The sequence below is a fragment of the Pelophylax lessonae genome (genome assembly GCF_965119305.1).
Source record: "Pelophylax lessonae genome assembly, chromosome: 3".
Taxonomy (NCBI): Eukaryota; Metazoa; Chordata; class Amphibia; order Anura; family Ranidae; genus Pelophylax; species Pelophylax lessonae.
In genome coordinates, this window is record NC_138770.1 from 595,497,094 (window position 1) to 595,785,451 (window position 288,358).

The 288,358-nt window shown below is 43.3% G+C and overlaps 1 protein-coding gene across 1 annotated transcript; it reads right to left on the minus strand.

Moving 5' to 3' along the window:
* Positions 1-48,914: 48,914 nt before the first annotated feature.
* LOC309549499 (serine palmitoyltransferase 3-like) lies at positions 48,915-153,371 on the minus strand. Its single transcript, XM_082249833.1, has 12 exons — positions 152,930-153,371; positions 116,817-117,005; positions 90,012-90,166; positions 84,822-84,970; positions 80,399-80,523; positions 78,273-78,366; positions 69,487-69,592; positions 66,807-67,026; positions 61,941-62,067; positions 58,295-58,430; positions 56,055-56,184; positions 48,915-49,447 (listed from the first exon to the last, which is right to left on the minus strand). Exons 1-12 carry the CDS (start codon positions 153,005-153,007, stop codon positions 49,334-49,336), a joined length of 1,623 nt encoding a protein of 540 aa, XP_082105959.1. The 5' UTR covers positions 153,008-153,371; the 3' UTR covers positions 48,915-49,333.
* Between the last annotated feature and the right edge of the window lie 134,987 nt (positions 153,372-288,358).

Below are 288,358 nucleotides of genomic sequence, written 5' to 3' on the forward strand. Positions count from 1 at the left end.
GCGAAAAGTTTTGCACAAACCAATCAAAATACGCTTATTGGTATTTATTTTACCAAAAATATGTAGCAAAATACAAATTGGCCTAAAAGGGTGAAAATTTTTGATTTTTAAATTTTTTTGGGAATGTTATATATCAGAATGTGAGAAACAATATTTTTTTTTCCAAATTGTTGCTCTTTTTTTGTTTATATGGTACAGGAGATGCAGTGCTGCGGGCATGGTACAGGAGATGCAGGTATGTGGGCAGCATGGTACAGGAGATGGAGGAATGTGGGCAGCATGGTACAGGAGATGCAGTGCTGTGGGCATGGTACAGGAGATGCAGTGCTGCGGGCATGGTACAGGAGATGCAGGTATGTGGGCAGCATGGTACAGGAGATGCAGGTATGTGGGCAGCATAGTACAGGAGATGCAGGAATGTGGTCAACATGGTACAGGAGATGCAGGTATGTGGGCAGCATGGTACAGGAGATGCAGGTATGTGGGCAGCATAGTACAGGAGATGCAGGAATGTGGTCAACATGGTACAGGAGATGCAGGTATGTGGGAAGCATGGTACAGGAGATGCAGGAATGTGGGCAGCATGGTACAGGAGATGCAGTGCTGCGGCCATGGTACAGGAGAATCTCCTGTACCATGCCCGCAACACCTGCATCTGCTGCTGAGGAGTCTCACTTACCTTGAGGCGCCTTACATTACATCACCGCGTATGCGCCTCCTGCCCGGAAATAACCAAACGTGCACGGGCTTTCATGAGCAGCGGCGCATGAAAGAATTCTTGGGAACCTCCACGAAGGGAGGGTGTTCCCTCTGCCTACTGGAGCCCTGTTTGTTTTCTGGGCTGCTTTAATACAGCCCTTTGGACTTTTTGCTGCAATTTTCTTTCTCCACTTTGACTGCACCATTACACCTTGGATATTTTTCCCAAAAGGAGGGATTTGATTATCGCCGTTCATCTTGGGATCTTATTTATTTGTATCCCGCGGCCCTATAGGAGAATATGGGACGAACCCGGTCCATGATGACTTGGAGTTTCCTCTTTGGGATATCTATTTCCAGATAAAATATTTATGTATGGTCTGTTTGGAGGAAGAACTCTGTGGATTCTCTCCCCTGTGAGTTGGGAATAATCCCTGACGAAGAATAGAACTACAAGTTCATATCATGTTTGAAACGCGTTGGATCTTCCCTCTACTAAGGGGCTTTGCACTTTGATGTGATTACTGTTGATGTCAGGAGCCTTGTTGCTCCATCATTTTTAATATATGTAGTGTTTGCTATGTAAATTATTAAATAAAATCTATGAATTTTATATACTTATATCATCTTCTTCCATTGCCTACAAAATCCCACCCAGAGGAGAATTTTTTTATTTCATGCTTATCAAGGGATGGTGGCAATACATACCAATTATGGTCTGAGATACTTTTTATTCTACTAATTTATCTACTTATTTGATTTTGTGATTGACATGAAAATTGTACACTTTGGAAAGATGTTTGTTGCAAAGGGGTCCAATAATAAAGCAGCAGTAGTGTCTAAATGCAGCCATGGTGCTGCTTTAAAAAAAAAAAAAAAACTCCGTAAAGTTATAAAGCCTGGTGCAATTAAAGCAAATACAGTAAAACCAAGGTGAGAGGAGAGCTTGTTTATGTGACCTGTCAAAGTCACATGATCTCGCGAGTACTACATGGGCTGTAAAATGCAGGCCATGGTGTGGAGCTCTACTGAGTAATATAACAGAGTTTAGATGACGGTATGCACTTTCTGCTATGAATTGACCCATAGGAGTTGATTTACTAAAACTGGAGAGTGCACAAATCTGGTGCAGCTCTGCATGGTAGTCAATGAGCCTCCAGTTTTTTTTTGTTGTCAAAGCTTAACTGACCAAGCTGAAGTTAGAACCTGATTGGCTACTATGCACAGCTGCACCAGATTTTGCACTCGCCAGTTTTAGTAAATCAACCTCCATAGTGTGTTTATTATTAGGAGGTTTGAGATGTGTGGATCATGCAAAGAACTCATTTGCTGGTAATAGTTTATACTTCTCTGTCTCTCTATTCCTCCTGTGTGATTCAGGTGTGAACCAGCCCTTAGACAATAGCCAATAACGTTAGCATCTTATATATTAGATGTATTAGCACTTTTTTTTTCTCTTTAAAAACTGTGCAAACCTCTGCTACTCCATTGAATATAATTTAAGTCCAGGACCGTAAGGAGACACCTGCTGGTAGTCCGTGGGAAATTCTGCTGATTAGGTTTTAGGCCACAGTGCCACCAGCTGGTGAATGGAGGCAAAGACAAGTTCTTTGAAAATTACATGAATTCAAAGGGAGAATTTACTAAAAGTGGAGCAGGCACAATTTGGAGCAGCTGTGTATAGTCAGGGCTGCTGTTAGAAATCGCGGGGCCCCGTACAGACTACCTGGCAGGGCCCCCCAAGAAAATATTAAAGATATATTTAGCTAAAATTACAACAAAATCACTAATAGCAGACACAAATATAACATAACTCGCATAATTCCTGCTAAATCTAAAAAAAAACTATGTTAAATAAAAAAGATGAGATGAGAAAAATATACAGGCTGGGCAGTTGGAGCTCAGTGATCAGAGAGACAGAGAGAGAGAAAAACAAAGTTACAATTTACAAATAAACTCCTGAGCAGAGATAAGTGCAGGGAGGGGGGCACACACAAGGGAGGTGGGGGATTAGTGAGGGACAACTGTCTATTTCTCAACAGATAAAAGCTGATAGCAGGGAGAGGGACAGATCCGATTCAGATGCTGGAGGAAGATTTCTGTATTTGTTGTACATCACTAATCCCCCTCTCTGTGTGGGCCCCCCTGTGTGCTTGGGCCCCCTACAAGAGGGCTGGTGGTCCCCCTCTATCAGCGGCCCTGTGTATAGTAACCAATTGGCTTCAGTCATTAGCTTGTTCATTTAATTTTTGAAAATTAAATATAGAATCTGGTTGCCATGCATAGTAATGGTAAGCAAGTAAGGGAAAAATAAAGAACACCGAAGAATCAATAAGCAATTGGTTTCTGATGTCATAATGATATCATCACAATAACAGAATACCATATGACCATGAGTAAAGTATTTAACAAGTATGTGTCATGAATATAATAAAGTGGGTGAGGCTTCACATGGTGTGGATGAGACATCACAGCACTCCACTGCAAACATATACACTCTTTTATTAGTGCAATATCACATCAGTCAAATAAACCAACGTTTTGGGGCCATGCAGGGTCCCTTCCTCAAGGCGACATAGTGACATAGATAACTGTCAATCACAGGATTTTCTCCCCCATTCACAGATCGTGTTAGGGCTCTTTCACACGGCCGTTCAGTTTTTTGGCTCCGCTCCGGTCCTTTTTTTTTTTTAATCACGGAGCGGATGACACTTGTGTCATCCGCTCCATATGTCCGCATATCATCCCATGACACCGCTGACATCCGATTTTGCTTCCTTTCCGTTTTTAACGGAGGAAAAATAGGGTTCTGTTCTGTTCCAAAAAATGGAACAGAACTGAAAGGAAGAAAATCGGATGACATCCGCAATGCCATAGACATTCATTATGTCCGTAAATCATCCGCAAAAAAAATAGGATGATTTGCTGACAAATACGGAACGCCCGTGTGAAAGGGCCCTTACAGGAAGTGTAATCAATGAAAGAACTTTTCTTTGTGGAGGAGAGGGCAGGAGGGAGTGTGTCTTTGTTGGATCATCTTTAGTGCAGCTGAGCCCGGAGAGCCAAAGCTGTTAACTCCCACAGTGCTAGATGTTCAGCAGCAGGAAGAGGACAGGGCAGCCCTGCAATGAGAAATGAATCCATTAGCCTGCCTATTGTACAATACTCTTCATTACAGGCTGGAATGTAACTAAAGCTGTAGAGAAAAAAATGTTTTTTAGCTAAACTTCAGCTAAACTTCAACTTCAGTTGATAAGACTACATGTCTTATCAACCTAGCGCATGTTAAACTTCAGCTTGGCTCGCCACCCACTCACCTGCCAATTAGGAGGAGATAGGAAAAAAGTGAAGAATAAGTTGTAGCACTTCCCCCATGGAGGCCACTAGATATTGCTTGTCCTCTTGTGCTGCCCTGACCCTGGGAACTTCCGAGCCCATCTGACACTCTATGTTCAGACATAATGTATACCCCTTGAAATGAATCACACTTCCGGTTCCGGCACCGTATGTGGTGGCTGCCTCCTCAGCAGCTCCCGCAGCGGGACACGGTACATCTGCCTATAAAAACTGCCCGACGGCATCCATCCATCCCCCCACCCTCTCGCACACCTCCCGCTGTCCCCAGGACCCAGATTGTCTGTCTCAGTGCTCCGCGTATGGAGCGGTTTTAGGAAAAGGTGGCCCCTCGCTCACAACCGGGCACCGCACATCAGGAACCGGCCACCACCATGCCCCCCTCTGGGGACCCCTCCACAGACCTCATTGCGCAGGCAGTGGTCGCCCTATAAACCCCTTCCATCACTGTGTCTGTGGAGAGAGTGGTAGCAGCAGGAATAGCAAGTATCAAGAAAGAGCTGGGAGAACATTCCCTTAGGCTCAATGACCTGGAAGGTCGCCTGTCCAGTGTTGAGGACGAATTGTATCAATCTCAGGCATTTGAACAAACTCAAAAGAAATTTAATCGCCTTATTATGCAGAAGTTGGAGGATCTGGAAAACAGGGCAAAGAGGAGCAACCTCCGTTTTATCGGCATTCCTGAGTCTGTCCCTCCTTCTGCAATTCCGGAACTGTGTGCTAGAAAAATTCCTGAAGCTTTGGGAATACAGGGGATCTGCATGGTAGAAAGAGCACATTGTATGGGCCTATACTCGGAGGAATGCAAAACCCCACGACCAATTATTGCCAAGTATTTAAACTACGCTGATAAATCGGCTATCCTACAAGAGTTCCGTCAAACGCATAATTTCCAGATCAACGGTGTAAAGATCCTAATTTTTGCTGACTACTCGGTGGAGGTCGCCAAGAAACGTAAAGCATTCCAGACTGTCTGTTCCAAACTGCATCAGGAATTCATCAAATTCACCCTGGCTTATCTGGCGACCCTGCGACTTTGTACACCTATTGGTAGCAAAATGTCATTCCAGGATCCGGCGGAGGCTGACGCCTTCCTTCGTACCCTGCAAGCTGGAGATCAAGGCCACCCGGTCTCTGAACAAACCTCTCGATCATTGGTTTAAAGAAGCTCTCGCAAGGATTCTCCCAAGCGTTTGAAGTACTCTGAGCTCTGGTCGCACGGACAACCCCCGCTGACCTATATAGTGAGTGAGATGTTTATGCATCTGTGGTTTACATATTTCTCTGGGTAATCTCTAATGCCTTCTTTTACTGAGTTTACCTGCTGTATCTTACGGTGACCATAGTTTTACCGTTGCCCATGCCCTGTTTATGACTGTATTTTATGCTGCTACCTCTTCTCCTTCTCTCTTCCTTTCTGTAAATGCTGTGGTTGGCCACCCGCCCATCTCGGTCCACAATCTATTTCTCCCCGTCCGCCTATCTTTCTAAAGGGCGACTTCAGTTCATTTTATTTCCTCCGAGACTGTGTCCCTGCTTGGGGAGCGGCGCATCACAGTGAACACATGCGGAAGAAAGAGAAGTACATGTGCTTGTTCTGTTGTTCTTTTTATGTTCCTTTTACCCTAGTTTTCCAGTTCTGTTGCACCTCCCATCTACAGAGCCTGCGGATGGCTCCTCTCCTCCTCCAATCTGAATCCGTTTTCTCCCCCTCCCCTTGCTGTAGGATGACACTCCAGTTTTCACCAGTCCTATGTTACCGTTATCCTGGTAAGCTCGTTGTATTTTTACACTATCTCTTGCTTTTACATCTACCTCCATAAATATTGTTACATGGAACGTTAAGGGTCTCCGCTCGCCTGCTAAAAGGTTGAAGGTTCTACGTCACCTTAAGCACCTCAAAAGTGAATTCGCTCTAATCCAAGAATTACACCTACCCTCCTCCGATTTCTACCGTATGCACAAACTATGGGTGGGTACGGTACTTGGATCAGCAGCACCGGGGCGTAAAGCAGAAGTGCTCATTTTTTTACATAAACACCTCTCCTTTGACATCATATCCATAGACACTGACACCGATGGAAGCTATGTCTCGGCACACCTCAAACTTAATGACAAGGAATTAATCCTTACTAGTGTCTATGCACCCAACACCCCTGACCAACAATTTTTCACAGATGTCACCACCCGCATCCTGTCTCATCCCAAGACACCCCACTTGATAGGTGGAGACTTTAATAACATCATCGACCCAATCTTGGACAAATCTATTTGGAATCACGGCCCTCGTCCTTCAGCTCCTCCCAGTAAATCCTCCCTTGCTTTGGTCATTGAATCGTTATCCCTCATGGACGTGTGGCACTATTCTCATCCGACTGATAGAGAATTTACATTTTATTATCACCCCAGAAAGTCTTTTCCAGAATTGACTATATATTCAGCTCTGACACCCTCCTCCCTCGGCTCATGGACGCTACTATCCACGAGATTGCCATCTCTGACCATGCCCCCGTTTTGGTTTCTCTAGCTTCTTCGGACTCCCACAGTCACTCCAATATTTGGCGGTTCCCTTCTTATTTGTGCAACTACTCGGACTTTATGTCGTACCTAGTTCAGGCTTGGGTGGAATATTCTTCTGCAAACTCGGTTCATGTTTCGTATCCTCACCTCCTTTGGGAAGCTGGGAAAGCCTTCCTTAGAGGGCGCATTATCTCTTATGCAGCAGCTTATAAAAAATCTCTTAATCGCGAATATAAACTAGCTAGTGAGCAGTTACGCTTAGCACAGTGTAATCTCCTGTAATCTCCAGTGTTAGGCCTGAATTCTGTCTCCTTACCAGCACATTTGAGCTTAAAGATGTAGAACAGGAAATCCTCATAGAACAATAAATAAATTCAATAATCAGCAGGGGAATGATAGGTATGACAAAGTGGCAGATCCCTTGGCAATCCAGGTTATGATGTCTTCATGCAGTGTCCCTGTGTTATCTGTTTCTGACAATCAGGAGAGGGTTAGGGCATGATCCTGCTCACCAGATCCTGAAGACAGCGGGCACTCACACAGGAAGCGATGCAGGGTCTGTACATCAATCAGCAGGGAGCTGGAAGTGGTGGATCGGTCAGATGTGGACTCAGCATTTTGGGCTGAGTCCACATCTGAACAGCGATGACTCCCTGATTTGTGGTAGGCGGCAATCCCAGCAGCTGGGCGGCGGGTCTGGTTCTTACTTGATCCCAGGAAGAAGAGACAGCGGGCCTGCTGGAAAACTTCTTTTATAGCCTCTCCCACAATTCCCCCTTTTTGGTAGGTGGCTTGTTGGGAGATGTAGTCTAAAAAGGGTTCAGCACTTCGGTAATGGCTGCTCAGGAAACTACAAATCCCACAATGCTTTTCTTTTTGGCTCAGAAGTGTGATGCAGATGATCTGAATGCAGCACTAGGGAGAAACAGGAGTAGCCTGCAGTAATGAAGGTAAAGCCCGCTATAGTCATATTACGCTCCTGGCTACAAAGACATCTTTTAAATAACTTAAAGCCTGGCATGCTACTTGTTCATATATAGACTTAAATTAAGTGCATTAATCAAGACAAAATGAAAGCATAGTAGTCTATCAGTCCCTTGTTTCTGATATCACATATCACCAGCAGGTGGGGCAGCGATAATGGTTAAACTACAATCAATAGTGTGGATAGAATTGAAGCTGTTTAGTCATTTTTTTAAATTTTGGGTGGGTGAGAAGTGTATCCTGTTTCCTTCAGGATGCAGGTTCATGTGAAAATCAACAGTTATCTATGTTTTGGGAGGCAGTACATGTTTTATTGAATGGCACCTTTTTCCCAGTGGTTGAATGTTGGGCCGCGGCATGATATTCTTTTCTTCCATTTGCTGAATAGACAAACTGCTTTATCCAAGGTACCATGGCTAGTTCAATGTTAGCGATGACTGAAGATTTGTATGCATTTGATTATTAAATCTCTGCACATCCTTCTCATGTTGCCTTTAAAATGCAACTTAAATCATTCCACTTCTGCTTTTCTTCAAAGCTTGCATTGATAGATTTATTTACCATGTAAACGGTTGCTTCCTGTATCTTTGTAAAAATTATTGGATATCTTTTTTATATTACCATGCTTTTGTCTTTTTTTTTTTTTTTTTTTTAATAAGACACAATTTATGTCGCCATATTCCTGTCTGTATTTTCTCAACAAAAAAACTCAAAAACTTTATAGGAAAAAAATCAACAGATGCCAGTGGCATAGGCAAGGTGATGGAGGATTAAAAGCATAATTTACCTTTTTGGCTCTATACACCACCACAATGGATTTGAAATTAAACAAACAAGATGTGCTTTAACTGCAGACTTTAAGCTTTAATTTGAGGGCATTTACATCCAAATCAGGTGAATGGTGTAGGAATTACAACAGTTTGTATATGTGCCTCCTACTTTTTAAGGGACCAAAAGTAATGGGACAGATTAACAATCATAAATCAAACTTTCACTTTTTAATACTTGGTTGCAAATCCTTTGCAGTCAATTACAGCCTGAAGTCTGGAACGCATAGACATCACCAGACGCTGGGTTTCATCCCTGGTGATGCTCTGCCAGGCCTCTACTGCAACTGTCTTCAGTTCCTGCTTGTTCTTGGGGCATTTTCCCTTCAGTTTTGTCTTCAGCAAGTGAAATGCATGCTCAATCGGATTCAGGTCAGGTGATTGACTTGGCCATTGCATAACATTCCACTTCTTTCCCTTAAAAATCTGTTTGGTTGCTTTCGCAGTATGCATCGGATCATTGTCCATCTCCACTGTGAAGCGCCCTCCAATGAGTTCTGAAGCATTTGGCTGAATATGAGCAGATAATATTGCCCGGAACACTTCAGAATTCATCCTGCTGCTTTTGTCAGCAGTCACATCATCAATAAATACAAGAGAACCAGTTCCATTGGCAGCCATACATGCCCACGCCATGACACTACCACCACCATGCTTCACTGATGAGGTGGTATGCTTTGGATCATGAGCAGTTCCTTTCCTTCTCCATACTCTTCTCTTCCCATCACTCTGGTACAAGTTGATCTTGGTCTCATCTGTCCATAGGATGTTGTTCCAGAACTGTGAAGGCTTTTTTAGATGTTGTTTGGCAAACTCTAATCTGGCCTTCCTGTTTTTGAGGCTCACCAATGGTTTACATCTTGTGGTGAACCCTCTGTATTCACTCTGGTGAAGTTTTCTCTTGATTGTTGACTTTGACACACATACACCTACCTCCTGGAGAGTGTTCTTGATCTGGCCAACTGTTGTGAAGGGTGTTTTCTTCACCAGGGAAAGAATTCTTTGGTCATCCACCACAGTTGTTTTCTTATGTTTCAATATCTCTTTTATTATAATTTTTCACATAACAAATTAACATACAAGCAAGAAAAAAAGAACAAAAACCAGTAGCAAAATCAAGGACAACATTATTACAGTAAATTTGTCAATTATAACATTATACTACCAATGGAAAAGGAAAAAAGAAAATAAAAAAGAGGGTAGAGACCTTCCTTCCAGTATAGTTTTGATCCCCGCTGAGGGGATTACCATATTTAGAATACCGTTTATATCAAATCTCTCTTCACTTAACATCGATTTTTATGGAGGCAAATGAAATAAGTCTGAAATTACTTAACAATATTTATGTTGTCCCAGCTACATTAACCCTACTCCAATGTTACTGTACCTCTTACATTATTTAGCCATGATTTCCACAGTTGTTTTCTGTTGTCTTCCGGGTCTTTTGGTGTTGCTGAGCTCACCGGTGCGTTCTTTCTTTTTAAGTATGTTCCAAACAGTTGATTTGGCCGCACCTAATGTTTTTGCCATCTCTCTGATGGGTTTGTTTTGTTTTTTCAGCCTAATAATGGCTTGCTTCACTGATAGTGACAGCTCTTTGGATCTCATATTGAGAGTTGACAGCAACAGATTCCAAATGCAAATAGCACACTTGAAATGAACTCTGGACCTTTTATCTGCTCCTTGTAAATGGGATAATGAGGGAATAACACACACCTGGCCATGGAACAGCTGAACAGCCAATTGTCCCATTACTTTTGGTCCCTTAAAAGGTGGGAGGCACATATACAAACTGTTGTAATTCCTACACCTTTCACCTGATTTGGATGTAAATACCCCCAAATTAAAGCTGCAAGTCTGTAGTTGAAGGGCATCTTGTTTGTTTCATTTCAAATCCATTGTGGGGGTGTATAGAGCCAAACAGATTAGAATTGTGTCGATGTCCCAATATTTATGGACCTGACTGTAAATACAAACTGTGCAGCTTTGACCGAAGTTGAATAATGCCCTTGCTATAGTTGTAGGCAGAGTAAAGAGAAGGCGCCACTCAGTGAAGCAGTAATAACAAATTTATTAAGCTCATATCAAGACTTACATAAAAGCAAAAATTGGAGCGTCATGACTTGGCATCCTTCCTAATTCACTGTATCCCTGTTGTGGAAGCTGCCAGCAGCCTAAACCAATCCGGGGGCTGAATCATAGTGTGGCTGCGGCGAACCGCATACCTCACAGAAGGACCGCGTGGCCGCAGACGAGGAATGGGCGGTTAAATGGGCGGTTACCGGTTTCGGAGCATGCTCACAACAGCTCCTTCTTCAGACCAATAGAATCTTTCCTCGTCTACAGCCGCATGGTCCTTCTGTGAGGTATGCGGTTTGCCGCAGCCACACTCTGATTCAGCCCCCGGATTGGTTTAGGTTGCTGGCAGCTTCCACAACGGGTACACGGTGAATTAGGAAGGACGCCGGGTCATGGCGCTTCACTTTTTGTTTTTATGTAAGTCTTGATATGAGCTTAATAAATTTGTTATTACAGCTTCACTGAGTGGCTCCTTCTCTTTACTCTGCTTACATGTGGGATCTCGCTTCGGCCCTGTAAGAGCTGCCCTCAATGATAGCACTAACACTGTGCTTTTGGAACATTCACCATCAGTCTGGTTAACATCTCACCTATCAAGACTGTCTGTAACAAAGGACCCATCCCCCAGCAAGAGCACCCATTCTTTTTCCTTTTGCACTTGCTATAGTTGTAGGCTATTTACATACCTCCTGAAGCCTCACTGAAAACCCCCCAGATGCTCTATTCCCCCATCCTGTCTTGTTGCTAGGACATTGCTAAGACATTGCTAAGCTGTTACTGTTCACCTCCACCATCACAGGATGAGCTCTTTCTCTAATTTAAACATCCTGAGCTTTCTCTTCCCTGACTCAGTAGCTCTGAGATGAGCGTTTGAGAGCTCACTCCTGTGCTGATGGAGCTGAAGGAGGTTAGCAATGTCCTAGCAACAAGGCAGGACAGAGGGATGCAATATTTGGGAGTTTTTCAGTCAGGCTTCATGAGTTACATAAATAGCCTTAAACACCTATAGCACGGGCATTATTCAACTTTGGTGAAAACTGCACCGTTTGTTTCTTATCTGCACAGGCAATTTTTTGGTAAAGATGAACTATGCCTTTAAGCTCCCTGGTGGTATGATTCTAGGTGCTGAATGCGGTACCATTATTTTGCATGTAATTCTTAAGGACGAGCAGCCCAAACCAACTATTTACATATTTTATTTTTTTTACTGTGCGTTCTTCTTTATAAAATCTCGGGTATGATAAAGTTTGAAACACAAATTCATAAATTATAATATAATAAAAAACTATAAATAAGTTAAAGTATGTATGTATGTATACATATATATACTGTATATATATATGTATATATATATGTATATGTCCAAAAAAAATGTATTCCACATCAGTGATCCCAGAATACACTGATGATAGGAAAAAAGGTAGGGACTATAGCGGACTATTGGTCAGAAGTATGTAGGTAAGCCAAGGAAAGAATAAAGAAAAAGGATAAAATTTAACAATATTTATTAGAAAATTGATAAAAGTCGACATAGAAAAAGTGAAAAAAATAATACAATACAATACAGCATGTTATGTCATGGTAGTAGTCGAACGGGTGAGTGCCTTTGTTCAATGCATTTCGCCTTTAGCTTCGTCAGGAACTCCGGCGTAATTGAATCACCCTTTTGTTGAATTAGGACTACATTAAGACCTTCAAAGTTTATACATAAAAAACAAAAAGAAAAGCATATATAAATACAGGTTCATATCTTGGAAATGAAAAACAATCTACAATATTCATTTTAACCCTAGTATGGAAAAATACAGGGTCATAAGGAGAGGAACATATAGCTTACCACACTTAAAAATATATTATGCCTAATACATGGAAAGGTTGGACCAAGGATTGCGCTTCCCAATGGCTTGTCTTGAGGCTCCGAACCACACAAACCCAGGTAGGGCCCAAAAAACCCAGGTAGGCAAGAAGGAAGCGGTCACTAGAATCGTGACAAAATTCAATACAGACCACCATTTGGTACGTAACCTCCTTGCAAAAAATTGGCACTTCCTCAGGGAAGACCACACCATCTCTAAATATGTATCCACATACCCTCAGTTAACCTTTCGTCGGTCTAGGTCAATCCGTGATTCCCTGGTTCACAGCCATTATACACTGAGCAACCTGCGGGAGAGTTATCCCCCGCAGGTACATTCAGATGCGGTACTTGTGACTTTTGTCCATGGGTCCTGGAGGGCCCTTCTTTTCCTCTCCCTAGGGGAGGCATTCACAAATGTCGAGCCTACGCAGGTTGCCAAACACAGGGGGTGGTTTACATCGCCCTCTGTATATGTGGGGCTTTCTACGTAGGCAAGACCAAACGTAAACTATCTAAACGCATACAGGATCACCTCTACTATCTTGAGGTTGGTCTTATCTACACACCTATTTGTAAACACATCGGTGTGCACCATGACTTTGATCCAGATTATGTCAGGTTCGCTGTTCTCGAAGTCACCCCCCCCAATCCACGGGGAGGTGACTTCGATAACAAAATCCTTCGCAAAGAGGCTATGTGGATTTTTAATCTACAGGCCACCCACTGGCCAGGACTTAATACTGCGGTCTCGTACAAGCCTTTTCTATAGATTTTTGAACTTCTCCACCCTCTCTTCCCCCTAGTTTGTCCCTTTAGCGACCCTTATTATTAAACAAAACAATTGTTAACATAAACCCATGTTGATACCTGTCTTATGATTCAATACACCACAATTTGTAACTTGCCAATAGTCTAATTCATCGTACTATTGTACCTTTTTGAAGCCTCCTTTTTAAAGGATTGTGTAGTGATCACTGTTCACTTTTTCTGTTTTCTTTTTTGTCTCATGCTTTCTATTACTTTATTTGACATACAGGTTATATTGAACCTCCAAATGGGGATTATTTTTCCCTACCAAATCTGTTTATATGTTGGAGGATGACAGGTATGGGGGATGCTATGTGTTTTGTTTTGTATATACCCTTTATTCAACTTCATTTTTCATATGGGTCTGTTCCTGAGAACTCTTATAATACGGGACGCTCCCACTGTCATAACTGGCTGTTAGCCTTGATCAAGTCCTTATGACAAGTGAACAAACTCATCAGTTTATCATATTGCTTTCTCTCCCCTTTCCTTACCCTTCCCCGCCCTTCCCACATCTTCTCCTGCTTCTTGTCTTTATCCAATTCCCTTGTATTTATATTTCGAGATGCCCCATTGATGTTTATATAGGAACTACCAGCAGGACTTTCCTGACCGTGCTAGGTTCCTAGTGCTGCATATTTACTACAATCCACTAAGGGTTGTATTTCGTTTGCTGTATTTATTTTTCATCTGTCTGTTTAACTTGTTTAATTAAATGTTGCAGTTTAAACCCTGTATCGATTCATATAATGGATCAGGATTCGCTCTCTGCTTGTCCATTGGCTCGCCTGTAGGTATGAATTCGGGCGCAAAGCAGGGGACAGCCCTATGCGTGTCCTTTCCGGCTAACTCAGCCGGCGCGGGTGTCCAGCCACGGAGACCATTTGACCTCTAGTGGCGGACATCCGATAGTATGGCGCCCGCGCCGGAAGTGACGATCGTGGACACATGTCACTTCCGGCGGGACCAGTCTTAAGCCACGGGCGCGGGAGGATGAGTCATGGCGGCTCTCCCGACCCGTGGCTTTACAGGTTGAAAGGTAAGACACTCAAGCCTATACTACACTAGGCTTCCCTCCGAATCACTCTGTCTATTTATCCCCCGGGGTTTTCTTTTTGGGGATAATCAATGTCTGGATATTGTTTCTTGATCTGACCTTCATCTTATTCCTATATATATACCCTTATTAGGCAATTCGCTAGAGCCACTGCTTCGCAGCTGCTGCTCTTATAGACTCATGGGCTTAGATATTTTTATGGATGGAACATTTGGTATAGTATTCTTACTTTTATGTTCCTTCCCAGAACTGACCCCAGCTTTGGTAGGTCTGTAGTATATCTACCATTTGTCACTATTTCTATTTCTATTTCCCCAGATAGCCATGACCATTCATTATAGTATATTCCATGTCCACCTATTCTAAGCAAATTTGTATGACATTAGACATGCTATACAATACATACTATGTTTGTCCACAGAACTCCGGACTCCACCCTTTGTCCGCTGTGGTGGTACCCATTCAAGACTGGTCCAATTCATACCTGAAAACCACCTCCATGGAGGACCCCTGTTGGGCCCTACCTGGGTTTGTGTGGTTCGGAGCCTCAAGACAAGCCATTGGGAAGCGCAATCCTTGGTCCAACCTTTCCATGTATTAGGCATAATATATTTTTAAGTGTGGTAAGCTATATGTTCCTCTCCTTATGACCCTGTATTTTTCCATACTAGGGTTAAAATGAATATTGTAGATTGTTTTTCATTTCCAAGATATGAACCTGTATTTATATATGCTTTTCTTTTTGTTTTTTATGTATAAACTTTGAAGGTCTTAATGTAGTCCTAATTCAACAAAAGGGTGATTCAATTACGCCGGAGTTCCTGACGAAGCTAAAGGCGAAATGCATTGAACAAAGGCACTCACCCGTTTGATCGACTACTACCATGACATAACATGCTGTATTGTATTGTATTATTTTTTTCACTTTTTCTATGTCGACTTTTATCAATTTTCTAATAAATATTGTTAAATTTTATCCTTTTTCTTTATTCTTTCCTTGGCTTACCTACATACTTCTGACCAATAGTCCGCTATAGTCCCTACCTTTTTTCCTATCATCAGTGTATTCTGGGATCACTGATGTGGAACACATATTTTTTTTGTAAAATTACTCAACCGGGATGAGGGCTATTTGTCTAGATATGGGTTGCTTCCTACCTCTCTTCATTATATATATATATAATATAAAAAGTACAGTAAAACTGCAGGAAAGGGCACTGGGGGGCAATGTAATGTGAATTTATTTTATTTTGAATGGTATCAGTGTGTTTGGTATGTTTAACATTTTAATTTGCCGCCGGTTCCACCCCCCTGCAAACGTCACGTCGCAGGAGACGGAAGCCGGGGCACGGAGAGGATCGGGAGGAAGATCCGCCGCCGCATACCGCTCGCATACATCGCTGGATCCCGGGGACAAGGTAAGTAACCTCTTTTACAGGATCCAGCGATGCTTCTGGCGGTACCCCGTGTGGCTCGGTGTTACCGCTTTTGGCTCTGAAATTTAACCCCGAGCCACGCTCGGGAATACCACTAAGAGGGTTAAGGAAGTTGGAGCAGGTACCTGCCAAAGAAAGGTACCCACTACCTGCCCCCCCCCCCCCAAGAAAAACACTATATTTTCAGGCTGGGGGGGCGGAGGGAAAACAATCAGGCTTCAGGCTGGGGGAGAGAAAACAATCAGAGGAATATTAATATTTGGCTGAAGGTGAACACACTTTAATCTTTCAGTAAATCATCTTTTTGATTTCAGACCTTGGAATGATAAAAATCAGTCATTACAGTATATGATGAATTTGTCACATTTAGTACTTGGTTATTGCACATACAGTACAGGATTTATTTACTGCATTTCACAAAGTGCAAAATCTGGTGCAGCTGTGCATGGTAGCCAGTCAGCTTCTACCTTCAGCTTGTTCTATTAAAGCGGTTGTATCCTCACAACATAAAAAAAAAAAAACAAAAAAAACAAACCTGCAAGACAAAGGCATAATGAGCTAGTATGCATTGCATGCTAGCTCATTATGAAATACTTACCTTAGAACGAAGCCCAACATGGTCGCCCGGACAACACTGAGGGAGCTGTCATGTTCCCTCAGTGTCTCTTCCGGGTTCGGCGGCTCCGGCGCTGTGAATGGCCGGAGCCGCAATGATGTCACTCCCGCGCATGCGCGCGGGAGTTTACTTTCCGGCAAGGAGCCGGCAAAGACCTCTGAAGGTCCGCCGGACCTTCAGAGCGCATGCGCTGCTGCTGTCAGCGGCTGCATGCAGGGCAAATATCTCCTAAACCGTGCAGGTTTAAGAGATATTAATTTTACCTGCAGGTAAGCCTATATTAAGTAAAAGTTTAATGGCGGAGTATACTTCCGCTTTAAGCTTTGACAAAAAAAAAAAAACTAGAAGCTGATTGGTTTCTATGCAGAGCTGCAGATTTTGCACTCTCCAGTTTTAGTAAATATCATTGTTGCTGTTTTCAGATGTTCCTATTTTGTGTAATGTGTTCTATGTGCTCTGTTATTTCACAATAATGTTGTTGTTGCTTCTACCTAAAATAAGATTGGTTGTTTAAAGATCAAATACAGAAAACCACAAGACCAAACAGTAAACTGGTATTGCTATCTAGAAAAACATTGCAGCAAGTCACAAAGATCATCTAACACACCTTATAACATTATTCACATACCATTTGGGTGACAGTAGCCATGCAAAGGGCCAAAACTTCAATGCAGCCTTTAATTTGAAATTTGAAAAACTTTACTGAATTCAAACTCTGGAAATTTGACCAAAATGTAAAGCTCATTACTCCCGTCTGGTGATGCATTTACATTTTGTTTCCCTGTGGGTTGCACTTTCTGCACACAGGTCACTTTTTCTATGTTTAGTAGGCTCCTTCACCTGTTCATGATGAGTAATAGGCTTTCTAATCCCATGCATACAATTTCAGATACTGCTCCTCGATTTTCCCATTGGGGTGCCATGTCTTTCCCAGCCACAACTCCCTAGCCGGACACATGGCTTCCAATTGGAGGTGTTATCTTAGATTTCTATATACCTGATTTGTAAGTAGAGTATTGTTCTTCTATTAATGGGCATCTATATTAGAGGTGCGCATCTTCAGTGGTCTCATGATTCGATTAGATTACGATTATCCTGTCAACGATTCGATGCGTTTCGATTCCGAGTTGCATCACGATGCATCACGATTACTGCCCATGGCTTTCATCAACAAATTCTAGCAGTTAGAAGAACTGAAGGCTGGAAGAGTCTAGGGATAGGGAAGGAGGAATCCATGAATAGGAAAGGAAGGATGGAAGAGTCTGGGGACAGGGAAGAAGGAATCCATGAATAGGAAAGGAATGATGGAAGAGTCTGGGGATAGGGAAGGAGGAATCCATGATTAGGAAAGGAAGGATGGAAGAGTCTGGGGATACGGAAGGAGGAATACATGAATAGGAAAGGAAGGATGGAAGAGTCTGGGGATAGGGAAGGAGGAATCCATTAATAGGAAAGGAAGGATGGAAGAGTCTGGGGATAGGAAAGGAGGAATCCATGAATAGGAAAGGAAGGATGGAAGAGCCTGGGGATAGGAAAGGAGGAATCCATAAATAGGAAAGGAAGGATGGAAGAGTCTGGGATAGGGAAGGAGGAATCCATGAATAGGAAATGAAGGATGGAAGAGTCTGGGGATAGGAAAGGAGGAATCCATGAATAGGAAAGGAAGGATGGAAGAGTCTGGGGATAGGGAAGGAGGAATCCATGAATAGGAAAGGAAGGATGGAAGAGTCTGGGGATAGGAAAGGAGGAATCCATGAATAGGAACGGAAGGATGGAGGAGTATCAGGATAGGAAAGGAGGAATCCATGAATATGAAAGGAAGGATAGAAGAGTCTGGGGATAGGGAAGGAGGAATCCATGAATAGGAAGGAAAGTATAGAAGAGTCTGGGGATAGGGAAAGAGGAATCCATGAATAGAAAAGGAAGGATGGAAGAGTCTGGGATAGGGAAGGAGGAATCCATGAATAGGAAAGGAAGGATGGAGGAGTATCAGGATAGGAAAGGAGGAATCCATGAATATGAAAGGAAGGGTGGAAGAGTCTGGTGATAGGGAAGGAGGAATCCATGAATAGGAAAGGGAGGATGGAGGAGTATCAGGATAGGAAAGGAGGAATCCATGAATATGAAAGGAAGGATAGAAGAGTCTGGGGATAGGGAAGGAGGAATCCATGAATATTAAAGGAAGTATAGAAGAGTCTGGGGATAGGAAAAGAGGAATCCATGAATAGAAAAGGAAGGATGGAAGATGGAACAGTCTGGGATAGGGAAGGAGGAATCCATGAATAGGAAAGGAAGCATAGAAGAGCCTGGGGATAGGAAAAGAGGAATCCATGAATAGAAAAGGAAGGATGGAAGATGGAACAGTCTGGGATAGGGAAGGAGGAATCCATGAATAGGAAAGGAAAGCATAGAAGAGCCTGGGGATAGGAAAAGAGGAATCCATGAATAGAAAAGGAAGGATGGAAGAGTCTGGGATAGGGAAAGAGGAATCCATGAATAGGAAAGGAAGGATGGAAGAGTCTGGGATAGGGAAGGAGGAATCCATGAATAGGAAAGGAAGGATAGAAGAGTGTGGGGATAAGGAAGGAGGAATCCATGAATAGGAAAGGAAGGATGGAGGAGTCTGGAGATAGGAATGGAAAGCTTGAGGAGTCCAGTATCATTATTTGATGGAGGAGTCTAGAGACCTCCGGGGGGGATGAACGGCCTGTGGAGAACATCAGGCAGTTTGACAGGCAGTTGGGGAACATACAGTACCTTCATATCTGCATTAAAAACAAAAAGTGAGCGCTGTATGATTAGTTAGTAGCTAGCACACAATGAATATACAACCCTGGGCAATGGGCCCTAATGGGAAATAAAACGAAAAATGGTGTGTAGTGCTTTGCGGTTATAAATGTACAAAAGTGTCTTAAGTAGTGAACAAATATAGTCCTGAAATATATATATAAATCCATGATATGATTAAAAGAAATCTTCTGTCTATTCAAAGTAATTCGAATGCTGAGTGTATTGTGTTCAAACCATTCACCGGAAAATGATTTCTGGTGAATAGTTTGAAGTTAAACACAGTACACTCAGCATTGGAATTACTTTGAATAGACAGAAGATTTATTTTAATCTATCATGGATTTATATATATATTTCAGGACTACTGTATATTTGTTCACTACTTAAGACACTTTTGCACATTTATCACCGCAAAGCACTACACACCATTTTTTGTTTTATTGTCATATCTGCATGCTCGGTATGTAGAGGTGCGGGGATGGGGGTGGGGATAGAGGACTGTGTGGATGCTGGTCAATTAAGGATGAGAATGATAATGGTGACACTGGGCAGGGGAGCCCTATGGTAATGATCAGGGGTGGCAGCAGGAACAGTATATTAGAGTAACAGGTTGTTGGTGAAGGAGGGTATTGGTCCACATGGACAGTACAGTCTGGCACCTCCCTCACTATGTTCAGTCCCTTCAGTGTCCCCCCCCCCCACGGCACCCTTTACCTGGCTCTGACGCTCTCTCGGCTCTCCTCTGGATTGGGCTCATCATCCTCCACCGTTACACCTCTGTCTGGGAATGCTGCTACCACCCCGAACCCTCCAGGGACCAAGATACTGATGGCTCTAGTCTCCTCCTCCGAGCTCCGTTCTCCACAAGCCTGGCTGCCACAACTCTCATCAGCAACAGCGCCAGCACTGACAGGCTGAGGCGCCCCCAGCCCTGGCCCTCCATGTCCCCTTAAATGTGTGCACCGCGTGGCTCCTAATGAACTCATTATACCCAGGGGTTACTTTCTATTGGCTGGTGACGGGGCGGGGCGATGAGGGGACAGAGACGGAGATTGGTGGGAGGTGGCAACACATAGGTGGCCATGCTTGAGTGTCTTTTAAGCCGCCATAAGATGAATGTGACAAGGGGGAGGAGCTGGGATGACGTCAGCGCAATCAGGATTTAGCTGATCTCTGCATCGATGTAGAATCGATCAAGACTGAATCGCGATGCATCGATGCACCAATTATTTTCAACACCACTAATATATATATATATATATATATATAAATATATATATATATATATATATATATATATATATATATATATATATATATATATATATATATATAATATTACATCATCTCCACCCTTCCCCCTGTTTTGAGGGAATTTTTTAACATATTCTATGAAGCTGTTCTTTGGTTTGCAGTTTTTACAGACATCTTCTCCTGAAGAAGTAAGATTAATTTACTGAAACGCGTTGAGCTAAGGGATGTATCCATCATTATGTTTTTTTTTTGACCGTATGGGGTAGTATTCACAAATCAGCTTGCTGTTTTGAAAATGTTCTTATGTAAAAGATTTTCCTCTACTGCTCAATAAATCTTTTATGCAAATGTTGTTCCTCATTCAAAGTCCCATGAAAAATGTTTTTATTTTTTTGTATTTGCAAAGAGGGAATGGAGGCATGCCATTATAAGGCACCAGCACAAATTATTATTTATATGAAGGTGAACATACTTTAACTTTTCAGTAAATCATTTTTTTGATTTCAGACCTTGGAATGATGAATATCAGTCAATACAGTAAATGATGAATTTGGTACATACTGTATAGTACTTGGTTATTACATATACAGTACTGGGTTGATATACTACAACTGAAGTATAAACTATCACCAGCAAATTATTAATTTGCATGATCCACACATCTCAAACCTCCTAATAATAAACACACTATGGAGGTTGATTTACTAAAACTGGAGAGTGCAAAATCTGGTGCAGCTGTGCATGGTAGCCAATAGCTTCTAAATTCAACTTGTTCAATTAAGCTTTGACAATAAAACCTGGAAGCTGATTTCTTTACAAAGCTGCACCAGATTTTGCACTTTCTGGTTTTAGTAAATCAACCCCAATGTGTTAGCAAATACCATTGTTGCTGTTTTCAGTTTTCTTTACTTTGCGTAGTGTGTCCTATGTGCTCTGATATTTTATAATAATGTTGTTGCTTCTACATATAATAAGATTGGTTGTTTAAAGAACAAACACACAAAACCACAAAACCAAACAGTAAACAGGGTATGCTATTTAAAAAAACATTTCAGCAAGTCAGAAAGAAAATCTAACAAACTTTATAACTTTATTCACATGCCATTTTGGTGACAGTAGCCCTGCAAAGTGCCAAAACTTCAAACAGCTTTTAATTTGAAGAATTTTACTGAATTCGAACTCTGGAAAATTGACCCATTTTTAACCGCTTCCATACAGAGCAGTTAGACCCCCTTCCTGCCCAGACCAATTTTCAGCTTTCAGCACTCTCACACTTTGAATGACAATTGCTCAGTCATGCTACACTGTAACCAAACAAAATTTTTATCATTGTTTTCACACAAATAGAGCTTTCTTTTGGTGGTATTTGATCACAACTGGGGTTTTTTTTTTCCGTGATATAAGCAAAAAAAGAGCAAAAATTTTGCAAAAAAAACACTTTTTTTTAGTTTCTATTATAAAATTTTGCAAAAAATTAATTTTTCTTCATACATTTGGGCCAAAATTTATACTGCTACATATCTCTGGTAAAATTAACCCAAATTAGTGTATATTATTTAGTCTGTGTGAAAGTTATTGAGTCTAGAAGCTATGGTACCAATTACTGAAAATTGATCACACCAGATGTACTGATGGCCTATCTCCTTTCTTGAGGCCCTGAAATGTCAGGACAGTACAAATACCCCCCAAATGACCCTTTTTTGTAAAGTAGACAGTCCAAGGTATTTAGTAAGAGGCATGGTGAGTTTTTTAAAGTTATAATTTTTTCCCACAATTCTTGGGAAAATGAAGAAAACATTTTTTTTTCTTTTTTTTTTTCCCAAAACGTTGTCAATTTATAAGCTATTTCTAACACATAGCATGTACACAGCAAAAATGACACCCCAAAATACATTCTGCTACTCCTTCCGAGTATGGCGATACCACATGTGTGAGACTTTTACACAGCCTGGCCACAAAAAGAGACTCCACGTCCAAGTAGCACCATAAGGCGTTTTAGGAGCATAAATACACATAAAACTTTCTTACTACCTATCAGACTTTTCAAGGCCCTAGAGGACCAATACAATGGAAAAGTCCACAAAATGACCCCATTTTGGAAAGCAAACACTCCAACGTATATTCTATGAGGCATTATGGGTCCTTTGAACATGTCATTTTTTTCCACAAGTTTTTGGAAAATGTGGGAAAAAAATAAAAACTTTTTTTTTTACACAAAGTTGTAAATTTATAGAATATTCCTAACACATAGCATGTACATAGCAAAAATGACACCCCAAAATACATTCTGCCACTCCTCCTGAGTATGGCAATACCACATGTGTGAGACTTTTTCACAGCCTAGCCATATAGAGGGGCCTAAACATCCAAGGAGCATCATCATGCATCCTAGCCACTTGCCTAGGCCTATTTTTGACATTTGGTGTTTACAAGCTAAAATCAGTTGTTTTTGCTAGAAAACTACTTAGAACCCCAAAACATTATATATTTTTTTTAGCAGAGACCCTAGAGAATAAAATGGAGATTATTGCAATATTTTTTATCACACCGTATTTGCGCAGCGGTCTTCCAAACGCAATTTTTTGGGAAAAAAATCACTTTTTTTAATTAAAAAATAAGAAAACAGTAAAGTTAGCCCAATTGTTTTCCATAATGTGAAAGATAATGTTACGCCGAGTAAATAGATACCCAACATGTCATGCTCAAAATTGCGCACGCTCACAGAATGGTGACAAACTTTGGTACTTAAAAATCCCCATAGGCGACATTTTAAAAATTTCTACAGGTTGCTATCTTAGAGTTACAGAGGAGGTCTAGGGCTCAAATTATTGCTCTTGCTCTAACGATCGCGACGATACCTCACATGTGTAGTTTGAACACTGTTTACATATGTGGGCGGGGTTTCCGTATGCGTTCGCTTCTGCGCGCGAGCTCGCGGGGACAGGGCGCTTTAATTTTTTTTTTTTTTTTTTTTTTACTATTTATTTTATTTATTATTTTTTATTTTTACACTGTTTTTTAAAAAAAAAAAAAATTGATCATTTTTATTTCTATTACAAGAAATGTAAACATTACTTGTAATAGAAAAAGGCACGACAGGACCTCTTTTTTGTGAGATCTGGGGTCAAAAAGTCCTCAGATCTCACAAGTACACTAAAAGATAGAAAAAATAAAAAAAAAAAAATTAAAAAAAAATTAAATAAAATGAAAAAAAAAAAGGGACCTTTAAACTGGTTGCTAGGCAATGACGTTTGCCGTAGCTCCGGTCCTCCAAGACCATAGAGTCAAGTGAGGGCAAGCTTGCCCTCACTCGACATCCTGTCTGTGAGGATCTGGGACTGGATCGTTTTCCCCGCTGCCGGCGGGTCCGGTAAACGGGGAAAAGGACCAGAATGCAGCGGGAGGGGGGGCACCTCTTCCGCCACCCCGGAAGGGTGATCCCGCGGCGAATCCGCCGCTGGGACCACCCTTATCGGAAAGCCAACCGTCCACCGTTTAAAAAAATACCAGGGTTATGGCAGCTATCTGCTGCCATAACACCGGTATTTAGGTTTAAACGGACGACGTATATAAACCTTTTTGGACTTGGACATGGTGGCTGTATGAAGGGTGACAGGTACTCGGGTACTTTGCTGGGCAGGTGACAGGTACCCTGGTACTGATGAGCAAGTGGCAGGTACTCGAGTACTCCGATAGGCAGGTGACAGGTACTCGGGTACTCTTATGGGCAGGTGACAGGCAGGTGATAGGTACTGATGAGTAGTACTGATACTGATAGGTGATACTGATACTGTACTGATGATGGGTACGGATGATCAGTACTGATACTAATAGGTGATAGGTACTGATGGGTACTGATGAGTACTGATGAGTAGTGATGGGTAATGATGAGCAGGTGGCAAGTACTCGGGTACTTCAGGTGTCAGGTACTCTGATGAGCAGGTGGAAGGTACTCGGGTACTCTGTTGGGTAGGTGACAGGTACTTGGGTACTCTGATGGGTAGGTGACAGGTACTCGGGTACTCCGATGACGGGTACTCAAAGTACCAGAGTACCTGTCGTCAGAGTACCTGTCATCAGAGTACCCGAGTACCCGTCATCAGAGTATCCGAGTACCCGTCATCAGAGTACCCGAGTACCTGTCATCAGAGTACCCGAGTACCCGTCATCAGAGTATCCGAGTACCCGTCATCAGAGTACCCGAGTACCTGTCATCAGAGTACCCGAGTACCCATCATCAGAGTACCCGAGTACCTGTCACCAGCCCATCAGAGTACCTGTCATCAGAGTACCCGAGTACCTGTCACCAGCCCATCAGAGTACCTGTCATCAGAGTACCCGAGTACCTGTCATCAGAGTACCCGAGTACCTGTCATCAGAGTACCCGAGTACCTGTCATCAGCCCATCAGAGTACCCGAGTACCTGTCATCAGAGTACCTGATGGGCTGGTGACAGGTACTCGGGTACTTTGATGGGCTAGTGACAGGTGCTCTTTATTGGGGGGGGGGCAATCAGTGTGTTTAGGGTGCACTATGATTGGTAACTAGCTGTTACCACAATCTCCTCCTCACACAGGATCAGTGTGTGAGGAGGAGAACACGGTGACAGCTAGTTACCGTGTTCTCTGATGACATTTGTGACCGGCTGTGATTGGACACAGCCGGTCACGTGGTAAAGAGCCAATTTCATTGGCTCTTTACCTAGATCGGGGATCGACTCTGTCCGAGGGACGAGCCTCGTCCCCGATCGCCGCGCTGCGTGCCCCCGGGGGCGCGCATTAAGGAAGGAAGGAGCGGCTCGCGCTGGAGCCGCTCATGTGATCGGCTGTGATTGACACAGCCGATCACGTGGTAAACAGCCAATTTCATTGGCTGTTTACCTTGATCGGGGTTGGGCTCAGTCCGAGGGACGAGCTTCACCCCCGATCGCCGCGCTGCGCGCCCCCGGGGGCGCGCAGTAGCGGGGAGATCCGGGCGCCGTCATATGACGTCCGCCCGGATCGAGAAAGGATTTGTGCCGACGTCATTTGACATGACGCGGTACGGAAGGGGTTAAAGCAAATCACTCCTGTCTGGTGCATTTACACCTGACAAATGATACACGTCTGGAACGTAGAGTATTCTGTTTTTAAAGAAAATCTATGATCACAGCATACACTTTCATTTTATAATAGCAGCATTTTATTTCTTATTCCTACTCTTATTTCCTATTCTTTATTCTTATTTTAGACAATCCAATATATGTGTATTTGAAAAATCTCCTTTCATGTTGTGAGTTCTGCGTGTCTGCTGGACATCCCTTTCCACAACTTCCTGGACTCCCTGCATGCTTTGCAGCTTCTCCTCTGCTGTTTACTTTCATTTTCTAAGGACTACATATCCCATGGTACCTTGCTGCCTGCAAACATTGATTCCTGTACTGACTCCACTTTCTGAAACTCCTCCTGTCAGCACCTCTGTAGTTCAGAAGGCAGGCTCTATGAAATGTGTGAAAGCTGCCCACAGGGCATAGGGACTACGTGTCACAGAACTCAAAGAAGTAGACGTGTGGGGATCTTCACCAAGTATGTTTACAAACTTCAAGATCATTCTGATTAATAAGAGTAGGCTAGAAATAATTTAAATACGATGTGGAAATAAATAAATTAATATATAATTTTACATTTTGACCATAGATATACTTTAAGCGGAGAATATGTGTCCCAGCTGTTTTTTTTATGCTGATCAGGGTATTTACTGGTATGTTACATGTGTACAATTGGGTGCAAGCTACAAGAATACAGTCTTATGGTAATTGTCAATTGTGGACAACTCAAAATACAAACAGAGGCTGATTTTTGCATCTGCTGTTCCTTATTGAACCAAGCACCTGTTAGATTGGTATACAGGTACATCTCATAAAATTAGAATACATCCATCGCGGTTCAGTTTTTGCGGTCCCGGTAATTCGCGGGTTTTTTTGTAATGTTATTTTACTATATAAATCATTAAAAATGAAATATTTTTGTGTTTTTCATAGCTCTTGCTCTGTCTCTTAGTATCTTTTATGTGTTTAAATAAGTTTCTATTGTTTTAAAAGTGTGTTTAAAGACCTTAAAATGCTTTTACACGTACAGTGACAGTAAAAAAATCATGCCTACAATGCATTTTAATAGGGTTTTTCTATTTTGCGGAATTTCACTTTTCGCGGCTGGGTCCGGAACGTAACCCCCGCAATGGAGGGGGGTTTACTGTATCATCAAAAAGTTAATTTATTTCAGTAATTCATTGCATTTCTTTCTTTTAATTTTGATGATTAAGGCTTACAGCTAGTAAAAACCCAAAATTCAGTATCTCAGAAAATTAGAATATCACATAAGACCAATAAAAAAAGGATTTTTCATGCAGAAATGTTGGCTTACTGAAAAGTATGTCCATGTACAGGAAAGTATGGACTCAATAGTTGGTTGGGGCTCCTTTTCCATGAATTACTGCATCAATGCCGCATGGCATGGAGGCGATCAACCTGTGGCACTGCTGAGGTCTTATGGAAGCCCAGGCTGCTTTGATAGCGGCCTTCAGCTCCCCTGCATTGTTACATAGTTACATAGTTAGTGAGGCTGAAAAAAGACACTAGTCCAACCTATGATGAGTGTGTGTTTATGTCAATAGTACATTGTACATCCGTGTATGTTGTGGTTATTAAGGTGCCCATCTAATAGTTTTTTGAAACTATCGATGCTCCTCGCTGATGCCACTGCTTGTGGAAGAGAGTTCCACGTCCTTACCGCTCTGACGGTATAGAACCCTTTACGCAGTTTAAGGTCAAACTGCTTCTCTTCTAATTTTAGTGAATGGCCGCAAGTCCTTTTGTATTCCCTTTCACTGAATAGTTTGTTCCTTATGTTAGGGTCACCAATATGGTATTTGTACATTGATATCATATCCCCTCTCAAGCATCTCTCCTCCAGAGAGAATAAGTTCAATGCTTGCAGTCTTTACTCATAGCTGAGATCCTCCAGTCCCTTTATTAGCTTTGTTGCCCTTCTATGGACTCTCTCCAGTTCCAGCACATCCTTCCTGAGGACCGGTGCCCAGAACTGGATGAAGCCCACAACACCTGGTATTCCCAGGCATTCTCCGTTCCAGGTACAAACCAGGCCCGACCCTGCTTAACCTCAGAGATCAGACGAGATTGGGCTCAGGGTGATGTGGCCATAGGCCACATTGTTGGTTCTGGTGTCTCTCATTTTCCGCTTGATAATACCCCACATGATCTCTATGGGGTTTAGGTCAGACGAGTTTGCTGGCCAATCAAGCACAATGGTACCATGATCATTAAACCAGGTATTGGTACTTTTGGCAGTGTGGGCAGGTGCCACGTCCTGCTGAAAAATTAAATCAATCATAAAGTGCTCCGGAATTTCCTGGTAGAGGGCTTCTCTGACTTTGAACTTGATAAAACACGGTGGACCAACATCAGCAGATAACATGGCTCCCCAAGTCATCACAGACTGTGAAAAATGTAGCTTTTCATTTGGAAATGAAGGTCCCAGAGTCTGGAGGAAGAGTGAAGAGGCACAGAATCCAAGTTGCATGAGGTCCAGTGTGACAATTCCACAGTCAGTAATGATTTTGGGAGCAGTGTCATCTGCTGGTGTTGGTCCTCTGTGTTTTATCAAGTCCAAAACCAGCGCAGCCCTCTACCAGGAAATTCTAGAGCATGCTTCCCTCTGCTGACCAGCTTTATGGAGATGCTGATTTTATTTTCCAACAAGACTTGGCACCTGCCCACACTGCTAAATGTACCAAAACCTGGTTACCTGATCATGGTATCACTGTGCTTGATTGGCTAGCAAACATGCCTGACCTAAACCCCATAGAGAATCTGTTGTGTATTATCAAGATAAATGAGAGACCCAACAATGCAGATGAGTTGAAGACCGCTATCAAAGCAACCTGGGCTTCCATAACACCTCAGCAGTGCCACAGGCTGATCACCTCCAGGCCACATCACATTGATGCAGTAATTCAGGCAAAAGGAGCCCCGACCAAGTATTGAGTGCATACTATGCTGTACATGGACATAATTTTAATTAAGCCAACATTTCTGTATTAAAAATAATTTTTTTTATTGTCTTATGTAATATTCTAATTTTCTGAGTTACTAATATTCTAATTACTGAATTTTGGGTTTTCACTAGCTGTAAGCCATAATAATCAAAATTAAAAGAAAGAAATGCTTGAAATATATGACTCTGTGTGTAACGCATCTTTAACCGCTTCCCGCCCGCCCCCAGTATATTTACTACGGCAGTCAGCCCCTCCTGGGCAAAGCGACATAGTACTACGTCGCTCGCCCAGGAGCCTGCAGGGGGCGGGCGCGCGCCGCAGGAGGCGCGCTCCCGCCCGCTCATTCACAGGCATCCCCGCGTGAGTGACCGGCGGCTCCGATGTCCGCCGGCCACTCGCAATCTCCCACTGGAGAGAGAGAAAGGCAGGCGGCTGATGTAAACAAAGCCGCCTGTCATTCTCCCTGGTGTAACTGCAGAGATCATACGATCCTGCTATGTAGGATTGTATGTCTCTGTGGTTACATCACAAGCCACGCCCCTTTACAGTTAGAATCATGCCCCTAGTCACACTTTACCCCTTGATCACTAATAAATTTAACCCCTTCCTTGCCAGTGTCATTTTTACAGTAACAGTGCATATGTATAGCACTGATTACTGTAGTAATGTCACTGGTACCCCCAAAAGTTTCAAAAATGTTAGTCAGGGGTCCGATCTGTCCGCCGCAATGTCGCAGTCCCGCAAAAAAAATCGCAGATCGCCGCCATTACTAGTTAAAAAAAAAAAACTATAAAAATGACATAAATCTTTCCCTTAAGCCTCGTACACACGCACCGATTGTTGGCCGACCGATCGGCCGTCTTTTGTCCAGTGTTGTTGTGTTGGTTGAAATGTGCTCTAGACTGCACATGAATTTTGTCGGCTAAGAACAACCAACTGCAGAAGTGATGTCATGTTCTGGTTTACTTTCCGTGTGTTTTTTCTTCTCTGAGCATGCCCAGTCTTGCTCATCTGACTTTTGTCTGCCGAAATCTGTACTGACTGACGAACAATCGGCCGTTCTGGTGACGGCCAACAAAAATTTTATAGCATGCACACCAGATTTTGTTCGGCCGAAAAGTCGCAGTCGGTTGTCAGAAGCATCATACTAACAAGCCGACAATCGGCCGATCGCACGTTGGCCGGAAATTTACGGCCAACAATTGGTGCGTGTGTACGAGGCTTTAGTTAGTAAACGCAATAACTTTTGCGCAAACCAATCAAAATACACTTATTGCAATTTTTTTTACCAAAAATATGTAGCGGAAAACAAATTGACCTAAAATGTTAAAAAATTTTGATTTTTACATTTTTTTGGGGGGAATTTCATATAATAAAATATGAAAAATATTGTTATTTTTTCAAAATTGACGCTCTTTTTTTGTTTATAGCGCAAAAAATAAAAATCGCTCAGGTGATCAAATACCTGGTCTTTGAGCAGGAAAATCCTCTGGGGCTTGAGTGGTTAAATAATATATGAGTTTCACTTTTTTTAATTGAATTACCAAAATAAAATAACTTTTTGATGATATTCTAATTTTATGAGATGCACATGTACTTGAATCCATGGACTATATACTACAAGGACACAAGGCTATGACCGTTGTCCAATGTGAAGAAAATTGTGCTATCTCTCCATTTTATTTTGTTTGCTTGAAAGCACCTGAGCTCACAGAATTCTGTGATAACCTATCTGCCTTTACATTTAACTTATAATACTGCTGTTGTAGTTTTGCTATGATTAGACTTTGATTTTATCTTATCTTGATGCCTGATCCCCCATTAAATAAGGACTATACAGGACTGGTGTAGATAAACAGCTAATCCTGGCTAAAACACCTGCTAACGAAATTTACACTTAGCCCCTATTTATACTTGAGCATTTTTCACATATGTCTGACTATGTTCAACGGGTGGTTGAATGGCTGCTGGAAGTTTCCAAAATCTGCTAAATGGAGAAAATCAGAACTGTAAAGCAACTCAGTTTTCAAATGTTTTTTGGCCACCTTCACACCTGTGAATAGGCCTGACTCAAATTCCATGCTAGAATCCCAGCAGGGGTTCCCGGCGATAAGCTGCAGAATTTGCAGCCGCTCACACAGGATTTCTCATGCAGTGATCACCTGTGAGAGATCGACCCTGGACACAGATATCCTGAGCCCATTGCCAATCGCTCACAAGTGATCACTGCATGAGCAATTACATGCAAGCAACCACAATTAGCTGTGGAAGCCGGTATGCGGTAGCCTCCCATAGCTTTCTTTGGGACAGCCTCCCACAGCTAATCACTGGGAACCCTCCGCGGGGGATCTCACACGTAAGTCGGGGTGCATTCAGGTTTGAATGTAGCCTTAACTCCTTTACGACCGCCCCCTGCAGATGTACTGCGGCAGGCAGCCGCTCCTGGGCGAATCGCTGTTCATGTACGGCACTCAATCTCGGGAGTCTCGGGGGCAAGCGTGCACCGCCGGTGGCGCCCCACTCCCCGCTCATCAGTGGGAAAGCCGATGCATATGTCAGGTGGCTCTGACACCGTGATCGTTCCCCGCCGAGAGAGAAGGACGGTGGGCTGTTGTAAACACAGCCAACCGTCCTTCTCCCTGAGATGATCACAGAGCCCATGTGATCCTGCTATATAGGATCACATGTCTCTATGGTCATCTCAGAAGCCACGTCCCCCACAGTTAGAATCACTCCCCTAGGGTCACTTTTAACCCCTTGATCACCCACAGGGTTAACCCCTTCCCTGTCAATGGCATTATTACAGTAACTGGTACCCCCAAAAGTGTCAAAAATGTCAGTTAGGGGTCCGATCTGTCCGCCGCAATGTCGCAACCCTGCAAAAAATTGCAGATCACCTCCATTACTAGTAAAAAAAAAAAAATGTTTGCCTTTTGCGATTTTTTTTTACCAAAAATTTGTAGCAGAAAACAAATTGACCTAAAATGTTAAGAAATTTGATTTTTAATTTTTTTTTGGGAATGTCATATAGCAGAATGTGAAAAATATTGTTTTTTTTTCAAAATTGACGCAAAAAATAAAAATCTCACAGGTGATCAAATACCGCCTAAAGAAAGCTCTATTTGTTGGGAAAAAAAGGACATAAGTTTTGTTTGGGTACAGCGTCGCACGACCGCGCAATTGTCCGTTAAAATGATGCAGTGCCGAATTGCAAAATAGGGCCTGGTCAGGAAGGGGGTAAAATCTTCCGGGGCTGAAGTGGTTAAAGTGGTTCTAAACCCAGGACCCTGCATTCACTATAGTACACAGAACATGGAAATGCAATAGTTTTAAGCCTAGTACACACAGTCTGAACGTTGGGCAGCATTGGCCGGTTCAATGAAAACCGGTCAACATTCGGCCCATGTGTATGGCAGCCAGTCCAATAGAAGCCGGCCATTTGGCTGGCTTCTGTCAGACATGCATGCTGGAAAACCAGCGGCCGACTGGCTCCCGATCAGCAATCTCAGTCGATGGCCCTGACCGGAATGTTCTGGTGAGGTGGGGGAAGGGTGGTGAAGCCCATCCCCCTGCGAGAACACAATAGTTTGGTGGGGGAGGTTGCTGCACTAACATCGGATTCACCTGCTGGGTAGAACAAGAAATAATGAATGGTGTTTAGTAAATATAAACTTCTAAATATCTTTTCTCATCAGAAGTATATAGCAGTCTTATGACTTCTTTCAGTGTCTGGCCAGATTCAGACCCTTCATAAAAAAAAAAAAAAAAAAAGGGTAAAAAATAGGTTTTAAAAAAATAAAATCTTCACTGTGATCATATTTATCTATTCTGTTACACAGCAAGGACATTCTAAACAGAAGCAGTGTCACAGAAATACTACCAGGTTCAGCTTGTTTTCCTTAACTATTCTAAGGTAGCCCTGCGAATGAATAAATCCTGATGTTGACCCCTTCTTAGTTACAGTTCTATTCAAAATTATTCAACCCCCACTGAAATTGATTGTTTTGGCCAGTTTGACATTGATTTTGATCATTCAGTCATCCTGCTTACAATTAAATCAAAGAGGCACGTGTAGGTCAGACAAATATAACATAACATTTATAATGAAATAATCACAAATGTCTTTTCTGTGCTCACATCATTATCAGTTTTATTCAACCCCCAAGTGACATTCAATCTTAGTACTTAGTACAACATCCTTTTACAGTTATAACAGCTTTTAAACGTGAAGCATAGCTTGACACAAGTGTCTTGCAGCGATCTACGAGTATCTCCACCCATTCGTCATGGGCAAAAGCCTCCAGTTCAGTCACATTCTTAGGCTTGTGCACTGCAACTGCTTTCTTTAAGTCCCACCAGAGGTACTCAATCGGATTTAAGTCTGGTGACTGTGATGGCCACTCCAAAATGTTCCAGCCTTTAATCTGCAACCATGCTCTAGTGGACTTGGAGGTATGCTTGGGATCATTGTCCTGTTGAAAGGTCCAACGTCTCCCAAGCCTCAGGTTTGTGACGGACTGCATCACATTGTCATCCAATATCTCCTGGTACTGAAGAGAATTCATGGTACCTTGCACACGCTGAAGCTTCCCTGTACCTGCAGAAGCAAAACAGCCCCAAAGCATGATTGACCCCCCCGCCATGCTTCACAGTAGGCAAGGTGTTCTTTTCTTCATAGGTCTTCCTCCTCCAAACATAGTGTTGATCCATGGGCCCAAACAGTTCTAATTTTGTTTCATCAGTCCACAGAACACTATCCCAAAACTTCTGTGGTTTGTCCACATGACTTTTGGCATACTGCAGTCGACTCTTCTTATTCTTTGGAGACAGCAAGGGGGTGCGCCTGGGAGTTCTGGCATGGAGGCCTTCATTACGCAGTGTGCGCCTTGTCTGAGCAGAAACTTCAGTATCCACATCTGACAAAATCTTTTGTCAGTTCCTCAGCAGTCACACGGGCACTTTTCTCCACTCTACGCTTCAGGTAGCGCACAGCAGTTGAAGTCAGCATCTTCTTTCTGCCACGACCAGGTAGCGTTTCAACAGTGCCCTTTGCCTTGAATTTGCGAATGATGCTTCCTATGGTGTCTCTTGGTATATTTAACATCTTTGCAATCTTCTTATAGCCATTGCCCTTCCTGTGAAGAGTAATCACCTCTTCTCTTGTCTTCCTGGACCATTCTCTTGACTTCACCATGTTTGTAACCACACCAGTAAATGTCTAGAAGGAGCTAAGTATCACAGTCATTTTAAAGCTGCCTAATTGGTGCTTATTAGGCTTTATTGCTGCTCCCTGACATCCACAGGTGTTTTCAATACCTGATTGAAAACACTTCAATGAACCTCTGTTCTTCAGAGTGGTAGTCTTTAAGGGGTTGAAAAATTGTGTCAATGAAGAATTCACAAAAGAAACATTTACTACTGTATTACAAAACCAATTGATGTCATTTTAGTTGCATATGGTTCTTTAAGAAGTCCTTGTAGGATTTCATTCTGAATACAATTACAAATGTACACTAAATTCCCTGAAACCCTTTTACAGCATTGGGGGGGGGGGGGGGGGGGGTTGGATAATTTTGAATACAACGGTATGTGCCAGTTTACATTGAGAATCTGTCTCATCTTCAGTGATAAATGTGCAAACTGTTGTATTCGGCTTTCCGAAAAATGCCCCTCACTGTAAACCTGCCACAGACACTTTAGTGAACAAGAGACAGTCTGAATTGGGGATATTTGTTGCTAATTTGCTTGAAAATGTCCTCCACCACAGTTCCCCTTTCAGAACAAACTCATTTTCTAGCTAGGCGTTTGAAGGCTTTGGGGTAGGTCTTTTAGCTACTTTGTTCAATTGGTTTGTTTTTACAGCTGAGCATTTAGTGACCTCTTGTGGTCATTTTCATTAACATAAAAGTTGTAAGTAAAGTGTATACAGTACACCCAAATATGTCAAAATATTATTATTATTATACAGGATTTATATAATGCCAACAGTTTACGCAGCACTTTACAACTTGAGGGTGGACAGTACAAATACAATACACTTTAATACCATAGGAATCAAAGGGCCCTGCTTGTTAGAGCTTACAGTCTTAGAGGGAGGGTCAAGAGATACAAGAGGTAATAACTGGGGGGGATGTGCTGATGGAGAAATAAAGTAACAGTTGTTAGTTGGTTGGCCAGATCGGCTTCTCTAAAGAGATGAGTTTTCAGGGATCTCCTGAAAGAAGACAAAGTAGGAGATAGTCGGACAGATTGGGGTAGAGCATTCCAGAGGATAGGAGAGGCTCGGAAGAAGTCCTGGAGGCGAGCATAGGATGAGGTGACAAGGGAGGTAGAGAGCAGGAGGACTTGGGAGGAGCGAAAATAACGATTTGGTTGGTATTTAGAGACCAGGTTAGTGATGTAGCTGGGGGCCAAGTTGTGGATGGCTTTGTAAGTTATTGTTAGTATCTAGAATTTAAATCGTTGGTTTAGTGGCAGCCAATTGAGGGATTGGCCGAGAGGGGTAGCAGACGCAGAGCGGTTTGTAAGGTGGATGAGCCTGGCAGCAGCATTCGTGATGGAATGAAGGGAGGAATAGCCTATTCAAAGGTAGGCCAATAAGGAGAGAGTTGCAGTAGTTGAGGCGAGAGATGACCAGGGAGTGGAAAATAGTTACATATTGCATTTTTCAGGTCTATAGATGTGGCGGTTTCTTTCGTTTTTTGGGTAAGAACATTTTCAGCAAGTATAGCACATACACAATGATTTTACCAGAAATGCCATATCCTTGTTACTTCCTGGGAACTCAAAAGACTCTATTTTATAAAGTACTAGTCCCATCAATCTACTATGTAATGGAGATAAACAAAAGCAGACATAATTAAAGTTTAGCCCTTAAGACAACCACAGATACCAGCACCAACAAAAATTCTGCTGTGGATGGACTACCACGGACATCATTCTCAGTATACGATGTAAAATAAAAAAGCATATATTTTATATAACGCCGCTATTACAAAAATATAGATAATGCACTATTAGCAGCCATATTTCAAAATTAACAGTACACTAGTATACTTATCTTCATTGAAAAGCCACCCATCAAAGACCCTCTTTGTACACGAAAGTAATCAGAAACAAACTATAACTTCTCCTATTTTCCCACAAGGTAACTATAAAATAAGTGCCTATACTGTATATAATCCAGTAATTCCCTATCTCACCCTGCTCTGCACGTGCTTAGTTGTGCTCTATTTCTTGGCACTGTGCTGAAAATGTAGAGGCTGATCTTCTGACAGCCTAAAGATTTACTACTGTTCGGGGTTTCTGGGCTTCAGCAAAATGGCAGCCTCTAGTAAGAAGAAACAGGAGCAATGCTGGAGGCAATTTACAGCACACACTCATTTTGGTAGCATAATTATTACTGTGAAATATATGTTCCTTGCAAATTATTTTTTATCACGTTGTTATGGGTAAAGTTTCTCTTTAAGTCTTTATATTGTGTGACAGTGTGAAGCGCTGTCACTGTGAAAATGGAAGCAGAAGTGACACAGGGTTCACATGTATGCAGAGTGCAGGGCTTTGGAATGTCTATTTATAACTGTGGAATTTAATCTTTTGGTTTTCCCTGGGTTTTCATATTCCTGGATTAGGATCTAGAGTCAAGGACTACAAAGAGTCCTCAGTGGATTGAAGTCTATAACCATGTGTCCAGATTTTGATGGAGACTAGCAAGGTGCGTATGTGGGTGTGCACAGCCCATTTAATCAAAGGCCGGACTGAAGGTCAGGTCTCCTATTAGGAGACATGTGTACTCTACACAAGAGAGAGTACCCCATGCTGGAGAGGAGAGATTTCTCAAATGTGTGAGAGAACCCAGCATGTCAGGAGATCCCCTATTGAGATGCCAAGAAGTGGACCTGTGCATTAGTGGGTTGCGACTGAAGGAGAACTGGGAGAGCTGAGAGTGCCAGGAGAGCTGGGGAATCTGAATGAACACTGACAGGGCCGGCCTTAGGTGTTCAGGCGCCCTGTGCGAGCTAATCCTGTGGGGCCCCCCCCCCCGCGCGCACCACCCCCCGCCCCGCACATTTTCTTGCACCTTTGTTGCACTTTATTTGACTTTTCTTTTTTATGATCACTAATAACTTAGGCCCCCTTACATTAGAGGCCCCCTTACATCAGAGAGCCCCCCTTACATCAGAGACCCCCCACACAGAGCCCCCCTTACATCAGAGACCCCCCCACACAGAGCCCCCCTTACATCAGAGCCCCCCTCACATCAGAGACCCCCACACAAAGCCCCCTCACATCAGAGATCCCCCACACAAAGCCCCCCTCACATCAGAGACCCCCACACAGAGCCCCCCTTACATCAGAGACCCCCCACACAAAGCCTCCCTCACATCAGAGAACCCTCACACAGAGCCCCCCTTACATCAGAGACCCCCATACAGAGCCCCTCTTACACCAGAGACCCCCCACACAGAGCCCCCTCACATCAGAGACCCCCACACAGAGTCCCCCTTACATCAGAGACCCCCCACACAAAGCCCCCCTCACATCAGAGACCCCCCCACACAGAGCCCCCCTTACATCAGAGACCCCCTTACATCAGAGACCCCCTTACATCAGAAACCCCCCACACAAAGCCCCCCTCACATCAGAGACTGCCCACACAGAGCCCCACCTTATATCAGAGACCCCCCAAACATCAGAGACCCCCCACACAGAGCCCCCCTTAAATCAGAGACCCCCCACACAAAGCCCCCCTCACATCAGAGACCCCCCCACACAGAGCCCCCCTTACATCAGAGACCCCCCACACAGAGCCCCCTCTTACATCAGAGACCACCCACACAGAGCCCCCCTCACATCAGAGATCCCTCACATCAGAGACCCCCCCACACAGAGCCCACTCACATCAGAGACTCCTCACATCAGAGACCCCCCACACAGAGCCTCCCTTACATCAGAGACCCCTACACAGAGCCCCCCACACAGAGCCCCCCTCACATCAGAGACCCCCCACACAGAGCCCCCTTACATTAGAGACCCCTACACAGAGCCCCCCACACAGAGCCCCCTCACATCAGAGACCCCCCACACAGAGCCCCCCTTACATTTGTTGCAGGATAGAGAGCTTACTTACCCAGTATGGAGGCTCACGCTGTCTGCAGCTTTTCTTTTTTTCTTTAAACTTCCCCGGGGAGTGTGGGCGGGGCAGACCGAGGAGGAGAAGGGGCAGGAGGAGGAGGATCTGATGATCTCTCTCCTCTGGCGTCCCTGCAGAGAGGAGGAGGGTTCAGTCAGCAGCGGCATCTCTGTGGCTGAGCTGTGTGTAATACACAGCTCAGACTGCAGCAGTAGGAGACCGAGGCACAGCCGCGCAGTGGGAGGTAAGCGGCGGCCGCGGCCTGTGTTGACCCTGTCCAGGCCGCGGTCCCCGCTTACCTCCCTCTGTGTGGCCTGATCATCTGCGAGCTGTGATGACCGCATGGTGCCTCTGTTGCCCATGGCGCCTGTGCAGCCGCACAGCTCGCACATGCCAAAGGCCAGCCCTGGGCCTGATCATCTGCAAACTGTGATGGCCGCGGCCTGTGTTAACCCTGTCCAGGCCGCGGTCGCCGCTTACCTCCCTCTGTGTGGCCTGATCATCTGCGAGCTGTGATGGCCGCATGGTGCCCCTGTTGCCCATGGCGCCCTGTGCAGCCGCACAGCTCGCACACCCCTGAACACTGAGATGTAAGAGAGCCAGGTGGCTCAGTATTATTTTTGTTACCTGTTTTTGATAGTGAGAGCACTAGCCAAACTCCACCAGAGCTCCTGATGGTGGAGATGGGTTTTGCGGTCCTCAGGTTCACCCCAGCAGAAGGTGAGCAAGCCAGGGGCCAGTAGCAGATGTAGCCGGTAGGGATCAAGCAGAACCGCAGTCAAGGTACAAGTCAATGGTCAGTAATGAGTGGTAATGAAGATACAGACAGCAGCAGAAGTGTTAGGACCAAGATATCGGCTGGAGAAGAGCCCAATATTCTGGCAAACATTAAGTGCAAAGGCATGGCTTAAATAGGAAGTTCATGTAAGGAGCAAGGACTTTAAGGCTCACCAGAAACAAGACAGAAAGTAGTCTTGGTTGTCCAAGGGATCGTGGAGGGAGCTGTCCAGAAGGTGGCACAGTGAAAGGAGCTACTGCCTAATGCAACAGAGGGCCTTGGTTTAGATCTGGGTCCTGACACTACTAGTAATGCATTGTTACAAGAATTGATACAGCATATAATGCCACATTATAAGGACTTAACTACATAGTTTTTTTTTTTCATAGTAGTGAACAATTTATTCATTTGCTGGCTTTTATCTTGCAACATATTGATTTTAATTGGTTGCAATTGAATTGACTGCTAGCATGATATTAAAGTGTATCTAAACCTAAGGACAAAAATGTAATATATTGCAGCTTACCAGTCCTTGTGGCTGGTGTGGTGGCTCTCTTCCCTTCATTACCTTGTTTCAGGCTTTATTCTTTGTGTAACCCTGTAGAGTTACACAGGCTGTATTATCTGAAATGCCCAGTAGATGGCAGATGGACTCAGTATGCTGTTAATAAAACATTGAGCATTGATCACAGGACTTGGCCTTTTCAGTCACATGATTGTGGCATCATCACAGTGTGACCAGGAAGTGGTGTGTGAGGAGATGAGAAGACTGAGGGAGATAGAGACCAGCTCTGTATGACTTCTTATCCTTCTGCTCAGGTTTTATCACCAATTAATGTCCTAGGAGGACTTCCTGCACAGCTCTGAGGAAGGAGGTCATGGAAGACTTCTAGAAGTTACCACATGCTCAGCCAGAGAAAGGACATGCGACTAGCTGTGAAAGACTGCAGCACAGAGATAGAATCCTGCTGAGAGAACTTGCTTCACCCAAGACCACACCAGCTGAGAGAGGGACCTGCTTTCAAAGACACGCACTGAGTCCAGACGTCTGGTGAATCCAGTGAGAGGAGACTGCAGCGGACTGACCTGGTTATTTGTGTTGTGAGGGTAAGCTAAGCCTCTCCCTGTATCACCCCAGGGCACCTGTCTCCTCACTCACAGTAAAGACTCTGAGGTCCAGAGTGGACATTGCACATCTCAGGCTGCTTCAGTGACCCTGCGGAGCAGGACTTATAAGGGCCCCAACTCTCCTATGTGCACCAACGGCCGCTAGGGCGAAGATAAGGGGGTGGGACGCAGGTGTGCTAGTGGGTGTGTGAGGAAAATCCACATTGCATTGTTATCTGTGTTACTCTATTGTATTTTCCTATGTATGTTGGTTTATTTGCTACTTACTATATAAAGTTAGTTTCAGTTAGACTGTGTCAGTCTCATTGCACCAAGTATGTTCCCAGTGGGACCCCACATCCCTACCCCGGATGCCCCGCTGGGTGGAGGCACGGCCGCAGACATGTACCCCAGCTCCTAGATAGCGGAGGCTCAGGATCCGCCTGTCAGGCATAGTGAGTTAACTAGGTTTAGGGACTCCAAAGACACTAGGGGGCCCCATCAAAACCCTGTTACATATGGAGGCACTGCTGAGATTTATTGGGGTACAACCAGTGAGAATAGGTTAAGTCCTCAGGCCACTCCCTCCTTTGCAAAAGAGTGGGCCCAGCAAAGAAATGTACCATTACAGCAAGCTGTGATGTTATGCAAAGTCCCCTCCTGCTGTGAGATGAATCACATCATCTTGTGTATAGAAGTTCGACTGGGAATAGAAATGGCGACCATCAGGGATATCCTGCAGGATTCTGAAGGCCAAACTTACATGTTAATATATTGTCATTCGGACTTGGGAGACCATGAGATGCCTACCAACGTTCATTTATATGGAGCCCCGGATGAAGGGTGCTCCTTAGTGTACGCTCTCCTTGATAAGAAAGAAAGGGTCTCACTGCAACCACCCTTTAAATTAGAACAGAAAGACTATGTCACAGAAAATGATTCTAAGCTCCTGACTCCCATCTCCGGAAAGGCCATCATGTCTGTGAGTGTATAACAGAAGGATCATGTGAAAGCACCTTTAGATTTTGATCTAGAAGATTCTCTTCTACCACAGCAGTGGAAAGACAGCCTTCGTTCAAAACTGGCCACCCGAGAGGGAGTGTTCTTCAGAGCAGAGATGGACGTGGGGTGTTCTAAGAGTGTCAACCATGCTATAAGACTTGCTGATTCTACTCCTTTCAGAGAAAGGTCAAGAAGAATACCCCCTCGAGATGTGGAAGATGTCCGGGACATACTCCAGCAGATGGAAGGAGCAGGCATCATCACAGAGTCCCGGAGCCCCTATGCCTCACCTATTGTGGTAGTGAGAAAAAAGAATGGTTCAGTTCGGCTATGTGTGGACTACCGTACTCTGAACAAGAGGACTGTGCCAGATCAGTACACTTTGCCCTGGATAGAGGATCTTCTGAACGCCCTATCTGGCAGCCAGTGGTTCAGTGTGCTTGACTTGAGGTCTGGATATTATCAGGTACCCATGAAGAAGGAGGATCAGGAAAAGACAGCTTTCATCTGCCCTTTGGGGTTCTTCCAGTTTACCAGAATGCCACAGGGAATCACAGGAGCTCCTGCTACTTTTCAGAGGCTGATGGAGAAAACTGTGGGGGATATGAATCCCAAAGAGTGTCTAGTGTAACTAGATGACCTAATTGTTTTCGGGAAGACGCCAGAGGAGCATGAACAAAGATTGCTAAAGGTGTTGGATCGACTTCAAGCTGAAGGCCTGAAGCTATCAGTGGACAAATGCCGATTTGCCCAAAACTCTGTCACTTATGTGGGCACATAGTCTCCACTGAAGGAGTAGCCACAGATCCTGCTAAAATTGAAGCAGTGTTGAATTGGCCAAGACCAAATAACATCAGTGAGTTGCGGTCCTTTCTCGGATTCTGTGGTTACTACCGAAGGTTCGTGAAAGACTACTCAAAGATTGCTCGAGAGTTACATGACCTGCTGAAGATTACCTCTGACGTAAGGGGTGCTAAGGCACCATATCCTAAAGACCCCTTTGGAGAGAAATGGACTTCAGGATGTGAAGATGCCTTTCTGACATTGAAGAAGAGACTTATAGAAGCTCCTGTCTTAGCCTATGCAGACCCTGAGAAGCCATATATCCTCCATGTGGATGCCAGTATGGAAGGCCTAGGGGGTGTACTGCACCAAAGTTATCCAGAAGGATTGAGGCCGGTGGCTTACATAAGTAGAAGTCTTACAGGTGCAGAGAAGAACTATCCAGTTCATAAATTGGAATTTCTGGCACTCAAGTGGGCCATGGTGGATAAGCTGCATGACTATTTGTATGGAGCAACATTCGAAGTAAGGACTGACAACAATCCACTTACCTACATACAGACTACAGCTAAGCTGGATGCCACAGGACATAGGTGGTTGGCTGCCTTGTCAAGCTACAGTTTCAGCCTGAAGTACAAGCCTGGGCCCAAGAATGTCAGCGCAGATGCCCTGTCCCGCAGACCTAGACTCCCTCCTCACCAAGAAGAAGAGGAGTGGGAAGAGATCCCTGGGCCGGGGGTAGGAGCCTTTTGTCAGTTGTATGTGGTGGCCGAGAGTCAAGAAGAATTTGCCGAGCTAAGAGGGATAGACTCCATTAGCCACTCTCCAGAAGCTGTGCCTGAGGTGTTCCATGCTCCAGTCATGCTTCAACAGTGGTCCAGTATAACCACAGAAGACAAGAGGAAGGCTCAAGCGCAGGACTGGTATATTGGGATAGTTATCAGAGCAATAAAGACAAAGAATCCTAAATTGCTGACTTCTCTACCTGTGAGTCAAAGAGAATTATACCGAAGAGAATGGAGCCAACTACATCTCGAAGATGGAGTACTCTATAGGGTCGTGAAGTATCATGATCACCCTGACAGAAAACAATTGGTACTACCGCACAGACACCGTGGCATGGTCCTGAGAGCTCTCCACGATCAACATGGGCATCTCGGGGTGGACAAGACCTATGGCCTAGTACAAGATCGGTTCTATTGGTCTCGCATGAGGGAACATGTCGAGCAACATGTACAGACATGCAGGAGGTGTATCCAGAGGAAGACCCTGCCTGTGAGAGCTGCCCCTATGGGTCATCTGAAAAGCACGGGACCCATGGATCTTGTGTGCATGGACTATCTCTGCATTGAGAACGACACAGCAGGAATTGGAAATGTGCTGGTGGTAACGGACCACTTCACCAGATATGCTCAAGCCTTCCCCACTAAAGATCAAAAGTCTGTGACTGTAGCCAAAGTCCTTTGGCAGAAGTATTTTATTCACTATGGACTACCCAATCGGATACACTCTGATCAAGGTAGAGACTTTGAGAGTAAGTTGATCAAGGAGCCTTTGGACATGTTGCAGGTGCAGAAGTCCAGAACCACACCTTATCATCAGGAGGGCGACCCACAGCCAGAACGGTTCAATAGGACCCTCCTAGATATGCTAGGGACTCTCAAGCAAGTCGAGAAGCGGTCTTGGAGTAAACATGTGGAAGCCATGGTCCACGCATACAACTGTACAAGGCATGAATCTACAGGGTTCTCACCCTATTTCCTAATGTTCGGAAGAGAAGCTTGATTGCCAATAGATGTCCGTTTGGGAGTGTCTCCTGATGGAACAGATTCAACTTCACACTTTCAATATGTGAGGAACCTCAAACAAAACCTTCATCGGGCCTATGAGTTGGCCACCCAAGCTGCAGCAAAAATGGAAGAACGGAACAAAAGAAGGTATGATGCTAAGGTGAGATATCGGGAGATTCAAGCAGGGGATAAAGTTCTTCTCCGAAATCTAGGTGTGCCTGGAAAACACAAACTGGCTGACAGATGGAAAGATACCCTGTTTGAGGTTGTGTCCAAACTGGAAGGACTGCCAGTGTACAACATTAGGGGCCCGGAGGGCCGAATAAAGGCTTGGCATAGAAACCATCTGCTTCCAGTTGTGTATGCTGAAGAAGAGGAGGAGAGTGGTGAAGAACTGAGGGAAAACCCAGCAGAGAGTCCTGGAAATGGGGCAGAGGAGACCCCGGGAACTCCCAGTGCAGAGGATCAGTGGTGGTCATCACCCGCTGAAGAAACACAGCAATTGCCTCCTTTAACTCCTGTTGGTTCACAAAGTTCTCCAAGGTTAAATCCAGAAAGTCCATGTTTTGTGCCTGGAACTTCCCTTAGAGACTCTAGTTCGAGGGCAGGAGTCGAAGTTCCACAGTTGATGTCCCAAGATCCTCTTCTACAGCGAGAACTGAGACATAGCACCAGAGTGCGGCAACCCCCTAGGGCCCTAGTTTATGATAATATAGGAGAGCCCAGTTATGCCCCGCTGACACAAGCGGCATCTAAAATGGCCACTTTCCTACATGCACTAGCTGAAGTGGTAAATGTTAGTGACTCTTTACCCTAGATAACTAGCTAGCTAGGATGTAACTGTACTGTATGTATGCTAAACCTTTTTCTGTTGAATTTTTGTTAAGCCCCCTGGCTAGGACTTGCCAGTGGAAGGCAAGTATTTTCAAGGGGGAGCATGTAACCCTGTAGAGTTACACAGGCTGTATTATCTGAAATGCCCAGTAGATGGCAGATGGACTCAGTATGCTGTTAATAAAACATTGAGCATTGATCACAGGACTTGGCCTTTTCAGTCACATGATTGTGGCATCATCACAGTGTGACCCGGAAGTGGTGTGTGAGGAGATGAGAAGACTGAGGGATATAGAGACCAGCTCTGTATGACTTCTTATCCTTCTGCTCAGGTTTTATCACCTATTAATGTCCTAGGAGGACTTCCTGCACAGCTCTGAGGAAGGAGGTCATGGAAGACTTCTAGAAGTTACCACATGCTCATCCAGAGAAAGGACGTGCGACTAGCTGTGAAAGACTGCAGCACAGAGATAGAACCCTGCTGAGAGAACTTGCTTCACCCAAGACCACACCAGCTGAGAGAGGGACCTGCTTTCAAAGACACGCACTGAGTCCAGACGTCTGGTGAATCCAGTGAGAGGAGACTGCAGCGGACTGACCTGGTTATTTGTGTTGTGAGGGTAAGCCAAGCCTCTCCCTGTATCACCCCAGGGCACCTGTCTCCTCACTCACAGTAAAGACTCTGAGGTCCAGAGTGGACATTGCACATCTCAGGCTGCTTCAGTGACCCTGCGGAGCAGGACTTATAAGGGCCCCAACTCTCCTATGTGCACCAACGGCCACTAGGGCGAAGATAAGGGGGTGGGACGCAGGTGTGCTAGTGGGTGTGTGAGGAAAATCCACATTGCATTGTTATCTGTGTTACTCTATTGTATTTTCCTATGTATGTTGGTTCATTTGCTACTTACTATATAAAGTTAGTTTCAGTTAGACTGTGTCAGTCTCATTGCACCAAGTATGTTCCCAGTGGGACCCCACATCCCTACCTACCCCGGATGCCCCGCTGGGTGGAGGCACTGCCGCAGACATGTACCCCAGCTCCCAGATAGCGGAGGCTCAGGATCTGCCTGTCAGGCATAGTGAGTTAACTAGGTTTAGGGACCCCAAAGACACTAGGGGGCCCCATCAAAACCCTGTTACATTTGTTTTTACCTGGTGACATACTTCCTGTTCTAGAGAAACCGTACCCACCAGCTATACTGCACATGTGGCGGAGAAGCATTGTTGCCCTAGGAAAGGATGACAGTTAGAACTATAGAACCTCCACACATCCCTGCTGCACAAGGGGGGGGGGGTTGTTTTGTAGTTCTAATATAACTCCTAATCACATGTTTTGTAGTTCTAATATAACTCCTAATCACATTCATTGAGAAACAATTGTAGAGTGTACAGGAGGAGAGCAATGCAGACCTGGCAGACTCAACAGATATTTTTTTCCACTTATTAAACAGGTATAACAAAATTCTTTCTGTGGTATATTTACCACTTGCAGACAGTGCTACAACCAAATAGCGGCTACAGTGCTGTCGGCTAGTTCTGAGAGGCCATCATATGATGTCCTCCCTTGCTCACGCTTTTCACGCGCCCCCTGGGGAGTGCACCTGGAAGTGTCCATGATCCCTGGGTCCGCGGGACTCAGCACATCACAGATCACGGTAAGGGGCCAATCACAGCAGCTCTTTACCAGGTGATTGCTCCATCCAATTATGGAGCGATTATTGTGTCAACAAACATCATGCCCGGTTCAGCTCACACTGCTGCAGGGTTTTTCTCTCCTCTCCTCACATGCTGTATCGATGTAAGGAGAGAACAGTGAAACACTGCAGTTGACTTGATCCTGAGTGCCCTACTGTGCCCCTACAGTGTTCATCAGTGACCTACAGTGCCATCAGTGCCACTACAGCACCCACAGTGCCATTAGTGCTACTATAGTGCCCATCAGTGCCACTACAGTACCATACCATCAGTGCCACTACAGTGCCCATTAGTGCCTTACAGTACCATCAGCGCCACTACAGTGACCATCAGTGCCCTACAGTGCCACTTCAGTGCTCATCAGTGCTATTCAGTGCCACTACAGTGCCCATCAGTGCTCTAAAGTGCCACTACAGTGCTCTAAAATGCCATTACAGTGCTTATCAGTACCCTACAGTGCCACTACAGTGCTCATCAGTGCCCTACAATGCCACTACAGTGCTCATCCATGCCACTACACTGCTCATCGGTGCCACTACAGTGCTCAGTGACCTATTTTGCCACTACAGTGATGATCAGTGCCATTGCAGGGCTCATCAGTGCCCTGCAGTGCACATCAGTGCCTCACAGTGGCATCAGTGCCCATCAGTGAGTGCTTATCAGTGCAATCATTGCACATCAGTGACCCACAGTGAACATCAGTGCCATCAGTGAGTGCTTATCAGTGACCTACAGTGCCGTTCGTGCTCTACAGTGTCATCAGTGTCCTACAGTGTCATCAGTGAGTGCTCATCAGTGCCACTAAAGTGCTCATGATTGCCATTACAGTGTTCATCAATGCCACTACAGTGCTCATCAGTGCCCTACAGTGCTCATCAGTGCCCTACAATGCCACTACAGTGCTCATCCATGCCACTACACTGCTCATCAGTGCCACTACAGTGCTCAGTGACCTATGGCCCCACTACAGTGCACATCAATGCCACCACAGTGCTCATAAGTGTCACTACAGTGCCCTATTAGTGTTCATCAGTGTTACTACAGTGCCCTATTAGTGCTCATCAGTGCTCAATAGTGCACATCAGTGCCCATCAGTGAGGTCACTTCTGTGCCACCCTATCAGTGCCCATCAGTGCCGTAAAAAAAAATGCGTTTTCATTTTCTTTACACAGTTTCCAAAAACTTGTGGAAAAAATGACATGTTCAAAAGTCTCATTATGCCTCATAGAATATATGTTGGGGTGTTTGCTTTCGAAAATGTGGTCATTTTTTTTCAAAAGTGTAATAGGTAGTCAAGGAATTAAATGTGTAATTTATGTCCCTAAAACACCTGATGGTGCCCCCCTGCATGTTGGGCCTCTCTATGTGGCTAGGCTGTGGAAAAATCTCACACATGTGGTAACCATAACCAGGAAGAGTAGCAGAATGTGTTTTGGGGTGTAGTTGCAAGTATGCATATGCCATGTGAGAGAAATAACCTGTTAATATGACAATTTTGTGAAAAAAAATCTTTATTTTGCAAAGAATTGTGGGAAAAGTTACAACTTCAAAAAACTCACCATACCTCTTACTAAATACCTTGGAATGTCTACTTTCCAAAAAGGGGTCATTTGTACTCTCCTATCTCAAGAAATGAGTACATCAGGTGTATTCAGGTGTGATCAATTTTCAATGTTTGGTTTCTATAACCTTCATAAAGACCAAATAATATACTTGGGGTATGATTGGGTTATTTTTTTTTTTTTTTACCAAAGATTGTTAGCAGTATACCTTTTGGCCAAAAAAGAAAAATTACTAATTTTTATAACAGAAATGAAGAAACATGCATTTTTTTTTACAACATTTTTGGCCTTTTTTTTTTTTTTTATTTATAGCGCAAAAAATAAAAAACCCATTTCTGACACATGTTGTTTACAAGATAAAATCTGTATTTTTAGCTAGAAAAATACTTAGAACCCCCAAACATTATATATATTTTTTTAGCAAAGACTCTGGAAAATAAAATGGCGGTTGTTGCAATATTTTTTGTCACTCGGTATTTGCGCAGCGGTCTTTCAAACGCCATTTTTTTTGGGGAAAAAATAAATTTCATTGCATTTAAAAAAAAACTAAACAGTAAAGTTAGCCCATTTTTTGTATATTGAGAAATATATACCTAACATGTTACGGTTTAAAATTGCGCACACTCGCCGAATGGCGACAAACTAGGGAACATAAATATCTCCATAGGCAACGCTTTACATTTTTTTAACGGTTACCAGTTTAGAGTTAGCTCTTTTTATAGAATTATTGCTCTCGCTCTGGCGATACCTCACATGTGTGATTTGAACAGTGCTAACATTTACAGGCGCGACTTATGAATGCGTTTTCTTTTGTGCGTGAGCTCACGGCGACGGGGGCGCTTAAAATTTTTTTTTCCTATTTATTTTATTTAATTTTTTCATTTTATCACAGTTTAAAAAAAAAAAAAATCTGATCACTTTTATTGCTGTCACAAGCAATGTAAACATCCCTTGTGACAGTAGTAGGCAGTGGCAGGTACTCTTTATGGAGGGATCAGGGGTCTAAAACCCCTCCACTGCACTTCAATGTATTTAAAATGCAGTGACATGACATCGTGAATGCTGCTTCCGGGTTACTACATGGGAGACCCGATCAAAGCTGAATTCGGCATTGGTGGGGACTCCAACCAGCCGGCGGAAGTGCCGGGTGGTTGCTCTGGTCTCCCGGTAGAACAGGAGACCAAGGCAGAGCCCCGGAAGGTGGCGGGAAGGGGAGAGGACGTCCCCTCCCACTTGCTGGGATAACGGCCGAGCGGCTCCTGAGCTGCAGCGGCTATTATCACCAGAAAGCCGACCGCCGGCTCTAAAAAAAATGGTACGGGGATGATGCCTCTAGCTGCAGACATCACCCTGGTACAACCACTTCTCTGAGCCAATGTAGGGCTACATCGATTCGAGGCAAGTTGTTAAATACCACCATAAGAAAGCTCTAGTTGTATGAAAAAAGGACAATTTCGTATGGGTACAATGTTGCACAACTGAGTAATTGTCATTCAAAGTGTGAGACCATTGAAAGCTGAAAATTGGCCTGGTTAGTGAGGGGGTATAATTGCTCAGTAGGCAAGTGGATAACAGACCAAAAGAAAGTAAATAGGAAAACCACATTGTTAATCTTACATATGCTTTAAGTTAGTTGCATAGAAATAAAATAACTAGGGATGAGCAAATCTGCCTGGGTTTGGTTCTCAAACTGTTTTGCAAATCTTGCTTGAGAACTTTCCAGTGAACCTCATCGAAGTCAAAGGGGATGGGTTAGTGAGGACGAAACTCGCTATTCAGCTTTAGCCATTTATAGGGCTAATTAGCAAGCTATTGTCAAATAAAGGTAAGCTGAGCACTGCCATGGGCAACATATATATCTTGCTCCCCTTTTTATAGAAAGAGGAATGACTTATCCACTCCTTCCAGCTATTGGCTCTTATGAGTCAGCTGACCAAGTACAGCAGCTATGTGCTGCATTATACTGTAGGCTGCTCCTTTTTGCTGGTGGCAAACCTTTAGAACTTCGTGAATGCTGAGGATTCAATGCAGACTCATGGTGAAACTAAACCTGAAAAAGACCCATGTAGTGATCTGAGGTCACACAACTGAAATCCAGCCATTTTCATCCTCAAGCAAAAGCATAAGTATGTGGCTAAAACCAATCATTCAGTGTGAAAATTCAGAAAATCTATGGGACAATGTTGTGGTTTTGCAGTTGTTTTCTCAACCTCTTCTAAAAAAGCAATAAATATTGACTTTATGTATGCCTGACAACTGTGACTGTATAAAATCTACAACACTACTGACTGTATCAAAATCCAAACAAATATATTTTCATGCATCAAGTTCAACATCAGATTCTTCATAAACCAATGCACGGTTTAATGTTGACTGCTTTGAATGTTTCACGTTTAGGTTGTCACCCATCTTGTCAAGCTCATCCAAGACCTGCAAAGCAGACAGGAAATTATTTAAAGTGGTTGTAGACCTCTGTAATGATAAATTAACAAAGTCTATCTTTCTTTTTTTTTTTCAAAACGTTTTATTGAATAATAAAGATACAATACAGCAAAAATGACAACCATATGCAAGTAAATATACATATACAGTATATATCAAAACAATTGAGTTCCCCACCCACATTTGCAGACATAGAAAGGCCAATAAGACCCAGGACCAACGTAAGGCGTCGCAAGCTCCAAGCTATGCGTATCGGTCCAGGAGCATCTGTCAAATCTTGCATAGAATGTGTAACCTGTAATGATATACCAAACCCTGAGAGGGGAAGGTTCAGATCCAAAATCCCTATACCCAAAAATGTGAGGGAGTACAGAAAAACAGTAACAAACCCGTACAGCTTAGGAACACAAAAGAAAAGGAGAACCACTGTGAGGCACTCTAAGCCAAAAGGGTCATGACCTTGCACATGAACGCGCTCCGGGCCCAACCAGCCCAGGCACAGCAACGGTAGGGAGGGGGGAAGCAAAAAGAGGGAGAAAATAAAAGAAAGAACAAAAAATGGTCGTCAGGAAGGGCTGTGGAAAGGTGCGAGCCGTGTGGACCAGCCAGACAGGTCAGAGCACCTAAATGAGGTCGGGGGCAGGGAGGGAGAAGGAGGGAGGCAGGGCAAGGAGGGGGAAGGGGAAGGCGGGGGAAGGAAGGGGGAGACAGGAGAAAGAGAGGAGAAAAAAAAAAAAAAGGGGGAGCTAATGCCAATTCGTATGTAATGATAGCCAACAATAATAGAAACATCGGGAATGAGGGTGTCGATTCGGAAAACCAATGTACCATCTAAGTAGCCCCAAAACATGATACCAAACCAAGGTGTATCACCAAAGAGACAAGCGTAGCTTAAGAGTTAAGTGTAACAAATTCCGGTGTGGTTGTAAAGTGAGCCCAGCATGCCCATTTCTTGTGATGTTTAGTGGGGGTGTCATTGGCAACATGGATGAGCTCCTCCATTTCCGCGATAACAGCAATTCTACGCAGCCACTGTTTAATCGTAGGTGCCTGCGTTGAATTCCACAGAACAGGAACGCATTGGCGCGCCGCATTGATCATCTGGACTGTAAGCGATTTTGTGTAGGAAGCATGTGAGGAGGGGGAGTGGTGCAGTAGGAATTGAGCCGGTGAGAGTCTATCTTTCTATAGTGTGTACTTACCTCAAACAAAAGCACCTAACGTGATTTCTAACTTTTATCTCCTCACTTTTCTATCTGCATGAGTCACTTCTGATTATTCATCCTGACACCAACAGTCCAGGAAACAGCACCCCCCCAGCACACAGTAGGTGATTGACAGCCTCAGCTTTGCATGTTTCCCTATGAGACTGTGTGTATGTGTGTCCATTTCTTCCGGCTCTACTCTCTATACTGTGCAGTGTGTGACGTCAGACCTCTATCCTCTGCCTCCTGAAGTTCAGAAATGCTGTGTAAACTGTGCACTTCAAAGGGCTGTAGAGGGGATAAGGCTGCAGACAACTTATGTGGAGTATTTGTTTCACCTCTGTGTATCACCTGAGGCTAGTCAATTCAGTTGGTATATGAGGCATTGGTAATATAACAAGAACGTTTTGTGCATTATCGATGTAACTTGGCAGCCAAGGACAGCTAACTGGTATGCGTGTGCGTGAACAATGACAACTTCACTGTACTAGCCAGTAGGGGCGTTAGATGCTGTTGAGTGAGCATGTGTACTAATTGAAAATGACTGAGCAAGTAGGGCAATGAATCTGCATCAAATTTTCTGTTAACCTTGAACATTCCTCCACTGAAACTATTCAGATAATTCAGAATTCTTTCAGGGATGATGCAATGAGTGCAGCACAAATTAAATTGTAGCCCAATCATTTCAAAGATGGTTAAGAATTTGTTGAAAGTGATCCATGTTCTGGAAGGCCTGCAACAAGCAGAACACCTGAAAATGTTTAACATGTACGGGCTGCAATCAACAAAGATCGCGACTGACCGCGTAAAATTATGCCAATGGCAACTCCCACAAAGGATTTTACAGAGTGTTTTAAACAGTAGAGGTGATGCTGGGAGAACAGCCTAAGGGGCCCAAGGTGCCTAATTTGGAGGGGATGGAGGCATCATTGTCCTATGTACAATGTTTCTTGTATCCTGATGACTGCCATTTCTTAATTACATTCCGAATAGAGGATATTGACATCTGTAAACGCTTTGCTATCTTCTTATAGCCTTCTCCAGCTTTGTGAGTGTCAACTATTTTCAGTTTCAGTTTTCTAGACAACTGCTTAGAAGATCCCATGGTGCTGATTGTTGGGGCAAGGTCAGATGAGTCTGGGCATTTAAAACCTTTGAGATTGACATCACTTGGTCTTCCCAGACAATGATTAAGAACAATCCATGTCACTGGTAGGTCTCAGCCTTGCAAAGTGGGCAGTGCATGCTATAAATTCTGCAGGGTGCCCAAACTTTTGCAGACGCCATTTATTTGTTTTCTGTAATTTTGAAAGTGTCAATGATGAAAATAAAATCTAACTTTTGTTGACATATTATAAGAATGTCTAATCTGTAATTTGATGCCTTTTGGAGATTTTTCCATCTTTCCTTGGCTTCTTTATGCACATTAATACACATTGTTACCTGGGGTTCCCAAACTTTCTATCACCACTGTAATTTAGGGGAAAATGGTGCAAGCTGACCACAGAGAAATCCCAATATCAACAGTACTGACCGCTGATTGAATTTCTCCATTGTAATGATGCCAATGCTGCCCACAGCGGGTATGCGCTGGCTCCCTGGGCAGGAGTGATCCAGGGACGCCAGGCCAGAAGAGAGCGGCAGCTTGGAACACAAATGCGCTCCAGGCACCATTGGCTGGAAGACACTAGAGCCAGGGAAAAAAAACAGACACTGTTGCCATGGAATTTGCAATATAAAAGCAAGGCCGGACTGGGAAAAAAATTCAGCCCTGGAAATAATTTCCAGCCCCATAGCATTATTATACCAGCCCAACAGCATAACGCCATTATTTTCTTGTTCATAAAAGGGAAAATCCTGCATTTTAAAGCACATTTGAAGAGTGTATTATAGATAAGTCAGATATGAAAGCATATATGGCTTTATATATATATATGTATATATATATACATATATATATATATATATATATATATATATATATATATATATATATATATATATATATATTTGAGCAAATTCATGTTAAAAGTGGTAAAAGTGCAGACGTGGTACAGAAGGTGGTCATAGGCTGTGTGGGTATGGTACAGGAGATGTCAGAGGCTGTGGGAATGGTACAGGAGGACATGTCAGAGGCTGCAGGCATGGTATAGGAGATGTAGGGGGCTGCGGGCATGGCACAGGAGATGCAGGGGCTCTGGACATATTACAGGAGATGCAGGGGCTGCACTCATGGTACAGAAGGACATGTCAGAGGCTGTGGACATAATACAGTAGATGCAGAAGCTGCTGACATGGTACAGGAGATTCAGAGGCTGCGGGCATGGTACAGGAGATGCAGAGACTGCAGACATGGTACAGGAGATGCAGGGGCTGCGGACATGGTACAGGAGATGAAGGGGCTGTGGACATGGTACAGAAGATGCAGGAGCTGCGGACATGATACAGAAGATGCAGAGGCTGCTGGCATGGTACCGGAGATGCAGAGGCTGCAGACATGGTACAGGTGGCAGCGGCGCATGCGCAGTGTACATTTCAGGCTGGCCACAGACATTTTTTACAGGTGCCGATGACGTTCAGGCAGCCCCAGGGCAGGGGGAAATTTCCCGGTATCGCGGTAGGCAAGTCCTGCCCTGTATAAAAGTATACATCACCGCACACGGCATCCCCCATGACCACGCCTGGATCCAGAAGATGCTGCTGCACAGGCCCAGGGCATTTATGGCCACCTTCTAATAGCTAGGCTCTTAGGCCATACTCCCGCTTTGCTTGTCAATGGCCAAGTTTAAGCTCTTCATGGCACTGCATTTATTGCCTCTCTCCACCCCGCTAATAGCTGGGGAATGCTGGAGACTCCACACGTCTTCCAGGCCACAGCTTGCCAAACAACCAGGCCTCCATCGTGGACACTTTATCCAAGGTAAGACTTCAACCACTCTGGTCCTTAGAAGGAGGACAAAAAAGGAACGCGGCCTCTGGCTCAGAGCGAAGATTTATGGGAATGGGGACCTATAGGGGAGGAGTAGAGGCAGGGTTAACCCATACGTGTGCTGCCATGGAGTCTGTCAGGAAATATTGGTTTGCAACCACTTTAATACAATAATAATAAAAATAATAAGTGAACAAAGGACATGGCTCATGTTCTAGATTTAATTTTTCCAGCCGGTGCAAAAAAGTGACAGCTGTGCCCTATTTATGTGGTTTAATTGAAGGTCAAACTGCAATATTTTGACATTTTCCTACCACCTCCATCAGGCTCTATACTGCTGGAGTTAGAGGATATACAGATTATTTGATCATTTTTTATTTACTATGTATTTGATATATTCATACATATTTGATTCCTTATCAACCTGGACTAGTGCAGGGATCCCTTATCAGCAAAATGTAGTTTTAAAAAGGCAGCAAATTATATTCAGTTAAATTCTACGGTATTATTTAGTATACAGCACTGTGTAATATGACTGTGCCCTATAAATTAGAATAATCACAGTAAAGCTCACATATGTTTTTGGGTGTACCATTTCCAAGGCCGCTGCAAGGATATTTGTCTACACAGGCGAAGATGCATTTTGTCCGCCCCCACCCATCCCCACCATCCTCTTTCTACTTCCTGTCTAAAACCCAGTTGGTACCTCCTTCACATTGTGCCCATAACGTGATGGGGTGCAGCGTGAAGGACGTCACACACCATTGAAAATGGAGTTGTGCTGAACTTCCACTAAACGGCAGTGTGTAATGAGGGTTACGCATTCCTCAATTCCCCTCACTGGCCACAGACAGCTGGCAGGTGAGGCCATCTACATCTTTCAATGGCTGGGATGCCTCCATAAGAAAACTCCAATGTCACACCCCCCAGATACTCCCACTTTGATCACACCTCCCCAGATCCCCCCACCCTCATTATACCCCCAGATACCCCCAATCTGTTCACACCCCTAGACAACAACCCCACTTTGATCAAACCTCCCCAGATATCACTACCGTGATTACACCCCAGATACCCCCACTCTAAACAAACCCCAGATAACCCCCCCACCCTGATCACACCTCCCCAGATATCCCTACCCTGAATACAACCCCAGATACCCCCCACTCTAATCACATCCCTAGAAAACCCCCCCACCCTGATCACACCTCCCCAGATACCCCTACCCTGATTACACCCCCAGATACCCCTCACTCTGATCACACCTCCAGAAAACCCCCCACCCTGATCGCACCTCCCCAGATACCCCCACCCCGATTACACCCCCCAGATACCCCCCACTCTGATCACACCCCCAGATAACCCCCCCCCACCCTTATCACACCTCTCCAGATACCCCTACCCTGAATACATCCCCAGATACCCCCCACTCTGATCACACCCCTAGATAACTATCCCACCCAAGTCACACCTCCCCAGATACCCCTACCCTGATAACACCCCCAGATACCACCCACTCTGATCACACTCCTAGATACCCTCCCACAGATCTCTTCACTTTGATTACCACCCATACACCTACCTCTCCCATAACACAACTCCCCATATTCCCAGTCTGATCACACCCCCAAGATCTCTTCATTCTGATCACAGCCCCCCTCCACACCTTTCCCCTACCACACACCCCAGATACCCCCTCCATCCACCATCACACACCTCGGGTTTACCAACCACTCAGATCTCACCAATCCCGCAGTTCCTCCCAGTCCTGTGGCTCCTCTTCCAGGTGATGTCAGTGGAGGAATCTGCAGCAACCATGGTAGGTTAGCTGTCACTGGGGTAGGCATGACAAGATCTCACCGAATTATTGCTAGCGGCGGCAGTAGCAGCTGCAAAGAGATGGAAGCCTCCTCCATCCTGATCTCTTCTTCCGTGGGATTTCAGTGTGCACAGCCAGTGCACAACTCCATGCTGCCTGCCAACGGGTCCCCCGCCTGCTCCCTGCACCCATGGGAATTTGCCCATTGCTCCGCCTTCCTCTGCCTCATTGGATCTGCTCTGACAGCAGTACACACTCATTGCCCCACCTGCCTTCTGCCCTCTGGCTCTTTCCTGCTCATAGCAGCCTGTTTACTAAACAGCAGGCAAACTAATACTTCCTTGCTTTGCCCTCCCTTCTATGGGGCGCAGGGTGGAAGTTTTAGTTTGCCTGCTGAAGGGACAGATATTAAAAAAATCTGAATCCCCTACCCTGGTGCCTAAGGCAGCTGCCTGACCTACCTATGGCTGGCACCGTCCCTTACTGTTTCTGAATTTCTACTGATCTAATTACATGCTTTTTTATTTTTCGAATGCTTTTTTTTTTTTTTTTTTTCCAACAAGAACTAAGTAAATTAATAAATCTGCTAGGAAATACATTTACTGTATAAATCTGGGTAGATTTTATGAGTGGAAATGATACCTTGTCTAACATTTCCTTTGTATGTGCTGCAGAAATGCAAAATCTGACTCTGGCTTCAGCTATGGGCGTTGCTGGGAAACCGACTATGACAACACCGATTTTCTTCTTCAGCATATGTCGTGCAAAGGCCCTGTGAATGAAACAAAGGAAAAAATAATGATCAACATCTCCAGAATCTTTTTATTTAATTCAGGCAAGCATTAACAAACAATGTGAAACAGGATGATGCCATTTAGTCTAATAAAAGAGTGTAAAAACATGTTGGTGCATGTCAGTGATCGGAGCTGTGCTGCAGCTTCTATAGCAGTTGGGAACATTTAAAGGGTAAGTTCACCTTTTCATAAAAAATGAAACCATGAATTAGCTTACAGCACCCTCCCCAATCCCTTGGCCCCTTGCTGCACTTACATGTAGCACCCTCCTAGGTAGGTGCTATAGAGAAAGAGTATAGTTTTGGATTGTTCGCTGGCTACCAGAGAGCAAGATCTGCTAGTGAGGTCTGCTCAATGTGCTCAGGTGAAACTCTTTTTTCTGAAGTGTTTCACACTGGTCCAATAGGAAAGCATATTGGACAGTGGGAGGAAACCTGACAAATGAGTGCACAGGCATTTAGTACAGCCCTGGTGATTGGCAGAGGAAAATGCCTCGGTGCATGCTGGGATACTGTATAAATGCTAAGAGCACATGTACTTGGGGTCTTTCAACTGATGAGCGGAGTCCGGGAGGGAGGGGCAGCTGCCTCCTCCTCTGTAGAAATTGCCAAGTGACCTCAGGTGGTCGACCTGAGGGCCTAAAGAGCTAGAGAGTAATTGAACCCGGAAGTCCAGGTGAGCTGACTGGAAGGGAGACACTGGAAGGATATGATTCTACATACAGTGAGTACAGATCTGTGTCAAGGGGCCTGACCTGAGGGGGGCCATCCCTGAAGCTAGAAGACTCAGTGGACGGGTGTCAGTAAAGGGGATGCTAGAGAGTATCCTGAAGAAAAGGTAGTTCACTGAGTTTATTACTGGAGAAAGAGCAAGAAGACTTAACCCTTTCCATACATGTGGCAGTATGGTCAAAGCAGTGTGGCTGCTTCCACAGTGAGGCCAACAGAGAGTTGTCCTTATCAGATGTAAATAGTTCCAGTTTGAGGATCCTACTATTCCCTTGTTCCATCCAATTTCCACAATAAAAATCAAAAACCAATACCCCTGGACTGTTTATTGAGTAATGAGCCATTGGGAGTAGGGATGATTGTGTGAACTGTACCCTAAAGGACTGTCTGCAGGTAATCAGAAGATGCCCAACAAGTCATCACACAGCAAGTCCTGTGGGGACAGTGCTACATACAGTATCTATCATGATCACCTTCTCCTGTACCCCATCCCAACCAAACTACCAGTCTGCACGCTTGAAAGTTTCACTATACAGCCCTGTAGGCTGTGTACCATCATAGTGTGAAATATGAGAGGTTATCATTGGTCAACAAGGTCACATGACTGCACTGAACAATGGGAAACACTTCTTTATTCTGCAACACTCAGAGAGATTTAGAAGAGATTTCCATTGGCTGCAGTCTCCACTCTGTCCAACACTGCCATCACCTCCATTACTTTTTTTAGCTGTTGTAGGATTCCTTCTTGCCCATTCAATGCCTACTGACTGTGTGCTTCCTGCGCACACACACAGGACAGAGGAGTTACACCCAGGTCTATTTTCGGAATGCTGAGAGTGAGTCAATATGTACTCTGCTTGGCACATGCACCACACAGTGTACATTGGAAGTAAACAATTTCTACCAGCGTGGAGGGGAAAGTCTTTTGGCCAAAGAATGTTTGCATGTCTCTTCTGCCAAAAAACCTCTGACTGGTAGCTATTTTCTACACTTTAACAAGCTTGGTAAGAAAACAATTCAGGAAGCGAAGCACTACTTGTCAAGTCTTGTAACCTAAAGCAACCAGTTTGAACCCACTTTTCTGAAGAACAGAAAGTACACAATGGATTCTGATTAATTGGTAATTGCACATTGCACTTATATCTTTGCTTTTTGCACTGTTAAATTAAATAACCCCATAACTGTAAAAAAATGGTGGTTGTATTTCAAAAATTGCATTTTCATTATGAATTTAGAATATTTTAAAGTATTGCTTACAAGAATTATCCTAGAACTAGGAGTTCTACAATGAATATTTTGAAAAGGAGTATAGTATATTGAGTGACACTAAAAAATGTGAAAACAGCATTATAGAGCTTACCCTACTTTGCTTGGCATGTACATGAGTACAGGGACAACAGGAGAATCTTCATTGCCGTAGGTAATTAGATTTAATTCACGCAGCCTCTGTCTGAAGTATGTGGTGTTGTGTGCCAACTGATTTACTCTCTTCTGTCCTACAATACATACATTTCCACTTGTCATGTAAGATTTACAGTCTGTTTATTATTACAATGAGAAAACTTCATTATTGTATGAGAGAATTAAGAAAATGTATCCCTCAACTTCTGGAAAGCAACAACTCAAACATTTGACATAAAGTATAACTAAAGGCAAACCTTTTTTTTTTTTTTTTTTTTTTGGATAGAGTGGTGATGGATTAGAACTCCAATCAGTCTTCATTGCTTTCTGTGCCCCCATTAAGGAGTTTCACCCTCTCTATTCATCCTGTTTACTATGATCATTGAAAGTGAAAGTAAAAGAAAATCCCAAATATTGGGTTGTCCCCAGAAAAGGGGGAAATCTTCCAAAGGGGATGCTAATTCTGGTTACCTGGAGGTGTCAAGGTGTTCCCTTAATTTGCAGGGATTTCCTCTTACTTACTGATTGTCTATGGGACAGGAAGTGAAGGTAGATCTCAGCAATAGGACACAGATGGTGAAGAAAAATCTGACAGGGGTTATAACCTTCCCTTACTCTATCCAAAATGAAAAAAAAGTTTTGCCTATAGTTCTACTTTAAGACACAATATAAAACCAAAATGGCATGGTTTTAAAATTCAATGCTGCCTGTACACATGGCCATTTGTACCACTTTAAGGTTGTTTAAAATAGCAGAAACAACCAAACTCATTCAGGTAACTTATCCTTAAAAGAGAAGTATGACCAAAGCTTTTTTGACCATACATCTCTTGTGGGTCACAAGAGTAAAAATTTACTTTTGTACTCCTGACCCTGAGTCATCTTATAATGGGCTATTGCCTTCTACTGGCTGAGGCTTGGGAAGGATCCCAACAATATTGTGGAGATCCACTACACTGCCTGATTTACAGCTGGCTTCGTCTTTCACCACATGCCTGAGCATCAGAGCCAGCAGTGCCCGCCCCTGGTGAGTGCTGGAGGAGCAGAGTGAAGAGCGGTGACTGACAGTCATAACTCTCTGCTTGGGTCAGACCAAGAACTGAGCAATCAGCAATAATGTGATCACTCAGTTCTCAGTATTAGGGTCAGCTGGGGACTGGTGCAGCATCCCACAGATGCTCCAGCATGGAGATGATAATGGATGTTTGGTTCATTCCAAAGTCCATACTTCTCCTTTAACAGTTTTGATTGTTTCAAGGTGTTGATAGAAATTGTTGTGACGTGTGTATGGATCTTAGTTGTTTTTGCTATGAAAAACTGGTTGAAAGTTTTAAATTGCTAGAATATTACAGTGCCTATTGCCAATAAAACTTCACTCTTTATGAATTTTATTTGAGGCAGGCTTTGATCCCCTGTCACTTCATTACAAGTGACTGACATTGCTGCAGGAAGCTCTCTGAACATGTGACAGCTAAAGCTTGACAATGAGCTAAACATCTTGTTCTTTCTTCTAAGGCTTCATGTACACTACAGCTCCTAAGATTGAGTTTAGGAGTTTTTGGCTTTTTTTGCCAAAGCTTCTAAACTCAACTCCAGAAAAGCCTATTTGTCCATGTACACTTGGGCTTTTAGCATCATTTAGGAGCTGCTGCAGTTAGGGGAGCTTCAACCTACCTCCACTGAACTCAGAAGAATCCCGTTCAGGATAGGAACGTTTTGACAGTGGGCTCGCCACAATTTTGCTGTGTTTTTCTGCTGCCGGTGGTCAAAGTAGGCTACGTGTACATGAAGCCTAAGAGTCAATTCTCCACAAATTGTTATCAAAGCCCAACTTCGGGAAAAAAATTACATTTAAATTGTGCATTCTGCATCAATTACTTTACTCCTCACTCTTGATTCCAAACACCTCTTCCTGAACCATCCTGCAGTGTAATGGATTAAAGTCACAGTTTACTCTCCGAGCCAAGCTAATAGCATTTTTACCTGCTTGTTATCTTCTTGGACATTGGTCCCCTCACTACCCCCCCGTGAGTTCTCCTGCCTCTGGAACTTATAAGACCCAGCGGCTGGAAACGTCACCTCCAGGGAACGTCCACATAATGCAGGTAGTGATGTGGACACCCAAAAAAGGACCCAAGGAAAAAGGGAGAACAGAGAGAAGGATTGTCATGTGACTGTGGATTCAGGTAATAAAAAGGGCATTTGGATAGTTTTTTGTTTCTTCTTGCAAATATCCTAAAGTTGGACTTTAAGAATCAACTGTGGAATTGGTGGTATGTAGGAGCATACAAGCCAAATTTGAAAGGGGACCAGGAAACTTGGCTTCCTGACAATCCCAATCTCTCAGGATTAAACTAAGTGTGGAAGGACACCTATCTCCTAGAATCACAAGCACACATAAAAGAGAGACCCTGCCTTACTTTTTTTAAAGTTACTCAGTTTTGCATGAAGTTTCACTTTAAATACTAAAGATGGCAGTGCATATAACCAATGAGATTATATAAAGCTGAACTGTTCTTTTAACTGAAATATTGTTTAGCTTTAATTAGAGCATGGTAGAATCAAAATGTCCAATAGGTTTCTATGACCCTCACCAAAGATATCCTCTCACCCCTTGTCCCTCTGACATCAGGAAAAGAATGGGGTAGTGGTTTTCACCAGGACACAGGCACAGACATTGATAAAATATTGTCAGACATTATTTCTACTCTAAAAAGAATGATGTTTTTCTTTGTGTCCTTGCTGGAAATATTTCCCATCATTTCCTGTTCTGAAAACAACCCTTCTTCATTGTATCCCTAATAAAAAATAGTTTTGGCTGGAGTTGGACTTTAAAGCATCTAATGTAACAACTGAATATTGTTCAATCCATAGTCCAACTGTTTCTGAAGATGTATTTCATAATTTTACAATTGGGAAGGAGCAACAAACAGTTAATTGAGTGCATAGTGAAAATAGGTTCACACCCCAATGTGTGCATCAGTGGATGTGCATTGATATGCCCTGATGATGTGTGTTGCTGTAATGAATTATGTGCATTGCTTTGCTCCTTTTACTTTTCTTTTTTTTAGAGACACCTTTGGGTTTATTTACTAAAGGCATTAAGACTGTGCACTTTGCAAGTGCAGTTTCACTCATTTTCCCCAGAGCTTAGTGAGTGGTGAAGCTCTGCTGATTTCCATCATCCAAACACGTGCAAGCAAAAATACTGCCACATTTACTTAGCTCTGGGGAAAATGCGTGCAACTGCACTTGCAAAGTGCACGATCCATTTACCTTTAGTAAATTAGCCCCCTTTGTTTTTACACAACGCACGATGCAGTGTATTGTAACATGCTACAGTGAAACAAATTGCTGCCTGCCTCATTTTTTTCAAGTACGAGTAGCGGCTGAGGAAATGGCTAGAATGCTGCTTAGTTTTATAGAACAACTTATAGCACTTTCAGAACAATTGCAATTTTGTTCTTTGTACGTAAATACAGCTACAAATATACAAATGGTACAAAAATTCAAGGACAAACCAATCAAATCAAATACAACTTTTCAGCCCAGTTTTTAATATGGTTTTCATATAAAAATATGGCAGAAGGCAATCTGTAATCTCACCAGTTAGAGTCCCATCACGTCCCATAATGCACTTCATTATCCTGAGGATTTGTTCTGCTACTGCAGGAGACATAGATGTTGCATACACTGCACTGTGAGAATGAATTCTTAGATATGTCACAAGTTCCTGGTAAAGAAAGCATGGGAATTTGTTTATTAATAGAGTTGTGCTTTATTTTTACTATTCAGAGAAGCCCTTTTTCATTATTTATCAGGCTTCGTCAATATTGTAGGTAAATACACCTCAAAGGAACCTGTGGCCTATAGATATGCAAACCTTTGCATATTATTAACAATAAATAAATTCGTTTTACAATAACCTCTCACTAATCTTTGTAGCTGCAGGCACTATGGAACATTCATTCTCAAAGTTTCCAGCACATGCACTGGGGTCATTTGAGTCATTCTCTCAGCAGCTCCTTTCTCCCCTTAGTAATGAGTCAGTAGCCTTCCAGCATACTAATCACTATTCTAAACACAGAGCAGGTGCTTGGTAGGGGGGAGCAGGGCGAGCTGCTAAATAAAGGAATTAAACAACTTCAGGTTCATCTACTGGATACTTTGAGGATAGATTGATCCACAATGCCTACAGCTATAGACGTCAGTGAGGGATTGTTTTAAAGCTTGTTTATTGGTTCTTAAGAATATGTGACTATCTGAAAATCAGTTTTTCTTTTACTCTCTGTAATTAGGCTCTATGTCCTAGTGTTCTCTTGCATGCAGCACAGAGTCTATGCGGGTATTTCAGAGCTCAGACTACCTTTTAGCATAGGATAACACCTTCTTGATTGGGATATTTAACTCAAATGTAGCTGTGCTAGGTGAAAAACCAAGCTTCTCTAATATTTTTACTGATAAAATAAAAAAAAAACAGGAACAGAATACGGTATATATAACTCAATATACACTTTTAATATGTTGTGCACTTGCTAATAATCATTAGGTGTCCATCAAGTGTCCATCAAAATATTTAGTGCTCTGTGCTTCTACTTATACTTCAATAAATCTCTTTTGTGAAGACAAATCATCTGTGTGCCACGACCTTTAACAAACCACTTACTGAATCACAATGACCCTACATCACAATGTGGGTCATATGGTGTCTTTCCCATTTAAGGAAGGGGGGCCTTGGACCAGTAGCTCACTCTCCTCCAAAAGACCTCCTCTCTCAGCCTCAGATATTCCCAAGAAAAATAAAATTTCACATGGTGTAAAAGCTCACTTTATTAAAACTTAAAAATACCTGAATCCTCACTCACATTAAAACGTACACAACCTTGCTATTTGCATTCAATAATTTGCATTCATTTATCTTTTATATATCCTATATATCCTTTCTTGGTGAACCTATCTGTCAGAACAAATATAGCTCAAATATAACAAATATAGTTCATTTAAGTCCTTTTCTAGATTGGAAATGCATCTCACTCAACAACCCATTTTGGGTGGTGTCAGCTGCTAGTGTTGGGCGAATGCCCCAGTCAAACAGTTGCAGGAAAATTTGGTCTTTGGGTGTTGATGGTACCTTCACACCCTAATCTTCTAGAGGTATTCTTGATGAAAGCAAGAACTGACCCTGCTGAAAAAAATTGAAATTTGACGCCCCTGTCACACAGTTGTGGAAAAATTGTTCTTTGGGTGTTGGTGTTGCTTTCACTCCATAACCTTCTAGAGGTACTCTTGATATAAAGCAAGAATTGGCCTTGCTGTAAAAAATTTAAATATGACGCCAAGGTCAAACAGTTGTGGAAAAATTGGTCTTTGGGTGTTGGTGGTGCCTTCACATCGTAACCTTCTAGAGGTACTCTTGAATGAAGGATGAGACTCATCCAATTTAAATGTCATTGTTTTTTTTTTTTTTATAAATGTACGTTTTGCTGCAGCAGGTTCTATACACAGTACAGATGCGCCACTTTACAGGTAAACTAAGGGGGCCCCTCAGGTACTATATTTAGGCTGTGGCTTTCTGGCCTACTGGGCAGGCTGTGGCACCCGCCATCTTGACTTCTGCCATTCATTTTTTCTTGCTGTCACTTCCACCTAGGAGCATAGTGTTGCTTCCTGCCGGGCTGGGTTAGAGGGGGGCAGATGCAAGGTGGGCCTGTGTCTTTCAGGGCTTCCCAGGATGCTTACACAGCACAGTTGAGCTAAAGCCATGGAGGTGGCTATCACTTCACTAGCCATCAAGTTCTGCTGGGGTTGTTCCCCTTGCTAGAGGTTCTCACTTCCTATCATAGATATTCCATCTCTAGGTTGGACATGGCATGCATCCTGGATTATGGGGTGCTTCCTCATCTTCATCGATCCTGTGGACAGGAAGGTGGTATCAGTCACCCACCCTATGTTTATGATCAATGTTTTAGGGTCCCTCATCTGATTTTGGCCATGGCTCTGGTGTCACAGGCACTCACGAAGTACGCTAAATGCTTATGCCTAGGTCTAGGTGCAGAACAAGTCCCCCTAGTTTCTGCAGCACTGACAGTCCGCCTGGTTGAGGGACTTGAGTATGTTTGTGATATGTACTTTAATGTGGCCCTCTATCTATCTATCTCTATCCTGCTCACCATCTCGGCTAAGGTGCTTTGGAGAGCTCTATGGCCTAAGCGTTGGTATGCAGACCAGTCTTCTGAGAATACCTTGGTTTAACTTTTCCCCCCTAGGGAAAGTGGCTCTTTGGTGTCATTGTGGGCGTCATCATCAAGATTCTTCCGGGAGAGAAGAGTACCTTCTTCGGAAGTGCAAGAAGGGATTGAACCACATTGCTGGCAAGGTTCCTAATTTAGTTTACCCAGGCAGTTGCTCGACCACCAGCTTCCTCGGACTGGCTTTCCAGGATCTTCATGGCTTTAGCAGTGGTATGGGGCATTGCTAGCCTCTTATGTCTGCTTAGCCCATGGACTGGCCCTCCTTGGCTGTAGGATAGCCCCCACTTGCCTAGAATAGGAGGTTGCCCTTGTTGGTTTTTGGATCTGTGAATCCTCTGCTCTCAGATCAAGGGGTCTATGAGCTGAATTCATGGGGCTATAAAATAGTATTTCTTCTCTATCCACCTGACAAGTGTATCCTTCCATTCTTTGTCTCTCCCATCTCATCTGCAGGCTCATTGTGAGTGGTGCTGGATCTGTTTCTCTAGGGCATTGTAGCCCTTGTTCCAGCCCCGGATGGGGCTTTTGTTGGGGGTTTTGCATCAACCTGTTTTTTGTTCCAATGAAGGAACTGCTTCTTTGTCTGCTTCTGGACCTCAACACCCTGAATTGCTTGTCACAGTACAGGAGGCACACGCTGGATTCTGCCCCTTTTGTGGTGGTGTTCCTTCCTTTGAGGGATTTCCTGATCTCCATTGACTTCAAGAACGTGTACTTAAGCGTTCCTTTCTGTGCTGAGCATTAGCCCTTTATGGTCAGGGTTGTGCATTCTCACTTCATGGGGCTCCCTTTTTTTGTCTAGCCTCCACTCCTTTGGTGTTTACAGCAGTGCTAGTTCCAGGCCTGGCTGACTAAGGCTATGTGAAATTGTCGCGTTAGATTATCTGGTCAACCTCCTTCTGCGATCAGAGTCTCATTCTGCGCTGATGGACTATGTGGCAATCACCAAGCGCATTCTGTAGGAGTTCAGCTGGGTGTTGAGCCGGATCAGTCTGCTCAGATCTTCAACCAGGCATCTGGAATGTCTGGGGCTTATTCTTGACTCGGTGCAAGCCAAGGTGTTCCTCCCACTGGAACACCTTGGCCCGCATCAAGGTTAAAAAGATTAACTTCCTCCTACAGGCTCCTGTTTTTTTTTCTTTCAGTAGAACAAGCATTACTGGACAAGGTGAGGTGCATTGTTATAATTTTAAAAGCAATTGTCAGCTAGTTCTTCCTAGTGAGGGAGATGTAGCCTCACACTGCCTCTAAATAACTTGGGCTCTCTTACAGCTTCCTTCCCACACTTTCCTGAGAGCTTTCCCTGGACCCAACGGAATCCTACGGCTGACATTTTAAAATAGACCCCTAGCTAAGAATAGCTGGGACCTCTGTGACTTCTGGCTGGCTTCCTTCCAGACTTCTGCCCAAGAAGGCAGAGCTCCTCAACAGGGGTCTCCCCCTGCAGCTCTGGACCCAGGAACACTGCCCCTGCTATTCAGGCCTCACACTATTTTTGGACTTTCCCCAACCTTCTGGACACACCTTCCCAGGGGTTGGCTGGAGCTCCATAAATTTTCAGGCTGCAGGCTCTGCCTTCCTTTCACTATGTTATAGAAAGTTTCAGAAGACGGGGGGAAATAACAGAGCAGCAGCTTGTGAAAAACTAAGCAGCCCGAGGCAATCCACCCCTGCTCCTCTGATTATAGCAGAGCTAAACTAAATTTGGCCTAGCAGCCTGCTCTAAACCAGGTGGGTGCTACACGTAAGCAGTTAAGGCTTTTTTCCCTGTGTCACTGTGGACAGAGAATGTTTGGGAATTTATTATAGAGTAGAAAAGGGCTATCAGCAATGACAACTTTGATAGCCTTGCCCGCTCCCTATGTCCTCACACATCACTGTAATCAAAGCAGCAGCACAGGGTGACAATGTTTTGGTGATTTTACTGCAGAAAAAAGCAGCATTGTCACCCTGTTAGGAAGTAGAAAATCAACAGATCTAGCAGAAACAACATATGAAAAACTATGTTACAGGGGGATATATAGAATTTTGTTACAGAGGGCTCAGAAACACACAAACTGCTGTGTTAATGCTACTGACAGACTACTGCGTATATTCCCTTTATGCGTTTGCTCTTATCTGTAATTTAACTTGACTACTTAATTTGTTCATTATTAAAAGACTAACATTTCCCCTGCAAGGTCAAAAAATCATAATAAAGATTGTGGATGGATCCACTTACCCTTTTCCCAGCAATATATCCACCACTGGCACTAAAGCTCTTTGTGAATGTTCCCATCATCACATCAATATCTGCAGGGTCTGTCCCAAAGTATTCTACCACCCCTCTTCCTGTTGCCCCCACTGCCCCGATACTGTGTGCTTCATCCAAATATAAGTAAGCTTTGTATTTCTTCTTCAGTGCCACAATCTCTGGAAGGCGGACAATAGATCCCTCCATACTAGAGTAAGAAAGAAAATGTAAAATTGATCAAAACATGATTTAGTTCTTAGCCAGTATTTGCAAAGATGTTTATTATCCAATAAACGCACAATATATTTAACTAATGTACCTTTCTTTAGGGACAACTTTAATGTGTTTTTAGATGTAAAATAATTGCAAGGGATTTCCCCTATAAAGGCAAAATTTTAAAGTGTTAGTTGCCCATGCAGATACAGGGCATCTATAGATAAAAACAAACTGTCCAACTTGACCAAAGTTAAATAATTCCCTTGTTATAGATGTAGGCCATTTACTTACCTCCTGAAGCCTGGCCAAAAACTCCCAGAGGTGGCATCCCTGTCCTCCCTGACTGCTAGGACATTGCTAAGGAATTCCCAGCCGTAACTGCTTAACCCCATCATCACAGAAGCAAATTCTTTCTTAAGTTCAAACCCCCTTGTATGAGTTCTCTCTCCCCTCCTCTGAGTAGCTGGGAGCTAAGTGATGCAGCAATGGAGGAGATAGTAAATTTGCACATGTTCGAGGGTTTGAGAGCTTGTTGTGATGGTGTGATGGTGGGGGTGAGCATGAACAGCTGGGGCATGGTGGGCGGGTCCATGTGGTAAAACGACATTATCGGCAAGCCTATTCAGCGCAGCACATCACTCCATGTGAGCTGGGTGGTTTCCCTGTACATGGCAGGACACAACTGCAATTTGAGGAGGAGCTGAAGTTTTAGCTAGCTAGAGTGGTAACCCTCTATTTTCCACATGGATGTACAAAATAGAGATTAAACATATGTGGGTTACTAGTAAGCATTTTGTGAGTTGCTACCAAGGGCGTTATTATTTATTAAGCTAGGCAAGCTATTGATAAGTGCATTTATAATTTATGTGGGCTTAAATAGATTGTAGTACGTTTCTGTTATGGTGTGATTTATGGGACATAGGGACTCCATAACCAAGCTGCTGCTCATCTAATAATTACTTTGAGACACAGTTTATTTATTTATTTGTTCTTAATGGGAAGGAGGGTGTGGTTAGTGGAGCAGATAGGTCCATCACAGGCTCCTGCTATGGATCAGGGTTGTGGATGATGGCTGTATATACCCACGGGTCTGTTTTTTGAAACTCTTTATTGCTTATTTCTATGCACCATACAGGGATAAGTTATTTTGAATTTAGTAATAATGTCATGTACCTGGTAGAAGAGCCTGATATGATGAGGCTTCTCTTACACCTCTGACTTGGGGCCCCTGATAGAGTATACAGGTAGCGCAAGAGTGCAGATTGGCAGGAGTCTCCGATGGTCTTGCTAGACACAGAGCTGGAAAGGATCTCCCGGTCAAGCAGTGGATGGTCATTGGTGAATCACTGCAAGCAGAGATGCCAGGTAGCAGCTGATAAACAGTAGGCAGGGGCATGCTGGCACTGGCAACAGCAAGCAGGTTAATCGTAGGCAGGTAAAAGCAGATGGGGAACAGGCACCAGTGGATAACAGGCAGATGCTTGCAGCTTGGAAATCCAGTATTGACTGGAACATAGACAGGGTCAGATGATACGGGTCATACACAGGCAGACAGATAAGGTACAGATGCGGAAGCAGGAGCAAAGTCACGGTACAGGCCACGGTACAAATCAACAAAGTAGCAGTAATGGGCATTGGCAGAAGCAAGGTCAAGGACAAGCTGGGATCGATGCAGGTGGAGTTCAGGAGTTGTCAAGGCAAGGCGGGTCAATAACTGCAGACAGATGCAGAATAATAATTTGCAGCTTAGCATGGGAATGCTGTAGACAGGACAGCACTGATCCTGAGTACTGGTCCAGTTAAAATAGTCCATTTGGTGCCAATATTTGTCACGGGGTGCATGTGCTTTTTTTTTCTTTGTATCCAATGTGATTAAGTAAAATTTTGTACAATTAATGTAATTGCTTTTTTTTTTATATATATAGATATAGAGTATGTGTGGATTGGTATCACAAAAAATCTTTACAAATGAAAATATATGGGATGATGGTACATTAAAACAGGATACTGATTCAGGCCCATATGCCCAACTTCAGCCGGGAGTGTCTTAGCAACATCTTAGCAACAGGGCTGGACAAGAGGGGTACCATCTTTTGGAGTTTTTCAGCCAGGCTTTTGGAGGTACAAAGAAAGCTTACCCCAAAAGCTGGGGCATAATTAAACTTTAGTCAAAGCTGCATGGCTTGTTTTTACTTACAAGGGCCACTTACTTGCACAGGCTATTGTTTGGTCAAAGTGAACTAAACTTTTGAGGCTTCTGTAGCAAAATTCAATTCAGTCTGCCAAAACCAGCACTATACAGACTTATGAGACATAAGCCCTAAGTCTGCTGATTTAAAAAAAATCTATAGCTCTTTTGTAGAGCTTAATTACAGTAGGTTCTCTACTGTGGTTGGGAATAAGGCTGGGTCTGTGTTGCTTATATTAGATTTTGTGTATTTGTATTTTCAACCTATAAATTCCTTCAACAACGATAAGGATTTTCTTCCAAGCTCGATGGCTGCGTGGCTGACCTCTGATCACAGCTTCCCGTAGTAACTTTTCTAGGTTCTTCATATCTAAAAACAAAATACAAAATATTTAAATTTAAACAAAAAAATGTAGTTAAAAAATATTTATTGTAGTCGATATATAGCAACTTTTTAAATTGTTGTACATCAAAGTATTACCTCGAATGTGTAAAAAAGAAAAAGCTCATACCAAAAACTAAAACTATGACCACTTTCATTTCAAAATATGCCAAAAGAATATATAAATCTTGAAAACATTACCTTGCTACTCTGGTGGCCTCTGTGTTACCTCTTTAAGGAGCAATGGACTGATAAGTATCCGTATCTCTTTACCTCACCATGGCTTATGGGCACTTATAGCCTTTACTATTGGATGATTAGCATGTAAGCAGGTTCTGTTAATGTTGGTTTAGAGAGTTAGCGGCTGGCCCAGGCTGGGATTGAAAGGTTAAAATGTGTTTGCTCAGTTCCCAGACTTTTTGGTCACAGCCAGCCTATCTGTGTTATAGCAAGGGGGAAGGCTGAGGTCCAGGGCTCTTGGTCAGTTATTTTCTTGTTCTCAGTCCATGGCACTGGCACTGCTGCACCTTGAAGTCTGGTGAAGGTGCTGGGGTTTCCAGAGGACATTCAAGTCACTGAGAATACCAGCATGGACTATCACCTCATGGAGGTATGCCTGGGCAGCCACACAACTGTATTTAGGGTTAGGAGTTGGACTTGTTTACAATGGATTATAATGTTGAAGTCTCTCCAGTAAAGTTACATTTTTTTTTTTAAATCCAAAAGGTGTTTATTAAAAACAAAAAAAAACAAAAAACAGAGAAGGGAAGGGAACGGGTGAAAACATTCACAGCAATGACAATCGGGTACATACATACATGTTGAAAAATACCGCACCCTCGCAGGGGTCACATCTCTTGGTGAGAAGAAACAGCATAGAGCAATACAAAAACAGGAATAATTACAGTAGTGTTAAGATAATAGAAATGGCCGAACCTACTTAGGCCGATATAAACATAAACCAAAGCAGCAATGTATCAGGATAAACAGGGTTCGGCATAAGCGCAGGAAGAAACCTCCCCACAGCAACCGTGTGAAAGTGACACCCCCCGAGAGCACCACGCCCACGTGGCCATCATACCCATATCAGAATCCAAGGGATAGAGAGATACCGGGAACAGGTCACCACCACAGTAAAGGAACGGAGGAGCCCAGTTCCCAGAAGGACAACAAGAGAGGGAGGGAAAAAAAAAAAAAGGGGGGGGAATGGGTCGAACAGAGAGAAGGAGAAAAAGAAAGGGGAATACAGGAAGGGAAGAAAGAGGAAGAAAGGGAAAATAGGAGTTCAGGTGAGAAAGACCCCATTACAGCCAGGATGTCTACCAACAAACTAAGCCTGCAGAATACGATACATAAGCAGCTGTGCAGGTGCTAGTCCCGGGCAATCCAACCAATCCTGCCAGATTTTATAAAACTTTGTGGCTGCATTACGATGGCGATACGCTAGCTGTTCTCTTAGCAGAATATAATTGACTCGTGCCACCCACTGTGCCAATGTAGGAATCGTTGGACTCATCCAATAGTTAGCAATCAGTTTCCTGGCCAAGTATAATAGCCTATGCACCATTATATATGCACCAGGGGTAAACGGTTCCGGGTCTAGTATGCCCAACAGACACACCAGAGGGTCAACCGGTATAGGTGCATGGGCAACTTGTGAAATGCATTGTGTGACCTGAGTCCAATACCTAACCAACTTCGGGCAGCGCCACAGCAGATGTATGAAATCTCCCCTGTGGGAATCACATTTAGGGCAAAGAGGCGTATCCCGCCTACCCCACTTATGCAGGAGGACTGGGGTACGATACGTCCTATGGAGTATAAAGAGCTGGGAAAGCTTGTGGGAAGCCGACAGAGACACCGAGGGAAGGGCCTCTAAGGCCTGATCCCACTGATCTCCGCCAATATCCCCCAGATCCATTTCCCATGCCGCTCTACACCGCAAGGAGGCCGGGTCCTGTATACACGAGAGAAGCCATTGGTACCTAAGGGAGATCAGTCCCCGTTTATCTTGAGCCCCAATCACTGAGTTCACAATCGTCTGGTCCGCCTGTCGTATGGGGGACAGTCGCTGCTGGGTCTGAAGGGCATGGCGCAGTTGGAGGTAGCGATAGAAGTGTTGGCGAGGGAGATTAAATTCAGACTGAAGGCGGTCAAAAGGCTTAAGCACAGAGCCCTCAAACAGTTGGGCAAAGTACCTTATACCCCTGTCCCGCCACCCCAGAGAGTCTTGCAACCTAGCGACCTCTGGAAAGGCCGGGTTGTCCCACAGTGGCGAAAAATCAAAAAATCCGTCCGAGTGTGACAACACACGCAGTTCCCGCCACAGGCGACGCAACAGGGTCGCCGTGGGAGCACGGAACGGCAATGAGGGAAGATCCATCTCCAAAAGGGACGCCGCTGAGAGAGGTAGCCTGGAATTAGTCAGAAGCAGGGACTGTGGGTCCGTCGAGGACTGATCCCCCCACCCCGCCAAGTGCTGCAACTGAGCTGCAAGAAAGTACATCCGCGGATGGGGTACTGCCAATCCACCCTTATCCTTGGGGTACTGAAGGGTAGACAATTTAATACGGGGCTGCTGCCTCCGCCAGACAAGGTCACGAAACTGGGACTCCACCCGCTTAAACCAGGACACTGGGATCCACATTGGAGAATTATGAAAGATATACAATAGCTGGGGGGCCCAAATCATTTTAATTAAGTTCACTCTGCCAACCACCGAAAGTGGCAGCTTACTCCAGCTCTTACCCTTAGTACGTTGCTTGTCTAAAAGAGGCAGCAGGTTCAAACGCAGGTACTGAGCCGGATCCGGGGAGACCATCACTCCCAAATACCTAAAAGTGTCTGCCACACGCAGACGACCCAGGGCCGGTAGAGAGGGATTGGGTATGGGGTCAAGAGGCATTAGTATGGACTTATCCCAATTAATAGAAAAACCTGAAAATGAGCCAAATTGTGCTATAAGAACCATAAGCGAATTAAGGGAACCCTCAGTGTCACCCAAATACAGAAGGGTATCGTCCGCATATAGGGACACCTTCTCCTCCAGGTCACCCCTCCGGAAACCCACCACAGCTGGGGAACACCTAATGAGGGCCGCCAACGGCTCTATCGCCAGTGCAAACAGCAGGGGGGACAGAGGGCACCCCTGCCTAGTACCCCTGTAGAGGGGGAACGGGGAAGATAGTTCCCCATTCACCCTGACTCGCGCCCTAGGTGCTGAATATAACGCCTTAACCCAACCAATGAAGTCATCGCCCAGGCCAAAGCGAGAGAGGACCTCCCACAGATAAGGCCACTCGACACTATCAAATGCCTTGGCCGCGTCCAAGGACAATATGGCTCTATTACCCGGGTTATCAACTGGAATTTGTAAATTGAGATAAAGCCGCCGTATATTAATCGCCGTGGACCTGCCCGGAATAAATCCAGACTGGTCTGGGTGAATGATGGAGGTAATGACCTTCGAAAGCCGGTTAGCAAGAATACGTGCGAAAAGTTTTATATCAGTGGTCAACAGGGAGATCGGTCGGTAGGAGTCGGGGTATCTAGGGTCCTTCCCTGGCTTGGGCAAGACAATAATAATGGCTTCACTCATGGAATCCGGCAGGACCCCCGTCCGCATAATATCCTGCATAGTGGAGAGGAGAGCCGGCAGAAGGACTCGCCCATACCTAGAGTAGACCTCAACCGGAAGGCCATCCGCTCCCGGTGCCTTATTATTAGGTGCCTGCCCCAACGCATCTGTCAGTTCAGACATTGTAATCGGAGCACTAAGGGGGGACTGACTATCCTGCTGCCGAAGCTGAGGCAGGGAACACCCGTCCAAAAAGGAGGACAGGGCCGCCCCCCGGCCCCCGCACCGGGACTGATACAGATCAGCATAAAACTGCCTAAAGCCCTCAAGCACCTGAGGAGTGGAGGAGACCACCTCCCCGGAGGGAGAGACAATCTCCGTCACCGAGCCAGGATCCTGTTGAGACCTGGCTACCATAGCCAGCATATGCCCAGTGTTCTCGCCCTCCTCAAAGTACGTTTGTTGCAGGAAATATCGTTTCTTCTCAGCCGCTGAAAATACCACTGAGTTATACAAAGCCTGCGCCTCCAGCCAGGCCTTCTGCGCAGAGGGAGAGGGCGAGGCTATCATAGCCTCCTCCCTACGTTACATGTCATCACGAACCGTTTCCTCCCACTGCGCAGAATTACGCTTAACCATAGTAATCCCTTTGATAATTTGACCACGCAAAAAGGCCTTAAGGGCTTCCCACACCACCGCAGGGGAGGCAGAACCCCTATTAACAGCCAGGAAGTCTTCCAAGGCCGGCGCAATCGGATCCGGCTCAGGGAACAACGTCAGCCAGAACGGGTTCACCCGCCACAGCCCACGAGTCCCCGAGCCCGGAACCGAAAACCTAACCCAAAGCGGGGAATGATCGGACACCAGGCGAGGCTCGTACGCCGAGTCAGTCACCCGGGGCCTCATAGAGTCATTCCCCAGGGCCAGATCAATGCGTGACAGTCCTCCATGAGTGGCCGAATAGCAGGAATAACATTTAGTGGAGGCCTGCCTGTCCCTCCAAACGTCTCTGAGGCCCAATTCCGTCAAAAACTTAGCAAACGCCGTAGGGCGTGAAATAGGGGCGGGTCCGTGATAGGAGGGGTGGAATTTGTCAAGTGCCGGGTCAAGATAATTATTGTAATCCCCCACGGCCAATACTGGGGTATCGGGGTGGGGCGCCATAAATTGTGCCAATAGACGGAGAACCTCGTGGGAGAAGGGTGGAGGGACATAGACAGCAGCCAAAATACACAGAAAACCATTAAGTTTGCATAATAAAAAAACATATCTCCCCAGATCGTCCACCCTGCTGCGCAGGCACACAAAAGCCACCTCCCTGGACACCAACATGCTCACCCCCCGCGAATACGAGGAGTGAACAGAATGGTATTGAACAGGATATGCCCGAGAGCGTAGCAAATGCGTGGAAGTGCGCACCAGGTGGGTCTCCTGTAAACAGACAATAGTGGGCTTAAGCTTCCTAAGATATGCAAATACCGCTTTACGCTTAACCCCATCCGCCAGGCCCCGAACATTCCAGGACAAGATTAATGCATTAAGCTGTGAGAGCTCCATGAGTTAACAAAAACACAATATAAATGTAACAGCAGAATTCCCCCAAACCACCTGACATACCACTCCCCACCGCCAACCATAGTTCGCCAGAACAGAGTCTCCGGGAGCGTGCGCACTGAGTGCGTAGGTAAGTAGAGAGGGAAATGCAGTCCACGCCAGCCATCTGCAGCCGGAAGAGTCCTAGGCCTGAGAGGTCTCACCTGAAAAAGAACATGAGGTAGGGAAGGGGGGAAAAGCAGCAGTGCAAAAAACAAAGTCAAAGGGGCCAACAGGGCCCAGTAGTAAACCATTCTCCGTTCCACGGAGTCAGCATGTCCCCGCAGGACAACAGGATAGGGGCACAGTATGCAAAGGAACCGCATACAATCAATCCGGGGGGAAACACGACAGTCTCGCTCAGCCGAGCGGTGATCCCAAATGTAATACCCCTATTGGGGGGTAAAAAACACCACCTGTAGAAAAAAAAAGAAAACTTGGAAACGGACAGTCAGTGCTCCGCATCATAGACTGAAACTCAAAGCCAGTAAAGGATAACAGCGTCCCCAAACTCAGGGGGGTGCCTGCCGGGCTAGATGACGTTCCTCCCTATCCAGCCAGTTCACAGCGGCCTGGGGGTTGTCAAAGAATTGGGTCGAGCCATTCGCCACCACCTTCAATTTGGCAGGATAAAGCATGAAATATGGCACATTCAGCTTACGCAGCCTCTTCTTAACATCCAGAAATTTAGCTCTCCTGCGTTGCACTTCAGCAGAAAAATCAGGGTACAGAGAGACCCTGGCATTATCTATAGAGAGATCAGCAGTGGTTCTTGCTTTATTCAGGATGACATCGCGGTCCTTGTAATTGAGCAGCTTGAATAGAAAGGGTCTGGGGGGGGCTCCCGGCGGAGGAGGTCTAGCAGGGATCCTGTGGGCCCGCTCCACGGCAAACATAGGGGAAAAGGAATCCTTGCCAAAGGTTGTCAGCAGCCATGCTTCAATAAAATCCACAGGGTGTTTCCCCTCCGCCTTTTCAGGGATTCCCACGGCCCTCACATTATTCCTACGCAAGCGGTTTTCCATGTCCTCCAATCTGGCTGCATTAGCTGTAGTAATAGAGTGGAGAAACTGAACATCCCGCTGTAATGGTTGCCACTCATCTTCTATAGTACTAACCCGGCCCTCCAATGCAGCTGTGCGATCCCGCAGCTTCTGCATGTCCTGGCGTACTAGGGACAGTTCTAGTTTCATGCCCTGAACTTCACCAGCCAATCTAGCGATGTTAGCGTTGCCAGTGGTGACCGCTGAAAGGATATCCCGCAGGGTGGGCTCCGAGTCAAGGGTCACGGAAGGGGAGGTAGGCCCCAACTGCAGCGCCGCTCCCGCCTCAGGGGGGGCCAAAGGCCCAGAGTCCAGCGACAGGAGAGGGCCAGCATCTCCCAAGTCCCCCGAGGTCATATCCACATCCCCCACATCAGCCTGACAGAGAGGGGGAGCGAGGTCTTTACCTGGAGGCTTTGCAAACAGGCGCTGTGCGGCCTCCTTCTGCTTCTCCTTTGCCGAGCGGGTCGCGGCGCCGCCATCTTGGCCGCCAGGGTCCGCCGCCGAGCGGGACTTCGTGCCGCGGGAGGACATCCGTCCGGATGGAAATAGTGGCCCGGCCGGCAAGCAGAGGATGTGGAGAGGTGATCCTGAAAGTTGCAGGTGAATCGGGCACAGGATGGCTGAGATCAGCAGGAGAATAGCAGGATACCAGCGGAGCTACTGTGGGACACGTCCGCTCACATCACTCGTCGGCCACGCCCCCCCCCAGTAAAGTTACATTAACTGTTCTAAGCCTGGCATGAAGTTTCTCAAAGGGGTGCATGTGGGTTCTGGCATCTACCCAGTTCCCTACTGGTGCAAAGTAATATGGCACCAGCAGGAATACTTTCTCCCAGGGTTGCACAGCGTGGCGACTGGGGATGAGGCGTGTCGCTCGGACACAGACCTTTCCTGATCAGGGTTAAAGAGCCAGGGTACAGTACCAGCTCATCAGAGTACCCGAGTACCTGTCACCTGCTTATCAGAGTACCCAAGTACCTGTCATCTGCTTATTAGAATACTCAAGTACCTGTCAACTGCTCATCAGAGTACCCAAGTACCTGTCACCTGCTCATCAGAGTACCAGAGTACCTATCTCCAGCTCATCAAAGTACCTGAATACCAGTCATCTGCTCATCAAAGTATCCAAGTACCTGCCACCTACTCATCAGATTTTCTGTCTCCAGCTCATCAGAGCACCCGAGTTCCTGTCAAGAGCCCATCAGAGTACCTGTTTGCAGCTCATCAGAGCACCCGAGTACCTTTCACCTGCCCACCGGGGTACCTGTCACTAGCCCATCAGAGTACCTGTCTCCAGCTCATCAGAGCACCCGAGTACCTGTCACCTGCTCATCAGAGTTTCTGTCTCTAGCTCATCAGAGTACCCGAGTTCCATGTCACCAGTCCATCAGAGTACCTGTCTGCAGCTCATCAGAGCAACTGAGTACCTGTCACCTGCCAACCAGGGTACCTGTCACTAGCCCATCAGAGTATGTGTCACCAGCCCATCAGAGTACCTGTCTCCAGCTCATTAAAGCACCCGAGTACCTGTCACCAGCCCATCAGAGTACCTGTTGTGCAGCCCAGCAGTACCTGACGCCAACCCATTAGTACCTGATGTGCATCCCATTAGTACCTGACTTGTTATTTTAATTGTTTCAATTTATGCATTATTAAAATCACTGCTCCTGTAAAAACGATCGTTTTAAAAACATACATGTCCCACAGTGCAGTACCCGGGTCCCCATACATTTTTTATGGCAATAACTTGCGTATAAACCTAAAACGAGGACTTTTGATTTTTCATGTTCATGTCCGTAGACTTTAATAGAGTTCTCATGTTCACTAGAACTTTTTCCCTGTCCGAGATGTTCTGATGCGAACCGAACAGGGGGGTGTTCGGCCCATCATCCTGCTTAGTCACAATTAACAGTTCAAAATGTTCTATGTAACATATTGAAACCTTACTTTTTTGAGTTAAGGTTCAATTTATATTTAGATATCAGTCCCTCCAAGTGATAGCAGCACAGTGGCTAAGCAGTTAGCACTTCCGCCTGGCAGCACTAGGGTCATTGGTTTAAATCCCAACCACGACACCCCCTGCAGGGAGTTTATATCTTCTGCCTGTGGGGGGTTTCCTCCCACACTCCAAAGAAAAGGTATTAGGTTAATCGGTTCCTGTCTAAATTGGCCCTAGTATGTGTATGTATGACCTAAGATTGTAAGCTCCTTAAGGGCGGGGACTGATGTCAATGTATAATAAATATGTAAAGCACTGTGTAAACTGACAGCGCTATACAAGTACTTATAATAATGGCAACCTTTCATTGAATTTCAGGGTAAATTTCTTGGGTAGCAATGGAGATGTTCAGACAAGCCAATCATTTTGTAGATGACTCTAGATCTTTCCTATCAATCTTATTATTTTGTTTGTAGTATTAAATAATTAAGGACTTGGTAATAGTATACTTACTGTTGTGCTGGAAAACTCGAATAGTTGCTCCCGAAAGCCTGGCTCCTAGAATCAAAGATGTGTGGTTTAACTCATCACTTAGAATAAGACATCCCTGCAAAAGAAGATATTATGTTAGTTTGGCTTTGTAGAAGTCAGTTAGCAAAACATTTTTCTTTTTTTGCCAAACAAGGTATTAATTTCAAGGAGAAGTACAGCTGGTTTGGCTGTTCTCCTCCTATGGATCACAGGAGTGCAGTTCGTTCTGCACTCCTCTGACCCATTTTCAGCACACAGCTGACGTCTGCTGTCTGCTGACGTCACAGAGCTGCTCCAGGCATGGGCAAGATCATAACAATGGAGTCGGTATCCGCCCACATGCCTGGACTGGCACCCAGTTCAGCCTCTTAGCGAGCCACTCAGAGCCTGAGCCGGCCGCTCCTGCCCCCTCCACAGCCCAGCGCTCCAGTGAGTAAGGGGGGGGGGGGGAGAGCAGAGAGTCAGTGACCGCGAGAGCCTGCAGGGGACGGATGCTGCATCCACCTCGGTAAGTATGATTGTGGAAAAAAAAATTCCCATACATCTCTTTTAGAGAAGAATGTCCCCACCCCATCCTGTCCAGCCAGGCAGTTTGCTTGGATAAGGGTCTGGTATGTAATTTAGGGGGAAACCTACGCCGTTTTTTAAAAAAATGTTGACGCTGTTTTTTTCATGTTTTTTATCTGTATTGCCGGGAGCCGACAACACAGCCGCGAGCAAGTTTAAATGACATTTTTTCCTTTAGAAATGTCAGTATTGCTACAACGGCTACATACATTGCACAGATGCGCCACTTTACAGGCACATTAAGGGGACCCCCCAGGCACGATATTTAAAGGAATTTTTCATTTTTATTGTTTCACTTTAAGCATTATTAAAATCACTGCTCCTGTAAAAACGATAGTTTTAAAAAATTGTTTTTCCATTGATTCATGTCCCCCAGGGCAGTACCCGGGTCCCCATACATTTTTTTGGGCCAATAACTTGCATCTAAGCTTTTAAAATTAGGACTTTCGATTTTTCATGTTCGTGTCTCATAGACTTTAATGGAGTTCACATGTTCACTAGAACATTTCCCCTGTTCGAGGTGCGAACCGAACAGGGGGGTGTTCGGGTCATCACTAGTCACAAACAAAATGCATAATTTTTTAAACACGTACAAAGAAATAATAATGGTCATAACAATAAAATTAAAATACATGGAAGTGGACTGGACTAGGATGGACAGCATTTTAAGAAAAACACAAAAGCAGTGCTATTTTTATTAACAGGAAAAAAACCCTCTGACCTTCCAGTCAACTTTGGTGTCGCTAGTGGACGTAAGTGGCTGTAGTTAACATTGAGATCCTACATGACAATCCAAATAAATGATGTGCTGTGTGTACAATGAGCCATGTACAAAATGTAAGCAAATTTGGATAAACGAGTTTTAAAATAACTTTTCTTTAGTTCTTGAAATGGAAGTAAACCCTTTTTTTGGCACTTGTACCTGCAGGTAAGCCTATAATAAGGCTTACCTGTTGGTAGAGTGAATACCTCCTAAATCTGCTCAGTTTAGTAGATAATCACACTGCATGCAGCCAGTCACTTCACCAGCGCATGCGCTCTGAAGGGACGGTATACCTGTGCCATTCCTTAAGAGCTCTTTGCCGCGGTCCTTGACTTCCGCGGGCATGATTGACGTTATCGTGGCACAGCCCATCGGGCGGCCTAAGGGTGGGAACATGAAAGGAAGACCTGGTGAAGATGGAAGCGCCTTCAGCATTGACAGAGCACCACTGAAGTGCTTCGTTCCAAGGTAAGTATTTCATAATGTGCTAGTATGTGATGCACCTTTACCTTGCAGGGTTTAAAAACAAAAACAAAAAATATCCAGTTTACTACTGCTTTAAGTTACTTTTTATACTCACTAGATAATCTGTCCAATTATCAAATTAAATTGAAAAAACTGGTAGTATTGGTCAAAAAAAAAATCTAACATTCATCAGTACCATAGAGATTCAAATGAAAATGTTAAACAACAATTTGGAAATAATTAAATCTTTAATTATTTTAACTGTTAAGAACTAGTCAACTTTTGTTTACTTTAAGTAAAGTGTAGTAAGTACCTTGCCCACCAGTGCTGGAATATTTGTTGAATTTGTGGCAAAGCCCATGCTGAACACCATTGCTGCTTCTACATTGAGAAACTCCGCCACCAAATCCTCCAGCTCTTGATGTTTAACCAAATACCCTGAAAGGGAAGATTGAAATTAGCACAAGATATTTGCCCTTATAAGAATACTGGGCTTACTTATGAAACTGTCTATAAACTGGCTTGTACCATAAGAAGGTAATATTTTTTTTTTAAAGTCTAAAGTAGGTTATCTAAAAAAAAACTTCCCAGTTAAAGGACATTTAAGCTCCACACTTGACTTGAAAGACCTCTTTGGACAGTATTTAATAAAAAGTTATCTTTTTACAGTCTCAGTCTTATTAGATAAGAAAAAAATAATAGAGTAGTGATAAGTGTTGTAGTAGCTAATATGAAAATTCAACTTTAAATTAAAGCGGAGTTCCAGCCATTTCCGTGTTTATTAAAAGTCAGCAGCTACAAAAAGTGTAGCTGCTGACTTTTAAAAAACACACACTCACCTGTCCCAGGGTCCAGCGATGCGGCCATCCGAAGCCTCTCTTTACTCCCTCTCCTCTTGGCGGCACCGGCATCACTAGTGTGGGCATCCGGCAGTGGCAGCTTGTGACTTCACAGCCGGGTGCGCACTGCGCATGTGCGAGTCGCGCTGCATCTCCTGGATGGCCAGGCAATCTTCTGGGACCTCTGACGTGTCCAACAAGATTGCAGGGAGGGAGGGGGAGAAGAGAACTTCCGCTCCTGGGTGCCGTGGCGCTCCGTGCAGAAGTGGGAGCGGGTACTTGTCAAAACTTTGTACCCGCTCCCCCCCCAAAAAAAATGATATGCCAGATGTGGCATGTCAGGGGGTCAGGAGTACTTCAAGCGGATGTTCCACTTTTGGGTGGAACTCCACTTTAACTAGGTACCTCAAATAAGATTGCCTTTGGATTATCAAATTGTATGCAAGATGTTTTCTATATAAATTATATAGTAATAAGCCTGTTGAGCTAAAAACAGGAATTTTAGCTGAAAAAACAGTGGTTTTGGTGCCAAGATCTTGGTACAGGACAGGTAGCTCTGAGCACTGATGATTCAAGTGCTAGCTAAGGGAAGCAAATCGCTACAATATTATTTTATATTTAAGTTATATTAGATTATATTTAGAAAAGTTAAATTTAGCTTTAGGAATTAAAGTGTTTGTAACCCTACAATAAAATAGTGATCCTGTTTCTTTAAATCATATTATACAGCACAGTGCTTGTGCTGTGTAATTTTGCCCACTGTATCACCTGAATTACCTGGCTGATCCTGCCTGGCTCTGGCCTCTCCTCTGAAAACTGACCACGGTTTATCATGGCTGCTGAGCCCTGACACCATGGTCAGTTTACATGCCTCCTTCATCCACAGCTCTCCTGTCTCTTCTCCCCTGCCTCCCTACCTGTCAGCTCTAACAAGTGCCTGCCCCTTCCCTCCTGCTGCTAAAATTACTCCTAAATTTTCACACAAACTTCTCTGTTTGCTAATGACAAGTGTCCCAGTGTATGTGCTTTATAAATAAAGTGCAGTCTATACCTGATTTCAGAGTGCCACTCAGCACTCACGTGACCAGCCACCTCTCCTCTCCTTTCCTCCTCCTGACTGACGTCAGCGGGGGAATCTTGGCCCCCTCTGGGGAAGCTGTCAGATCAGGAGAGGGAGAGCCAGACGGTCACGTGAGCGTCGAGCGGTGCTCTGAAATCAGGTATAGAACAGCATTTTATTTATAAAGCACAGGCACTGGGACACTTGTCATTAGGAAACAAGGAAGTTTGTGTAAAGATAACAGAGTGGCTTAACAACCACTTTAAGTTAGGCCTTAACATATTGTGTTGTTACCATATCAATTTCCTCACTACAGTCCAACTAATACAGCTTCGAAAAGTTTGTGATTAGATAGTAAAAGATTATTAGCACAGTGATGAAATCATCTTTGCAGTCTCTCTTCCAATCAGCATTTTTTTTTTTATTCACAGTACTCGGTAGGTCAGAAAAGCCTGGTTGTCTAATAGAGACAAAAATAATTTTACTGATTTTATTTTTGCCAATTCAAATTTAAAGAGACTGATAAAGCTGATTTAATGAAAGTACACTGCATTTTAAAACCATAGACTCTTCTTTTTCCTACTATTTAATTCCAGCCATTGCTGGAAAAAAACATTCTGACTTTATCACAAAGGAAACTGAACTCTCACCAATGGCGTGCCAAACATTTTTATCTGCGGTTGGCAAATGTATTATTTTTCTGTGGGAATCTAATTGCACATTTGAAATATTATGAATCACTGAATTTTTGATTTTAGCTACAATCTGAATGTTCTAGTAGAAATGTTGACTTAATATGGAAAAATATTTACAATGAAAAACACTTTATTAGAATGATTAGTATAATAAAATTGTTAAATTAGGTTAATTCAAATGTTCAATAAATGATGCTGGTTTGTTTAAAGAACCATTATGTAACTAATTATATTTTATTGTATTTTTATTATTTTTTGAAATAACATCTTTCACAGTGTATACATTTATAAGTATTTTTTTTATTTGATCCCTGTGCTTTTGGAATATAAGTTAAAGTTAATTTTAGGAAACAACTAATGAATACTCAGGTTTCATTGCTGACTATTACCTAGCTGCTGCCTGGAGCACCACAGTTCGCTATTTACTTTAAAAACCAAAATGTTTTTGGCTGTGCTAGACAACATATTACTGTATGCAGTAAGAAAACAATAGGTGAATGTTTAAAATGTATATAAAATACAAGCAATATCTGAATGTATATGATTGTATGAGTTTGTATTTCTTTTTTTTAATTATATAGTGTTATACTGGTGAAATTTCCATTTTGTATACAGCACATATTGTAGAAAATTATGGATAAGATTTTTTTAAGATCAATTACTTTACAGCACCTATAATGAGAACACCGGGGATTTACATGACTTATGGTATGGTCTACTCTTCCCTATGATGATGCAAAATACAATTCAGGCCTTTCTTCCTTTTTTTTTTTTTTTTTATAGTTTTTTCCAGCTTTGTAAATATATTGTCATAATAAATTTCAGATTGAGTTTAAGACTTACACCACAGTAAAACATTGTGATCATCGTTCATTTCATTCCTTCTATTAGGACATTATTATTTTCGTGTCTGCTTTGCACTTTGTGGAATTGCTCGCTTGCAGGTGTGCTGCATGTCCTGTTCCCCCCGGTAGCTGTGCCAGTTATTTCTTTCCCGAGAGCTGCGATGCCGATCCAGCATCCACTGTCTCTGCTTGTCTCATCCTGGATGGGCAGCGCCAGTGAGATGCATTGACGTCGGGTACAGCGTGGAGCGCATGGCACTGGCTTAGCCAACATGTCATGGCACGGGATCACGTGATGCTGTGAAGGGACTCGCACTCCTGCGCTGTCCTTTTCCCTATGGCAACCGGGGATGGTGGGGTAATTTGTCTGTTCTGCCCTCCCCCTGGGCATCCACCCAGCGTTGGGAGGGATCCTGTGATGGGCCTGCAGGCTTATAAAAGGAGGGCTCAGACACCAGTCTATGCAATTCCTCCCAGGTGTTTGGACACACGCTATTTTTGGTCAGCATTATTTTGATCCTGGTAGGTAAAAACTCTTCCCACCTCCAATTTCTCACACATGTTTACTTTTTTGACCCGATTTGACCTTGCACTACTGGGGCATTCCCATGCACTGGTGTCACTGCCTCACCAAGTTGCATATTATACTTTATAACACATATACTTAGTTTCACATGTGGATTTTTATTGAACTCAGCTGTGCAATTCACTTTCATCATTCCTAATTGTACCATGTGGTTGCTCTTGGCCATTCAATCATTACTTTAATACTTTCTCACCAATTTTTTTCCTTTTTCATCATTTTTATTTTTAACTCATTGTGCACACTATTACCCATATACACTTTTTCCAGCCACCATCCTGGCAGGCCATGTTGGACGGCTCTGTTTATCCGTTCTTCCATCTGTCCTGTTTTGCACTGCTGGCCCATTTTGAATCCTTTACCCACAGCTATTATTATAATATATCTTTTAACTATTTTCCTTTACAGATTATGTCTATGCAACAACCCCTGAAGAGTGAGACTGAACTCACGGAATGCGTTGGGTCACCATAGATGCTATGACACATTTACTTTGGACTATTTGATTACTGTATGTAATCATGTAATGGATTTGTATATTTGGGCCAACTGTTTGGCATTATGACCCCTTTTCCCAGTTCTATTGCTGGCATATATTCAATAAATATGTACTATGTTTTATTACTGGCTGTGTGGCACTTCATCTAAAGTCCCAATGGGTAAAACTTTGCATTTGTTTACACCACAGTAAAACATTGTGATTATCGTTCTTACCCATTTCTTGTCTGCTACTACATATTCCAACTCCATATGCCTGCAGGATCTTCTCTATTGTCACTAATGACTCTCTATTATTTTCTGCAAAGCCAAGATAGTTATATGATCCCATGTTGATTGCATCCTTAATGACATTTCCAGTGTACCTAGAAAACAAAAAATATTTTATCCATACAGCATTTTTCGTAAGTTTATTTAACCATAAATGAAAGTGCATAGATGTTTCTGTTGAATAGCAGAACATGTCACTAGTTATTTGCTCACCATTGTTAAAGGGTAACTCCACTTTTGTGATAAAAAATAGCATTACAATTGCGACACAAGTCATATTGTAATTGAACGTAATTAAAAATTACCTTTCCTTTTCAGTCTGCAGCGCTGTAATTTTCTGTAAAATGCAATGCAATATGTCAATCTGGAAATGTCCTGTACACAGATAGTGTACAGAGCGCCCTCCAGAAATGTAATTTCATGCTTGTGTTATTGGCTTACTGATTTTCCCAGAAGTCTGCACTAAGATACAAGTCAGATTTTGGGCATCCCCTGCAACACAAATGTCATTTTTTGGTGAAATACTCCGAAAGGGAAATCCCTGACATTTTCCCCATTAGAAAAAATTACCCAGAAGGGTATTTTTTTTTCTCAACAAAAGCGGATTTACTCTTTCAGGCTATTGTAATAGGCCATACATTTTTCACATGAAGCACATACGGATGCATCATATAAAATGAGTTAATTTATTTCAGTATGAAAAGAGTATAGCCACAATAAATGGGGCCAGTTATTGTGGCTATACTCTTTTCATTCTCTACCTTTCCTATAGCAGCTGCAGTCCTTTATATAAAAATATTCCTTTATCCTATTATTCATTTAAAAATCTAATCTTACCATAGAGCATACCTAGGCGCGAGGGATATAAATTCCAAGTATATTTATTTCAATTTATTTCAGTAATTCAATTCAAAAAGTGAAACTCATATTTTTTATATAGATGTGTTACACACAGAGTGATATATTTCAAGCATTTATTTCTTTCAATGTTGATGATTATGGCTTACAGCTAGTGAAAACCCAAAATGTAGTATCTCAGAAAATTAGAATATTACATAAGACCAATAAAAAAAGGATTTTTAATACAGAAATGTTGGCTTACTGAAAAGTATGTCCATATACAGTAAAGTATGAACTCAGTACTTGGTCAGGGCTCCTTTTGCATGAATTTCTGCATTAATGCGCCCTTGCTTGGAGGCGATCAGCCTGTGGCACTGCTAAAGTGTTATGGAAGCCCAGGTTGTTTTGATGACGGCCTTTAGCTCATCTGCATTGTTGGGTCTGGTGTCTCTCCTCTTCCTCTTGAGAATACCCCACAGTTCTCTTTTCCAAAATCATCACTGACTGTGGAAACTTCACACTGGACCTCATGCAACTTGAATTCTGTGCCTCTCCATTCTTCATCCAGACTCTGGGACCTTGATTTCCAAATAAAATGCTAATTTTTCCACAGTCCATGAAGATTTTTGGAGCCATGTCATCTGCTGATGTTGGTCCACTATGTTTTATCAAGTCCAAAGTCAGAGCAGCCATCTATCAGGAAATTCTAGAGCAATTCATGCTTCCCTCTGCTGACCAGCTTCATGGAGATCCTGATTTTATTTTTGGCACCTGTCCACACTGCCAAAAGTACCAATATCTGGTTTATAATAATGGTATCACTGTGCTTAATTGGCCAGCAAACTAGTCTGACCTAAACCCCATTGAGAATCTGTGGGGTATTTATAAGAGGCAGATGAGAGGCACCATACCCAACAATGCAGACGAGCTGAAGGCCACTATCAAAGCAACCTGGGCTTCTATAACACCTCGGCAGTGCCACAGGCTGGTCGCCCCCATGCCGTGCTACACTGATGCAGTAATTCATGCAAAAGGAGCCCCGACCAGGTGCATACTACACTGTAAATGAACAAACTTTTTCAGTAAGCCAACATTTCTGTATTAAAAATCTTTTTTTATATTGGTCCTATGTAATATTCCAAATTTTCCGAGATACTGAATTTTGGGTTTTCACTAGCTGTGAGCCATAATCATCAAAATTAGAAGACAGAAATGCTTGAAATACATCACTCTGTGTGTAAAGCACCTTTACTTTTTTACTTTTTAAATTGAATTACTGAAATAAATTACTTTTTGATGATATTCTAATTTTATGAGAGGCACCTGTAAATGATAATTATGTCTGTTGAGCTGTAGTATTGCTCCATTTCCCTTATATCTATCACCATAAGAAGTCTCTTTGGTTTCTGGCTTGGTCCTATGGATATATCCTGCCTTCAGCCACTTCTAGACTGAGATACTGTCCTTTCTAGAGTATAATACATTTTTTTACACACAGGTAAGTTGGCACCCTAGCCAATTAGAATGGACCTTGGGCTAGCAAGGATCTCTCATTGGATAAGGAAACGACAGGTGGACAGTATTTAGCAAAATGCATAAGTAAGACTTATATCCCAAGTAAAGGAAGTCGAGCCTCCATAGTGAAGTGAAAAAGTGAAAGAAATTTCATCTTGGGCACTTTTCTTGACAAAGAATATAAAATAAATAGTAGTAGGCACTTTGTGGTGCTTGTGCAAGGCTTTTAGTTCCTGGTAGAGTAGAGAACAGGTTCATTTGGGGTTCAAGCTGTGTTGGTTGGCGTCCTTCCATCCCTCCCCTCGATGTGTCCAGGCACATATATATGTTTTTTTTTTTTTAAGCAAATTCTTGTTGTATACGATGTTGATACATTTTATAGTGTCCATTTGCACTTAAATAATGATAATTATTTGTTTTCTCTTCCTTTATAGAAGAAATATGTATGTTCAAAGCTCCAGAGGAAGCGTTAACTTACGAAACATGTAGAGCTGAGTTCACTCATCAAAAGTTCCAACACACGAAGCTACCCTGTTGCGGTTCGGTTACATGACCCCTGTGCACAGGAACACCTAAATACAGGGCCTTGTATGTGTTGGGTGAATAAAATGTTTATATATACAGTTTCTCTCAAAAGTGAGTACACCCGTCACATTTTTGTAAATATTTTATTATATCTTTTCATGTGACAACACTGAAGAAATGACACTTTGCTACAATTTAAAGTAGTGAGTGTACAGCTTTTATAACAGTGTAAATTTGCTGTCCCCTCAAAATAACTCAACACACAGCCATTAATGTCTAAACTGCTGGCAAAAGTGAGTATACCCCTAAATACAAATGTCCAAATTAGGCCCAAAGCATCAATATTTTGTGTGGTTTACCATTATTTTCCAGCACTGCCTTAACACTCTTGAGCATGGAGTTCACCAGAGCTTCACATGTTTCCACTGGAGTTCTTTTCCACTCCTCCATGACAACATCACTGAGCTGGTGGATGTTAGAGACCTTGCACTCCTCCACCTTCCATTTGAGGATGTCCCACATATTCTCAATAGAGTTTAGGTCTGGAGACATGCTTGGCCAGTCCATCACATTTATCCTCAGCTTCTTTAGCAAGGCAGTTGGAGGTGTGTTTGGGGTCGTTATCATGTTGGAATACTGCCCTTCGGCCCAGTTTCTGAAGGGAGGGGATCATGCTCTGTTTCAGTATGTAGCAGTACATGTTGGCATTCATGGTTCCCTCAATGAACTGTAGCTTCCCAGTGCCAGGAGCACTCATGCAACCAGAGGCCATGATACTGCCACCACCATGCTTGACTGTAGGCAAGACACACTTATCTTTGTACTCCTCACCTGGTTGCCACCACACACGTTTGACACCATCTGAACCAAATACATTTATCTTGGTCTCATCAGACCACAGGACATGGTTCCAGTAATCCATGCTCTTAGTCTGCTTGTCTTCAGCAAACTGTTTGGGAGCTTTCTTGTGCATCAGCTTTAGAAAAGGCTTCCTTCTGGAACGACAGCCATGCAGACCAATTTGATGCAGTGTGCGGTGTATGGTCTGAGCACTGACAGGCTGACCCCCCCCCCACCCCTTCAACCTCTGCATCAATTCTGGAAGCACTCATACGCCTATTTTCCAAAGACAACCTCTGGATATGACGCTGAGCATGTGCACTCAACTTCTTTGGTGGACCATGGCGAGGCCTGTTCTGAGTGGAACCTGTCCTGTTAAACCCCTGTATGGTCTTGGCCACTGTGCTGCAGCTCAGTTTCAGGGTCTTGGCAATCTTCTTATAGCCTAGGCCATCTTTATGTAGAGCAAAAATTCTTTTTTTCAGATCCTCAGAGATTTCTTTGCCATGAGGTGCCATGTTGAACTTCCAGTGACCAGTATGAGAGAGTGAGAGCGATAACACTGGATTTAATACACCTGCTCCCCATTCACACCTGAGACCTTGTAACACTAACAAGTCACATGACATTGGGGAGGTAAAATGGCTAATTGGGCCCAATTTGGACATTATTACTTAGGTGTGTACTCACTTTTGTTGCCAGCGGTTTAGAAATGAATGACTATGTGTTAAGTTTTTTTTTGAGGGGACAGAAAATTGACACTGTTATACAAGCTGTACACTCACTAATTTACATTGTAGCAAAGTGCCATTTCTTCAGTGTTGTTACATAAAAAGATATAATAAAAAATTTACAAACATGTAAGGGGTGTACTCACTTTTGTGAGATACAGTATATATATATGTAGGTCTCTTTTTTCTATAAAGTGTAAACACATTTTGTAATAAACTTGTATGGTTCTAACTGTATCCACTGCCATTAAAGTCCATGTTTGTACTCAATTATTCTCTTTTAATACTAAAAATCTCTGCAAAAATAAAAGTAAAATTAAATGTGAAACATGGTTGCAATGCTGTTTACTATATGACCGTGCAACTCCAAAGAGTCAGAACACAGTTCAAATGCACAGTCTTTATTAACACATATCAAGTTAAAAGTACGGTCCTCTACTGAAGAGTTTCTGACAAATTTGGCCTTATTTGTAGCTTTGTCAGCTATAACTAAGGCAAGGCTTGGCTGAGATATGTCAATGGGAGACTTTTTATTTTTTTTTATGTGTGTTGATAGAGACTGCATTTGGATTATATGTCCACTTTTGAAAGCATTCCAATCTCAACACTATGGTGACAATCTACTACACGAATAGCATATGAATAAAACGGTAGACCAGGAATATAGCAACAGCAGAATGATGACCTGAACGTCCAGTTGTAGTCATCTGTCACTCGCTCCAATAGATCAAATTCAGCTCCTGGTACGCTGCAGACAGGTCGTTGAAAGGCGTCCCGAAGTCTTCTGTAAATATTTCTTGTATAAAAATTTTCAAAATCTTGGTAGAGAGGCACAAAATCCTTTATTATGAAAGAATAATGGAATATTGTTTTACATATTATTTTACAGGCTTTTTTATGCACAAACTCCTATAATGTATAAATTGAATTTGTCCTAAAGTGGTTCTAAAGACTCAAGGTATTTACCTTAATGCCCTTAGAGCCCGATTTGATCCAGCGATGTGCACAAGAGCAGCAGCTCTCGCCGCTGTCTTCCTCCTCATTGGGCAGCTTGATAGCAGAGGCAGCCATTAACTCTCCCTGCATTCAATTAAATGTTATGATGAGGGAGCGGGTGGGGGGGGGGGGCTGAGTCATCCAGTCTATGTCAATAGACGACTGGGCAGCTCAGGAGCAAGCATGCACGTGTGCCCCCAGGAAAAGCCACTTTCCCTTCACTTGCCAAAGTGGAGGGGCCTATAATGGTGGGTGACCCTAGAAAAAGAAGGTCGGGGCTGCTCTGTGCAAAACTATTGCACAGAGCAGGTACAGTGCCTTAAAAAAGTATTCATACCCTTTGAGATTTTCCACATTTTGTCATGTTACAACCAAAAGCGTAAATGTATTTTATTGTGATTTTATGTAATAGACCAACACAAAGTGGCACATAATTGTGAAGTGGAAGAAAAATTATAAATGGTTTTCAACAAATAAATTAGTGAAAAATGTGGTGTGCATTTGTATTGAGCCCCCCTGAGTCAATAATTTGTAGAACGACAATTACAGCTGCAAGTCATTTTGGTTATGTCTCTGACAGCTTTGCACATCTAGAAAGTAAATTTGTTGCCCATTCTTCTTTGCAAAATAGTTCAAGCTCTGTCTGATTGGATAGAGAGCATCTGTGAACAGCAATTTTCAAGTCTTGCCACAGATTCTCAATTAGATTTAGGTCTTGACTTTGACTGGGCCATTCTAACACATGAATATGCTATGATCCAAATCATTCCATTGTAGCTCTGGCTGTTTTTTTAGGGTCGTTGTCCTGTTGGAAATCTCTTTCTGAAAAGTCTTTTGCCGACTTTAACAGGTTTTCTTCTAAGATTGCTCTGTATTTTGCTCCATCGATCTTCCCATCAACTCTTACCAGCTTCCCTGTCTCTGCTGTAGAAAAACATCCCCACAACATGATGCTGACACCCCCATATTTCACAGTGGGAATAGTGTGTTCGGGCTGACGTGCAGTGTTCGTTTTCTGCCACACATAGCATTTTGCTTTTAGGCCAAAAAAATAAATTTTGGTCTCATCTGACCAGAGGACCTTCTTCCACATGTTTGCTGTGTCCCCCACATAACTACTCGCAAACTGCAAATGGGACTTCTTATGGCTTTCTTTCAACAATGGCTTTTTTTTGGCATTCTTCCATAAAGGCCAGGTTTGTGGAGTGCATTACTAAGAGTTGTCCTGTGGACAGATTCTCCCACCTGAGCTGTGGATCTTTGCAGCTCCTCCAGATTTACCATGGGCCTCTTGACTGCTTCTCTGATCAATGTTCTCCTTGCCCAGCCTGTCAGTTTAGGTGGACGACCATGCCTTGGTAGGTTTGCAGTTGTGCCATACTCTTTCCATTTTCGGATGATGGATTGAACAGTGCTCTGTGAGTTGTTCAAAGCTTGGGATATTTTTTTTGTAACCTAACTCTACTTTAAACTTCTCCACAACTTTATCCCTGACCTGTCTGGAGTGTTCCTTGGCTTCCATGATGCAATTTGTTCACTAAGGTTCTCTAACAAACCTCTGAGGGCTTCACATAACAGCTGTATTTATACTGAGATTAAATTACACATAGGCGGACTCTATTTACTAATTAGGTGACTTCTGAAGGCAATTGGCTCCACTAGATTTTAGTTAGAAGTATCAGAGTAAAGAAGGCTGTATACAAATGCATGCCACACTTTTCAGATGTTTATTTGTAAAAAAAATTGAAAACCATTTATCATTTCCTTCCACTTCACAATTCTGTGCCACTTTATGTTGGTCTATCACATAAAATCCCAATAAAATACATTTACATTTTTGGTTGTAACATGACAAAATGTGAAGAAAATTCAAGGGGTATGAATACTTTTTCAAGGCACTGTAAGTATACCATGTTTGTTACTTTAATAAAAAAAACAAAGGTTTGTCAATCACTTTATTGTCACAACTTTGCCCTAAAGTTTGCACAATAAACAATCACCTCAGGATGGGTATAAACTCAACCTCCTCTCTATTGTTATAAATTCATGTGAACGTATTTAAAGGGGTACTTACATATATTAATAATACTAATATGATAATGTACTCTTGCTTATAACTCCCATCCGTTTATGCATAAACTTATCCTTTATTATACACATATATAAAAACAACATACAACATTTATAATTGACGCCACATTTAAAAACTAAAAACCTGGAACACCTACCCCATGCTGGCCTCTATTGGATATATCTCTATTCGTAAATATCGATAGTAAATTCCCACTTATACTTCTGTGATGCTATTGCAGCGTACCCCCATCACATATCTAACCCAAGAGGTATTTGTGACATGTGACGCAAGGGCACACATCCACACGGCACTCCAGATACTTTGTATTCAATCCTATATATCACTCCTACATGACTGCAATTGAAGAGGAAATGAGGTTATGAAGTTTCCTTGGTTGTACAGTCCATCCCCAATGATGTCCAATAGGATCCTATTCCAGATTATTTGGGGATTGACGTTTGTGACAGAGTGGAGTGGACTAATATAGTGAAATTTCTATTCATTTTAAAACAGAAACAAATGATTTGTAAATAACGCCAATCAGGTTTCAAACAAAAATTGTGAGTCTGTCCCTTTAAATCCAGACAAGATAAGATGTATGTAACACCAAGTTGGATATATATGACACTTGTGGTCTAGAGAAGACTTTATTCATATCATAAGAACTTACTGATAATTTGAATCTTCAACTCTCTCAAACAAAAAGTCTGAGAGCTAAATAGTCCCATTCACGTAGGGGTATCTTCAGTCACACACTCATATAACCCCTGTATGTGGAGGGATATACACTTGTAGGAAAGGCAGAGACACCCTTCATAAATGAACCTTGGTTAGCAGATTTATATGCTTCTTCCACTGCTCTGGCCTTTCATAGGCTAATGTGTAGCTCTAAATCAAAATGTACAGTCTCACTCCACATTTCAATCCTCTTAGCATGTAACCAAACATATCCTCCATTTTGGACAGGCATTCATATGTGAATAAGCATCCATAGAGTCACTCAGTACTTATCTTCCTGGTGTCACCACTCATAACCACGATTCCTGCAATTGCCGTCCAGTTTGCCAATGCTTCTCATATTCCTCTTGTGCAGAGAGAGTTAAAGGTGGGCCATAAGAGCAGGTTGCTATTCCATGCCTTGCCTGACCAGTTTCGCCGGTTCAACCGGCTGCTTCAGAGGCTGTCTTCCTGAGCCGGTTCATTTAAAAAGGCCTTCAAAAAATACAAGGCTGATGGGTCATTGGCAGCATTCCAACATTACAAAGAATGCAAACAGAAATGTAAGAGCGCAATCAAGGTGGCTAAAATAGAACACAAAAGGCACATACCGGAAGAGAGTAAAAAAAAAAACCAAGAAATTCTTTAAGTATATAAATAGTAAGAAAGTGAGGCCAGAATATATCGGCCCTATAAAGGACGTTGAAGGGAATCTGGCTACATACAAAGGACAGAGAGAAGGTCTGGTTAGTCTCCAGACCTTCATCTTATAGAAAATATATGGAGGGAGCTGAAACTTCGAGTTACCAAGCCACAGCTAAGAAACATAAAGGATTTAGAGAAGATCTGTAAAAAAGAGTGGACCAAAATCCCTCCTGAGATATGTGCAAACCTGGTCATTAACTACAAGAAACGTCCTACCTCTGTACTTGCAAACAAAGGTTTCTCCACTAAGTACTAAGCCATGTTTTGCTTGGGGATCAAATACTTATTTTACTCACTGAACTGCAATTCAATTTATAAAATTTGTATCATGTGTTTTTTTTTCTGGATTTCTGGTTGATATTCTGTCTCTATCGTATTATTCTCTTGTAAGTGGGCAAACCCACAAAATCTGCAGGGGATCAAATAATTATTCTCCCCATTGTACTTTTCAATACAAAGACACAGGTAGCCCAAATTTAAGGTAAATCTGAAGCATTTTTTTTAATAAATTTTGGATATAGTGCAGTTCTGGTTAAAACTTCTGTCAGTTTTCTCCATCTGCGTCCAATTGGGATGATTTCCTTTAATTTCCTGTCCTGTAGTGGACACACAGATGGCAATAAAGACTTGACCAATATGTTCAAAGTTTAAATAAAAAATGTTGCCATTAGATTGATTTTAATTAAGAGGTAATTGTTTTATACAAAAATTATTTTTCATTTTTTTGTAGATGCTGAAGGGTTAAACTACCCGACATGTTCCTTTTATCTCTTGGGGACTTATAGTGAGATATCTGCTTTTGAATTTCTTAGTCATCCGCTGTGGCCAGCATGAGTGGATGCCACTCTCCATGTTGGATTTTTTTTATTTATTTGTATTGAGAAATGTAAGAGGAGCATGGACATGTGTAAATGGGTATTAAAACCTAAAGGCCCTATGTTGGTAGGATTTGCAGCATCCATTCAGTTTAAGGAGCCAGTAGCTAATGCAGCACACTAGGCTCCACTGTAACTAAAGTATCACTCTGGGATAGACTAACCTTTTAACTAAGTAAAATAATAAGTAACATATTGGCAACTGTGAAGTGTGTACTGTCATTATTTGTAGATTAATCGCATGAATACTTCCTGAGTGCACTGTAAGAAGTCTTCTTTGTTTGGTTTGTAGAAATGGCTAGGTCACATTATGTGTTTGATCAGACCTGCCTAGGAGAAGGAGAAAATCCACAAAGACCCTTACCTTACATTTCTTGAAGGCTCCTTTTTCTTCCACCTTTTTAACATATTTAACCACTTAAGCCCCGGAGGATTTTCCTGCTAAAAGACCAGGGGGTAGTTTGCGATTCGGCACTGCGTGACTTTAACGGACAATTGCGCGGTCGTGCGACGCTGTACCTAAACGAATTTTTTACGTCCTTTTTTTCCCACAAACAGAGCTTTCTTTTGGTGGTATTTGATCACCTGTGCGATTTTTTGATCACGCGCTATAAACAAAAAAAGAGCGACAATTTTGCAAAAATAGCAATATTTTTCACATTTTTTTATATGAAATTCCCCCAAAAAAAAATGTAAAAATCGAAATTTTTTAACATTTTTGGCCAATTTGTTTTATCCTACCTATGTTTGGTAAAAAAAATCGCAAAAAGCGTATTTTGATTGGTTTGCGCAAAAGTTATCGCGTTTACTAACAAAGGGAAAGATTTTTGTCATTTTTGTTGTTTTTTTTTTAACGCGTAACGGCGGCGATCTGCGATTTTTTTTGCGGTACTGCGACATTGCGGCGGACAGATCAGACCCTTGACTGACATTTTTGACACTTTTGGGGTTACCAGTGACATTTCTACAGTAATCAGTGCTATACATATGCACTGTTACTGTAAAAATACACTGGCAGTGAAGGGGTTAACTTTATTTGGGAGGGAGGGGCTGTGTGTGTCCCTAGGGGCGTGATTCTTACTGTGATTGGCTGTGGCTCTAGCTGTAAGGACACTGATCAACGGATCTACATACTAGATCCGAGTAATCAGTGTCTTTACAGCGATGAGAATGACAGGCAGCTTGTTTACACAAGCTGCCTGACATTCTCCCTCTTCCCCCGACGATCGCCGAGTGGCCGGCGGACATCGGGTCCGCTGGTCACACGCGCGGGGGGGTGCGTGACCGCGCGGGAGCGGGAGCGCGCCTCCGCGGGCGCGCGCTCGCTCCCCAGACCCTCCCAGGCTAGTGACGTTAATTAACGTCACTCTGCCTGGCAGGGGCTGACCGCCGCAGTAAATCTACTTGCGGCGGTCGGCAAGCAGTTAATTGCTTTGTGAGCATTTAAGCACAAATCAAAATCTCTTTTTGTTTAATGTATATGTGTTGTACACATGTACTTAATTATTTTTATAGAAAAAACAAATACAACACATTAAATAAACAAAAAACAAGCTGCGCTGAGTTAAAAATATACAAATGACAGTATAATGGCAATAAACCTAAATCAATCGAATAAGTGCAAATGATATATATATATAGATAAATATATAAATGAGTAATAAATATAAAAATTGTGCAGAAAAATATATAAATAAGTGATAAATATAAAATCGTGCAAAAAGTCCAAAGAATCCCGATCCGTGAAAAAAGGGGGGTATGGTGTCACCACGCTGTGTTAAATCCACCACCAGTAAGATTGAATTCCTTACCAGATAAATGGTAAATCAAGCCTGTAATTGGTAAACAGGGTGATCACCAAGGAGACATCCAGAGATGATCCTCTTGACCTCAGACCCAGATGCTGAACAGCGCAGATGTAGATGCACAGAAGCACAGAATATGGCCAATATACTCCAATGGACACCCAGAGAATTGCCCTCAGAGGTTCCCAAATATCGCCACCATTAAAAAGAAATGCAAAAGCTCCATAGCGTAAAACCATAGGATTTATTGTAGGTTTAAAAGAAATGCACTTACACAAAATGCAGAGTAAAGCACAGATGCACAAATAAGCCGCCGGCCAGTCGGCTCCTCCACCCGTCCTCACTTCCTGGAACACAGGGCTGACGTCAGCACGCCGCGTGTAAGTGCATTTCTTTTAAACCTACAATAAATCCTATGGTTTTACACTATGGAGCTACTGCATTTCTTTTTTATGGTGGCGATATTTGGGGCAATTCTCTGGGTGTCCATTGGAGTAAATTGGCCATATTCTGTGCTTCTGTGCATCTACATCTGCGCTGTTCAGCATCTGGGTCTGAGGTCAAGAGGATGACACCATATCCTCCTTTTTTCACGGATTGGGATTCTTTGGACTTTTTGCATGATTTTATATTTATCACTTATTTATATATTTTTCTGCACAATTTTTATATTTATTACTCATTTATATATTATATATATATATATATATATATATATATATATATATATATATATATATATATATATATATATCATTTGCACTTATTCAATTGATTTAGGTTTACCATTATACTGTCATTTGTATATTTTTCACTCAGCGCAGCTTGTTTTTTGTTTATTGGGTTTTGGTGCTATCACACTGGAAGCTGCAGCTATTTATTATTTATTTCTCATCTGAGCGCAGCCATACCTTTATTTGTTTAACACATTAAATAAGCCAATGTTAAAGTAGCTCTTGAGGGCAAGAAATCAAAATATTCCCATGTCCCCTTCTGGTTTAGTTGATTTATATTGATTTTTGCATAGGAGCATTCTGATTGCATTTTAGGATATTAATTTTAGAATATTTATTTATTAAATCTTTATCTTATCATTAGGCATGACCAGCTTATATGTACACATACAGTATATATATATATATTATAGTAGCAGTTGGTGTCTGAGCCCTGCTGGCTGGAAGAGTCTTATGCTGTTGATGAGATGTGGGATATAATGAATGTAAGCTAGAGTATTGTTAATGTTACGCAGTCTGACCCAAATAACTCCTCTGCTTCACTTGTTGCAGAAATAATAGAACCTATTATTGTTATTTTCAGTGGATTGTTAATGTTCTGTTTTTAAGCTTGGGGTGTAAATAGATTTGTTACACTTGTGAAAAGGTTTGACCAGAGGACTGTAGCGGAATAAAGAGCCTGTGTGGTAAGTGTAAGTCTGTGTGGCAAGTGTGATAAAGTGACACCTACTGTGTGTGGCCTGAAGAAACAATTTAGGTGGCGACCCAAATTGTAGTAGAGACTCAAGGAGGACTCTAGACATGGGACAGCCCCAACCCCATAGACCTCTCAAAGCCGAGAGAGGTAAAAATGGCACAAGTAAATTGAGTCCTTTGGTAGACGGATAGATACGGACAGTGGTTAAGGAATGACACCAAGAATATTATAGATTGGACTAAAGATCCAATCCCAAAAGAAGGAGTTTATGATGTAGCAACTTGGATCTCTGTGTATGTTAATTATCACGGCAGACTGACAGAGTTGGATAAAGGAATTAAATGTGTACAAATTTTGAGTGTTTTCTAATACATATTACTGATGGGCCCAGTAAGAAAGATTTAGACAAGGCAATGCAAGTGATATCTAAATGTTTAATAAATAGAAAGATATGAGAACAAAACCTGTCAGAGATGATTGATAAGTTACAATTATCCTGGGACAATGTAAGTTATAGGCAGAGTAAAAGGAGCAAAAATAAAAAGAAAAAAGCAGAAAATGAGACAGTTAAAGCAGAGAATATGGCTAGCAAGGATGAGTACAGTGATGATAGATAAAATTACATAAAGACCCCTCTTCCATCTAAAAGTTCATCCCAAGTCTGCCCCTCAATATCCATGTCTCCTACAGCACCCTTTCACCCAGATCTACACCCCCTCCTCCAAGTTATCAGGCACACCAAGAATCTCCATACAGGGAAGTTATACGAGACTTAGAGAGTATAGCTGCCCAGGAAGAAAATTAAGCTGTACTTGGCTTAAGATATGATGCATATCCTGTTCGTATAATTACCAATAAAAGACAAGGACTAGATGATGGTCAACCGATAGTTACAACAAGTACCAGTTACCAACCCCTTTCCCCAGGGGAAATGCACGCACTTACAAAGGATATCCCAAATCCCTCAAAAGACAAAGCTGTCTTTATGCAGGAAATTAACAAATTAAAAGAAACTCAGGATCTATGTTTGGCAGATATGGCTCAATTGCTGAGAATAGTCCTTGGATCCGCTGATCTAAACAAGATCGCACAGAAAAGTGCAGACGACAATGCTAATGTCACAATATGCCCTTCAGGCAGGGGAGACTTCCCATTTTAAGCTGAAGAAAAGACAACAGGAGAGTTAGAGAGAAAGTGGACAGAATGTTGTAGAATTATAAATGAATGGCCCTCGCAAAACAAATAAGGTGGCTTGCTAGATGTGAGACAAGAAAAGACTGAGGATGTTTTTGATTATTTTAAATGTGTCCAGACCATGGCAGAAACAGTGGAGGGTAGATGTGACTGATCGTACTAACATCACTGCCAAAGGGTGTAAGAATGTTGTGATGCAACAAAAACCAGAGTGGAGGGGATATGAATGGGCTTTGCTGAGGGAAGTGTGCAGCAGTATTGAAGTCCATGAAAAAGAGAGGAAAGAGAAGAAGAACTTTAATGCTTTTGTGGCTCAAGATCAGGCTCAAGGAGCTAAAATTTCCAAAGAGAAACCAGGAAGTGCTTTAATTGTGGTAGGATTGGGCATCTTGCTAGAAACTGCCTGATAAACGTAAGCAGAAGAAGGAGGGGGAAGGTGATGAATAACTAGCAAAGCATCACAAATTCTCCGAGAGGACAGAGGTTAACTTATGCATTTCTGAGACAGATGGTAAGGACGCTTTTGTAACATTACGCTTTCCACAATTAATAGACTAGGAAATGTCATGATTAGTTGGTTCTGGCTCCACCCAGACTATAATTCAAAAGCCCTGACCACCAAAGGACATCCCCCTTACATCTGGGCCTCTAGCAATAGGAGTGGGAGGAAAGTCCACCCCTCTCAAGGAAACGCCCCCCATACAAATAGGGATTGGAAACCACATGTTTCATAAGCTGCTTGTCTCTGATACTGTACCATGTAATCTACTGGGAAGAGACTTACTGAATTGCTTAAAAGCCTGCAAACAGTATATACCCAATGGAGTAGAAGTACATGTTGGAAAATTAGATCAGGAAATTATAAGTTGATTGACAGCAATGGAACTGGAGGAAGAGATTGAAGACAAAATTCCACCTGAAATTGTTGCCCAAATACCTGATACCTTCTGGGCCAAGGGAAAGTATGATGTGGGGTTTCTACAATTCCCTCCAGTAAAAGTTTGAATAAAAGCAGGAGCCCAAATCCCACGCATACCACAATACCCACTATCAGTAGATCAACTCACCGGTATACAAATACAAATAAAATAACTACTTGTAGCAGGTGTTATAAAGAAAACAGGGAGCAGAGCACAAACGCCATTGTTTCCTGTAAGAAAAAAGTTAATAAGGTAGAGAAGCCAGTATATCGAATGGTACATGATTTAAGGGCCATCGATCAGATCATCGAGGAAGACACTTCTGTTGTCCCAAATTCTAGTACTTTGCTCAATGATATACCTACAGGAACAAGGGTGTACACCCGTAATAGACTTGGTCAATGCTTTCTTTAGTGTCGCCCTGGATGAAGAAAGACAAAAACTCTTTGCTTTCCAGTTTGAGGTAGAAATGTACACCTGGACAAGAATTCCACAAGGATTGGTCCCATCCCAAGTGAATTCTCAAGGGGCCATGATGCAATCCTGAAGGGGTGGAAACCAGCCCAGAAAGGCACCATGATTAAAGTGTACATTGAAGACATCTTGCTATGTGCAGACACAAAAGAACATGGTGAACAAGACTCTTTTTCTCTGTTGAAATATCTCAGTGAACAGAATTGCAGGGTGTCAAAGGAAAAGGTGAAATGGTGAAATGGTGAAATTTCTTGGTCACTGTCTAAGCCCTGGAACTAAGTACATTTACATTGAAAGAAAACAAAGAATAATAAAATGCCTCAGCCGAAAAACCACAAGCAACTTAGGGAATTCCTCGGTATGGTGTCATATGTGAGACAATGGATACCAGATGCTAACACTAAGTTGAAACCCTTGTATGCTGCCCTAACTATATTCTTTTGAATGGACAAAGGAATTGGAGGATGCCTTCAACCAGTTGAAAGCTGATATTCAGATTTCGCCTGCTCTCAAATTGCCTGACCAATTATATTGTTCTGTCAAGGGAGCCACAGGCAATGGAGTCCATACTCAGAGATCACTATCAGGAACACACATAGTGGCCTATAAAAGCGTATAACTGGACCCAATCCTTCCAGGAACACCAAGCTGTGTAAGAACAGTGGCAGCTGCTGCATTACTAGTTGAGAAGGTTGCCATTGTACAGTAAAGATTAATCAGCCTCTGACAGTCTACACAACACATGTAGCAAATTAAATCCCGAAGACCATACATCTGTCATCAGCAAGGCTGAGCAAATACGAGGCAATCCTGCTTGAATCAGGAGAAATAGAAGTGAGAAGATGTACTACAATCAACCCTGCCAGCTTTCTCCCAGAGATGGAAGAAACCTTGAAGGGGAGGGTGATCACAATTGCTTGGAACTCATGGAAGAAGAAATGCAGCAAATCTCCACAGTAAAAGAACTGGTGGATGGTTTATTCAATTCTCCAGGAATGGATGTCAAGACTTTGTTGAGGGATGCATAATTTGTGCTAAAAATAGGAAAGTGAACTAGAGTGACACAAAGACATTTGGTCAAGCCACTATTCCCTTTTCAAAGAATTCAGATTGACTACATTAACCTAAATCAGGCCAATACCAACATGTTTTGGTGTGCGTGGACATGTTTTCAGGATGGGTGAAAGCCTGGCCAATAATTAAAGCAAATGCCAAGATGACAGCAAAGAAGCTTCTTTCTGAAGTAATATGTCGTTTTGGAGTCCCTGAAACCATAGAGAGTGACCATGGAACACATTTCACTGGAGAGATCACGCAAATGATATGCAAAGACTTGGAATTGAGCAGGCCTTTCATACCCGCTATCACCCTCAGAGTTCAGGAAAGGTAGAACAATACAATTGAATCATTAAGAAAAGGCTAGCTAAACTAATGCAGGAAAGAGAGGAAGGGTTAGTGAAGAAATAGTGGCCAGAACTGTTGCCACTGGTTCTTTAAAGCATTAGGACTACCCCTACCTATAAGACAGGCAATTTGAGTCCTTATGAGATTTTGTTTGGGGGCCCACCTAAGACAGGATTGTATTTTCCACATCAGACTGCTGTAATGTATAATGATCTTGCTGCTTATGTAACTGCCTTGCACAAGCAACTAACTACGACGCACAAGCTTGTTTTTGTTTCTAGGCCAGATCCAGATCAAGTAACTGGAACACGTGATTTACAGCCAGGTGATTGGGTCCTTGTGAAAGAACATGTGAAAGTGCCCTTGGGTCAAAAGTTTGAGGGACCCTACCAAGTGCTCCTTGCAACTGCCAAAGCTGTAAAGTTGGAAGGAAAACAGACGTGGATACATGCCAGCCATTGCAAGAAAGTACAGCCACCCTTAAAAGATGAGTAATTTTCTGTTATGCCTTTGCTTGATCCTAGTAGTCAAGGCTATAGAAGAAAACCACCTGTACAAATTGCACATGTTGGCGGCCGTAAGGGGTAACTTGAGTAATTGCTGGATCTGTTCACATAAACCAGACAGTTCAAAAGGTATACACCTGATACCCATTGCCATTAATTTAACCACCGGAAAACTGTATCTTTATGGGCCAGGCCAAAAATTAGCCTTGATAGGACTCCAGAAGTTAAACCAATTTACCTTCACTCTGATTTTAAACAATACAAATTTGCCCAAATACCAGTGTGTCTAGAAATGCCACAAATGTTTTACTATTTTGAACATACACCCTATTCTTAATATAACAAAAGACATTTGGAAACATCCCCTTGCTTGCTACAGACAAAAGGTATACAATGTGGTATTAAAATAGAAAATATGTAGAACCCAGAATACTTTTTGTATAGAGATGGTAAATACATTAAGTCAGCAGAGTGGTTTCTAGCCCCCAAGGACTGCACAGGAGCACATAGTGCTGGCATAGTGATGAATGGCTTTGTTTGTAAACAAACCCTTTTATCACAAGCTTAGAGCCGGTGTTCCGTGAGAATTACCTACCCGTGAGAAAAACCTACCCTCGTCACTTCCGGTACACGGCAGTCTGTGTAACGCGAGCAGTTACATTAAAACAGCTGTGCTGCACTATGAGTCATCTCCGCTCCTGTCCCGGTCACTACGCTGATCTTGGCTACTAAATATAAAAGCGGCGGCGGCTGTATGAAAAGATAAATCACGGAGCCGCCAGCCGCTTTTATATTTAGTAGCCAAGATCAGGGAAGTGACCGGGACAGGAGCGGAGATGACTCATAGTGCAGCACAGCTGTTTTATGTCACCGCCGCGTCAGTAGGTTTTTTTAACGGACACCGAGATAGTTTCAGACTAGTGCGCATGCGCACTACTCTGATCCTCAGCTCTTACATTACGTTTCCCGGGCTGTGAGCATGCGCACTGCTGCGCTGCTCAGCTGTTCCTGGCCGGAAGTGACGAGGGGTAGGTTTTTCTCACGGGGTAGGTAATTCTCACGTTACACCGGTTCACACTGCCACGACTTGTCAGGTGACTTGGTCAGAGCTGACATGTTGATCAGTGTCTTTGTTAGATATAGGAGAGTTAAGGTTAGGGATGGGCGAACTGTTCGACCCGAATGATCGGGGCGTTTGACAGTTTGTTCGGCTAACCGAATGGCCACAGTGCACTGCTGCACCGCACAGTGAAATGGAAGCCCTGATTGGCTGAAGTAATGAAAGCTTTGCCATTATTGGAGAAAGTAATGATGACTCTATCCAATCATGAACAATATAACAAATCAAGTGTAGTGCAATCAAAGTCCCAATTCATTTATAAAAAATAAAAAATTCCACCATCTGCTCAGCTCCAAGCAATGACCCCACTACAGAGTAACAATCGCCTGTTAATATGTCTCTCTGGATACCACTGGAATGCTCCTCCACAAGATGTTCCTGGACCAGACTGGACTCTTCTAGGAATCTCAATCATTCATGTATGGCCAAAAAAACAATAAAGAAAAACCATAGTGCTCTCTGCTTAAAATAATTTCATAAAACTATACAAAGGGATAAAAAATACTCACATAACAATGTGATACACAAGCATATCATCAACTCTCCCAGCTGATACATACACGAAAAAAACATTCTGAATAGCGGCTCTTTCCACCTGTACTTGTTACGCTCCTTAATAAGCTTCTTCAGCCCTTTATCCAATCATGGCTCATTGCTTAGTCCCACCCCACACTTTAAAAGTATTCTTTCAAAAGTGGCCATTTGTAGTGTGATATCGGCGTGGAGAGAGATAGAACAGGTCTCTGTTCAGTGCTACTAGAGAGTTAGAGTGCTATAGTGTGCTATTCTGATTCTATTGTCAGTGTAGAATATCAGTTTACTGTGAATCTAATGATAGTTTAGTCAATGTGAGTGTAGTCGTGCGACCATTCATTTTTAATTTAGTGTCACTTTACGCCTCATGTACACTGCTGCTGATAAACGGAGGTTTAGGAGCAGTTGAATGTTTTTTTCAGCAGCCCCTAAACTCTCCTTTATGTTATCTTATCTGTCCATGTTCACTGAGTCGTTTAAAGTCGTTTAGAGGTAGTTGAGTCTAGTGGCATTTTTTTTAAAGCAAAAAACTGCGTTGAGGATGGAAGTTTATTGGCATTTGAAATGCCAAATGCTTGTAACAGCGTGTAAATTTGTCTAAACGTGGTAACTCATGTTTATAAGCGTTTTGTTTATAGGTGTTTTCAATGGGGATTTCTGACCATTTTACAATGTAAAACGCTTCTAAACGTAAATGCCGCTAAACGCGCATTAATGCGGCAAAATGGATATTTTTAATCGTCGGTTACTAGCTGTCAAGTTTAAGCATTTAGGAGAGGTTTTTAAACTTCCAGTGTACACGAAGCATTAGTGTGAATCTAGTAATAGTTCAGTGAGTGTAGTAAGAGACCATTCATTTTTCATTTAGTGTCAATTTGTTTTGTCAGGGCAGGTTTACTGCATTATAGTTCAGTGCGTTAGTGCAACTATAATGCAGTATTTTTCTGTGCGTTAAATGCCGTTTAACGCAGTATATTACAGTGCGTTATATGCCGTTTAAGGCAGTATATTTCTGTGCGTTAGTTGATGTTTAACGCAGTATATTTCAGTACGTTACTGCACTTTTAACGCAGTTTATTTCTGCGTGTTAGTGCACGTTTAATGCAGTATATTTCTGTGCGTTACCTGTGGTTTAACGCAGTATATTTCAGTATGTTACGTGCTGTTTCACGCAGTATATATTTGTGCATTAGTGCACGTTTAAAGCAGAATGATTTCAGTGCGTTACTGCACATTTAACGCAGTATATTTCTGTGGGTTGGTGCACATTTAGCACAGTATATTTCTGTGCTTTACTGCACGTTTAACGCAGTATATTTCTGTGCGTTGCTGCACGTTTAATGCAGTATATTTCTGTGGGTTAGTGCCCGTTTAACGCAGTATATTTCAGTGCGTTAGGGCACTTTTAACACAGTATATTTCAGTGCATTATGTGCTGTTTAACGCAGTATATTTCAGTGCGTTACTGCACATTTAACGCAGTATATATCTGTGCGTTACTGTACATTTAATGCAGTATATTTGTCAGGAAAGGGTTCATCTGCCAGTGGCACTGTGGCTCCCAGATCTATAGGCTGCAGTTTCGGTGTCCAGGAGATTCTCCTGAAGAAGTCACGTGGCCGTGACGATACGCGTAGAGACGCAGAGGCTGAATGCGGAAGAGAGGCATCACGGACCGCTCGCTACTGACATCCCCATGCACCTGCTGTTGGAAGCTTTAATGTAAGTTGCTACGTTTGTTTTATGCAAATAAACTTTTGAAATACTGCACCAGAGGAAGCTTTTTTCTTTGTCTGCCCCCATCTGGGAGTATACAGGATACCGAAATACCCCCCCTCACCCCTGGAAGGCGTAAGGAGTTTTAAAACCCCCTCCCAGCATCCCCCTTGGATGAACACAGGATTATTGGAAAAATACTTTTCAAATGCTGTAACGTTACAGCAGTAAGGTAAGGGTGTAGCACACCCAGAAGCCCTGCATATTTGCTTTGTCACTGTTCACTGTTTGGTGTTTGTAATCACCCACCTGAACCTATCACTTGAGTCCACGCCACTGTCACTTTATGATGATTGATGCTGCAATTTATTACTGAATGGACTTGTTTTACTAGCCAGAATATGATGATTTTATAACTTATTTTTTATACTTTACTGTTTATTACTGTTACGCAGCCTTTACACACAGTGTCAATACTGTCACTTTATATTTATTTATTTTTGAAGTCAGTCAGTCCCCACACTGGGACGGTCATCTTGTTTGCATACCTGTTGATTTTTTCCTGCACCGTTATTTTGCACATAGCACTTTTCATCACACCTAGTTCACAGCAGATTATATCCTATGGATCATTTATGCATATGTATATGTTTTTAATCATTGCACCTCTGTGGCACTACTAGCACCTTGTACTTACTATTAATATTTTTTCTATGAAGCACAGAACTAATTTATTAACGCACGATTACACTTATTAAATGTTATTTTATGCTATTTATGTCAGGATATGCGCGGCTTCAATATTATACCTATTGTGATTTATTCAGTTATTTATGAAAGGCTGAGATAAGAGCTGCAGCTGATCCCATTTCTCACATTTGTTCTGATCCTCCTCTTACCTACCAGTGATATCGCAGGGGCTATTTCCATTTACTACTTTAAACCCTGTGCATGCTCTTCCTCACTGCCTTTGTGTTGTCTCCACGTGCCCCTGACCTGTGTTCCTGTGTTCCTATGTTCCTGTGTTCCTGTGTCCCTGCATCCTGATCCTGCAGCCTAATCCCTTCCTACCTGCTTACTCTGTGTCTTGTTACCCTCTCCCTGTCCTGTCTTTTTCCCATCTCCCTCTTTTTGATTAGGGATGATCGAATGGTTCGGGTCGACCATCGGTTCGACCCGAACATTGACTGTTCGAGGTTCGGCCGAATTCCGAACTTTTTGCTGAAAAAGTTCGGAATTCGGCAACCAGAACCGACCAAAATGCAATGGGACAGGAACTGGGCTTTAAAAGCCAGTGATTGGACCAGAACCATCAGTAAAAGCCAATTGAGGGGGCAGGAGAATGCTAGGAATGTGATTGGAGTGACTAGGGGGTCCAGAGGCCAATCATTAGTGAATACGCCCCCCAGTATATAAGATAGCCCCGCCAAATCTCTACCATTTTAATACAGGGCTGTGGAAGAGAGTGGAAGCAGTTCTGTTACTTCTGCTCTCAAAGTGTCATTTAGCAATTATTAGTGTGAGGAAAGGGATCTCTAGTGTAGTTAGGGTACTATTTTCCACTATAGTTAGATTTAATAATCTAGTTTCTGTAGGGAAAGTGTTAAGTGTAAGGGGACCGTAGTATAGTGTAGGGTTAACTGACTCGAACTGCAGGGTGACAAAACCCTTCCATGTCAGGGTGACCGTCATAGAGAAAAGATCGTTTCTCTTAGAACACTAATAGAACCGGATAGTGGCTTCGCCCCTGTCACCTGGCTTTTTGTTGCAGGCGTTTATAGGGCTTTTTTGAGGACATGTTTGGAGTTAGGCATGACATCTGAACTTCTGTGTAGGGGTATATATACACACACACATGTATGTATATATACACATACACATATATAGGTGTGAAAGTAACCTATGCTTGCGCTAATGAAATAATTAACATCCATATGGCTTCTCTGCTATAACACCTATATGTGTGTATGTGTATAAATACATATAAGTGTGTGTGTATATATACCCCTATACAGAATTTCAGATGTTTTGCCTGCCTCCAAAGACCCCCAAAAAATGCCCAAAAAAAACGCATGCTGCAAAAACACACCTGGGCGTTTTTGTAGCTGGCGTTTTTTTGGGCATTTTTTGGGCGTCTTTGGAGGCAGGCATAACATCTGTACTTCTGTGTAGGGGTATATATACACACACACACATGTATGCATATATACACATACACATATATAGGTGTGAAAGTAGCAGAAACCTATGCTTGCGCTAATGAAATAATTAACACCCATATGGCTTCTCTGCTATAACACCTATATGTGTGTATGTGTATAAATACATATAAGTGTGTGTGTATATATATACCCCTATACAGAAGTTCAGATGTTATGCCTGTCTCCAAAGACCCCCAAAAAATGCCCAAAAAAACGCCTGCTGCAAAAACACACCTGGGCGTTTTTGTAGCTGGCGTTTTTTTGGGCATTTTTTGGGCATCTTTGGAGGCAGGCATAACATCTGTACTTCTGTGTAGGGGTATATATACACACACACATGTATGTATATATACACATACACATATATAGGTGTGAAAGTAGCAGAAACCTATGCTTGCGCTAATGAAATAATTAACATCCATATGGCTTCTCTACTATAACACCTATATGTGTGTATGTGTATAAATACATATAAGTGTGTGTGTATATATACCCCTATACAGAATTTCAGATGTTTTGCCTGCCTCCAAAGACCCCCAAAAAATGCCCAAAAAAAAAACGCATGCTGCAAAAACACACCTGGGCGTTTTTGTAGCTGGCGTTTTTTTGGGCATTTTTTGGGCGTCTTTGGAGGCAGGCATAACATCTGTACTTCTGTGTAGGGGTATATATACACACACACACATGTATGTATATATACACATACACATATATAGGTGTGAAAGTAGCAGAAACCTATGCTTGCGCTAATGAAATAATTAACACCCAGTGTGTGTGTGTATATATATACCCCTATACAGAAGTTCAGATGTTATGCCTGTCTCCAAAGACCCCCAAATAAAGCCCAAAAAAACGCCTGCTGAAAAAACACACCTGGGTGTTTTTTTTGGCGTAGGCGTTTTTTTGGGCATTTTTTGGGGGTCTTTGGAGGCAGGCAAAACATCTGAAATTCTGTATAGGGGTATATATGCACACACACTTATATGTATTTATACACATACACACATATAGGTGTTATAGCAGAGAAGCCATATGGGTGTTAATTATTTCATTAGCGCAAGCATAGGTCTCTTCTACTTTCACACCTATATATGTGTATGTGTATATATACATACATACATGTGTGTGTGTATATATACTCCTACACAGAAGTACAGATGTTATGCCTGCCTCCAAAGATGCCCAAAAAATGCCCAAAAAACACCAGCTACAAAAATGCCCAGGTGTGTTTTTGCAGCAGGAGTTTTTTTTGGGCATTTTTTGGGGGTCTTTGGAGGCAGGCAAAACATCTGAAATTCTGTATAGGGGTATATGTAATACACTTATATGTATTTATACACATACACATATATAGGTGTTATAGCAGAGAGGCCATATGGGTGTTAATTATTTCATTAGCGCAAGCATAGGTTTCTGCTACTTTCACACCTATATATGTGTATGTGTGTATATATACATACATGTGTGTGTGTATATATATATATACCCCTACACAGAAGTTCTGATGTTATGCCTGCCTCCAAAGACCCCCCAAAAATGCCCAAAAAAACGCCTGCTACAAAACCGGCAAGGTGTGAAAATAGCGGAGCCATATCCCTGTTCTATATTAATTCTAAAACAAACAAACTTTTTTTCTGGTTCTGGACATGCTATAGAGCTGAAACTTCACAGGTACACTTTTTAGACCCCCCAGACACTAAATCCAAAGAAATCTCTCTTTTTTTTTTCAATAATTTTTTCAATAATTGTCTCTCTATCAAAAATGACAATTTTTAAGAACTTTTTTTGTGTGATTAATAGTCCCTGGGGCATGACCCAGAACCCTAGGCACTCTTTAGGGGCATTTATTGGGTTTTAGGGCTTCAAAATGGTGTTTTTTGATTACCGAAGTTCGGGTCCCATTGATTTCAATGGGGTTCTGAAATCCGTTCCGAACTTTCGGGAAGTTCGGGTGTTCTGGTCGAACCGAACTTTTGAAAAGTTTGATCATCCCTATTTTTGATCTCCCTTGTATGACCCTGGCTCTGTTACGATTATGATTCGTTTATCCCGTTTTATGTATATACTTGGTTCAGGCAGTTGTTTGTTGTGTGTCCTTATTGTTTGGTTATCTGTTTTTTTAACACAGTTTTAGTTTACTGGAGGTGCGTTTTCATTTATGTTATTCATTTATTTTTAAATAAATTATATTATTCTACACTTTACTTGTGCCTGATATTCTCTGTGGCCACCCGTTCATTTCTGGTCACACCTGTTACTGACATATCACCAAGGCTAGTCCTGCCCAGAAGTGGCTGCATAGGGAAACCATCTTGGCTCTGCTGTTGTTTGTTGCAAGATGCATCCTGCGGAGGTTATCTACTTTTCTTTGCTAGTGACAGAGGAAAATGAAAACTGCACTGTCACTATTGTTTGGTTATCTGGTTTAATTTACACAGGTTTAGCTTACTGGGGGTGTGTTTTCATTTGTGTTATTCACGTATTTTTAAATAAACTATATTATTCTACACTTTACTTGTGCCTGATATTCTTTGTGGCAGTCCACACATTTCTGGTCACACCTGTTACTGAAAATATTTCAGTGCGTTACTGCCCATTTAACGCAGTACATTTCTGTGCTTTAGTACACGTTTAATGCAGTATATTTCTGTGTGTCAGTGTAGTTTTACTGCAGTATATTGTGGTGTGTCATGGAGTGTGTCTGTGTAGTGAGTACTCAGGTTAAAGTGTACCAAACACCACATTCCATTGATTGAAGTGCATCCACGTACATATTTCCACATCTTTTTTACATTTTGCTAATAAGGCACCTTTCCATCATGTCTGGGAGGACAACAGAGAGAGGCAGACGTTCCCATGGCTCTGTGAGGGGGCCAGCATCGTATGTGTCAACAAACAAAGGTGAACATGGTCAGTCCTCAGGCAGGGCATCATTTCCTATGTTTAGTGATTTTGCCCATGCTATCCAGCCACAGCATGCAGAGGAGGTGGTTGACTGGCTTACTAAACATTCTAATCCTCCTCATCTCCGTCACCCAAGCAGAGACTAGTGCACAGTCCACTGCAGCTGCCACAGTGGCTAAATCTGCCTCCTTGTCCACAGCTGCTATAGCCCCAGCATCAGGCATGGAGGAGTCAGCTGAATTATTTAAACACAGCGTCAGCCACTTGCTCCTTGTTGATGCACAGCCAATACTTGATTCAGATGTTGCTCAGTTTCTAAATGCAAGCTTGTCAAAGCTGCTGGCTTTGCAACTTCTGCCTTTTCGTCTGGTGAATTTCGTCCCCTTCCGTGAATTTGAAGAATATGCTGCACCACAATGGCAAGTTCCCAGTCGGTATTTATTTTCATGTAAGGCCATTCCAGCTCTGTACCATCAAGTGGAAGGGAATGTTGTGGCATTGTTGGGCAAGACAGTCAGCTGCAAAGTCCATGTTACTGCTGAAATGTGGTCCAGCAAGCATGGTCAGGGACGCTATTTTTAGTTCACAGCTGTTTTAGTTCACAATGCACTGGGCATTAGCTTGTTGTGCCGCCACGTCTCCATATAGTTAATGGTGATGATGCAAGAAATGTAAACTCTACCCCCTTCTCCTCCTCCACCTCCTCTATGTCTTCCTCTGCTGAATTGTCCTACGAACCACAAGTACCCACTAAGCATTCAAGGAGCTATTCAATGAGTTAGGCTAAAAGGTGCCATTCAGTGCTTCAGTTGGTGTGTCTAGGGGATAGGAACCTCACCAGAGCAGAGATACTTGCAGCTCTGCAGGGGCAAACCCAGAGGTGGTTTACACCATGCCAGCTGGAGCCAGGAATAGTGGTGTGTGATAATGGCACAAAGCTCCTGTCCGTCCTTAGACAGGGAAAGTTGACACATGTGCTATGCCTGGCACATGTCCTCAATTTGGTGGTCGTTTCCTAAATAGGTACCCAGGGTTGGAAGATCTGCAAAAGCAGGCCAGAAGAGTCTGTAGCCATTTCAAGCTGTCCTACACATCTATTGCTTAATTAACTGAAACTCAACGGGAATTGCACCTGCCATAAACCGCCTGATTTGTGACATGCCGACCAGGTGGAACTCGACTTTGGCAATGCTGCAGCTTCTGCACATGCAGGAAAGGGCCATCAACAAGTATCTGTGTGAGTATAGCATAATGACAACCTCAGGCCAGCTCGGCTTTTTTTCCCCTACACCAATGGCTGCTGATAAAGGAGGCATTCACTGTACTGTCACTCTTCGAGGAGGCCACAAGGATGGTGAGCTGTGAAAATGCATGCATCAATGACACAATCCCTGTTGTGTTCTTGCTGAAGCAGACTTTGCGTGGCATTATGGACAGGCACTTGAGGCAGAGCAGTGGGAGGCCCGCTTAATGCAGACACCATTCTTCCTGCGCCACAGAACGCAGAAGAGGAGAGGGAGAGGGAGGAGGATTCTGGCAGTTTTAGACGTATTGAAGTGGAGGAAGACATACGTCAACTCTCAACAGATGGTTTTCCATCCCCAGAACCCTTGGGAGTAGTACATGGCTGGGAGGAGGCAGTTCCAGATACTGTAATCCTCAGTGACCCGAGGAGTCTGCTTCTCATGTCTCCGCCAATTTGCAGTGCATGTGCTCCCTCATTCTTCAAAGCCTGCAAAAGGACCCAAGAATACATGGCATCCAGGAGAAGGATCACTATTGGTTGGCAACCCTCCTTGATCACCGTTACAAAGGGAAAGTCTCAGAATTCTTTTGAGGACACTTTAAAGAGGAGATTTTCTAATGCTTTTCCTGAATCTGGTAGGTTACAGTGTCATGGAAAACTTAGGTTTAGAGCGTCTGTTGGTCAAGAGAGGAGCGGTGGAGAAGGGGCCATCTAAATGATGTATTTCACAATTTTTAATTTTTTTTAGTCCTCGCCGCCCAGGGCTCTTAGCTTCCACATCCAATTGGCAGTGTCTGCATCATATGGTGGAGGATTATCTGGGAGTGAAAACAGAGATGGAGAGCTTTCCAGTTGACGATCCTCTGGGTTACTAGGTCATGAGAATAGATCACTGGCCAGAACATGCTCAGTATGCAATTGACCTGCTGGGCTGCCCTGCATCCAGTGTGCTTTCCGAACGGTCATTCATTGCTACTTGAGGTTCTGTTACTGATAATAGAACATGTCTGTCCACAGACTATGTTGACCATCTGACATTTATCAAAATGAATCAGTTCTGGATTACCAGCAGCTATAAAGCCCCTGATGCCGATGTCACTGATTAAGTGTTTTTGAGATGTGGAATCTCTCCCAGGCTGCCTTGTGCTGTGGGTCTTGATTTAATCTGGAAGAATTTTTTGGTGTAAGTTTCATGGGCAAAATTAGCACCCAAAGACAATTTTTTCTGCACCTTTTTGACAGGTGCATATCATTTAAATTTTTGACAGCAAGGCCAATTCTTACTTTTATCAAGAGTACCACTATAGGGTTACGATGTGAAGGTGCCACAAACACCCAAATACCAATTTTTCCACACCTGTTTGACAGGTACTTATCATTTCAAATTTTGACAGCAAGGCAATTCTTGCTTTCATCAAAAGTACCTCTATAGAGTTACGGTGTGAAGGCACCTTTGACACACAAAGACCAGTTACTTCTATCCAAAGTCTGCAGAAGAGACACCAGAATTTATCCAAAAAATCTCTAATCTTGTTCCCAGTAAACTACATTTTGGCCTCATCATACAAACTGGCTCCCCAAGCTGTTGTTTACGAAATAAAGAAAGCTTACAGGGAAATTTTTTTTGGCTTTATAAATGCATTTATTTCTGCAGCAGTTCTATACACAGTACAGATGTGCCACTTTACAGATAGACTAAGGGGACCCCCAGGCACTATTTTGAAAGGAATGTTTTATTTTATTGTTATTTCACATTTTGATGCTTTCACTTTAAGCATTAGTAAATCACTGCTCATTCAAAAATTACAATTTAACAAACTTTCTTTTCATTGAAACATGTCCCCCCAGGGCAGTACCCAGACCTCTATAACCATTGTATGCCCAATTACTTGCATATAAGCCTCCAAAATGGGCACTTTTGATTTTTCCAGTTCGGATCCCATAGACTTTAATGGGGTTTGCTATTCGGTTTTGAACTTTCGCAATGTTCGAAAGTTCTGGTGTGAACCGAACAGGGTTTTTTTCGGCCCATCCCTAGTTAAGGTTCCTGTTTTAGAGTTAGGAATAGGGTTATAGTTAATGTTAGGATATAGTTAGGATAGTTAGCTGTGGCTACTACGATCTACAGATCTCCCCCCAGAAACATAATTTCCTGCTTGTGTGATTAGCTCACTGATTTTCCCAGAAGTCTGCACTGAGATGCAAGTCAGATTTCAGGCATCCCCTGCAAAAAAAATTTATTTTTTGGTAAGATACTCCCAATAGGAATATGTCTAAAGGGATGCAGGCCCAGCAGCTTTCCTCATTAGTGTTCTGCAGGTGCAGCAGCTGATTGATAAATATGAAACCACTCCCATTAGACTCATTGAGCACAGAGGCACAGAGGAACAAACCGTGATTTCTTCAGAAAAACAAAAGGTAGGAATCTGCAACAAAGTTTGTTCTAATCCTACATAGATCACCCAGAGGGGAATGTTTTTTCTCAACAAAAGTGGAGTTACGCTTTAACCACTTCAGCACCGGAAGGTTTTACACCCTTAATGACCAGGGCATTTTTTGCGATTCGGCATTGTGTTGCTTTAACTGACATTTGCGTGGACGTGCTCTGCTCTACCCAAATACAATTGATGTCCTTTTTTTCCCCACAAAATAGAGCTTTCTTTTGGTGGTATTTGATCACCTCTGCGGTTTTTAGATTTAGCTATAAAAAAAAGAGCGACAATTTAAAAAAAAAAAAAAAAAAAAAACAATATTTTTTACTTTCTGCTATAAAACATTCCCAATAAAAATTAAATTTAAAAATCTATTTTTTTTTATCAGTTTAGGCCAATCTGTATTCTGATACATATTGTTGGTAAAAAAAACATCCCAAAAAGCATATATTAATTGGTTTGCGCAAAGTTATGACGTTTACAAACTATGAGATTGATTTTTGGACTTTTTTTGTTGTTTTTATTAGTAATTGCGGCGATCAGCGATTTTTAGCGGGACTTCAACATTGCGGTGGACAAATCTGACACTAAGTGACACTTTTTGGGCACCAGTGACACCAATACAGTGATCAGTGCTAAATAAAATGCACTGTTACTGTATAAATGACACTGACAGGGAAGGGGTAATACTGGGGGTGATCAAGGGGTTAAGTGTGAGCCTAAATTGTGCTTACTAACTGTGGGAGGGAGGGGGCTCTGTGACAGGCACACAGAGATCAGTGTTTCAGCTTAGCTGAGACACATGATCTCATTGTGTCTGTCTGACAGGACAGCTGCCTGCTTTGTTTACATAGGCAGATGGCTCTCTTGTCCGGTTCTCTGAAGATTGCGGGAGGCTGGCGGCGATCGCACCCGCTCCTTCCACGGTCTGGCTCTCACTGTGTCTAATCACAGCGGGAGTGCGGCTCTGGCGGGGCGCGTTCGCCCCCGGGTCCACATGCACATAGTCACATAGATCTACGTGATTATGGGCAGCCGAGCCACCCTGCTGCAGTAAACCAGCGCCTGTTTTGCCCTAGTATTCTGACAAGGGGACTCCACCAGAATACACAGATCAGCGCTTGCAGCCATCAGCTTCAAGTCCTGATGGAATGCAGGTTTGCAACCACCTTCTGCTGAACAGTCAGCAGTACACACGGACCAGATGTCAGCCCGTTCCTGTGGAACCGGCCAATTATTGGTCCATGTATACCCCCCTGCATTAGTCTCTGCTTCCACAGGGATTGGTTGGGTATGAAATATGTACAGTACATGTATATTAATCCAAACTAGACCAATTTACTATGCAAAAACAGAACAAAAAGCATAACTGGGATTTAGCTTTAATGTTGGTGTTTGTGCTAAAGTAAGGGTTATTGTCTGCAATAAAATTAACTTTGGGGTTAGCTTTAGGATTTGTGTTGGCTTTGTTATTTTGATTTTTCCATTTTTTAGAAACATCTCTAATAAGCAGTCTGCATAACAAAATTAGACATAGAATCAGTAAAAGCATTGACTCTGTCCTATGAGTAAGTCCAGTCAGTGACCCCCTCCCTCCATTGGCTTTGTAGAAAGCTTCAACCAGAGACAGAGGAATTTATTTACTAAAGGCAAATAGGCTTACTCTGCAATGGAAGTTGCACAGTGCAAGGACATTTTCTCCACAACTTGGTAAACATGGTGAAATCTCACGTTTAAAAGAATACTTGATCTGGTGTACGTAAGATAAAAAAACAGCATTTACAGTTGCACATAATTGATTAGGGAACTCAGCAGAGTTTCACCATATTCACTAACCTGTGGGGAAAATTCCCTTGCAAAATGCAACTTCCCCTGGGAAGTGAACAGTCTATTTGTCTTTAGTGAATCAACCCAAGAGTGTCTAAAAGGAAACATTTTGATGTGCTCTATATTTACAAAACTCATTTCTCTATCTGAACCTTTTGTCATTAGTGCACCCTTAAGAAGAGACCCTGTTGCAGTTCATTACAGCAACAATTGAAGTTGAGCCAGCACAGACAGTTATTAGACACTCCAAGAAGGAGAGAAGGCTATGATGATAAAGGTGGAAGCCAGTGGTGCTAGAAAATTGACACTTCCTGGATTGGTTAAATTTCCTAATAGGTTCAAAGACACATTGGAAGTGAAATAAAAAGACAATAATTAGACATCATGTTAAGACATAGTTTACTCTTACTTTCTGTTCCTTCCTTTCCTCAGCCATGTGACACTTCTCCAGTCCCCATGCTCTCATAAAGTCACGTAAGTAGCCAAAAAGGATGAGAATTCCATAACCAAGATATGTGAACACAAGAATATACATAGGCGCGTTTTCAAAAGACTCTTTAAACTCTTTCTTGCGCAGGCTGTCTTTAACGACTCCATTCTGTGTAAAGAGAGGAAAAAACATTAAATAGTGTAATGGGCGAACACATTAATCCAGACCCAGAGAAATTGGTGTATTCACTGCAGGTGGAATTTTGGGAATGATTTTCAATGTACTGGTTCGACTAAAAAATTAGTAAAGGGATTGATTTACACCAGTAGCATAAAACAGGATTCCTTCTGTATGATCTGCAGAACCTAAAGTTTTACTAAACCCACAACAGTAAAATCTGTCTGTAGATGCAGAATAGCATGCTTGTTAAACTCACTGTGTAACTTAAGTGATTAATCCTCTGCATTGTGTGAAAAGGCTTTGTGATCCTGTATGCACAGATCCTCCCCCTCCTGCACGTTCACTCTGAACCAGTCCAGATAAGCACAGTATGTGTAGTTCAGCTGCACATGCTCAGTTTGGTCTATATTGCTAAATAGGACACTTCCTGGTTTTGGCTGAGCTATTCAAGTCACACAGTATTGACATCACACATTTGGGGGTGTATACAGATCCTAAATGACAGCCCAGTCCCTCCCTCCTTCCCCATGCCCAGTAACTAAAAAGAACGGTGGGTGGGATGTCACATCTTGATTATTGGATGGTCCGCCTCCCATAAAAGCATGAGGACACAGGCTATAGTGGATTTCAAGAGGTAGTAGTTCCACCAAGGAGATAACACCCCTGTACTGTACATGTTTTTGCATTTTTCTTTTTTAACTTCTCAACAGCATCAGTTACAGCCTGCGGACATGCATATGGAGGTCATTGATATTTCTAAACTTTTAAAAATACATTTATTTCCCAATTTCTCAATTCATAAATAATACAGATCATGCCAAAATGTGTTATGCTTTCTTTTTTGATCCTTCTTTCTCTCTTTATGTGCCTTTCCTTTTCTCTCTCTCTCTCCCCAGTCATCTTCATCCCACCTGCAACTAACACCTCACACCATGTCATCCTCATCTTCATCACACCTGGCAACCCACTGATACCTTGCTAACACCCCATCCCTGTGATCCTCATCACAGCTGGCACCCCACTGATACCTTGCTAACACCCCACCCCCTGCCATCCTCATTTCTATCACACCTGGCACCCCACTGATACCTTGCTAACACCCCACCCCCTGCCATCCTCGCCCTCCTCTTCATCACACCTGGCAACCCACTGATACCTTACTTACACCCCAACCCCTAGCATCCCCAACCTCATTACACCTGGACACCCACTGATACCTTGCTAACACCCCACCCCCTGTAATCCCACATCCTCAGCTTTTTTACACCTGGCACCTACTGCAACCTTGCTAACACCCCACCCTATCATCCTCATCCTCATCACTCCTTGCAACCCACTGATACCTTACTAACACCTCACCCCTGTCATCCTCATCACACCTGGCAACCCACAGATACTTTACTAACACCCCGTCCCCTGCCATCCTCATCACACCTGGCAACCCACTCCCCAAAACACCCCACCCCCTTTTATCCTCATCTTTATTACACCTGGCAACCCACGTATATCTTGCTAACACCCCACCCCCTGTCATTCTCATCCTCATCACACCTGGCAACCCACTAATACCTCACTAACACCCCACCCCTGCCAACCTCCTCCTCATCTTCGTCACACCTGGCAACCCACTGCAACCTTGCTAACACCCCACCCAAATTTGCTTGGAATCTAGAAGCCAGCTAAAAAAATTAGGAGCCAGTTTTTTTTCACGCATGCCGAATGGCCGGCTTCTTTCAGACCGGCTGCAATACACACGGGCTGAATTGCGGCCAGCCACCACTCAGCCCCTTGGCAAGAGCACCTATAAGCCACACAAAAGGGTTTCAATTCTGTTCCTCCTCCTTAGTCACCTCAGTCTACCCCTGCTATACCTAATGACCGCTCAGAAGCCTCCACTGACGGGGGTTAATGGTATAGCACAGGGTGTCCCAAGTCCTTGCAGCACATCTGCCAGTAGCACACCACCAGATGTAGAAATTATCTGCTGAATGTGCTACAGTGAAAAAAAATACAGTCACTGCTACCCACATGCCCAGTGTCTAAATGCAAGCTTGTCAAACTGCTGGCTTTACAACTGCTGCCTTTCCTTCTGGTGGATTCTGCCCCCTTCTGTGAATTTGCAGAATGTGCTGTACCACAATGGCAGGTTCCCATTTGCTATTTCTTTTCAGGTAAGGCCATTCCTCATAGGCCACATTACTGATGACACGATGTAGAGTAAGCATTGTCAGGGGCGCTATATTTCATTTCGCATCATATGGTGGATGATTGTCTAGGAGTGAAAACAGAAATGGAGAGCTTTCCAGTTGATGATCCACTGGGTTACTGGGTTATGAAAATAGACCACTGGCCAGAACTTGCCCAGTATGTAATTGACCTGCTGGGCTGTCCTGCATCCAGTGCTGCTTGAGGTTTTGTTACTGATAATAGAACGCATCTCTCCACAGACTCCGTGGACCGTCTGACATTTATCAAAATGAATCAGTCCTGGAGTACCAGCAGCTATGAAGCCCCTGATGCCGATGTCACTGACTAAGTGTTTTTGGGATGTGGAATCTCTGCAAGACTTCTAGGCTGCTTAGTGTTGTATGTCTTGATTTCATCTGGAAGATTATTTTGGTGTAGGTTTCATGGGCACAATTAGCACCCAAAGACCAATTTTTCTGCACCTTTTTGACAGGGGCATATACTTTAAATTTTTGACAGCAAGGCCAATTCTTGCTTTCATCAAGAGAACCTCTATAGGGTTACAGTGTGAGGGCACCACAGACACCCAAAGGCCAATTTTTTCACACCTGTTTGATAGTTGCATATCATTTCATATTTTTGACAGCATTGCCAATTCTTCCTTTTAATCAAGAGTACCTCTATAGGGTTACGATATGAAGGCACCACAGACACCCAAAGACCAATTTTTCCACACCTGTTTGACAGGTGCATATAATTTTAATTTTTAACAGAAAGGCCAATTCTTGCTTTAATTAAGAGTACCTCTATAGGGTTACGGTGTGAAGGCACCTTTGACACACAAAGACCAGTTACTTCTATCCAAAGTCTGCAGAAGACTTTTTGCATCTGTTTGACAGGTGCATATCATTTCATTTTTTTTTACAGCAAGGCAATTCTTGCTTTCATCAAGAGTCTCTCTATAGAGTTACAGTGTGAAGGAACCTTTGACACCCAAAGACCAATTTTTCCGGACCTGTTACTTCTATCCAAAGTCTGCAGGAGAGACACAAGTATTATAATCCAAAACATCTCCAGTCTTGTTCCCAAAGCACTACATTGTGGCCTCATCATACTGACTGGCTCCTCAAGCCGTTGTTTACAAAAAAAAGAAAGCTTGCAGAAAAAATTACATTTTTTTGGGCTTTTTAAAATGCAATTAGTTCTGCAGCAGCTTCTATGCACAGTACAGATGTGCCACTTTACAGGTTGACTAAGGGGACCCCCGGGCACTATATTGAAAGGAATTTTTAATATTATTGTTATTTTTAATTTTGATGCTTTCACTTTAAGCACCAGTAAATCACTGCTTATTTAACCACTTGCCGACCACCCGCCGTAATATTACTGCGGCAGGGTGGCTTGGCTGCGTCCAGTCACGTAGTACTACGTGACTGGAGTGCATGTGGTTTCGGTGGCGCACACAGCCGGGCCGCGGGAGGAGCGTCAAAAAAATTGCCGCTGCTCTCCCGTGATCGTCCGGGAAGCCGAGAGAAGATCCGCCTGCTTATGTAAACAAAGCAGGGGAATCTTCTCTCAGACAGGCAGGGACAGATCTGCAGTTTGAGCTAAGCTGAAACTGCGATCTGTCTGTGCCTATCACAGAACCCCCCCCCCACACAGTCAGTAAGCATATTAGGCATACATTAACCCCTTTAATCACCCCCAGTATTAACCCCTTCCCTGCCAGTGTCATTTATAAAGTAACAGTGCATATTATTTTGCACTGATTACTGTATTAGTGTAACTGGTCCCCAAAAAGTGTCAAAAATGTCAGTTAGGGGTCCGATCTGTCCGCTGCAATGTCGCAGTCCACCATTACTAATAAATAAATAAATAAAAAGTCCAAAAATCTATCTAGTTTGTAAACACTTTAACTTTTGCACAAACCAATTAAAATATCCTTTTAGGGATTTTTTTTTACCAAAAATATGTAGCAGAATACATATTGGCCTAAACTGATAAAAAAATGTAATTTTTTTTATTGGGAATGTTTTAAAGCAGAAAGTAAAAAATATGGCGTTTTTTTCAAAATTGTTGCTCTTTTTTTGTTTATAGCGCAAAATTTAAAAATAGCAGAGGTGATCAAATACCACCAAAAGAAAGCCCTATATGTGGGAAAAAAAGGACATCAATTGATTCAATTGTATTTGGGTACAGTATCACACGACTGCGCAATTTTCCTTTAAAGTAACGCAGTGTCGAATCACAAAAAATGGCCTGGTCTTTAAGGGGGTAAAATCTTCTGGGGCTGAAGTGGTTAAAAATTACATTTTTTTTACAAACTTTTTTTTTTATTGATACATGTCCCCCAGGGCAGTACCCAGACCCATATAACCATTGTATGCCCAATTACTTGCATATAAGCCTTCAAAATGAGCACTTTTGATTTTTCCAGTTCAGGTCCCATAGACTTCAATAGGGGTCCGTTATTCACAATGTTCGAAAATTCTGGTGTGAACCGAACAGGGGGTAGTTCAGCTCATCCTGAGTCTGCTGTTCTATTTATTAAAGTGGATGTAAACCCTCACATATACCCAGTGAAGTGAACAGCCTCAGATGATACACAGAGATTAAACAATTCTCCCTACATAAGTTTTATTTGTATATCTGCCTTATTCAGCTTTCTACACCGTTTAGAAAGTGAATATTGTGTTAGAATCTTTTCTTCCTGTTCCAGCAGTGGGTGTGGAGTCTTGGAATACTCTGTGTGACAGCTAGTTGAAGGAAAGGCACGCACCCCCCTCCACATATGCAGAGGAAGGAAGAAACATGCAGAGCTGTACATAGACCAGCTCTATGCTAATCTATTTCTATGCACCCACTCTGACACAAATTTCCAGCTGCTTTTATCTCCAGTGTCGGAGATAAGTTATCATGCTGATAACAGAGAAACGGAGCAGTAGAAAGACACAGGACTCAGAGCTTTGGAGAGGGATAAGTGAACACTACAGATATACAGTACCTCACAAAAGTGAGTACAGCCTTCACATTTTTGTAAATATTTTATTATATCTTTTCATGTGACAACACTGAAGAAATGCCACTTTGCTACAATGTAAAATAGTTAGTGTACAGCTTGTGTAAATTTGCTGTCCCCTGAAAATAACTCAACACACAGCCATTAATGTCTAAACCGCAGGCAACAAAAGTGAGTACACCCCCAGGTGAACATATCCAAATTGGGCCCGGTTAGCCATTTTCCCTCTCCGCTGTCATGTAGCTCGTTAGTGTTGCAAGGTTTTAGGTGGGAATGGGGAGCAGGTGTGTTATATTTGGTGTTATCGCTCTCACTCTCTCATACTGGTCACTGGAAGTTCAACATGGCACCTAATGGCAAAGAACTCCCTGAGGATCTGAAAAAAAGAATTGTTGATCTACATAAAGATGGCCTAGGTTATAAGAAGATTGCCAAGACCCTGAAACTGAGCTGCAGCATGGTGGCCAAGCCATATAGTGGTTAAACAGGACAGGTTCCATTTAGAACAGGCCTTGCCATGGTCGACCAAAGAGGTTGAGTGCATGTGCTCAGTGTCATATCCAGAGGTTGTCTTTGGGAAATAGACGTATGAGTGCTGAAAGCATTGCTGCAGAGGTTGAAGGGGTAGGTGGTCAGCCTGTTAGTGCTCAGACCATATGCCGCACACTGCATCAAATTGGTCTGCATGGCTGTCGTCCCAGAAGAAAGCCTCTGCTAAAGATTCACAAGAAAGCCTGCAAACAGTTTGCTGAAGACAAGCAGTCTAAGGACATGGATTACTGGAACCATGTCCTGTGGTCTGATGAGACCAAGATAAACTTATTTGGTTCAGATGGTGTCAAGCGTGTGTGTCAGCAACCAGGTGAGAGGTACAAAGACAAGTCTGTCTTGCCTTCAGTCAAGCATGGTGGTGGGAGTGTCATGGTCTGGCACTAGGGAGCTACAGTTTATTGAGGGAACCATGAATGCCAACATGTAAAGTGACATTCTGAAGCAGAGCATGATCCCCTCTCTTCGGAGACTGGGATGGAGGGCAGTATTTCAGCGTGATAATGACCCCAAACACACCTTCAAGAAGACCACTGCCTTGCTAAGAAGATGAGGGTAAAGGTGATGAACTGACCAAGCATGTCTCCTGACCTAAAGTCTATTGAGCATCTGTGGGCATCCTCAAATGGAAGGTGGAGGAGCGCAAGATCTCTAACATCCACCAGCTTCATGATGTCATCATGGAGGAGTGGAAGAGGACTCCAGTGGCAACCTCTGAAGCTCTGGTGAACTCCATGCCCAAGAGGGTTAAGGCAGTGCTGGAAAATAATGGTGGCCACACAAAATATTGACAATTTGGGCCCAATTTGGACATTTCTACTTAGGGTTGTACTCACTTTTGTTGCCTGTGGTTTAGACAATAATGGCTGTGTTGAGTTTTTTTGAGGGGACAGCAAATTTAAACTGTTATACAAGCTTTACACTAACTACTTTACATTGTGGCAAAGTGTAATTTCTTCAGTGTTGTCACATTTATTATGAAAAGACATAATAAAATATTTAGGGGTGTACTCAGTTTTGTGAGATACTGTATGTGCCCAGGTCAAATTTCATGATGGGGTTTACATCCACTTTAAACATTTGACATTTGGATATCATCCAGGTTGCTCAGCAATGCAAAATAAAATTTTTATTCATAACTTAACAATAAATTATGGAACAAATGTATTTAATTCGGGAAGATTCCAGATGTTGTCACTCAAAAAGCAAACAATTGACATGTTGGCTTGTAAGCCTTAAACATTGACATTAAACATTAATGTAAACAATATCATTATGAGTCATATAGACATTTTGAAAGGGTAAATAACAGTACATATTCTACAAAGCTCATTAACCTCCTTAGCGGTATTTCCGAGCGTGGCTCGGGGTGGAATTTCAGTGCCATTATCGGTTACCACGAGCCACACTCGGGGTACTGCCAGGGAGCATCGCTGGATCCTGGAAGAGGGGTTACTTACCTTGTCCCCGGGATCCCGCGATGTGTTTCTGCAGCATACGGCGGCCGAATCTTCCGCCTGATGCTCTGTGCCCCGGGTTCCATCTCCTGCGAGCGTCACGTCCCAGGGGGTGAAACCAGTAGCAAATTTGAAAAGTAAAACACACAAACACACTGATATATTGTAATCCTATTGGATTACATTACTAAATAAAATAAATTGACATTAGTTTGCCCCCCAGTGCTATTGCCTGCAGTTTTGCTGTACTATATATATATATATATATATATATATATATATATGTGTGTGTGTGTGTGTGTGTGTATATATATATATACATGTATATATGTATACATGTATATATATATATTCAAACACATCCATAATAGTGATAGAAACACATTGATGGTGTTTCTATGTATATATATATATATATATATATATATATATATATATATATACACAGGTCCCTCTCAAAAAATTAGCATATTGTGATAAAGTTCATTATTTTCTGTAATGTACTGATAAACATTAAACTTTCATATATTTTAGATCCATTACACACAACTGAAGTAGTGCAAGCCTTTTATTGTTTTAATATTGATGATTTTGGCATACAGCTCATGAAAACCCAAAATTCCTATCTCAAAAAATTTGCATATTTCATCCGACCAATAAAAGAAAAGTGTTTTTAATACAAAAAAAGTCAACCTTCAAAAAATTATGTTCAGTTATGCACTCAATACTTGGTCGGGAATCCTTTTGCAGAAATGACTGCTTCAATGCGGCGTGGCATGGAAGCAATCAGCCTGTGGCACTGCTGAGGTGTTATGGAGGCCCAGGATGCTTCGATAGCGGCCTTGAGCTCATCCAGAGTGTTGGGTCTTGCGTCTCTCAACTTTCTCTTCACAATATCCCACAGATTCTCTATGGGGTTAAGGTCAGGAGAGTTGGCAGGCCAATTGAGCACAGTAATACCATGGTCAGTAAACCATTTACCAGTGATTTTGGCACTGTGAGCAGGTGCCAGGTCGTGCTGAAAAATGAAATCTTCATCTCCATAAAGCTTTTCAGCAGATGGAAGCATGAAGTGCTCCAAAATCTCCTGATAGCTAGCTGCATTGACCCTGCCCTTGATAAAACACAGTGGACCAACACCAGCAGCTGACATGGCACCCCAGACCGTCACTGACTGTGGGTACTTGACACTGGACTTCAGGCATTTTGGCATTGCCCTCTCCCCAGTCTTCCTCAGGGTCCGGTCACCTCTTCTCGTTGTGCAGCGTTTTCTGCCACACTTTTTCCTTCCCACAGACTTCCCACTGAGGTGCCTTGATACAGCACTCTGGGAACAGCCTATTCGTTCAGAAATTTCTTTCTGTGTCTTACCCTCTTGCTTGAGGGTGTCAATGATGGCCTTCTGGACAGCAGTCAGGTCGGCAGTCTTACCCATGATTGCGGTTTTGAGTAATGAACCAGGCTGGGAATTTTTAAAAGCCTCAGGAATCTTTTGCAGGTGTTTAGAGTTAATTAGTTGATTCAGATGATTAGGTTAATAGCTCGTTTAGAGAACCTTTTCATGATATGCTAATTTTTTGAGATAGGAATTTTGGGTTTTCATGAGCTGTATGCCAAAATCATCAATATTAAAACAATAAAAGGCTTGCACTACTTCAGTTGTGTGTAATGAATCTAAAATATATGAAAGTCTAATGTTTATCAGTACATTACAGAAAATAATGAACTTTATCACAATATGCTAATTTTTTGAGAGGTACCTGTATATATATATATATATATATGTATATATATATACATAGAAATATATATATATATATATATATATATATATATATATATATGTATATACTTTAATTTTTTTATAGTTATTTATTATATTATAATTTATGATTTTGTGTTTCAAACTTTATCATACCCGAGATGTTATAAAGAAGAACACACAGTAAAAGTCTATTGAGCATCTGTGGGCATCCTCAAATGGAAGGTGGAGGAGCGCAAGATCTCTAACATCCACCAGCTTCATGATGTCATCATGGAGGAGTGGAAGAGGACTCCAGTGGCAACCTCTGAAGCTCTGGTGAACTCCATGCCCAAGAGGGTTAAGGCAGTGCTGGAAAATAATGGTGGCCACACAAAATATTGACAATTTGGGCCCAATTTGGACATTTCCACTTAGGGTTGTACTCACTTTTGTTGCCTGTGGTTTAGACAATAATGGCTGTGTGTTGAGTTTTTTTGAGGGGACAGCAAATTTAAACTGTTATACAAGCTTTACACTAACTACTTTACATTGTGGCAAAGTGTAATTTCTTCAGTGTTGTCACATTTATTATAAAAAGACATAATAAAATATTTAGGGGTGTACTCACTTTTGTGAGATACTGTATGTGCCCAGGTCAAATTTCATGATGGGGTTTACATCCACTTTAAACATTTGACATTTGGATATCATCCAGGTTGCTCAGCAATGCAAAATAAAATTTTTATTCATAACTTAACAATAAATTATGGAACAAATGTATTTAATACGGGAAGATTCCAGATGTTGTCACTCATTATGAGTCATATATGAGTCATATAGACATTTTGAAAGGGTAAATAACAGTACATATTCTACAAAGCTCATTAACCTCCTTAGCGGTATTTCCGAGCGTGGCTCGGGGTGGAATTTCAGTGCCATTATCGGTTACCACGAGCCACACTCGGGGTACTGCCAGGGAGCATCGATGGATCCTGGAAGAGGGGTTACTTACCTTGTCCCCGGGATCCCGCGATGTGTTTCTGCAGCATACGGCGGCCGAATCTTCCGCCTAATGCTCTGGGCCCCAGCTTCCGTCTCCTGCGAGCGTCACGTCCCAGGGGGTGAAACCAGTGGCAAATTTGAAAAGTAAAACACACAAACACACTGATATATTGTAATCCTATTGGATTACATTACTAAATAAAATAAATTGACATTAGTTTGCCCCCCAGTGCTCTTGCCTGCAGTTTTGCTGTACTATATATATATATATATATATATATATATATATATATGTGTGTGTGTGTATATATATATACATGTATATATATATATATTCAAACACATCCGTAATAGTGATAGAAACACATTGATGGTGTTTCTATGTATATATATATATATATATATATATATATATATATATATATACACAGGTCCCTCTCAAAAAATTAGCATATTGTGATAAAGTTCATTATTTTCTGTAATGTACTGATAAACATTAAACTTTCATATATTTTAGATTCATTACACACAACTGAAGTAGTACAAGCCTTTTATTGTTTTAATATTGATGATTTTGGCATACAGCTCATGAAAACCCAAAATTCCTATCTCAAAAAATTAGCATATCATGAAAAGGTTCTCTAAACGAGCTATTAACCTAATCATCTGAATCAACTAATTAGCTCTAGCTAATTTTTTGAGAGGTACCTGTATATATATATATATATATGTATATATATATACATAGAAATATATATATATATATATATATATGTATATACTTTAACTTTTTTATAGTTATTTATTATATTATAATTTATGATTTTGTGTTTCAAACTTTATCATACCCGAGATGTTATAAAGAAGAACACACAGTAAAAGAAAATTCATATGTAAATAGTTGGTTTGGGCTGCTCGTCCTTAAGAATTACATACAAAATAATGGTAGAGCTTTCAGCACCTAAAATCGGAAACAATCATACCGCCAGGGAGGTTAAGAAAAAACATAATTCAAATTTGAAGAACACATCTGGAACTGCCAAATTTGGAATAGTTCAAAACGGATTTTATTTAAATACGTAGAAATTTATAGCCTGATAGTGTATATGGTATATTTTGAATTACTAGCTTGCCTGTGTTTAAACATGGTCAATTTGGAAATAAAGCAGTTAAATGTAATTTTCCCTTGTATCTGCCAATGTGTGGGTTGTAATATCAACACAGCACAAACTCCTCTAACAGGTTCCACAAGTTTCACTGGTTCCACTGGGTTTGACAACATATGTTATTACACCCAGGAGAGTCATGATCAGGAACATACACCATATCCCCATAGTTACCAGGAAAAGATGAGTATTGGAGGGAATCATGGGTAAAAGTTAAATAATCCTGTATTGTGATGATGTGATCTGCCTTTTCAATAGTTTAAATGTTTTTGTTCTGTACATAGTTTGATTATAAATTTGCCTTTTGTCTAAGTAACAAATAAATACATATTCTCTGTATAGCAAATTAGGTGGAACTTGGAATTCTGTTCACCACTGATGTTCCTGATAGGTTTATAAAAACAGCGCAGGACCTAACTAGTCTATAGCCATATAAAACAGAAATATCAGTGTAGCATGTACCCCCAGAAGAGCTGTTTGGTATGACAGGTAGGTAGTTGTACAGTATCTGGCACCTGGTCTGCAGGCATCAGCCAGCTAACAGTGGGACCCAGTCTGCACTGTGGTGCACTTAACCACTTTCAGACCGGAGGATTTGGCTGCTCAATGACCAGGCCCCTTTTTTCAACTTAGCACTGCGTGACTTTAACTGACAATTGCACGGTCATCCAAACAAAATTTACGTCCGTTTTTTCCCACAAATAGAGCTTTCTTTTGGTGGTATTTTATCACCTCTGCGCTTTTTATTTTTTTTTTATATTAATAAAAAAAGAGTGAACATTTTGAGAAAAAATTACATTTTCTACTTTGTCTTTTAAAAAATACAACATTTTTGTCATATATTTTGGCCAAAATGTATTTATTTAGCTACATGTCTTTGACAAAAAAATCTCAATAAATTTATTTTTATTGGTTTTGTGCAAAAGTTATAGCGTCTACAAACTATGGTGTAAATACTGGAATTTATGCAGCTTTTAGTTTCTGACTGCCTATCTAATTTCATGAAGTGCTAAAATGGCAGGGCAGTACAACCCCCCCCCAAATTTACCACTTTTTGGAAAGTAGACATCCTAAGAAATGTCCTGAGAGGCATGTTGAGCTCATTGAATATTTCATTTTTTTGTCACAGGTGTTTGAAAAATGACTAAAAAAAAAATGTTTTTTTTTTACACAAAGTTGTCACTGAAATGATATATTGCTCATGCATGCCATGGTTATATGTGTAATTAAATTCCAACATATATTCTGCTGCTTCTCCTGAGTACAGGGATACCACATGTGTAAAACTTTTTGGGAGCCTAGCTGTGTACCGGACCCCGAAAACCAATCACCACCTTCAGAATTTCAAAGGGCGTAAATTTCTCATTGCACTTTCTCACTACCTATCATGGTTTAGGAGGTCCTGAAATGTCAAGATACCGCAAACCCCCCAAATGACCCCATTTTGGAAAGTAGACACCCCAAGCTGTTTGCTGAGAGGCATGGTGAGTCCATGGAATATTTAATATTTTGCCACAAGTTTTGGGAAAATTACATTTTTTTTTCATTTGTTTGTTTTTTAACAGAAAGTTGTCACTAAAAGATACATTTCTCACACATGACATGGGTATATGTGGAATGACATCACAAAATACATTCTGCTGCTTCTCCTGAGTACAGGGATACCCCATGTGTGAGACTTTTTGGGAGCCTAGCTGTTTACGGGACCCCGAAAACCAATCACCACCTTCACGTTTTCTAACGGCGTAAATTGCTTATATTACTTCCTCACTACCTCTCACATTTTCGGAGGCTCTGAAATTTCAAGATAGCACAAAACCCCCCCAAATGACCCAATTTTGGAAAGTAGACACCCCAAGCTATTTGTTGAGAGAGGCATGTTGAGTCCATGGAATATTTTATATTTTAGATTTTGCCACAAGTTTGGGGAATATTATTATTATTATTTTTGTTTTTTTACACAAAGTTGTCACTAAATGATAACTTGCTCACACATACCATGGGTATATGTAAAATGACACCCCAAAATACATTCTGTTGCTTCTCCTGAGTACAGGGATACCACATGTGTGAGACTTTTTGGGAGCCTAGCTGTGTACGAGACCCCGAAAACCAATCACCACCTTCAGGTTTTCTAATGGCGTAAATTGTGCATTTTACTTTCGCACTACCTGACACAGTTTTAGAGGCCCTGAAATTTAAAGATAGCACAAAACCCCCCAAATGACCCAATTTTTCAAAGTAGACACTCCAAGCTATTTGCTGAGAGGCATGGGGAGTCCATGGAATACTTTATATTTTGCCAAAAGTTTCGGGAAAATTATTTATTTATTTATTTTTTTACACAAAGTTGTCACTAAATGATATATTGCTCACACATGCCATGTGTGTATGTGAAATGACACCCCAAAATACATTCTGCTGCTTCTCCTGAGTATGGGGATACCCCATGTGTGAGACTTTTTGGCAGTCTAACTGCGTACAGGACTCCGAAAACTAATCACCACCTTCAGGCTTTCCAAGGACGTAAATTGTTGATTTCACTCCTCACTACCTATCACAGTTTCAGAGGTCATGAAAGGCCAAGACAGCACAACCCCCCCCCCCAAATGACCCCTTTTCAGAAAGTAGACACCCTAAGCTATTTGCAGAGAGGCATGTTGAGTGTTTTGCAGATCTCACTTTTTATCACAAAGTTTTGAAATTTGAAAAAAGAGGGAAAAAAATGCATTTGCCTTTTTTTTCTTAATTTTCCAAAATAAATGAGAGCTGCAAAATAATCACCATGCTTCTTAGCAAATACCCTGGGGTGTCTACATTTTGAAAAGTGGTCATTTGGGTGGGTTTTGTGCTATCTTGGCATTTCATGGCCTTCAAAACTGTGATATGTAGTGAGCAGTGAAATTAACAATTTACGTCCTTAGAAAGCCTGAAGGCTGTGATTGGTTTTCAGGGTCAAGTACGCGGCTAGACAGCCACACATGGGGTATCCCTGTACTCAGGAGAAGCAGCAGAATGTATTTTGTGGTGTCATTTCACATATACCCATGGCATGTGTGAGCAATATATTTTATTTAGTGACAACTTTGTGTAAAAAAACAAAAAAAAAACAAAAAAATAATAATTTTCCCAAAACTTGTGGCAAAATATAAAATATTCCATGGACTCACTATGCCTCTTAGCAATTAGCTTGGAGTGTCTACTTTGCAAAATAGGGTAATTTGGGGGGGTTTTGTGCTATCTTGAAATTTCAGGGCCTCTGAAACTGTGACAGGTAGTGCGGAAATAAAATAAGCAATTTACGTCATTAGAAAACCTGAAGGTGGTGATTGGCTTTCGGGGTCCCGTACACAGCTAGGCTCCCAAAAAGTCTCATACATGTGGTATCCCTGTACTCAAGAGAAGCATCAGAATGTATTTTGGGGTGTCATTTTACATATACCCATGGCATGTGTGAGCAATATATCATTTAGTGACAACTTTGTGTAAATAAAACAAATTGTCACCTCCCCGAAACTTAGGGCAAAATATAAAATACTCCATGGACTCAATATGCCTCTCAGCAAATAGCTTTGAGTGTCTACTTTCCAAAAAGGGGTCATTTGGGGGATGTTTGAACTGTCCTGGAATTTTATGCTCAATCTTAGCCACACATCACCAACTCTTCTAACCACTTGAAAACCAAGCCTTTTCTGTGACTTTTTGTTTACATGAAAAATTTTTTTTTTTTTGCCAGAAAATTACTTTGAACCCCCAAAAATTATATATATTTTTAAAGCAGTGGCCCTGCAAAACAAAACGGTGGATGTTGCAACTTGTTTTGTCACACGGTATTTGCGCACAGATTTTCCAAACGCAATTTCTGCGAAAACAATACATTTTTTAAAAAATTTAATGCACAAATACACTATATATTTCTCAATTGTTTGGTAAATGTAAAAGATAATCTTATGAAGAGTACATAGATACCAAACATGACATGCTTTAAAATTGCGCACGCCCGTGCAGCGGCAACAAACTACGTACATTTTTAAAAGCCTTTAAAAGCTTTTAAAGGGTTACCACTTTGGACTTACAGAGGAGGTCTACTGCAAGAATTACTGCCCTTGACCTGGCATTTGCAATACCTCACATGCATGCTGCAATTACGGTTTACATATGACACTAGACCAACGCTTGCGAGCACCTTTGCACACAAGCATGTGGGGGGGGGGGGGGGGGGGAGGCTTGATTCTTTTAATTTTTTTTATTTTGCATTTTTATGTTATTTTGACACCTTTCCTTTCATTTTTTTTTTAATCATTTTTATTGTTATCACAGTGAATTTTAAATATCCCCTATGATAGCAATCTGTAGTGACAGGTACTCTTTTTTTAAAAAAATTGGGTCTTTTAGACTCTAGATGTCTCCTGTGACTTTAAAGCATCCGACCACACCAAGATCGGTGTGATAAGATGCTTTCCCAATTTCCCAATTGCACTTTTTATTTCTGGTGAAACAGAGGTCATGAAATGCTTGTAGCTTCTGGTATCTTAGGCCATAGAGGTTATTGGAGCCATTCTCATCTTCAATCAGTTTTATGGTCAAATAATGGAACCACCAGCTTTACTCTCGGGTTAACCGGTGGGACAGGAGAGCCAGAGAAAATTATCCGCTAGGATCTCTTTTACATGTAAGCCGACCACTGGCTGTAAAGAACGATACCAAGATGATGCCTAAATCTGCAGGCATCATCCTGGTATAAGCACTCAAAGTCCAGCAACGTACCAGTACATTGCTGGTCCTTGTTTAGCATAAATTGTAGGTTTTTTTTTTTTTGTTCATGCAGCCTGTGGGCTGAACAAAAACAAGAGAACCTAACAGAAATCTCCGCAAGAAAATTGTGTAGTATACCCACCATTAGCTGCCCAAAACATCCAAACCCACTTTCTAATGATGGGTATACATGACAAATGTCATGTACACCTAATTTTATTTTAACTGCGGTGGTGAAATCATCTCCTACAGCGCTGCCATCAGAGATTTCCATATATGCTGAGCGCAAACGCTGTTTGTGTCAGAATATATAAAATCAGTGTGGCAACTGATGAGTGTACCTGCAAGGCAAACTGGTTAACAATAGAATAGAAATAAGAGATTACATTGGTACCTGAAAAGTAAAAAATGGTTACCAATGAAAGACAGTAACAAAGTACAGTAAAAGTAGGAAGAGTAGAAGTAGAAGAGCAGAGTAAGAGCAGAAAAATAACTCAAACGACAACTATTTTTGGCTTTTTTATTTTATATTTTTTTGTAATTTTTTTTTGTAACCTCATTGGTAATTTTTTTGTAACTTTTTTTTTTGTAATTTTATTTTCTTCAACTCAACTGCAACCAGTGGCGGCCGGTCTATAGGGGGCGCAGGGGCGCCGCCCCCCCCCCAATCTCTGTGGCCAATAAAAAAAGGAAAAAATAAATAAAAAAAATACAATTTTCAGCCCACTAGGGGCGCCGGACTAACTGGTGGCTGATTGAGAGAGATAGGTGAATGATTCTCTGCGCAACTTATTAATAATCACATGCTACTTTGTACAATCCTACCAGTATCAACTAATATGTAAAGTGTTGCAGCTCACACTGATATGTGTTTCACACACCCAACCTCAGATATTCTTATTTTAAAAGTGCAACGCAACATAAAATCAAATTTATCTGAAAGTGCAGTACAATATAAGAATAAAATGATCCCCTTTAAATATTATGTACAATCTTTCATATACTGATCATCAAAGTGACATTAAAAACGATGTCAACACTATTCACATATTCAGTTTGCAAACCATCAACCAAGTAATGTATATAATAAAAAATTAAGTCCACAAAAAAAGTCCTTAGTGAGGACCTAATATCCACAGGTACATGTAAACTTTTCTTCATGCGATATTCTCCAAATGAGTGCCACCTCCATTCACACTGTGCGCTCACCTTCAAATATTGACCTCACAATTGTTTAAGTCACTATGCGCATTTCCCTTTAAAGGGCCTCATTCACCTCCTCTAGGTTCCTTTAGACATTATTGCAAAGTCACCTTCTCTCCAGGATCAGTATAAGTGGCTTTATGCCTCACATCACCCTCCAGTATTTCTTCTGCTCAAAAAAAATAAAAAGTTTAAATACTGCTTTATCCTTTAAAAAAAATCCACTTTATTAAAGTGGTAGTAAACTTTGTACTACCACTTGTACCTAGAGGCAAGCCTATATTAAGGTCCCCAGACAGGCCACTGCCCACTGCTACAGAGAAACTGTCTGTGGAAGGGGCTGATCCAACTAGATCGGGCCCTTGTGAACTTGACCTGGCGGGCCTGAGGTCCCCTCACACTGTTGTCTCCCTGTCATCTGTGGCAGACAGCTCTGAGTCCCCTGAGGCTGTTAAAATTGACATCAGCCTGGAGGAGTTCAGGGGTCTGGCTGACAGACTGCCAGCTGGGGATGGCAGGATGAAGGTGTCCTGGGAGCAGGTTTTTGATACTGTAACTGTTTGTGAAGAAAGGGAATGCTCTGGAGTACCTCGTGAAAAGGCAACTTGTGTTTCAGCATCTCCTAGTAAAGTCAAGCAAAGTGTGCCTGTAGCCATGTGTAAGGCAAAGTCTCCTGTGGTTTGCTCCTCTGTCATCGCAGCTACCAGTACTCCCATTGTTGATTCCCGGCTGTGCATCACAGAGAAAGGACCACCGAGGGAGGGTTTAAATCTGACGCAATGTGACTCTGCTCCCTTAGCCGCTGGGGCTGATGGCACTGAGTTTCTGGAGGCTGATACATTTGATGACAGCCAGGAGGAACTCAGTTGTTGTGCCAACCAACGTGTGGCCAAGGGCAGAGTAGAAGTTTGTGACTTGGGTCAGGTGACAACCCCTGGTAGAGTCCAGTCTCCTGTGACCTCCTCTGTTACCACAGCCGCAAGTTCTTCCACTGCGGACTCATTGCTGTGTGTTGCAGAGGGAAGACTACAGCGTGACAGGGCAAACCTGGCTCCATCGGGGCCTACCACCTCAGCAGCTGCAGCTGACGACACTGAGTACCTACCGGTTGATAAATTTGAAGTTAGCCCCAAGGAACTCAGGTGTTGCGCTGGCAGGCGTTCGGCTGAGGAGGACATAGTAGAAGGGTGTGACACGGGTCAGAAGATGACACCTAGCAGAATAAAGTCTTCTGTGGTTTTATCCTCTATCCCCACAGCAATGGGTATCATGATTGAGGATTCGTTGCTGTGCACAGCAGGGGATGGGCCACACGATTATGGGAGAATACTGACCACATCTGAATCTGCTCCTTCAGAGACTGCCACCAAAAATGATGCGTTGCCACGGGCTGATAGGTTTGGTGTCAGTCTAGAGGAATTCAGGGGTTGTGCTGACATGCCTACTGCTGTGGCAAAAAGAGCAGAAGTGTGGGAGATAGGTCAGAGGGTGGAGGCCCCAGTACTCAGGTCATGGAACCGGGTCCAGATCACCCAGGAACGGCCATATGCCAGGCTCAAACATCTGGGTGTGGTAGCTAATAGAGCACCACCAGATGACCAGAGCCAATAACTGACAATGATGACAGCGCACAATGACAAATTCGCTTGTACCCTTTCAGTAGGTAGTCAGTGGCCAGTGGATGAAGTGCATACACAGGGTGATCTGCTGGCCAATCCAGATCCAGACCCGTTAGGATCCATCAGAGAGGGGTGTGGAAGCCCTATCCTATCTGCAAGAGGACAGGCTGAAATGTCAGCGGTGCCAAGCTTCAGTTGAGGGAACCTTCACCCCCCAACCTAGGGAACCTTCCATGTAGATGTGTTAGCTGACCGTTTAGGCTCAGCTGTGCGTCATCTAGAAGAGGGGAGATGTAACATAAATGTAAGAGTAGGGTAGCTTTGCCTTAGCGAGATATGAAGTGATCTGTAGAAATAGTATAATTGTGGATGTAGTGTCTATTGTCTGTGTATTAAGTATCAGTCATACACATATGTCCTTTTATTAGCATTTGAAAGGGACAGAACTGGGTGACACCGGGATTCCAATTAGAGTCTCCCTTGCAAGTGAACAAAAGTTGTCACCTTCCTGAAGCCTCAAAGAGAATGCTGCTTGTCATCTCGGCTGCGGGGATCCGCAGGGGGCGGCGATAGGCTCCAAACAGTCTGCAAGCTGTGATTGGCATCATCAGATCAAAGGAATGTATTTTATCTCTCATAATAGGTAAAATATTAGTGGCAGAGAGATGAAAATAATTCCTTCTTATGACTCACGTGTTGGGCTAAAAGTACATGTAAATCTGTATTTGTAGCATGTGTGGAATCCTAGAGAAACGCACAAAACCGTCATATGGCGCCTGATTGTGGCAGGCAAGCAGTGTTTGGTACTGTCGCAATCAGACCGATGCGCTGGTGTCAGAATTCCTATCCCTGACCCAGCGGTCAGCGCCGTTCTGGGCCAATTCGACTCTGGTCAGTTCAGAACACAAAACATTGTGTGGGCTGAGATAGGGACACCCCCCCCCCCCCCGGGGTTGATTGGTCAAGGGCTAAAGTCCAGCCCACATTCATATTCCAATAAATTGGGAAACCTGAGATTTGGACATTGTTCTTCCATGAGGCCAGTTTTAAACTGGGGAGTCCCCACACGGTTTCCTGTATGCTTCTACCAAGGGATAAGTTTCAGTAAAGTTTATTTCTGTTTTTATTCCTTTTTATTTTCATAGCAAATTGCCAATTGTGTGTCTTTTTGTAATTTTTGTAACTCCTTTTGCTTTGTAGAAATTTCTTATGTACTGCCCATTTTCAGGATATTAAATTATAAAATTAATAAGTGACTTCAGTGTACTAAGCTAGGGCTCATATCTCTGAAGAGATTGTTGCGTTTTAGTGCCTAATTGCTTGGTCTAAGCTACATGCCAATCTGTATGCAATTGCACTGTGTGTTGGCAGATTGCATGCAGATTGTAAACCAGACGGAGATCTGTGTGTGTGTGGTGGCCCAGCAGACCAGTCTGCGGACAAACTTTTGGGTGGTGGCAGCTTGTAGGATAGCTGGAGGAATCCTAGTAGTGTGTGATAATTGCTAGACTGCTCCCCAACCCTTACAGTGCACCAGATTGTATGTAAGATTTGTATCTGCCTGTGTGTGGTCAGCCAGCACGATTGGAGTGTAGTCTCCCTCTAGTGGTGACCAAAGGCAGTGCGAGCTGGGAAAGTGTCACAGCCAGTCTTATAACTCAGTAGGAATTTCCCTTATTCCCTTATACTCCCTAGTCACGAAACCACGTCTCGGTTAGCTAGTCGCTGTGGGCGTGGTCGATCGTGACAGGCACTTTAACACTTTGAATGTTTACAGTGCTGTGAATGAAATACAACAAATACTGGCACAAACATAAAGCCTGCCACACTCTTCTAAAAGGAGTAAAATGGAGTAGCTCTAATTCCTAATTAGCAAAGGGTTAGCAAGCCCCTTTGTTAATAGGAAGCAATCTGTTCCATTTCCTATGTCATGCAGTGTGTGAGAGACATGGCTTAGAGAGCAAAAGAGTTGTAGGTGCCTTCTCTGGCTTGCTCCGCCCAGGGGTGGACTGACAACTCATGGGGCCCCCGGGCAATCGGAGATCATGGGGCCCCCTGTGTCCATACTCAAGCCACACAAAGCCCCACCTACAAATTGCAGCTAAGCCACGTAGAGTGGGCATTTAAATATCTACCACAGCATAGCCTGCATGGAAGTTCCTGGCTTCTTTCTGTAGTGTGTAGCCTCTCATGGGGCTCCCTACTGACCCTGGGCCCTCGGGCAGTGCCCTAATCCCCAAATGGTCAGTCCGCCCCTGGCTCCGCCCCCCCCTCTCATATTAAAGTGAAAGGGGTGGAGGAAGGTTGTTATCCCCGCATTTGCCAGGATGGGTTTTCTCTGCTGATATGCAGGTTGTGCCCATGTAGTGTGTTTATTGCATAAGCAGAGATAGACATGTGTGCTGCCTGCCAGTTTACCGGTAGTCAGTTCACATTCCGTATGCCAGGTCCAACATTTTTTTTATATTGAAAATTGCAGTGATCCCTTTGTTAGGTATGGAACCCATGCCAGTTTCTATTTTACTGCCACTTGCACCAACTTCCTGCACCATTATAATGGCAATTGTACTTCAGGGGTGTCAAACTGACGGCCCTCCAACTGTTGCAGAATCACAAGTTCCATCATGCCTCTGCCTGTGGGAGTCATGCTCATGGGACTTGTAGTTCCGCCAACAGCTGGAAGGCCGCCAGTTTGACACCTGTGATAGGTTATCACCTAAACTGTTGCGCTATCCTAAGTAGGTTGTTACCAATTTTAATTGAATCAATGTTTTAATAATAATTACATTGTAAAGTATTCCCTGCCCTCAATGAGCTTACAATCAAAAGGTCCCTAACTCACAATCATACATACATATTGTAGGGCCAATGTAAACAGGCTCCAGTTAACCTACCAGCATGTCTTTGGAGTACAAAAGAAAATCTTTTCTTTAAAAACTGGCAAAACTATTTTTATAAAGTTTATGACTTAAAGTGTTACCAAGCCCAATACCCTGCATTCATTGTATATGGGTTCCCACAGTACACAGAACAAGGAAATGCAATCATTTTAGTAAATATAAACTGCAAAATACATTTTCTCATTAGCATTATATAGTATAAGTCTCGTGACTTCTATCAGTGCCTGGTAAAGCTTGTAGGAGAAGTTTTCATACTGCACTGGCTGTCCTATTAGAATGCAGGACCCCTGACCCTCTGTCTGGACAGTGCTGATTGGCCCTGTGCTGATCACATGCCACCCTCCCAAGAAAAAAAAAAACTCTCTAGCAATACATACCAAACTGAGCATGTGCAGCCAAACTCCACTATCTTATCCAGCATGTTTTAGGGTAAATGCAAGAAGGGGAGGATCTGTGCATACAGGATCAAACAGCCTTTTTACACAATGCAGAGCATCAACCCCTTAGGTTCCACAGTGAGTATAACAAGCATGCTTTATTGCATATACAGACTGATTTTACTGTTGTGGTTTTAGTGACACTTTAATATATAGTTAAAATATGATCTGAACAGAACTCTGCTAATTTCTTTTCACGTGTGCACAGAAAGACTAGTAGCAAACTGCAACAGGTAAACATGCTGGACGAAACTGCCACTTGCCACACCGTGATCTGTTAAAGTGATTGTAAAATCTTGTTTTTTTTCTATAAAAATAACAAACATGTTATATTTACCTTCTCTGTGCAGTGGTTTTGCATATAGCAGCCCAGATGCTCCTCTTCTCTGGTCCCTCGCCGGTGCACTGTCCCTCGCCGGTGCTACCTTCTGTGAGTGTCCCCACAGAAGGTAACTTGCATTAAGATAATGCATGGAATGCATTAAGCTAAAACAACCTTCTGCCTTTATAACCCCTTTATTTGAACAAGCTGAAGTTAGAAGGCTACCATGCACAGCTGTACCAGATTCTGAGTGCTCCAGTTTTAGTAAATCTCCCCCTTTGTGTAATTTTGGTTGAATATGTATTTATTGGAATTTCTGAATATTACATACTCCATAATAAGGAAACATACCGCAAAATAAGTAGACAGATGTAGGCATATACACATAACAGAGGGTAGAGACATCACAAAAAAAATAGCTGGGTCCCCAGGGACCTTGATAGGACAAAATGTTAAGCATAAAAAAAACAACTAATAATGGGCTGTTATATTTACCTGCTCTGTGCAGTGGTTTTGCACAGAGCAGCCCAGATGCTCCTCTTCTGGGGTCCCTGGCTGGAGCTCCTGGTCCCTCTCTCCTGTCGAGTGCCCCCACAGCAAGCAGTTTGCTATGGGGGCACCCGAGCTGAGCCTCAGCTTTGTGTATGAATTCAGACACGGAGCTGCATTTCAGCCCCCCTCTCTCTCCTAATTGGCTAAGTGAGTTTGATCGGCAGCAGCTGGAGCCAATGGCGTCGCTGCTGTGTCTCAGCCAATCAGGAGAGAGGGGCCTCCCAGACCACTAAGGCACTTGTGGACATCGTTGGAGGAAGATGAGCCTCAGAAAAGTATTAGGGCACTGCTACACACAGAAGGCTTTAAATCTTAATGCATAGAATGCATTAGGATAAAAAACCTTCTGACTTTACAATCACTTTAAGATTACCCCAAGGCTTTGCAAAAGACATCCAGCTGAATGTGACTAACTACTGCAAGCTAAAATAGAATGGAATGATTGTATCTGTCACGGGCCCTACTTCCACCCCCTTCTTTTCCTCTCTTCTGCACCCCCAGTACTTTGCTATCTTCCCCAGCATGGGATTCTTCTCTCCCCCCTGGCTACTCACTCCATTGCCTGCCCCCCCTTGTGCTGTCCTCCTCCCCTCCCCAGCCAGGTGCCTGGAAGTCTGCTTCTCCGCCTTCATGCTCACTGTGGACAATGAACACATTCCTTGTGTGGGCTCCAGTAGAGGGGGGTGGGGCTGGTTGCTGGGGCAACTGGACACCAGGCTGGGAGTGGCCTGGCCACCTGCTGGGACACAAGTCCTAAGATATTAAAGCTGAGTGAGAGTGTAAGAGACGCTCAGTGCGCGTGCCCAGGCACACGGGAAGCAATGTGCGAATGCGCATGCGCCAATGCGCGAATGCGCGAACGTGCGTACGCAACGTGCGCACGCAATTGGCGCCAAACGGCCTATTTATACCAGGCGGTGACAGGAGCACATTGCTGAGTGGTCTTTCAGCTTGTGTTCCTGTTTACCTGTGCCCTGACCTGCTTGTGGATTTCCCGTTATACCGACCCGGCTTGCCTTTTGACTCTCCTTGGATTCCTGCCTGCCTTGTGACCTCAGCCTGTGTTTGACCCTGCCTTGCCTTATGCCCTTGTACCTTGCTGCCAGACTGTGTACCGACTTCGGCTTGTATCCTGACTCCGCTTCTGCCTCACGTTCCTGTACCCGTGCTGTCCGGCTGTTGACAACCCCTTGGCTTGTGTTCCGATTTCGCTCCTGCCTTCTCATCCAGCATCACCGAGTTCCAGTTTCAGGTGTTCATCCGGTGATCCACAGCCATCAGTCTTCTGCCAAGACATCTCCTGCTATTCCGGCCCTCGTGCCACTCTGTGTCCTACACCGCCTGTCATCTCTATCAGGGGTGTTGGACAGGAGGAGCAAGAGAAGCCCCCTCTACAGCTTGGTCTCCACCAGGTACGTGATAGTACCACTCAGCCGGATGTCGGAGACCGAGAGAGGGGCTTCACCTCTAGAGACAGTATGCCAGCAACTTGCTTCGCTTACCCAAGCAGTCAAATCCTTGCAAGAGGGTTACTTCCAATTAGAGGGTCGCATCCAATCCATGGCTTCTACCCCGGCAACCCCGGCACCTGGGTCCTCCGTGCCCGAACGGGCTCTATCTACACCTTCAGTGGTTTTGCCACCACCGGAACCTCGGGTACCTGCTCCAGAACGATTTTCGGGTGACCGACACAAATTCCGGGCTTTCAGGAATTCTTGTGAGCTATACTTTGCCCTGCAGCCACGGACTTTCTCACTTGAATCCACCAAGGTGGGGTTCGTAATCTCTCTACTTCTCGGAGAGCCGCAATCCTGGGCCCACCGTCTCCTGGAACAAAATGATATAGCCTTGAACACCATCTCATCATTCTTCGAAGCGATAGCGCAGCTTTATGACGACCCCCAGCGATCTGTTACAGCCGAAGCAACCCTACATACACTACAACAAGGCCGCCGCCCTGCTGAGGACTATGTCGCTGAATTCCGCAGATGGGCTTCCGATACAGGCTGGAATGATGCAGCCTTACGGCATCAATTCCGTCTCGGCCTATCAGAGGGCCTTAAGGATGAACTTGCCAGAGTGGGTACGCCTGATTCTCTTGATGACCTTATTAGTCTTACTATCCAGCTTGACCGCAGGATCAGGGAGCGGAGAGTGGAAAGAGCTGGAAGTTCCAGACCTACCTGGATGTTGCCTCATGTGCCGTCACCTCCGGCTTTTCGTCCACCTGTCGCTTTCCCCACAACCTCCAGTGTGGAGCCCATGCAACTCGGACTTTTACGTTCTCCACTAACCACCGAGGAGAGATTGCGAAGACGCCGGAACAACTTATGCCTCTATTGTGGGGAAGCCGGACATTACCTTCAGACCTGCCCGGTGCGGCCTAGTAAGTCTCAGTTTGCTTTTCCTTCTTACCTTGCAAACAGTTCTGGGAAGGATCTGTCCACTCACATTACTCTACCTCTCTCACTACAGATTCTCGGAAAGACCATCCAAGTCCCAGTCATTATTGACTCCGGCGCTTGCAGCTGTTTCATGGACAGTGACTTTGCTCAGCGTCATCAGATCCCTCTGCAAGCGAAAACCCGTCAGTTATCTATCCATCTAGCTGACGGATCCCATCTCAAGTCCGGGCCTATAACCCAAGAAACCTGCCCATTACTGGCTATCTCTAATAAAGGCCACCGAGAATACTTGTGCTTGGATATTATCCCATCTCCTCTGTTCCCTATCATTCTCGGTATCCCATGGCTACAAGCACACAATCCTCAGATAAACTGGAAGTCAGGAGAAGTGGCATTTCCATCCACCTATTGTCAACAAAACTGCTTCCAGCCCAGTCCGGGGAAACCTGCATCACTTTTGGGCCTGCAACCTGATCCCTCTGCATCCCAACTTGTGCCTGCAGCTTACCATGAGTTCTTGGAAGTCTTTGATAAACAGAAAGCAGACATCCTACCACCTCACCGGTCGTATGACTGCCCAATTGAACTTTTACCAGGTGCTGAAATACCGTTTGGGCGTATCTTCCCCCTCTCTGAACTAGAACTTGAGGCATTACGCCTTTACATCGACGAAAACCTGAAAAAAGGCTTCATCCGGCCCTCTACGTCCCCCGCAGGGGCTGGTATTTTCTTCGTTGAAAAGAAGGATCATTCTCTACGCCCCTGTGTTGATTATCGGGAGTTGAACAAGGTTACTGTCAAAAACAGATACCCCCTGCCCTTAGTTCCTGAACTTTTCCAACGTTTCAGGGCAGCCACGGTATTCACAAAACTTGACCTACGTGGAGCATACAACCTAGTAAGGATCCGTGAGGGCGACGAGTGGAAGACCGCCTTTCGCACAAGATTCGGCCACTTCGAGTACCTTGTCATGCCCTTTGGATTGTGCAATGCTCCAGCTACTTTTCAGCATTTCGTAAACAATATTTTCAGAGACTTCCTTGATTTGTTTATGATTGTCTACCTTGACGATATTCTTATCTTTTCAGGTTCCATTGAAATGCACCGTGAACATGTCAAGAAGGTTCTCGGCCACCTAAGAGACCATGGATTATACGCAAAGGCTGAGAAATGCGAGTTCGAAAAGGAATCAATCCAATTCTTGGGACTCGTCATTTCCACTTCTGGGATCTCCATGGACCCCCAAAAGGTCAAATCGATCCTCGAATGGCCCACTCCCACAGACAGGAAGAGCACACAAAGGTTCATTGGCTTCGCTAATTTTTACCGCAAGTTTATCAAGAACTTCTCCGCCATTATGCTTCCAGTCACCCAGCTAACAAGGCAAGGCACCCGTTTCCAATGGACACCGGCAGCACAAGCTGCGTTTGACCAGTTGAAGATCCTATTCACTACTGCACCTATCTTACGACACCCAAATCCCGCTCTGCCCTATGTTCTCGAGGTGGATGCTTCAGAAAATGCCATAGGTGCCATCCTGTCACAGCGTTCAGGTACGAGATCTCTTCTTCATCCTGTTGCCTTCTTTTCCAGGAAACTCAGCCCAGCAGAAAGGAACTACGATGTTGGAGACCGGGAATTACTGGCCATCAAGGCGGCCTTGGAGGAATGGCGCTACCTATTAGAAGGAGCATCTCACCCTATCCTGATCTTTACCGACCACAAAAATCTGGAGTATCTCCGAACAGCTAAGAGACTGAAACCACGTCAAGCCAGGTGGGCACTGTTCTTTTCTCGTTTTACCTTCCATATCACCTACAGGCCAGGCTCCAAGAATGGCAAACCTGATGCACTTTCCCGCATGTACCCAGAGGACGAAGAGTGTCACCCAGTAGACACAATCCTGCCATCCCAAAGTTTTCTACTTTTGCAAGCGGATCTGTTAACGCAGCTGAAGCAGGCGTCCACAAGGGATGTTTTACCATCAGGTATGTGCCTTCAGGAACAAGAAGGTCTGTTTTTCTATAACCAAAAAGTGTTTGTACCTCCAGGTCTACGTGTCAAGATCCTCGGCCTGTGCCATGATCACCCCTTGGCAGGGCACTTTGGGATATCTAAAACGGTTGACCTGGTACAACGGTCCTTTTGGTGGCCTGGTCTGAGGTCCGACTGCCGTAATTATGTTAGCACCTGTACAATCTGCATCCGGAACAAGAATGACAAGGCCAAAGCCTGGGGTTTGCTAAGACCTTTGCCCATTCCCAAGAGGCCTTGGGAAATGATAAACATGGACTTTATCGTTGAGCTCCCTCTGTCTGAAGGATTCACGACCATCTTTGTGGTGGTCGACAGACTAACAAAGATGGCCCACTTTATCCCTATGTTGGGAACTCCCTCAGCAATGGAAACTGCCCAAACCTTCATCAAGGAAGTGGTTCGGCTCCACGGGGTTCCTAGTAATATCACTTCAGACCGAGGGGTGCAATTTACTTCGAGATTCTGGAGAGGCCTTTGCAAAACATTAAAAATTGACACGTACTTTTCCTCAGCTTATCACCCGCAAACAAACGGGCAAACGGAGCGTACAAACCAGACCCTGGAGCAGTACCTCCGGTGTTTTTCATCTTTCTCACAAGACGACTGGGCATTACTTTTACCCCTAGCAGAGTTTGCATATAATAACGCAGTGCATTCAGCCACGGGTCAAGCCCCGTTTTTTGCAAACTATGGGTACTTCCCAGCCTTTATGCCTGACGTAATACCTGATTCCTTGGTTCCCGCAGTCCAGGAAAAAGCTACATTTCTGCAAACCAACAACAAATTATTGCAAGATGCCATTGTCAGAGCGCAGCAAGACAACAAAAATTTTTTTGATAGGAAGAGGAGGGGAGATCTAAACCTCAGACCGGGAGACAAGGTTTGGTTATCCTCTATCAATCTAAAACTGTCATGTCCGTCTAAGAAACTGGGGCCTAGATATATCGGTCCATTCTCTATTAAGAGACAAATCAATCCTGCTGCCTATGAACTTTCACTCCCGGAAACATACAGAATTCACCCTGTTTTCCATGTATCCCTACTGAAGCCTACCAGACCCAATCCATTTCCTGACCGAGAGTCGGATCCACCTCCGCCTGAAACTATTGATGGCAACGAAGAATACGAGGTTGAAGCAATATTAGACTGTAGGAAAAGAGGAGGTACTGTCCAGTACCTAATTAAATGGAAGGGCTATGGCCCGGAAGAAAATTCTTGGGAACCAGAAGCCAACCTCCATGCTACGGATCTAATTCAAACCTTTTTTCAGCTTCATCCTGAGAAGATGTTGCAGATGGGCATCCGGAGGCCGCCCATTGGGGGGGGCAATGTAAGAGACGCTCAGTGCGCGTGCCCAGGCACACGGGAAGCAATGTGCGAATGCGCATGCGCCAATGCGCGAACGCGCCAATGCGCGAACGCGCGAAAGTGCGTACGCAACGTGCGCACGCAATTGGCGCCAAACGGCCTATTTATACCAGGCGGTGACAGGAGCACATTGCTGAGTGGTCTTTCAGCTTGTGTTCCTGTTTACCTGTGCCCTGACCTGCTTGTGGATTTCCCGTTATACCGACCCGGCTTGCCTTTTGACTCTCCTTGGATTCCTGCCTGCCTTGTGACCTCAGCCTGTGTTTGACCCTGCCTTGCCTTATGCCCTTGTACCTTGCTGCCAGACTGTGTACCGACTTCGGCTTGTATCCTGACTCCGCTTCTGCCTCACGTTCCTGTACCCATGCTGTCCGGCTGTTGACAACCCCTTGGCTTGTGTTCCGATTTCGCTCCTGCCTTCTCATCCAGCATCACCGAGTTCCAGTTTCAGGTGTTCATCCGGTGATCCACAGCCATCAGTCTTCTGCCAAGACATCTCCTGCTATTCCGGCCCTCGTGCCACTCTGTGTCCTACACCGCCTGTCATCTCTATCAGGGGTGTTGGACAGGAGGAACAAGAGAAGCCCCCTCTACAGCTTGGTCTCCACCAGGTACGTGATAGAGAGTCTCTCCTGTGTGTAGTTCATCTTTGCTGTTTGGAAGACTGTGTGTCCCTGGGCTGAGGCCAGAAAACACAGAATCCCCTATTGGTTCCTGTGGGCCTCTTCAATCCTACAGCCAACCTGGAGTTTGGAATTCCCTTGTCCTTTCCTACAATCTGGAGTGTGGATTAACCCTGGACCTGCCTGCTGGTGAGTGGATTAACCCTGGGCCTACCAGAACTCTGCCAGAACGAGGCCCTTGCCATTAAACCCCATTGGAAGAGACTAGTAGTCGAGCCGCCCAAAGCCCAGAACACAGGCAGATCACTTCCCAGCAACCCCCTGCCACTCCTCCAGCGCCCTGTCGCCCCAACACCATCCACAGCCCCTTCCTACCGACCTCGTACTTCTGGGCCGTTTCTAGACCGCCGGTGCTATGGGTGCAACCAGCCCGGGCATCTTCAGGCCAGCTGCCCTCAGTACCTTCGCACCACGTCTGCCAGCCACAGTCGCCCAGTCAACTACCTAAAGTTGACCCCAGAGAAAGAACCACTACCCCCACCTCCCAGTGACTGGCTGACCCCCACTGTTCCTAATCCTCCTCGGGGAGTCTACGGTGTTCACCCCCTTGTCCCATCCTACCCAGAGCAGAGGCAGCGCCACCTGCAGGAGGTCCTGATTGATGGAGAGAGAACTACGGGATTTCGGGACACTGGGGCCGTCCTCACCATTGCTGATCCCCGCGTGGTAAAACCCGATGCCATCAAGCCAGGCCCCGGGTTCTTTATTGAAATGGCAGGTGGTACTACGAAACACATCCCCAAGGCGTCGGTTCGCCTTGACTATGGGTTTGGGGAAAAGCGCTGCCAAATTGGAATCATGGCTGGACTACCTGCGGACATTCTGCTTGGAAATGATTTAGGAGAGCTACAGTGCCAATACGTCGGAGCTGTGACCAACCAAGCCAGCCACGGAGAAAACCCAACGGGACTCCCCTTCTGCCCTGGATTCGATGAGTGTTACCAAACCTGACCAGAATACCACCCTGACCTGGGACCGTGAGAAATTTAAACAGGAACTAGACTCTGACCTCACATTGAGCAAATTCCGGTGCTATAGGTGTAACCAACCTGGGCATCTTCAGGCCAGCTGCCCTCAGAACCGTCGCACCACATCCGCCAGTCACAGTCGCCCAGTCAACTACCCAGAGTTGGCCCCAGCGGAAGGACCTCTACCCCAGCCTCCCAGTGACTGGCTGACCCCCACGGCGCCCAATCCTCCTCAGGGAGTCTACAGTGTTCATCCCCTTGTCCCACCATACCCGGCAGCGGGACCTTCAGTAGGTGAGCCTATTACCACAAGTGCCTCCAAGGAGACCTGCCGAGGTCCCCCTGTCGGCACTTGTAAAATAAAAGGGGGAGGGGTTGTCACGGGCCCTACTTCCACCCCCTTCTTTTCCTCTCTTCTGCACCCCCAGTACTTTGCTATCTTCCCCAGCATGGGATTCTTCTCTCCCCCCTGGCTACTCACTCCATTGCCTGCCCCCCCCTTGTGCTGTCCTCCTCCCCTCCCCAGCCAGGTGCCTGGAAGTCTGCTTCTCCGCCTTCATGCTCACTGTGGACAATGAACACATTCCTTGTGTGGGCTCCAGTAGAGGGGGGTGGGGCTGGTTGCTGGGGCAACTGGACGCCGGGCTGGGAGTGGCCTGGCCACCTGCTGGGACACAAGTCCTAAGATATTAAAGCTGAGTGAGAGTCTCTCCTGTGTGTAGTTCATCTTTGCTGTTTGGAAGACTGTGTATCCTACAGCCAACCTGGAGTTTGGAATTCCCTTGTCCTTTCCTACAATCTGGAGTGTGGATTAACCCTGGACCTGCCTGCTGGTGAGTGGATTAACCCTGGGCCTACCAGAACTCTGCCTGGACTTTGTCACCTCATTGTTTGCCCTGATCCGTGTGTGGCCCAATCCCTTGCTGGCCAGGACTTTGCCCGTTCCATCGGGAGCCCCCTGTTATGGACTACCCCTGCTATCTGGAACTCTGTCCTACCCACGTTGGGTCTGGCCCTGGGCACCTTTGTTTGGCCCTTTCTTTGTGAACCTACCCGCTACCGTTCAATAAAAGGCTTTGTTGGCACTCCTGCTCTCCATGTGCGTTCTGTCCCACCTACACTTCCGTCACAGTATCTAAAACCTTTATTTATTTATTTTTTGTGAAATGAGTGGTAAAGAGTGTAGCACCCTCCTAGGTGGGTGTTATGAAAAGTATATGGGTGGCCCTGTCTGCTTATCAGGGGGGCCTTAATTGTTCAGCTAGGCTATCTTGTGCTTTCAGGTGTGACTATTGAGTTTGGGGAGTCTCCCCACTATGTCCAGTGAGGGCTCTCATTGGACAGTGGAGGAAACCTGACCAATGGCACACCAGGGCTTCTATCTATCCCAGAGAGGGCAGAATAATGCATCCTGGGATGGGATATAAGTCTGAGGGGAGCACATGACAGGGTGTCTTTGGCGGGAAGCAGAGTCCCAGGAGGAGGGTGACGGTTGTCTCTTCTCCTGTCAGAGTGAGGAAAGGTGTCCTTGATGGTCAGCCTAGAGGACGGAAGGTTGAGCTGAGCTGCAGAGAGGGATCCAGTGTGCTCAGGACCATGCGGAGCTGTTGGGGCAGGAGTTTCCAGGAAAGCAGAGTCGTGAGTACTGTAAACTGCCCAGGGGTCTGCCTAGGATAGGAGACCACTCCAGGAGGTCAGAGAGATCCATGAGCCAGCTAACCAGGAGGAAGCTTACAAAGGGGGTGCCAGAGTCTAAGCCCTGAAGAGAATTCGGGGAAAGAGGGTGCCGGTGCGGGCCCTGAAGTGTTAATCGTTGCAGCAGTGTTTACAAGTAGCTACCTCAGCCAGGAGGGCTAAATGAAGCAGTACAAAGGACTTTTGAGTCACAAGGAAGTGTCAGAAGTTAGTTCAAGTCCACAGACAGCAAGTTAGAGTTAACTCGCGCCAACGGGCGTTGACCGGCATTCAGCCAGCGTTAAGTCAGTGCCAAGAGGCATTTTTATCAGAGTCCCATTCTATTGTGTATAGTCGAGCCAGAGGAATATCCTATTCCTTCCCTTCTCCCATCCAAGTTCCTAAAATAAATACAAAAACCAAAGATGCCAGACTGTTTCTGGTGTCTGTGCTCACACTTGGAGAACATGCTTAAATGTGCTGTTGTTACTAGCGGTAACCCTGGCAGACCCACATCCAGCACAATGGTTGGGAATCCTGCTACAAGAGTTTGAATTCCTGCCCAGTTTTTATTGCGGTCTGTGTCCCATCTGGCAATATTCACCCTCTTTATTAGTCCTGGGCTCCTGGTGACTATTTTGTTATGTCACCAAAACAGGAACAGAGGGGAAATCTTCCACGATGACACTTGTTCCAGTGACACCTGTCTAAGGACCCATTCAGACCTTGGTGTCCTGGTGTGTTATTTCACACATTAATATGCATTGCATTAAGGCAGTCCATTCAAAAAAAATAAACTGACAACAAACCAAAATGACCTCAAAAAGGACATTTTTGGCTAGGCAGCTCACCATACCACCACAGTGCAATACTATGAGCTGAAAATTATGTGCATTTAAGCTGTGTTGTTTTGGTGCACAAAATGACAAAGTCCCTTTGGGTGGACATAATAAATGACACCATGCTGATGGAGGAGATGCAGCCATAGACATACTGGACTTGGGACAAGTTAACCCCTTTGTTGTATATCTGGATGCACTATTCTGCCACTGATCAATTGAAAAATTTGCTCCCCCAATGATTTCCCTGGAGCCCGCTTGTGTGGGGGCTCTCCTCTTTTGGCTTCCCCTCTGTACTCGAGACTTGGACACCCTTCCTCGGGTACCTTTATTGTAGCTTTTGCACAATACGTTGTTTAGCTCACTTTTTTGGCAAGCTAGTTTATTCTTTGATGATGTACGCAAGTTTAAATATAGCTCAATGCTAAGTGGTCCGGTAAGGTTTCCTTCTCCTCTCTTTTTTCTATTCCCTTTCTTCTCCTCCTTTTTACTTTTTACTTAGCTCAGATTTCCTTCTACTCCTTGCCTGGTCCCCTGATAGGCCCATAAGCCCATTATTAGTTGTTTTTTTTATGTTTAACATTTTGTCCTATCGAGGTCCCTGGTGACCCAGCTATTTTTTTGCGATGCCTCTACCCTCTGTTATGTTTATATGGCTACATCTGCCTACTTATTTTGCGGTATGTTTCATTATTATGGAGTATGTAATATTCAGAAATTCCAATAAATACATATTCAACCAAAATTACATAAAGGAGGAGATTTACTAAAACTGGAGCACTCAGAATCTGGTACAGCTGTGAATGGTAGCCAATCAGCTTCTAACTTCAGCTTGTTCAAGAAAAGTGGTTATAAAGGCAGAAGGTTTTTTCGCTTAATGCATTCCATGCATTATCTTAATGCAAGCTACCTTTTGTGGGGGCACTTAACAGGAAGGAGGGCCAGGAGCACCGCTGAGGGACCAGAGAAGAGGAGGATCTGGGGCTGATCTGTGCAAAACCAACTGCTCAGAGGAGGTAAGTATACCATGTTTGTTATTTTTACAGAAAAAAAATCAAGATTTTAGAATCACTTTAAGCTTTGACAATAAAACCTTGAAGCTGATTGGTTACTATGTACAGCTGAACTGCATGTTGCACTCTCCATTTTGGTAAATCTCTCCCACTGTGCATTACCATGTAGTTTAGTAATGGCCAAGAAACTAATAGGAACCTACTGGACTTTACTGGTACCAGAGAAGGACGGTGACAACAGTATAGATAAAAAAATAAATTTTATTACAAATCTATAAAAACATTTATTTTTAAAAACATAGAGAAATTTTTGGTTTGGTCAATATAGATATAAATGCTACAGCTGCTTATTATAGTTTAATGTGTTGGTTGAGGTGTTTCGCCAACATTGCTTCTTCAGGACCTCTTAGTCTTTGCAGCAAAAATCACTGGCTTTTTGCTGCAAATTAAAACGATATAGAATATCCCACACAAGCTCCCATCAACCTATTTTAGCTATAAGTAAGCAGCTGTGTAACACATTTATACCTTCTTTTATTATTATAGACATACTTTGCACCATATGATATGACAGCTAATTAACATACTCAGCAACTAATTACAGAACTCTACCCTATTATTATATCACCATCTATAATTAGGCTCTGGTACGGGCATGTAAGTGTATTCGATGGATGCAGCATTTTACCATTTTTATTGTCACTTGTCATATATATATATATATATATATATAGTATTGATTATGATGATTTTTTCTTTATAGATAGGCCAATGCTTTTTGCTGCAAAGACTAAGAGGTCCTGAAAAAGCAATGTTGGCAAAATGCGCCGACCCCTAGCAATACATTAAGCAGGAGTAAGCAGCTGTAGCATTTATATCTTTATTGGCCAAACCAAGCATTTCTTTATCTTTTTAAAAAAATGTTTTTATGGATTTTTTAATAAAATAGATTTTTTTTTATCTATACTGTTATCTCCGTCCTTCTCTGGTACCAGTAAAGTTCAGTAGGTTCCTGTTCATTGCTTGGCTGTTATCAATTATGGATGAGGTACTGTAATTAGCCAGTTCAGTTTAATAGTAGTTTAGTAATGCACATGTTACTGCAATGCGCCACACTGGAAAGAAGTGAATGGTTCCCAAGAGAGGATTTATTTTACTTTGGAGAGATTTCCTTTCACTTCTTGTTGTGTTTACAGTACAGGAAGTGAAAACTTTCAAATGTGACAAAGATGGCCCAAATAACTTGACAGAGCTTTTAAACATTCCCTATTCTATCCTAAATGATAAAAGAAAAAGTTTTGGCTTTGGATACCTTAGTACATGTTCACTTAGCCTGGGTTCACATTATGAATCACATGTGAATCGCACAGGAATGTGCACCGCATTCCTGTGCAATTCACATGTGATTCGGTGTGATGCAATTTGAGCTCATTCAGTTTCACCGCACTGCAGGCTAATGCACTGCGTTTTCAAGCTTCATTCAGGGTGTCATTAACATTGCACTGTCACCCACTGCAGATCGTAAAGGCAGTGCGATTTCAATGGGGTGTGCACGTGTTCTTGTCCGAAATGAGGCTTAGTCAGTAAAGTCAAGCTGTGCTTATGTTTATGATCCAATCATGAGCAAGAAAAAAATGCACTGCGTTTGCAAGCTGCATTCGGGATGTCATTAACATTGCACTGTCACCCACTGCAGAACGTAAAGACAGTGCGATTTCAATGGGGTGTGCACTCCGTTCTTGTCCAAAATGAGCCTTAGTCAGTAAAGTAAAGCTGTGCTAATGTTTATGATCCAATCATGAGCAAGAAAAAAAATCCCAGTTTTGTAATTCCCCAAATAAAAAAATCTTAACTGTATTCACTAACATTTCTTTTAGTAAATCAACCCTATTGGATTATATGGTTTTAAATCTGGACAAAAAAATCTATGACATTTGTATGTACAAAGGATGTGTCTAGGTGGAAAGGAAAACAGTCTTTATCTATAAATCTTCATTCATCTGTGCCTCCTACCTTAGTGAAGTTCTTATCATCCGCCATGGTACTGATGGTAAATGAATTAGAAGACTTTGTTTGTATTAGGAGTCCCATAATCCTTTTGATCTTTGCAGTGCCCAACGTTGTTTTCAAATATCCGCCATAGAACAAGAGGGCCGGTCTTTTAAATGTCAACTACTGTTGGCCTTCTTACAGTAAAATGTTGATGGTCGAGAATTGCATCAACAGTGCCTACAGCAAGTGTCCAGAATAATGAAGTGGTAACTTCAATGTGGTGCCAATCAGCATGAGTGAATTCTGAAGCTATGTCCTATGCTGTGCCTGGCACTGCTATTTAGAAATAGTTACCTGGCCTGTAGCCCAGACATCAGGAAACAGAACTCTGGAATCATCAATGGGACGGGCACTAGCTAGGCATTCTGTAATACAGCAGGCAGTTAAAGCTGTTAAGCCTTTGACAGTGTGATAAGAGATGATTGTAGTGGATTTAGACACAAGAAATGAGGCAGTCAACAGACACACTTGCCAAGTGTACAGATGACCTTTATTACTTAAGCAACTTGTAGTTAGGAGTATTTAAGTCTAACTATGCTTTTTAAAGGCACCACGATAAAACCGCTGACTTTGAAAACACTTTTCTGTTTGCTTTTTTTTTTTGTTAAGGATATTGAAGGATCCACACATACTCTTAATTTCCTACCCACCTTTGTGGAGGCAATGGCACAAAATTCTACAATTCTTTTACAGGCTTATTGAATAATAGCATTAAAATTACACACATCTATTGATCCACCACAACAAAAAATAATACATTTGTACAATACACACGGGGCACAATGAATATTTCAAAATACTTCATAAGAGTCCAACATAAGAAATTTGTGTTTATAAAATTGCCAATTTTAGGTTTTGTCTATGTGAAATTTGCCAAAAACTGGCGCTAGGCTTTAATTTGTATTTATGTTTTTTAGAAACACAGAAGCGGTTTAGAAATCATTTTCATTTGTCATTTTCTGCAGTCCCGTCAACCTGAAAAAAAAATAGCACAAGGATCAAGGCACAATATACAAAATGCACTTTTTATAACAACCAGAAAGAATAAATTAGGAACTAGCTTAACTTCAGTTAAAGCGTAACTTTTAACAAACTTTGTTGCAGATTCCTACCTTTTGTTATTCTGAATAAATCATTGTTTGTTCCTCTGTGCCTTGAATTGGTCAAATGGGAGTGGTTTCATAAATATCTATTAGCTGTGGCAGCTGCAGGGCTCTTATGAGGGAAGCTGCTGGGCCTGCATCCCTTTAGACATGTTCCTATTGGAAGTATCCCACCAAAAAATACATTTCTGTTGCAGGGGATGCCAGAAATCTGACTTGTATCTTAGGCAGACTTCTGGGAAAAGTGGTGAGCCAATCACAGAAGCAGGAAATTATGTTTCTGGGGTGTGGTCACTACACATTCTGTGTATAGAACAGCTCCAGGTAGTCATATTGCATTGCATTTTCAGAAAATTACAACAGCTGCAGATTGAAAAGGAAAGGTAATTGTTAATAACATTCAATTACAATATGATTTGTGTCGCAATTGTATACACTATATTGTTTTTTCTTAATTTGCTGATTCCCCCCCCCCCACAAATGTGGAGTTACCCTTTAACCACTTAAGCCCCGGAAGATTTTACCCCCTTCCTGACCAGGGCCTATTTTGCGATTCGGCACTGCGTGATTTTAACGGATAATTGCGCGGTCGTGCGACGCTGTACCTAAACGAATTTGGCGTCCTTTTTTTCCCACAAACAGAGCTTTCTTTTGGTGGTATTTGATCACCTGTGCGATTTTTTGATCATGCGCTATAAACAAAAAAAGAGCATCAATTTTGCAAAAATAACAATATTTTTCACATTTTTTTATATGAAATTCCCCCAAAAAATGTAAAAATCAATATTTTTTAACATTTTAAGGCAATTTTTTTTTACCATATGTTTGGTAAAAAAAAATCGCAAAAAGCGTATTTTGATTGGTTTGCGCAAAAGTTATTGCGTTTACTAACAAAGGGAAAGATTTTTGTCATTTTTGTTGTTTTTTTTTAACGCGTAATGGCGGAGATCTGCGATTTTTTTTGCGGGACTGCGACATTGCGGCAGACAGATCGGACCCTTGACTGACATTTTTGACACTTTTGGGGTTACCAGTGACATTACTACAGTAATCAGTGCTATATATATGCACTGTTACTGTAAAAATGACACTGGCAGTGAAGGGGTTAACTTTTTTTGAGAGGGAGGGGTTAAGTGTGTCCCTAGGGGCGTGATTCTAGCTGTGATTGGCTGTGGTTTGATGTGTAAGAACAGTGATCAACGGTCCTACATAGTAGGGGGGATCCGTGACCGAGCGGGAGCGCGCATCCGGTGGCGCGCGCTCGCTCCCAAAACCCTTACAGGCTAGCGACGTAGCCCTACGTCGCTTTGCCTGTGAGGGGCTGACTGCCGACGTAAATAGTCGTGCGGCAGTCGGCAAGTGGTTAAGTGAATTCTGATTGGTTTCTATATTCTACAGGATTGTTCAGGTGGCCCATGATTGAATAAACTTCCCTTGTACAACTTAGGCCACACTTTCACAATTCTATATTGAGCATAATTTATTATTGCAAAAGTGCAAAAAAAAAAAAAAGTCTGAGTTAGGAGAGCTGGAGACATTTCAATTAGGATCATAAAGAACCACCGATGTCCATAGAGGAGTCAATGTCACACGTGTATCCACCACCAAGGAGAGAGAATAAATACTCTTACCAAAAAGGATGGACCCAGATGCCAGCAGCACTGAGTCAAACACTCATAGAGGTAAAATATTTCCATAATGAAGGTCAAGGGAATAATCCTCAGGAATCAGACACCATATCTCTTTGACAAACAAGCCCTCTTATTTGGTCATGAAGATCTGATACTCCTAAAGTGACAAAAGAACTCCACAAAGTGTAAAATGGTTTTATGTCAAATTTATTTAAAAGGTAGAACACTTACATCAACACTGAAGAGACGGGCATATGTTATGATGATATGCCTGTCACTTCAGTGTTGATGTAAGTGTTCTCTCCGGACAGGAGAGGGAGAGGAGCGAGGCTTTGGGCGGCCGCATCACTGGACCGTGGGACAGGTAAGTGTGTGTTTATTAACCACCTACCGCAAATTAACGTAGATCTACGTGATCTGCAAGCAGTGTTTTTTAGAGCCGGCGGTCAGCTTTAAGGTGGTAACAGCCCGCTTGGTCGTTACCCCAGTGAGCGGGAGGGGAAGCCCCCCCACCACCTTCTGTGGCTCTGCCTGGGTCTCCTGTGCCACCGGATTCGAAGCTTAGATCGGGTCTCTGATGATGTAACCCGGAAGCTGCGTTCATGACGTCACGTCCGGGTTACTCGGCGGCTAAAGGCGCCGAATTTAAAAGAGTGACAGTATTCAAAAATGCAGTTTTCGGCATTTTGAATACATTGAAGTGCAGTGGAGGGGTCTGGGGTCTTTTAGATCCCCGATTCCTCCATAAAGAGTACCTGTCACTGCCTATTGCTGTCATAAGGGATGTTTACATTGCTTGTGACAGCAATAAAAGTGGTCAGAATAAAAAATTAAATAAAATAAATAGAAAAAAAAAAGTAAAGCGCCCCCCTTCGCCATGAGCTCGCGCACAAAAGAAAATGTATACGAAATTTGTGTCCGGAAATGAAAGCTCTGTTCAAACCACACATGCGAGGTACCGCCGTGATCGCCAGAGCGAGAGCAATAATTAAAAAAAAAGAGCTACTCTGTAACTCTAAATGGGTAACCGTTAAAGTTTTTTAAAGCGTCGCCTATGGAGATTTTTATTGACCGTACTTTGTCGCCATTCGGCGGGTGTGTGCAATTTTAAACCGTAACATGTTAGGTATCTATTTACTCGGCGTGACATCATCTTTCACAACATACAAAAAAATGGGCTAACTTTACTGTTTAGTTTTTTTTAGATGCAGTGAAAATATATTTTTTCCCCAAAAAAATGGCATTTGAATGACTGCTGCGCAAATACCGCGTGACAAAAAATAATGCAACGACCGTCATTCTATTCTTCAGAGTCTTTGCTAAAAAAAATATATATAATGTTTGGGGGTTCTAAGTCATTTTCAAGCAAAAATACAGATTTTAACCTGTAAACAACATGTGTCAGAAATGGGCTTGGTCCAGAAGTGGTTAAAAGTTAGCAGCTACACTTTTTGTAGCTGCTGACTTTTATTAAACACAAAAACAGCTGGAATTCCGCTCTAAGTACTGACTGTACCTCCCTTTTTTATGCTGTTGCACTCGGCCTGATTTTATAAATCCTCTTTTTTCAACTTTTCTTCCACCTGTCGGAGGTGCTGTCAGGGCCGGCCTTTGGGGTGTGCGAGCTGTGCGGCACAGGGCACCATGGGCAACAGGGGCGCCGTGCGGCCATCACAGATCGCAGAAGATCAGGCCGCACAACGGGAGGTAAGCGGCGACCGCGGCCTGGACAGGGTTAACACAGGCCGCAGCCGCCATTTACCTTCCGCTGTGCCTCAGTCTCCTAGCTGTAGTCTGAGCTGTGTATCACACACAGCTCAGTCTCCGATCCACGCTGACAGATCCCTCCTCCCTGCAGGGACGCCAGAGGAGAGACCGTCAGCTCCTCCTCCCGCCCCTTCTTCTCCTCTTCCCGCCCCTTCTCCTCCCCTGCAGGAAGTTTAAAGAAGAAAAAAACTGCAGACAGTGTGAGGTAAGTGAGGTCTCTCTCCTGCAAAAAATGTAAGGGGGGTCTCTGATGTGAGGGGGGTTTTGTGCGGGGGTCTGTGATGTAAGGGGGGCTCTCTGATGTAAGGGGCCTTTGTCGGGGGGGGTCTCTGATGTAAGGGGGGCTTTGTGTGTGGGGTCTCTGATGTAAGGGGGGCTTTGTGTGTGGGGAGGGTCTCTGATGTTAGTGGGGCTTTGTGTGAGGGGTCTCTGATGTGAGGGGGGCTCTGTGTGGGAGGACTTTGATGTAAGGGGGGCTTTGTGTGGGGGGTATCTGATGTAAGGGGGCTCAATGTGGGGGGGTGTAAGGGGGCTCTGTGTGGGGGGTCTCTGATGTAAGGGGGCTCTATGTGGGGGTCTCTGATGTAAGGGGGGCTTTGTGTGGGGGGTCTCTGATGTGAGGGGGGTCTCTGATGTGAGGGTGGCTTTGTGCGGGGGTCTCTGATGTGAGGGGGCTCTGTGTGGGGGTCTCTGATGTGAGGGGGGCTCTGTGTGGGGGGGTCTCTGATGTGAGGGGGGCTCTGTGTGGGGGGTCTCTGATGTAAGGGTGGCTGTGTGGGGGGGGGCTCTCTGATGTAGGGGGGGCTCTAAAGTAAGGGGGCTTTGTGTGGGGGGTCTCTGATGTAAGGGGGGCTCTGTGTGGGGGTTCTCTGATGTAAGGGGAGCTCTGTGTGGGGGGGTCTCTGATGTAAGGGGGGCTCTGTGGGGGGGTCTGATGTGGGGGGGCTCTGATGTAAGGGGATATCTGTGTGGGGGCTCTGATGTAAGGGGAGCTCTGTGTGGGGGTCTCTGATGTAAGGGGGCTCTGTGTGGGGGGGCTCTGATGTAAGGGGGGGCTCTGTGTAGTGGGGTCTCTGATGTAAGGGCGGCTCTCTGTGGGGGGGTCTCTATAGTAAGGGGAGCTCTGTGGGGGGTCTCTGATGTCAGGGGAGTTCTGCGTGGGGGGGGGGTCTCTGATGTAAGGGGGGGCTCTGTGGGGGGACTCTGATTTAAGGGGGGCTCTGTGGGGGTCTCTAATGTAGGCGGGGCTCTGTGAGGGTCTCTGATGTAAAAGGGTGCAAGAAAATGCACGCGGGGGGGCGCCACAGGATTAGCTCGCACAGGGCGCCTGAACACCTAGGGCCGGCCCTGGGTGCTGTCTGAGACCTTGCAGTTTCCCCCTCTCTCCTGGACATGATGTTGAAGTGATAGTAAAGCTTTACATTTTGTAAATTAAAAATTAAAATTAAAATAAAAACATATTATACCTATCTGCTCAGTGTAATATTTTGTACAGAACAGCCCAGATCCTTCTCTTCTGGGGTCTTCTGGCTCCTCCCCCTGCTGAGTGCCCCCATAGGAAACTGCTTCCTATGGGGCCACTCCTGCGTGCTCAATCCCAAGCCAGGCTGTTTTCATCTATTCAGACACACAACCTGGCTGAGCAGGGCCCCCGCTCTCTGCTCAAAGGTTTTGACTGACAGCAGCAGGAGCGAATGACCTGTGAGGCAGGGAAGAAGGAGAAGAGCTGCTGCAGATGTGCACAGAGCTGGATCGAGATCGGGCTCAGGTGAGTATCTCGGGGGTGGGGGTGCTACTATTAAAAGGTTTTTTTTACCTTAATGCATTTTCTGTATTAAGGTAAAAAACCTTTTACCTTTACAACAACTTTACCAGTGCCTAAGGAAGCTGCAGATAATGGAGTTGATTTACTAAAGGCAAATAGACTGTGTACTTTGCAAAGCTTCACTTTGCATAGAGTACCAAATCATGTGCAAGGTAAATTAAAAAAAAAAAACAGCATATTTGCTTGCACATGATTGAATGATGGAAGTCAGCAGAACTTTTGCTCATTTACTTTCTGGAGCAGATGCACTTTGCAAAGTGCACAGCTACGTTGTCCTTAGTAAATCTACCCCAAAAATGTCACACTATCAGTAATAAAAGTGTGCAGAGCTTGTTACTGGGCATGCACCTACACACACAATGATATTAGTGAATACAGGTACCCCAAATGAGAGCACTAATGATCAAGAAGCAGCAGGAAGCATAGATCTGCATAATGAATGGAAATCCTTGTACTGTTGGTCCTCATGTACAGCTTCCTCTCCAACAAAGAGAACAGTGAGCAATGCAGAAGTGACATCACCAAATCTCACTCTAAATCTCATAAGACTCTCACGCAGCAGATATATAGGTATGAGGCCCAAGACACAGGCGTGCCTAGGCACATTCACATGATAGGAAGTGTAAAGCCCTGTACACACGATCAGATTATCGAACGATCTGTCGTCCATTTTTTGTGGCATGCTAGTCTGATGTGGAAAGTGAAGAGGTTATTTTCATACAAATTTTCCCCTACGACAGAATTCTACTTCAGAAGTGACGTCATGTGTTGGATTGCTTTGTATGTGTTCTTTCATCTCTGAGCATGCCTAGTCTTGCTCTTAAGATTTTTTTCCGTCTAAATCTGTACTAATGAGACGAAAATCGGACGTTGTTTTGACGGACGACAAAAATTATATAGCCTGCACATCAGGATTTTGTCAGCCGAAAAGTCAGAGCCGGCTGTCAAAAGCACCATACTAACAATCCGAAAATCGACAGATCGGTCGTTGGATGAATTTTCCCTACAGATTTTCTTATCGTGTGTACGGGCCTTAAGGCTATTTTTCAGGAGGAATTCAAGAAAAAGTTGTACACTTCTTAAAGTTCTTCACTTTTTAAGTTCAAGTCTACTTTAAGAAGATACCAATAAAAGAATGGTGTCTCGTTATGTAACCTGATTCTACTATTCTACTCAATCCATTGGATTAGAGTCTCAAAGTAAGGCCAAATTTACACTGAGCCTGGCCGCATGCTCAGTGTTCAGCGCTTATTACAAATAAGTATCAGAACTCCTCAATTCATGGGGAAGATTTACTAAAACTGGAGCACTCAGAATCTGGTGTAGCTGTGCATGATCGTTAATCAGCTTCTAATGTTTTCAATTAACCACTTGCTGACCAACCGCCGCACATATACTGTACAGGTATGGCGGTTCGCAAGAGCGCTCCTGGGGGCAAACGCTGACCCCCCCACTAGGCAGCAGGGATGCTGATCCACAGGGCCGGCGGCCGTGATTGCCGCCAGACACCCGCGATTGCTCCCCGCTGAAAGAGAAGGACGATCTGCTGTTGTAAACACAGCAGACCGCTTTTCTCTCTGAAAGGAACACAGAGCGCCTGTGATCTCCCTATTTAGGATCACAGGTCTCTGTGTTCTTTTCACAAGTCCCTCCCCCATACAGTTAGAAAACACCCCCCCCCCCCCAGGCTCACAATTAACCCTTTGATCGCCCCCGGGTTAATCCCTTCCCTGCCAGTGTCATTATTACACTAACAGTGCATATTTTTAGCACTGATTACTGTAGTCATGTCACTGGCCCCCCCCAGATGGGTCAAAAATGTCAGTTATGGGTCCAATCTGTTTGCAATGTCGCAGTCCCGCTAAAAATCGCTGATCACCGCCAATACTAATAAAAAAAAAATGATTAAAATGACATAAATCTTTTTCCTAGTTTGTAGACGCGATAACTTTTGTGCAAACTAATCAAAATACCCTTATTGGGATTTTACCAAAAATATGTAGCAGAATAGAAAATGGCCTAAAAGGATGAAAAAATTTAAATTTTTACATTTTTTTTTGGGAATGTTATATAGGAGAAAGTGAAAAATATTGTTTTTTTTTTAGATTTGACGCTTTTTTTTTGTTTATACCGCAAAAAATACAAATCGCACAGATGATCAAATACCACCAAAAGAAATCTCTATAATGTATGTGGGACATCAATTTTATTTAGGAACAGCGCTGCACAACCACGCAATTGTGTGTTAAAGTAACGCAGTGCTGAATCGCAAAAAATTGCCTCGTCATTAAGGGGGCTTAATCCTTCCGGTCCAGAAGTGGTTAAGCTTTAACAATAAAACATGGAAGCTGATTGGTTTGTGCACCACATTTTGCACTCTCCAGTTTTAGTAAATCTCCTCCCATGCATCTTTCATGCATAGAAAGCACCCAGAACCACAGATGACTGCTTAGCAGTTGCAGCTAGATGTTGAAAAAGTAAAGGCGTTCTTTACATTGCTTCATACCGATTTCATTTTACATATTCATTCTTAATGCGTTCAAGTTCATATTTAAATATTACACTCATGTGCTCTTCAGCTATTTAGCAAAGGTGGCCAGTCAGGTAATGTATGCACTTGAAGCTGACTTGTACACCCAAGACACCAGAAAAGTCTGTCATTCATCAATGAATAATCAGTTTAGTCTGGGGAATGATTCATTTTATAAAATCATTTTATGCTATGTGTCCTGAGGGAGCCTCTAAAAAACTGCATGCATGCCAGAGAATGTTTAGCAAAGTGATGAAGTGATTTAGGACTAGCCATTGTGGTGCGAGTTTGATGGATTTCTCTGATGGTAATTCATTGAAAGGATCCTCTACTGAGACACTGTATGAAGCTTGATATAGCTGAACTGAGAATACTAGTTCTTTAGCTGTTATGCTAATGCAATGATGTTGATACTTTCTGGGTCACTGATTAGTATTCCTCATGTTTTTCTGGTTCAATGACTCTGAAACCAGAGACCGCTAGGAAACAGGGCCGTGCAGAGACCTTTGGAGGGGCAGGTGCTCAAAGTATAAAAAGGGCACATAGAACAGGGCTTTAAATAGGGCTGTGCTCAAAATATCAATACAGCAATGTATTGTGACGCATTCCTACCTGATACGTGTATCGATGCGGATGATTCTGTATTGATAAGGCAGATAAATGTCGGAGTCAGAAAGACTGCACATGCTGGGATATTTACAATTATGTGCTGGGGGCTAGTTGCACCCCTAACACATGTGACTTAGGCAGCAAGAAAATGTCATGTCCTCGTTCATACATGTATGAGCAAGGACATGACATTTTATTATGACAGAACACAACTAGGTATTAAAAAACATTGCAACAATTTACACATGCTAATGCACAGACCGATTGTGTGAAAGGAGCCTAAGGCTGCTTTCACACGGATGCACTGCAGTTTACCTGCTGATGGATACTGCTGATGGGTATTGCTGGTGGGTACTACTGGCTGATACTGCTGGTAGGTACTGCTGTTGGATACTGCTGGTGGATACTGCTGATGGGTATAGCTGGTGAGTACTGCTGGCTGGTACTGCTGGCTGGTACTGCTGGCTGATACTGCTGGCTGGTACTGCTGGTGGGTACTGTTGACTGATACTGCTGGCTGGTACTGCTGGTGGGTACTGCTGGTCCTGCTGGCAGGAAACACTGGCTCCTCTGAGACACATCAATGCTGGAGTATGAGGAGCGGCACTGGAGGAATCATGCAGAGCTGATGCTTCTTGTAGCTCTCCTCTCATAGATGGAGTGCATTTGTTATCACTCCACCTGTGACAGGATGGAGCCGGAACTATACAGCTCGGCTCCGTTCTGATTCGGGGATATTCTGACAGCTGGGCAACCTTGTCGGGGAGCCACAGCCCAAATGCGGGAGACTCCTGCACCCTGTGGGAGACTTGGGATGTCTGTCTTGACAAAGAACCCTTTGGGCATCAAGGGACAAAGAGGCAGGGGCTAAAGGGCCCTCCGCCCCCCCTCTGCACGTGCCTGCTAGGAAACTTGTATTCTTAGAATGTGTTGACCAATCCTTTTTGTGCAATAGAGACAAATGTGGTTCATTAGAGTAGGCAATGGCCTAGATTAGGCCAAGAAATAATTTATTATTATTGTTATTATTAATATTATTATTATACAGGATTTATATAGCGTCAATAATTTGAGCAGTGTCTTACAATAAACAGGGAGACAGAACAACACAGTTCAATACAGAAGGAATAGGGGGGCCCTGCTCATGGAGCATACAATCTAATTTTAAGGCAAGTTCTGACTGTTGCTATACATAACTGCATGCATGTTAGTCACTTGCCGACCGCCTTGTGCAGGATGACGTATATATAAGTAATCCTGCACCTCCGGGTATCGGGCGCAAGTGTGCACCGCTGGCAGCTCACTCCGGCTGTGATTTTACACAGCGGATTCTGCAGACCAGATGTCCGCCGGCACCCCCTGATTATTCGGTGCACAGGCAGAATGGCTTTCTGCCTATGTAAACAAGGCAGATTGCCGTGCTGTCAGTACAGAAGGCATGGATCCTGTGTATCTGTAAAGCAGGGACACGGATCTATGTCTTCCACTAGTAAAAGTACCTCCCCCACTAGGCACACATTTAATCCTTTGATCGCCCCTGATGTTAACCCCTTACCAGCCAGTGTGATTAGTACAGTGCATATTTTTAGCACTGATCACTGTATTGGTGTCACTGGTCCCCCAAAAAGTATTCAAAGTGTCAATTAGTGTCCTGTTTGTCAGCTGCAATATTGCAGTCCTACTATAAATCGCCGATCGCCACTAATACTAGTAAATGAAAAAATGTAATAAATAAAAATTCCATAAATATATAACATAGTTTGTAGACGCTATAACTTTAGCGCAAGCCAATCAAAATATACTCATTGGGATTTTTTTTTTTACCAAAAATATGTAGCAGAATACATATTGGCCTAAATTGATGAAGACATTTGATTTTTTACATTTTTTTATTGGTTAATTAAAAAATATTGTTCATTTTTCAAAATTGTCGGTTGCTTTTTGTTTATAGCGCATAAATGCAGAGGTGATTAAGTACCACCAAAAGAATGCTCTATTTGTGGGAAAAAAAGGGCAAACATTTTTATTTGGGGTACAGTGCCATACGTCAGTTAAAGGAACTCAGTGCCGTATTGCAAAAAAATGGCCTGGTCAGGAAGGGGGGTGAAGTGGTTAATGTGCATTATGTTTTGAATACCATACTTTATGGCAAAGGCAGCCCGTTCCTTTTGAATGGTCTGTCAAGGTTTTTGATTGCAGGTTTTAAGGTATAAGTTCACCTTTTTCAACATGTTAAAGAGGAGTTCCGGGCTCAAAAACAACTTTGGCCCATCCGCTTGCTGTAAATCCTGTAAAAAACAAATGGATACTCCCGATTTATTTTTTTTCTTTACTTACCTTGTTCTTGAAGAAAGTATACTTACTTTCCTTCTACTTCCTCCCTCTTCGGCCACGGCCCACGCCTTCACTTCCTGCTTGCGATGACTCCTGGGAGTTAAATGTCATTGCTCCCAGGAGTCAATGCGCCTGCACCGGCCCCTTTTGTCAGTTCCGGTGCAGGCGCGTCATTCCCTGCTAAACAGCTTCTGTGCATGCCCAGATGTTGTGCAGGGATGACGCGCCTGCACCGGGAGTGACGAGCGGGGTTGGAGCAGGGCATTCTGGGACAAATAGGACACGGAAGAGGACGCAGAAGAGGAAGCGCTGGCTTCAGCTGCCCACACCTGAGATGGCAGCGCTGGAGAAGACATTTTCAAGGTAAGTATTTCTTCTAAAAGGTAAGTGCAACCTGGGACAGTTCAGAGGCTATCCATTATGGAATGTACTAGCCCTGACTGTCCTCAGGGTATTTTTATTGAAAAAATATTTCGAGGCCGGAACTCCACTTTAAATCCGTATTTAGGGTGTAACATGTTGAGCATATCCCCCACCTCACCTTCCCAATCTGCCCCTCCTTGTGGCTGTCACAATTCGAAAACTGCAGAACTGGGAGGTTGCTGTTGAGCACACTCGTAGTCTTTTGAGCTTCCTGGACTTCAGTAGCTGCCTGCTCCTATCAGAGGAATGGGCAGACAGTGTTCTGACAGTCTGCAAGAGCTTGACATTGCCCTGGCGATCTGCTGATCATGGGTGCAATGCTTTGCAGGCTCCCAAGAAAGAAAAATGAATGCACATTTTTTTACTTGCAAAAAATGTGCATTTTTTTTTTAACCACTTCTGGACCAGAAGATTCTCCCCCTTAACCACTTGCCGACCGGTCACATTGACAGTACTGCGGCAAAGTGGTTCGTTATCGTCCAGCGACGTAGTACTACGTCGCTGGATTCCTCCCCCTGTAGGCGGCGCTCGCGCGCCGCCAGAGGCGCGCTCCCGCTGTTTTCAGTCACAGCGGGAGTCGGGCCAGGGGAGGAGCGGCGGCGATCGCCGCTGCTCTTCCCTGATCGTCGGGGAATCTAGTTTGGAGATCCGCCCGCCTGTGTAAACTAAGTGACAGGGAGTGACAGATTGCAGTGTTCAGCATAGCTGAACATGCGATCTGTCCCTGACTCACACAGTCACCTCCCCCCACACACGTTAGTAAGCACCAGGCATACATTAACCCCTCCCTCTCCAATAAAATTAACCCCTTCCTTGCCAGTGTCATTTTTACAGTAACAGTGCATATATATATAGCACTGATTACTGCAGTAATGTCACTGGTACCCCCAAAAGTGTCAAAAATGTCAGTCAAGGTTCCGATCTGTCCGCGGCAATGTCGCAGTCCCGCAAAAAAATCGCAGATTGCCGCCATTACTCGTTAAAAAAAAACACCAAAAATTACAAAAATCTTTCCCTTAGTTAATAAACGCAATAACTTTTGCGCAAACCAATCAAAATACGCTTATTGTGATTTTTTTTTACCAAACATAGGTAGCAGAAAACAAATTGGCCAAAGATGTAAAAAAATTTTCATTTTTACATTTTTTTGGGGGGAATTTCATATAAAAAATGTGAAAAATATTATTTTTTCAAAATAAACCCTCTTTTTTTGTTTATAGCGCAAAAAGTAAAAATTGCACAGGTGATCAAATACCACCAAAAGAAAGCTCTGTTTGTGGGAAAAAAAGGACATAAATTTAATTTGGGTACGGCGACGCACGACCGCGCAATTGTCAGTTAAAGTTGCACAGTGCCGAATCGCTAAAAGTGGCCTGGACGTAAGACAGTAAAATCCTCCGGTGGTAAAGTGGTTAATGACCAGGCCATTTTTTTTGCGATTCAGCACTGCGCTACTTTAACTGACAATTGTGCAATCATGCTATGCTGTACCCAAATAAAATTGATTTTTTTCCCCCACAAATAGAGCTTTCTTTTGGTGGTATTTGATCACCTCTGCGATTTTTATTTTTTGTGCTATAAACAAAAAAAGAGCGACGATTCTAAAACTATATTTTTCACTTTCTGCTATAAAACATTCCATATTAAAAAAATGAAAAATCAAATTTTTTCATCATTTTAGGGCAATTTGTATTCTGCTACATATTTTAGGTAAAAAAAAAAAAATCAAAATAAGCGTATTTTGATTGGTTTGTGCAAAAGTTTTCACGTCTACAAACTAGGGGAAAGATTTTTGTCATTTTTATTTATTTATTTATTTTGCTAGTAATGGCGGTGATCAGCAATTTTTAGCAGGACTGCGACATTGCGGCGGACAATCTAACCAAGATTTTTGACACTTTTGGGCAGACCAGTGACATTACTACAGTAATCAGTGCTAAAAATATACACTGTTACTGTACTAATGACACTGGCAGGGAAGGAGTTGACACCAGGACAATCAAAGGGTTAAATGTATGCCTAGGGGGTGTTTTCTAACTGTGTGGGGGATGGGCTTATGGAATCAACACAGGGACCTGTGTTCCTAAATAGGCGGAACACAGGAGCCCTGTGTTGATTGCTAACAGAACAACTGTCTGCTGTGTATACAACAGAAGACCGGCGTTCTGTCTCCACAGGGAGCAATCATGGGTTCCCGGGGAATCGCGGCCGCCGGCCCTGCAGATCAGATCCCCCGCTGGTGAATGGGGTGCGCGTGCGGCTCTGCTGTCCCTCCTGCGAAGCAATGTACGGGTACGGCAGTTAGCAGGAACCTGTCAACCTGCCACCGTATATCTGCGGCGGCTGGTCGGCAAGTGGTTAAAGGTGGACTTTAACCACTTGCCGACCGCCGCAAGTACATATACTGCGGCAGTCAGCCCTGGCCAGGCAAAGTGACATATATATATGTCACTAGCCTGTCACCGGCTTGTGAGCCAATAGCGGGCGAGCGCGCGCCCGCCCCGACTCGTTCACTAAGGAGTCAGTGCGTGTGACCGGCGGACCCGATGTCCGCCGGTCACACGGCGATCGTCGGTAGAGAGGGAGAAAGGCAGGCGGCTAATGTAAAAAACCTGCCTGTCATTCTCCCCTGTGTAAAAATGGAGATCAAACGGTTCTACTATGTAGGACCGTTGATCTCTGTTTTTACAGTAGTAGCCACAGCCAATCACAGTTAGAAGCACGCCCCTAGGACACACTTAACCCCTCCCTCTCCAATACAGTTAACCCCTTCCCTGCCAGTGTCATTTTTACAGTAACAGTGCATATGTATAGCACTAATTACTGCAGTAATGTCACTGGTAACCCCAAAAGTATCAAAAATGTCAGTCAAGGGTCCGATCTGTCCGCCGCAATGTCGCAGTCCCGCAAAAAAAATCGCAGATCGCCGCCATTACTCGTTAAAAAAAAAACCACCAAAAATGACAAAAATCTTTCCCTTTGTTAGTAAACGCAATAACTTTTGCGCAAACCAATCAAAATACGCTTTTTGCGATTTTCTTTTACCAAACATATGTAGCATAAAAATAATTGGCCGAAAATGTTAAAAAATTTAGATTTTTACATTTTTTTGGGGGGAATTTCATATAAAAAAAATGTGAAAAATATTGTTATTTTTTTCAAAATTTACGCTCTTTTTTTTGATTATAGCGCATGATCAAAAAATCGCACAGGTGATCAAATACCACCAAAAGAAAGCTCTGTTTGTGGGAAAAAAAGGACGTCAAATTCGTTTAGGTACAGCATTGCACGACCGTGCAATTGTCCGTTAAATTCACGCAGTAAAAAAAATCGCAAAAAACCCCCTGGTCAGGAAGGGGGTAAAATCTTCCGGGGCTTAAGTGGTTAAGGGCCTTTAGGGGCCTGAGGTATTTTTTCAATAGAGTGCACCACAATAGACAGGTGGTTCATGTTCATTGAGGTGTCCTTCTAACAGCACTGTAATCCACTGCACTGTGTTTCATTTGTTACCAATCTGAACAGAGCCTTAAAATAAATACTAAAACGTTAATGTAAATGTTAACCTACATGAGCCTGGAAATAAAGCATTCAATCACAATGAATGTAATGGCTAGATAAACAAACAAATAAAAGTCACTAGGCAGCCACCTGGATTAGGTTTATAATGGCAGCAATAAAAAAGGCCATCTGGACTTAAACTATGCAATAAAATCTGTTAACAAACCTTTGTGAAATTCATTAGTGCTCCTCAGATATGCTTATTTTATAAAGACAAGAAAGTTTGTACCTTTGATTTTTATTTAATTCCCGGTGTTTACAATCTTCTTTGGTGACAAATAGAAATGTTTGCACCATATTTTAAAAGTACAACTTTACGTTAAATTAGGTCAACCTACCTATACATGTTATTCAGTATGTGACCTTTGTGGATGATATTCTAAAGGCAAAAGGTTTGTGCACTTTGCAAAGTGCAGTTGCACTCTACAAGAGCAGTTGCTCCATAGCTTAGTAAATGAGCAGAAGCTCTGCTGACTTCCATCATCCAATCATGTGCAAGCAAAAATGCTGTTTTTTTTTTTTTTTAAATTCCTTGCACGTGATTGGGTATTCTTTGCAAAGTAAAGCTTTACCTCATTTACTAAGCTCTGGAGCAACGGTGCTTGCAGAGTGCAATTGTTACTTTGCAAAGTGCACAGTCTATTTGTCTTTAGTAAATCAACCTCTTTGTGTTTATTTTGTCTTTTGTTTTTGGGTGGTATGCAAAGCCAAAACATTTCTTTTTTTTCTTTGGATAGAGTGTAGAAGGGATAGAATCCTTGGCAGGTTTTTTAATTTTGAATGTATATCTGCTGGAGAAGAAAACTCTCTTGTTTCTTTCTTGGGACTGAAAGTGAGAAAAATTTCAATTTTTGAGTTGTCATCAGAACAGGAATAAAGGGGAGATCTTTCAATGGGGACACCTGAGAGATTCTGTAAGCAGATAACAGTGACAAAGCCATAGAACTGGAGAAATGGCGAGATCAAGTAAACCCAATCACTGAAATCTCATCTAGGCATTACTATGATAATATAATTTCAAAATGTTATCTTAAATCTGCAGTTTTTATTAAAGTAATTGTTAAGACTTTATTTTTTTAAATAACAAACATGTTATACTTACCTGCTCTCTGCATCTGGTTTTGCACAGAGCAGCCCTGATCCTCCTCTTCTCAGGTCACTCTTGGGTGCTCCTAGCCCCTCCCTCCTGTTGAGTGCCCCCACAGCAAGTAGCTCACTATGGGGGCACCAGAGCCAAGCTGCAGCTCCGTGTGTCCATTCAGACACGGAGTTGCAGTTTGGCCCCACCCCCTCTCTCTCTCCTCTGATTGGCTAACTGAGCCAATGGTGCCGCTGCTGTGTCTCAGCCAATCAGGAGGGAGAGTCCCGGATGGCCGAGGGACTCGTGGACATCGCTGGATAGAGAGGGGGCTCAGGTAAGTATTAGGGGTGCTGGGCCAGCTGCTGCACACAGAAGGCTTTTTATCTTAATGCATATAATACATTAAGTTAAAAAACCCTCTGACTTTAGAACCCCTTTGACCGCCCGTTCGCCACAGAGGAAGCTAATCTACGGTTCTGGTGGCCCCGATTGCCGCCTGGCACCCAGGATTGCTCCCCATGGAGACAGAACTGCGGCCTACAGTTGTAAACATGGCAGACCACTGTTCTGTCAGCAATGAACAAAGGGCTCCTGTGTTCCTCCTATTTAGGAACACAAATCCCTGTGTTCATTCCAAAAGTACATCACCCACACAGTTAGAAAGCACCCCCTAGAGACACATTTAATACTTTGATCGCCCCTGGTGTTAACCTCTACTCTGCCAGTGTCATTAGTACAGTAACAGTGCATCTTTTTAGCAATGATTACTGTAGTAATGTCCCTTGCCCCCCCAAAAGTGTCAAAAATGTCAGTTAAGTGTCCGATTTGTCTGCCGCAATGTCGCAGTCCAGCTAAAAATTGCAGATCGCCGCCATTACTATTGAAAAAATAAAGCAATAAAAAAGGACATAAATCTTTCCCCTAGTTTATAGATGTGATAAATTTTGCGCAAAGCAATCAATATACACTTATTATCCTTTAGGTTAATCATTTGAAATAATAAAAAAACAATATGATGTTCAAACTTTTGACTTCTTTCTTTAATAACTACATAACACAGTACTTGTACTTTTACTTTCAGTACTTGAGTACAATTTTTTTTAAAACTACTGGTACTTTTACTTTCAGTACTTGAGTAACAAAATTAAAAAAAAAAACTACTTGCAATACTTAAGTACAAAAAATGTTGAATACTTTAGTACTTCTACTCAAGTCACTTTTTGATAGAGCACTTCCTCTTCTACTCAAGTCACTTTTTGATCGAGCACTTGTACTTTTACTCAAGTATGGGTTTTGAGTACTTTATACAAGTGTGAGTACTAGAGACCCAGACTTGAGTAAAAGTACACGTGCTCTATCAAAAAAGTGACTTGAGTAGAAGTTGAAGTGCTCTTCAAGCACCACACTTAGGTAGAAGTACTAAAGTATTCAACATTTTTTGTACTTAAGTATTGCAAGTAGTTTATTTTAAAATGTACTACTCAAGTACTGAAAGTAAAAGTACAAGTATTGTGTTAGTTATTAAAGAAAGTAGTCAAAAGGCCAGGGCCCCCCTCCCATTTTAAATCCCCCTTAGAGCAGGCCAGGGTCCCCTTCCCATTATAGATCCCCTTAGAGCAGGCCAGGGTCCCCCTCCCATTACAGATTCCCCTTAGAGTAGGCCAGGGTCCCCCTCCCATTATAGATCCCCCTTAGAGCAGGCCAGGGTCCCCCTCCCATTATAGATTCTCCTTAGAGCGGGCCAGGGTCCCTCTCCCATTATAGAGCCCCCTTAAAGCAGGTCAGGGTCCCCTTCCTATTATAGATTCCCCTTAGAGCAGGCCAGTATCCCCCTCCCATTATAGATTCCCCTTAGAGCAGGCCAGGGCCCCCCTCCCATTATAGATTCACCTTAGAGCAGGCCAGTGTCCCCCTCCCATTATAGATTCCACTTAGAGCAGGCCAGGGTCCCCCTCCCATTATAGAGCCCCCTTAGAGTAGGGCAGGCCAGGGCAGGTCCCTCCCCTCATTGAATAGATCCGATCCCCTTAGTGAGTGAGTGAGTAGAGTAGGGCAGGCCAGGGTCCCCCTCCCATTATAGAGCCCCCTTAAAGCAGGCCAGGGTCCCCTTTCCATTATATATTCCCCTTATAGCAGGCCAGTGTCCGCCTCCCATTATAGATTCCCCTTAGAGCAGGCCAGGGTCCCCCTCCCATTATAGAGCCCCCTTAGAGTAGGGCAGGCCAGGGCAGGTCCCTCCCCCCATTCAATAGATCTGATCCCCTTAGTGAGTGACTTGACTTCAAGACAGTTCTTACTTCTCCTTCCTTAGGCTGTCTCGAGTCCTCCAGCCTCTCTCTCCACAGTCCCCAGTCCAGTCCCCCCGGCTGAAAGAAGAATATATTCCTACCTCCATCCAGTTCTCCCGCGCTGGGCGGCCGCGCTGCACAGTGCCCAGAGACAGTCTAGTAGTCTAGACTCTAGTAACTCACAGTCCCTCCCCCAGCCAGGGCCTAGAGAGATCACTCCGCAGGCAGGTGTCTCTCCTCTCTCGCCACCACCACTTCACTTGAGAGCCGACAGCGGGACTCGGGTCGAGCTGAGGGAGGGCAGAGGCGGCGAGGCTCTGCCCCTGAGCCATCGCATTGGGTTGGGGATTGGTCGTGACTTGTGAGTCTCAGAGACAGGGAGACTCGAGTAAAAAAAGTCTGCGGCGGTGCGGGTTTGGAATGGAATGATTCGTAACATTTTTATAATTGTAACGAGTAACGATGCAGTACATAAAAAAATATCGGAGTAAAAGTATTAAACTCATCGAAAAAATGTAGTGAAGTAAAAGTGGAAGTAGGAGAAAAAAATTCTACTCTAGTAAAGTACAGATACCGCCGTTTAGTACTTAAGTACAGTAGTGAAGTAGTTCTACTTCGTTACTATACATCTCTGTGTGGGATTTGTCATCTTTTAAATGTTGATTTAGACCTCTTGAGTTGTGGGGTCTAAGGATCTGGTAAGCAGCATTATAATCACTAGATAAAAACTCCTGAAAACTATACATTCAGATGTGAATGGAGCCTAATGGAGAGTATAAATGGCAGTTCCAACAGACATTGCTTAGGCATTGTCACCATCAGAACGCCCTCCCATAGCAATGATGTTTATCTGACGCTGTAGCTTGTGCATGCAAGAAAAGACTGGAGGAGATCATGATGAGATGCAAAAAGATAAAAAAAAGGTAAAAAGAGTACAGTAAGGTCCATAAATATTGGGACATTGACACAATTCTAATCTTTTTGGCTCTATACACCACCACAATGGATTTGAAATGAAACAAACAAGATGTGCTTCAACTGCAGACTTTCAGCTTTAATTTGAGGGTATTTACATCCAAATCAGGTGAACGGTGTAGGAATTACAACAGTTTGTATATGTGCCTCCCACTTTTTAAGGGACCAAAAGTAATGGGACAATGGGAACAATCATAAATCAAACTTTCACTTTTTAATACTTGGTTGCAAATCCTTTGCAGTCAATTACAGCCTGAAGTCTGGAACGCATAGACATCACCAGACTCTGGGTTTCATTCCTGGTGATGCTTTGCTAGGCCTGTCTTTAGTTCCTGCTTGTTCTTGGGGCATTTTCCCTTCAATTTTGTCTTCAGCAAGTGAAATGCATGCTCAATCGGATTCAGGTCAGGTGATTGACTTGGCCATTGCATAACATTGCACTTCTTTCCCTTAAAAAACTCTTTGGTTGCTTTCGCTGCATGCTTCAGGTCATTGTCCATCTGCACTGTGAAGCGCCATCCAATGAGTTCTGAAGCATTTGGCTGAATATGAGCAGATAATATTGCCCGAAACACTTCAGAATTCATTCTGCTGCTTTTGTTATCAGTCAAATCATCAATAAATACATGAGAGCCAGTTCCATTGGCAGCCATTCATGCCCATGCCATGACACTACCACCACCATGCTTCACTGATGAGGTGGTATGCTTTGGATCATGAGCAGTTCCTTTCCTTCTCCATACTCTTCTCTTCTCATCACTCTGGTACAAGTTGATCTTGGTCTCATCTGTCCATAGGGTGTTGTTCCAGAACTGTGAAGGCTTTTTTAGATGTTGTTTGGCAAACTCTAATCTGGTCTTCCTGTTTTTGAGGCTCACCAATGGTTTACATCTTGTGGTGAACCCTCTGTATTCACTCTGGCTAAGTCTTGTCTTGATTGTTGACTTTGACACACATACACCTACCTCCTGCAGAGTGTTCTTGATCTGGCCAACTGTTGTGAAGGGTGTTTTCTTCACCAGGAAACTCTTCGGTCATCCACCACAGTTGTTTTCCATGGTCTTCTGAGTCTTTTGGTGTTGCTGAGCTCACCGGTGCATTCTTTCTTTTTAAGGATGGTCCAAACAGTGGATTTGGCCACACCTAATGTTTTTGCTATCTCTCCGATGGGTTTGTTTTGTTTTTTTCAGCTTAATGATGGCTTGCTTCACTGATAGTGACAGCTCTTTGGATCTCATATTGAGAGTTGACAGCAACAGATTCCAAATGCAAATAGCACACGTGAAATAAACCCTGGACCTTTTATCTGCTCCTTGTAAATAGGATAATGAGGGAATAACACACACCTGGCCATGGAACAGCTGAGCAGCCAATTGTCCCATTACTTTTGGTCCCTTAAAAAGTGGGAGGCACATATACAAACTGTTGTAATTCCTACACCTTTCACCTGATTTGGATGTAAATACCCTCAATTAAATCTGAAAGTCTGCAGTTAAAGCACACCTTGTTTGTTTCATTTCAAATCCATTGTGATGGTGTATAGAGCCAAAAATTTTAGAATTGTGTCGATGTCCCAATATTTATGGACCTGACTGTATATTATGAGAGTTGTTAATGAGGCACAGTGCTTTAAAAAACGAAAATATAATACATTTAGGGTTAAGATCTACTCTAATAACTTAGTTTCATAACTACTACATCTTCTCTTAATTACTTCCCTAAAGTTAATATATTTCCAGATCACTGCCACGCTTGTGCATTGCTCAGCCAGACATACCAAAGGTGCTGTTTACAGCTTACACGGCCATAAACGTGGCTCATTATAATCCATGTATGTGAACTTCTTAGAGGAGATCAGTAAAATGCTGAATGTGTAAAAATGTTTTATTCGTTTTCTAATTAAATTATTGATATATGATTTACTTCGCAATAGATCATTTTGCTTCTTTCTTTTAAAATAAAAACAATATTACTGCACTGAGAAGGCAAGGAAACCTCATTTTTATTCTGATTTCATATTCTGTAGCTTCTGGAGAGAATCTTCTGAAAAATAATCACTACAAAATAGCAGAGCTGCTTACAATACTGGACATCTCTGCACTGGCATACATACAGTATATCACATTTACTGGGCTTAGGTGAGGTTAGGAACCTGAATACTAGAGCTTCATTAATCTTGGACTGTTTGTTTGCTTTGACACAAAAACAGTTTTCCCAATATGATGGTAAGCAAACCATGGGTCAGAATCTCAATCCTCTTCTGCTTTGTATCTTGGTCTTATATGTTTTAGAATATGGCCTATACAAAGATGTATAGTAACGAAGTAGAACTACTTCACTACTGTACTTAAGTACTTAGGCTCCATGTACACGGGACGCTGGAAATGGCCGTTTAGGAGCAGTTGGGCGTTTTTTTCAGAAGCCCCTGAACCCATCTACATTTTATCTTATCTGTCCATGTACACCAGGTCGTTTAGAGTCATTTGCAGGCAGTTGCGTTCAGGGACTGTTTTTAGAACGCAATTATTTGCGTTCGAACGTGTGTTTCCCGGCGTTTCAAATGCACAAACGCGTCCGAACGCGTCTGAACGCGATGACCCGCGTTTAGCGTTCGCGTTTTTCCATTTTAAAGGGGAATCATTTTTTTGACCTCTAGGAACGCTTCTAAACGCAAACGCCCGCAAACGCTGCTAAACGCCCGCTAAACGCAGGTACAAACGCGACCGAACGGACGTTTCAAACGTCCTAAAAATTCCAGCATTCAAAGGGACTTTTAACAACGTCCCGTGTATATGGAGCCTAAAAGGCGGTATCTGTACTTTACTAGAGTATAATTATTTTCTCCTACTTCCACTTTTACTTCAGTACATATTTTCGATTAATTTAATACTTTTACTCCGATATTTTTTTCTTAAGTGCGGCATCGTTGCTCGTTACAATTATAAAAATGTTACGAATCATTGCATTCCAAACCCGCAGCGCCGCTGAATTTTTTTACTCGCGTCTCACTGTCTCTGAGACTCACAAGTCACGACCAATCCCCGACCCGATGCGATGGCTCAGGAGCAGAACCTCGCCGCCTCTGCCCTCCCTCGGCTCGGCCCAAGTCCCGCCTCCCGCTAGGCTCTCAAGTGAAGTGGTGGTGGCGAGAGAGGAGAGACAACTGCCTGCGGATTGATCTCTCTGGGCCCTGGCTGGGGGAGGGACTGTGAGTTACTAGAGTCTAGACTACTAGACTGTCTCTGGGCACTGTGCAGCGCGGCCGCCCAGCGCGGGAGAACTGGATGGAGGTAGGAATATATTCTTCTTTCAGCCGGGGGGGACTGGACTGGGGACTGTGGAGAGAGAGGCTGGAGGACTCGAGACAGCCTAAGGAAGGAGAAGTAAGAACTGTCTTGAAGTCAAGTCACTCACTAAGGGGATCTGATCTATTCAATGGGGGGAGGGACCTGCCCTGGCCTGCCCTACTCTAAGGGGGCTCCATAATGGGAGGGGGACCCTGGCCTGCTCTAAGGGGAATCTATAATGGGAGGCGGACACTGGCCTGCTATAAGGGGAATATATAATGGAAAGGGGACCCTGGCCTGCTTTAAGGGGGCTCTATAATGGGAAGGGGACCCTGGCCTGCTCTAAGGAGAATCTATAATTGGAGGGGGACCCTGGCCTGCTCTAAGTGGGATCTATAATGGGAGGGGGGCCCTGGCCTTCTCTAAGGGGAATCTATAATGGGAGGGGGACCCTGGCCTTCTCTAAGGGGGATCTATAATGGGAGGGGGACCCTGGCCTACTCTAAGGGGAATCTGTAATGGGAGGGGGACCCTGGCCTGCTCTAAGGGGGATCTAAAATGGGAGGGGGGCCCTGGCCTTTTGACTACTTTCTTTAACCTCTCTGGCGGTATGATTCTTTTGGATTTTAGGTGCTGAAAGCGGTACCAATATTTTGCATGTAATTCTTGTGAATGAGCAGCCCAAACCAACTGTATATATTTATTTTATATATATATATATATATATATATATATATATTGAATATAATAAATGTATACAGTTGGTTTGGGCTGCTCATTCACAAGAATTACGTATATATATATATATATATATATATATATATACTGTATATATATATAGATATAGATATTTTCATGTATATATATATATATATACGTATATATATATATATATATACGTATATATATATATATATATATATATATATATACACACATAAAAAGTACAGTAAAACTGCAGGAAAGGGCACTGGGGGGCAAACTAATATGATTTTTTTAAATTTTGAATAGTATCAGTGTGTTTGGTGTGTTTTTACATTTGAATTTGCTGCCGGTTCCACTAGGAGACGGAAGCCGGGGCACGGAGACGATCGGGAGGAAGATCCGCCGCAAGACAACGCTGGGACACATCGCTGGATCCCGGTGACAAGGTAAGTAACCCTGCTTACAGGATCCAGCGATGCTTCTGGCGGTACCCCGAGTGTGGCTCGGGGTTAACGCTTTTGGCTCTGAAATTTAACCCCGAGCCACGCTAGGGAATACCGCTAAGAAGGTTAATAACTACATAACACAATACTTGTACTTTTACTTTCAGTACTTGAGTAGTAAATGTAAAAATAAACTACTTGCAATACTTATGTACAAAAAATGTTGAATACTTTAGTACTTCTACTTAAGTGTGGTGCTTAAAGAGCACTTCAACTTCTACTCAGGTCACTTTTTTTGATAGAGCACTTGTACTTTTACTCAAATCTGGGTCTCTAGTACTTTATAGATCTCTGGGCCTATAGGCCTCTAGTTCCCCTTACTCTCTTAATAGTTCCACTTCTCATTTAACCTCCCTGGCGGTATGATTATTTCAGATTTTAGGTGCTGAAAGCGGTACCATTATTTTGCATGTAATTCTTAACCACTTACCGCATAGTAACGTACCGGGACGTCGGTACACTTTGCGGGGTTATACCGGGATGATGCCTCTAGTTAGAGGCATCATCCCGGTACCGTGGTTTGAAGCCGACGGTCGGCTTTCCGTCGGTAATGACCGATGCGGCTCGGGAGCCGCTCGATCGTTACCCGGGGGGGCGGGAGGGGACGTCCCCCCCCTCCTGCCTCCTTCCGTGGCTTTGCTCGGGGCTCCCGTCCCATCGGGAGCCCCGAGCACCCAGCTGGCACGTCCGCCGGCTGGATGGAGTCCCGATGAATGCCGGAAATGGCATCGATCGGGTCTCCGATGACGTAACCCGGAGGCGGTGTCCATGACGTCACTTCCGGGTTACTGTGCTGCAAAAGGCGGCAGTTTTTGAAAAACGGCTGTATGCAAAAATGCCGTTTTCGGCATTTTGCATACAGGGAAGTGTAGTGGAGGGGTCTAGGGGACCCTCGATCCCTCCATAAGGTGTACCTGTCACTACATATTGGTGTCACAAGGGATGTTTACATTGCTTGTGACAGCAATAAAAGTGATCAGATTTTTTTTTTTTTTTTAAAAACCTGTAATAAAGTTTAAAAAAAAAAAATAAATAAATAGGAAAAAAAAAAAAAAAATTTAGCCGCCCCCTTCACCGTTAGCTCGCACACAAAAAAAAAACGTATACGCAAGTCGAGCCGTGAATGAAATCGCTGTTCAAACCCCACATGTGAGGTATCGCCGCGATTGCCAGAGCGTGGGCAATAATTTTAAAAAAAGAGCTACACTCTAACTCTAAACTGGTAACCGTTAAATAAATTTAAAGCGTCGCAGATTGAGATCTCTATTGACCGTAGTTTGTCGCCATCCCACGGGGGGGCGCAATTTTAAACCATAACATGTTGGGTATCTATTTACTCGGCGTGACATTATCTTTCACAATATAAAAAAAAATGGGCTAACTTTACTGTTTAGTATTTTTTAAATGCAGTGAAATGTGATTTTTCAATTTTTTTCCAAAAAAATGGCGTTTTAAAGACCGCAAATACCGCGTGACAAAAAATTTTGCAATGACCGACATTTTATTCTCCAGAGTCTTTGCTAAAAAAATATATATAATGTTTGGGGGTTCTAAGTAGTTTTCTAGGAAAAAATACTGGTTTTAACTTGTAAACAAAAAGTGTCCGAAATAGGGCTGGGGCTTAAGTGGTTAAGGACGAGCAGCCCAAACCAACTATTTACATATGATTTTTTTTTTGAATGTGCGTTCTTCTTTATAACATCTCTCTCTCTCTCTCTCTCTCTCTGTCCTCTTTGGTCACTGGTTCCCACTTTCTGCTCCTTGAAAACCTCTGATGCGCAGCAGCTTGTTGCTCCTGGTACCGATTTGTTTCTGTAACAATTTTTTTTAATAACCTCATTGGTCAAAAAGAGTTGAAAGTATGCCAAGGGGTTGTCATCCTCAACATCCACTTTGATACCAGGTGCTCCAGTAAACGGGAATCTTGGGGGCGATACGTGCTCCGTACCGCAGTCAATCGAGCACCAGTTTGGGCACAGTCGCAGGATCATCGCTGAAATCGCTTTCTGTGTCTGATGACGAACTTCCCCACGAATCGCTGTCACTCAATTCTGCAAGCAATTCTGTATCGCTGTCGCTGTTTTCCAGCAGGTCATATACCGCTTTTGAGGTGGCGGCGTGCTTTTTTGATGCCATGGTCGTTCTGCAGTTTCCAGACACAAATTACAGTAAAACTACAGGCAAGGGCACTGGAGAAAGCACTGGGGGGCAAACTAAGGTCAATTTATTTTATTTAGTAATGTAATCCAATAGGATTACAATTTATCAGTGTGTTTGTGTTTTTTACTTTTTGAATTTGCTGCCGGTTCCACCCCCCTGCGACGCGGCGCTCGCAGGGAACAGAAGTCGGGGAACACAGCATCAGGAGGAAGATCCGGCCGCCGTACACTGCCGGAATACATTGCGGGATCCTGGGGACAAGGTAAGTAACCTCTTCCAGGATCCAGCGATCCTCTCTAGCGGGATCCCCGAGTGTGGCTCGGGGTTACCGCTAATGGTACTGAAATTCCACCCCGAGCAACACTGGAGAATACCGCCAGGGAGGTTAAAGTTAACATTTGTTTTTTCATAACCCTATTATTTCTATAAGCAAAATGTAAATCTTCGAAGAAGACATAATTCCAAACGCTCTCTGTTTATGTTTATGGTTACTCTCCTTTTGATATTACCTCTTTGAATGCATAATATGCTTGTTTCTCTGTACTTCCAAACTTCTGTATCATGCTACATCCGCTTGTTACTTGAAACTGTTATTTTTCTCAATAAACTTTTCATGGGAAAAAAAAAAAATCATGGATCATTAACAGATTCTGGGTCCTCACTCAGGGGACTGCATCAGGGGGTGGAATGAGGTAGTGAAATGATTATCTGTAACAAATTTGTTGAATGTTCTTTTTCAACTGTAGCCAGCTAATTTTTCTGTACCCATTTTATGATTCTACACTGTACTGCCAAGTCTTATTCTTTATGCTTCACTGCCCCCTCCCTTCATTTTGTTGTTAGATTGTTAGGTTAGCCCTTACCTAGACACCCTTTTCCTTTCTAAGCTATAGAGGTAATTTTCTGTTTCATCCACGTAGATTAAGGTTGATTTAGGAAGGGAAAGTCTTTTTACCATATAAGAAAGGCCAGAAAAACATCTCATGTCTGCATTGAGCTGTAAGTCATAATGGATTCTACTTCTGAGTCTTAACTGCCTGTGGATCTTGTCAATTCAGCAAGTTGCAATACTGGCTTGATGGGTGGGTGTCAATCTGGAGAAGTGGGCTTTCCTAGGTAACACCCACATATGATGCTGAGCCTTCATGATTGGAAGAAATTAAATCCAATGAATGAAGGGAGGAAGGGGAAGATCACAGACAGTCATGCTGGGAAGAAAAAGACTAGATTATGCTGGACGTCCTCCAGCTAGGAAAGGAGGTGGGCTATACAGTATATGACTTCCTGCAACATCGAATGCACATTATGAGAAACTCACAGTATGTGGTGAAATCAGAGTAAGCTCTTTCAGTACAGGAGAGGAGCCTGTACAACTGTGCAAGACTGAAGGCTGGAGCTCAGCTTAACCTCCCTGGCAGTATGATTCTGTCAGGAATTCTGTGCCAAAAGCGGTACAATTATTTTCATGGAAATTTGGCGTTATGTATTATAGGCCTACAATTCTTAGTAATTACTGACTTAAACCTGACCAAAACAAGAGTCTAGTAGACATCCCAGATGTGATAAATTTGAAACACATGAACGCATGAATTATAATCGAATCAATAATATAATTTTATTATAGAATATATATAATATATATAATAATATTATTATTGATTAGATTATAATTCATGCGTTATATATTATATATATATATATATATATATATATATATATATATATATATATGTGTGTGTGTGTGTGTGTGTATATATATATATATATAAAATTATATTATTGATTCGATTATAATTCATGTGTTATATATATATATATATATATATATATAAAAAACGCATGAATTATAATCGAATCAATAATATAATTTTATATATATATATATACACATATATACATATATATATACACATATATATATATATATATATATATATATATATATATATATATATATATATATGCATATATATATATATATATATATATCCATATATATATATATATATATATATATATGCATATATATATATATATATGCATATATATATATATATATATATATATATATATATATATATATGCATATATATAATATAAAATGTGTTTGTGTTTTGTGCAATGTTTTTTTTTTTTTTAATTTCCCTCCCTAGTTCCGCTCCCATGCAGCATTGCTGCTGCAGGGAACGGAACTAGGAAGTCCTCCTACTGACAGACGAGCGGCGGAGATCTCGGCTGGCGGTCACAGCAATGAGAACTCATCGCTGGATCGCCAGGATAAGGTAAGAGCTCTGCCCATTCACCCCGAGCGTGACTCGGGGATACCGATAATAGCAGGAAATTCCTACCCCGAGTCACGCTCGGGGATACCGCTAGCGTTGTTAAAGTATAACTGAAGTCAAAACTTTTTTTTTTGTAGTTTTGGATAGAGCAGAGAGGAATTAAAACATCAGTCAGTTTTTATTGTAGTCTCCATTAGGGAGATTCACCCTCTCCGTTTGTCCTGTTTGCCTTTATCATTGAAAGAAAATCCCAAATTTTGGGTTGTCCCCCAGAAAAGTAACAGAGGAGAAATCTTCCAATAGGGACACTAGTTTTTTTGACCTGGAGATCCCAGAGAAATTCAATTAATTTGCAGAAATTTCCTCTTCTTGTTTGGCTACAGGACAGGAAGTGAACGTAAATCTCCCTAATGGGACAAAGATGGCAAAAATAAACCATACGGGGGTTATAACCCTCCCTTACTCCAAAATGAAAATAAAAAAAGGTTTGCCTATAGTTCCACTTTGAAGTGGTTGTAAACCGCTGCACTTTTTTTTCTTACCTGCAAGGCAAAGGCATAATGTGTTAGTATGCATTGCAAACTAGCACATTATGTGAAATTTACCTCAAAACGAAACATTCCAGGGATGCAATGTCTTCCCAGGAGACGGCGTCCATCCTCACCTGTCAGTTTTTCAGGCGGACTGGATCGGATGCTCCATGCATCCCTATGGGGTAGCGGATGTCAGCGGAGACATCTCCGCTGACACCTGCTGCTATCCGATCCTGTCCGTGAAATCTGGATGGATGGAAACCCTATTTTCCATCTGTCTGGCGGATTGGATCAGATGCGATCGGATGAGAACGGACAGACAGTCCGTTTTCATCCGATCTCCCCGTAGAGGACAGCAGGGATCTGTCATCCGCCTGCTCAGGGGGGATCGGTGGATCGATCCCCCGCTGAGCAGAGAACGGACCTCGTCGGACGGCGCACCGTGTGAAAGGACCCTAAGCGGTTTCTGTTTAGGAGATATTTACACTACCTATAGGTAAGCCTTATTATAGGCTTACCTATAGGTAAAACTTAGAGATGGAAGTTTACTTCCTCTTTAAATTCCTCAGCTGGGCCTGTCGAAACTCCAGTCAGGCGCTTTTTATCGATTTCACAATTGTATTTTTGTAATTTTTTTAAATTGCCAGGTGTCGCCTCTGCCTTACTTCCCACATTCATCAGCATTCATTTTATGATGTTCTCCTGAAACGTTAGGGCAAATGTACAGGACACCAGTAAATATCCATTCATGAATGATTCATACTCAAGTTTTATTGCTGTCAGCACTAAAGGTAACTCGGTTCATTGCCTTGCTACCGCCTAACAAGTCTGTGGGCAACAGTGATAGCCATCAGAGCTGCTTGCATTGTAAAGCACCTAAAGTGTATAGATAACCATTAAACATATGCATTTCACGTGTCTTTGCTTTGTTAATACCTGACAGGGCAGGCGATGATGTAATGTATCCGCTGTGAACACTGTAATGCTGGACGAAGTGCTAAAAATGTCGTATTGTAAAACAACAGTTCACATGATGATTTCTAAACCGTGTTCTTGAACTCCTGACTTCATTATCATGTGAGACTGCGCAACATTAGATAACAGCATTTCATTAGTGTGTGACTGTTTTACAATTGCTAGCTCTGCAAAGCAGATTTATTGGGGTTGATTTATTGAAGACAAATAGGCTGTTCCGTTTCCAAGGGAATTTTTCTTTAGCATATGTGTCTGTTTATGAAACCGAGATGAACAGCGATCCTGATGATCGGATCATTTTTGGTTATTGAAACTGAGTTGATCGGGGGGAGAACATGTTCTCCAATGATTATCTCCGCACACAGAGAATCTGTCATTGACAGACACAGAAATGGCCAGTTTATGAAGCTGAGGTCCCTGCACCTCACTGGTGATCGGAGCCAGAATTCACACTCCCAGATTCACCAGCCCAGAGGTGGAGAATAGGGGAAAGAAGACAGATTTGGGGGAGAACTGAGGGGGAAGAAGGAAGATTATTGACTTTCTTCTTCCTAGATCAGACCCCCCAACACAGTATTATTTCAGGTACTTATATAGCGCTGTCAATTTACGCAGCACTTTACATATACATTACACATTCACATCAGTCCCTGCCCTCAAGGAGCTTACAATCTAAGGTCCCTAACTCACATTCATACATACATAGTAGGGCCAATTTTATACAGGATCCAATTAACCTACCAGCAAACATGTCCCCCTGTAAAATGTGTGTGTGTGTGTATATATATATATATTTTGTGTAGGGGGACAAATTATTTTATTAACATTGGGTGGGGGTCTCCACTAAGAATGCACGTGTACTCATCAGCAGTGGTGGTAATTTATCACTGCATAATAAACGGGCACCAGAGTGTTTCTCGTACTGTAATCTCGCTATATCTCACGAGATTACAGGCAGCCCATTCACTTTTACACAGATCTTGGCCGTTTTCAGAGGAAAAACTTCTCCTCTGATATCCCTGTGATAAGTGAAGTTCTCCGCTTCATACACAGGGTGCCAGAGAAGATCATTTTCCTCTGAGAACTGCCGAAAAAATTCTCAGTTTCATAAATGTACACCTTAGTGAATGCCCTGAAGCTCTGCTGACTTCCGTTATCCAGTCATGTGCAAGCAATAATTTTTGATTTACATTTTTATTAGTTTTAAATTCAGTGTATACAAACACATACAAAAATACTTCACTTATTTCCTTTACGTCCTTTTCCCCCCATTTCCCCAAATCCCGTGAACCCTTCCCCTGACTACCATTACACCGCTTTCCTTTGTTGTGCCTTGTCTCCTACTACTTCATTTAATTTTACTAAGCTCTTCAGTCTCCAGTCATCCCCTTAATCCACCCATATTGCTATATATTTGTTGGTCTTTTTATAATCTGCCCATTTTCTCCATTTATTTGAGAAACTTTCTGTTGTATATATATATTCAATTCTATTGAACCAATCTCTGAGAGTAGGGCTTTCTGTATCCAACCATTTTTTTGGTATCGCCCCCTTTGCTGCATTTATCAAGTTTGGAACGATCATATTTTTCTACTGCTTTTAAGGTTTGTCTATTTTGTGAAATAAAATTCAAAAGAGGTGCAGCGCTAAAAATTGCATACAGTAATTCACAATAACTGCTGAATGTATACAAAAAATGTCCATATATGAACAAAAGGTAGGTTTAAAGAGTAGTCCCTCCGACTTCACAGATGCATAGTAAGGAGACCCGTGCTGTTAGGATGAATGCAGGCACCACTTCAAACCCCGCTGAAGAAGTCACGCCCACTGACGTAATGCGTACGGGGGAGGAGCTGTGACGTCACCCGCGACGCTCCGGAGGTATCGCTGCATCGGAGCACAGCACCACATCGCTACATGCCACAGATACACTGATACATGTCTTCGTTAATGCACTTGGAAAGTGCTTTGTATGTGAGTAGCATTTTTTAAACATTCAATAAAAGCAGTTTTAGACGGAGAGCATTAGATCTTCTCATGTCTTTTATCTATGATGAACGGCTGCTGATTGATCCTGGAGACTACCTCAGTGTATAGGAGATCGGGTTTTGGCAGGAGTCCATCTGGCTATTTACCCATATATAAAGTGCAATGACCTTTGCTGGTCGAGTGATGGAGGTGAGAGGCTTGTATTAACTTTGGTGATGGATTCACGTTTGAAGTGGTGCCTGCATTCATCCTAACAGCACGGGTCTCCTTACTATGCATCTGTGAAGTCGGAGGGACTACTCTTTAAACCTACCTTTTGTTAATATATGGACATTTTTTGTATACATTCAGCAGTTATTGTGAATCACTGTATGCAATTTTTAGCACTGCACCTCTTTTGAATTTTATGTTTATTTTGGGTATTGATAGTTTTGACCTATTCCGGTGTTCAGCAGCTTATTTACCATTTTGTGTTAGATCTGAGCGCTGAATAATCTCTCTTCATTTATTTTGTGAAATAGGCACATCCACGGATCATCCATAATGTTTATTCCTGAAATTTCCCACCTTCAACCAATATTCCCGAATCTTAGAGCAGTCCCACCAAATATGAAACATTGTGCCCTGCACATTGCAACCCCTCCAACACAGTTTTGACTTCTCTGGTTGGTACTTATGTGCTTTTACTGGCGTTATGTACCATCTCGATATACATTAATAGTTAATTTCATGTGCAAGCAAATATACCCTATATTATATTCCTTGCACATGATTGGGCTTTCTTTGCAAAGTGAATTTTCACCACATTCCCTAAGCTAAGGGAAAATTCCCTTGGAATGGGAACAGCCTATTTGCCTTTAACCTCCCTGGCGGTATGATTGTTTTCGATTTTAGGTGCTGAAAGCAGTACAATTATTTTGCATGTAATTCTTAAGGACGAGCAGCCCAAACCAACTATTTACATATGATTTTTTTTTACTGTGCGTTCTTCTTTATAACATCTCGGGTATGATAAAGTTTGAAACACAAAATCATAAATTATAATATGATAAATAAGTTAAAGTATATATATATATATATATATATATACACGTATATATATATACTGTATATATATATATATATTTCTCTGTTGTTCATTTGCAGACGCAGGACTCATATCTTAATATCCGTAGGGTATTGCTGCCCCCTACAGGAGTAGGACACTAGGCAGAAAAATAATTCTGGCTACACCTATGGGCAGTCCCCAAGGGGTATACCCTCTCTCTTCCTGCTATAGGATGTCAGTTTTTCTCTGCCTATTCAGGAGTAAGGACCTAAGTTCCTTGCTGGGATCTCTGGTCCTGACAAGCTTTTTAGATTATTCCTTTTATTTTTTTTTTAGCTAGCTTTTTTCTCCGGATTGTTCCTGTGAGATCAACAAGCAATTATGCTGGATCTGGGCGACGGGCTGGATGTTGAGATCCAGTGGTCACCCCAGCCGGCCTAAGAGCCTGTGCAGGCCCTAGCTCCGCGCTGGGTCGGCTGCGACATAGTCCCACTGGACGGGGATTGGCCCGCTGGTTAAACGTCTCGCCTGGTCGCATACGACCGGTCTGCGACTGAATTGCAGCGTTCCTATTGGCCGAAATCCCCCTCCACTACGGCGGCGAGGGGTTCTGTCAGGAGTTGGCGCCGGTCTGTTCCGATATGGTGAGTAACTGTTCCCCTTTTCCTCATGTCGGGTTCTGGGGTGGAGGCGTCCCCTCCCTGGGACGGTCGGACCCCCGTTTCTCTGGGTTCCCCTCTGTTCCACTGTGCACCCCCCACCTATGGTACCCCCCTTTCCCCCCCTCCTGGGGGGTCTCTGTCGTATGGGGATATGTGGGGAGACTGGATCTGCGTGCAGGCCGTTAAGGGGGCAGGGGGTCCCGCCGGTGCGGACGGCTATTGTGCGGGGGGGGTTCCTACTTGGCTCCCCAGGGCTTACCTGCCAGTCGATCGCCTGTCAGTCAGGAGGGGGGCCCCCGGAGGCCCCCTTTACCACCGCAGCCGCGCGGGCCGCCATTTTCTTGAAGCCTCCATGTGCTTTACATGGCAGAAGCCATCTTGGTACACCCATCTTGGTTTTTTCCTCAGAGCTGGGCTACTGTGGGAGTTCCTGGTGGTGTGTGAGGGGGTGGAGCCCCTCCCTAGACCCAGGCCCATCGCTCTGCAGGCCTTCCTTTTGAAAGGACGAGCGCTGCTGAGCAGACATACTGGGACTTCTGGTGCATCTTCCTGTTGCTGGTGAGCCTTGGGGGGGTCTCTCTCTCTGCAGGGGTTTCTAGGCATGCTGCCTGACCACTGGGGTGGGGGGGGGGGGTGCTGTAGCGCTGGGAGACATTTAAAAAAAATGTTTTGTTTTGTCAAATTTTGCGTGTACACTTTGGTGTACCATGGACCCCGCTGAACATGTGTCCCCACCTGATCCCCTCAAGGGGGCCACAGGGCGCTCCGGTTCCCAGCTCACTATTGATGCACTTTCGGCGGTCCAGGAGTCATTTGTGTCCCGGGTGGAGGTGGCCTTTCAGGGGCAAGGTGCTAAAAAAATGACCTCCGCCTACCCCTGCCTCGTCTGATGCCTCAGATTCGGAATCTGAACCAGTCGCTGCTGACTCAGGTCTCCCCTCTGGGGCTGCTGTCTTGCGCCCCGTCTCCTCTGATAGTGAGGATGACCTTTCTGCCTCTGCTGTCGCGCAAGACAAGGCGCTGGTGGACGCACTGATGTCTGTCCAGGATACCCTATAGCTGGAAGACGCGGCTGCGACTGATACGCAGGATTTTCCTTTTCCCGCATGCTTTGACGATATTATCAAGAAAGAGTGGGACCGTCCGAAACGCCCCCCTGGGATGCCTAAGCGGATTGCTAGGCGCTACCCGTTTGAGGAGTCCCTCATTAAAAAGTGGACGGTGCCCCCTACGGTGGATCCACCGGTCTCCGGGCTGAATAAAGCTACTGTGATCCCGCTGGAGGACTCCCATCCTTTAGGGACCTGGTTGATCGTAGGGCGGAGTCTGTGTCCCGCACTATATTCTCCCTGGCGGGGTCTGCCTTCAGGCCGGTGTTTACCATTGCCCTGGTTTCGCAAACATTAACGGAATGGTCCAAGTTACTACGCCGTGACCTGGAGGGGAGAAACCTCCCCCCTGCCATGTCGGAGTTGCTGGACCAGATGGTGCAGGTGCTGCAATTTGTTTGCGATGCCGCACTGGATACTGCTCCAATGCTGGGGCATTTGTCGTTTTCGGCGTTGGGAGAGGACCATTATCAGTTTGTGGCGTTACCCTTTGATCTCGCCTCTGCTCCCCGGGTCTTCACAAAGGTTTTGGCTCCAGTTCTGGCACTGTTGCGGCAACGGGGGATATCGGTCCTGGGCTACCTGGACGACCTCCTCCTCCGTGCAGAGTCTACGCAGGCTCTGATGTCAAATTTGGAGATCACCATGACCTCTTTGGCAGAGTTCGGGTGGCTTGTGAACCTGTAGAAGTCGTCCTTGGTCCCCTCCAGAAGACTGGACTATCTGGGCCTGACTTTGGATGCGTCCTTGGTCAAGGTGTTTCTTCCTGCAGAAAAACTCCAGAAAATCCAAACAGCGACTCAGCTGTTGCTGTCCGCCAAATGGCGTCCCTTCGGACCTGCATGAGGGTTCTGGGACTGATGGTGGCGTCTTTCGAGGCGGTACCTTTTGCTCAGTTTCATACGAGGACCCTCCAAAAGGAGATTCTTCTCAAATGGAACAGGAATCCGGATTCCCTGGACAATCAGATCCGGCTGAGTGAGCGGACCAGGGAGTCCCTGATATGGTGGCTTTGGTCTCCGATGCTCATTCAAGGTAAATCCTTTCTTCCAATCTATTGGACGATTGTCACCACGGATGCCAGTCTATCCGGGTGGGGAGGGGTTCTCGGCAGATTTTCTGCTCAGTGAATCTGGTCCCTGGCAGAATCCAGGTTGCCGATAAATGTATTGGAACTGAGAGCGATCGGGCTTTACCTGGTTCACTGGACCGAGCATCTTCGGGGCTGTCCAGTGCGGATTCAGTCAGACAATGCCACAGCAGTGGCTTATGTCAATCACCAAGGAGGCACCAAGAGTGTCCTTGCTGCCTTGAAAGTGTCCGGCATCCTCCGTTGGGCGGAACGCTTTGTTCCAGCTCTCTCCGCAGTTCACATTCCAGGCGTGTGGAAAACTGGCAGGCAGATTTTCTCAGCCGACAGACCTTGGATCAAGGGGAATGGTCTCTTCATCCGGAAGTGTTTCACCAATTGTGCCTTCGTTGGGGCACCCCGGATGTGGATCTGTTGGCGTCCTGGCTCAACAGGAAAGTGCAGAGGTTTGTGGCCCGATCCAGAGATCCTCTGGAAGACGTGCTGGTGGCCCCGTTGGGGCAGTATCAGCTGCTGTATGCCTTTCCTCCTCTCAAGTTGCTGCCGAGACTTCTTCGCAGGATAGAGGCGGAAGGGATTCCGGTCATTCTTGTGGCTCCGGACTGGCCTCGTCGCGCCTGGTACGCCGACTTGGTCAGGCTGGTCGCAGAAGCTCCATGGCGGCTTCCTCTCAGAGAGGATCTGCTGTCTCAGGGGCCGATCTTCCATCCTGCTTTAGGGTCGCTGGCTTTGACGGCTTGGCTGTTGAAAGCCAGGTGTTGAAGGACAGGGGATTGTCTGCTTCTGTTATTCCTACTCTGCTTAAAGCGAGGAAAGTGACTTCTAGAAAGATCTATCATCGTACCTGGAAGTCTTATATTGCGTGGTGTGAGTCCCTCGGGGGTTCCTCCATGTTCTTATTCGGTGGCTCGGGTCTTGACCTTTCTTCAACAGAAAGGTCAAGAAGCTAGCTTTGAGTACTATCAAGGGTCAGGTCTCGGCCTTGGCGATTTTCTTTCAGAGGTCACTGGCCACTCATTCCCTGGTGCGAAATTTCACCCAGGGGGTGCGGCACCTGGTTCCTCCGGTGCGCTCTCCCTTACCGCCCTGTGACCTTAATTTGGAGCTGTCGGTTCTCCAGAAATCTCCCTTTAAATATATTAGGGAAATTCCCCTGCTTACCTTATCCCAGAAGGTGGCCTTTTTGGTGGCTATTACTTCTGCGCGCAGGGTGTCGGAAGTGGCTGCGTTGTCCTGTCGCTCTCCCTATCTGGTGGTTCAGAGGGATAAAGTGGTTCTTCGTCCGCATCCGTCCTTCCTTCCTAAGGTGGTCTCCAGTTTTCACTTAAATGAGGATATTGTGTTGCCTTCCCTGTGTCCTAAGCCCAGCCATCCTAAGGAATTTGCACTGCACACCTTGGATGTGGTTCGGGCGATCAGGGTGTACCTGGCCATTACTGACTCTTTTTGTAGGTCAGATTCGCTCTTTGTGATCACGGATGGGCCTAGGAAGGGGTTGCCTGTGTCTGCTGCGACTATCTCCAGATGGATCAGGCAGACGGTGGTGCAGGCTTATTCGATTATGGGTCAGGTTCCTCCTTTCCCTGTTAGGGCGCACTCTACTCGTTCATTTAGTGCTTCCTGGGCTTTCCGCCATCAGGTGTCTGTGCTTCAGGTTTGCAAGGCGGCTACCTAGTCGTCTGTTCATACCTTTACACAGTTTTATAAGGTTGATGTGCTGGCATCTGCGGATGCCTCTTTTGCCTGCAAGGTTTTGCAGGCTGCTGTTTGAGGGGACCCTTGGTCTACCTCGGGGGTTCTGTTTTGGGTTTCAGGTGGGTCTCATCTTTTTGTTCCGATGAGTCCTATGTTTCCTTGTTGGCTATGTTCTTGGCCTTATGGAATGTTTTTCTTCTGCTATCCCACCCCTCAATTATGGCACTGCTTTGGGATGTCCCTATGGATATCAAGATATGAGTCCTGCGTCTGTCAATGAGTGACAGAGAAAACTGGATTTTTGACTTACCGTAAAATCCTTTTCTCTTAAGCTCATTCACAGACGCAGGACCCGCCCCAATTTCTTGCAGTTGGGTTGGTGTGGTTTCTCTGACTCTGCATAACTGACATCCTATAGCCCGACTTGGTCAGGCTGGTCGCAGAAGCTCCATGGCGGCTTCCTCTCAGAGAGGATCTGCTGTCTCAGGGGCCGATCTTCCATCCTGCTTTAGGGTCGCTGGCTTTGACGGCTTGGCTGTTGAAAGCCAGGTGTTGAAGGACAGGGGATTGTCTGCTTCTGTTATTCCTACTCTGCTTAAAGCGAGGAAAGTGACTTCTAGAAAGATCTATCATCGTACCTGGAAGTCTTATATTGCGTGGTGTGAGTCCCTCGGGGGTTCCTCCATGTTCTTATTCGGTGGCTCGGGTCTTGACCTTTCTTCAACAGAAAGGTCAAGAAGCTAGCTTTGAGTACTATCAAGGGTCAGGTCTCGGCCTTGGCGATTTTCTTTCAGAGGTCACTGGCCACTCATTCCCTGGTGCGAAATTTCACCCAGGGGGTGCGGCACCTGGTTCCTCCGGTGCGCTCTCCCTTACCGCCCTGTGACCTTAATTTGGAGCTGTCGGTTCTCCAGAAATCTCCCTTTAAATATATTAAGGAGATTCCCCTGCTTACCTTATCCCAGAAGGTGGCCTTTTTGGTGGCTATTACTTCTGCGTGCAGGGTGTCGGAACTGGCTGCGTTGTCCTGTCGCTCTCCCTATCTGGTGGTTCAGAGGGATAAAGTGGTTCTTCGTCCGCATCCGTCCTTCCTTCCTAAGGTGGTCTCCAGTTTTCACTTAAATGAGGATATTGTGTTGCCTTCCCTGTGTCCTAAGCCCAGCCATCCTAAGGAATTTGCACTGCACACCTTGGATGTGGTTCGGGCGATCAGGGTGTACCTGGCCATTACTGACTCTTTTTGTAGGTCAGATTCGCTCTTTGTGATCACGGATGGGCCTAGGAAGGGGTTGCCTGTGTCTGCTGCGACTATTTCCAGATGGTTCAGGCAGACGGTGGTGCAGTCTTATTCAATTATGGGTCAGGTTTCTTCTTTCCCTGTTAGGGCGCACTCTACTCGTTCATTTAGTGCTTCCTGGGCTTTCCGCCATCAGGTGTCTGTGCTTCAGGTTTGCAAGGCGGCTACCTAGTCGTCTGTTCATACCTTTACACAGTTTTATAAGGTTGATGTGCTGGCATCTGCGGATGCCTCTTTTGCCTGCAAGGTTTTGCAGGCTGCTGTTTGAGGGGACCCTTGGTCTACCTCGGGGGTTCTGTTTTGGGTTTCAGGTGGGTCTCATCTTTTTGTTACGATGAGTCCTATGTTTCCTTGTTGGCTATGTTCTTGGCCTTATGGAATTTTTCTTCTGCTATCCCACCCCTCAATTATGGCACTGCTTTGGGACGTCCCTATGGATATCAAGATATGAGTCCTGCGTCTGTCAATGAGTGACAGAGAAAACTGGATTTTTGACTTACCGTAAAATCCTTTTCTCTTAAGCTCATTCACAGACGCAGGACCCCCCCCAATTTCTTGCAGTTGGGTTGGTGTGGTTTCTCTGACTCTGCATAACTGACATCCTATAGCAGGAAGAGAGAGGGTATACCCCTTGGGGACTGCCCATAGGTGTAGACAGAATTATTTTTCTGCCTAGTGTCCTACTCCTGTAGGGGGCAGCAATACCCTACGGATATCAAGATATGAGTCCTGCATCTGTCAATGAGCTTAAGAGAAAAGGATTTTACGGTAAGTCAAAAATCCATATATATATATATATATATATATATATATATAAAAGTACAGTAAAACTGCAGGAAAGGGCACTGAAGGGCAAACTAATGTCAATATTTTTTATTTTGTAATGTAATCTAATAGGATTACAATATATTAGTGTGTTTGTGTGTGTTTTACTATTTGAATTTGCTGCCGGTTCCACCCCCCTGCGACGTGACGCTCGCAGGAGACGGAAGCCGGGGCTCACAGCATCGGGCGGAAGATCCAGCTGCCTTATGCTGCAGGGACACAGCGCGGGATCCCAGGGACAAGGTAAGTAACCTCTACCAGGATCCAGCGATGCTCCCTGTCAGTACCCCGAGTGTGGCTCGGGGTTACCGCTAATGGCACTAAAATTCCACCCCGAGCCACACTCGGGAATAACGCTAAGGAGGTTAAAGGAGAATTGTACAAAAAAAAAGCTGCTTTTTTTTTTTTAAACACTACAATTCTTTTATTTTGGCTTTTGATATTTACCAATGCAGCTATTTAGAAATTGGATGAAAGGTTTAGCACTGGGAAACACTCTTTGAAAGATGCATTTTATATACAAAAAAGTGCATTTATATACAACTATATACAGTATCTCACAAAATTGAGTACACCCCTCACATTTTTGTAAATATTTTATTATATCTTTTCATGTGAGAACACTGAAGAAATAACACTTTGCTACAGTGTAAAGTAGTGAGTGTACAGCTTGTATAACAGTGTAAATTTGCTGTCCCCCTCAAAATAACTCAACACACAGCCGTTAATATTTAAATTGCTGACAACAAAAGTGAGTACACCCCTGAGTGAAAATGTCCAAATTGGGCCAAAAATATCAATGTTTTGTGTGGCCACCATTTTTTTTGCCGCACTGCCTTAACCCTCTGGCATGGAGTTCACCAGAGCTTCACAGGTTGCCACTGGAGTCCTCTTCCACTCCTCCATGACGACATCACGGAGCTGGTGGATGTTAAAGACCTTGTGCTCCTCCACCTTCCATTTGATGCCCCACAGATGCTCAATAGGGTTTAGGTCTGGAGACATGCTTGTCCAGTCCATCACCTTTACACTCAGCTTCTTTAGCAAGGCAATGGTCTTGGAGGTGTGTTTGGGGTTGTTATTATGTTGGAATACTGCCATGTGGCCCAGTCTCTGAAAGTACATGTTGGCATTCATGGTTCCCTCAATGAACTGTAGTTCCCCAGAGCTGGTAGCACTCATGCAGCCCCAGACCATGACACTCCCACCACCATGCTTGACTGTAGACAAGACACGCTTGTCTTTGTACTCCTCATCTGGTTGCTGCCACGCACGCTTGACACCATCTGAATCAAATACGTTTATCTTGGTTCAGATGGTGTCAAGCGTGTGTGGCGGCAACCAGATGAGGAGTACAAAGACAATCCTTAATAATAATAATAATAATAATAATCTTGGTCTCATCAGACCACAGGACATGGTTCCAGTAATCCATGTCCTTAGTCTGTTTGTTTTCAACAAACTGTCTGTGGGCTTTCTTGTGCATCATCTTTAGAAGAGGCTTCCTTCTGGGACGACAGCCATGCAGACCAATTTGATGCAGTGTGCGGCGTATGGTCTGAGCACTGACAGGCTGACCTCCCACCCCTTCAACCTCTGCATTTCTAAAGACAACCTTTGGATATGACGCTGAGCACGTGCATTCGACTTCTTTGGTCGACCATGGTAAGGCCTGTTCTGAGTGGAACCTGTCCTGTTAAACTGCTGTATGGTCTTGGCCACCGTGTTGCAGCTCAGTTTCAGGGTCTTGGCAATCTTTGTATAGCCTAGGCCATCTTTATGTAGAGCAACAATTCTTTTTTTCAGATCCTCAGAGAGTTCTTTGCCATGAGGTGCCATGTTGAACTTCCAGTGACCAGTATGAGAGAGTGAGAGCGATAACACCAAATTTAACACATCTGCCCCCCATTCAGACTTGAGACCTTGTAACACTAACGAGTCACATGACACCGGGGGAAGGAAAATGGCTAATTGGGCTATTTTGGACATTTTCACTTAGGGGTGTACTCAGTTTTGTTGCTAGCGGTTTAGACATTAATGGCTGTGTGTTGAGTTATTTTGAGGGGACAGCAAATTTACACTGTTATACAAGCTGTACACTCACTACTTTACAATGTAGCAAAGTGTAATTTCTTCAGTGTTGTCACATGAAAAGATATAATAAAATATTTACAACAATGTGAGGGATGTACTCACTTTTGTGAGATACTGTGGATCAGACCAAAATGAGGGACAGATCAGATCAAAATGAGGGACAAATGAGGAGGAAAGAGAGACAGAGGGACTTTGTTCCAAATCAGGGACAGCCCCTCAAAATCAGGGACAGTTGGGATCTATACATATGCATTATATGGGGGGCAAGGAGTTAAGCAATCTAACAGTCCAGGTAAACATGTGAAGGAAACAGCATTTAGAAAAATATTTACGAAGCATTCACTTGCTATAAAATGGACTTATAGCAGAAAGGACTTGTATCTTAATGTTCATTTAAGCTTGTTTTGCAGTGACAGAGTAATGTGATGATGTAGTGCTATGAATGGAAGCCTGCTGCTTTACCTCTTCCACTAAAAGTGCCACCTGCCAGCTGTGAAATTATAATGGTAAGCTCATTAAAGACTGGAGGCTCGATCACTGCAAAACAATAGGTAGAAACTAGGGAACTGCAAATCTTCTTTTTGGATTCAGTACCTATTTAATTTGGTTTGCAACATGTACAATATGAAAACCAAATCATTGATCGACTATTTATATAGGAGAGATAATAAGTATTGCTGGTATAGTTATTATTTTACAGGAGTGATGCCACTATATTGCATATGCTAGATATTTTTATGAGTAAATTATTACTATCCCCCAATTATAAGCAATTACATAACTATTACAAATAGTATATTTCCTTGTCTGATTTCCATACATTCTATCACTTACAATACTGATTAATGTTAGGTGTGTTTCTATTGCCCTCTTGTGGTCATTTAATGTATTCATGCAGCAATACACTAAAAAACATTTTATAACTTTGCTAACCTGCTTTACTAATCAGACAATGTTTAAAGGAATTAAACATTTCTATAATAAATGATGATTGCATGCTTAAAGGAGAATTCGATTTGATTTTCTATGCTAGAGCTGTAATGCAATATGTAATTAGGCAAATTATGGAAGCTTCCCAAAACCCACCTGCCAATCTGTCTAGGAAGAATAAGTACCCCAATCAATGAAAAAAAGAGAAATCCGAATTCTGGGTGAGATATAGCCATTCCTAATATGTTCAGTGTAATATTTTGCTCACTACATTTTTATCAAATGTTAAGGTATATTAAATTCTCAGTTTTTAAGCACTTTCAGCGACTATTTTTTTTTATCACGTATTGAGTACTTCGCTTCTTTACCTTTATTCCTTGCCTGTTTTTACTGTTTAGGCTGGTTCCATGACCTATCAGTTTTCCTGTTTTAAGCCTCGTACACACGCAACGAATTTCCGCCAACCTGGTCGTCCGTCTTTTGTCCAGAGTGGTGTCTGTTGGTTGGAATGTGCTCTAGACTGCGCACAAATTTTCCCGTATGACAGAATTCTACTTCAGAAGTTATGTCATGTGTTTGATTGCTTTCTTTGTGTTCTTTCATCTCTGAGCATGCCTAGTCTTGCTCATAAGATTTTTCCCCATCGAAATCTGTACTAATGAGACGAAAATCGGACGTGTTTTGACGGTCGACAAAAATTATATAGCCTGCACACCAGGATTTTTATGGCCGAAAAGTCGAAGTTGGCTGTCGGAAGCACCATACTAACAAGCTGAAAATCGGCAGATCGGTCGTCGGACGAAATTTCCTGGCCGAATTTCTACTCGTGTGTACGGGGATTTAGGGTGGCTCCTTTTTCTTGCAGTATTCTATGGAGCTACCCTTGCATGCAGGAATTAGAGCTGTGTCTCCCTACACTATGTGCATCTATAGAAACACACAGACCCATAGCCTAGGATGGCAAGGCATTCCCCTGCAATTTCCAACTCCTTTCTTGAAACTAACAGACTGCACTGTCCAAGTCATTAAGGGGTTATAAAGCTTTTTTTTTTTAATTAAAAATAACAAACAATATACTTACCTGCTCTGTGCAATAGTTTTGCACAGAGCGGCCCCAAGATTTTTCCTCTGGGGTCACCTGGTGGTGCTCCAGATCACTATTCTTCATCGTGTGTCCTCAGGGAAAGCCGCTTTCCCTGGGGTCACTGGTGTGTGCTCGTTCCTAAGTCCCGCTGCTGCATCCATTGACACAGACAGCGGGACACGGCTCTGCCTCCCTCTCCTGTGTCACCGGAGTTGATTTACAGCAGTCGAAGCCAATTGCTCCAGCTGTTATCAATCTGTCCAATGAGGAGACAGACAATGGCGGAGGGGGGTCTTGAGGGGGGGGGCAGCTGTAGGACAGAAGGTTTTTTCCTTAATGCATAGAATACTTTACGGTTAAAAACCTTAAGGCTTTGGTACCACTTGGACATTCAGGGGAGCAGCACTGAGATAGGCGGGATGCTGAGAGTGTAAGACTACTTTAACTAATGTCACAAACACAACATTGCTGGAATAGACTAATAAAAGAGAAGTAAAATGCCTACCATTCCAGTCTTCCTGCAGTGCTGGTCAGATGACAAAGGCACAAAGCCATTGTCCACATAATTACTCCAGAATTGGAGGATCAGTCAAATAACTGTACTCTGATCCTTCCCTTCAACTAATCTCATGTGGCAAATTTTTGGATGTGTGACTAGCACTGACAGTAGCCTAGGGCATTATTTTCTCCATGAAAAGTTTTATGTTTTAGCCATTCTGTTCCTCTTTAAAGTTTAATTAAAGCCAAAACTCTACATTTTTATTGTAGTTTGTGTCGCTGCTGGGGAGATTTATTTCTTCGCTTTGCCAAACCACACTTTATTGCTGGTTCTTTTTCCCAGTATGTGCACATGCCATGGCCCCATTCATTCTTATAGATGGTCCATACTCCATAGAGGCCACCATGCATACAAACTATCCATAGGAATGAATGGAGCCGCAGCACACATGCACACTGGAGAATGAACCCAGCAGGGACATTTTTTTGGGGAGAAGGGAAGAAGGTAAGTAATTCACAAAGCAGGCTTTACTGGGAGGGTATTACTTAACGAGTTCCCGATCCGACCACTTACATTATATTTACTGCAGCAGGCTGGCTCGTACAGGCAAAATGGTGTAGGTCTAGGTTGCTCGCCTAGGAGGAGCTAGGGGGTGAGCACGCACCGCTGGCGGCATGCTCCTACCCCTGATCGTCAGCAGGGAATCCATGGCGTGTGTCAGGCGGCTCTGATTGCCGCCCGACACCCGCGATCTCTCTCCGCAGAGGGAGAAGGACGGTCGGCTGTTGTAAACACCGTCCTTCTCCCTGAAATTATCACAGAGCTTATGTGATCCTTCTATATAGGATCACTTGTCTCTGTGGTCATCTTAGAAGCTCAACCCCCCCACAGTTAGAATCACTCCCCTAGGGTCACATTTAACCCCTTGATCACCTATACTGTTAACCCCTTCCCTGCCAGTGTCATTATTACAGTAACAGTGCATATGTTTAGCATTGATTACTGTAGTTTTGTCACTGGTACCCCAAAAGTGTCAAAAATGTCAGTTAGGGGTCCGATCTGTCCGCCGCAATGTCGCAGTCCCGCTAAAAATCGTAGATCGCCGCCATTACTAATAAAAAAAAAGAAAACAATAAAAATGACATAAATCTTTCTCGTACTTAGTAGACGCGATAACTTTTGCGCAAACCAATCAAAATACGATTAATGCGATTTTTTTTACCAAAAATATGTAGCAGAAAACAAATTGGCCTAAAATGTTAACATATTTAGATTTTTCAATTTTAAATAGTAGAAAGTGAATATTGTTTTTTTTTTTCAAAATTGTCGCTCTTTTTTTGTTTATAACACAAAAAATAAAAATCGCACAGGTGATCAAATACCACCAAAAGAAAGCTCTATTTGTGGAAAAAAAAGGACATAAATTTTGTTTGGGTACAGCATTGCACGACCCCGCAATTATCCATTAAAATAACGCAGTGCCGAATCGCAAAATAGGGCCTGGTCATTAAGGGGGCAAATCCTTCTGGTCCAGAAGTGGTTAAAGAACAAATTCAGTAGGTCCGGCTTCAAACATTTATGTTGCGTTACTGCAAAATATGGTACTGTAGCATGCATTTATTAGTACTTTGCAGCACCATTAATTCTGAATTAGTTCTTTCTCCAATGAACTAGAGCTCTGGAAATGTGTTGCAGTGTACCGCAATGCATGGTAACTTACTACTATGCATTGTAGTACGCTGTGTTGGGAACAAAGGCTTTCAGTGCACTTGGGTACATTGGAGGCTCATTCATTTTAGATGGGCCATCCTAATGCAACAAATATTGCATAATGTGTGTGAGCTTGTATGGAACATGGAAGTAAAATTGTCCTTTAAAGACATTGGGGTTAATTTATAAAAGGTATATAGGCTGTTCACTTTGCAACAGAAGTTGCATTTTGCAAAGGAATTTTCCCCAAAGCTTAGTAAATGCGGTAAAACTTCCACCTTGCAAAGAACGCCAAATCACATGCAACAAAAATAAAAAAGATTTTTTTTACCTTGCATATGATTGGATGATGGAAGACCTTCACCTCATTCATTAAGGAAAAGGAAATTGTCCTTGCAAAGTGCAACTTCCCTTAAAGAGGTTGTACACCAAGAATTTTTTTTTTTATCTTCTTTACAACCTGAAAGAGAAACCCATAATGAGCTAGTATGCATCGCATACTAGCTCATTATGAAATACTTACCTTAGAACGAGCCCCCGCCGTGCCGTCCGCTTACCTGTATGACGGGCGACATGTATAGTCGCCCGTCTTCCGGGATCGCGGCATCCGGCCATCTGATTGGCCGGAGCCGCGGTGACGTCACTCCCGCGCACGCACGCGGGAGCCGACGGTCACGGCACGGGGCTCTGAAGGAACGGCACGATCTGCCGTTCCTTCAGAGCGCATGCGCCAGTGACGTCACTGGCTGCATTAAAGGTAAATATCTCCTAAACGGTACATGTTTAGGAGATATTTACAGTACCTATAGGTAAGTCTTAATATAGGCTTACCTATAGGTACAACTTCCTGAGGAGGGTTTACTTCCTCTTTAAGCCTCGTACACACGCACCGATTGTTGGCGGACCGATCGGCCGACTTTTGTCCAGTGTTGTTGTGTTGGTTGAAATGTGCTCTAGACTGCACACAAATTTTTTCGGCCAACAACAACCAACTTGAGAAGTGATGTCATGTGCTGGTTTACTTTCCGTGTGTTTTTTCTTCTCTGAGCATGCCCAGTCTTGCTCATCTGATTTTTGTCTGCCGAAATCTGTACTGACTGACGAACAATCGGCCGTTCTGTTGACGGCCAACAAAAATTTTATAGCATGCACACCAGATTTTTTTAGGCCGAAAAGTCGCAGTCGGTTGTCAGAAGCATCATACTAACAAGCCGACAATCGGCCAATCGGACGCTGGCCGAACATTCACGGCCAACAATCAGTGCGTGTGTACGAGGCTTTACAACGTGAACCGTCTGTTTGCTTTTAGTATTTTAACCCCATTGATTACATTTCTACATCAAGTTTATATTTTTTACACTATATCTAAATAATTATTTAAATAAATATGACTCTTAAATATGCTCTTTAAATATATATCGATAGATTACCTGGTCTAACAGGATGTGTGTGTTTGTATGACTGAGGTCGGGAGTTTCATTGGACGGTAAGCTTCTTTCAGCAAAGAATGATGTGAGAATTTCATGTAGTAGACAATGCTCTGTGGAATACACTGGTGCTTTATGAATAAAACAAATGCCTTTATAGAGTATGTGCAGTACATAAACTTTTTAGCAGATGGCAATAATTGTAATCTCTTTGCCAAAAACCTGCATTTGCCTTAAAGGTGGAATACATTTTCTTCATAATTTCCATTTCCAAATCGCTAATTCTGCAATCAGAGAACGCTAGAGGGTGCTGCTGTTTTATTATGTCATTTTTAATATGTTTAACATTCTTAGTGCCGGTTTTACACTTCACTTGTTAGTTTGTCCTTTGCATAAAATAACATTCTGTTTGTCCCAGGAGAGCATTGCACCATAACTAGCAATGTTTATGTGTTAAAAGTATAAAAAATATAACCCGCTCTCCAAAACCTAGCTCTTCTTTCTGTGTTTATTAAGTGTTACTAAACCCAGGACCCTGCAATCACTATATCTGGTCTCCCACAGTACATAGAACATGGATATACAATTATTTTAGTAAATATAAACTAAATACCTTTTCTCATCAGCAATATATGTTGTGTTGGTTGAAATGTGCTCTAGACTGCACACAAATTTTTTCGGCCAACAACAACCAACTTGAGAAGTGATGTCATGTGCTGGTTTACTTTCCGTGTGTTTTTTCTTCTCTGAGCATGCCCAGTCTTGCTCATCTGATTTTTGTCTGCCGAAATCTGTACTGACTGACGAACAATCGGCCGTTCTGTTGACGGCCAACAAAAATTTTATAGCATGCACACCAGATTTTTTTAGGCCGAAAAGTCGCAGTCGGTTGTCAGAAGCATCATACTAACAAGCCGACAATCGGCCAATCGGACGCTGGCCGAACATTCACGGCCAACAATCAGTGCGTGTGTACGAGGCTTTACAACGTGAACCGTCTGTTTGCTTTTAGTATTTTAACCCCATTGATTACATTTCTACATCAAGTTTATATTTTTTACACTATATCTAAATAATTATTTAAATAAATATGACTCTTAAATATGCTCTTTAAATATATATCGATAGATTACCTGGTCTAACAGGATGTGTGTGTTTGTATGACTGAGGTCGGGAGTTTCATTGGACGGTAAGCTTCTTTCAGCAAAGAATGATGTGAGAATTTCATGTAGTAGACAATGCTCTGTGGAATACACTGGTGCTTTATGAATAAAACAAATGCCTTTATAGAGTATGTGCAGTACATAAACTTTTTAGCAGATGGCAATAATTGTAATCTCTTTGCCAAAAACCTGCATTTGCCTTAAAGGTGGAATACATTTTCTTCATAATTTCCATTTCCAAATCGCTAATTCTGCAATCAGAGAACGCTAGAGGGTGCTGCTGTTTTATTATGTCATTTTTAATATGTTTAACATTCTTAGTGCCGGTTTTACACTTCACTTGTTAGTTTGTCCTTTGCATAAAATAACATTCTGTTTGTCCCAGGAGAGCATTGCACCATAACTAGCAATGTTTATGTGTTAAAAGTATAAAAAATATAACCCGCTCTCCAAAACCTAGCTCTTCTTTCTGTGTTTATTAAGTGTTACTAAACCCAGGACCCTGCAATCACTATATCTGGTCTCCCACAGTACATAGAACATGGATATACAATTATTTTAGTAAATATAAACTAAATACCTTTTCTCATCAGCAATATATTGCAGTCTTGTGACTTCTATCAGTTCCTAGTAAAGCTTGTAGGAGGAGTTTTCATACTGCACTGAGCTGTCCTATTAGGAGGCAGGACCCCTGACCCTCTGTCTGGAAAGTGCTGATTGGCCCTGTGCTGATCACATGCACCCTCCCGAGAAAAAAAAAAACCTCTCTAGTAATACACACCAAACTGAGCATATGGAGCCTGACTCCAAAGGCTCTTTTTTTTTAGGACATATTCTGTAGTCAGTGGAAGAGGAGGAGGATCTGTGCATATAAGATCAAACATTATGTTTACACAATGCAGAGGATTAACCCCTTAGGTTCCACAGTCAGTATTACAAGCATGCTTTACTGCATATACAGACTGATTTTACTGTTTTGGGTTTAGTAAGACTTTAATTATCAAAAAAGACTGCATACATTGATGTCTCTAACCAACCTTCCTTGACACATTTCACCAGTGATGGTTTGCTCACAAGGATAGGGAAAATAGGGGGACCTCCCCTATCCTTGTCAGCAGCTTTCAAATCACCAGATTACTGACAAAGGGACAGCGGTGGGCTGGTGCACTACATCAATGCCTAAATGGAGAACTGAAGTACTAAACTGGTAGGCTGTGTTCTCTGCTTGCATTCATTTCTAAGAACTAAAGAATTTAAATAACAATTATATCATTTCAATTGTTTTTACATTGTTCTGCCCCTCCCAGGAACAGGGTACATGTAGTACTTTGTCTCATGTTGCTAGATGCTTCCTAAGTCTAATTATGAGGCACCTTCCCTCCCCCCTGCAGCATATCTAACGACAGCTAGGAAAGTGATGGACTCATCATAACAGCAACTTGTCTCAGCTCAGAGGTTTTCTCCCAGACAAGTTGCAGCAAGAGCAATGGAGAGAGACAGGAGGCTGACACCCCTCCTTCACTCACTGCTGCATTCCTCTTGGGAAGGTGAAAAAATGTATAGGAACCAATAGGTTCTAAACCCACGCAAATCAATAACCAAAAAACAAATAAATTACAATAAAGAGCTGCGTTTTGTAAAGTGTAAAAAACAACCTATACCGTGAAAAGAAACAGAGGAACCGTGCTCTTATATCATAAAACACATACTGTATCACCATAGTGAATAAATAAATAAATACATCTTCATTTAAATGATAGAAAATACATAAAAATTGTGAAAATCCCACCTGTGAATAACCTCCTTAGTGAGTATAGGAAAGATTCCTCTCCACCAGCATGCAGACACACCATGCACTCACCAAACTTAATTAACCCCTATTACAGGGAGTCAAATTACGCATATGGGAAAATCCAAGATGTCATACATGAGGTCTCAGTAATTAAATCAAACTTCTGCTGTCATCCATTCAATATATATATATATATATATATAGCATATTCAAAGCTCCAGTGTTGCCATATAGAGGGAGAGAAAAAAAAACTCTCATGGTGCAGTATTTCAAATCATTTATTTAAAAAAGAAGGTTGCGCTCCACCTATGTTCCAGCTGAAAAAAAATTATGTATTCCAAACACCCCCCAACGCCGTTTCGTCAGCCTACGTCTGACATCCTCAGGGATACATAATTTCCAGTGAGCTGAAACGCAGTTGAAGCGCAAACTGGCGATTCCTATACAATACATGCTGATCTCTGTCTTCTTTGATGTAAGTGAAATACAACCTACTTAAAAAAAAAAAAAAAAATTTGAAATACTGCACCATGAGAGTGTTGTTTCCTTTCCTCTCCCCCTCCTCTATATGGCAAAACTGGAGCTTTGAATACGCTATTTATATATATATATATATATATATATATATATATATATATATATATATGTATTGAATAGATGACAGCAACAGGTGGAATGCATTCCTGTGACCTCAGGTATGACATCTTGGATTTTCCTGTATGCATAATTTGACTCCCTGTAATTGGGAGTTATTAACCCTGGTGAGTGCATAGTGTATCTGCATGTTGGTGGAGAAGAACCTTTCCTATACTCACTAAGGGCGTTATTCACATGTGGGATCTATACATGGACTTCACAATTCTTATGTATTTTCTATAATTCAAATGTGGATGTATTTATTTATTTGTTTATTCACTATGATGTATTTTATGATATATGAGGGCGGTGCCCTAAGGCAAGACACGTTGCTATTATGATGGAGCTGTCACTTCACTAACTCGGAGGGGAGGGGAGCAGGTTGGACTTCATAACTAGACTTGGGAAACACCTAGCTACACAGGACAATGTACCACATGTACTCTATTCTTATGGGACTCATAAGTACACTACTTAATCTTCTATTGTGTATGTTTTGTTAGCTCCAAGAATTGTTGTGTTCTTAAGTTTTACATTTGTATTACCTGCCATCTGCCACCCTCTGTTCACATATTCTGAAAGGTTCTCTCCCGGTGTAATCTGCAGTGCTGGGCTGTCAGTATGACAGCTAAAGCCTCCTAAGTGTCTTCAGAGTGCTAACAGCAAATTCTATATGAATGAATGCAGTGAACAAGTTGTGCTTATGTGCAAACTAAAGTATTGTACTTTGATCAGCAAATAAAACATAGTCTAGCACTCTTAAAATCACAAAAAAGAAATAGATACATTTCTTTTTTTTACACCCTTAGCAATTGTGTATACATTATATACAGTGCATCCAGAAAGTATTCACAGCGCTTCACTTTTTCCACATTTTGTTATGTTACAACCTTATTCAAAAATGGATTACATTCATTATTTTTTCAACATTCTACAAACAATAGCCCATAATGACAAGGTGAAAGAAGTTTGTTTGAAATCTTTGCAAATGTATTACAAATAAAAAAGGAAAAAATCACATGTACATAAGTATTCACAGCGTTTGCCATGACACTCAAAATTGAGCTCAGGTGCCTCCTGATTCCACGGATCATCTTTGAGATGTTTCTACAACTTGATTGGAGTCCCCCTGTGGAAATCTCAGTTAATTGGACATGATTTGGAAAGGCACACACCCATCTATATAAGGTCCCACAGTTAACAGGGCTTTTCAGAGCTAAAACCAAGCCTTGAAGTCCAAGGAATGGTCTGTAGACTTCCGAGAAAGGACTGCGTGGAGCCACAGATCAGGGGAAGGGTACAGAAAAATTTCTGCAGCATTGAAGGTCCCAATGAGCACAGTTATCTCCATCACCCGTAAATGGGGGAAGTTTGGAACCACCAGGACTCTTGCTAGTGTGGGCGGCCCTGCCAAACTAAGTGTTTGGGATAGAAGGGCCTTAGTCAGGGACTCAGTGACTCAATGGTCACTCTGACAGAGCTCCAGCATTTCTCTATGGAGAGAGGAGAACCTTCCAGAAGAACAACTATCTTTGCAGCACTCCACCAATCAGGCCTGTGTGGTAGAGTGGCCAGAAGGAGGCCACTCCTCATTAAAAAGACTCTTAAACCATGGGGAAAAAATTCTCTGGTCTGATGAAACAAAGATTGAACTTTTTGGCCTTAATGGTAAGCGTCATGTTTGGAGGAAACCAGGCACCGCTCATCACCTGGCCAATACCATCCCTACAGTGAAGCATGGTGGTGGCAGCATCATGCTGTGGGGATGTTTTTCAGTGGCAGGAACTTTGAGACTAGTCAGGATTGAGGGAAAGATAAATGTAGCAAAGTACAGTGATGAAAACCTGCTCCAGGGCCCTCTGGACCCCAGACTGGGGCGAAGGTTCATCTTCTAACAGGACAATGACCCTAAGAACACAGCCAAGATAACAAAGGAGTAGCTAGTGGACAACTCTGTGAATGTCCTTGAGTGTCCCAGCCAGAGCCCAGACTTGAACCCGATTGAATATCTCTGGAGAGATCTGAAAATGGCTGTGCACCGATGCTCCCCATCCAACCTGATGGTGCTTGAGAGGTCATGCAAAGAATGGGAGAAACTGCCCAAAAACAGGTGTGCTAAGCTTGTAGCATCATACTCAAAAAGACTTGAGGCTGTATTTGGTGCCAAAGGTGCTTCAACAAAGTATTGGGCAAAGGCTGTGAATACTTATGTTCATGGGATTTTTTTTTAAATAAATTTGCAAAGATTTCAAACAAACTTCTTTCACATTGTCATTATGGGGTATTGTTTGTAGACTTTTGAGGAAAATAATGAACTTAATCAATTTCGGAATAAGGCTGTAACATAACAAAATGTGGAAAAAGTGAAGCGCTGTGAATACTTTCCTGGATTGGCTGTATATATATATATATATATATATATATATATATATATATATATATATATATATATATATATGTTTATTTTCTTTTATGTACATTTATTTTCATTTCTGCCCATTGTGTTTGTTCATTTTACAGCACCACATTACAAAATTCATAAAACAAACATAAAAAACATTATTTCGTTTGTAAACAACTTCACTATGCTTTTCACCAGAAATAAGATGGCGCCTTTAAAAAGGAGCAACTTACAGAATAAAAAAAAAAAAAATTACTTTTGATGAGTTAGCAGAATTTCCAGCTGTAAGAACACATTTTGTTTCTTATAATGATAATAAAAGCCTGGCTCTGTTTTATTATACTCATCATGATTAAGTCCCACTAGTTAAACCACATCGCAAACTTGGCCTTCCCATTCACTTTTCTATGGACCAAAATGCGGCCATCCAATCTTTCTCCTGGAAATGAAAAACACCTCCTTGATTGAAAAAGCAATATAAACATTTTAGCAAAAATATAAAATGCTTCACTTGCAAATACAGCAGACATACAATAATGTGGCTTAGCCTTATACTGACAGCTCTACATATCCACTAGGGATGAGCAAACGGTTCGGCTTGAGCATGAGTTCGGGCCGAACATTGGCTGTTCGACGAACACCCAAATTATCGGGGCGATCGACCGTTTGTTTGGCCTGCCGAATGACCACAATGCACTGCGCTGCCGCACAGTGCATTGGAAGCCCTAATTGGCTAAAGCAATCAAAGATTTTCCCAATCAGGGCACAGAGCACTGTCAGAGCAATGATTGGAGAAAGTAATGACTCTTTCCAATCATGGCTCATTGCTTTTGGTCCCCCCCTACACTATAAAATTATTTTTTCAATAGCGCCCATTTGTAGTGTGATATTGTCGGGGAGAGAGATAGAACAGGGCTCTGTTCAGTGCTACTAGAGAGTTAGAGTGCTATAGTGTGCTATTCCAACTTTATTGTCAGTGTAGAATATCAGTTTAGTGTGAATCTAGTGATAGTTCAGTCAGTGTGAGTGTAGTAAACCTTTATTTTTACTTTAGTGTGAATCTAGTCATAGTTCAGTGAGTGTAGTGAGCGACCATTCATTTCTACTTTTGTGTCAGTTTATTTTGTCAGGGCAGGTTTACTGCATTATAGTTCAGTGCATTAGTGCACATTTAACACAGTATATTTCTGTATGTTACGTGTCGTTTAACGCAATATATCTCAGTGCATTACGTGCCATTTAACGCAGTATATTTCTGTGCGTTAGTGCACGCTTAACGCAGTATATTTCTGTGCATTAGTGCACGTTTAACGCAGTATATTTCTGTGCATTACTGCATGTTTAACGCAGTATATTTCAGTGTATTTGTGCACATTTACCGCAGTACATTTCTGTGCGTTATTGCACATTTAATGCAGTATATTTCAGTGCGTTACATGTTATTTACTGCAGTATGTTTCAGTGCATTAGTGCACATTTAACACAGTATATTTTTGTGCGTTACATGCCGTTTAACGTATACTTCTTTGCGTTACTGAACGTTTATTGCAGTATATTTCTGTGCATTACTGCATGTTTAACGCAGTATATTTCAGTGCGTTACGTGCACGGTTTACACAATATATTTCTGTGCGTTACTTCTTTCCAAAGTCTGCAGAAGAGACACCAGAGTTTATCCAAAAAATCTATAATCCTATTTCCAGTGCACTACATTGTGGCATCATCATACAGACTGGCTCCCCAAGCAAAATAAAGAAAACTTGCAGGGAAAATGTCATTTTTTTGGGCTTTACAGGTAGACTAAGGGGGCCCCCAGGCACTCTATTGAAAGGCATTTTTCATTTTTTTTTGTTATTTCTCATTTTGATGCTTTTACTGTAAGCATCAGTAAATGCTCATTTAAAATAATGTTTTTACAAACTTTTTTTTCCTTGATTCATGTCTCCCGGGGCAGTTCCCAGACCCCCATAACCATTGTATACCCAATTACTTGCATATAAGCCTTCAAATCGGGCACTTTTGATTTTTCCAGTTCGGGTCCCATAGACTTCAATGGGGTTTGTTTTTCGGTTCTGAACTTTTGCAATGTTCAAAAGTTCTGGTGCAAACTGAACAGGGGGTCATTCTGCTCATCCCTAATATCCACTTCCCCATGGTCCCCCATTCCACAGATCCAATAAGATTTCTTCATTAGAGTCCTGCTGCTATGCATTTTACATTTCCTTGTATAGTTATTTACATCTGGGTAATTTCTGGGGGGGGGGTGGCTTTAAAACAGGTACTAGACATAGACCAGAGTGGTCACAATGTAACTTTATTGGGTCAGCATCCTTATTGTGGAGAAAATACCTGAAATGCTATATGAATGAGAGAAAGGGTGGAGTGGGAAAGGGTAACATCATTAAAGGCTTGTTTAAATAAAATAAAAATAAAATAAACATGTCATACTTACCTGTTCTGTGCAGTGGTTTTGCACAGAGCAACCGGAATACTCCTCTTCTAGGGTCCCTCTGCGGCGGTCCAGGCACTTCCTTCCTGCCAGGTGCCCCCAGAGCAAGCAGCTTGCTGTGGGGGGCACCCAAGCAGGCTCGCTCCTGAGCCACTGCTCTGTGTGTTCATTCACACACAGAGCTGTAGCTCCAGCCCCACCCACTCTCTCTCCTCATTGGCTCACTGGTTGTGATTGACAGCAGCGGCCTCAGAGTCTCTAGAGAGCCAAAGCTCCAGTGCACATGGGTGGATTGCAATGGGGCTCAGGTAAGTATTGGGGGCAGGGGCGCTGCATAGATAAGGTTTAGAATATGCATGAAGGTAAAAACCACTATACCACTAGTGCCACTATAATGAGTCATCCAGCCGTTACTAGGCAGCGGGTGACAAAAAATTATGTAAACAAAAGGAACATACACATGGCCCATTTCGATCAATAGATTAACTATAATGACAATATAGATAATCAAAATGGGGGGGAATCTAATTGGTTGATTTGATTGGTTAAATATAATGGCAATAATAATAATCAAAAATGGTAATAATTTGTTGAAGTTAAAGAAAATATCCCAAAGTATGGGAACCTCATATTTCAGATAGTTGACAGAGGGTGTAACCCTTTCTCACTTTATTTAAAACGAAAAACAACATTTTGCCAAGAGATACACTTACATTTTGGGCAGGCACTTATGCCTCTCAATGATGCAACATCTGACTTGCTACCAACCAAATTGGCCTTATGTGTCACCTTGCCTGTATGGTAGGTGTTAAAGACTACAAGTTCTTTTGATGGTAAGGACTAATGAAAATGGCTCAGCAATTGTTGATAGTAGGCGGTGTTTATTTGCCTGGCATGTAAAGTATTTTTAAGTCCTTTAATAAATAATCCCATTTAATCTCTCTATAAGGACACTGTGTAGAAGTCCTAAATATGACATCCGCAGCTGAAGGGTAGTGTTGGTTTTTTCTGTTGACAGCACAAAGGTCTGACATGCACCCAGTGACAAGAACTAATAATGTTCCAGATACATTGTTTTTTTTGGGAAACTGACAGCATTTAAAAACTTACTGACACATATATCTCAATAGCACTGCTTTTATGAACTGAAATCTATATCAATTTGTCCAAGCGTCCTGGAATATGGTGACAGCAACTTAATTTATTGCAGCTGGAAAAATAGGAAATTGTGTAGTCATCTAGGGACAGACAAAGTTCAACTTTGTATGTACATGTACAGTATACACATACAGTATATACAGTATGTGTGTGTATATGTATATATATATATATATATATATATATATATATATATATATATATATATGTGTGTTTGTGTGTTTAGACACACAAGCAGTCAGTATTTGCTTCCATCTGTAGAATGCATGTAGTATATTTACTTTTATATTAAAATTGATTACCTAATATTTTTTATATTTTTTTGGTGTCTGAACTATGCAGTGAGCCCTTACAGATTTGCATAAGGTTGTTTCCTGAGGAAAAGTCCCTATCAATGTCATATCATAATGATCTGTCCATCACACATCAGACTCATATACACCAAATTGTAGGTTGGTGAAGCAACGGATAGATAAAGACAGTTCTTTTCACAGAACATTAAGGTGAGCTAGCCAAATACTGCAACTTTTATTTGATTCCTATACATGTCAGGTGCAGCCGATGTTGAGTTGGACATAAACACAGTTGCTGTCTTGGGGTAGGCCTTTAAATGTCCACTAAGGGTAAGTAAGCTGCTGGGCTGTATAGTTCAAAGGACAGTAGGCCTCAGAGGGCAAGGGAGAGGGGTAAGGGGCCTTTTATTGAAAAAATTACCTTTAAGGATATGCAAAATATGCCTTAATAGTCTCCTGTTCTTTAATAATAACCCTCTTCATGATATTCATATAAAGATATTGCCTGACGCCTCATAGGGTAGTAATATTGAAAAAGGAGCTTGAGGTATGGAGAAAGGTCAGATAATTATGCTTTTTGTTTTCTCTCTATGTTTGGATTTAGTTTTACATTGAGGTCTATTTAAAAATGGTTTGACCCAAGATTCACACTGGTTTCACCCAGGATTCATACCTTTCCAATTAGAAAAATGTGTGATTCTTGGGTAAAATCTTGGATGAAATCATTTATAGACACCTTTGTTGTCTGTATTCTTCGGGAGAAAGCAATTTAAAGTGGTTGTAAACCTGAATAATGGAATTTGAGCAAAGCACATGTATCTTCAATGTTTAGATATCTCTCTCCAAATCTCTGAGTGTGGCTTCTCTCTGGTGCTTCGTTCCTCTGTTACCAGCATGAGTCCCTTCTGAAAAGTTTTCCGGACACATAAGATAAATGTGTGTCGGGAGGGAGAGCTCAGAACGGAGCTTGTTCATTTGAGAACACAGTTCTTCTGCTGTGTGGAGGGGGTATGTGCCTTTCTTCCAATCAGCTCTCGCACACTGTAACTGCAGTCTCTCCACCCTCTGCTCTCTGCTGATGACAGATAAAGAAAGATTTTTAACACCATCTGCCCTTTTGAAGGGCTGTAAAGAGCAGAAGACTGCAGATAAACAAGTAAAACCTAAAATATGTAGGAGGATTTGTTTCATCTCTATGTATCATTTGAGGCTGTTCACTTCACTGGGTATATGTGAGAGTTTACAACAACTTTACATTTCCAGAAAGTTTTTGCCTTGTGTAAGAAAACCAGAGTGCTTAACCTCCCTGGCGGTATGATTATGTCAGGAATTATATACCAAAAGCGGTACAATTTTTTTCATGAAAATTTGGCGTTATGTATTATAGGCCTACAATTCTTAGTAATTACTGACTTAAACCTGACCAAAACAAGAGTCTAGTAGACATCCCAGATGTGAAAAATTCGAAACACAAACGCATGAATTATAATCGAATCAATAATATAATTTTATTATATAATATATAATATATATAATAAAATTATATTGTTGATTAGATTATAATTCATGCGTTATATTGTAATGTTCCGGTACCTTTGGTACCCTAAATTACACTTTCCACAAGTGTATGCGCCCTACCATTTACTTTTGGAAAGGTGCGCATACACCTTTATGACTGGAGCTGTCATCACTCAGCGCCGGACTAGATGGCTATTTAAGGCGTCGGTTCTCACTCACATGTGTTTGTTCAAACACCCTTATCTGGATGCTAACCTTGCTTGAAGCTTCCATGCTTGCAAGCTTACTTCGCTGACGGAACCTCGCTGCGCTGATCCCTGTATCCCGTTACTGGATCATCCGCCTCTCCTGAACCACCCTTCGGCTGTATCGCTAATAGTGCTAAGTACCCCGCAGGGGAATTCTCTATAAACTTATACTAAGCTTACACTATCTAGCTCTGCATAGTAGAGACTGTTTATCACATCTGCATAAACTAGATTGCTAGCTCTTGAGACTACTGCTACTTTTCTGCACTGGGTTGATCTCTTTTGTATGTCCACCTGCTATTCTATCATCTGCTATCATACAACATTGCTAAACCTTCCTGCATCCATCTGCTACTGTCTCACCTTCAAGTGTCTATCACCTACCACCTCCACTCAACCTATCCCTCAAACTTCATCATTGTGTTACCACATGCATAAAGTCACTCTAAGAACCAGCTTGCTAATTGTGTGTATTTACTGGCTGAAATAAGACCTTCCACACATGATGAGTCATTGAGGTTGGGAATGGTATCTCAGCATATCTCTTACATGACTGCTGACGTGGAACTATTTCTGCAGCTGAAAATCCACACCATATAAAAACGCAGGAGCGTTACAGATTGAACGAACCCAAAAATGGATTCAGCAGAAATAGTTCCAGAAATAACCACTCAGGTGACACAATTAAAACAGCAAGTATCTGCGTTAATACACGCACTTGCTGAATTAAAAGAAGACAATCAGGCTCTGTCGCAGCAGGTAATTAGACTGACACAACTTACCTCTGCTCAGTCCCCTGAACCCAAGATAAATCCCCCTTTGGTATTTACAGGCGATCGCAAAAAATTTTGCGAATTTAAAAACGCATGTGAGTTACTTTTTTTGCTAAAACCTCGTACCTACCTTACTGATCACATTAAGGTTTGTACTATTATTTCTTACCTATCAAGCGATCCTCGAGCCTGGGCAGATTCTCTTTTTGAGAAAAACGACCAGCTTCTCAACTCCTATGCCTTGTTCCTGGCAGAGCTCACTAGCCTATATGATGACCCCAATAGGCAGAGTACTGCTGATCTTCAGTTAAGATCCTTGAAACAAGGAAGGAGGCCTGTGGAAGACTTTGTCGCAGAGTTCAAGAGATGGACTTTTGATTCAGAATGGAATGATGCATCTCTGAAAACCCAATTTAGGCTTGGCCTATCAGAAGCCGTTAAGGACGAGCTCGCCCGAGCGGATCTGCCAAAAACCCTGGATGCATTAATACAACTCAGTATTACCATAGATAGAAGACTACGAGAAAGAAAGGCTGAAAAGATGGGAATGCCATTATCCGTTTCCTCTCGGAGTCTGGCCGTTCCTATGGAGGTAGGAACCATACGCCCACCGCTATTAACTATGGAAAAAGCCAAAAGACGAAATGAAAATCTCTGCTTGTACTGTGCATCCCCGGATCACAAGATAAACGTCTGTCCCCTAGTCAACAAAAAGAAGGGTGAGTGTTCACATGTCTCTCTAGGAGGATTGACAACTTCATTCACTAACCCCTACATTTCTGTTTTTTTGACATTACAGTGGGACCAGAACAGGATTACTACTAAGGCCATGATTGACACAGGATCTTGTGGAAATTATATGGATATATGTTTTGCTGCTTTAAATAAAATTCCTATTATTTCTAAACTCAAACCTGTCTCAGTAAGTCTTATTACCGGTGTTCCGTTATCCTCTGGTCCGATCACCGATCAGACACAAGCACTTCTAGTCACTATTAACGAGTCTCATAGGGAGACTTCTACCTTCGATTTAATACCATCACCCCACTTTCCCATTGTGTTGGGACTTCCCTGGTTTCACACACACCAACCAACCATAGATTGGAAGAAACGGTCCTTGACCTTCCCTTCTTGTTATTGCGAGGAAACGTGTAACCTCCCGTTTTCCGGGAAGATTCTGTCTGTGGTGACAGATGAGATTGCACCACTATGTTATCAGGATCTTTCTGAGGTTTTTCTTGAGAAAAATGCTCAAGCATTACCTCCTCATCGAGACAATGATTGTAGCATTGATCTACTCCCAAATAGCAAATTGCCGTTCGGTCATGTTTATCCTCTTTCACAGGATGAACTTGCCCATCTCAAAACCTATTTGGATGAGAACTTGGAAAAAGGTTTTATTAGACCTTCCACTTCTTCCACAGCAGCAGGACTCTTTTTTGTTCGCAATAAAGATTCAAGTCTCAGACCTATCATCGACTACAGGAAATTGAATGCTATCACAATAAAAGATCGCTATCCTCTACCGCTTATCCCTGAGCTCATTGAGCAGGTGCGTGGAGCTACCTATTTTTCAAAATTAGACCTGAAAGGAGCATACAATCTCATTCGAATCCGTGATGGACACGAGTGGAAGACTGCGTTCAGAACTAGATACGGATTGTTCGAATATCTTGTGATGCCATTCGGCCTATGCAATGCCCCTGCAGTTTTCCAACGATTTATAAACGATATTTTTAAAGACTTACTAGATGTCTGTGTTGTGGTATATCTGGACGATATACTTATATATTCACGGACCCTGTCTGAACACATAAGACATGTAAGACTTGTATTATCGAGATTGCTTGCACATAATCTTTATGTGAAGCTGAAGAAATGCTTGTTCCATAAAGATGAGGTACTCTTTCTAGGCTACATCATATCCAAAACAGGAATCGAGATGGACATGAGTAAAATATCCTGCATTCAGGATTGGCCTACACCAACTACACGCAAGGCGCTACAGCGATTCCTAGGATTTTCAAATTTCTACAGGAAGTTCATAAAAAACTTTTCTGTTATTGTGAGACCCCTCACACAGCTCACTAGCATAAAAATACCATTTAAATGGTCAGAAGAAGCAAATAAGGCTTTCCACTTGTTAAAGACAAGGTTTACTTCCGCTCCCATATTACGCCATCCAGACCCATCCCTCCAATACATTCTGAAGGTAGATGCGTCAAACCTGGCAGTAGGAGCAATACTCTCCCAATGACCTACCCCCACTTCACCACTTCATCCAGTCGCCTTTTTTTCTAAATCCCTGAGCAGTCCCGAGATAAATTACCCCGTGGGTGAGAAGGAACTGCTTGCTATAAAATTGGCTCTGGAGAATTGGCGACATTTACTCGAAGGCACCCAATTACCAATAATTATATACACGGACCATAAAAACCTCCAATATCTTCAGACTAGCAAAACTCTCTCGCATCGACAGGTACGATGGTCACTATTCTTTCTAAGGTTTAACTTCCTAGTGACCTACACACCTGCAGATAAGAACAAAAAGGCGGATGCACTATCACGACTAACTGAAGAAAACTACTTTGAAATTCCTTCCGTTCCTATAATACCTCACAAACACATTATTGGAGTTGTCCGTTCCTTGAAGGAAGAGGTTCTGCATGGTATAAGGTTGGATTCACCCCCACCACAACTAAATACCGATGCAGAAGGCTTCCTCTACTACAACGACAAACTTTACATACCACCTACCCTACGCACCAAGATCTTGGAATTATCGCATGATGTGCCTATGGCAGGACATATGGGTATGACAAAGACTTTCAATTTGATTTCTCGGCAATTCTGGTGGCCTGACATGAAAACATCTATACAAAAATTCGTCTCTTCATGCAATGTCTGTGCCAGGTCCAAAATTGACACTACGAGACCATCCGGTCTACTATGCAGTCTACCAATACCCCAAACTCCATGGGAGGTTCTGTCATTGGACTTCATCGTAGAATTGCCTCCTTCCAAAGGATTTAATACCATCTTGGTGTCAGTGGACCATCTGACAAAGATGGCACATTTCATTGCTATTCGCAGACTACCTTCGTCCAAACAAACGGCAGAACTCCTGATGAAACATGTCTTCAGATTACATGGTATCCCAAAAACTCTTTTGTCTGACCGTGGATCCCAATTTATTTCTAAATTCTGGCAAGAACTATGTCACATACTACGGATTGAGCGGAAGCTCACTTCTCCTTACCATCCGCAGACCAACGGACAGACTGAAAGAGTCAACCAATGCATCGAGCAGTATTTACGTTGTTACACTTCTTACCAACAGGATGATTGGTTGGATCTTCTCCCCCTGGCAGAATTTGCCTACAACAACGCAACTCACAGTACAACCAAGCAGAGTCCGTTCTACTTGAACTATGGGTTCCATCCCTCTATTCTCCCTCCACGCATCCTTCCTTCAAATAACCCAGTAGCCTCAGACTATCTTTCCCAAATAAAGGATTCTCTGGGTTTACTAAATACTACCATTGCACACGCTCACAGTCAACAAAAGAAGTACTATGATCTTCGTAGAAGACCTTCTCCACAGTATACTATCGGGGACCTCGTTTGGCTCTCAACAAAAAACTTGAGACTGAAGATCCCTAGCAAAAAGCTTGGACCTCTGTTCTTGGGACCTTTCCCAATCAAGAAACTTATTGGAAAAGCTGCAGTGCAGCTTACATTGCCAATGGACCTAAAAATCCATCCCATTTTCCATGTGTCGCTACTAAAACCCCATGTTCCGGACCAAGGAATAAGGCCTAATATTCCACCTCCCCCTCCTGTACAAGTTGAAGGTGGAGAAGAATACGAGATAAAAGAGATTCTGGATTCTCGTATCTACAGAAGAAGACTTCAGTACTTGGTTAGATGGAAGAACTATGGGCCCCAAGACGACACCTGGCTAAACACCTCTGACATACATGCCCCTAGATTAATCCGCAATTTTCATGCGAGATACCCAGACAAACCAGCTCCAGAGGCCTTCAGGAGCAGGCCTTAAGGGGGGGTATTGTAATGTTCCGGTACCTTTGGTACCCTAAATTACACTTTCCACAAGTGTATGCGCCCTACCATTTACTTTTGGAAAGGTGCGCATACACCTTTAAGACTGGAGCTGTCATCACTCAGCGCCGGACTAGATGGCTATTTAAGGCGTCGGTTCTCACTCACATGTGTTCGTTCAAACACCCTTATCTGGATGCTAACCTTGCTTGAAGCTTCCATGCTTGCAAGCTTACTTCGCTGACGGAACCTCGCTGCGCGGATCCCTGTATCCCGTTACTGGATCATCCGCCTCTCCTGAACCACCCTTCGGCTGTATCGCTAATAGTGCTAAGTACCCCGCAGGGGAATTCTCTATAAACTTATACTAAGCTTACACTATCTAGCTCTGCATAGTAGAGACTGTTTATCACATCTGCATAAACTAGATTGCTAGCTCTTGAGACTACTGCTACTTTTCTGCACTGGGTTGATCTCTTTTGTATGTCCACCTGCTATTCTATCATCTGCTATCATACAACATTGCTAAACCTTCCTGCATCCATCTGCTACTGTCTCACCTTCAAGTGTCTATCACCTACCACCTCCACTCAACCTATCCCTCAAACTTCATCATTGTGTTACCACATGCATAAAGTCACTCTAAGAACCAGCTTGCTAATTGTGTGTATTTACTGGCTGAAATAAGACCTTCCACACATGATGAGTCATTGAGGTTGGGAATGGTATCTCAGCATATCTCTTACATGACTGCTGACGTGGAACTATTTCTGCAGCTGAAAATCCACACCATATAAAAACGCAGGAGCGTTACATATATATTATATATATATATATATATATATATATATATATATATGTGTGTGTGTATATATATATATATATATATATATACACACAAACACACATATATATATATAATATAACGCATGAATTATAATCAAATCAATAATATAATTTTATATATATATATGTACGTGTGTATATAGGTATATATATATATATATATATATATATATATATATGTGCGTACAAACCTGACCTAACCTATATACATACATATATACATATATACTCATATATACACATATATATATATATATATATATATATATATATATATATATATATATACATATATATATATATATATATGCAGGCTGTCAGCTCAGCTGTGGGGGGAGGGGGGTCTCTGTCAGTGTCACTGTCACAGGCAGGCAGCTGTGGGGTAAGGGGGGGGGGTCTCAGTGGCTCTGGCTCAGTGCATGCATAAGAGGGAGTCTGACAGACAGACAGACAGTCATATTTTATGAAAGATGTTGCTTGCTTGACTTGCTGCGGCTTAGTTTACAAGTGGTATTTTTTATTTTTTTTAAACACTGACAGAGTTTGGCAACTTACGTCATCCGTCTCCGTCACATACGTGGTAGTATGGTAATGGCAGAAGGAGAAAAAGATTGAGAGATAAAAAATGCACCTAGCGTTTTAAGAGCAAACATCTGGGCACATTTCGGATTTTACGAACACACAGGGAAGCGTGAGTTGGACAAGACACACGCCGTGTGTAAAGCCTGTCACACAAAAATTAAATACCTAGGGAATACTACGAACTTGAGAAACCATGTTAGCCGTTTTCACTCTGAGTTAGTAACACCTGTCGCCACCAGCAGTGCCACCACTGCCAAGGAAAGACTGCTAGACCCAGATCAGCCAAGAATTGATGCCATACTGTCAACTTATCCACCCAACTCAGAAAAAGGGAAGAAACTAACCAAAGCTGTGGCAGCTTTCATCGCCAAGGACCTACGGCCTTACTCAGTTGTGGACAACGCCGGGTTTCGCTACCTTTTGAAGACGCTAGAGCCACGTTTAGTGTTGAGCGAACACGGACTGTATTATTCGTGTTCGTACCGAATAATTGGATTTTTTGTACCCGGACACGGACACTTTACTGTATGTTCGGGTAAAAATCCGTGTTCGGTCGTTTTATTTCCGGGTTTTGCATGCTTTGGCGCTCTTTTCATGGCGGGCTTTCAACAGCCAATCAACAATCGTTTAACTGGTGTGCCTTAAGCCATCCCAGCCATGCCTGCAAATGTCTCAGTAGCTGTGATTGGCCGTCTGAAGCATGTGACCAAGTCTTTATAAGTTCCAGGCAGCCGCAGCGGCTTCATTCTGCTGCTTAGATCAGGGACAGAGCACACATACGTGCTGGCTGCTGATTAGGGAAAGACAGGCAGGGAAAACAAATTGGTGTCCGGATAGAATTGAGGGACAGGTCGGAGTGTTTAGGCAGGGCGAGTTGTAGGCATTTTAGGGATAGAGTCTGCTGAATTATAGGGTCAGTGTCTTCTACAAACTACAATCGATATTGCTGTGTGGGGGGTGGGGTCTGCACTCAATCCTGATCTACGATCTCTTCTCAATCCTGTTAGGGAGAGGCTGCTGCTGAATTTTAGGGAAACTGTGTTCTACAAACTACAATCGATATTGCTGTGTGGTGTGGGATAGGAGATAGGCAGGTGTCAGTGATCCACATCCATTTTTCTGTGTGTGAGCTGCAGTGAACACAATCTTTTTGGGCTGCAGTGAACACAATCTTTTTGGGGTGCAGTGAACAACATCCTTTTAGGGTGCAGTGAACACAATCTTTGTGGGGTGCAGTAAACAAAATCCTTTGTGGGGTGCAGTGAACACAATCTTTGTGGGGTGCAGTGAACAAAATCCTTTTTGGGGTGCAGTGAACAACATCCTTTTTGGGGTGCAGTGAACACAATCTTTTTGGGGTGCAGTGAACAAAATCCTTTGTGGGGTGCAGTGAACACAATCTTTGTGGGGTGCAGTGAACACAATCTTTTTGGGGTGCAGTGAACAACATCCTTTTTGGGGGGCAGTGAACAACATCCTTTTTGGGGTGCAGTGAACACAATCTTTTTGGGGTGCAGTGAACAAAATCCTTTGTGGGGTGCAGTGAACACAATCTTTGTGGGGTGCAGTGAACACAATCTTTTTTGGGTGCAGTGAACAAAATCCTTTTTGGGGTGCAGTGAACAACATCCTTTTTGGGGTGCAGTGAACACAATCTTTTTGGGGTGCAGTGAACAAAATCCTTTGTGGGGTGCAGTGAACACAATCTTTGTGGGGTGCAGTGAACACAATCTTTTTTGGGTGCAGTGAACAAAATCCTTTTTGGGGTGCAGTGAACAACATCCTTTTTGGGGTGCAGTGAACACAATCTTTTTGGGGTGCAGTGAACAAAATCCTTTGTGGGGTGCAGTGAACACAATCTTTGTGGGGTGCAGTGAACAAAATCCTTTTTGGGGTGCAGTGAACAACATCCTTTTTGGGGTGCAGTGAACACAATCTTTTTGGGGTGCATGAAACAAAATCCTTTGTGGGGCGCAGTGAACACAATCTTTGTGGGGTGCAGTGAACACAATCTTATTGGGGTGCAGTAAACAAAATCCTTTTTGGGGTGCAGTGAACAACATCCTTTTTGGGGTGCAGTGAACACAATCTTTTTGGGGTGCAGTGAACAAAATCCTTTGTGGGGTGCAGTGAACACAATCTTTGTGGGGTGCAGTGAACAAAATCCTTTTTGGGGTGCAGTGAACAACATCCTTTTTGGGGTGCAGTGAACACAATCTTTTTGGGGTGCAGTGAACAAAATCCTTTGTGGGGTGCAGTGAACACAATCTTTGTGGGGTACAGTGAACAGAATCTTTGTGGGGTGCAGTGAACACAATCTTTGGGGGGTACAGTGAACACAATCTTTTTGGGGTGCAGTGAACAAAATCCTTTTAGGGTGCAGTGAACACAATCTTTGTGGGGTGCAGTGAACAAAATCCTTTTTGGGGTGCAGTGAACACAATCTTTTTGGGGTGCAGTGAACAAAATCCTTTGTGGGGTGCAGTGAACACAATCTTTGTGGGGTGCAGTGAACACAATCTTTTTGGGGAGCAGTGAACAAAATCCTTTTTGGGGTGCAGTGAACAACATCCTTTTTGGGGTGCAGTGAACAAAATCCTTTTTGGGGTGAAGTGAACAACATCCTTTTTGGGGTGCAGTGAACAAAATCCTTTTAGGGTGCAGTGAACACAATCTTTGTGGGGTACAGTGAACAGAATCTTTGTGGGGTGCAGTGAACACAATCTTTTTGGGGTGCAGTGAACAAAATCCTTTTAGGGTGCAGTGAACACAATCTTTGTGGGGTGCAGTGAACAAAATCCTTTTTGGGGTGCAGTGAACACAATCTTTTTGGGGTGCAGTGAACAAAATCCTTTGTAGGGTGCAGTGAACACAATCTTTGTGGGGTGCAGTGAACACAATCTTTTTTGGGTGCAGTGAACAAAATCCTTTTTGGGGTGCAGTGAACAACATCCTTTTTGGGGTGCAGTGAACAAAATCCTTTTTGGGGTGCAGTGAACAACATCCTTTTTGGGGTGCAGTGAACAAAATCCTTTTAGGGTGCAGTGAACACAATCTTTGTGGGGTACAGTGAACACAATGTTTGTGGGGTGCAGTGAACACAATCTTTGTGGGGTACAGTGAACACAATCTCATACTTCTGAAGATTTGAGGGTGCTGCCTGTTCCATACTCCTCCTCCTACTCCTCAACTATCCTTTTAGGGGTACAAACAATAGTAATTGGGGCCTAGTGTGGTGGTGTACGTGTGAGATACATACACTTTCTTTTTGATCATATTTTCTATTCCGCTATTCAATTAAAACCTTTGGGGATCAATTAAATTGCGTGATAGTCTGTGTCGGTACGTGTGAGATCCACCTTTCCAAGTTTTTGGGGTTCATCTCATACTTCTGAAGATTTGAGGGTGCTGCCTGTTCCATACTCCTCCTCCTACTGCTCAACCATCCTTTTAGGGGTACAAACAATAGTAATTGGGGCCTAGTGTGGTGGTGTACGTGTGAGATACATACACTTTCTTTTTGATCATATTTTCTATTCCACTATTCAATTAAAACCTTTGGGGATCAATTAAATTGCGTGATAGTCTGTGTCGGTACGTGTGAGATCCACCTTTCCAAGTTTTTGGGGTTCATCTCATACTTCTGAAGATTTGAGGGTGCTGCCTGTTCCATACTCCTCCTCCTACTCCTCATCCATCCTTTTAGGGGTACAAACAATAGTAATTGGGGCCTAGTGTGGTGGTGTACGTGTGAGATACATACACTTTCTTTTTGATTACATTTTCTATTCCGCTATTCAATTAAAACCTTTGGGGATCAATTAAATTGCGTGATAGTCTGTGTCGGTACGTGTGAGATCCACCTTTCCAAGTTTTTGGGGTTCATCTCATACTTCTGAAGATTTGAGGGTGCTGCCTGTTCCATACTCCTCCTCCTACTCCTCAACCATCCTTTTAGGGGTACAAACAATAGTAATTGGGGCCTAGTGTGGTGGTGTACGTGTGAGATACATACACTTTCTATTTGATCATATTTTCTATTCCGCTATTCAATTAAAACCTTTGGGGATCAAATAAATTGCGTGATAGTCTGTGTCGGTACGTGTGAGATCCACCTTTCCAAGTTTTTGGGGTTCATCTCATACTTCTGAAGATTTGAGGGTGCTGCCTGTTCCATACTCCTCCTCCTACTCCTCAACCATCCTTTTAGGGGTACAAACAATAGTAATTGGGGCCTAGTGTGGTGGTGTACGTGTGAGATACATGCACTTTCTTTTTGATCATATTTTCTATTCCGCTATTCAATTAAAACCTTTGGGGATCAATTAAATTGCGTGATAGTCTGTGTCGGTACGTGTGAGATCCACCTTTCCAAGTTTTTGGGGTTCATCTCATACTTCTGAAGATTTGAGGGTGCTGCCTGTTCCATACTCCTCCTCCTACTCCTCAACCATCCTTTTAGGGGTACAAACAATAGTAATTGGGGCCTAGTGTGGTGGTGTACGTGTGAGATACATACACTTTCTTTTTGATCATATTTTCTATTCTGCTATTCAATTAAAACCTTTGGGGATCAATTAAATTGCGTGATAGTCTGTGTCGGTACGTGTGAGATCCACCTTTCCAAGTTTTGGGGGTTCATCTCATACTTCTGAAGATTTGAGGGTGCTGCCTGTTCCATACTCCTCCTCCTACTCCTCATCCATCCTTTTAGGGGTACAAACAATAGTAATTGGGGCCTAGTGTGGTGGTGTACGTGTGAGATACATACACTTTCTTTTTGATCATATTTTCTATTCCGCTATTCAATTAAAACCTTTGGGGATCAATTAAATTGCGTGATAGTCTGTGTCGGTACGTGTGAGATCCACCTTTCCAAGTTTTTGGGGTTCATCTCATACTTCTGAAGATTTGAGGGTGCTGCCTGTTCCATACTCCTCCTCCTACTCCTCAACCATCCTTTTAGGGGTACAAACAATAGTAATTGGGGCCTAGTGTGGTGGTGTACGTGTGAGATACATACACTTTCTTTTTGATCATATTTTCTATTCCGCTATTCAATTAAAACCTTTGGGGATCAATTAAATTGCGTGATAGTCTGTGTCGGTACATGTGAGATCCACCTTTCCAAGTTTTTGGGGTTCATCTCATACTTCTGAAGATTTGAGGGTGCTGCCTGTTCCATACTCCTCCTCCTACTCCTCAACCATCCTTTTAGGGGTACAAACAATAGTAATTGGGGCCTAGTGTGGTGGTGTACGTGTGAGATACATACACTTTCTTTTTGATCATATTTTCTATTCCGCTATTCAATTAAAACCTTTGGGGATCAATTAAATTGCGTGATAGTCTGTGTCGGTACGTGTGAGATCCACCTTTCCAAGTCTTTGGGGTTCATCTCATACTTCTGAAGATTTGAGGGTGCTGCCTGTTCCATACTCCTCCTCCTACTCCTCAACCATCCTTTTAGGGGTACAAACAATAGTAATTGGGGCCTAGTGTGGTGGTGTACGTGTGAGATACATACACTTTCTTTTTGATCATATTTTCTATTCCGCTATTCAATTAAAACCTTTGGGGATCAATTAAATTGCGTGATAGTCTGTGTCGGTACGTGTGAGATCCACCTTTCCAAGTCTTTGGGGTTCATCTCATACTTCTGAAGATTTGAGGGTGCTGCCTGTTCCATACTCCTCCTCCTACTCCTCAACCATCCTTTTAGGGGTACAAACAATAGTAATTGGGGCCTAGTGTGGTGGTGTACGTGTGAGATACATACACTTTCTTTTTGATCATATTTTCTATTCTGCTATTCAATTAAAACCTTTGGGGATCAATTAAATTGCGTGATAGTCTGTGTCGGTACGTGTGAGATCCACCTTTCCAAGTTTTGGGGGTTCATCTCATACTTCTGAAGATTTGAGGGTGCTGCCTGTTCCATACTCCTCCTCCTACTCCTCATCCATCCTTTTAGGGGTACAAACAATAGTAATTGGGGCCTAGTGTGGTGGTGTACGTGTGAGATACATACACTTTCTTTTTGATCATATTTTCTATTCCGCTATTCAATTAAAACCTTTGGGGATCAATTAAATTGCGTGATAGTCTGTGTCGGTAAGTGTGAGATCCACCTTTCCAAGTTTTTGGGGTTCATCTCATACTTCTGAAGATTTGAGGGTGCTGCCTGTTCCATACTCCTCCTCCTACTCCTCAACCATCCTTTTAGGGGTACAAACAATAGTAATTGGGGCCTAGTGTGGTGGTGTACGTGTGAGATACATACACTTTCTTTTTGATCATATTTTCTATTCCGCTATTCAATTAAAACCTTTGGGGATCAATTAAATTGCGTGATAGTCTGTGTCGGTACGTGTGAGATCCACCTTTCCAAGTTTTTGGGGTTCATCTCATACTTCTGAAGATTTGAGGGTGCTGTCTGTTCCATACTCCTCCTACTCCTCATCCATCCTTTTAGGGGTAGAAACAATAGTAATTGGGGCCTAGTGTGGTTGTGTACGTGTGAGATACATATACTTTTTTGGATCATATTTCCTATTCCGCTATTCAATAAAAACCTTTGAGGATCAATTGAATTGCGGGATAGTCTGTGTCGGTACGTGTGAGATCCACCTTTCCAAGTTTTTGGGGTTCATCTCATACTTCTGAAGATTTGAGGGTGCTGCCTGTTCCATACTCCTCCTCCTACTGCTCAACCATCCTTTTAGGGGTACAAACAATAGTAATTGGGGCCTAGTGTGGTGGTGTACGTGTGAGATACATACACTTTCTTTTTGATCATATTTTCTATTCCGCTATTCAATTAAAACCTTTGGGGATCAATTAAATTGCGTGATAGTCTGTGTCGGTACGTGTGAGATCCACCTTTCCAAGTTTTTGGGGTTCATCTCATACTTCTGAAGATTTGAGGGTGCTGTCTGTTCCATACTCCTCCTACTCCTCATCCATCCTTTTAGGGGTAGAAACAATAGTAATTGGGGCCTAGTGTGGTTGTGTACGTGTGAGATACATACACTTTTTTGGATCATATTTCCTATTCCGCTATTCAATGAAAACCTTTGAGGATCAATTGAATTGCGGGATAGTCTGTGTCGGTACGTGTGAGATCCACCTTTCCAAGTTTTTGAGGTTCATCTCATACTTCTGAAGATTTGAGGGTGCTGTCTGTTCCATACTCCTCCTACTCCTCATCCATCCTTTTAGGGGTAGAAACAATAGTAATTGGGGCCTAGTGTGGTTGTGTACGTGTGAGATACATACACTTTTTTGGATCATATTTCCTATTCCGCAATTCAATAAAAACCTTTCTAGGGCAAGATCTTAAATTACAGAAATATGAGGAGATCGTCAAATAAGGGCCGTGGCCTGGGTCGTGGTGCTGTTGGTAGAGCTCCTGTTGCAAGGAGTGGACGTGGTCGATCTGTGCCAGCTACACGCACAAGTGAAACACCTTCCTCAAGTGTGAGTAGGCGACAGAACCTGCATCAGTATTTGGTAGGGCATCATACGCCTCTAGAAGTGATGAGGCCAGAACAAGTGGAGGCGATAGTAGATTGGTTTGCTGCTGACAGTGCCTCCAGTTCCTTCACATTGTCTCCCGCCCAGTCTACTGCAGAAAGGTCACAGTTGGCACCTGCAGCCGATGTCCAACCGTCTTTCACCTCACCCCCTTGCAAATCAGGCAAGCAGTCTGAGCCCCAAGCCATACAGCAGTCTCTTCTTCTTTTTGATGACTCTGTCAGCAGGGTTTCCCAGGGCCATCCACCTAGCCCTGCCCCAGAAGTGGAAGAGATTGAGTGCAGCGATGCCCAACCACTTATTTCTCAAGATGAGTACATGCAAGGACCATCGCAGCACGTCTCCGATGATGACGAAAGGCAGGTGCCAACTGCTGCGGCGTTCAGCATTGTGGAGACCAACAAGGAGGGCAGGGGTGAAGACTGGGTGGAAGATGATGTGGAGGACGATGAGGTCCTCGACCCCACATGGAATGAACGTCATGCAGGTGACCTGAGTAGTTTGGAGGAAGAGGCGGTGGTCGCACAGAGCCACCAGCACAGCAGAAGAGGGAGCAGGGTGCAGAAGCGGAGCGGCCGTGCCCTAGACACTACGCCCGCTACTTCCCAACACAGCAAGGGAACGAGCGCACCAAAGTCAGCTCAAAGGAGTTCTCTAGCGTGGAAGTTCTTTAGAAAATGTGCTGATGACAGGACACGAGTGGTTTGCACCCTGTGCAATCAGAGCTTGAAGCGAGGCATAAACCTTCTCAACCTGAGCACAACCTGCATGATCAGGCATCTAAGTGCAAAGCACGAGCTGCAGTGGAGTACACACCTTCAAAACCAAGAAACGTCTCTGGCTCATCCTGCTTCCTCTTCTGCTGCAGTCTCGGCCGCTCCAGCCACATCTGTAGTGATACCGGCACCTGCCACCCCGCAAACAGACGATCTGTCAGCAACACCACCACCTGGGTCACCAACAACCATCTCCACAATGTCCCGTGGAAGCGTTCAGCTTTCCATCTCCCAAACACTTGAGAGGAAGAGGAAGTACCCCCCTACTCACCCGCGATCCCTGGCCCTGAATGCCAGCATTTCAAAATTATTGGCCTTTGAAATGCTGTCATTCCGTCTGGTGGAGACGCACAGTTTTAAAAACTTTATGTCGGTGGCTGTCCCACAGTACGTCGTGCCCAGCCGCCACTACTTTTCCAGGCAAGCCATTCCTTCCCTGCACAACCAAGTGGGGGAAAAAATCAGGTGTGCACTGCGCAACGCCATCTGTGCCAAGGTCCACCTAACTACCGATACGTGGACCAGTAAGCACGGTCAGGGGCGTTATATCTCCCTAACGGCACACTGGGTAAATGCAGTGGCAGATGGGCCTGAGGCGGATAGCAATTTGGCGCATGTCCTTCCACCACCGAGGATCGCAGGGCGCTTCAGTTTGCCTCCTGTTCCTAACTCCTCCTACTCCGCTTCCTCATCCTCTACCGCCTCCTCATCCGGACAGCGTAACACCTTCACCACCAACTTCAGCACGGCCAGGGGTAAACGACAGCAGGCAGTTTTACAACTTGCCTTTTTGGGGGACAAACCACACACCGCGCAGGAGTTGTGGAGGAGCATGGAACAGCAGACAAATGAGTGGTTGCTGCCAGCGAGCCTCAAGCCCGGCCTGGTGGTGTGCGATAACGGGCGAAATCTCATAGCAGCTCTGGGCCTAGCCGGTTTGACGCACATCCCTTGCCTGGCGCATGTGCTGAATTTGGTGGTGCAGAGGTTCCTTAAAAACTACCCCGATATGTCAGAGCTGCTGCAGAAAGTGCGGGCCGTTTGTGCGCACCTTCGGCGTTCTCACCCTGCTGCTGCTCGCCTGGCAGCGCTGCAGCGTAACTTCGGCCTTCCCGCTCACCGCCTCATATGTGACGTGCCCACAAGGTGGAACTCCACCTTGCACATGCTGGAAAGACTGTGCGAGCAGCAGCAGGCCATAGTGGAGTTTCAGCTGCAGCACGCACGCGTGAGTCGCTCTGCGGAACAGCACCACTTCACCACCAATAACTGGGCCTCCATGCGAGACCTGTGTGCCTTGTTGCGCTGTTTTGAGTACTCCACCAACATGGCCAGTGGCAATGACGCCGTTCTCAGCTTAACTATCCCACTTCTATGCCTCCTTGAAAAAACAATTCGGGCGATGATGGAAGAGGACGTGGCACAGGATGAGGAGGAGGAGAAGGATGAAGAGGTAACATTTCCAAGGCTTTCAGGGCAGTCATTCGCAAGGGGCTCCGAGGGTGGGTTCCTGCACACACAAACGCCAGGGACACAATTGTCCAGCAGGGGCACAGTTCTGGAGGATGAGGAGGATGAGGAGGAGCTGGAGGAGGAGATGGAACCATGTTCACAGCAGGGTGGCACCCAGGCCAGCTCATGGCCATCACTGGTGCGTGGCTGGGGGGATACAGAGGACACGGACGATACACCTCCCACAGAGGACAGCCTTTCGTTGCCTCTGGGCAGCCTGGCACACATGAGCGATTACATGCTGCAGTGTCTCCACAACGACCGCCGAGTTGCCCACATTCTAACTTGTGCTGATTACTGGGTGGCCACGCTGCTGGATCCCCGTTACAAGGACAACGTACCGTCCTTAATTCACTCACTGGAGCGCGATCGCAAGATGCGCGAGTACAAGCGCACGCTGGTAGACGCCATACTGCTGGCATTCCCATCTGACAGCGGGGCCGCAGTGGAAGCACAAGGCAGAGGAGGAGGAGGAGGTCGCCAACGCAACCAGGGCACCGCCAGCACCTCAGAAGGCAGGGTTAGCATGGCCGAAATGTGGAAAAGCTTTGTCAGCACGCCACAACAAACAGCAGCACCAGCATCTCAGATGGAACGTCTTAGCAGGAGGCAGCATTTTACCAACATGGTGGAGCAGTATGTGTGCACACGCCTACATGTAGTGAATGACGGGTTTGCCCCCTTCAACTTCTGGGTCTCCAAATTGGGCACATGGCCTGAGCTTGCCCTTTACGCCTTGGAGGTGCTGGCGTGCCTTGCAGCCAGTGTATTATCTGAACGGGTATTTAGCACGGCTGGGGGTGTTATAACAGACAAGCGCAGCCGCCTGTCCAGAGACAATGTGGACAAGCTCACGTTCATTAAAATGAACCAGGCATGGATCCCACGGGACTTTTCCGTACCTTATGCAGAATAGCAATGGATACCGACCTTACCCACCCATTGTTCCATTTTTGCTCTTTCTCACTCTTTTTGGGTGTGCCCTCATTTAAAATTTGTGAAAAGAAGCAGTGTTGGCTAGCTCGTCCTCCTCCTCAGGGCCAGATTAACGTAGGGGCTATTGGAGCTGCAGCTCCAGGCCCCTACCTTTTATATAGGCCCCGGGTTGGCCATATTCACTGTTACCGCTCTTCTGTCACTTGTAAACACAGAAGTCTGGCTTCTATGCTCGCTTCCCCAGGCAGCACCCTCAGAACCTCCCCACACAGCGCGAAGGCCGGACAAGGAGGGACAGTTGCCGATGCATGGATGTGTTTATGGGCTTCAGAGACAGCATCCCATGTTGAATTAGGCATGCATGGCTGCACCCTTCCTCCTCTGGGTGCATGCCAAGGCACGGCCCTTAAGGCCCTTCAAAATCCTCAGCACCAAGCCCATGATGCTCTTAATCCGGCCCTGGTCCTCCTCCACCGCCGCTTCCACCTACACCGCCCATAGGTGTGCGCAGCCTATTGCATTAAGGTGTGCACCCCAAAGTTGAAATACACATGCATGTGTTTGCCTACAGGTACATGGCCCCGATACATTACTCTCCCTGCTGGCAAAGAGAAATAGAGCAGAGCAGGTCCGAGGGAGATCTTTCCCATCTCCTCACTGGCAATGCTATGTGCCCTAGGTGATTAGGGTGTGCCCAGGCACACCCGGCACACCCTGTGCGCACGCCTATGTCACCGCCACATCCACCACCACCTCAACCTCCCTCCTACTCCATATGGGCCTCGTCCTTCAGAGATGAAGAAGAACATTGTTTAATTTTTCTGTTTTTTTTTGTTGTTTTAAGTTATTTCCCTATCCACATTTGTTTGCAGAGCACTTGCCATGCTCTTAATTACGTTTTGCTGCCATTTGCAGCACTCTAGCCCTTTCCTTTGGTGTTTTAGAGCCATTTTAGTGCCTTAAAGTTCGGGTCCCCATTGACTTTAATGGGGTTCGGTGTCCGGGAAAAGTTCGGTAAAAGTCCGGGACACGGACCCGGACTTTTTTTTAAAGTTCGGCTGAACCCGTCGAACATGGACATCTAGGTGTCCGCTCAACCCTAGCCACGTTATAAGATCCCATCACGCAGTCACTTTACAGAAAACGTTATACCTGCACTCTACCACGACACCAAAGCTCAGGTACTTGCGTCAATGAACCAAGACAGTTGAGTCGCAATAACGTGTGATTCATGGACTTCAGTCACAACGGAGTCCTATGTTACAATAACAGCACATTACCTTACTAAGGACTGGCAGGTCTTGTCACATGTGTTGCAAACAATAGCCATTTATGAGTCTCACACAGGTGCTCATCTGGCAGAGCTACTTTCTCATGTCGTGGAAGAATGGCAGCTGTCTGATAAATCTGTAGTGCTTGTGACCGACAACGCGGCGAACATGATAGTTGCAGCTCAAGTTGGTGTTGTGTAATAACATGCCCTGATTCACTGATTCGGTGTAGGAAGTGGAACTGTATGGTATGGATTACCGTGCAGTTTCCCACACCTCATCAATGAATCACACTCTTAGTCAGTTCAGTTCTTCTTATACTATTATCTTTTGTTCAAACACACAGATTACATCTAATAGAAGGACAAATGTGGATGAAATGCCTAGGGAAAAAGCAACTGTGGAAGAAGAAACACCCATTGAGGACAGCCATTCTCCTCCCAAAAAAAAGGCCACAACATCGCTGCTCTTGACTTTGCTGGGGCAGTCTTTCACTGATGGTACAATAGAACCTAAGACCCCCTATGCCAAGGCAGAAGAGGAAATGGAAAAATATTGTAAAGCCCCACCTCTGCCTCTCACTGAGGACCCTTTGAAATGGTGGCGTGAGCATGAGGTCATATTTCCCCTCCTCTCTCAGCTGTCAAAGCAATACTTGTGTATCCCAGGTACAGGTGTATCTGCAGAGTGGGTTTTCTCTACCGCAGGAGATGTTATAACAGCGAAAAGAAGCAGTCTGAAACCTGAGCATGTGGATCAGCTAGTGTTCTTACAGAAAAACCTACATGTTCCCAAATGCTAAGCACTGAAATAATTACTAATTCATGTTTTTAATGAATTAGTAATTACTAATTCAGTCTGCCGCCAGTCACCAGTCAGTCGCACCACCAGTCTTGTTTTATAGCTTTATAGCACTGATGGTTTGTTTTTGAAGATTGTCCTGTCCAATGTGCCCATTTCCAATCCATAATCCTTTCTGTTGCTTCACACTAAAAGTGTCTAGGCAAGTAGGCAGGGGTTCATTTAACCCTCAACCAAATAAATAATATTAAAGTGTATTTTCTTCTAGACAACGGACTGACACCAAGCCAGCCACGGTGCAGCATTATAGGAAGGAAAATCATTGAGAGAAATAACTTGTACATTTGAAGCTTAACCTCGAGTAAATCTTATCTTATTGGATCACAAAAAAATACACCAATTGGGGATTGTTGTGTAATATACTAGTATTTATTATTTATTTGTGAGTTTGTGAATGTGACCCCCCATAGGATTTCCTCAAGGTTAAGCTTCAGTTTACAATTTATTCTCTCAAGGATTTCCCTTCCTCTAATGGTGGCTTGTTGGCTAGCTTGGCTTCAGTTACAGATGTAATCGACATGGTAGAGTGCTGCTCAGTGCAGTGCAGGTAAAGTTTTCTTTCTGTAACGTGACTGACTGTCGTGACAACTCAAGAGCTTATAACACAGCTCTAGCATTAACTCAACACACACACACACAGTGTGTGTGTGTGTGTGTTGAGTTGATGCCGAGGCTGCGTATAAGCTTTTGAGTTGTCACGAGTCACGACACACACACTGTGTTTAGTTGACTGGCAATGGCAGGGGCAAACACAATCGCAGTGAACCTGGAAGATTTTATATTTTTTACAGCTTTTCTGGCACTGGAGAGATGGAGAATGGCTTGTTTTCAAAAATGGTCCATTCACATAAGTGAATTGATATTTAAGCTTAAGCTTATATTTGTATAACTCCCCTCTAGCAGCTATTAACTCACTTCACTTGAGTTGACTGGCAGTTGCAGGGGGAAACAAACATCACGGTGAACATGGAAGTTATGCAGCAGTGCACTATTGCCAGGTTCACCTTTGATATTTGCTACTAGTCAGGAAGTGCTCTGTATTGTAGAGGACAGGTTATGGCACACACCTGGAATTTATTGCAACGCATGTCTGTCTGCTGGTGTCTGTTGTACTCTGTAGCAATAGCAAGTGTAGGGGGTTCCCTCAACCAAACAAATACTAAAGGTAAAAGTGTATCTAGACAACTGAAGGCAAGCCAGCCAGCCATGGTACAGGAAAGGACATCCTTGAAAGATTAAATCAATCATACATTGAAGCGTAAAACCTTGATTAAATCTTTACTGGATCACAAATACACACAAACCTGACCTAACCTATATGCCTTGAGTTGTACCAGTGTGCCAATGCCAAACCTTTCTTCAGTTCTCATGATTCTGATGCAGACAATCGTGTTGGGTGTTTTTTTGTGATCCCATGAAGATTTACTCAAGGTTTAAGCTTCAGTTGATGATTTACTCTGTCAAGGGTTTTCCTTCCTCTAATGGTGGCTTTAGCTTGGCTTCAGTTGGGTTTAATCGTGGTAGAGACAGAGACTGTCTGCAGGACAGGTAAAGTTTTCTGTAAAGTAAGTGACATAAAAGTGACATAAGTGAATTGATAAGCTTAAAGCTTATATTTGTAACTCCCCTCTAGCAGCCATCAACTCACTTGAGTTGACTGGCAGTTGCAGAGGGAAACAAACATCCCGGTGAACATGGAAGTTATGCAGCAGTGCGCTATTGCCAGGTTCACCCTTGATGTTTGCTACTAGTCAGGAAGGGCTCTGTTTTGTAGAGGACAGGTTATGGCACACCTGGAATTTATTGCAATGCATATATTCACATAAAAGGATTTATATATAATGTTTTGTGGGAATTTATGATGACCATTTTCACAAGAATATTAGCTTGGCTGGCTGGCTTCTTCTATCTTGGCTTTAAAGTACAACTATCGGCAAAACTTTATCCAAAATCAAAAAAGTTTTGCCTTTAGTTGTACTTTAAATGGTGGTAGACCTGGCTTATATTAATATTTTCTTTTATGAAGCAGTAAACTGCACTACTACAGTTTTTTACTAATTTTACTGTTACTTCTAGTAAAATACTAGTGTTGTTGTCTGTCTCTGCTATGCTGTTTGCATTTTCAGACCTTCCTATATGTTTGCATTGCAAGTGCACTAAAGTATGCAGGGCTTGCAGGCCATGACAGGGTCCAGGAAAGTGTCCTTTTAAGCAAATGAAAATAAAAAGGATTCTTTTATTTGTGACTGCTAGATTGTTTGTTTGTTTTTTATAAAGTTTTGAAAACCATTGGGCAGTGGGCTGGGCATGGGCATTGGGCAGTAATCATAATGCATGGTGATGCATCGCGGAATCGAATCGCGACCCTAATAATCGTAATCGTATCGAATCGTGAGGTAAGTGAAGATGCGCAGGCCTATCAAACAGGTACAGAAAAATTGGTGTTTGGGTGTTGGAGGTGCCTTTACACCTTAATCCTATAGAGGCGCTCTTGATGAAAGCAAGACTAGGCCTTGCTGTTAAAAATTTAAATTATATGCACCTGTCAAACAGGTGCGGAAAAATTGGTCTTTGGGTGTTAATTGTGCTCATGAAACCTACACCAAAAACATTCTTCTAGATTAAATCAATACCCACAACACTAGGCAGCCTAGAAATCTTGCAGAGATTCCACATCCCAAAAACAATTAATCAATGACATCGGCATCAGAGGCTTCATAGCTGCTGGTAATCCAGGACTGATTCATTTTGATAAATGTTAGATGGTCCACAGAGTCTGTGAACAGACGCGTTCTATAATAAGTAACAAAACCTCCAGCAGGACTGGATGCCCGTTCAGGAAAGCACGCTGGTCGCAGGGCAGCCCAGCAGCTCAGTTACATAGTGGGCAAGTTCTGGCCAGTGGTCTGTTCTCATGACCCAGTAACCCAGTGGATCGTCAACTGGAAAGCTCTCCATCTCTGTTTTCGCCCCTAGATAATTGTTCACCAGATGATGCAGATGCTGCCGATGGGATGTAGTAGCTGAGAGCCCTGGGAGGTGAGGGCTAAAAAAATTTGTGAAATGCTTCACTTAAGAAGCTTTAAAACTACGTTTTCCATGACACTGTAACCTACCAGAGTCAGGAAAAGCATTAAATAAACTCCTTTTTAACCACATCCATACCGGCGCATAGTAATATGACGCCGGCAGGATGGCTTTACCGTTCCGGGCGGCCGTCATATGACGTCCGGCGGCTCTAGCTGCTACTGCGCGCCCCCGGGGGCGCGCAGCGCGGCGATCGGGGGTGAGGCTCGTCCCTCGGACATAGCCCATCCCTGATCAAGGTAAACAGCCAATAGAAATTGGCTGTTTACCATGTGATCGGCTGTGTCAGTCACAGCCGATCACATGAGCGGCTCCTGCACGAGCCGCTCGTTCTCTCTGCAATGCGCGCCCCCGGGGGCGCGCAGAGCAGCGATCGGGGACGAGGCTCGTCCCGCGGACAGAGTCGATCCCCGATCTAGGTAAAGAGCCAATGAAATTGGCGCTTTACCACGTGACCGGCTGTGTCCAATCACAGCCGGTCACAAATGTCAACAGAGAACACGGTAACTAGCTGTCACCGTGTTCTCCTCCTCACACACTGATCCTGTGTGAGGAAGAGAGTGTGGTAACAGCTAGTTACCAAATACAGTGCACCCCAACCACACTGATTGCCCCCCCCAATAAAGAGTACCTGTCACTAGCCCATCAAAGTACCCGAGTACCTGTCACCAGCCCATCAGGTACTCTGATGACAGGTACTCGGGTACTCTGATGGGCTGGTGACAGGTACTCGGGTACTCTGATGACAGGTACTCGGGTACTCTGATGACAGGTACTCGGGTACTCTGATGACAGGTACTCGGGTACTCTGATGACAGGTACTCGGGTACTCTGATGACGGGTACTCGGGTACTCTGATGACAGATACTTGGGTACTCTGATGACAGGTACGCAGGTACTCTGATGACAGGTACTCGGATACTCTGATGACAGGTACTCGGGTACTCTGATGACAGGTACTCGGGTACTCTGATGACAGGTACTCGGGTACTCTGACGAAAGGTACTCGGGTACTCTGATGACGGGTACTCGGGTACTCTGATGACGGATACTCGGGTATTCTGATGACAGGTACTCGGATACTTTGATTACCTGTCAACGGAGTACCCGTCATCAGAGTACCTGAGTACCTGTCACCTACCCATCAGAGTACCCGAGTACCTTCCACCTGCTCATCAGAGTACCTGACGCCTGAAGTACCCGAGTACTTGCCGCCTGCTCATCAGTACCCATCACTACTCATCAGTACTCATCAGTACCTATCACCTATCAGTACTGATCATCAGTACCCATCAGTACAGTATCACCTATCAGTATCAGTACTACTCATCAGTACCTATCACCTGCCTGTCACCTGCCCATCAGAGTACCCGAGTACCTGTCACCTGCCTATCGGAGTACCCGAGTACCTGCCACCTGCTCATCAGTACCAGAGTACCTGTCACCTGCCCAACAAAGTACCCGAGTACCTGTCACCCTTCATACAGCCACCATGTCCAAGTCCAAAAAGGTTTATATACATCCTCCGTTTAAACCTAAATACCGGTGTTATGGTAGCAGATAGCTGCCATAACCCTGGTATTTTTTTAAACGGTGGACGGTTGGCTTTCCGATAAGGGTGGTCCCAGCGGCGGATTCGCCGTGGGTTCACCCTTCCGGGATGGCGGAAGAGGTGCCCCCCCCCCTCCCGCCGCGTCCGGTCCTTTTCCCCGCTTACCGGACCCGCCGGCAGCGGGGAAAACGATCCGGTCCCGGATCCTCCCAGACAGGATGTCGAGTGAGGGCAAGCTTGCCCTCACTTGACTCTATGGTCTTGGAGGACCGGAGCTACGGAAAATGTTGTTGCCTAGCAACCGGTTTAAATGTCCTTTTTTTTTTTTTTTTCATTTTATATAATAATTTTTTTTTTTTTCTATCTTTTAGTGTACTTGTGAGATCTGAGGACTTTTTGACCCCAGATCTCACAAAAAGAGGTCCTGTCGTGCCTATTTCTATTACGAAGAATATTTACATTTCTTGTAATAGAAATAAAAATGATCAATTTTTTTTTTTGTTAAACGGTGTAAAAATAAAAAATAATAAATAAAATAAATAGTAAAAAAAAAAAAAAAATTAAAGCGCCCTGTCCCCGTTAGCTCGCGCGCAGAAGCGACGCATGTGGAAACCCCGCCCACATATGTAAACGGTGTTCAAACCACACATGTGAGGTATCGCCGCGATCGTTAGAGCAAGGGGAATAATTTGAGCCCTAGACCTCCTCTGTAACTCAAAGATGGAAACCTGTAGAAATTTTTAAATTGTCGCCTATGGGGATTTTTAAGTACCAAAGTTTGTCGCCATTCCGTGAGCGTGCGCAATTTTGAAACATGACATGTTGGGTATCTATTTACTCGGCGTAACATTATCTTTCACATTAGGGAAAAAAATTGGGCTAACTTTACTGGTTTCTTATTTTTTAATTAAAAAAAGTGAATTTTTTCCAAAAAAATTGCGTTTGGAAGACCGCTGCGCAAATACGGTGTGATAAAAAATATTGCAATAATCTCCACTTTAATCTCTAGGGTCTCTGCTAAAAAAAAATATATAATGTTTGGGGGTTCTAAGCAGTTTTCTAGCAAAACAACTGATTTTAGCTTGTAAACACCAAATGTCAAAAATAGGCCTAGGCAAGTGGCTAGGATGCATGATGATGCGCCTTGGATGTTAGGCCCCTCTATATGGCTAGGCTGTGAAAAAGTCTCACACATGTGGTATTGCCATACTCAGGAGGAGTGGCAGAATGTATTTTGGGGTGTCATTTTTGCTGTGTACATGCTATGTGTTAGGAATATCCTATAAATTGACAACTTTGTGTAAAAAAAAAAAGTTTTTATTTTTTTCCCACATTTTCCAAAAACTTGTGGAAAAAAATGACATGTTCAAAGGACCCATAATACCTCATAGAATATACGTTGGAGTGTTTGCTTTCCAAAATGGGGTCATTTTGTGGACTTTTCCATTGTATTGGTGCTCTAGGGCCTTGAAAAGTGTGATAGGTAGTAAGAAAGTTTTATGTGTATTTATGCTCCTAAAACGCCTTATGGTGCTACTTGGACGTGGAGTCTCTTTTTGTGGCCAGGCTGTGTAAAAGGCTCACACATGTGGTATCACCATACTCAGAAGGAGTAACAGAATGAATTTTGGGGTGTCATTTTTGCTGTGTACATGCTATGTGTTAGAAATAGCTTATAAATTGACAACGTTTTGGGAAAAAAAAGAAAAAAAATTTTTTTTCTTAATTTTCCCAAGAATTGTGGGAAAAAATTATAACTTCAAAAAACTACTCACCATGCCTCTTACTAAATACCTTGGACTGTCTACTTTACAAAAAGGGGTCATTTGGGGGGTATTTGTACTGTCCTGACATTTCAGGGCCTCAAGAAAGGAGATAGGCAGTCAGTACATCTGGTGTGATCAATTTTCAGTAATTGGTACCATCGCTTCTAGACTCAATAACTTTCACACAGACTAAATAATATACACTAATTTGGGTTAATTTTACCAGAGATATGTAGCAGTATAAATTTTGGCCCAAATGTATGAAGAAAAATTAATTTTTTGCAAAATTGTATAATAGAAACTAAAAAAAAGTGTTTTTTTTTCAAAATTTTTGCTCTTTTTTTGCTTATATCACAAAGAAAAAAAAACCCAGTTGTGATCAAATACCACCAAAAGAAAGCTCTATTTGTGTGAAAAAAATGATAAAAATTTTGTTTGGTTACAGTGTAGCATGACTGAGCAATTGTCATTCAAAGTGTGAGAGTGCTGAAAGCTGAAAATTGGTCTGGGAAGGAAGGGGGTCTAACTGCTCTGTATGGAAGTGGTTAAAGTGTCCTCAAGAGATTTCAACTTCTGCACCCTCTGTGGGGACAGGATGAGTTCTGAGACTTTCTCCTTGTAATGGTGGTCAAGGAGGGTTGCCAACCAATAGTGATCCTTCTCCTTGATGCTACGTATTCTTGGTTCCTTTTCCAGGCTTTGAAGCATGAGGGAGCACATGCACCGCAAGTTTACGGAGGCATGAGAAGCAGACTCCTCGGGGTAACTGAGGAGTACATTATCTGGAACTGCCTCTTCCCAGCCACGTACTACTTCCAAGGGTTCTGGGGATGGAAAACCATCTCTTAAGGTTTGACGTACTGTATGTCTTCCTCTGCCTTCAATGCCTCCAAAACGACCAGAATCCTCCTCCTTCTCCTCTTGTGTGTCCTGTGGGGTAGGAAGAATAGTGTCTGCATAAAGCGGGCCTTGAGAGGAAAGGAAGTCCTCCTCTTCCTCCCGCTGCTCTGCCTTGAGTGCCCTGTCTGTAATGCCACGCAGAGTCTGCTCCACAGGGATTGTGTCACTGATGCATGGATTGTCACGGCTCATCATCCTCAAATGGTGACAGTATAGTGCATGTTTCAATTATCAGCAGCCATTGGCAGGGGAAAAATCAGAGCCGGCCTGAAGCTGTCATTGTGCCATATTCACACAGGTACTCGTTGACAGCCCTCTGCTGCACGTGCAGCCCCTGCAGCCCCTGCAGCATTGCCAAAGTTGAATTCCACCTGGTGGGCATGTCACAAATCAGGAGGTTTATGGGCATGTGGAATTAGCGCTGAATTTCAGCCAACTGAGCACTGGCTGTGTATGACCGCCTGAAAAGGCCACAGACTCTTCTGGCCTGCTTTATTAGATGTTCCAACCCTGGGTACCTATTTAGAAAACACTGCACCACCAAATTGAAGACATGTCCCAGGCATGGTACATGTATCAACTTTCCCTGTCTAAGGGTGGACAGGAGGTTTGTGCCATTATCACACACCACCATTCCTGGCTTCAGCTGGTGTAGCGTGAACCACCTCTGGGCCTGCAAGGCAGAGTTATCCAGTGTGCTGTGAATGAAATATAGCATCCCTGACCATGTTTGTTCGACCACGTTTCAGCAGTAATGCAGACTTTGTGGCTGACTGCCTTGCCCAATGATGCCACAACATTGCCTTCCATGTGATGGTACAGAGATGGAATGGCCTCATGTGAACAGAAATACAGAATAGGAACCTGCCATTGGAGTACAGCACATTCTGAAAATTCACAGAGGGGGCAGAATCCACCAGATGGAAAGGCAGAAGTTGTAAAGCCAGCAAGCTTGCATTTAGATGCTGGGCATGTGGGTGGCAGTGACTGTATTTCTTTTTCTGCTGCAGCAGATGGGGCAGAGAAATTTGCCGGCTATAATCTACAGCTGCTGGTATGCTACTGGCAGATGTGCTGCAAGGACCTGGGACACCCTGCACTATACCATAATCTCTGTCGGTGGAGGCTGCTGAGAGGTCATGGGGTATAGCGGGAGTGAACTGAGGTGAGTAAGGAGGAGGAACAGAATTGCGTCCCTTTTGTGTGGCTCTTGCCAATGGGCGGTGAGAGTGGTGGGAAGTTAAATGCCTTTTCAAGTATGTGTTAACCAAATGGCTGGTGTATTTGCCACGCTTGATGTGCTTGAGACAAAGTTTGCAAATTGCAACAGTGCGATCGGCTGCCCATGTGCTAAAAAAAGGGCCAGGCAACTGAGCTGTGTGAAGGGTGCTGGGAGATAACAGCTCCACAATGTAATGGAATAGGGTGGCTGCTTTCTACTCTTCCATGATGGCTGCCTCGTGGGGATTGTGCCTCACCCTCACTTTCCTCCTCTGCTCTATCCGGCACACAATTCCCGTCAGTGACCTCATCATCATCATCATCATTTCCTCCATCCTCATTACCATGGGAGACAACTTAGCAATACGCTGCAGCTGAGGGAAAATGATGGCCAATTTGTGTACCATTGTTCTCCCCTCTCTGTAGGCTCATGTTCCTACCTTCCTCAACCTCAGAACCAACATCTGAATCTAGTAATGGCTGTGCATCATTAAGGAGCAAGTGGATGGTGCTGTGTTCAAATAACTCAACTGACTCCTCCATGCCTGATGCTGGGGTTATGGCAGGAAAAGCTGTGGACAAGGAGGCAGATTTAGCCACTCTGGCAGCTGCAGTGGAATGCACACTAGTCTCTGCTTGGGGGATGGAGGATGAGGATGGTTTAGTAAGCCAGTCCACCACCTCCTCTGCATGCTGTGGCTAGATAACATGGGCAACATCACTAAACAGAGGAAATGATGCCCTGCCTGAGGACTGACCACGTCCACCTTTGCCTGTGGACACAGACACTGCTGGCCCCCTCACAGTGCCATGGGAACGTCTGCCTTTCCTTGTTGGCCTCCCAGACATGATGGAAGGTTGCTTATTAACAAAATGTAATAAAGATGTGGAAATGTGTACGTGGATGCGCTTTAATCAATCGAAAGTGGTGTTTGATGCACTTTAACCTGAGTACTCACCACGCAGACACACTCCACCGACACACTACAATATACTGCTGTAAAACTGCACTAATGCACAGAAATATACTGCGTTAAATGTGCACAAATGAACTGAAATATACTGTGTTAAACGTTCACTAACACACTGAAATATACTGCATTAATTGTGCAGTAACGCACTGAAATATACTGCGTTAAACATGCACTAGCACACTGAAATATACTGTGTTAAACGGCACATAACGCACTGAAATATACTGCATTATATGTGCACTAACGCACTGAAATATACCACAGTAAACGTGCACTAACGATTGAACGCCGCGATAATTCGAGTGTTCGTCAAACGGGTGATAGCCAGACCGTTCGCCCATCCCCAGTATTCATCCACTGCTTCTGCTGCTGCGTTTGTTTTATTTTTTTTTATTTTTTTACTTTTCCCCCCTTTTTTCACCTGGTGATCTGACCAGTAACACACCTCCTGTATTAGAGTCCCCCCACTCTGGATGATGGAGCACAGGGCACTTTTTTGACAGCAACGCAGTCAGTCTGGGTGGAGGTATAGCAGATGTAGATACATTAACAATCTGCCAAATCCTAGCTCAAGCTACAGTTACACAAGCAGTTGCATCAACAGTTTTTTTTTTCTTTCGGGATAAAGGTTTTACATGAATAAATAAAAGCTGATAATTGTAAGCACCCCTACCAGTGGTAAATTATTTGTCTCAACACTCTAACTGATACTTTTGGAGGAGAACTAAAGACTGATTGGCTGGATCACTATGTAAAATAGAAGAAAGAAAACCTAAAAAAGAAAATGGATGCAGCTATAACATCTAATTGGTAAATTACAATAAAATAAATGTTTGCTTTGGGTTTACTATCATTTTAAAGGTTTGGAAATAGCGGGATTGAGTAACAGAATCATATTGTTTGCAGTAGAGTTGGGCCAAACACCCCCAGGTCCCGTTCGCACCAGAACTCCCGAACGTGAAAAAAGTTTGGACCCGAGCTGTGAACTCTATTAAAGTATATTGGACCCGAAATTGAAAAATCAAAAGTCCCCATTTTAAAGGGTTTTATGCAAGTTATTGCCAATAAAAAGAGCTAGGGGGCCCAGGTACTGCCCTGAGGGACATGTATTGATGCAATTTTTTTTTTTACAGGAGCAGTGATTTTAATGATGCTTAAAGTGAAACAATAATAATGAAAAATTCATTTAAATATAGTGCCTGGGGGGTCCTCTTAGTCTGCCTGTAAAGTGGCACATCTGTACTGTGTGTAGAACCTGCTGCAGCAAAACTGACATATATAAAGAAATAAATATGACATTTAAATTACTGGCAATACAATACCATTGGCAGAAATATAAAAATAAAAAAAAATAAAAAAAATGGTGTGGATGTCCCCACAAGCCCTACCAGGCCCTTTGGGGCCCCCCCAAAATTCATACTAGACCCTTATCTGAGCATGCAACCTGGCGGGCCAGGGAAGGAGGGGGGGGGGGAGCAAGCCCCTGAACCATTCCAGGACACATGCCCTTAATATAGGGGGGCTCTACCCAACAACCTGGAGAGCCTTTTCCCGACAACCCTGGGCTGTGGTTGTGGGGGTCTTTGGGCAGAGGACTTATTGGAATCTGGAAGCCCCTTTAACAAGGGGGCCCCCAGATCCCGCCCCCCAATGAAAATGAGTATGGGGTACATAGTACCCCTACCTATTCACCAAAAAAAGTGACAAAAAGAAATAAAAACACACACGCACTTTTAGACAATTCCTTTATTAAAAATAGAAAAACAATGTCCCCCGATATAGATCCATCAGCAAACATGACGCCCGCCACCACCGTCAGGCCTGAAAGAAAAAAAAAAAAAAGCTCCACCCACGATGAAGGCTAACTGATGTCTGCCTGCCCCACCATCTGACAATTCTTTAATAGGTAAGGGGCAGAGCCACCTGGGGATGACACCTGATGACAATGCCCCCATGTGACATCCCAGTCACATCCCAGCCAGATCAGTGCATTCTTGATCAGTGACATCACATAGGGGCGGTAAGTAAAATTTTAGGCATCCTCTGCAATAGAAATGTAATTTTTGGTGAGATATATCCTAAGGGTTAATTATTTCCAAAAGGATTCAGACACCAAAAGCACACCAGGTGACCCTCCTATTTAGAAAAATGTCTTGCAAGGACTCAGTGAAACAAGTGGCTTTTTCTTCAGAACAGAAAAGGGTAGGACTCTCCTTCAAAATCCTTGCAATGGGGAAAGTGTTTTTTTCTAAAATTCAAACTGGACAAATATGGCTTAAATATTTATAAAAGCTCAAATTAAAGGTGAACTCTAGCACAGTGTTTTCTTAATAGCAGTATCAGTTTCTTGGGGCTGGTCTATGAAAACTGGCAAAGAGGTCATCACTGCATTTCTACATATTCAACATTTAACCAATTGCAATGATTTAAGGGCACGCAGACATATGTGCTTTGACAATAGCTCCTGGTTTAAATATAATTCCTTTTGAGTAATGTCAGAATAGGCTGTAATGGAGCAGGATTTGTGCCCTGCGCCAATCTTTTTTTCATTGATTTGCAACTCTGACATTTGCAAGCAGCGACCTACACGTGAGCTGAGATTAAAAGTAACACAAAGTTAAACCGAACAACAATAACATTTGATAGAAACCCTTGAACTTTATACATTGTGCTTCAATTGAATGTACTGAAACGGATTTATTTTTCACTCTGAAGCTCAGTGGCGTTTTAAGATGCGCCATTCAGAAAACTGACAGGAATGTTAAAACTTTATGACACCGCAAAAAAAAAAAAATATCTTCATCTCCCAAACAGCTCTCCGATATATTTTAAATAAGCTATCAATTTAATCTTCCTTAAAATGGCCCATTCACTTTATAGTGAAACATTTACTTATTTTGTGGTTCATGAGTCATAGCCTTAAAGCTAATCTTTTAAAGTGACATTAACGATGTTACATAATGCTTTCAACCTCTAGCCTCGGATGCATCATTTTTATTTCTTTTAAAGCTTAATGTCTTGCTATATTTTCAGTTAAATGCCAGTAAATGTGACCTTTGGTGTGCATCTTATTCAGTCTACACCTAGGGGAAGATTAACTGGAATCACACATATTTTTCTAAACTATTAAAGGGATTTCCCTCCCTGAAAAGATTAGTTATCTTGGCCCTGATAATCATTATTACCCACAGTGTTTATTTAAAGTGTTGCCATAATCTAATAACATTATAAAAAAAAAAAGTAATCCTAGAGATGTTCAGTTATGTTTTGTAATGGGTTCTGCATTCATAAAACCCCACCAACACAGAGGTTAAAGATGAATTCCAGGTATGCTATATTTTTACAAGTCTTTATAGACCTTGCTTTGTGCACCAGTCCAAATCATTTGATGGATGGGGGATTATGGTGTGGGGTTGTTTATCAGGGGTTGGGCTTGGCCCCTTAGTTCCAGTGAAGGAAACTCTTAATATGTCAGTATATCAAGACATTTTGGACAATTTCAAGCGCCCAACTTTGTGGGAACAGTTCGGGATGGCATCTTCCTGTTCCAACTTGACCAGTGCACAAAGCAAGGTCCATAAAGACATGGATGCGCGAGTTCGGGGTGGAAGAATTTGACTGGCCTACACAGAGTATTGACCTCAACCTGATAGAACACCTTTGGGATGAATTAGAGCGGAGACTGAGAGCCAGGCCTTCTCATTCAACATCAGGGTCTGACCTCAAAAATGCCATTCAGGAAGAATGGTCAAACATTCCCACAGCCACACTCCTAAACCTTGTGGACAGCCTTCCCAGAAGAGTTGAAGCGATTATAGCTGCAAAGCATTGGCCAACTCAATGTTGAACCCTAAGGACTAAGACTGGGATGCATTTAAAGTTCATGTGCGTGTAAAGACAGGCGTCCCAATACTTTTGACAATATAGTGTAGTTACTGTACATGTAACTATGAACCGGGCCTCTGCAGAGCTACCATACCAGGCCAATGCCCCTGAAAGCTGAAAATCACTGAAGTAAACACAGCTACTCCAGTGATCTCTGCTTTCTTCCGAGTCCACACAGCATGGGTGCCAAACAGAGAATGGTTTGCATTTTCTAAGTGAATGCAAAGTGTTCTTTGACTGGGCAAGGGGGAGAGCCAGGACATTCATTCATTTATAAAATACAAAACATTCTCTAAATGGCACCAATGCTGAGCTGCCGACCTCCTGTGTTCACTATGCATCAGGTTGGCTGCACAGCACTGGACCTGGAAGCTAGTGGATATCACTGCAATAGCATCCGTCCTATAGGTTCCCACAATGTGAAGCATTCCATGATTGGAGGATGAATGTAACTTCCACCTCCTTTAACCAATTGACCCCTGGAAGATTTACGGCCCTTCCTGACCTGACCATTTTTTGGGATACGGCACTGCGTTACTTTAACTGACAATTGCAAGGTCATGCGACACTGTACCCAAAATTTTTTTTACCTTTTTTCCCCAAAAATAGAGCTTTCTTTTGGTGGTATTTGATTTTCTCTGCATTTCTTTTTGTGCTACAAACAAAACAAAAAAAGATGGATAATTAAAAAAAACAAAAACAATCTGTTTAACCTTCTGCTATAAAACATACCCAATAAAAAAAATTTAAAAAAAATCAAATTTCTTCATCAGTTTAGGCCAATATGTATTCTGCTATATATTTTTGGTAAAAGCAAAAATCTCAATAAGTGTATATTGATTGGTTTTGCGCAACAGTTATAGCATCAACAAACTATGGTATATCATTATTTATTTATTTTTTTTTTACTAGTAATAGCAGCGTTCAGCAACTTATAGCGGGACTGCAATATTGCGGCAGAAAGTTTGGACACTAACTGACACTTTTGACACTTTTTGGGGAGCATTGACATTATTACAGTGATCAGTGCTAAAAAAAATATGCACTGTCACTGTACTAATGACACTGGCTGGGAAGGAGTTAACATCAGGTGCGATCAAAGGGTTAAATGTGTTCCTAGCCAGTGCTTGTGTACTGTGGGTGAGGTGCTTTTACTAAGGGAAGGCATAGTCCCATGTCCCTGCTTTGGGGAGGGCATGAGAGAGCCAATGTATCTCAAGCCAATAGACTTTAATCCAGAACTCCTGGAATCCTGGGACATGTAGTTAAAGGTGATAGCCATTTAATGAAATTACTTACTAAATTATCTTACTAAATTACAAATCCCAATGGTCTGTGTGAGGCAGGAGTAGCCTGGAGGGTTTTATATTTTTTATATTCTTTGCCCAGGAAATGTCCACGCTCTTGGAGCTGGGGGATCCCAGCATTCAGTACCTGTTGGAATAAGCCACTCGAGAGAAGCTGGGAGTAGGCCAGAAATTGCAGGACTCGGAGCCACTACTTGTTAAGTTTACAAAGTGAGGCGGCTGCTAAAAGACCAGAGCATCTGCCTGACCAGCTGAACTGTTATTCCTCGAGAGACCAGCGCACCTACCAGACCAGCTGAACTGTTTTTCGCCAGGAGACCAGCGCACCTACCAGACCAGCTAAACTGTTATTCCCTGAGAGACCAGCGCACCTACCAGACCAGCTGAACTGTTATTCCCTGGGAGACCAGCGCACCTACCAGACCAGCTGAACTGTTATTCGCCGGGAGACCAGCGCACCTACCAGACCAGCTGAACTGTTATTCCCTGAGAGACCAGCGCACCTATCAGACCAGCTGAACTGTTATTCCCTGAGAGACCAGCGCACCTACCAGACCAGCTGAACTGTTATTCGCCGGGAGACCAGCGCACCTACCAGATCAGCTGAACTGTTATCCCCCGAGAGACCAGCGCACCTACCAGACCAGCTGAACTGCCAAGCGAGTCACCGCCACATTGGAATCTGCTCAAAAGGGGACCCCTTCCACCACAAGACTTTACAGCCTTCACAAGGAGTTAGGGAGCAGGCCGCTGCCCATCTGTATCACTAATAACAGACAGACCATTGAAGCCAGGATACCATTAACATTCCCCTCATTCCTATTCAGATGCCGCCAGTTGATATTTCAGCCACTTGAGTTTACATCACGTTACTGCAATCTCAGGGTGCGGTTAAACTATAGCTTTGAACCCCTTAGATCACAAATGTTCTGCCTTGCTTTGTTTAAGGTGAATCTCTCACTGCCTGTAGAATATAAAGACTTCTAACAAAATTAAGTGAGTGCTCAGAGATAAGAGCAGGTAGTACAAAGCTTGGTGTACAGACCACCTTTAAATAAATTCATGCAAACAGTGCAGTGCTTACATTTATACAAATAAAAAAGTGGTGTAAATGTAATCCCAATTATATATGAATGAAATATTCTGTATTTAAAATAGAAATATAATAAAATAAAGAATATTATTCATTCACTGTGTAAAAGATAAGAGATGCTATTACCTTTCCACCTCTAAGTCTGTCATGTGAACATCAACATATATAATATGTGTTCCACAATTAGGCTGGGTTTCCCCACATCCAATTCGCATGACAGGAGAGTGTGACCGGCTCTCAATGGAGGTGGTTCACACAGCTCCAGGGCGGCTGTGGTAACACTGGAAAAGGGCCCTGTACATTCTTGGCTCAGTTTCATGTCTGAATTCAGGCAAAAATTTGGACCTGATTCGGACCTGAAACAGTGAACCCGACCTTAAAAGAGATGCATGTTTTTTTTTTAGATTCATATTTACCTAGGTGGATGCAGCATCTGTCCGATACTGCATCTGTCCTCCGGCATCCCTCTAACACTGAGAACCGAATGATCGAACACTGCCGATCACTCGGTTCTTACAGCTCAATGAGCAGAGAGCTGTTTACTGTCAGTCAGCAACTCTCTGCTCTGCTGTAACGCTCCTGCGTTTTATGTATAATGTGGATTTACAGCTGCAGAAATATTCCACTTCAGTAGTCATGTAGAGAAACGCTGAGACACCAATCCCAACTCCCAAGACTCATCATGTGTGGATAGTCACAATTCAGCAAGTAGATACACACACTCAATAAGATGTTCCTAGAGTGACTTATATGTATAATAATATAGTGATGATAGGCTGAAGAGACAGGTTGGGTAGAGATGGTAGATGACAGACACTTGAAAGGAATGTTCTTGAAAGTAAGATAGTAGCAGATGGGATGCAGATAGGTTAAGCAATCATGTATGGTAGCAGATGATAGAGTAGCAGGTGAACATACAGGATAGACCAACCCAGTGCAAGAGCAGATGGTATTAGGCTCAAGAGCTAGCAATCTTAGTTAATGCAAATGTAGTAATAGTCCTTAGTATGCAGAGCTAGATAGTGTAAGCTTTAGTATGAAGGTTATAGAGGTTTCCCCTGTGGGGTACTTATCACTAGTAGCAATGTAGTAGAGGAGAGGTTCGGCAAGAGCGGATGATCCGGTAGCGGGATACAGGGATCAGCAGCGTGGTTCCGATAGCGAGGTATGCTTGCAAGCATGAGAGCTTCAAGGCAGATTATGCGGCGTTGAACGAACATGTGAGTGAGACCGCCGGAGGTTGAAATAGCCGCTCCAGCGGCGCTCAGTGATGACAGCATCGGTCTTAAAGGTGTATGCGCACCTTACCAAAAGAGAATGGTGGGGCGCATACACTTAGGAAAAGTGGAATTAGGGTACCAAAGGTACCAGAACATTACAGTACCCCCCCTTAAGGCCGGCTCCTGAAGGCCTCTGGAGCTGGTTTGTCTGGGTACTTCGCATGAAAGTTGCGGATTAATCTAGGGGCATGTATGTCAGAGGTGTTTAGCCAGGTGTCGTCTTGGGGCCCATAGTTCTTCCATCGAACTAAGTATTGAAGTTTTCTTCTGTGGATACGAGAATCCAGAATCTCTTTTATCTCATATTCTTCTCCACCTTCAACTTGTACAGGAGGAGGAAGTGGGATAGTAGGCCTTATTCCTTGGTCAGGAACATGGGGCTTCAGTAGCGACACATGGAAAATGGGATGTATTTTGAGGTCTGTTGGCAATGTAAGCTGTACTGCAGCTTTTCCAATAAGTTTCTTGATTGGGAAAGGTCCCAAGAAGAGAGGTCCAAGCTTTTTGCTAGGAATTTTCAGTCTTAAATTTTTTGTTGAGAGCCAAACGAGGTCCCCAATAGCATACTGAGGAGAAGGTCTTCTGCGAAGATCATAGTACTTCTTTTGTTGACTATGAGCGTGTGCAATGGTAGTATTAAGCAAACCCAGAGAGTCCTTTATTTGGGTAAGATAGTCTGAGGCTACTGGGTTATTTGAAGGAAGGATGCGTGGTGGAAGAATAGAGGGATGAAACCCATAGTTCAAGTAGAACGGACTCTGCTTGGTCGTACTGTGGGTTGCGTTGTTGTAGGCAAATTCTGCCAGAGGGAGAAGATCCACCCAATCATCCTGTTGGTAAGAAGTGTAACAACGTAAATATTGCTCGATGCATTGGTTGACTCTTTCAGTCTGTCCGTTGGTCTGCGGATGGTAAGGAGAAGTGAGCTTCCGCTCAATTCGTAGTATGTGACATAGTTCTTGCCAGAACTTGGAAATAAATTGTGATCCACGGTCAGACAGAAGAGTTTTTGGGATACCATGTAACTTAAAGACATGTTTCATCAGGAGTTCTGCCGTTTGTTTGGACGAAGGTAGTCTGCGAATAGCAATGAAATGTGCCATCTTTGTCAGATGGTCCACTGACACCAAGATGGTATTAAATCCTTTGGAAGGAGGTAGTTCTACTATAAAGTCCAAGGACATAACTTCCCATGGAGTTTGGGGTATTGGTAGACTGCATAGTAGACCGGATGGTTTCGTAGTGTCAATTTTGGACCTGGCACAGACATTGCATGAAGAGATGAATTTTTGTATAGATGTTTTCATGTCAGGCCACCAGAATTGTCTGGTAATCAGATTAAGAGTCTTTGTCATACCCATATGTCCTGCCATAGGCACATCATGCGATAATTCCAAGATCTTGGTGCGCATGGTAGGTGGTATGTAAAGTTTGTCGTTGTAGTAGAGGAAGCCTTCTGCATCGGTATTTAGTTGTGGTGGGGGTGAATCCAAACTTATACCATGCAAAACCTCTTCCTTCAAAGAACGGACAACTCCAATAATACGCTTGTGAGGTATTATAGGAACGGAAGGGATTTCGAAGTAGTTTTCTTCAGTTAGTCGTGATAGTGCATCCGCCTTTTTGTTCTTATCTGCAGGTGTGTAGGTCACTAGGAAGTTAAACCTTAGAAAGAATAGTGACCATCGTACCTGTCGGTGAGAGAGAGTTTTGTTAGTCTGAAGATATTGAAGATTTTTATGGTCTGTGTATATAAGTATTGGTAATCGGGTGCCTTCGAGTAGATGTCGCCAATTCTCTAGAGCCAATTTTATAGCAAGCAGTTCCTTTTCACCCACGGGGTAATTTACCTCTGGACTGCTTAAGGATTTAGAAAAGAAGGCGACTGGATGGAGTGGTGAAGTGTTAGTTGGTCGTTGGGAGAGTATTGCTCCTACTGCCATGTTTGACGCATCTACTTCCAGAATGTATTGGAGGGATGGGTCTGGATGGCGTAGTATGGGAGCAGAAGTAAACCTTGTCTTTAACAGGTGAAAAGCTTTATTTGCTTCATCTGACCATTTGAATGGTCTCTTAATGCTAGTGAGCTGTGTGAGAGGTCTCACAATGGCAGAGAAGTTCCTGATGAATTTCCTGTAGAAATTAGAAAATCCAAGGAATCGCTGTAGCGCCTTGCGGGTGGTTGGTGTAGGCCAATCCTGAATGCAGGATATCTTACTCATGTCCATCTTGATTCCTGTTTTGGATATGATGTAGCCTAGAAACAGTACCTCTTCTTTATGAAACAAGCATTTTTTCAGTTTCACGTATAGGTTGTGTGCAAGCAATCTCGATAATACTAGTCTTACATGTCTTATGTGTTCAGACAAGGATCGTGAATATATAAGTATATCGACCAGGTATACCACAACACAGACATCTAGTAAGTCTCTGAAAATATCGTTTATAAATCGTTGAAAGGCTGCAGGGGCGTTGCATAGCCCGAATGGCATTACAAGATATTCGAACAATCCGTATCTGGTTCTGAATGCAGTCTTCCACTCGTGTCCATCACGGATTCGAATGAGATTGTATGCCCCTTTCAGGTCCAATTTTGAAAAATAGGTAGCTCCACGCACCTGCTCAATGAGTTCAGGGATAAGCGGTAGAGGATAGCGATCTTTTATTGTAATAGCATTCAATTGCCTATAGTCGATGATAGGCCTGAGACTTGAGTCCTTATTGCGGACAAAAAAGAGTCCTGCTGCTGTGGAAGAAGTGGAAGGTCTAATAAAACCTTTTTTCAAATTCTCATCCAAATATTCTTTGAGATGGGAAAGTTCATCCTGTGAAAGAGGATAAACATGACCGAACGGCAATTTGCTATTTGGGAGTAGATCAATACTACAATCATAGTCTCGATGGGGAGGTACTGCTTGAGCATTTTTCTCAAGAAAAACCTCAGAGAGATCCTGATAACATAGTGGTGCAATCTCATCTGTCACCACAGACAGGATCTTCCCGGAAGACGGGAGGTTACACGTACCCTCGCAATAGCAAGAGAGGAAGGCCAGGGTCCGTTCCTTCCAATCTATGGTTGGTTGATGTGTGTGTAACCAGGGAAGTCCCAAAACAATGGGAAAGTGGGGTGAAGGTATTAGATCGAAGGTAGTGGTCTCCATATGAGACCCGTTAGTAGTGACTAGGAGTGCCTGTGTCTGATCAGTGATCGGACCAGAGGATAAAGGAACACCGTTAATAAGACTCACTGAGACAGGTTTAGGTTTAGAAATAATAGGGACTTTATTTAAAGCAGCAAAACGTATGTCAATATAATTTCCACAAGATCCTGTGTCAATCATGGCCTTAGTAGTAATCCTGTTCTGGTCCCACTGTAATGTTAAGCAAACAAAAAGGTAAGGGTTAGTAATTGAAGTTGTCAATCCCCCTAGGAGGACATGTAAACACTCACCCTTCTTTTTGTAGACTAGGGGACAGACGTTTATCTTGTGATCCGGGGATGCACAGTACAAGCAGAGATTACCAGATCATCTTCTGGCTCTTTCCATAGTTGATAGAGGTGGGCGTATGGTTCCTACCTCCATAGGAGTGGGGTCATCGGCCGAAATCCGAGAAGAACTGGATAATGGCATTCCCATTTTTTCAGCCTTTCTTTCTCGTAGTCTTCTATCTATGGTGATACTGAGTTGTATCAATGCATCCAGGGTTTTTGGCAGATCCGCTCGGGCGAGCTCGTCTTTAACGGCCTCTGATAGGCCAAGCCTAAATTGAGTTTTCAGAGATGCATCATTCCATTCTGAATCAAGGGTCCATCTCTTGAATTCTGCGACAAAGTCTTCCACAGGTCTCCTACCTTGTTTCAAGGACCTTAATTGAAGATCGGCAGTACTCTGCCTATTGGGATCATCATATAGGCTAGTAAGTTCTGCTAGAAATAAGGTATAGGATTTGAGAAGCTGATCGTTTTTCTCAAAAAGAGAGTCTGCCCAGGCCCGAGGATCGCTTGATAGGTAAGAAATAATAGTACAAACCTTAATGTGATCAGTAAGGTAGGTACGAGGTTTTAGCAAGAAAAGTAACTCACATGCGTTTTTAAATTCGCGAAATCTTTTGCGATCGCCTGTAAATACCAAAGGAGGATTTATTTTGGGTTCAGGGGACTGAGCAGTGGTAAGTTGTGTCAGTCTAGTTACCTGCTGCGTCAGAGCCTGATTTTCTTCTCTTAACCGCCTTAGCGGTATCCCCGAGCGTGACTCGGGGTAGGAATTTTCTGCTATTAGCGGTATCCCCGAGTCACGCTCGGGGTAAATGGCAGAGCTATGCAGACAGCGCAGCGGAGCTTCTCTTACCATATCCTAGGGGATCCAGCGATGAGCTCTCATTGCTGTGACCGCCAGTGAGATCTCCGCCGCTCGTCTGTCGGTAGGAGGACTTCCTAGTTCCGTTCCCTGCAGCAGCAATGCTGCATGGGAGCGGAACTAGGGAGGGAAATTCAAAAAAAAAAAAAAAAACGTTGCACAAAACACATAACACATTTTATATTATATATATATGCATATATATATGTATATATATATATATATATATATATATATATATATATATATATATATATATATATATATATATATATATACAGATATATATATATATATATATACGTATATATATATATATATATATATGTATATATACGTATATATATATATATATATATATATATATATATATATATATATATATATGCATATATATATATATATATATATATATATGCAATATATATATATATATATATATATATATATGCAATATATATACCTATATACACACACACACACATATATATATATATATATATATATATATATATATATAAAATTATATTATTGATTCGATTATAATTCATGTTATATATATATATATATATATATATATATACACACATATATATCTATATCTATATACACACACATATATATATATATATACACACACACATATATATATAATATATAACGCATGAATTATAATCTATTCAATAATATAATTTTATTATATATATTATATATTAAATAATAAAATAATATTATTGATTCGATTATAATTCACTTGTTTGTGTTTCAAATTTATCACATCTGGGATGTCTACTAGACTCTTGTTTTGGTCAGGTTTAAGTCAGTAATTACTAAGAATTGTAGGCCTATAATACATAACGCCAAATTTCCATGAAAAGAATTGTACCGCTTTTGGAACAGAATTCCTGACAGAATCATACCGCCAGGGAGGTTAATTCAGCAAGTGCGTGTATTAACGCAGTTACTTGCTGTTTTAATTGTGTCACCTGAGTGGTTATTTCTGCTGAATCCATTTGAGGTTCGTTCAATCTGTAACGCTCCTGCGTTTTATGTATAATGTGGATTTACAGCTGCAGAAATATTCCACTTCAGTAGTCATGTAGAGAAACGCTGAGACACCAATCCCAACTCCCAAGACTCATCATGTGTGGATAGTCTCAATTCAGCAAGTAGATACACACACTCAATAAGATGTTCCTAGAGTAACTTATATGTATAGTAATATAGTGATGATAGGCTGAAGAGACAGGTTGGGTAGAGATGGTAGATGACAGACACTTGAAAGGAATGTTCTTGAAAGTAAGATAGTAGCAGATGGGATGCAGATAGGTTAAGCAATCATGTATGGTAGCAGATGATAGAGTAGCAGGTGAACATACAGGATAGACCAACCCAGTGCAAGAGCAGATGGTATTAGGCTCAAGAGCTAGCAATCTTAGTTAATGCAAATGTAGTAATAGTCCTTAGTATGCAGAGCTAGATAGTGTAAGCTTTAGTATGAAGGTTATAGAGGTTTCCCCTGTGGGGTACTTATCACTAGTAGCAATGTAGTAGAGGAGAGGTTCGGCAAGAGCGGATGATCCGGTAGCGGGATACAGGGATCAGCAGCGTGGTTCCGATAGCGAGGTATGCTTGCAAGCATGAGAGCTTCAAGGCAGATTATGCGGCGTTGAACGAACATGTGAGTGAGACCGCCGGAGGTTGAAATAGCCGCTCCAGCGGCGCTCAGTGATGACAGCATCGGTCTTAAAGGTGTATGCGCACCTTACCAAAAGAGAATGGTGGGGCGCATACACTTAGGAAAAGTGGAATTAGGGTACCAAAGGTACCAGAACATTACATCTGCCTCCTCCTCGCTCACTTGAGCGCTGGGCTGTGGAGGGGGTGGGAGTGGCCGGCTCAGGCTCTTAGCAGCTCACTGAGTGTCTGAGCCGGATGCCAGTTGGACCGGCTCTGTGACGTCAGCAGAGAGTGGACTTCAGCCTGCTGTCTGCTGAAAACGGGTCACAGGAAAGCAAAATGAACTGCACTCCTATGATCCAGAGGAGAAGCACAGTCAAACGAGTTATGACTGTACTTCGCCTTTAATGTTACATAAAGGTTCAAACACCCAAATGGTGTAGCAAAAGTGAAGGCCATCCGATGTGCAAAAATTAAGAATCAAAAGACAGTGCTGTAAATCCTCCACCCTTTATGCACTCACCAGGCCACTGAACAATGCCAGCATATAGATCCAACATTCACCCAGAGCTGTCAATGGAAACTTAAGGTACTCTCCACCCAGGAAAGCTTCACTCCAAACGAGAGCTGTATAAAATAGGCTTACCACATGGAATCCAAAAATTGTTGTATATAGTGTAGTATTTATTACTCAAGAGATTCAGATAGAATCATAGCATGGATCCATTAAAAACATACGAACATGAAGTTCCCATTGACAGCTCTGGGTGAATGAAGAATATATATATATATCTAGACACCCCCCCTCTGTAACTTAAGGGTCCTCAACCTAGGTACCCCCTTTCAGTTATCTGGCACTGGATCCCAGAACCTCTGCCGGAGTGGTCCCCTCTGACTCTGGCAGACCCCCAGGGGCAATCCGCAGTACTCACGAGTCACGACCTGTGTAGGCTTTCCTGGGACTGAACCCCTCTCTCTCTCCACAGGTTCTAGGCACACCAGATCCCCTCAGCTCAACTCAGCACTCTCTGGATTCTCAGGCGACACCTCAAGACATCCTCTTTCCTCAGACAGGATGAGAGACAGCCGCACTCTGCATCCTGGGACTCTGCTCCTGCCAAAGACATCGTGTCATGTCCCACCCCCAAACTTATACCCACTCCCAGAATCCTTTGCAGCACAATCTGCCTTCTGGGGTTGTTACAAGCCTGGATGTGTCCCCTGATTGGGTTTCCTCCACTGCGCTATGAGAAGCCTCTCACAGGAGCCAGTGGGGAGACTCCCCCTTCAGCAGGCACACCTGGAAACGATGACACCCTGACACAGTCATAATGTGTATACAGTAACTTCAGCTCAACATGTTTCACCATTGAATGGCTTCCTCAGGAGACTTGTAAAGTACTGTACAATATGCCACTACAGATAAATAGAAAAAATATCAGATTTAAATCAAAATTACATGAATATATTTATGCACCAATTATTATCAATTCACATGATCAACATCATAGTCGGCAGGTCATCTGAAAGGCCATCTTACCCCGATGCTCAACAGGAGTTTTTAGAAAAGCAATAAAGAAACAAATGTTAAAACCAATGGAATTACAGTTAGAGATATTAATGTGTCATAGGAGGAATACAACCCACTGTGAGAGCCCAGAGCAAAAAATTAAAATTATAATATACCAATCAAAAATAAGGGAGCACTAAAATATACTGTATATAAAATCCCCAAAAGCAGTGCAACAATACTATTCCATGGAAGAGATGTTGAAACCTACTGTATCAAGTAGAAAGCAAAAAGGCAACCCCATAAATGGTTAAAACAGAGGGAGTAAACCAGCTTGCCCATCTGATGAACGACAGCCCAATTAATCAGATTTTCAATAGATAATCACTGTAGTAATCTAGAGGGCAGACACAAGAACACCATTGTAAATTCCCAGATATAATAAATCATAATCAACATGCCAAGAGAAAGTTTACCACAAGAGTCCTCTACTTAGTACATCAGGTACCAGATTCTTACCTGAGAAATCACCATATAAGGTAAACAGCAAGGGGAAATCCCAGTGAATAGTTGAAACTGAAGGATTAAACCAGTAAGCCCAACTGCTGACAGGCAGCCCAGTTAAATATAAATAATCAGTTCAAGCATGCATCACTATAGTGATCTGAGGGGCTAACAAAAAAACATTATAGAGTCAAAAATGAAGTTCTGGAGTGTATCCCCAAACATGAGAGGGGAGGGAATGTGGACAAGTTACTGCTACAGCATGAAAATAAATGAACATTTAATTTATCAGCAACAAAATATCCTGGGTTAAATGAGGCCCTAGGCTTCAAATCTTTCCTATAAGACAATTTGATTCTTTCTTTGCTGTCCCTAGGATATTTGGTCAAAGGGCTTATATATTAGTTATTTTCCTATTATATTTCTTTGATTGTTCTATTATTTCATTTCCTGAAACCTTACTTAATATTTATGGAGGTATTGATGTTAAGATCCTCTGATTGGCTACGTCTTAAGCCGTGATGCAAAATATTGCAATGGGATAACTTCTATGATTGATTTATGTGGCCAGTGTGTTGTTGCAGTGGGATTGGTAGTCATATGGCCACCCAGGGCGCCGTCTGGGTAGAGCCGATGGTTGCATTTGCCCTGCCGGTATCCTTCCTGGGCGGTGCATTTTCTTAGGCCCCTGTGCAGGCATGGATTCTTTCTTGGAATGTGCTCCTTGCTCGGCCTTCATATGGTGTTTTTATTAGAAAGCCATTGAATGGTGAAACATGTTGAGCTAAAGTCACTGTATATACTGTACAATATGACCGCATTTATTTTCTGTGATGATTTTAAGATTATGACTTTAAATATCTATAATAAAATTATGCGATTGTATGAATAAATCTATGGTATATTAATTGTCGGCACCTTAAAATTCCTGTTCTCTGTGTTCAGATATGTTCTGTACTTTTGGGATGTGGTGCCTTGATCCCCAGATTCCTGGCTGATTACTTAATTAACTTAAGGAATATAAAGACTACCTTTAGTGCACCAAAGGTCATCTAAAGGCTCAGATGTTAGCAGGCTGATGATCCATCTTAGAGATTGCCCCTTTTACTTAGTTAAATGCCCCCTCCCTTTTAGTGTTTATGCTGTTTAACAATAATGGTGATCACCCAAACAGTCTAAGCCTAGCACAGCCATGGTGTTAAATAAGATCTGTTCACTGCCTGTTGGGTACTCTGGGTGGCACTGCTACTGCTGATTTAGGGCCGTTACACCATTTATGCCCCACCCTCCCTCTTGTTAACTATTCAGTGTACTGGATTGTGTAACCATAATCTGTAACCATAATCTTTATTGGTTTACATTTGCCTTAGCCTATGGGCAGGGCCCGATTAACCGGTGCACATGGGGCCTTTTTGCTCTCTTTCTTCCTCCAGACGCTTCGGTGTACATGCTCGCTAATGCCTGGGACCAGGCGGGGCCGAGTTCATGTGACATCAACATTATGGAGGCACCCCATTTTAGAAGCAAGTCATACACCCCGATTTCTCTGTATCTTAACCTGAGGCTGTCATTCAGGTGCTACTCGGTCCCCCAATACATACACTTGCTAAGGATCCGGCATTTTAAAGGAAACACCACAGAGCATTGCCCCATTTCACCAGTCCAGCTTTAATCTGCCACCTCAATCCCAGTGACAGAACAAGGTCCAGCCAGGCATCAGCGTGGACCCTATGTATGTGCATAATTAACTTCTTTCTTTTCTATACCATATGGCTAAGTCCTTAGGGTCTTCACCATGTGAGTCCAGTCCCAGTTGCTGGAGCTCAAACCGCATGGGAGCTAGGCTTTTAACTGCTTTCATCACTATACATGAGACCGTTACCCCTGCTGGTACCACTCTTCCACTGTCTGGCTGTCATATCATCCTTCTGTTGTACTTGTTGCCCCTACCAAAGGCATGTCACCACTTCACCCTATGTGTGTGCATTACACGCCCTATTCTTCCATACGCCATTACCACCATGCACCCCTTTAAGTAAATTCAGACCAGGCTAGGACTAAGTTTCAAAAGCTTTACTGGAAACTCTCGGCATAACAAAACTAAGTGCACAGTCTTTTTTCTGAAATAACCCCTAACTCAGGCCCCAGCGTACCTGCGCAGGCAAAACTCCATGCACAGCAGAGTCCACAGTGGCAGATCAACAGAGCTGGTGTTCTTCATGGAGGACTTCAGGGCTGGAGATTACATACTGTATCTGTCTGTGTCTTTTCTCCCAGGCAGACTGTGTGTTTGGGCTGAGCCCTCCCCCTTTTGTTATCAGCATGGGAAAGAGGCAGAGCTCAGGATAAAGTAAGGTAATCAGGTTAACTGCTTCTCTCCTGGCTGGGGCAGCAGCTGTCTTACTAAACAGCATTTCAACCTGCTTACAAGCCACTTTTCTAAATAATAATGTACAAGTTTGTTTTTAACTATAGTCTTAGTGCCTCACTCAAGATCACCTTATTACTGAGCACTAAGGAATTTCTTTGTGCTGCTTATGCTTTTTCTTTATTAACCTGGTTTGTCAGAAGGGCTAAGGTCTCTGAAAATTGTGTCAGAAAACAGAGGACCCGTCTTAACCATTGGCTTCTTCAGGGGTAGCACTACATTTAAATTGTTGAATGTCCATAGCCTGGACACAGCTTCAGCGTAAATCCTTTTTTAACTTTAAAGCCAAATTCCAGGATATTAGCTAGCCCCTAAACCCCTGTAACTCACCCTGGGTATGAAAAAAACACCTAACCAAATTAGATGTTTTTTAGTTACCTGAAGCTATGACCACTTGATTATTATTCATGTTTTTTCTCTTCTCTCTACTTCCTGGGGTCCGTCTTTGGTTATCCACATCATGGCTTGCATGATGTGCGCACCTTCTATTGGGGGGGGGGGCAACAGTTTCAGCAGCCAGGTCTTCTCTCACGGGTTTCAGAGGAAAGAGTACTCATGAGGACGGTGAGGGGACCAGTGCCAAAGAAGATAATGAGCAGGGAAAAATGTCTGGTCCCCAGGTGGACAGAAAAAAGTTTGAATTTATTTCTGGGTGCCTTGTTTTACATAAAAGTACCTGTGTGGTACCTTAGATTGACTGACTGTATAAGTTCATAGTGCCTATTTTTTCAACTATTAATGCAAAACTGATTTCCTTGTCATTAACATGATTTGGTCTTTCAGCAAGAAACCTAGACACCTGTTAATTTAATTAATCAGCAAATGAAGATTTAATCATTGTGTTATGTGTTAGATCACACAATCACACGTGCTGCAGTGCCAATGTATCAGCTTTTCTATTTCTACCTTTTTTCATTATATATTTCTAATCTCTGGCATATTTTTATACTTTGATTTTTACAGTGACTGAGCAGTAAATAGATAGCAATTTTTCTATTTAATTTTTCAGTAGGTGGTATGTACTAGACTCTATGTATCATTGGCCCCTTTGAATCCTGCCTCTAGTCTGGCTTGATTGCATGTTTGGCTGAACTCTGAGGGGAGGTGGAGGCTGTGTACTTTCAGATGATTCTGTTACCATGTTATTCCATGTGAGTGCACATAAGCTTTTAGTGAACAAAAGTTTTTATTTTGGTCTACAGTATGAGATTGTTTCTTTCGTTGAACCAAGCTTTATTGGTGTCATGCTGATCATAAAATCCATTGAAGCATTCATCTGCAGCCATTGATCTGACCTTATAGAAATGTAAGGCTTCTGTTGGCCTGTTATTAAGGGGAGCTTACTCCCTTGGGGGTTTCTGGGTGTTGTCATCACACAGAAGATTTCGAAATCGCTTTCTGCAGGATTTCTTGTTGCACAGTTGGACTGTCATTTATGTACTGTAATTATGTTATGTTCATTCACATTTTTTTTTGCATGAACAGTTGTGATTTTGAATGTTATGTATACTAGGCAGGAATTTCATATATGTTAATTGATAATTGATTTTGCACAGTGAGATTTTATTTACATTTTTTTTGTGGACTGTGGAATTATTTTAGGTCTATTTACACCTTATTTTGACTTGCATGCATGCTTTTGAATAAAAGCAAATGAATTAGGTGCACTAGCCTCGTGCAATACTGTACCATAAAATTCTTTAATAAATTTAAAAAAAAAAATTCCAATATACTCACAAAAGTAAACAACATAGTTACTTTATTGTAACAGATCCAGTCTCAAACGTGTTGCCAGAGGCAGAGCCCTCTTCTTCAGGGCAGACCAGAACCCCTTATCCACAATATATATATATATTAATATATATAATATATATAGTGGTGCAACCAATGCAATAAGCATGCAGGCCCACCTCTGAAAGGAAGGGGCAGAGCCAGATGTCACAGAAACACTCAATAACATAAACCCCAATTAGGCATTAAACCTGGATTAAGCACTGTGTGGGAAAATTATAGTAATTTTGATGGTCAATATATAATAAATAAGTAAATAAATAAATATTGGAAATCATGATGTTTGGATGTGAACCCTCAAAAACAACCATATGTAAAAATAGAAAATTATAGAAAATTACTTATGCGCTGCTAGAAAAGTGCGTATAACGTGCTAAATGTAATGCCAAACTGCTGCTACCACCAATCAAAGTACATTCAATCACTAAGAAGAATAAAATAAAAAGAAAACAGTGGTGCGCTGTTTTCAAAACTCAAAACAGTACAAAAATAAATAAGTGCAGAAACCTCAATATTAATCACAAACAATATGATTTTAGTTTATCAACTCCTATTTTATCAATATAAGTTCTGTGTGATTAAGAAATTCAGCAGTGTACCATATAAGGTGTATCAAGCACCAAACAAATATTAATCCTTGTTCCCAAATGCTAGTAAGAGTGGTAATTCACTATAATATAAAGTGCAATTTTAAACTATCCATCGATCCACCATTGTGAAGTGTTCCAATCATCAAACAAAAACAATCCTTGCACCCAGGTGCTGGTGGCTATTCCTCATGAAAGTCCAACCACCATCTATTCACCTTCCTGTGCACTATGCGCTCACCTTCATGTTTTGACCTAAAACGGTCAATAATCATGGTTTGGTAATTTTATTATAAAAAAATACCCTCCACATTACTTGACACTCTCAAAAATCCATGGCCACTAGGAACAGGTCTCCTCTTACATAATGCTGGGATACCGGGGAAAATCTCACCTAAATGGGCAGCACAAAACAAAAAACAATCTCATTGGGCCTAGAGTTGACTAGGACCATGTAGATCTCTCTGTGTGCTGTGGTGTTGGAATGCATGATTGGGTGTCAGGGCAGCTCCAGGCTAGTAGACGGAATTTACAGCCTCCCTTCAGGAATCTGTAGGCTCTGCACCCCTGTATCCCAGCTCGAAGCAGAGAGAAACTGCCGTAATTGACATAGGAGTGTTATTGCAGCCAGCATTCCTACACTGTAAACTAAAAGGGGCTGCCAAAAAATGGATCCGACCCCTCTGTTTTAGTATGAACGTAGGTAATGTTAATAACAATTAAATAAATAATTTGTAAATAATTAAAAATAAATAGTGCATGTTGTTAACTGTCAATTTTTCTCCAACCAGACTCACTAATTAATAAAAGTTAAAAAAATAGTATAAATATATATAAAAATGTATAATATAAGAATAGAAATATAGAAATGGTTATATCAAATATTTAATATGAAATAATTGTAAGAGTGTGATAAAAAATATTTAAAAATAATAATATTAATAATAATAGAAAAATGTATAATATCGTATGACATAATATTAATAATAATAATTTAAACGAAGAACTAAATCATTTGTAGGCACGTGAATAGCACCACACATGTTTGTGCAAAACCATCTAAGCCCAGAATTTTCCTTGCAGAGGCAAAGAGGAATACACATACACAAAAACAACCTTTACATCTTATGAGGAAAATTATACATAGGTAAATGCATACATGGTAAAAAGAAAGAATCAACCATAAAAATCAACCACAAAAAGAAAAAGCCAATAGGGAATTACCTCTCTAGAAAAACACCCTTGGCATGAAAGTGGGCTTAAACTATGATGGATCAAACTACTCTCTCTTAACCAACACCAAATAAACCACTAAGTGGACTTTCAAATCCTCATTCAGGCCAGTCGGGGAAATACTTCCCAGTTGGTGGATCCAGAAGGTCTCCCTATTACAGAGCCTCTGATCTGCCTGAATCAGGATCCCCCGTGATGGCTTTAATGCCAAATAATTTCAAGCCGGATGGATCTTTCCCATGATATTCCTGAAAATGCCTGGGGGTGGAATGTTTACCTCTTCCTTTCAAGATGTTATGTTTTTGTTCCCCAAACCTCATCCTAAGATACTGAGAGGTATGACCCACATAGAGAAGGCTGCATGGGCAAATAAGGCCGTAGATCACATATTGGGTCCCACAATTGATAAATGACTTGATGGAGTATACAGACCCATCAGATTCTGTAACCTCTCTTTTACCATGCCACATAAATTTGCAGGCCACACAATTAATGGTGCTTCATCTATAACTGCCAACTTGGTCAAACACAGAATGCTAAAGATCTGACTCGACTGGGGGCAATGTGGCTATTTTATTCATCTGGTTTTTGGAAGATCACACAGTTTCTCTGGCAAACATGTGGAAAGGGCAGGATTGGACTGTAAGATGTTCCAATGCCTGAGGATAATCTGCTTGATGTCAAAGCCTCTAATGTTGTAACTAGTAGAAAAATAAAGATGTTTATCCTCTGAGATCACCCTCTTAGTAGAGTCCTCTGCCCGTTTCATATTGCCAGATAAATATTGCTGCCTATACCTCAAGTAGGGTTCCTCTACGATAAATTCACCATAACCTTTCTCCTGGTATTTTCTCTTGAGTATAATAGCCTGTTCCTCATAAGTCTCTATTTTGGTACAAGTGTGCAATAATTGGCAAAATTGGCCTACAGGTACATTATGAATCCAGGTGGGGTAATGGTTACTTTTTGCATGTAAGTACAAATTGCCTGCCGTACTCTGGAAACAGGTTGTGGAAACAATTCTCGTGCCTCTTTCAAACCTTTATTCTAAGTGTATAAAAGACTAAACACTCTTTAAGGGGCCACCACATGCGTGAACTGACAATAATTGATGAAGTCTTGTAAGGCCTCATCCAAACCATCCCAGATAATAAGTATATCCTCAATGTAGGGGAAATACAAAGCAAGGTTTGCCCCCAATTGGTTATTGTTCCAAATATGCTGATGTTTCTAGAAACTCATGAACAGATTTGCATAACTCTGGGCCAACCTGGCCCCCATCGCAGTACTTCAAATCTGCCGGTGGAAGGCTCCCATGAAGGTAAAGTAATTATGTTTAAATGTATATTGCATACTGTCCAAAATGAACCTGCCCTGTAGAGGATGTAGGTTTGAATCCTGGCTAAGAAAAAACTGGACGGCCTGAAGATCAAAAAAATGGTGAATGGATATATATATAGAGAAGACATATCCAATGAAGCCAATTTGTAGGCCGGCTGCCACCTGTAATTGGAAACAATCTCCAACATATGGCTAGAGTCTCTCATATAGAAAGGTAACTGGTTGACCAAACTTTGAAGAAAATGGTCGGTTTAACAAATCAGATTTCTTCTGAGGCTATCTATCCCTGCCACAATAGGTCTCCCAGGAGGATTTCTGATATCCTTGTGTATCTTAGGGGTATGGTAAAAGAAGGTGGTTTTTGGGAAAGTTATATTAAATACCTTGGTTGCTTGATCTGGAAGGGTTTTGAGCGACATTTTATAAGATATTATAGGATCACCTGATAACCTCTAGTAGGTGTCCTTGTCCTCTAATAATCTATTCACCTCCAACCGATATGCCTACCTTGTTTGAATGGCTAGGTCCCCTACCCTATCAGCTTGTCTAATAATAATCCCTGAATTCTGCTTGAGACCTGAGATGGAGCCCTGCTCTGTTTTGGGAAGGTGTGCTTTATAGTCCTTTTTGGCCTTTACACAAATCTTCGACAATTCTGAGTACACTACTTCATAGAAGGTCAGAATGAAATGACCTTTCGCCGATTGGGGATAAAATATGGATTTGGTTTTAAATGATGTATGACAAATAGTGCCATAACCTATTGCTTACAAAGGAAAGTCTGGAGGAAGCTCAAGGGGAAAGGAGAGATTGGAAGAAATATCATCCCCTGATTCTGCCTACAGGCTTTCCAAAATTCCAAAGCCAATGTGTCTTGAGTGTCAATCTCAGTGGACCCCTCAGTTGGCTGGGGCAGAGTGTTTGATGCCATAACAACCTTTCAATGTGATTGACCTATTGAGATCTTCAAACAACTCATATTGGCTTGAAAGGCTGTTTGAGGCAGAATTCAGATCTTTTTGCAACAAAGTAAGTACAGCGCTGATAAAGGTTGTACCTGATAGATTAAAAATCCTAATCACAATAGGAGTCAAGGTTGTATTTTCCTTCTTTTGGGACTTCTTCCTACATCCCTTGTTCCTCTCCTAACATTTCTGATCTTTTTATTTTTGTTTTGATCTTGTTGCTTGGTTCCCCCATATGGGGGGCTTCCCTTAAAAATCACTGGTGTAGGGAGGGATGGGTCTACAGAGGTGTCTTCTGAGCTTGATTTTCCTGATCCCTTACTAGCTGAGTCCCCACTGCATGTAACGGGTCTTTCTGATTCTTGAGCCAAGAGTGAAGGCTTGTCATCAAAGCGGAGTTCCATCTAAAAAACAAAAAAACACATAAAAATACCCCCGGGACAGTCAGGGCTAGTGCATTCCACAATGGATAGCCTCTGAACTGTCCCAGGTTGCACTTACCTGCAAGAAGAAATACTTACTTTGAAAATGTCTTCTCCAGCGCTGCCATCTCAGGTGTGGGCAGCTTGAAGCCAGCACGATCCTCTTCTGCGTCCTCTTCCGTCCTCTTCGGTCCCACAATGCACTGCACCGGCCCCACCGTCACTTCCGGGGCTGCAGCATCATCCCTGCACAGCTTCTGGGCATGCCCAGAAGCTGTTTAGCAAGGTATGACGGCGCCTGCACCGGAACTGACGTCGGGGCCGGTGCAGGCGCATTGATTCCTGGGAGCGATGACGTTCAGCTCCCAGGAATAATTGCAAGCCGGGAAGTGATGAATCACCGTGGCTCCCGAGGGGAGGAAGAGGAAGTAAGGTAAGTATATTATCTTCTAAACAAGGTAAGTAAAAAAAAGAAAAATTGCGATTATCCATTTGTTTTTCAGGTTACCCGGACCAAGAAGATGGAACAAAGTTTTATTTTTGGGTGGAACTCCGCTTTAAGGTTTCCAGAGTCAGCTTTCTATAAAGATTCAACCCTCAACGGGATAGGGGAAGGAGATGATCCTGGCTTGTTGGTGACATCATTTCACTGGACACTGTAAGGAGAGGGGTTCTATCAATTTTTGCACTGCTTATTGATATTATTATTGTAGTTGTTCCGCCAGTGGTCTCAAGTGTTGTTCCGCTGTGTCTTTGACCTTATACAATTTAATTTAGGTAAAGAGGTAAACTGACTTGTCCCTCTTTAAAGGCCTTCTAACCTACTAGGTCCTACACCACTATTTTTCATCTTCCACTCTAAGGTACAGCCATTGAGATAGTCTACCCTATCCCTCTCCAACTTGCCAGCAATGAATTGGGTTTTATATGAAATCAATCTGTCATTGATTTCCCTGTCCCATTTTTCAAACAACGGATCTTATGCGAAGGTTGCTAATTTGTCATGTAGTGTGGTGATTTCTAACTGAACCTTTTTAAGATTCATGCTTTTGAATATTATATATACAGGCAGTCCCCGAGTTACAAACATCCGACTTACATACTACTCATATATACAAATAGAGGGATACAACAGAAAGTGAGGAGAAATCTACCCCTAGGAAGGTAAATTCACTCCTGTAAGAGTTATCATGGGGAAAAAGGTGTCTCAATTGAAGCTTTCTCACCAATCCTTGTTTCCACGACAATCTAAAATGTTCAATTCCAATTGTCACAGGGACAGAAGGTGAGGTGAACTCTTCTGAACAGGGGCACAAACAGCAAAAAAAAAAAAAAATGTTATGGGGTGTAAACCCTTTCCCATGCTATCCAAAAAACATAAATATGTTTTATTTTGGCTGGAGTTACACCTAAAATGTTCCAACTTACATAAAAATTTAATTTAAGAACAAACCTATAGAACCTATCTTGTTTGTAACCTGGGGACTGCCTGTACAGGTATATTTGTTTGTAATTTTATATTGAGATCTTTGATAGCACAGTAAAAATCGATACACATATTCAGTTCTCCATATATACTGGGTGTGCTCGCAGCTGATACATACATTGTAGCACAAACTAACTTTCGCCCAATAGTTTTGAAAGGTATGTACAATAAAACAAAAAACATGCGGACAGTAATATATACTGTTACCTAGAACCACCATTCTATGGCATTATAACAGGGCAAGCTATGTGTTCTGCTTTTTAGGCATGATTCACAAAATGGCATGAACATCCACTAATAACATCTACTGCTTTTTTTTTAAAGTTTAATTTATTTTGTTTTAATACGGAAGATCTTTAAGGGGTTTGGAAAGGATACTCACCTACATTGTGCAATGGTTGCTCTGGTTTTGCACAGTGCAGCCCCAGTTCTCCTCTACTCAGGTCCCACGCCAGAGTTTTGGACCCCTCCCCCCCTGTGGAGTGCCCCCATAGCAAGCTGCTTAAGACACAGAGAGATTGATTTAGCTCCGCCCCCCACTCCCTCCTCACTGGCTGTGATTGACAGCAGAGGGAGCCAATGGCTCAGCCAATGAGGAGGAAGAGGCCTGGGAGAGCCTCAGTTTTTGTGCACATTGCTGGATCGAGATTGGGCTGAGGTAAGTATTAGGAGCGGCTGAGGGGGGAGCTGCACACCGAAGGATTTTTACCCTATATGCATATACATGATAGTAAAAAATCTTCAGCCTTTAGAACTTTAAGTAGCGTTGAGCCATGATGAGACATTGGTGTTGATTTATTAAAGCTGGGGAATGCAAAATCAGGCTTATTTCTGCATAGAATGCATAGAAACCAATCAGCTTCCAGGTTTTATTGCCAAAGATGAATTAAACAAGCTAAGGTTAGAAGCTAATTGGTTTCTATGCAGAAGTGAGCCTGATTTTGCACTCCCCATTTTTAGAAAATAAACCCCGCTGTCATTGCCCAAATATGGCCCATAATAGGTTAATGATATCATTAATGCAATCTTTTTCCTTTTTTAATGCCAAAAAAACCCAAAAATGATGAACAAAACTAAAGAGCGTAAAAAAATAAATAAACAAATTGATATATATGTATATATAAATATATATGCACTGTTCAGAATGTCCACTTTATACAGCAGCAGCTGTAAAAACTGCTGTATAACACAGAAACTCAAATAATTGAAAAGACATGTGGCAGGTGAAGGGGTACAGGGCTCTTTGTTGAATTTTTAGGGCAGTACGAAACATGCCCAATGTCCACATCTGCTTAAAAATCTAAATGCTCCTGGCATGTGATAACGGTGGGCGTAGAATATATTTTTTTGGATTTTCCATTGAAACTAAAGAATGTTGCCATAATTAGGAATAATATATATATATATATATATATATATATATATATATATATATATATATGAAAATATTATGAAACATTAACATTCACACAAATATATAAAAGCAAGCAAACAATTGATTGTTGGTTAATTATCCTTTTCATGTTTTACTGCCAGCACACTGTCCAGAGGATATACAGCAGGGAGAAAAGCTGTTACTAAATTTTCGCAGCTTTTACTGTAAATACGGTTCCTGTTCACTATAAACCTGCTGGTTCAATAAGTAATAATTTTTTCCTACAATGTAACCAATAATTAGAAGTGTACAGCTGCATGGATACTTTTATTGCGGTAATGATTTTATTGTACAATAATGCAATAATAAAAGGTTTTTATTGCTTTGTAATTTAATTGTCTGGATGTTCTCTATGAAAAATACAGAAGTTTTTTTTTAGAGGTCTGCTAAATCCTAAAGGAAAGAGGTGCATTATGTAAAAGATCTCCAAAAAACATTCACAGCGGTGCACAAATTGAGATATTTGACATTTAGGTCCCCTTTAAAATATACTGTACATTGCAATACATCACTGTGTGTAAAGCTGCACTATGTTAATGCAACCCATTCATTTTCATTGTGCTGGTACATATATCATGTGCATTGTGCTGTGGTGTGTTGTGCATTAGCTGCTACTATACAGTGCGTTAATGTGCCATTCACAACGCATCTATTCACAATGAATGGCATTACAATGCACCACACTGTTTTTACAGCATATTGCTATAACACACCATCCTTCATAGGCCCTTAGGCCCAACTTGTTAGTTTATGTTTCAAGTTAAAGTTATTGTAAAAAGGATATGGTTTATTTAAAAGAAAAACAATGTTATATTTACCAGCTCTGTATGGCACAGAGCGATCCCTTACCCCCACTTCTGCAGTCCCCCACCAGAGCACTCTGCTTCTTCTTCTTACAAGTGCCTCCTCGGAAAGCCATGTTCGGGGGGGGGGGGGGGGCACCCATACGGGTGCTAACAAGCAAAGGGTTGTGTGAATCCATAACAGGTAGTGGAGCATTTTGTATCTTAATGCTTTGTAATATCTTGCTGGACACACTGTTCTTACGCAACCTGTAATGTGTGTATATGGTCTTACTGAAAACCCAGGTCTCCAGGGTCTTGCAGGTGAAGTTGCCATTTATATAATTTACTGTATAGCATGAAGCAGTGGCGGCTGGTGCTCCATGGGCCAGGGGGGGCGGCAGACGGACTGCACCATACACCCCCCCCCCCGGCCCCCACCAGGCCGCACACCATACACACCCCCCCCAGGATCACACCAGGACCACACCAGGGCCCCCGCAATGCATACTGAAGTTGTCCTAGAAGTACATCAGAGAACATTTAAAAACTGCATCTTTATGATCTTAAGAGGGGATACATATGTTCTTTATAAAGAAGATTGAATTTAAAAAATATAAAGTGTGTGAATGTGGCTCCCAGAGCACAACAGCTGCAGCTTGCCAAGAGTTAAATCCCTCTCCTTCCACCATAGGCTAGGAGGGAGAACGTGGCTGTGAGTTTCAGGTGTGCTCTTTCTTTTGCCCTCAGCACTTCCAGCCACACATGCTGGAGCAGGAGAGCAGTGAGGCAATAGATGGGCAACTGTGTGTGTGCAGTGGGAAAGAGTCCAAGAGAATGAAGAGTGGAACCACCACACTACGGAAATCACCCACACCAGGACCCTGGTCTCGGACCCCCCCAAGACCCAGGAACTCCCCACGGCTCACTCACCCTGCAGGGGTGGCAGCGTCTTCAGCTTCGGCTTCTTCCCCCTCAGTAGAAACGTCTCCTCCCCCATGCCCAATGGCATGGCTTCTACTTTCGGCCAATCGGGAAACAGGTCTCAGGACCTACTTCCTGATTGGCCAGGAGGCGGATCCATGTGACAATAGCGAATATTCATTTGCTATTGTCACAAAACTTTTTTTTAGCCTGTGAGAGCCTCTGGCTCTAATCATATGGTTAAAAAAAAAAGCCCCATTGAACTCCATGCGTCCAGCGCCCCGCATGTAGATTAGGGGGCCGGAGGCATGGATAGGGGGGGCGGCGCCCTTGTGCCCCATATAAAACAGCCGCCACTGGCATAAGGCTAATATTAAATACTTTTTTTTTCCTTTTTTAAATAATAAAGAGATTTTTATTTACCTACTCTATGCAATGGCATTGCACAGAGCGTTGGCTTACCTCTTCTTCTGAGGTTCCCTGCTGGTGCTGTCCACTCCTCCTCTTCTCTGAGAAACCACATAGCAATCCGTGTGCTATGGGGCATTTATGCAGACATACTCCTGAGCCGGGCTGTGTGCGTTCATAGAGACAAGGTTCAGCCCCGCACCCTCCTCTCAGGATTTGACTGACAGCAACAGGAGCCAATGGCTCTCACTGCCTTCAGTGAAGCCTGTGAATGCAGGAAGCAAGAAGAGCAGGGCTGGCGAGAGAGACAGCACCGGATCATGAGAGGTGTCAGGTAAGTTTTTAGAGGCAGGAGGGGGAAGAAATGCTATGGGAACATTTTTACCTTAATGAAGGGAATCAATTAGGATAAAAAAAAATGTGACCGTCCCTTCAGAGCGCTGTGCCACCGCCATATCACCCGTGCACATGCGTGGGAGTGACGCCATGGTTGTCCGGCTAGTCAAACGACTCGCAAACTCGGAAGAAAGACCATGTGAAGATGCAAGCCCCGTCAGTGGTGACAGCGTGCTGCTGTGGAGTCTGCGAGCCAGGCCTTCTAATCCTACATCAGTGGCTGACTTCACAAATGCGCTTCTTGAAGAATGGTCAAACATTCCCATTTGACACACTTCTAAACCTTGTGGACAACCTTCCCAGATAAGTTGAAGCTGTTATAGCTGCAGGGGGGGGGGGGCAACTTAACTCAATATTGAACCCTATGGACTAAGACTGGGATGCCATTAAAGTTCATGTGCATGTAAAGGCAGGCGTCCCAATACTTTTTGACAATATAGTGTACCTCCATATGCAGTGAGAGACAGAGTGTGGCTATCTGCTAAGTATGTAAGACTGAAACAATCTGCTTTCAAATTGGGCCCTCGAATTATCGGTCTCCACAGGATCATTTCTCAAATTGGGCAAGTCTCCTACCACGGGGGAAGGAGCCACGCATGACGTCACCCACGGCCATCTTACTTGATTATATGTGTATACACAGAGCACTCATTTGTGCACTTGTGACAGGTGCCAACATTGTAAGTGATTTTACATTTATTGAATAAATGATTATATTACAGAGAGCACTGGATTCTTTCTATTTTCTTTTATATCGCTATCCACAATCCTATGGAGAAATTGTCTCAAATCCACCCCAGGACCATTGGGAGACTATAAGATCCCCTCATGGGAATGCTTGTTTGATCGTCCTGTTGATTCAGGGGGTCATGGTCCTAAGGTGAGTGGCCATCTGTGTGTATGGTGGAGGTGCTGCACATTATATAACACCTGCATGCTCAATCTAGTGACACCACTTTGCACCATCCAGGATCTTTTTATGAACTTTTTATGGAAATTTATTCAGACTTTCTCTTATATAATTTATAAGATTTAAGTTTTTTTTTTTAAATATATGAATATTTTTTGCACAGCACTATTTTCATTTACACATCTCTTACTGCCTAAAATTGCCCTCTTCTCTTCAGATACACTCATGTTTTTCATGTTTCTAAAGGGCAGTCTTTAACCTCTACCGATGGCCAGCACGAGTATGAGGTATCTAAAATCTTGGATTCAAGAAGATGGGCCCTTGGGGTACAATACCTTGTTCACTGAGAGACAGCCTGTGACTGATCGCTCTGGGGTTCCTGCTAGAGATTTGCATACTCCTGCCCTCATTTGGGACTTTATACCTCCTTTCCCACAAAGCCCTGCTAGGTCCCAGAGTGGCCCATCTGAGAGGGGCTCTGTCATGTGCCTGCCTTTGAATCTGAGACCTTCCAGTTGTGTGTTGCTACCGGACGGTCTAAGTGTCTGCAGCATACACTCTGCCTGGTGCTTCTATCTCTGAGATGCTTTGACTCTACCTGTCTTCCAGTTGCAGTTAATCTGTAATAAGGTCAGGACTTCCTGTGCTCTGTGCCGTTTGTTGGATCTGTTTCCCTGGGTGTGTGCTATACCAAAGTGCTGAACTTCTGGACTGATGATTTTGCATTACTTTGACAGTCTGTGTATGACCCTGTCTGTCCCAGATCACATTTCTGGATTCTGACTTTGTTCCTCATTGTCAAGACTTGTTTCTGGCCTGGCCTGCCTGACTACACTAACACCTCAACCCCCAGCCAAAGCTCCACTCTGGACTAAACCTTTCAACAGGTACCTTGCAGACTGCACCCACTGTTGCATAGGTTAAGCTGCAATATCTGTTTATGTTCTGTATTGTTTACTAAAGCAGTGGTCATTCTCTAGTATCTGTGACTACAGAGCCTTATAGAGACCATGCTGTACTGCCACCTAATGTCTTATTAAGTTGAAGAGATATTGCTGTTATGACTTAACTGTACAGCTTCAAAAGTGGTTAACACATTGTATTGCCTACACATCCTCTTTGACCCTGATTGCATTATTAATCCTACTCTGCTCCTATTTAATAAAATTGAAGTTTCAGTCTTTAATAGTTTATTTTAGGGTTGCACCGGTATCGGTGTCAAAACAGAGTATTTTCACTCATACTTGTACTCGTGAAAATGCGCCGATTCCCTGAAACTGATACTTTTGAGGTGCGATTTGAGCCCATACGAAATGTCAAAATCGCCTGTGTAAACCCAGGCTTATCATAGTGGATTTAGGCACTACATACCTGTTCAAATCACATTCGATTCCTTGCTGTGTGATTTCAGCCAATTCATTTTTTATGGGCTCAAAACGCACCGCAAAGGTATCAGTACAGGCGGTCCCCGGGTTACAAACACCCAACTTACAAAAGACTCCTTACATACAGAGGGAGACAACAGGAATTGAGAGGAAATTGACTCCTGTAAGAGTTATTATGGGAAAAAGGTGTCTCCACTGAAGCTTTATCACCAACCCTTGTTTCCACAACAACCACATTTTTCAAAATCCAATTGTCCCAGGGACAGAAAGTGAGGGGAAATCTTCTGAACAGGGGTACAGACAGCAAAACAAACATTACAGGGGTGTTAACCCTTCCCTATACAATCAAAAAAACTTTATTTTGTTGGGCTGGAGTTACACCTAAAACATTTACCTGTTTTCTGACTTACATACAAATTCAACTTAAGAACAAATCTACAGGCCCTATCTTGTTTGTAACCCGGGGACCGCCTGTACTCGGTATTGGTGAGTACGAAAGTATCGGTACGCGTACTCGAAAAAATGGACCCGTAAAAAAACGGTATAGGTGCTACCCTCTCAATAAAGACTTAAAGGCTAAGTTCATAATTTTGGGCAGAATTTCACTTTTCATAATAAATTAAGCATTTCAAATATCCTTTCTGCCCCAGCCACCCCAATGGGATTATCCCTCACTTACCTTATCCACTGAGGCTTGAAAATTTCACATTTCTGTCTGGATATTTAAACAATGTTTCTGCTTCCATCACTTCCTGTAGGTAACCTTCCATCATGCATCACAGAATAGGTTGTGATAGGGTGTGTTCACCTGTCTGGACCACACCTCCCCTATTACTGTACCACTTTCCTAATTATTTCCTAAAAGTGATCATACACATTATAATTTGAGTATGCAATCTCCTTTAGATCTACCATAAGGCCTGTCTGATTTGATACAAATTTAATAGATTATTCAGCTTCACTACGCGCACATTCTGCCCATTCCCTACCCTGCAGGAAACTCACAATCTCCCTTCTGGGGAAATATTCCGATACCTACAACTCAAACATTTCTTTACACAAGCTACTCCGGTTAGGGAGGACGCTGCCACCTTCTCGACCTTTGAACGCGCATGCAAAGCTGACCCTCACAGACGCGGGCTCCTCTCTGACCTCTATGCCCACCTCCTCTCCGCTCAGGAGACCGCCCCGCCCACCTACACAACCAAGTGGGAACGCGACCTGCATATTACGATTGACGATGCGGACTGGATACAAATTTGGCAGGCTACCAAAACGGCATCCCCAAATATTGTTGCACTCGAAACCAATTACAAGGTCCTTACCAGATGGTATCTGGTTCCCGCTAGGATCTCAAAATATGTACCTCAGTACTCCCCTCGTTGCTTCCGGGGATGCGAATCCCCAGGTACCCACGCACATATCTGGTGGGAATGCCCTGTGGTGCGAGTCTTCTGGTCCGAAGTATACAATACCCTATCTACCATGTTTGGAACCTCTCTTGCCCCCGACCCGGCATCTGCTCTCCTGAATCGCAAGCCACCTAATCTTACCCACCGCCAATTCAAACTTTACATATATGTCACTACTGCTGCAAAGCAAACCATCGCAAAAGCATGGAAAACCCCCACGCTCTGTCATCTGACTATGCTACACCGGGTTACCCAAGCCATGCTACATGCTAAAATGGAAGCAATTTTGTTGGACAAATTGACCCCCTATGAACGGCTATGGCGGCCTTGGATTGACCATTGCTTACCACCTGGCCTTGACGACAGCCTTGTACTCACCTGATTGGGTGTCCCCATTACCGGCTCTCTTTTCTCACCTGGCCCCCAGAGGGGTTTGAGGCTCCCTCTGGGCACCTACTGCTACCCCCCCCCATGACCCTCTCCCACTTACCCAGCTTTCTTTCCACCCCTGCCAACCCAGCCCCCCCCTCCCCTCTCGGCCCCCGGCGTACCCAATTTAGAACTATACCTTGGTTTTTGGTTGAGACCCCTTCTGTGTGGGGGTCCATCCACACGGTGTGGCCTAGGCCACACCTACAGTTTGAGCATACTCTCCTTGCATCCCCATCGGGACGCTGGGTTGATCCCATATATGTATCGCATTGTTACATGTTATTTGAATGTTGTATGCTGCAGTTTTGTATTTCAAAGCGCCTTGTTTTATCACGGCATGTACCTATTATTTTCACTGCATGTTGCTGTACCATGTTTCTTTTGCCTTCAATAAAAACCGTTTAAAAAGAAAAAAAAAAAAAAAAAGAAAGCATTACATGAAAGAACCAATTTGAAACAAATACAGATCCAATACATCATGGAAGGTCTGAAGTTAGCAATGGAGAATAATTTTTTCTGGTACCACCAAGACTACTACCTACAGACAAAAGGAGTAGCTATGGGTGCTAGATATGCACCCAGTGTCGCCAACCTACTTATGGACATGTTAGAAGAAAGTTCCATTTACACTCAAGATATACCACAACTTATCTTCTATAGGCGATACATAGATGATTAGTGTTGAGCGAACACGGACTGTATTATTCGTGTTCGTACCGAATAATTGGATTTTTGTTACCCGAACACGAACACGGACACTTTACTGTATATTCGGGTAAAAATCCGTGTTCGGTCGTTTTATTTCCGGGTTTTGCATGCTTTGGCGCTCTTTTCATGGCGGGCTTTCAACAGCCAATCAACAATCGTTTAACTGGTGTGCCTTAAGCCATCCCAGCCATGCCTGCAAATGTCTCAGTAGCTGTGATTGGCCGTCTGAAGCATGTGACCAAGTCTTTATAAGTTCGAGGCAGCCGCAGCGGCGTCATTATGCTGCTTAGATCAGGGACAGAGCACACATCAACGTGCTGGCTGCTGATTAGGGAAAGATAGGCAGGAAAAAACCATTTGTGTCCGGATAGAATTGAGGGACAGGTCGGAGTGTTTAGGCAGGGCGAGTTGTAGGCATTTTAGGGATAGAGTCTGCTGAATTATAGGGTCAGTGTCTTCTGCAAACTACAATCGATATTGCTGTGTGGGGGGTGGGGTCTGCACTCAATCCTGATCTACGATCTCTTCTCAATCCTGTTAGGGAGAGGCTGCTGCTGAATTTTAGGGTCAGAGTGTTCTACAAACTACAATCGATATTGCTGTGTGGGGTGGGGTCTGCACTTAGTTCTCCTGATCTACGATCTCTTCTCAATCCTGTTAGGGACAGAGTCTGCTGAATTTTAGGGAAACTGTGTTCTACAAACTACAATCGATATTGCTGTGTGGTGTGGGATAGGAGATAGGCAGGTGTCAGTGATCCACATCCATTTTTCTGTGTGTGGGCTGCAGTGAACACAATCTTTTTGGGGTGCAGTGAACACAATCCTTTTGGAGTGCAGTGAACAAAATCTTTGTGGGGTGCAGTGAACAAAACCTTTGTGGGGGTACAGTGAACACAATCTTTGTGGGGTGCAGTGAAGACAATCCTTGTGGGGTGCAGTGAAGACAATCCTTGTGGGGTGCAGTGAACAAAATCTTTGGGGGGTACAGTGAACACAATCTTTGTGGGGTGCAGAGAAGACAATCCTTGTGGGGTGAAGTGAACAAAATCTTTGGGGGGGTACAGTGAACACAATCTTTGTGGGGTGCAGTGAACAAAACCTTTGTGGGGTGCAGTGAACACAATCTTTGTGGGGTGCAGTGAAGACAATCCTTGTGGGGTGCAGTGAAGACAATCCTTGTGGGGTGCAGTGAACAAAATCTTTGGGGGGTACAGTGAACACAATCTTTGTGGGGTGCAGTGAACAAAACCTTTGTGGGGTACAGTGAACACAATCTTTGTGGGGTGCAGTGAACAAAACCTTTGTGGGGTACAGTGAACACAATCTTTGTGGGGTGCAGTGAAGACAATCCTTTTGGAGTGCAGTGAACACAATCTTTGTGGGGTACAGTGAACACAATCTTTGTGGGGTGCAGTGAACAAAACCTTTGTGGGGTACAGTGAACACAATCTTTGTGGGGTGCAGTGAACACAATCTTTGTGGGGTGCAGTGAACAAAACCTTTGTGGGGTGCAGTGAACACAACCTTTGTGGGGTACAGTGAACACAATCTTTGTGGGGTGCAGTGAACAAAACCTTTGTGGGGTACAGTGAACACAATCTTTGTGGGGTACAGTGAACACAATCTTTGTGGGGTGCAGTGAACAAAACCTTTGTGGGGTACAGTGAACACAATCTTTGTGGGGTGCAGTGAACACAATCTTTGTGGGGTGCAGTGAACAAAACCTTTGTGGGGTGCAGTGAACACAACCTTTGTGGGGTACAGTGAACACAATCTTTGTGGGGTGCAGTGAACAAAACCTTTGTGGGGTACAGTGAACACAATCTTTGTGGGGTACAGTGAACACAATCTTTGTGGGGTGCAGTGAACAAAACCTTTGTGGGGTACAGTGAACACAATCTTTGTGGGGTGCAGTGAACAAAACCTTTGTGGGGTACAGTGAACACAATCTTTGTGGGGTGCAGTGAAGACAATCCTTTTGGAGTGCAGTGAACAAAATCTTTGTGGGGTACAGTGAACACAATCTTTGTGGGGTGCAGTGAACAAAATCTTTGTGGGGTACAGTGAACACAATCTTTGTGGGGTGCAGTGAAGACAATCCTTGTGGGGTGCAGTGAAGACAATCCTTGTGGGGTGCAGTGAACAAAACCTTTGTGGGGTACAGTGAACACAATCTTTGTGGGGTACAGTGAACACAATCTTTGTGGGGTGCAGTGAACAAAACCTTTGTGGGGTACAGTGAACACAATCTTTGTGGGGTGCAGTGAACAAAACCTTTATGGGGTACAGTGAAGACAATCTTTGTGGGGTGCAGTGAAGACAATCCTTTTGGAGTGCAGTGAACAAAATCTTTGTGGGGTACAGTGAACACAATCTTTGTGGGGTGCAGTGAACAAAATCTTTGTGGGGTACAGTGAACACAATCTTTGTGGGGTGCAGTGAAGACAATCCTTGTGGGGTGCAGTGAAGACAATCCTTGTGGGGTGCAGTGAACAAAATCTTTGGGGGGTACAGTGAACACAATCTTTGTGGGGTGCAGTGAACAAAACCTTTGTGGGGTACAGTGAACACAATCTTTGTGGGGTGCAGTGAACAAAACCTTTGTGGGGTGCAGTGAACAAAACCTTTGTGGGGTGCAGTGAACACAATCTTTGTGGGGTACAGTGAACACAATCTTTGTGGGGTGCAGTGAACAAAACCTTTGTGGGGTACAGTGAACACAATCTTTGTGGGGTACAGTGAACACAATCTTTGTGGGGTGCAGTAAACAAAACCTTTGTGGGGTACAGTGAACACAATCTTTGTGGGGTGCAGTGAACAAAACCTTTGTGGGGTACAGTGAACACAATCTTTGTGGGGTGCAGTGAAGACAATCCTTTTGGAGTGCAGTGAACAAAATCTTTGTGGGGTACAGTGAACACAATCTTTGTGGGTTGCAGTGAACAAAATCGTTGTGGGGTACAGTGAACACAATCTTTGTGGGGTGCAGTGAAGACAATCCTTTTGGAGTGCAGTGAACACAATCTTTGTGGGGTACAGTGAACACAATCTTTGTGGGGTGCAGTGAACAAAACCTTTGTGGGGTACAGTGAACACAATCTTTGTGGGGTGCAGTGAACACAATCTTTGTGGGGTGCAGTGAACACAACCTTTGTGGGGTACAGTGAACACAATCTTTGTGGGGTGCAGTGAACAAAACCTTTGTGGGGTACAGTGAACACAATCTTTGTGGGGTACAGTGAACACAATCTTTGTGGGGTGCAGTGAACAAAACCTTTGTGGGGTGCAGTGAACACAATATTTGTGGGGTGCAGTGAACAAAACCTTTGTGGGGTGCAGTGAACACAACCTTTGTGGGGTACAGTGAACACAATCTTTGTGAGGTGCAGTGAAGACAATCCTTGTGGGGTGCAGTGAAGACAATCCTTGTGGGGTGCAGTGAACAAAATCTTTGGGGGGTACAGTGAACACAATTTTTGTGGGGTGCAGTGAACAAAACCTTTGTGGGGTACAGTGAACACAATCTTTGTGGGGTGCAGTGAACAAAACCTTTGTGGGGTACAGTGAACACAATCTTTGTGGGGTGCAGTGAAGACAATCCTTTTGGAGTGCAGTGAACAAAATCTTTGTGGGGTACAGTGAACACAATCTTTGTGGGGTGCAGTGAAGACAATCCTTTTGGGGTGCAGTGAAGACAATCCTTGTGGGGTGCAGTGAACAAAATCTTTGGGGGGTACAGTGAACACAATCTTTGTGGGGTGCAGTGAACAAAACCTTTGTGGGGTACAGTGAACACAATCTTTGTGGGGTGCAGTGAACAAAACCTTTGTGGGGTACAGTGAACACAATCTTTGTGGGGTGCAGTGAAGACAATCCTTTTGGAGTGCAGTGAACACAATCTTTGTGGGGTGCAGTGAACAAAACCTTTGTGGGGTACAGTGAACACAATCTTTGTGGGGTACAGTGAACACAATCTTTGTGGGGTAGAGTGAATACAATCTCATACTTCTGAAGCTTTGAGGGTGCTGCCTGTTCTTTACTCCTCCTCCTCCTCCTCCTCCTCATCCATCCTTTTAGGTGTACAAACAATAGTAATTGGGGCCTAGTGTGCTTCTGTACGTGTGAAAAACATACACTTTTTTTTGATCATATTTCCTATTCCGCTATTCTATAAAAACCTTTGGGGCTCAATTAAATTGTGGAATAGTCTGTGTCAGTACGTGTGAGATCCACCTTTCCAAGTTTTTGGGGTTCATCTCATACTTCTGAAGCTTTGAGGGTGCTGCCTGTTCTATACTCCTCCTCCTCCTCCTCCTCCTCATCCATCCTTTTAGGTGTACAAACAATAGTAATTGGGGCCTAGTGTGCTTCTGTACGTGTGAAAAACATACACTTTTTTTTGATCATATTTCCTATTCCGCTATTCAATAAAAACCTTTGGGGCTCAATTAAATTGCGGAATAGTCTGTGTCGGTACGTGTGAGATCCACCTTTCCAAGTTTTTGGGGTTCATCTCATACTTCTGAAGCTTTGAGGGTGCTGCCTGTTCTATACTCCTCCTCCTCCTCTTCCTCATCCATCCTTTTAGGGGTACAAACAATAGTAATTGGGGCCTAGTGTGCTTCTGTACGTGTGAAAAACATACACTTTTTTTTTATCATATTTCCTATTCCGCTATTCTATAAAAACCTTTGGGGCTCAATTAAATTGCGGAATAGTCTGTGTCGGTACGTGTGAGATCCACCTTTCCAAGTTTTTGGGGTTCATCTCATACTTCTGAAGCTTTGAGGGTGCTGCCTGTTCTATACTCCTCCTCCTCCTCCTCCTCATCCATCCTTTTAGGTGTACAAACAATAGTAATTGGGGCCTAGTGTGCTTCTGTACGTGTGAAAAACATACACTTTTTTTTGATCATATTTCCTATTCCGCTATTCTATAAAAACCTTTGGGGCTCAATTAAATTGCGGAATAGTCTGTGTCGGTACGTGTGAGATCCACCTTTCCAAGTTTTTGGGGTTCATCTCATACTTCTGAAGCTTTGAGGGTGCTGCCTGTTCTATACTCCTCCTCCTCCTCTTCCTCATCCATCCTTTTAGGTGTACAAACAATAGTAATTGGGGCCTAGTGTGCTTCTGTACGTGTGAAAAACATACACTTTTTTTTTATCATATTTCCTATTCCGCTATTCTATAAAAACCTTTGGGACTCAATTAAATTGCGGAATAGTCTGTGTCGGTACGTGTGAGATCCACCTTTCCAAGTTTTTGGGGTTCATCTCATACTTCTGAAGCTTTGAGGGTGCTGCCTGTTCTATACTCCTCCTCCTCCTCCTCCTCATCCATCCTTTTAGGTGTACAAACAATAGTAATTGGGGCCTAGTGTGCTTCTGTACGTGTGAAAAACATACACTTTTTTTTTATCATATTTCCTATTCCGCTATTCAATAAAAACCTTTGGGGCTCAATTAAATTGCGGAATAGTCTGTATCGGTACGTGTGAGATCCACCTTTACAAGTTTTTGGGGTTCATCTCATACTTCTGAAGCTTTAAGGGGGCTGCCTGTTCTATACTCCTCCTCCTCCTCCTCCTCATCCATCCTTTTAGGTGTACAAACAATAGTAATTGGGGCCTAGTGTGCTTCTGTACGTGTGAAAAACATACACTTTTTTTTGATCATATTTCCTATTCCGCTATTCTATAAAAACCTTTGGGGCTCAATTAAATTGCGGAATAGTCTGTGTCGGTACGTGTGAGATCCACCTTTCCAAGTTTTTGGGGTTCATCTCATACTTCTGAAGCTTTGAGGGTGCTGCCTGTTCTATACTCCTCCTCCTCCTCCTCCTCCTCATCCATCCTTTTAGGTGTACAAACAATAGTAATTGGGGCCTAGTGTGCTTCTGTACGTGTGAAAAACATACACTTTTTTTTGATCATATTTCCTATTCCGCTATTCAATAAAAACCTTTGGGGCTCAATTAAATTGCGGAATAGTCTGTGTCGGTACGTGTGAGATCCACCTTTCCAAGTTTTTGGGGTTCATCTCATACTTCTGAAGCTTTGAGGGTGCTGCCTGTTCTATACTCCTCCTCCTCCTCTTCCTCATCCATCCTTTTAGGTGTACAAACAATAGTAATTGGGGCCTAGTGTGCTTCTGTACGTGTGAAAAACATACACTTTTTTTTGATCATATTTTCTATTCCGCTATTCTATAAAAACCTTTGGGGCTCAATTAAATTGCGGAATAGTCTGTGTCGGTACGTGTGAGATCCACATTTCCAAGTTTTTGGGGTTCATCTCATACTTCTGAAGCTTTGAGGGTGCTGCCTGTTCTATACTCCTCCTCCTCCTCCTCATCCATCCTTTTAGGTGTACAAACAATAGTAATTGGGGCCTAGTGTGCTTCTGTACGTGTGAAAAACATACACTTTTTTTTGATCATATTTCCTATTCCGCTATTCAATAAAAACCTTTGGGGCTCAATTAAATTGCGGAATAGTCTGTGTCGGTACGTGTGAGATCCACCTTTCCAAGTTTTTGGGGTTCATCTCATACTTCTGAAGCTTTGAGGGTGCTGCCTGTTCTATGCTCCTCCTCCTCCTCTTCCTCATCCATCCTTTTAGGTGTACAAACAATCGTAATTGGGGCCTAGTGTGCTTCTGTACGTGTGAAAAACATACACTTTTTTTTGATCATATTTCCTATTCCGCTGTTCAATAAAAACCTTTGGGGCTCAATTAAATTGCGGAATAGTCTGTGTCGGTACGTGTGAGATCCACCTTTCCAAGTTTTTGGGGTTCATCTCATACTTCTGAAGATTTGAGGGTGCTGCCTGTTCCATACTCCTCTTCCTCATCCTCCCTTTAGGGTAGGAAAAAATTTAATCGGGCCTAGTCTGTGTTTGTACGTGTGAGATACACAGTTTTTTATCCTATTCCGCTATTCAATACACACCCTTTTGGTGTAAAAAACATTAAATTGCGGCATAGTTTGCATATTTGACTGTGAGATACACCCGTGCGATACTGTTGTTCTTTTGTTCCGCTATTCAATAAAGACCTTTCTAGGGCAAGATCTTAAATTTCAGAAATATGAGGAGAGCGTCAAATAGGGGCCGTGGCCTGGGTCGTGGTGGTGCTGCTGCTAGAGCTCCTGTTGCAAGGAGAGGACGTGGTCGATCTGTGCCAGCTACACGCACAAGTGAAACACCTTCCTCAAGTGTGAGTAGGCGACAGAACCTGCATCAGTATTTGGTAGGGCATCATACGCCCCTAGAAGTGATGAGGCCAGAACAAGTGGAGGCGATAGTAGATTGGTTTGCTGCTGACAGTGCCTCCAGTTCCTTCACATTGTCTCCCACCCAGTCTACTGCAGAAAGGTCACAGTTGGCACCTGCAGCCGATGTCCAACCGTCTTTCACCTCACCCCCTTGCAAATCAGGCAAGCAGTCTGAGCCCCAAGCCATACAGCAGTCTCTTCTTCTTTTTGATGACTCTGTCAGCAGGGTTTCCCAGGGCCATCCACCTAGCCCTGCCCCAGAAGTGGAAGAGATTGAGTGCAGCGATGCCCAACCACTTATTTCTCAAGATGAGTACATGCAAGGATCATCGCAGCACGTCTCCGATGATGACGAAAAGCAGGTGCCAACTGCTGCGGCGTTCAGCATTGTGGAGACCGACAAGGAGGGCAGGGGTGAAGACTGGGTGGAAGATGATGTGGAGGACGATGAGGTCCTCGACCCCACATGGAATGAACGTCATGCAGGTGACCTGAGTAGTTTGGAGGAAGAGGCGGTGGTCGCACAGAGCCACCAGCACAGCAGAAGAGGGAGCAGGGTGCAGAAGCGGAGCGGCCGTGCCCTAGACACTACGCCCGCTACTGCCCAACGCAGCAAGGGAACGAGCGCACCAAAGTCAGCTCAAAGGAGTTCTCTAGCGTGGAAGTTCTTTAGAAAATGTGCTGATGACAGGACACGAGTGGTTTGCACCCTGTGCAATCAGAGCTTGAAGCGAGGCATAAACCTTCTCAACCTGAGCACAACCTGCATGATCAGGCATCTAAGTGCAAAGCACGAGCTGCAGTGGAGTACACACCTTCAAAACCAAGAAACGTCTCTGGCTCATCCTGCTTCCTCTTCTGCTGCAGTCTCGGCCGCTCCAGCCACATCTGTAGTGATACCGGCACCTGCCACCCCGCAAACAGACGATCTGTCAGCAACACCACCACCTGGGTCACCAACAACCATCTCCACAATGTCCCGTGGAAGCGTTCAGATTTCCATCTCCCAAACACTTGAGAGGAAGAGGAAGTACCCCCCTACCCACCCGCGATCCCTGGCCCTGAATGCCAGCATTTCAAAATTATTGGCCTTTGAAATGCTGTCATTCCGTCTGGTGGAGACGCACAGTTTTAAAAACCTTATGTCGGTGGCTGTCCCACAGTACGTCGTGCCCAGCCGCCACTACTTTTCCAGGCAAGCCATCCCTTCCCTACACAACCAAGTGGGGGAAAAAATCAGGTGTGCACTGCGCAACGCCATCTGTGCCAAGGTCCACCTAACTACCGAAACGTGGACCAGTAAGCACGGTCAGGGGCGTTATATCTCCCTAACGGCACACTGGGTAAATGCAGTGGCGGATGGGCCTGAGGCGGATAGCAATTTGGCGCATGTCCTTCCACCACCGAGGATTGCAGGGCGCTTCAGTTTGCCTCCTGTTCCTAACTCCTCCTACTCCGCTTCCTCATCCTCTACCGCCTCCTCATCCGGACAGCGTAACACCTTCACCACCAACTTCAGCACGGCCAGGGGTAAACGACAGCAGGCAGTTTTACAACTTGCCTGTTTGGGGGACAAACCACACACCGCACAGGAGTTGTGGAGGAGCATGGAACAGCAAACAAATGAGTGGTTGCTGCCAGCGAGCCTCAAGCCCGGCCTGGTGGTGTGCGATAACGGGAGAAATCTCATAGCAGCTCTGGGCCTAGCCGGTTTGACGCACATCCCTTGCCTGGCGCATGTGCTGAATTTGGTGGTGCAGAGGTTCCTTAAAAACTACCCCGATATGTCAGAGCTGCTGCAGAAAGTGCGGGCCGTTTGTGCGCACTTTCGGCGTTCTCACCCTGCTGCTGCTCGCCTGGCAGCGCTGCAGCGTAACTTCGGCCTTCCCGCTCACCGCCTCATATGTGACGTGCCCACAAGGTGGAACTCCACCTTGCACATGCTGGAAAGACTGTGCGAGCAGCAGCAGGCCATAGTGGAGTTTCAGCTGCAGCACGCACGCGTGAGTCGCTCTGCGGAACAGCACCACTTCACCACCAATAACTGGGCCTCCATGCGAGACCTGTGTGCCTTGTTGCGCTGTTTTGAGTACTCCACCAACATGGCCAGTGGCAATGACGCCGTTCTCAGCTTAACTATCCCACTTCTATGCCTCCTTGAAAAAACAATTCGGGCGATGATGGAAGAGGATGTGGCACAGGATGAGGAGGAGGAGGAGGAGGATGAAGAGGTAACATTTCAAAGGCTTTCAGGGCAGTCATTCGCAAGGGGCTCCGAGGGTGGGTTCCTGCACACACAAACGCCAGGGACACAATTGTCCAGCAGGGGCACAGTTCTGGAGGATGAGGAGGATGAGGAGGAGGAGGAGCTGGAGGAGGAGATGGAACCATGTTCACAGCAGGGTGGCACCCAGGCCAGCTCATGGCCATCACTGGTGCGTGGCTGGGGGGATACAGAGGACACGGACGATACACCTCCCACAGAGGACAGCCTTTCGTCGCCTCTGGGCAGCCTGGCACACATGAGCGATTACATGCTGCAGTGTCTCCACAACGACCGCCGAGTTGCCCACATTCTAACTTGTGCTGATTACTGGGTGGCCACGCTGCTGGATCCCCGTTACAAGGACAACGTACCGTCCTTAATTCACTCACTGGAGCGCGATCGCAAGATGCGCGAGTACAAGCGCACGCTGGTAGACGCGATGCTGCTGGCATTCCCATCTGACAGCGGGGCCACAGTGGAAGCACAAGGCAGAGGAGGAGGAGGAGGAGGTCGCCAACTCAACCAGGGCACCGCCAGCACCTCAGAAGGCAGGGTTAGCATGGCCGAAATGTGGAAAAGCTTTGTCAGCACGCCACAACAAACAGCAGCACCAGCAGCTCAGATGGAACGTCTTAGCAGGAGGCAGCATTTTACCAACATGGTGGAGCAGTATGTGTGCACACGCCTACATGTAGTGAATGAGGGGTCTGCCCCCTTCAACTTCTGGGTCTCCAAATTGGGCACATGGCCTGAGCTTGCCCTTTACGCCTTGGAGGTGCTGGCGTGCCCTGCAGCCAGTGTATTATCTGAACGGGTATTTAGCACGGCTGGGGGTGTTATAACAGACAAGCGCAGCCGCCTGTCCAGAGACAATGTGGACAAGCTCACGTTCATTAAAATGAACCAGGCATGGATCCCACGGGACTTTTCCGTACCTTGTGCAGAATAGCAATGGATACCGACCTTACCCAGCCATTGTTCCATTTTTGCTCTTTCTCACTCTTTTGGGGTGTACCCTCATTTAAAATTTGTGAAAAGAAGCAGTGTTGGCTACCTCGTCCTCCTCCTCAGGGCCAGATTAACGTAGGGGCTATTGGAGCTGCAGCTCCATGCAGGCCCCTACCTTTTATATAGGCACCGGGTTGGCCATATTCACTGTGACCGCTCTTCTGTCACTTGTAAACACAGAAGTCTGGCTTCTATGCTCGCTTCCCCAGGCAGCACCCTCAGAACCTCCCCACACAGCGCGAAGGCCGGACAAGGAGGGACAGTTGCCGATGCATGGATGTGTTTATGGGCTTCAGAGACAGCATCCCATGTTGAATTAGGCATGCATGGCTGCACCCTTCCTCCTCTGGGTGCATGCCAAGGCACGGCCCTTAAGGCCCTTCAAAATCCTCAGCACCAAGACCATGATGCTCTTAATCCGGCCCTTCCACCTACACCGCCGCTTCCACCTACACCGCCCATAGGTGTGCGCAGCCTATTGCATTAGGGTGTGCATCCCAAAGTTGATACACATGCATGTGTTTGCCTACATGTACATGGCCCCGATACATTACTCTCCCTGCTGGCAAAGAGAAATAGAGCAGAGCAGGTGCGAGGGAGATCTTTCCCATCTCCTCACTGGCAAACAGAGCGATAATGCTATGTGCCCTAGGTGATTAGGGTGTGCCCAGGTACACCAGGCACACCCTGTGCGCACGCCTATGACACCGCCACATCCACCACCACCTCAACCTCCCTCCTACTCCTTATGGGCCTTGTCCTTCAGAGATGAAGAACATTGTTTTATTTTTCTGTTTTTTTTTTGTTGTTTTAAGTTATTTCCCTATCCACATTTGTTTGCAGAGCACTTGCCATGCTCTTAACTACGTTTTGCTGCCATTTGCAGCACTCTAGCCCTTTCCATTGGTGTTTTCGAGCCATTTTAGTGCCTTAAAGTTCGGGTCCCCATTGACTTCAATGGGGTTCGGTGTCCGGGAAAAGTTCGGTAAAAGTCCGGGACACGGACCCGGACTTTTTTTTAAAGTTCGGCCGAACCCGTCGAACACGGACATCTAGGTGTCCGCTCAACCCTATAGATGATATTATTATTATCTGGGAAGGCACTGAAGACACTTTACAACAATTCTTTTTAAAACTCAATAACAACCCATACGGGATTAAATTTACAGGTAATTGGAGCCATGACAATATTAACTATTTAGACTTGCATATTTCTAAGGACCGTCAAAATCTCAAAAGTAAAACTTTTTTTAAAACTACAGATTGAAACGGCTATATACCTACCACTAGCTGTCATCACCCCTCCTGGAAAGGGAACATTCCGAAGGGGCAGTTCATTAGAATCAGAAGAAATTGCGATAATTTAGATGATTTTATGACACAATCAGAGGTGCTACTCAATAGGTTTATCGAAAAAGGATATAAGAAAGAAACATTATTGAATACCAGACAAGCAGTATTACATATGAACAGAGAAGAATTATTACGAAAGAAAGATCGCTCTAATACTAAACGAGAGGATACGGCCTTTATAACTGGTTTCCACAGTAATTTCAAACAGACCGAACACATCTTTAAAAAATATTGGCCGATATTAAAATCAGATAAAACTCTGTCCAAACTACTACCTACAAAACCTAAATTCATATACAGAAAAGCACCTTCACTACGTAACAAACTGGTTCACAATGTGGTAGACCCTCCAAAACCTGTTAAAATGTTCCAAGATCTGAAAGGATTTATTAGATGTAATAGATGCCTTCCATGCAGGAATAACAGACACCAACCCAGAAAAACTTTGAAGTTCAAATCGAGATGGAATGGAGAAGAATTTTT

What these genes read in the sequence shown, in the direction of transcription:
- LOC309549499 (XM_082249833.1), bottom strand. Translation starts at nt 153,007, where the DNA reads ATGGGACTCCTAATACAAACAAAGTCTTCTAATTCATTTACCATCAGT. An exon ending in GACTACAACTGGACGTTCAG is followed by an intron (nt 84,971 to 90,011) that starts GTCATCATTCTG and finishes TTTGTTTTCTAG; the next exon opens with GTACACTGGAAATGTCATTA. An exon ending in GTTGTTGAAGGAATTTATAG is followed by an intron (nt 67,027 to 69,486) that starts GTTGAAAATACA and finishes TTCTTACTCTAG; the next exon opens with TATGGAGGGATCTATTGTCC.